Source organism: Lonchura striata, chromosome 7 (genome assembly GCF_050655825.1).
Source record: "Lonchura striata isolate lonStrDom1 chromosome 7, ASM5065582v1, whole genome shotgun sequence".
Taxonomy (NCBI): Eukaryota; Metazoa; Chordata; class Aves; order Passeriformes; family Estrildidae; genus Lonchura; species Lonchura striata.
Window position 1 is genome coordinate 30975105 of NC_140709.1, and position 248011 is coordinate 31223115.

The 248011-nt window shown below is 38.0% G+C and overlaps 2 protein-coding genes across 4 annotated transcripts; one reads left to right on the forward strand and one right to left on the reverse strand.

The window, feature by feature from the left end:
- Positions 1 to 3997: 3997 nt before the first annotated feature.
- On the forward strand, positions 3998 to 132694 carry COL5A2 (collagen type V alpha 2 chain). 3 transcript variants are annotated; one of them, XM_085585315.1, is made up of 54 exons: positions 3998 to 4065; positions 85293 to 85517; positions 86810 to 86823; positions 88115 to 88147; positions 88720 to 88752; positions 89383 to 89436; positions 92908 to 93018; positions 94669 to 94746; positions 96665 to 96709; positions 97210 to 97263; positions 97875 to 97928; positions 99355 to 99408; positions 100204 to 100257; positions 100978 to 101031; positions 102065 to 102109; positions 103099 to 103152; positions 104013 to 104057; positions 106028 to 106081; positions 107811 to 107909; positions 108363 to 108407; positions 108502 to 108600; positions 109064 to 109117; positions 109636 to 109743; positions 110245 to 110298; positions 110997 to 111095; positions 111762 to 111815; positions 112282 to 112380; positions 112478 to 112531; positions 112630 to 112683; positions 113180 to 113233; positions 113766 to 113819; positions 114153 to 114197; positions 114627 to 114725; positions 115484 to 115591; positions 115720 to 115773; positions 117280 to 117333; positions 117455 to 117508; positions 118524 to 118577; positions 119342 to 119449; positions 119557 to 119610; positions 119811 to 119864; positions 120935 to 121096; positions 121193 to 121300; positions 122198 to 122305; positions 122454 to 122507; positions 122834 to 122941; positions 123041 to 123094; positions 124357 to 124464; positions 125338 to 125391; positions 126081 to 126188; positions 127633 to 127924; positions 128080 to 128267; positions 129998 to 130222; positions 131069 to 132694. In XM_085585315.1, the coding sequence occupies exons 2-54, from the start codon at positions 85334 to 85336 to the stop codon at positions 131213 to 131215; spliced, it is 4347 nt and encodes a 1448-aa protein (XP_085441441.1). In that variant the 5' UTR covers positions 3998 to 4065; positions 85293 to 85333; the 3' UTR covers positions 131216 to 132694. The 3 variants fall into 3 exon arrangements, with proteins under 3 accessions (XP_085441441.1, XP_021387084.1, XP_085441440.1); XM_021531409.3 differs by lacking the exon at positions 3998 to 4065 and adding an exon at positions 35641 to 35907; XM_085585314.1 differs by lacking the exon at positions 3998 to 4065 and adding an exon at positions 35641 to 35904.
- A 9079-nt stretch (positions 132695 to 141773) lies between these two features.
- COL3A1 (collagen type III alpha 1 chain) lies at positions 141774 to 190931 on the reverse strand. Its single transcript, XM_077785151.2, has 51 exons — positions 190721 to 190931; positions 172791 to 172996; positions 171356 to 171394; positions 170672 to 170788; positions 169260 to 169331; positions 166019 to 166084; positions 165382 to 165435; positions 165048 to 165101; positions 164260 to 164313; positions 164049 to 164102; positions 163659 to 163712; positions 163146 to 163190; positions 162911 to 162964; positions 161931 to 161975; positions 161147 to 161200; positions 160744 to 160842; positions 160581 to 160625; positions 160364 to 160462; positions 159552 to 159605; positions 159312 to 159419; positions 158079 to 158132; positions 157858 to 157956; positions 156404 to 156457; positions 155959 to 156057; positions 155752 to 155805; positions 155586 to 155639; positions 155041 to 155094; positions 154721 to 154774; positions 154466 to 154510; positions 154279 to 154377; positions 154084 to 154191; positions 153530 to 153583; positions 152520 to 152573; positions 152383 to 152436; positions 151739 to 151792; positions 151429 to 151536; positions 151225 to 151278; positions 150677 to 150730; positions 149899 to 150060; positions 149684 to 149791; positions 148741 to 148848; positions 148335 to 148388; positions 148052 to 148159; positions 147374 to 147427; positions 147156 to 147263; positions 145979 to 146032; positions 145641 to 145748; positions 144758 to 145046; positions 144066 to 144253; positions 143651 to 143893; positions 141774 to 142959 (listed from the first exon to the last, which is right to left on the reverse strand). Exons 1-51 carry the CDS (start codon positions 190797 to 190799, stop codon positions 142813 to 142815), a joined length of 4389 nt encoding a protein of 1462 aa, XP_077641277.1. The 5' UTR covers positions 190800 to 190931; the 3' UTR covers positions 141774 to 142812.
- Between the last annotated feature and the right edge of the window lie 57080 nt (positions 190932 to 248011).

The following is a 248011-nucleotide window of genomic DNA, read 5'->3' on the forward strand; positions in this document are numbered from 1 at the left end:
AAGAAGAATGTTTAGCACAATTCTTTCTCACATTTCTTCCTTTAAAAAGTTCTGTGCTTTATTTTCCTTGTACTGGATTTGCTCCAATTTTTTTGTCATGAGCTCAAAGTTTTACTTAAATCTTACATCTGTTAAATTAATCTATTTGTGTGTGGCAGACTACAACAGTGATTAATATTTCCCATCTTGGTGTAGACAGTTGATGCAAAGCACAGGATAATATATTTAAAACTGCACATTTCTAACTACAATCCTATTAGTCATCTTTTCTAGACAAAAATGAAGGGTCATGTCTACACTCAAAGTGAGGTTAATTTAAAAAGCAGACAGAAAATACCATGTAAAAGCTCACAGCAATTTCAGACCATGCACTGATATATGTACCTTTAAAAAATTCCAGGGTGTGAATTTTTTCATTTCTGGAAGAAAATACAGATGTTCAAACTCCAGCATTACCCACAGCACTAGTCATGTTTTCCAGGCTGGCTTCCTAGATGGACTGTGGCTTCCAGTCTTGTATCTCTGGGATTCCTCTTCAACTACATCAACATCTGGCACAGTGATTTTATGCAGTTTTGTTATTACTTTCCCCATTTAAAATACATACACCATGAAAAATATTATGGGATGGTGACATGTTATCATACAAAGGAAAAAGGTTGTGGCTGCAAAACGTCACCTCTGCTTTAATGGTTAAACATGAAGATTTAAATCATGGGAGGATAGATGCCCTGATCATAACTTTGATTTAATTTTATTTTTCTTACCTCCAAATAAGAACTTTCATCAAACAATAATCAGTGATAACCTAGGCATCTGTGTCAAACAGAGAGAGCAGTCTGTGGAGCAATGGAGCCACCAAGGAAGTTCTCAACCACAGCTCAGTGACCTTTAGTATGGCTGCTGTGGTCCAGCCCTCCCTTTAGCAATGCTGGAAAAATGCTGCTGAGAACAGAAGGTTTCAAAGAAGGGAAAGTCAGTCGTGGTTCTTGTTCATTCTACTTAAAGATGATAAAGCAGGCAAATAACCCATATGTTGAACAAAATTGAGTTTTGAGAATGAAAATAATGCCCAAGGTGAATTTGGGGCAGACAGGAGTGTGACAAAATCAGCTGACAAAAGGTGACTTCATAGAATTACAGACTTGATCTCTTTGGATCACTTCTATAAGTCTTTAGTTTGTAGCACCCAAATTGCAGGGTTTTGTCTTAAATTGCTCATAAATCAAAAAATTGACATGCTATATTTCCCTTGCCTTTCCCAATTCCTCATTTAAAACTATGGCTTTTATAAATTTAATTTTATATGCGGCCGGTGCTTTATGATGTCATATAAGGTAATTTCTACTATTTCTGCCCAGTTTCTGTCAGAGTTTCCTTAATGTGTAGCTCCATGTGCTGCAGATACAATTAGAGCTGCCACAGCTGTATCTCCCTGTTAGTAACATGGCTGAGCTGCATATAAAGTCATTTTGCTGAGGCTCAAAGACCTGGGGGTTTGCAGGACTTACTCAGAGTCAGCTTGAACTTGGTGACTTCCAGAGATACTGGTAAATAAAATGTCTCTGTCGGGCAGATTAATATTTCTATTTTAGCTTATGGAAGAGTAAAGTAGTAGCTAGCCAAGGTTATTTGTTTTAGTTTAATTGCAATTTAGGTAATTAAATTAAATAATCTAGTGCCTTAGAGGTAGATTTCAGAAATTTATTTAAAATGGATAATAAGAGAATTATTAATTCTTACATACTGTTCCATAACCCAAAGCAAAAAGGATGGCTTATATGAAATTTTATATTCTCAATTTTTCATTTTATCAAGTAGTACTACGTGTCTGTCTTTTTCTCTAGTCTGAAAACGGTAATTGGAATTCACCAGTTCTGTGGAATGAAGCAGGGGCTGAATTCTGAGTACAACAGTAAATGGAACTACCTGTATTCCTTCCTAACCAGGAGTACCCACTGCCCTGTAATTCAGAGAGGGACATCCAAAGCTGTCTATAAACACTTAGTCATAAAAAAGGAGTCCCAAACACGAAACCTTGATCTTGTCTTTGATAAGAATGCATCTGAATAAGTCAATTAATAAACATATTTAGTACTCCCAAGCTTTCCTAGCAGTTATGCCATTGTAATGTCTTGCCTCCTGATCTTCCTGCTTGCATTCTCGGAACTTTCAGAGTATAGTTTGACTTTCTACTGTAACTTCTCAAGTTTGCCAGAATTTCTGAACTGTAGTCATCTTTATAGCTGCAATCATGGCAAAGTCTCTTGCCTTGTGCTCCCCTGAGAGTGCCTCTTATTGGGATTCTTGGAAAATAAATCAGTGACTGTTTCAGCCCACGTTCTAGTGAGTGGCCGACCTCTGTATCCCTTTGGATAGCTCTGAAGTGACTCACAAGTCTTGTCCAATCCTGGCTTTCATAGCATTTTTCCATTCACTTCAGCTGTAGAACAGTATTTTTTCCTGCACTTCGGCTCTGAGAACATAAGGGAATTCTATTTAGCATACATTAAATTATTTGATTAAATCTGTGCCTCTTACTGGGTTCATGTGGCAGGTCCTTTCCTTTTCCCTGCCATGAGTTTCTGAGGTTGGGCACTGAGCAGGCATCTCCTGGCTGGCCCTTGGCTCTGTGTGCCAGCAGTGTGACCTTCTCCTGGCACTCCACAGATTGCTGCCATGCTCAGCCTGATTTAATTTACCCATTTGCACAGATTATATTTTGGAAAAGGAATCTGGCCGTGTTGATATGTGGAACAATGCAACAATGCATTGACAAAACTTCTGTGTTGCACTGTGGGAAATTACGCATCTGCTTGCAAAAATGGACAACCCAAGTAAAGTATGTAGCCAAGACATAATATTTTTAAAGGCACAAAAACCTACCAGGAATTAGACTGACACTTAATTCTCATGTAGTAATTCCAGTAATAACTTCATTGAACACCTGTTACAGAAAATCATGTTCCATTACATGTACTCCCTCAGCACAGGTAATGAGACCTTGGGGGCTGTGGGTTCACCACGACCAGAAACCATGGCATCATATTGGCTCCCCACATTTTGGGGAGGTAATGCATTTCAGTAATCTGCTTCTATAAGACAGCTTGTCCAGTCCATCAAGAGTTCCATAAACTCTATTTCAGTTTGCAATACCTTGTAATTTACTCTATCAAACAGCATGATTTCTTGTAAGAAGTAAAACTGAGTGTTGTAATATTTCATAAACTATGAAAATATAATTTTCTTTGGTTTTTTTTCTAGTTTTGGGAATGTATCATAGGTGTCATACTTTGTCAGACAAGCAACCTGAGACTTGGGATTATGGGATGATTAAATCCAGGTTATTTGAAGTATTTATTAATCTTAAGATTCACATCAGATTTCTAAAGGCAGATCTATAAGACATTTAAGCAGGCAACAAAATCCTGGTTTTGAATGCTTTTTTTTCTGCTCCCTCTGAAAGACTTTAAAATGTGAGCAGTGTCAATTTTAGTTTTGTTCTGGTTTTGAACACAGCATGAGTGCAGTTGTTCAGGCTGTACCAGTCCCCTGCTCTTGCACAGAACCTGCTTGGGTCTGTGTGGGTAGTCAGGCTGTAGCTGGGGTTTCATTGATGGCAGGTTTCGGTTTTAGTCCTTAGCTGTTTCTGGCCATAGCCCATCCTCAGCTGCTGGGATGTCCTGTCCATATGGCAGACAAAATCACGTCAAATTAAGCCAGATTCAAGATGGTGCCACTTTCCATGTAAAACACAATATCCATTTGCTCTGACAAAGTTTAGCAATCACAATGATGGATTTATTGTGTGATATAAAAGAAACAGGTGTCCTGATCTGAAGTCTTGAAAATTGTCTTGTATGCATAAATATGTTTATGAAACAGTCATTACAGAGGGGAAGGCTCGATTGTTTGAAAACAAAATGTGTACTTTTTTAAATACAATGTTGTAACTGGAAATTTTTTATCAGCAGATTTGATCTACTTGATGAGAAAGATCTATTTCAATGAAAACTATTAGATCTGAGTGATGGAATCTTTATTCTGAAGGAGAGATTGTATGCAGTAAGTAGCAGAAATATTTTGTGTTTCTTATTATATTCTTAAACATTTAAGACTCCAGCATATTATGAAGTAGAGATGATTTTATTGAGGCTGAGTTAATGATGCCTAATACTACCTGCTTCTGGAATGGCTAGAGCTCAATTTCTGTAAAGGGTTACCTGCCTTACATTGTTAATATTAATTTGGCTTCCCCCCCCCCCCCCACCTTTTCCAGTTAAAATTACCTATTTTTACTTATTTAATGAAAGATTGCTTGATGGCTTCAAAGAGATGAATCCAAGGGCACTGATACCTTTCTGTATTTATAGTATTTATTTACTGCATTCTTCCAGCTTTCACTTCCACGTGGTGGGTGAAAGAGAAGAGTCACTGTTCTCAAGTTAAAACAGCTCTCAAAGATACTTAAAAATAAAGATCTCAATGTTGGATTAAAAATACAAAGCTGCATTTCTTTATAACAGACAGCATTGCATTTCATGTGTTCCACTATTAAATGGAGCTTTCTGTGCTAAACCCCACCCTTTTAAAATTTGTCCTTTTTTAAACACTAGAGGTTACTTGAGAGATTGTTTTTTTCAAATAGTGTAATGTCTTAGCAAACCTATGCCTGAAAGGTGTGTCTTTTTAAGAATAAATAACTGCTGAGAAAAGACAGCTTTGAAAAGGTATAGCAACCAATAATTGCAAAATGTTAATGATAAAGCTGGCTTTGCATCTGCAACTGATTGTGTTTCTGTGATTATTTTTCACAGCAGCCAGAAATAGGTGCTTGCTTGTTAGCAAAAGTAAATTTTAATGACAATTCTCAATCATTCATGTTGCTAAGAGGTTAATTCACAAACAGGTGGTACTAGGTGGAGTTAAAAAAGTGTGCCAGGCACTGTAAGAACTGTCCCACAGGCTGTCAGGAGAAACCATCTCCAGTAGCATGCAGCTATGTCAGCTGAAGGGTCAAGGTAGGTGAATTGTAGCCTTCACAAAGTGCTGGGGAAGTAAATGTACTGTCTTTGACCTGGACTTCTAAACATGCAAAATGTTTAAGGAAAAAACAAAGTGAATCAACTGCTAAGTTGAGGAGTTGATGTCTTCGTGTTCCTGAGAAGTGATTCAGGTAACTTCATTTTCTATGCACTTATTTGCTTTGCAAACAGCAACAACAAAAAACCCCAACAAACCAAAATTCCACACCAAACCCTGCCTCCCCAAAATACAAAAAAACCTCCACCTGAATATATATATATCTGTGAACCACATTTTTGTGATGTTTGCCTTCACAGATCTTATTTGTGGTAGACTATCTGCAGTTGCAAATCTTGCTCTCATATATTTTCCAGTAAGAAAAAATATAAATTAATAGATATTTACTAAAGCAGTAATAGAAATTGCTAAAACATATACTTTTATCTTTTTGAAGTAACCGTAAAAGCTTTTTCTACAAAATTCTACTTTTTTTTTGGTGGGATTTCTACTTATGTGATAGGACTTGACCACTTGATAAAAAAATACCAAATTCTCTAGATTCCAGAAATCTAGCGGAATGTGGGTGCTGTTGCCACCAAGTCCAGATATCTGAATTATCAGTTCTGACCTTGTCTATCTTTATTAGAACCAACGGAGTTCTTCAGAGATGCCAGTTTACTGCTGTGATAAATCTTGAGGAGTGGAATTTTTATTGTTTTCTGTTAAAGATTTTAAGAACAGGGTGTTGTCAGCCAATTGCTGAAGTTTATGAATTAGAGATGTGACACACAAAATCCCACAGGTAAATTCCCTGTGCCTCTGTGCTGGTAAATCATCCACTGTTTAGAACACTGCAGAATCAGTGGTAAAAACTATAAAATCAGTAACTAGTAGAATTTATTTTGTATGTGCCAGCATTTGTGGCACAGAAAATATGACCAGTTTTTGAAGGGTTATCTAAAATGCCTCTTTAAGTTTCTTTGTGCAGGCCTGTGTGATGTCACTGAACTATATTTGCCCAACGAAAATTATTTTGCAGGTGGGATATTTTGGATCAAAATGACAATCCTGTTTATATAGAGTTTTGTAAGTTATAAAGACATAATTGGGCATTTTATATGAGCAGTATCTAAGAAGGGTTGTGTTTTATTAATTTGGAAAACAGTAAAGCTTGCAGAAATTGTTTGCATTATGCCTTTGAAGTCTGTTGTCTTAACATCTTGAATTCTGCTTTGGCTTCCTGGCTTTGTGACAGAGATGCTCTCTGGAATGACTAAAGAATGGTAGCAACTACACTTTAGCTCAGCTGCTTCAGGGAATCCAGGTTTTGGTACATGGTTCTTATGGCTTCCAGAAAAACTATAATTTAAAATTGGCCAGAATGAAGAGGACTAATTTGTAACATCAGTCATAGTAGCACAGTACTTGCAACTTCTGCCTGCTAGAAAACTTGCAGAGTTAAAATTGTATGAATTTGTTCTGTATTCCTATAAAATAGAGAAAAAAATTCTAAACTTAGTGCTCATAAAGTTTGATATCATGTTTTTTGTTCCCTCTCTGCTCTCACAGGAATGTTATAGGCACTTAAAGCATTGCAGTAAGTCACTGCAGGTTTGATGCTCTTCCATGCTGCACAGATGTGTGGGTTTTTCTTAGCTGTGATTCTCATCAGGTAGTTTAGACTCTTTACTAAGTTATGTAGCAGAGGAGAAAAGAGAAGAGGCTTGTGAAAAGAGAAACATTGGACTTTAAGACCAAAAAATAAATGGGAAGGGAGAAGAGAAACTTTGTTATCTCCAAAGGGGAAAAAAAAAAAGGTTTTTTTTCCCCACATTTTCTACATATTCATTATATAATTTGCACATCCTCTCACATAAAGTTTTATTGAAAAATCATATAAAACATGTTTTTTTTGTTTTTTGAGAACTTTATTTTTTAAAAATTAAGGTTTTACTGTTTTAACTGGATGAATTATGTCTGAAGCACTTCTGAATTCTACTTTATGAGGAAAATTTTCACAGCTGTATAGTGAGGTATTCCCATTCAAATTCAGCTGTAGTTGAACACTGAACTCCTACTCTTTGAAAACTTTCCAGAGTACGTTTGAGTATTGGAAAGGGGCTGTATGGCTCCCTGCAGCTTGTGCAATGACTGGAACATGCAGAAAGCAGCTTAATTTGTGGCTTCTAAAATAACTGTTTGTGAAAATTATTAATAAAATGTGATGAAGGAACTATTTTAAGACTTATACTGATGACAAATTATGAGAGAACTCGTAAAGAGAGCAACAGCCAAAAAAACCTAAGCAACAACAAACTTCAAAACCAACTGAACTGCTGATATCAATGTTCTATAATTACAAAAAAATAGATGCACATACCCCACACCCCCAAAAAAACCCAACACAAAGCCAACTCAAGCCTGAGGTTTTGTAGTATTAGAAACCCATGATATGCTATTTTTAATGTGAAAACTCAAAGTGATCGAGTCATGCATCTGCCCAGTTTAATAAATGTTAGGCCAACAGAATATACTTCCTAAAATCTGAGTACACTTGCTCTTTTTAGATTAGGCTGACAAACCAAAAATTTTGCCTATTTATTCAGGGTTTTGTTTTCACAGTGAGTTAAAGTATGAGCAGACTATTTCCCTGTACATTCTTGAAAAAGTGAAATTTAATATATATTCTAGAGTATATTTTTGGGGTGAAAAATTTTATAAATACTCCATGCCTGTAGGACAAGAACACTGTAAAATTAGAAAGGTGGAGTGGAGAATGCAGCGGTGAACACAATGACAAATCCCAAAGAAGCAGTGCTTTCCCCATGCCCCTTCTTGGTAGTGGTATGGGACCTGTTGTCACCTTGCAGTGCTAATCACTTCCTAGGTGACATTTGCTGACAACTAACTTTACAGTGTCAGAAGAAAAAGTTTTAAAAGGCACTTGTAGATTACTCTAGTTGCCTTCTTATATACTAAGCATTAGTAATCTAACTCTCAGAGTTAAGATGGGGCTTAAGTGCCTTTAATGTAATGCGTTGAAAACCCGTATGGGCAGTGGTCTCAGGGATTTCTGTTGCCTGGCACTTTGCCCTGGCTCATGTTTCCACAGATACTCTAGAGATGAGTAAAAGGACACTTTTCCTTCAGTCTGTAAAAAGCTGATTGAGCATTGCTTTGGTATGAAAGACAAAGACCTGTCTATGAATTATGCAGTGGAAACTATATGGGAGAAATTAATACTGTAGGTATGGCTCTCCTTCTGCTGGGTCTTGGCAGTAGTTCCAGGTTATCCCTGTGCTGTGTGTTACTGACAGAGGGGAAACTTCAAGGCCCCATGCAGGTCTGGAAAATTGCTTTAGGAAAATTCAGTCATGTCAGACCAAGTAAAATAGTAATGCAGAAACTGTAAAAGGAACAGCAAAAACATTTGCAGTGTCTGCCTGCCTGGTCCTCTCTTGCTATGCTTCCCTTCCACTCCTGAGCGCATGATAGCTGTCAGAACTGTCAGAACTTCTTGGTTTTCTTTGTGAAACTGCTACTCATTCTGATTGACTTACTGAGGAAAAAAAAAGAAAAACAAAAACCTCCAGAAATTAAGATGAGCAGTTCCCACAAAAAGCAAGAGTGGAGTTTAAAAGTGAGAACTGAAGAGGACTGAAAATTCCTGACCTCCTTAATGTTCTATCTGAACTTTTTTCTGTGTTTTTGTTCAGCATTTTGGGCAAAGATTGATTTATGACATATGCAGTTTTCATCTACAGCTGTACTCAAGTCATGAATGGGTAGGATAGGATTTGCTTTTGTGATGACATCATAAAAATAGCACTGTCTGGAAGCAATTCGAAGTGTCCCTGCAACATGAACAGCACTCTATAAAGGCTTTCTGACTTACAAAATATTTTCTACACCATCAGACTTAACTCTTCAGTGACTGTAGATGTGTAGCAGTTGACAAAACACATAGAGTGATGTGATCTAGCAGGAGACAAGCCACAAAGGACATAAAGTTAAGATATTATAAAGTCAGAGGTATGGGTATTCCAAGGATGTGAGGATAAATTATTCATCTAAGTAGCATACTGCAGATTAAATGTCCTAACTATTTGCAGGTTTTTACTAAATATTTCATAGATATAACATTTACATATATGCATAGAATTGAAATACATGTGTGTTTCATGCTTTTAGATACATTTTCCATGAATATTAACTGGGTTTGCAGTCCAGAAAACATTTGGACTTAAACTGTTAAGAAACACTGTCCCAAGGGCACTTTCTTTAGAGAGAGCTTTTATGTAGGTTGGAAATGCCTTGCTGTTTATACATAAGTGCATACACAATATGTACATTACAAGTGGGTGTGTCAAAAAGCATCTGCAAGTGGTTTGTGGCCAGCTTGAGCTGCAAATTTCCATCAGTGCCCAGGGATGTCACTTCTTGTAACAACACTGAAAAGTGTTTAGTTTGCTCTAAAACTTTAGTTTCTCAATTGCATTTTTAGTAAAAATAGAAGATGTGTCTTGCCTGGAAGTAGCTGATAAGTTTATTATTCTTAGCTTCGTGTTGTCTGAGCTGCTCCTGAATTGAATTGAAGTTCACTGCAATTTCCCTTGTAGCTTCTAAAGAAAAGTGAACTGTTGGTTTGTGTTTCATTAAAATTCTGTGTGAACTGTGCCAGCTGAGGAGATGATTACTGAATATTCCTGTTGCCTCAGGCAGCTGAGGCCACTGCCTCAGCAGTTATCCCAAGCCAAGTCGTTTGTCTCTGTGGTCAGTGAGCTTGTTTCTCTTTTCCAGTGTATTTTGGACTTTAATGTACAGTTTTTTCTATTTCTTTTTCCTTAAAGAATAATGCATTGGAGTGTTACTGTGCTGACAAAAAGAATAGCTAGTGTCCCAATAAAGGCCTAGTGGCTGAGGCAGGCAGGGCCAGTATGAGGAGGGGGAGCTGCTGCAATGAAAGTGCTCCAAACAGCATAGCACAGAGAGGGCTTGGATGGAGAGAAGTTTACTGCATGTCTGCATAATCTACATTGAGGAGGACATCTTTCTCCGTTGAGATGTTTTCCTATGTGATTGGATAGATTCTCTTCTCTGGCTGAAAAGCAGAAGGCAGAAAAATGCAGTGTATTAGAGCAGGCCAGAGGTTTCAGATTCTGTGAGCAGGGAAACACATTTCTGGAGGAGCATATCTTATTGCATAACCTCTGCTTAGCAGCTAAAGAAGAAAGCAAGTGCTTTCTCCAGGCTAAGAGCCACTCATGACATGCCTTTTGCTCCAATCTGAGAAGCTCATGAAATAATCATTTACTTTGTACAAGTTTTCCATGTGAGCTGAAAGAATAGCTAGGCTTTATGATTGCAGCTATTACTTTCATCCAGTGTCAAAGCTGAGTTCCAAAAGGTCTCTGTTTAGTCTCCAATGAATGAAAAATGTTCCCTGCTCCTACTGAAAACTCTCTCATCTTTTCCAAGCAGTTTCTGTGTGAAACAGAGGATGTGTCTGAGCTGTAGAGGCGGCAGCAGTTATGCTATGGCTACAATAGGAATTTGCAGAGCAGTTCTCTGTCTGGAATCCAAGCTGAACATCCCTTCACTTGAGTAACATGCCTAAGGAAAGGCAGGATAACAGAAGGAAACCATGTCCTCTGTGTCTGTGCTCCCTGCTTAGGGATGCACATGAGCAAAGCCCTAAATGAACAAAGCCTAAGTGAATTTCAGAGTGCTTTCCTTTTATGAAATGTTTGCTGCTTTATGTACTAGCTGTTCCTCTTTATTTATATACCACTAAACCACTTGGTGGAGGATATGTATTTTAATTAGGAAAAAATATTGCAACTTCAATTTTGATTTTTATTTTAAATTAGTTTCTAAGATTAGAAGTGCAGGCATTTGAGAATAATGATTGTTTAAAGAAATATCGATTCGGAGGGATTTTTTTTTAAATTTTAAAGTAGTATTGAAACTTGCCATATGGTTGTGAAAAGATTTTTATTCCATTCTTAAAACCAGAATCAAAACTGCATTGTGTCCTTACTGTTCTTCATATTTGTACAGAAGCAGTTTATGGAGCCGTTGTCTTAGAGAGGTGGGAGTTTTACACAGAACTCCATCAGGTATGAATAGGTCTGCAAGGAACAAAGCAGAGGAAATCAGTCTCTGGTTGCTCAATGCTCCTTAACAGCTTTAGCATATGACATGCAAGTTCTCTGTCTGCGTTTCAGAAGAGAGGAGCTGGTTACAGCAGTGCCCTGGCCAGATTCCAGCAGGGAACTCCAGAGCTCCATCTGCCAGCTCCCTCCCGCAGTTACAGACGGGTACATCTTGCCTAAATAAAGCATCCACCCACTGCAGATCTCTCCTGTGCACAAGTACATGCAGTATGCACAGTTTGAGTGTCTTCATGCCTATGCCTAAATAATCTTCTGGTTCTAATAACGCATCTTCACTGTGTTATCAGAAGCAGCTCTTCATTGTTGTGTGTTATGTGACATGGATGTTTGACCCCCACCAAATTTTCTGAAATGCTGAATTTTTTTTCCTCATCTTTGGGCATGATTTTGGCTTTAGAGAAATATTTTTAGTCTCTATCAAATACAATGCTGAAGAGGAAATTGGCAGAAATTTCTTTTGTAACGATGTTTAGAAGTATCAAGTGCAAAATGAAGTACTATTGTATAGGAGCTGGCAATCTCTGTGAGGTGGAGAAGGCCTGGCATCTCTCACCCTGAGGGTACTGGAAGGAGGGAAATGTCTCTCTCCATCCAAAAGTAGGATTTAGGTTTTGCAGCAAGCTTTGACTTTTGAAGACATGCTTCAAAGAAGCAGTCATTATAGTTTTACCTACAGGAAATCTACATTGCTTGTCATACACAAACCAAGATGTGTGTCTTTACCAGGATGTGACTGAGCATCTTTTCCAGCCCTGCACCTTGTTTTTGCTTATTCTAAACTGGCTCCTTTGAACAAGAGACAATAAGAAAGAAACTATACAACATCCTCCCAGGAAGCAAAATGTTTGTTTTAGAGGAAAGAGAAAAAGAGAATTCAACAGAGGCTCCTGATTTGAAAGACATTTGCAAACAGTGGCACAAGGCAGTGATAGTCTGACATGATAAACATCCTGGGCCAGCAGTTGCATTCCTTTTCATTTTTTTGCAAACCAGAAATTTAAATCAATTTACCTTGAGCATTAGTGTTATGTATACAGTATATGCAGGCATTTTCTGACTCCAAAATAAGTAACAAACGTCTTTTTTTTTTGATGCTGAAAGTATACTTAATATTTGAATGTATATTTCTACTGTTACAGAAAAATAACAATTGTGGAATTATTGCCATGCTTCTGTTTCTACAGTCTTTGTAGTTGGATGTCAGGGAAAATGCAATTCCTTATCTCTAGTTTTCAATAGATTTTATTTTCCCATTTCCCCAAGGTTTAAGAAAGCAATTGCTCTTTGGCAGTCAAATTTGCAAACAGATTTCTTTGGCATATGTGCTTCTGGCATAGCTGTATATTGATAATCAATTTTACAATAGAATAAAAATGAAAAATCAATGATGGTAGTTTAATATTTCCTTGATAATAAAATGGTCATTCAGTGTGTATTTTTGTACCCTAGCCCCAGAATTATGTTAATTGTTGCTAAACTCCTGCAGAATGAAATTATTTATAAACTCTTGTCAGTGTCAGAAAAATGGACAGTAGTTAAAAATCTGGGCATATGAGATGCAAGTAGGACTTTCACAGTGATAGGATTTCACCCTTGGATTATGCTGAGAGTTCTCACTCAAGAGATGCCTGAAAACTTAAGCAATTTCTTTTTTTTTCCTACTGGGAAATAAGAAGTTGTTTCAGGCTTGTGTCAGAATTCATCTGAGTGGGTATGTAAGCAGGCAAGTTCCAAAATCACTTTAAATTAAAAATCAGGCCAATGATAGTTTATGTTCCCTGCAAGCAAAAAATTCTCAGTATCCAAATATAGCTTTAAAATACATGGCCCCAAGGAAGGATTAGTACCATCTTATGATAAATATGATTAAATAGAAGAGTCTATTTGAAGTTCCTCTGGAATTTGCCACTCCTATATTTGTACACCTTTAGCTACTCCTGGAGAAAAGTGAGTGAAAGGAATTTTCCTGGGATTTGTATTTGAAAACTTCTAAGAGCCAAGGAGTCTTAAATTACTCTAAAATTTATTTGGAATATGAAAATGGGAGTCTATTCTCTTTTTTTGTCATACTGCTGATAAAGTAAATATTGTGATGTTTCAACAACAAAACCCAGAGAAGCTGTCAGTCTTGAAATGCAGTACAAGTTTTGTGAACTATTGAGTGAATGGTTTCTATTTTGAATGTCTAGTAAAATGAGGAAGAATACACAGATTGAATTTACATTCTGAAACAGAATTTTGTGGTGAAGGGAAGGAAAAAACATACAAGAGCTTTCCTCTAAGCAACAATCACAGAGTAAAAGTATGAAAAAGAAAGAATACTAAAATGTATCAGTTTAATCTCCAGGTTTTGTGAGATGTAGCAGGCTGTGGGTCAGGGTCTTGGCAGAAAATTAATGCATTTTAAACTTAATGTGAAAATACAGGAGGGCATGATACAGGCAATGTTCAGGGAGTTGTGTACTGTGGTGGTTTGGTAGATAATGACGCTGTGTGGCTAAATGGATCTTCTCCCTCCCTCATTTGGGTGATTTCTCATATCCCCAGGACTTTTGTCTGAACAGTTATTGTCATGGAAATCACCAGGTGAGCAGTTCTGTAAATGACTGGCACCACAGTAATGGTCTTTGGTATGGAGGTGGAATTTTTGTGGCTGCTAAAACTGTTGTAGCCTTAGGCACACTTAAAGGATCAGGAGGTTGTGTTTCCCTATTAGATGCTGCCCTCATACTTCATTCTGTTTGTATGGATTCTGTAAGTGTGTATGAATATGTGTGTGTAGAGTGTGTACGTTTATGCAGAGGGAGTGACTTTTGTGCATGTGTGAATGGAAAATTCTTATTTGGCAGCATTTTAGGCGAAATGATTGGGAATTATAGAGATTCTGTCAGGACAGTAAGGCCTCGTGGTTTTTTTTTTTTTTTTTTAATTTAACTGGAAATAATACTTGTGAAATATGTCATGTTGATAATACTAAAAAATAGAATTTATCTTTTATGAGAACAGACTCAGTTTGAACAGGTATAGCTCAAGCTGTAAATTTATTTACCCTAATTCAGAGAGACAACTTTAAAGCCTGTTTCAGCCTCCAAGGCATCTTTTGATGGATAGTTATGACAGTTTATGTACTAATAACACTTGTTCACTAGAAAATAATTTTGAAACCATAGATCACCTATGTAGTCATCCCACTATTTAACTTTCAGTCATTGTTGGAGTCAACCACAAGCTTACCAGTCAAAATATTTATTTGTTTATGAACCCTCTGGATCCCCTTGTCTCCCCAGAATTACATTATTTAGGCACCTAAATAAGCTGATGTTTATTTTAACACAATTAGGGTAAATAATATTGGTAACTTAGGAAATTGTAATCTTGGGCAGGGTTATGAGAGATGAAAGGTCAAGCTGGTGTGTACAAGGTGGGTGGCTTTTACAAAATAGAGCAAATGCATTTAATAGCATATCTTTAAAAATTCATAACCTTAAAAATTCATTAATTTTACTGGTGTCTCCTTAGCAGTATAGGTAAATAGGCTGCCTTTGACAGCTGCAGACACCATGATAGCATACAGGCTTCATATTTACAAAAGATTGAATAAAACCTGCAATTCTTTGACACTTCTTCTACTCTCAATGCTATCATAAGTGCCTCTTCCCTCTTGGCTGGCTAGTGTTAATTTTTTACAGTGGAAAACCATGGCTGGTGGTGAATCATTAGACCAGCAACTACTGGCCTTGTCTGTAATGGTGTAAGTGGTAGTCAGATGCATGTGAAAGGCAGTCATTATCTGAAGCAATGCTGAAATTACAATATTCTAGACAAAAAAAAAAAAAAAAAAAATCAGATGCCACAGTAGAAAGGTTGCATTGTGAGCAGGATACTTAGGTTACTCAGGATACTCTGAAAATTATTATAGAATGATGGGTCATTTCTTGTTTGGAGCAGACAGGGTTGTTCATATGTAAATCTCCTAAGGAACTTTTGAGGAACTCTAGACATGATGTGTCATATTTGCCCTATAATTTTAATATCATGTGCTATATTACTGTGTAGCTGACTTTTAAGTTGCAGTTTTAGATGTGTTCTTGATGTGTTAAATTTAGAGTAATCTATATTTAGCAAGTGCAATGGTTTTCAGGATAGCGTTGCTCAACTGTTTTTTGGCATATTACTCTGTCAAAAGGCAGGGCTTGAAAGAGGTTTGTGCAGAATTCAGTGCTTGGTCCATGAGGACCAAAGATTCACAGCCTATACATTTTTAAACAATGGAGAACACTTTAAATGGACCACATTTAAACATTCTACTGTCAGGGAGGTACTATTAATACTTTGAGATCTCTTCTTGGTCTGCTCCTCAAATGCCTTTTAGACTCAAACTAGAAACACAAAGTGTTTCGATGCACTGTTAAATGACTTACACTTTCTGTTGAGTCACATCCTGCCCCTTTCTTAAAGGAAATTAACATTGGAGACATTGGATTTTATGCCAGCAATGTTTAATGTGAAACACTTGGCCCTAGCAGACCTCATTTTCTTGCTCATGCTGATTTTGCAGATCGGTAATTGCACTTATTTCAGTGGCGCTAGTGAGATTTCATCTTGGAGAGCAAAGCTGTGTTCACGAAGGGTAAAATGCAATCTTCAAAATGCATTAACAATGGCTTTGGGAAAAGCAAGAATTTTTAATTTTCTACTCTACATGAAGATGTCCATAATTTCTGCACTAAGCTCCTTATGCTAGCTGGGAAAGGCAATATGAATTCATTACTGCCTGGACAGAGAAAGCTGTTCTCAAAAGAGAGCTTGAAACAAATAATTGTAGTATAATTTTATTTTATTGACATCGGTAATTAGGCACAACAGTTGCTGTGAAGTTCTGTAGGTGTTTTAAAGACAGAAATAAAATTAAATTATATATTTTCTGTGTCTCTGCAAATTATTCTGCAGAGATCTGTTTTTTAAATGAGACGGAGCTAACAATTTTTCTATCATTAACCGGACCAAAATGCCACTTTGCAAGATGAATTTTAGTTAAACTCCTGAATGGTTTCATAACTGCCTTGAGATTTCAATTAACTTTTTCTTGCATGGAGTACAATATTATTAATATCCAAGAGAGCAGTGAGCTAACATTATAACACAAATATCTTGCTCAAATGGAGAATTAAAAATGGGACATGGTAATTCTGCAGTGGTCTGTGAAGTGAGTTGCTTATGGTTGATCTGTGCTGTTAAAAGAAGTCATCAAAAAAAAAAAAAAAAAAAAAAAGCTGGGAGGGAGAGGTGCAGTTTTAGGGAATTTGATGACAGCTGCCTTGAAGGTGGAGAGATGCTCTTTTATTTTGGAGAAATTGTTGTAAGCAGCCAGAAAAGTCTGCTCCAGAAGCAAGGAGAAACAGTCAGCAGAGCATGTCTGGTTTGTGGCAGCTGACAGGCATGGGGGTGACTCTGCTTTGCTTTCTTCTTGCAGCAGGACAAGGCTCTCCAGCTCCTCCTGAAAAAAGGGCTGTGCCCAGAACTTTGTTCCAAACTTTTCTTTCTGGTCATAGTGCAGTATTTCTCTTTGGGTTCATTTTTCAAACTTTTGAATGAAATTTGTAAGTGTTGAGGCTTTGGACACATAATTTAGAGTTTATACCACCTTCCTTTTTAAAGATGCATATGAGGTTTAAGCTCTTGCCCATGTTTGCTCAGCAGAGGTATTTTATTAATTAATCAATGAAATATGACTGCTACACCTAGTTTAAAATTTTGTAGGTACTTTTAAAGTCAAGAGGTGTGCAAAAAAGAACCTATTCCAATTTATTTTTTCACAGAAACATAGAATGCTTTGGCTTGGAAGGGATCTTAAATGTCATCTTGTTCCAACTCCTCTGCCATAGGCAAGAACACCTTCCACTAGATGAGGTTGCTGCAAGCTCCAGCCAGCCTGGTCTTGAACTCTTTCAGGGATGGGGCATCCACAGCTTCTCTGGGCAACCTGTGCCAGGCCCTCACCATGCTCACAGTAAAGAATTTCTTCCTAATATCTAAGCTAAACCTCTGCCCTCTTTCAGTTTGAATCCATCTCCCAGGGTTCTATAACTAAATGCCCTGGTTTTTTTTCCTATACAAATGTGTAAACTGTATTTATAAATCTTAGAAATTTACATTTCTAAACCAGCAGATTTCAAAAGGTACCCTCTGCAATGTTTCTTGAAAACATATTGAAAAGGTAAGACAAGTGAACTGTTCTTTAAAGAAAAAAGGGTATTTTAGAATGTCTGGGGCTGCACATATTTAAAATAAGGTGGTTCTTTCCTCATCTTTTTAATTTTCTTCACTTGAACATAGTTGTGGAGAAGCTTAACCACTTTGGAATACCAGACTACTTTGGTAAGAACATAAATGATGACAGATGCAGCTATTTTGGGGACTGAAAGCTGCTAATCCATGTAATTGGGAAAACACATGAAACTCCATAACAGCTTTTTTTGTACACTGAAATGAAGATGTCCATTTGCACTTGTCTTTGAGCTTAATTTTAAGAACTCAAGACAGCCAGACTTCCCAAGAATTGGGGGTACCTCAAAAATAGAGTCAAAATTTTGACAATCCATCTAGCAGTAAGTGGAATAGGCAGTTTGTGCTTTCCCTGAAGTGAAAATGCAGCTGCGATCCCTGAGGATGTCAGTAGGCAAGTTTGCATTGGCCCCAAGCTAGGGTCTTAAATAATTTAAGATCCAGTGCATCACTGCAGTCAAAGGATCACCTACTACTGTCTGCTCTGAAATGCCAATATTTGATCATTTAGGGTCTCCTGTTAGATGGCACACTGCTGTTTCCTTTTTTATATGTGTGGCTGCACATGCGGAAATACATCTCTTCTATAAGCATAGATTGGAAAAAATTCTATCACAGAATTAAACTTGTCCAACCTGTGTAACTTGGACAAAGCTTTCCTTGGAAGCACAGATTCTTGACGTAATCTGTCAGTGATGGGTACAAATGAAATTCATTTGAAGATCAGAACTGTAGAAAAGTACAATATATTAGAAATCTATTGCATAGATTTTCAAGAAAGAGAAATTATATCTGTTTTTACAGAATTATTTCATGTAGCAAACAACAGGACACAAATTCAGTGAAATATCAGTGTAGAAAACAGCACAATTGCTACATTTTGTATTTACATGACAGGCAGATAGATTTCTCTGCCTGGACATTCCTTTCATAATTGCTGTTCCTGTTTGTGCCACTCAGGTGACACATCAAGCAAAGGGACAAACATAAAAAGGAAGTGTCCATAGGGAAATTCTGCACAGAAGTTGGGTGTGCTGAGGGAAGAGCAGCCCACATTACACCCTATTATATGGTGGTGGCAGGGCTGGTTTTAAAGGGTAAGAATATAATTAAATTGCATTTCTCCTTTCACACTAGGACACCATGAGGTAAAATTAAGGGCTGCCTGTAAAATTTTTTTTTCAATCAATTAGACTTGCAATACTGAAAATCATTGAAATAGCAGGCAACTGTGTGGAAAGACTTCCAATGTAAAATGTCAGTTGCTTGTTTTATACAGTTTCTCAACCTGTGTGTTCCCTGTTCACTTGAGAGCATCCACACATGCTTGGCAATGCAGGAAATTATGCATAAATCATTACTGCAAGGTCAGTAAATTCACTACTGGAAGTTAAAAGTTACTTGTGTCCAGAGAGAAGCAGTAAAACCTTTCAAATAGAGGCTGTAGAACTGATATAAATTTTGAACAAACAGACAAATATTCTAATATGGTATGTGTTTCTACTTTGCTTTAATAATGGCAAATTAATTTTTTTTGCATTTAAGGGAAACTCTGTCTTTGGTTCTTTGGTCTTGTCTGAAAATGAGAAGTATCACCACTAATGTGGAAACCACTTTTTTATGTTTTATGGGAAGTTTTTACTCTATTTCTACAGAGTGATACTTCAGGTAAAGCTGTGACGGAACTTGACTGCTCTTCTACTTTTCTGCCAGTAGCCCACATGCTTCTGGCACTGTAGCTCTCTGATTCTTAACCCCTTTTTTTCTGGCTGGATCTGGTATGTAGGCTCTTGGAGCAGGAAAGGAGCAATAGCAGCACAGAGGTCTCAGTGTTTCTTTACCCCCTACTTACATCCCTGTCAGACAGCTATAGTTGCCCACTCCTGTGGGAGTTGCCAGCAGGGATATTCCTGTCAGGCTGGATATGTATTTCCCAGGGCTTTGGTGAAATGCACTGAGGCCCAATAAGCTTATTCAAGCAGTTTCATTTAATTCAAGTGCCCTTAATTATCCCTCTGTTACCTGCTATCATTGTGATGTTCATTTCATTTCTATATGGCAGAGCTGCCAGGACATAGGCACAGTCTTGGGTAAGAGCTAAAACATTGGCTCAGAGAAGGAATTAAGGATTTGCATTTTCTTCAGCTTTCTGGTGTAGGACACCTACAGATTGCAGTCTCAGAGCTGGCACATTACAGCATTGTTCCCCTACACACTGGTGCACTCTGAAATCAACAATCTGGTCCTTCCTTCTAGCTCTGTGGGAGTATGAATATTATATGGACGTATGGATGCTTTTAGGAACACAAACAAATTTCATCTTTTTCTTGTCTCTCTTCCCTGTAGTTATTTTGTACCTCTCTGCTTATTCTTTTACTTAATACTTGTCTCAGATGTCTTCCCTAGTGCCTATGGCCTTCATCTGATTACCAAGGAATGGGGTTTGGGTGCTGAATCTTCTGGCTCCAAGTCCTCTTCCATCCCTAACTCAAAAAAAGTGAATTGCTTCTACAAAAGTAAATGCAATAGAAGCACTAAACAGTATTGAGGACACAAGTAATTTTTTTATAAAGAATGGTATGTGGGCAGGGGTTTTTTGTCCTATTTCAAGACACATAATCAATAGTGCTAGTTATCCTAAAATACTGTTTTTACATTTTGAGCTTGCTCATTCAGGCATGATAGTGTACCAAATGTAATGAATGGCCTTAGCTCCAGTTTTTCCTACTGCTGGCCTATTCTTTTAATTTTGTCTGTTTGGGTAATTTTTTAGTGTAATGGTCTGTATTCACTTCTGGACCATCAACTTCATTTAGCAGGCTAATTCAGTATTTCAAGTTTTCCACACAGGCAAACTGATGAAACTCTCATCTCATCTGTTGACATTGGCAAGCTTCAGTCAAGGCATTGCTGATATTGCATCTAGATATGCAATATCTGTCATGGCATCCCATAATGTGGATTTTTCACTAGTTTCCGTCATAATATATGTAACTTATGTGCAGTTGTTATTGCTGTCTTTCCCTTTGCTAAATTGTTAATTTCTGATTTTTCAACTTTATGTTATGCTATGAGCTATCTCCACATGGTCTAAATAAATTTTAAAAACTTGAGGGTTGTTATGGACACTGACTCCATCTAAGTCAAACTTTATTGTGGCTATTGTAGCAAACTTTATATATGGTTATTGCTATTTTCAGCTGTGGGCAGAAAAACAAACATCCATGCCCATTTTCCTATCTACTTACTGATTTGTCTGTGTGTGTGTGTGAAGTTGAAATACTTTTAGTCTGAACCCAAGGCACAGGTACTGAAGCATGAGAATAAAGGATGAAAGCAGTTAGGGAATAAACACCATGGCATGGAAAAATACCATTGCACAGTGTTATAAAGCAAGTTATGGAATTGGCCCAAGTATGCAAATCTTTCTAATCTCATTTTGAGTAGGTAAAATATACCATGCCCCCAGTTTGTTTTTCCCATTACTGCTCAGCACTCCTGAACTTGAAGCGAAATAGGATCTCTTATAACATCTATTTTTAAAGGATAGCAACCTAGCACAAGGAGTGTCCACATAAAATACGTTGTGTTTTCTCTCATTTTAGGCATAACCCAAGTTATTTACATAATTGTACATAATCTTGTATTTAACAATGTAATCTTTATGCCAAGTCACTTTAGTTTAATGCTTGAAGTACCCATGGGAGTCTCTCACTTCAGTGACAGCCTCTGTGTCATAGTTTTTGAGGTGACATGAAGCATCTCAGAGTGAGATGTTCATCTGGGTGCCGTTGAAGAATTTTAAAGTTAGATATCATTTTCCTCTACAAAAGTAAAACGCAACAGGTTTGTGATTACATCAGTTGCTTTCAAAAATAATTATTTTTCTCTTTTCTTTGCATGTCGTCCAAAGATAAATAAGCTTTAAAATATCATTTTTAACCATTATTAACACATGGCATTTTAAACCATGTTGCATTACTGTAGAACCACCTCTTCACTGGGTGTTAATAAAAAGAAAATGCAAAAATGGAAATCAGGCTGTAGTTTTCTCTCTAACTTGTTTGCTTATTCTCAGGTTTTCATTCTGTTTCACTACTTTTCTTTTAATATAATATATGTCTACCAGGTTAATTAAATATAAGGTTACCTTTTATAAGCAAGTAGTAGACCATGTGTTAATTTTGAGAAATATTTTGGGCATCCTTTCACAAGACTTATTATTTCTGCAAATTAAAAAGGTTACCATTATTTCTTCAGAGCTTTCTTGGAGTCAGGAATACCTTAGCCATTGAGTTTCAATACTTTAGCCATACTTCTTCATTTTGCCTTTTGATAATTTTTCAGTTGCAATGGTTGTCTGTGTTGTTTTTTCTAAACCCTACATAGGTTAAAAAAAAAGTTCTAATTAAATGAAAACAGACTGAACTATGACTCATCCTGCTTGTCAGGGATTGATTTGCAGATGTAACTGCTTTCTATAGCCAAAACCTGAGAATAGTTATAACTAGTCTTACATGATATTATGTTTCTGTTCAACTAAATTAAATCTCAATACTTTTAGAAAAAGTTTCAGTAAGAATTACTTTTGTTCAGCTCTCCTATTATTAAGTACATTTAAGCACTCCCCAAATCAGTCCTGCACCTCCTGCATGTCTCACTAGAACTTAAAATCCAGCAGGGAATTTTTTAATAAAAGAGCAGCTTTTATGCTCCAGTAAGAGGGATTCCTGGTGGATGACTGCACAACTGTAGTAACCTCATTTTTCAGGGGAAAGTGAGGTATTCCTTAGCATGATGCTGAATTTCCAATCTCCCTCTGTATTTTCTGGGGAACTTTGCTCTAAGACAAAAAAAAAAAAAAAAAAAAAAAAAAAAAAAAGACAAAACACTTTTAACATTGCATTGCTACAGAAATACACAGAAAGTTAATTTGTAATACATTATAAATTCTTTAGTTCCAAAATACTTTAGCTCACAATTTCTTTACTTGCTTTATTATTTTATTATCTTGGCTGGGAAAAAAGACTTTTAAGTTCTTATGTGGGAGGAGGAGGGAGGAGCAAATAGATAAACATCTGAGACAGAATTACAAAGCTGGGAAATAAAAATAGCTTTTGAGAAAGCACTATGAAGTGAGTCAGACTTTTGGTTAGGGACTCGGATGGAGTAAAGGCTGTAAAGGAGAGAGCAGCTGCCGGGGGATGGCCTGGTGGGAGGATGCTTGGCCATCTGATAGAAAGGGGAAATCTCAGGCAAATCTGTTGCTTGAAGAAGATGGGATTTTAAAATCAGATGATTTATTTCCTGTTTCTCAGCCCTCTTAATCTAGCCAGAATTGTGTTTCTTGGAATTTGCAGACTTTTGAATGTCCTCAGTTGGGCACTTGCATGAAACTTACACAGAACTGTCTTTAAAGCAGTTTTTGGCTTTTGAGCTGGTTTGAAACAGTTTTGGTTCTCTCTTGGGCTCTGCTGTAGCCCTGACCTGCTCTTTAAGCCCTAGCAGCTTTCATAGCAACTTAAAGGGATGTATTTTGAACCCTAGTGAGAGGTAGAAATGGGTCCTGAGGGAACAGGACCCTGCCAAACAAGGGCTCAATTGTGTCCTATCCCCAGAGCTGCTGCGTGAGCCCTTCTGGAATTTCATCACTGGGTGCAGACACCAGCAGCTCTCCTCATGTCCAGGTCTCTTTCTGGGGAGTGGGAAAGCTCGGAGAACAAGAGGCTGAGTCACATGGATGAGCCCTCCTTTGAACTGGCATGTGTTGGGCTGCCAGGCTGAGTCTCTCCCAGCCCCCTGGCAGTGTGGGGACAATTGGAGGAGCTGTGCAGCTTTGAGCCACAGCTGTCAGCAGCTCCAGATACAGCACCCAGAGCTAAGACTAAGCTAACACAAAGCCAAAAAAGTTGAGTAGTCTGTTGAAACATACTATGGCTTATGCAATTTTAAATTATAATCTGGCCTACAGACATAAAAAGCCACGAAAATGAGCAGTCATTCAAAAGATCTGCAGCTGTAGGAGACTGTTTTTCCCTCAACAAATGTATAAAATGTCAGTTAAGTTTAATCAGACTTACACAGGTGCATTGATGACCTTGGGATTTCAAAGTATATAATCTTTTTTTTGAGTACTAGTGACTGAATTTTCTTGCCTGACACACAGCTGGCTTTCTTACAAAAATATTTCTCTCCAGTTATGCATTTAAAGCCCCCATTTCCACAATGGGAACAGAGGATTGCACAGATGAAGGACTGTGCCAATTTCATCTGATTTCCCCAAACATGTTCTGTAATTACTCTTAAGTTTGAGTATACACATAATTATAAAGCTGAATGTGGCATTACCCCTTAGGGGGGGTCATTCCACAGAAATTCTGCATTCATCAGTTCAAATGTGAAAAAGTAATATTTACATGAATTGTTTGCTAGCTATTTAGGAGTACATTTGCTTTTAAAAGGATACTGTGTCACTCTTAGAGGATATGGAAAAGGTATTCACGGGGAACATTTTCCTAGATTGTTAAATCACAAACTAGTCAATTGCCTTAGACATAAATTTTCTTTCAGAGATGGAGGAAATAGGTGAATTTATAGAATTCCAGGACCAACAGAGGTAACTTGGAGAAAGACCAAGTTCCACAGGCCTGGTGTATATCATGCATGCTTACTAAAGAAGCAGATCAAACTTCAGTTATGGCTGTCCTCAAAATAGTATGGATAGATTTACTTTTGAATAAAAACAGGGAAAAAATGTAGAGCATGCTTGTCAGGATAAGTATTAGACGCATATATGTTTAAAGAGGAGTATTGTAGACAAGCCAAGCTATAGGATTAAAGCCTTCCAGTAACCCCTGTGTAAATATGAGTGAATAACAGACAGAACTGTATCTCTTTCTTATTGATAGTGGAGAACAATTTCCATGAAGGCTGGTAAATATTCAGAGAGTTAAGTTTCAATAGCACTTTGAATAATTGTTTCTGCTGTTTCTTTGATGAATTTCTCATCATCATTAGAAAAGCAGCATTTGGCTTTGAGTTTTCTGACATTGGCTGACTTCTGTGGTCAGGGCATTTAGAGCTGATTTGAATCTGACTGTGTAAATGTGACACTAAATAAAGCTTGAAAATAAACAACTGCAAAGAGTCTTTAGATGAATTGAAGGATTTACTGTTATAGAAACTAATGGTTCTCTGGGTACAACACACCGAGTTTTAAAACCTCACAATAGCACTGAAGGGGTATGCTGTTGAAATGGGTCCAGCTTCATGAAAGTGAATAATTCTATGATTATTTAGCTGTTCTTTTCTTTCCTATATAACTTGGAGTAGTGACTTTTTTTGGAATTTGAATACATTAGTTCCTGCAAAAAGTGCATGATTGGACCATGTTCCTGTTTATAGAGACCTGTTCTCTGCCAAAGAAAATATTTGTCTGTGTACCACTCTAACTAAGTACTTCCTCTAGTCTATGTGTGTGTTAGTTCAGCTTGGCCTTCTGATGGTCTGTTGGAGCCTATATATTAGATTGTGGGCTTTTAAAATTCCTTGTTATAGGTCTAGCAGCAAACATTCAAATAGTCACTGCAAGACTGTCATAACAAAATTGTATTAAGGTCTGATACCCACAGAGAATGTAAAAGGCTTCATCTACCTTGTTGTTTTTTTCTACCAGAATCTGTATTTTGCTATTTTGCTGGTGGCAGGCAAGTTGCTTTCCTTTGCCATGGTGGAAATCCTATTCCAGGACCTGCTTTAGCAAGTTAGTGGGCTGAGTTTCTCCTAATACTTGATCCTGAAGATGTAGTGGAATGAGCTCTTTGTGATCTGTTGGTCCCCCCACTACTGGAAATGGCTTTATTCTACAATTTGAGTGATTTTTCAGGGGCCTAAAAATTCTCCTTCATGAATATAAATAGTATTTTTAAAGATCTGTGGCACTAAGGAGAGGTTAGGAGTAACTTTTCCACCTTCCCTTCTCTTTGTATTTTCTACACATTAGAAACCTCACAAGATTATTTAGAAGGGCTGGTGTACAAGCTTCAGTGTAAGATTTAAAAAATACAAAAAAAAAAGAAAAAGAGAAAATATACTAAATAAACTGGATCCTGAAGACTGCCTAAGGCCTAGGGATATTTGACTAAATGACTTTTTAAGAGTTTGTGCAGGGCTCCAGCAGGGCTTGTGAGACTTTTGACAATTCCTAAGGGAATCTTGCAGGTAAGACTGGGATCGCTGTCAAGTTCCTGACAGGACTTTATCTCTGACATGTGTTTGCTTTCTCTTCAGAGGGACATTGTCAGAGACTTCCTGAATGCAAATAAATTAGGTCAAAATTTTATATTAAAACTTTAGAAGAGTAGGACTAGAATTTCACCCAAGTCTCTTATTCTTAGGTGTAGTTCTAAGAAGAGTTCCAAGACACAGATAAAAAAATATGAAAATTCTTCCAGCTTCATTAAAATTGTATGCAAATTGACATTTTCTATTGCAACCTTTGTCAGTAAAAATAGAAAATATTATATGAATTGATAATAGCAGATAGTTAAAACTTGCATTCTAGCTGCAAAGGATAAGGTTTTTTAACACTAAACAAAACCACATATTTTATCCTGCTTGAAATTATCCTTCATGTAATTTAAACTTTGGTCTTCATAGGAGAATTAGTGCATTGCTGAATGTTGGAAGTAAAAAAAAAATTGAACGAGTATTTTCATCTATGCTTTCTACCCAGTGTATGAGATCTTTAAGGATAAAAATAGCCAATTACAATCAAGCATTTAATTCCTAGTATCCTAAAATCTGTGGAACATCAAGTACTTGCTATTCAGGCCTCTCTTCTTCCTAAAGATGTGATTGGGAGTGTATTTAAGAGACAATATAATGGTCACATTAAACAAACAAAGCCAAACAATCCTTCTGAAAGTAACCTGAATGATTGGTAGGAATATCATGATCAAAATGATAAGACAATATGAGATATCAATAAACCAGCCCGATTACAAGAAATACAAGTTGCAATTAAGTCATACCTACATTTGGGTTTGTGGATGTATTTGTGCTTGGATTAAGTAAAAAGAGCTTAGTCCAATAAATTTTGAATATATGTGACAATTAGAAACATAAAACAGTGGTCATGGAATGAAGTGGACAGAGAATATTAAAAATCTGTCTTCCTACTGCCCATGTGCAGAGTGTCCTGCAGTGCCAGGGCTGTGTCTCTGAGCAGTGGGAGGCTCAGTGCATGGGGGCTGCACTGCATGGGTGCTTTTCTGCATGGGTAATTTTCCACAAGACTGGGTTTGGTTAGGGGACCCACACGGAAAGCACCTTTGCTGATGGAAATAAGCCTGGTGAGAGAGATCTCTGGGGTATGCTCACATTTTGTGTGGGACTTTTTCACACACGGCTCAGTTTGTGTGGGCTTTGCTTTGTGTAGCAGTGGTCAGACTTGATTTGCCTGCTGAGGTAATGTGGGTGTAATTTAATGTCCCAGCAGATCTGAGAGAAAGTATATGTGACATGGTCTGGTACTTTTAAAGTACCTGAATATAAATAATTTTTGCAAATCCTTGCTTTCTAACAAGAACCCTCAATCTTTCCCAGATAGCACACAGCCATTAACAGAGGGGAAAACAAGCAGTCCTGTTACCTGCTGTGGCTGTTACTTATCTCTGGGTACATTTCAAACCACCCCACTGCTGGATCCAGGCTTACAAGGTGAGGTTGTTTTCATGTGCTGCAGTGCCACCAGGTTTAAGTATTTCTGCTGCTGCCACAAATGACATAATAAGAGGTATAAGAAATTTTTGCATAGAAGTTTTTGCCTGCCGTGAGGGTCTTAGGGTAGGGGGATTTTTGAGAAGCAAATAAGTTATGCTATTGTGGAAATATACAACCATCTTTAAGCTTTAATAACTATTTTCAAAAATGACTGAGGCTCATCTAAGCTATCAATCTTTAAAAATGGTAAGAGACTGATTTCCTGTACTACATCATGAAAGCAATCAGTTGAAGCAAAATAAAGCATTTCAGTGAGTATGGAGGGTAGATATTCTCTTCCACAATCTGCTTCAGCCCATTAACCAGATGAAAATTCACTTGGTGATGGGTCATAACTTTGAAAATAAGCCTACTTCATAAAGAGTTCTGCATTGAAATAAAATTTTCAAGAAGTTTTCTAAAAGGGCTCAGTTTGCACAATTTTTCCACAGCAAAAATTAAATGTAAACTTGATTAATTTTTTCTGAGTAAACTATGTTTTCAATTAGCACTTAATGTTTAAAGGCAGTCCAAAATGTGCTCCACACATGAATTCACAGAATCTTAGTGCAATAAGGCTCATAAAAGCTATAAAATATTGGAAAGAAGACAGCATGGAAAGGAAATGGAAAAGTAAAGCAGGCAGAACAAACCTCTTTTGCATTCTCTATTTTAACCTAGACACAGCCATACTGACATTTATTTAGTGTCATGGGCTTGTAGCTCTAGTAGTGATACCAACACCCCCAGTGCTAGAATTATAACAAAGAATTTTTTTTTTTGTTTTAGCTTTGTGTGAATGTGATGCATAAATACAAGTCTTATATCCCTGACTTAGACAAATTCTGATTCCTTTTTTCCTTCTTTTTCTCTATTACTTTCTTCCACTATTGTTGCTATTTCCCTTTCTTTTAATTATCCATAATTTTGTCCATATTGGTACAGTTTTTCCCTGACTCCTTAAAAGAAAGAAATAGGGAATCTCCATGTCAACATGGAAAATACTAAAAATACAAGTTTTTCTTTTTCATAATTTTTAAAATTGCTTTTAAATTGGGTTTTATGAATGCCCTAGTTTTCCATTTATCAGATCTTACCACCTAATAGAGGTAGATCCTATTTTATAGAAGAGGACTCACTTTTAATAGAGAATATAGCCCTTATATAAATTACATTTTATTGCTATAAGAAAAATAGTGCTCAAAAGAATCTAAAAGGATCATCTCCACTATTCCAATCCTTTAAAGCAGATTAAAGTTTATGTATTAACAGAGTGATGAAAAGATGAGTAAAAAAGGGGTGGAAGCTTCCATGGCAAGAGAATGCATTCATTCAGCAGCTGAAATATTTCTGCTAACTTCAACAGGGGCAATCTTTTACCCCTATGTCTACTGATTTGAGTTGGTATCAAAAATGCCTGCCCCAAAATTATTAAATCTGTTTCTTCTTACTAATTAAAGATATGAATAATGTATTTTAAGAAGGTTACCTTATAGAAAGCTGAGCAAATCCAGTAAGATGCTGAGCAAGCTAAGTTCCTTTTGTCAATGGAGCTGAGGCCTTTCCCAATTTTAAATGGTAAGTAAGTGGAATCAAAGGCACTTCAACTGTCCAGGACAAAACCCAATATGTTTAAAATTGACCTTTTTCTGGAAAATGTAACTTTAATATAGGGCATTATATCATAGAATATGTTGAGTTGGAAGGCACCCATCATAATCATCGAGTCCAACTCATGGCCAAGCACAGCACACCCCAAGAATCCCACCACGTGCCTTAGAATGTTGTCCAAATGTGTCTATAGATACTGAACATTCACTAAACATCTGCTAAGGTTTTTTTTTTAAATGGGAAACAATATCCTGTGTAAATGGATCCCTTCAGTCCTACTTTATAACGTGTGTAAAGTCACAGGCACTTTGTTTCATATGGATGTAGTAATAAATGTGGGGTTTTTTGGGGGAAAATATATTCCTTATTTTAGTGGCCCTTTCCCTGTGGGGGAAGACACTCCTTGGACCTGTCTCCACATTTGGCTTGCACAGTGCCCCATCTGCTCAGGACACTCCCTTCTGCAGGCCACCCAGCGTGGTTCCCCCATAGCTCCCTGCAGGCAGCAGGCTCAGGCCCAGAGCATCTGCTGACAAATTCTCATTTTGGCTCACACACATTCCAGTATTTGGTTACATTGGGGTTTATCTTACTTGGAAACAGTCTGTAGAGCTTGACCAGTAACTAACTTTCCTTGGAGCATTATGTATGTATTTTTTTCTAAGATTAATTTTAACATATGTGTTCTGTGACTGGCTTGGTGATTCGAAAGTCCCTCCTGGACCTGCTTTAGGCATGCAGTTACATCTGTAGGCCAGCTCTGTTAATTGGCATGCAGTGTGTACAGGCTTTTCAGCATTTTTATTTTGCTAGGAAATCAGATGTAACTTGGGAGCAATGTGGTTTGCAGGACTGCATTCTAAACTTCTTGCTCATGTTATAGTTGGTAAGAATGTTGTCACAAACTTAAATGTTTTATTCCCCAGGTTTCAAGTAGATGACTCCATCAGCTCTGGATGTTCTACAAATTCAATTCTAAGGCTAAAGATCAATACTTTAAAAATAACAGTGTAATGACAGGGAAAACAATTGGCTGAGATATTTACTATATTTTGGTCACAACCCATGGCCAATGGGATGTTAGTCCATGAGACCAAAATGGAAACCATGGGCTCTTTTCTTACCAAGCTGGAAAAATTATAAATACGGGAGAGCTGAACACAGGCCCAGGAAGCGTGATGTGCTTATATGACTATTTTGTTTCAGGTAGCTGAGGATACACACTCTTAATCCACACCTTGCACATAAATACTGGTGACTATGGGGGCTCCATCTACATGCGACTTTAGATAAGAGTATGGGCAATGAATTTAACTGAGCTCCACATCATCTTCCTGTCCTTTTAGTGGGGTCATTGATGCTTCTTACATTTCTGAGAATAAATTCTGTAATATTTCTGAATATGTGAAGCCTGCAGCAATTTAAATTTTAAATTAAAATTCACATCCGTTTAAATAAACAGAAACAGATAAAAAACTTCTACAGCCATGGATGAAATAAATATATAAGATTTTAATAATGTCCTTAGTTGCACAGTTTAAACTCTTAAAGACAGATGCAGTGTTTTTTTCCTTGAAGACATGTTATGTTATACTAGGACATGATAACAAGTCAGGAAAGGGCTCATTTTTGTGCTTGGGGCTGCACTGAGCATATTAAAACACAGTTCAGAGGTCTGAAATCTGTGTTAAGACAAAATAGTTCTACATAGTCTTGGACATAAATTTTAAAATAGAAGAATGAAAATGAAATAATACTATTTTAAGACTGTGGATGAAGTTTAGTGGTGGTGATTAAGTAATCCTGAGCCTCAACCCATCTTATAACAAGCCTATGCCCACAAGAGAATAGGGTTAAAAATAAACTTTCAGCCAAATTCTTTCTGTACAGTCCCATTGGTTTTAGTGATTCCCTAGGTCAGAAAAAGTATTTGAGTTGTGAATATGCTTGTTGGCTAGGTCTTTAACACCTTTTGCAGGGACTTTCAGTCAGTGAAGAAGAACAAAATATCTTAGGGGTCCTAAGGTAAATTAATTAAATATTAGGGGGAAAAAAACCTCAAACCAGTGAAGGCCACCAGTTGGGACCTATTTGAATTACAGATTAGCATTTGCCCTTGCCACTTAAGTGGGTAGCTTGCTGTGATCCTTTTATGTTCTCACTTAATCAGTTTAAGTTCTTAGGCAGACAAAAGACAGCTTGACAATGAATTTGTAATAAGGAATAAAATAATGATGCTGTTTTTCCTGTTCTAGGTAAAGAATAAGTATAATTTTCAGAGGACTTCATGCAAGACTTTTCCTAATTATTTCCCTAATTAATTCCTTGGCTTTTTTTGCTTAGACTAATGTTGAGTTTAATTGGAGACATTCTAAAGGAAAGGCTGCCAATGCTAATAACTTATTGAACTTATTGGGTTTGGAGTTCCTCATAGTAAAAGCCTATTTATGGTGACTGACATAATCCAAGACTCCTCACTTGCAGTTTTAAAACGAAGTATCATCCTATGTCCCTAAACTAAAAATAAACTGAAACAACATTGCAAAGGTTGAATGCAACCAAGAAAGATATCTTTCCTCTGTTAGGACTTAATTAATTTATTAAACCTTCCTACACAAAAGTTGATGGGAATATTCTCCTACAACTGGGCAACACTGTACTGGTGTAGCATTGTTTAAATCTCTATCTATACTAGTTTTTTGGTGGATTTCTCTGCAGGAAGATTATGATTTTGAGACTGTACATTTTAGAATCTAGTCCATTTAAAATATGATTGAAAAGCAGTATAATATTCCTCTGTTTTCATTCTTGCCCTTTTCTGTAGATTCCGATTACATTTTCTCATTTTAAATAGCAGAATTTTCTCTCCTTTTACTATGTGAAAGACCTGTATAAAATGGGGAAACTGATTCCTTATGCAGTAAGGGTCTTAAAAGTGCAAAGTGAACACACTTCAAAGGTAGAATTATTTTCCTCTCATATATTATTTCAGTCATGTTCTTTTTAATGGTTAATTCCAAGAAAGGGCAAGCATTTTATGTGGACTGTATTTTTGCAGTTAAATATATGGTGTGGAAATTTGCTGCTTTTTTTTTTTTTTTTTTTTTTAAAGCTAAGTGTGTGATCGAAGAAGTTATACAAGGTGGAAATTTCAAACAGCACTTAGAGTGGATTTAACTGCCTACATAAAACTTGATGGCAACTCTCACATTGGTGCGAGCTCCCTTTGGTGAAACCGCACTGCTTTTGAAAATCTGGCTTGTCTTTGAACAGATGCCCTTTAAATTCAGCTACAGTTTTATTTCCAGTTTCCATGAATCCACTGATTTCATATTGATCTAAAACAGTGGCGCAGGTTCCCATATGTAACAGATAGCTTGCTCATTTATATGAAGATACTTTTTATCAGCTTGTTACAGATTAATTTAGAACAGGAGCACTGTCACAGTGTATGTAACAGAGTGAAAGGTGTGAGAGGCCCTTAAACTCCATTGGAGAGACCCTCATGGAGACTGGATTTTAATTGCTCATATGTATGCAGGCTCGGATGCATCTGAAGCTACTAATTGGGTTTTTATGGCCTGGCTTGGAGATTTTGAAAGGTTTAAGTGTGTGAATTATATTTTAATATATTTCTGCATCCTCACAATTACCTAAGAGCTTTCCCTAGCCTCATCTATCACTCACAATGTACTTTGACTTTTGAGTAATTTTTAATTTTACATGTGACTTTTAGGTCAGGTAACTTACAGTACTGACTTACTGGCTAAAAGTAGGTAATATCAGCAGCAATCAGGACATTAAGGAGTATTTAGTTATATCTTTTTTTTAAGAGTATTGTGTCTTGACATTTCTAGGAGTGTCCTAACTCTGGGAACAGGTTTCATTTCACCAAGACTTTTTAGAGCTTATCATTGAGCACACACTGCTTTTGTGTGAAGATTTTGCTATTGTGTTATTATTTCCCTTCCTGTTGTATAAAGATTCTTAAAACATGAAGGTTGCTCTAATGTGAAGCATGAAACACCTCTCCTATTAGGACAGGCTGGAGGAGTTGGGGTTATTCAACCTGGAGAAGGCTCTGGGGAGACCTTGTAGTATTCTGCCGGTACCCAAAGGGGGTCTGTCAGAAAGATGGGGGCACACATTTTGACAAGGCCTGTTGTGATTAGGCAAGGAATAATAAATTTAAGCAAAAGGAATGTAGATTCAGACTATGTATAAAAAAGAATTTTATGATCAGAGTGATGAAACACTGGAAAAGGAGTCCTGGAGAGGTGGTGGATGACCCACATATGGAACCTTCAAGGTCAGGCTGGACAGAGTTCTGAGAAGCCCGATGTCTCTCCTTGTTGCAGAGGGCTTGGACTAGATGACCTATAAAGGTCCTTTACAAATTTAACTATTCTGTGGTTCTATTAGAAAGTGATTTTAAAATAATTTTTCAACTCCTGCAAGTAATCAGCCACAAATTGGTAACTGAGGCAATCCTGAATTCAAAGTGTCTCCTGATGGTGGAAAGAGCCTGGGTTTGTTTCCTACTTTTCCACATTTATTTTTCTACTGAGATGGACTAGACAAGGAGGATTTAGTCCTACCACTTCTGCAGTGTCTCTGTCTACTACATTTGGTGTGGTTATTCCTCAAAATGGGGTCATGAGTGTTGCACTCAGGGTCAGTGCCTTGCAGCCCCTTTGGCCCATGGCTCCTCTCAGTGTTTCTTCAAACACATTTGCTGCCCATATTGTAAGCTGAATGTGTAACAGTGAAGGTGGATTGGAAAAGAATCTTCTCCTTGAGTTGGGGCCCAGCAGTCTCCTCCCAATGATTTTTTTTTTCTTGTGTAAGTTTTCCTTGGCACGGAAGAAAAATGAGCTCCAAGAAAGGCTTTACTAGTGAATCCATGACCTTGGGCTAATTTGTGAAATTCCACATTCCTCTGTTCTTACAGAATCCTAAAATCTATGGAAAAAAAGTGATAAAACCATTGAAAGGGAGTTGCTGCATAAATATACAATATTGCAATGTTGGCTTCTCCCCTATTGAGAGTAAGAAGGGAGAAGTGACACTGAGCATACTTAGAATTATTTATCTGCCCATTCTTATTTGCTTGGTCTGACTCTATTCACAGTGGTGCCACCTGAAGATTTTCTGTCACTCATATCCAATGGAATGCTATCAAATAGCTTAGACCTGGAAGTGAATTTGTTTCAATGAAAAATGATAGACTTAATGATTCCATATGATGCTTGTAATAAAACTGAAACCATTTCAAAATGCAGAACCACGATAAAAGGAAGCATTTATAAGGGGTCATAAGGGGATGGATTAAATTAGTAACCTTTTCTATTCTATTGCTCATCTGTTTTAGTTATGTGTCATAATTTGTTGGAGAGACCAAAGCAGAATTAGATATGAAGGGCAACTTTTAGATATCACTGTAGGAATTTCTCCTGGGAGTGAAAAGTAGAAGGCATCTTTGAATACCTCAGAAAAAAAAGCTTGGTGCAAGAGAGTAGGGAACTTTGATGTTCTCTTTCAGTGTATTTTTACGTTCATCACTGGTTTTGCTATTAGGGTAGATTTAATGTAGCATTGCAGTGCTGTGCCATTTTCTGGGTTACCTTTCTTCTTCTGGGCATTCTGGACCTTTGAAGAATCAGACTAAAACTTCACAGGCTTTAGGATTCTGCATCACTGAGAAGTGCTAAATCATCCTGTGATTAGCCGGAGAGTTTCCACTCTGTATGAATCCAGGTGAAGATGGGATTGTTCTCAAGCTGAAATGAACACAGAAAACCTTCCAGCAGATGAATCTATAATTCCCTGCAGCAGGTATAGATGACCCCATTCTTAGCTAATGAGGGGATTAGTGACTGAGCTTCCTTTCAGCAGACCATAAACACTGTGGGAAGAAAGAAATTTAACATTCTACTCCCAGTTGCAAGTGATCCACAAAAGAGAGATTTGCTTAGTGCTCACGCTAGAATGCTAATTAAGGCACATTGTTAAGGGCTAAATACTAGGTTGGGGCTTAGGTAGGTTTGTCAGGGAACAAGGGCAGACAGCCCTGAAGAAAAGCGGTAATTGGATAATTTGAACGGGCATACTGGTATTAAAAGTGTAGAGCATCTTCTGGTGACTTCCAACAGTCTTTCCAACTGGTAGGATAGTAAATATCGAGCACGTAGGCATTTGAGGAAAGATTATTAGCAAAAGAATTCATTTGAGAATGATTACTTCCCTTTGGGTGAAGGAGCCTAATTTCCAAGTTCCTGAAGCAAGCTGCCTTATTTTAGCTCTGTGAGTCCCTCTCAAGGGGCTGGAGTCCCGTTTGATAACACAGCGAGCCAGGGGGCAGTTATCAGGAGTGTGGAGGAAATCCTCCTCTGGAGCACTGGAAGCAATCGAGTTCCTAATAAGGGAATCGGCTCCAAATGGGGCTATACCCTCCATCTCCAGGAAGCGTGCGCCGGGTGTGGTAAAAGCAGAGCTTTCTTTTCCTGACAGATTCTTAAAACTCTGCTTTTGCTGCTTAATAAATGGTCCTGGAAAAGCACATGCACTGCACAGCAGCAGGAAAGTATCCTGCAAGTGTGCTTGTAAAGAGAAAAGTTCAAGGAAGAGTGAAGCCAGCTCTGATTCGGTTATTTACCATCAATCAGACTGTTGCTTGGCAGGGAGTGGATGGTTAGAAGCATGAACGGGCTGAAAAGGGGCAGGAAGAAAGTGGAGGCAGCATTCTTCCTATTTAAAGCTGCATCCCCTGAAAGGAGTGTTTGCAGACTGCGCTGGAGCTGGTGCTGAAAAGAAGGCTCGCCGACTTTGTCCTGGAACTGATGCGGAAAGACAGAACGTCTCCTCAGCTGGCTTCATGGTGCTAAAATAACCTTACGATTCTGCACTTTTTGCTGCCCGGGGAGGATACATGTCTAATATCTAGGCATGATGGCAGTCTTGGTACAAACGAGAACTTTTTTCATCCTCGCTGCTTTATTAGGCCGATTTGTAACCATAAAAGCGCAAGAAGTGGAAGAATATGAAGGTGGTGAGTTTCTCTCTACCTCTAAAACAATTATCATAATCCCCCCTTTTTGCATGCAGTGTGTTTATTGTATGATTTGGCTAATAAGCGGAGTGGAAAACCTCTGGGATACGAGAGTAAGACTTTTGCTTTCACGTATTGAGAATGGGGCAGAGAGGGGTTTGCGCTTTGGGTTTTTGAGCGGAAGAGCGAGGTTTGCGGCGCTCGCTGCGGGCACAGAGCGGGGGGGCGGTCAAAGGCCAAGTGCTGCCGCGGGGCGCTCGGGCTGAGCCCCCGTCCCGGCGGGGCTGCGGCCGCTGGGAAGCTCCCAACAAAAGAAAAGGCTTGGGACGCGGCTGGAGGACAGCTGGGCAAGCGAGCTGGGAGAGTAAACACCGAAGCCTCGCAGGGTGGAGTTGTTTGCGCTGAACTACATCTGCTTTCTCACATTCTTTGTTTTAGAGAAATGCAGAAACGCGAATTCTCCCTTTTTTCACCCCTCCCCCCCTGCTCGTCTTTTCACTTTCCCTTCTTTCCTTCTCCGGCTCATTTTCCCCCAGGCTCTTGCGGAGGGGCTGCCTGACGCCGAGGATGGCACAGAGCCTCCCCTCCGCCCGAGGGCTGGAGGCAGCGGCCGTTCGGGGCGAGCTCCGTGCGGGCAGGAGCGCTGGCGAGCTGCGAGCCTCACCCGCCCGACCTGCGCTGCCTGCGGCTGCTTGGTAGCCCTTCGTGTTTTGTATCATTTCTATGCCTGCGAGAGAGACACTGATGGTCAGGAGAAGGCGTAGTGACTGTACTCTTTCCATCAGTCGGGATGGATGTGGTGATCTGTGTTGATTTCCTGAAATGTGAGCAGGCTGGTTGTGGGACAGTCTGGAGCTATTGTACTCCTGAGCGTACTTCCTAGGCTTCTTATATGTAACACTGGCTTCTTTTCCAAATTATGCCCTACAAAGTTCCTTTGTAGGACATTCCAGCACATTGTGGGATGTACACTACACTGCTGTTTGCACTTACTTTCTCGTGTATTTTTAAGAGTCTGATTTTTCATGTAACTGAACTTCTCTGGTAATACGCTGGATTGCATAAGTGAGGAGGAGTCAAAGCCTGATGAACAAACTAGTGCAATATTTCTGAAACTTTTGTTTTACAAAGCAAAATGAGACTGTCCTGCCCATGCATAGCTGTGTAAGAAGTCCCATAGAGGGGGCACTTTATATAAACTTGTGAGTGTAATTCATATACTTGCTATAAAGGGAGGCATATATTATGCATTTATCAATGACATGTAATACCAAACGAAACAATTGTGAAAATACTGACTTAATTTTTGGTATCCCTTTAATAAAAATTATAGCTTTTTGCCTGTTTAAAAAAAAATGCAAAATGTATATGAGTTTTCTTACTAGATTGTTGGAATTATGGAGATGATGGGATAGACCAGCAATGTACACGTTGTGGGGTATATTTCCCATATGCTGATGGCTGAGGCAACTGAGAGGTATGTGGCAAGACAGAGAGCAAAATATGTTGTAATAAATTAGTGACATCTGTTTATGCTTACATCACTTACTCATCTTCCTGTTTGAGATGTAATAGCTTTTGTCTTCTATACAGACACTTTTCCAATGTTCATTATATTAAAAGAAAACTGAAGTCAAATCTACTTTAATATGATGTGAGGGTTGGTGAAGTGAAAATAAAAGTAGGGTGCATTCTACATATTGGTCTGGTTTAATTGCATAAGAAAGGGATTTTACCTTTCATTTAGTTCCTGATTGAAGCCTACAAATCCTGAAGAGTGGACAGGTTTTGCCCTTAGTTTGTTTTGGGTTCTGTATTTGTGTAGAGGTCTAACATCAGTCAGCATTGTATTTTACTGCAGGTGACTTTGTCTGTAGAGCTGCTTTATTTCTCATTCACTTACTTGAATGTAAGTACTACCAGATAAACAAATATTAGAGGTATCTGGGAAAGCAAGAAGGGCACTTCAGGAAGCATAGATTACAAAAAACTATCCGACTTTCAGAAAGGATGTAAACTAGTGTTGTACCAGTCATTTTTTATGACAATCCTAGAAAAAAATAAGGATTGGATACCGCTTGTCAACTTTAGAGACAGTGGCAGAAAGAAATAGCTTTTGTGATAGTATGTTACAAAATTTTTCATGAGGGGTATTGATATTGATAGATGACTTGAATATAATAAAACAGATAATATGGTTAAAAAACCTTAATGAAAGAACTGTAATACTACTTCAAACCAAACATGCTGCTTAACTTTTTGTCACTTACCATTCCTGTACCTTTAAGTAATGCCAGTTTCTTTATTACTTTTTTTTCTCTTGAAACCCTTCAGATTGATCTGTTCTGCTCAAGAGCACTTGGCTGGTAGTGCTACATGGTGCATGTGCTTAAAATGCATGTAAAAACTAGACACTTCCAAACATATTACGGCAAAATTGGTCATTTTAAGTCTGTTTAAATGTACCTGTTTAAAAGTTATTTATCAATAAGGTCAGAGGTGCAAAATCCTAGGACTGGAAGATCCTGGTTTTAATTTCTTTGTAGAGACCTGGTCCAGTTCAGAAATGCAACAGGATCAGAACGTGCCCAGGAGGTGACTGAAATTTTGTATTGTTTAGCTGCTGAGTACCTGAAAGCTCTGAACCTTTGGTACAGGGGTTTCCACACAACTCTATAGTCCTTCCTCTTTCCCTAGGGCTTGGGATAGAAGAAACTAGTAGCAGAAGCAGGATGTGCTTATGGGATAATTTCCTGTCCTCTTGGGAGTGTAAAAGTTTTTTAAAAATTAATTAGAAACATGTCTTTCATGGAAAATCAGTACACTTGAGTCAGATTTGAAATTATGGGACTCATCTTGTTCAAGAAGAATTGTCTGTGCAAACTGCACGTGGGCATGGCAGTGGTGGTTTATTGCCACCATTTCTCTTCAATCCTATACTTGCCTTTGGCTCTCATCAGTTTTTGCAGTGTACCTTTGTCTGAATTATATTTTCCTGTCCACCTCTTGTGGTGTCAACCCTCCTTCAGCTGAAATCAGTGTGAGTGCTGGTATTGATTTAAAAATATCTAATTTGATTGACAGTGTGAACAAGGTTAAAAAAAGGTCATTGTTCTGTTTATATTAATGATGCCCTTTGCCTTTTTTGAATTCTCAAGATCTTTCATTTTGTCTGGAAACCATGCAATGTCCATTATCTTCTCACTGATACTATCTTCAGGGAGATAAGACCTTGTTACATTGCATAGTCCCCATAATGGGGCAAGTGTTGGGAATAAGATGACAAGTGAAAGACCTCTGTAGCTATGAGAAAGTTATTGAGTATTTGTGCCAAATGCTTCTTTAGATTTTATGGGTCTTTCATCTTTGTAATCTATGTAAAGGGTCCAGCTCCTAAGGAGAATGATACTGTATGATTCTATGTGAAAGAGAAAAAGCACCCGTGTTTGTACAATTGTCAAATTTTAGTGAGTATCTGATAATACTTAGAATTACAGAATTATTGTTTAGGTTGGAAAAGACCCTTAAGATCACTGAATCCAACTGTTTGTGTAGCACCGCTACAGCAGATAGATACTCCAGCTCAGCTTGGTGTTGGCTGTGTACTTGCTGTGATCCCCTCATGCAGATCATTGGCAAAGATATTGAACAGAACTGGGCCCAATACTGAGCCCTGGGGAACACCACTGGTGACCAGATACCAACTGGATTTAACTCCATTCACCACCAATCTTAGGGCTTGGCCATCTAGACACTTTTTTACCCAGTGGACAGTGCACCCATCCAAGCCACGAGCAGACAATTGCTCCAGAAGGATGCCATGGAAAACAGTGACCAAAGCTTTACTAAGTTCCAGGCAGACAACATCCCAGCCTTTTCTTCATCCCATAAGTGTGTCACCTTGTCATAAAAGAAGATCAGGTTGGTCAAGCAAGACCTGATTTTCATAAACCCATGCTGGCTGGACCTGATTATGTATGTAAATGTTTATGCTGGTTATGCTGTATTGATTATCCTTTTTCCCTAAAAGTTCCAGATCCCCAGATTATGTCTGTACCTCTGCTTTCTTAGTGAGAAAACCTGCATGTGTGTGTGCATGTAAGTATATGTGTTTGGGGACTTAAGCATAGTAAATAATTCAAAAATAGAAATTAATATAACTCTAAACAAGTAGACAGTGGGAATCTAGTATCTATTAGACAAAGTCATAAATCTGTGGGGACTAGCTGATTGAATTAGGAAATTTTCCTGACCATAAAATTCTGAGAAGAATACTCTACACAGAAATTTCTACAAGAAGATTCCTTGAGAGGATTCCTTCTGTTCAGCCTAAGCAAAACTTTGCTCAAAATTATGGAATACATAAAATTGAGGGTCATGTTGGACCATCTACATTAACTTGTAGTTTTTTTGGAAAATACATTGTGATTGAAGAATAATTGCAGGCTGTGTTTGCTAGTGCAGGCATTTCCCCCCCCCCCCCCCCCCCCCCGATATTTACAAATATGGATTATTGCCATAGAAACTGAATGGTCATTTCATGATTCATGTTTTAACATGCTCAGTCTTCATTTCTTGGTGAGGTCTTTTCATCCTTGCAATTTGTTTCTGTGTGATAACATTCTATCAGCTTGATTTGTTCATGCAGAACATGCAGGATCGGTCCTGTTTAATAATAGTTAAATGTAAGTTGGTTAAAAATATGTATTTTTAAATTTAATAATGCTTTAGAAATTTTCAGAAAAAAAGAAATATCTACCAAATCACTTGACTGATGGTAAATGCTCCTGGGAAACTCTGCTTAGGAGTAGCTCTTGGTGTTGAAGTTGTAGTTACTATTTGGGTAAACTGTAAATTACAATTTTTCTATGGTTAGAATTAAAAGTGGTCAACTGGCCACATAACTTGGTTTTTGATATTTTTTCAGAAAATTAATACAGATTCTTGCGTGTATGTGCAGCGAGGCAGGAACTGCAAAGATAGATCTTCATGCAACAATATAATCCTTTAAAAAAACTGAGCAGATGTTCGTGGCCTGTATACAACTATTTTTCTGTATATAGAGGAAGGCAACAAACTCAGTGCCAAGAAATAACAAAGTAATGAAAAATAGTCGAAATTCCAGCTGGAGGCATGTGATCTATCCTTATATGTGCACTGTTTCACTTATGTTTGTCATTGTGACCTTGCACATTTTTGTGTGTAAAGTCCTGATGATATAATTTTCTCAGAAATTATTCTTAGAAAGAATAAATCAAAGTGTTAATCCAGTGGATTCTCATTTGCATCAGGGAAGAGAGACTGGACTTGCACTTCAGTTTATTGTGTAGCCAACCCCCCCATTCTTTATATAACCAACAAGGCAAACCCAAGTATCCTTTAATGTAAAATGAATAAATTAATCAGATTAACTTGGAATTTCGGTTTTTGACAAAGCCTTCTTGGAGTTTGAACTTTCAGAGCACGAGGAAGGATTGTTGCACTGCCTGAAATCTCAAGCTGCAACAGACCTACCTTGTTCCACCATCCTTGAATGGCCTGGTGAGGCTGTCATGTGCAGAGGGTCAGGGATAATTTGAGCTGGAAAATAGGATGTATTAATTCCAAGTTTAATGAAGAAAATGTATTTATTTCCATGGCATAAAATGAGAAACCAGGTACTTTCAAGCTGGAGAAAAATGGCTCTTAACTATGACAGTCATGTAACACTTAGAGAACAGAGGTACCCCAGGGGGTGGCATAATGTATTATTTATGTCTTTTATGTAATCAGTGCATTCTGTATGTACAAATAATACAGTTTCTGGATACTTTTTCCTTTGGTCATGTATTGTTCGGTGATTTTCCTGGCTTAAATTTAGAGAAATTTGAAGAATTAGTGCTGTGCTTGAGATACAAGAAAAGGTAAACCAGTGATACTGACTATAGGAAGAAATAAAATTATTTTAATAAAAATTATTATTTTATAATTTGATTTATAATTATAAAACAATAACGTTCTGGAAGCTTTGAATGATGATAAAGCCTTGATGCTGTGGTAATTAAAATATCCAAACTGTTGCTTACAATTATCTCTTCTTAGTAAGCAACATACATTTTTCATAGCCTGCTGTGCTGCCTTTTATTCTTGCAGTGAGAAACAATTCCATTATTCCACTATCCCACCCGCATTTGCTGCAGAAAGGTCATGTGTTATATAAGCATGAAGACTAAGAATGATTGTCAGAGGGCCAGTGGTGGGATGCTCCCTGTTCAGGGAGCTTCTATTCATGCAGACCCTCAGGATTCTGTTTGTATCTGCTGCTGAAGATAGGTCTTGTCTTTGGAGAGCTGTCCTAAGGATGATCCTTGGCCATGCTGCTGCCAGCTGAAACTTGATTGGAGCTTTGGAGGATTTGCATTTTTCTGCAGCTCTGTGTGAGCAGTATAGCTGGGAAAGTGATATAATTAAGTTGTTTTCATACTGAAAAGCTTTCATGATGGTTTGTGTCTTCACTACTTTTCATTTATAGCCTTTGGACTATGCAACAGTAGCATGGGAGGACTAAAGAATTAATTTGAATCTTTGTGCCCTTGTTCTCTGGATAATGTGGCTGAATAGAAACACAAACAGCGACTCTGATACTGCTGGCAGGAATTCAGAGCTTTGGACATGAACTCATTTAGAGTGAGAACAGAAGAGTAAACTGTCTCCCTGAGGTCTGCTCCCTGCTGAGCAGTAGATGTCTGGCAGAGAAGGTCCATACAGTATCTTCTCCAAATATTCTTTGGCCATTAAGTGTTTGCCAGCATCCTGCAGCAAGCTGACCAACTGAAGTGCAGGATTATGGGCATATGGCAGTGTAGTGTAGGAAGAGATTGAGGGAGAAAAAGGAAGAGTCATCACAGAACTGTTTGGGTTGGAAGGGGCCTTGGAGCCCATCCTGTTTCCCCACCTGCCATGGGCAGGGACACTTTACACTATACCAGGATGCTCCAAGCCCTATCCAGCCTGGTCTTGGACACTTCCATGGATGGGGCAGCCACAGCTTCTCTGGGCAACCTGTTCCAGTGCTTCATCCAACACACAGGAGAGAATTTCTTTCTAGTATCTAATCTAAACCTGCCTTTTACCAATTTGTGAGTTTGTCCTGGCCCAGTTGTGCAATATTATTGCTTCACATTAAAATTACAGTGAAAATACAGCTAAAAGCCAGAAGGAAACTGTTTTCCATTTGAGGAGAGCTGTCTCGGGCCAGCTGTATTATCATAGGTAACCTCAGAGGTTACGCTAAGGGAGCATTTTATTTAAAGCAGTTGTCTCTCTTTCAGGAAATCATAGACAAGCTTGATTGAGATTAAATCACTTTCTTGTCTTAAATCTCATCTCTTCTGTCAGCAGATCAAGAAAAATATTTGAGGAAAAAATTAAAGATGGAACAGCAAACAGAAGATGTTTTACACTCAGCTTTTCACAAATACTTCCTTTACAGGTTTCTATCAGATCTTCAGATCTGATAAAAATGTGCTGAATTGCCATAGTGATTGCTATCCTATGACAGTTATTTGTGACTCATTTTCTATCTACTTTAAAGGGGGAGTTTTTTCCTTCGGCTGGAGCATCTCATTTTCCAGATACTGAGGATGATTTAGTCATCTTTAAGCCATCTCTGCTATTTCAAGTTACCCTGAATTTAGTTGATACAAATAATGAATGATAATTATAGTTAACAAATAATATAATCAGTAAACTAATAAAACTTTTTTTTTTTTTTAATGAAGTATGATCTATTTTTGGCTTTCTTGCTTATATCAGTGCTGAGCCTCTTGGTAGGAAAGATACCATTAAGTAGCTGGGTTATCTCACTCCTCAAAGGCTCCAGGAGGCTTCCTGAAGTTCTTCTGAATAATCATCCATGTGTCCAAAGCTCTGAGAATAGGAAAGGAAGGGAAGCAAGAGGCAGGAACTTCTAGAGGGGGTTGGGAGTGTGATGGACTCGATGAGCCCTCAGCTCCATACAGCCGAGGGGTCATTGTCCTGTTGTGACTTCAGGCTGCGCAAAAGGGGTGGAAATAGCCTGCATTTTCCACTCCTTCAGAGGCACAGGCAAAAAGTGGTACCTCTTTTCCTCTGTATTAATTTTCCATTGGAATGACTTCTTTTACCCTTAAAATTCCCAAACCAGCACACATAATGCATGCATTGAAAACCTGTTGTTTTCTAATACTAAAAAGATTTGAGGTGTGAGAAGGAGAACACAATCCTAAGAGTAAATATCTGTACTTTAGAACTCTCTGGAGTCAGGAGTGTTGTGATCTGTAAAGATCCCCGGTATATATGCTTGCATCTTTAAAGAAAATAACATGTTTGTAACTTGCTGCAAGGTAAAGATTAAAGTGGACTAATATATAGTGTGTTAGATTTTTGTAGAGCATTTTACATATATATTTAAGTGTGGTGTCTTTTCACTGTATGGTAACTACAGTGCGAGGCAGATGCATCTCACTGGTGAAAGTAATGGAGGATGATTTCCAGATGTTTAATGCTTGCTTTGGCAAGAGGCAGAAAGGACTGGAACATGCATTGGCGGCAACAAAGGAAGGGAAGAACCTGATGTCAGAGGCACTGAGCCTGGTGACAAGCCGAGCAGAACATGGAAAATGGAGCCATGTGGGGAAGGAAGAGCCAACATGACAGTATGACTGCTGTCACCACACTGAGTCTTGGGATTATAGCAGTGACTGGCAGTGTGCTGGGAGCCTACTTCAAAAATTGGGAATGAGGTTAGACAAGTTGTCCTTTACTCTTTTTTTTTTTTTCCTATAATGATAGAAAATTCCAGCTAAATCTGGACACTGAGCTTGAATAACTTTGGCTTGCTTTGATTTTATATTTTCACTGTAAAGTGCAGGGCCTTCCTATGAGATTGTGTGCAGTGCAGAGCACAAAGCATCCTTGATCTCAAGTGAAGCCTTAGGGTACTACTGTAATATACATACTGAGTCATTGTGCTAATAATACATTTCTGGAATGGCATGGATTTTCATGTTGAATGGCTGGCTGGTTTCAGAAGTGGAGTCTGGCTTCTCAGCAAAGAAATCTCTGGCTAGTGAATCACCTGCTTGCTGTAAGGTTTCAGTAGGCACCTCTCTGGGGCTGGCTGTCCTTTTTAGCATACATGCCAACACTCTGCAGCTTTACCACTTTTAGCAAAAGCACTCATGCTGCTTGGTTTGGTTTGTTGTTTTTTGGAGAGCAAGGTGAGATGATGGGCAGAGAAGAGCTAAATCTTGATTTCCTTAAGCTATGCATGTTTGTCCCTGTGAAGAGTGGCAGGGCCAAACAGTGTGAAAGGCACTGCTTTAACGTCAGTGATATCATTCTTGTGTTTTTTAAAATGAGGGTATGGAACACTTAGTTATTGAGGTTGGCTTTTTTTTTTTTTTTCTCCAGCTGTTTTCTGTTTATTTGAGCCTTTCTGGGTTTCCTAGGAAACCTCTGCAGTATGGAATTTATCTATTTCACAGGCAGTTTATTTTTTTGTGTTTAAATGTAATGAACATGGAAAGTATATATTTGGTGATTCAAATCTCCCATTCAGGAGAGTACTTTAGAACCTAACTTGAGGCACATGAACAGTCTTACTTATTGTATTAAGACAACTTATACCTTTATTTTATTTTCTCCTTAATGAATGAAAAATTTAATTATTTCAGTTTTTCTTTTAAAAGAAGGTAACAAGCTTCAAGATCTTTAAAACTGAAGGTTTGATTAGGTGAAATGATGCAGCAGTAAGTTATCTTAAATAGAATAGCTATCTTAAATAACTTTTAGCAGTTATACTGACATTTTTGCACAAATTCATGTGACTTGGCTTCCTGTCATCAGTAAACATCAGTACAGAAACACAGCCCAGCTTCTGGTTTCACTGGAAACCAAGGGAATCTCAGCAGTTTTGGTTTGCGCTTGCTTTATGCTCAAATCTGACATATTAAAGGTTTTTGCATCATCTCAGATACACATGTACAGAAGAACATGGAAGTTAAGGCTTTTGAGGTTCTCAAGATGATCTGTGTGCCTAGTAATGCTTAATATAATAGATGAACTCCTGCTAAAGTTTACATGAAGCTAAGAGAGATTCAGTAAATGCTTCAGTTCTGGACAAACTTCAACATGCCTTAGCCTGGAGAGTGACTTGGCATTTGGTACTTCTAACATCCTGATCTCTAGCTCTGTCTGGAAGAATGCTTTGGGACCCCTAGGCTGGAATGATGATAGCAGAAGGGAATGTGACTGCCTGGAAAGGGGATGTTCCTATGGTCCAGGTTTCTAACAGGATACAGCTGTGGCTTAGTCTGAGTTCTATAAATGTGAATTAGTGTTGACACAATGCCACAAGAAGAAACTTTCTGGCGTGACAGTACCCTGCCTTTCTTCTACTGAGGCTAGAATCCCACCTGAGAAATTCCTGACATGCATGCAATTTCAAAATGCCAGGGGAGAGAGCACAACTCTGCTGCTGCTCTTTATGACTGCATCCACATCCCTGCATTCAAAGCCCAAGTTACATCATTGGTACTACCTGCCAAGTAGAGTTCTCTTGAGAAATGGAGTAAGGCATTCTGCCTGTGTTGCCTTTTTTTTTAAGTCTACTTACCCTATTGGTTAAATGTTTAAACTTCTGAAAAGGAGTCTGCAAATATAGCTGAAATGCAGCACTGCTTTTGAGCTAAAGTTGGTCTGTGGGTTGAAATATGAGTTGGAATGAAAGTATGTACTCTTAAATAGTATTGTTACCCAGAGTTAGTATGCACCAATAATTAAATTAACTGGGGTGGTCTTAGGATGCAGGAGTATAGTTCCTGGAAATGTGTAGCTTCATCAAATAATGCCCTCCAGGCTTTGCTCTTGGACACAGCTGGGCGACACTGTGCAGCACTTACTGTGGGGTATTACAGTAGATAGGCTGTGCTGAGCCCACATTTAAAGACCTTTACCCAGCTTGCCCTTTGGTTTCCACCCTCACACACAAAAAAAAGGTCTGGCTTTAATGGATGCCTGTTATCTCCCAGTATAATCATATAAATCTGAGTCTGTCTAGGATTAATGGAATGGTCCATCTTCTGACTTTCAGCTGTTTACTTTGAAAGCACAGATCTGGGGCTGCTTTAGCAAAAGGATATGCTTCTACTAAAGTTAGTTTTTAGTTTGTCACAACTGCCACCTTATGCTTCTGGTCACCAAAATAAAAAAATCAGAATTATTTTTTACCACAAAGTGGATTTTATTTCTTCATGAGATGGCTAAGTAAGTCTTATTCTTGTGTGCACGGACTTTCTCTCTCTCTCTCTCTCTCTCTCTCTTTTTTTTTTTTTTTTTCCCCTTAAATCCTCCTCCCTTCTGCAGGCTGAGAGACTGAAATTCCTCCTTGAATTTTGCATGACTTAGAAAATTCTAAGTAACTTGTTTCTACAATGGAATGCAGCTCACAATGAGATGTAAATACCAGCACACTGATCCTCTGGCTTTTGCTTTTGTCTTGAATTATAACTATTTATTGAAATGGCAGAGTGAGCTTTAGGACATTTTGTCAGAACCAGGCAAGACAAATCGGTACTTATTATGACCCCTTTTGATATCCAACAAACTGTGAAGTTTGAAGCTGGATCTTGCTTTGTTCTGGTTCTTTGTGTATTTGTCTCAGGAGGCAAGACTTTTTCACAGGGTGATATAAGTTTGTTAGATTTCTGGGGGATATGGGCCTAGGTTTTTTTTTTTTTTTTCTCCTTCCTCCTGGAGTTATTTAGGATAAGGAAGATGAAGATTTGACAAGGAATTTCAGAGTGAATGCAGAAGAAGCTTCTTTTTCCCTTTGTGTGTCCTGCTAAAACAATGCTTCTTGTACTGCTTGCCTCGCTCTGAGAAGACATCAACAAATGGTATAGGAAAGCCTGGTTAAGGCAAGTTTAATAAAAAAATTGCAGGTGGTTCTGGCTGACAGTTGCCTCTGTCACACTGAAAAACCTATCTTCAGTTTGATTAGAAATAGAATGACAATGTTTCAGGAATACAGATATGAAAAAGACAAAACATCTGCTGTGTAACTTGTAGATTATTACAGAGGCAGTTACAGCAATTATATTTTTGTGCAATGCAGCACAGTATCTTCAGGCATCTAAAATGTTTCTTTCAAGTCTTAATGAACTAAACATAGCTCCTGACCCTGAGGGTGATGTAGGTATGTGCCATTCTCCGCTGTACATTTTTGTAGCCTGGTAGGAGATTTGAGGCTGCAAGAAATTTTAGATCTAAATATTATCCCTAATGTAGATGTACTACTAAAGAACACAAAGTATTTCCTCAGAATACCTTTTTTACTGTTTTAGCTTACATTACTTTTCTTGTTGGTTGCTTTTTTTTTTTTCCCACCCTGTGGGAAACTTGTAGGAGGCTGCAACCAGACTGATCTGGTTTTAGAAATGAGATTGTCTTCATGCAAAGTGCCTGAAGGGTAATGTTCTTCTTTTAGTCCAACTAAATGCATAATGAGTTTTCCAGTACCTGTGTTAGCACTCTCCCAGATCTACAAGGAAGAGTCTGATGTGCTTGCAAAATGCAGGTTTTTGTAGCCTGTGAAATTTCTGGCACGTCATGTGTGACTAAAGCTCATGGCATGTGTTGCACCAGGGTTTCAGAGACTGTTTACTCAGAGAAACTTCCTGCAGAAAGAAATGTAAGTAGTATGGACTCTAATGTAGACTGTTTGGTCAGGGCATGAATATTCCTTTTCTGATAAAAAAGAACAATTTGATGATGCCTTGAGCAGGCTGGTCTGTATGTTATGCAGTCTGCATAAGAGTATAAAAACAGAACAGAGAGCAGAAAAAACCTTAAACATATTGCATCTCTTTTTGATCCAGAACAGAATTTGCATTTCTGATTATGGAATATTCTGAGTCATTGGGCATTTGAATTCTCTATATAACATGTGAATAGTTCCACAGTTACCTGAAATTAATCAGTTGTTGCGTAGGAAAGTTTCCCACTCACCTTAAGGTGTTACCTACATTCATAAGAAGTTAATAGTAGGGAAGATGGTACCAGGACATCAGGTGCTTTTGAGGCCTGATTGAAAGGGAGTACATTTGTAAAGCCAGTTCTGGAACCTGTGTGAAGTGTAGCCTAACTCCGTGTAGTGCATTTCTGAGGCAGTATTATAAGCTCTCCTGGTCTCTCAGGCTTTGCACTAAAATGGCAGGAATATTCAATTGTGTAGCTTAATTGCAGGAGGATGTTTTGCAAAAGACTGTTGGACATTTTTGTGTGCTGTCCTGTTTGAAAGAAGATGCTTCTGTAATCAGGTAGGTGGTTGACATCAGTGCTATTCTGTGCTTTCAGTATTTATTTCCAGGTGTGCATCTGGGACTTAATTTATTGCCCTTGAGAGATTCTCAAGGGTAACTGTGTTTTGAATAAAGCAGTCACAGGTTTTGTACCTTACCAGTTGCCTCTTCTGTTCATGTGCCTTTATCACTGGGCTCCCCAGAGTGTATTATTTTCACAGACAGCTTGCCAGTGATCAGGGAGGCCTTTTTCCATATTGACCTCAAACTGTTCTTGACTACATAAATCCAGCCAGCCACAGCGATGAGGTGCACACAGAAAATTTACTTAATAGAGGGACTTTATAGAGCTTACAGTGCAGTTAAGTTGAAATTACATAGCAGTTATGGAACATGCATGGTTAGTTATGCCTTCCCTCATGCTGTGCCTTCCCTCAATTCTGAGCCATGAAAGAAACACATATAATTCACTCCAAATTTGGTTTTGTTGTAAATGAATTATTTTGAGGGTAAAAAGGGAGAGCCAGTTTCTTTAATATGTATTGATTCCCATTAATGAAACAAACAGAAAACCAGTGCTTGACTGCTGATACTAATTATGATTCTGAGTTGATTCCTACATTGGAAAAACAGAATAAACATGTACATTTTCATTGTTTGCCTTTATAGATCAGCATGAAAGAAAGAAAAGTGATGAATTTCAAGTTAATGTTCTGAACAGTGAAGCTTTATTTTCATAACCAAGGTGATTGTGAAGTGGATGTTTGAGTCTGATATGCTTGGCACTGAGCTACCAACATTAGATATTTTACATGTTGTGAAAATACTATTCACTGAAATAGTTTGAAGGAGAGCTGCCTCTGTAGATTTTCTGTATAACTGAGATGATAAACACTTTATTTGAATGTGATATTTACAGGTTTATTTGTACAAGAACAATTTTGGCTGAGAAAATGATGAGTGAAACTTTTTTTTTTACCATGAAGCTCCCAGGTTTTATTTATTTGTTCACATGTTTTTTATTGTTTCACATGTTTTATTTGTTTTTCCTCTGGTCTGCAGTATCTAGACCTTGGTAAACAGTGGTCTTTGGAAAATTGCTTGGAAATTTCTCCCTTTTACCAGAAGAGGTTGGGCTTGATGTCAGTGCTGAGACCCGGGAGCAGTTACTGATCCCAAGGTGGCATCCAGGCTGCCACTGTGTGTGATGGGCCTGCTCCCTTCTTTAAGGCTGGTACCTTTAAATGCCAAGCCAATCTTTGTAATTCCTGAATTTGACACAGAACCAGTGAAATAAGGGCAAGCCACCATTTATTTACTTCAGCTTTCATGAAGAGGCCTATCCCAGGCTCTAGGCAACCTGCCATCAATTATCCATACAATTCATTACAAAAAAGGCAAAAAAGCAGTAAACCATACCCACGTTTGCCAACTGCCTTAGCTTAGGGGAAATTAAATCATCCAGCCCCTCACATTCCCTTAGCCCTCTAACTCTGCTCCTATCAAATATTTGTTCCAGAGACAAGCTATGTCTCTGTTGAGTTAAAAATGTACATTTTAATATATTCCAACAGATCATGAAATTTCCTAGTTTAGAAAGCTGGCTGTGCCAAGCTTCTCTGCTATAGACTATAATTTCCTTTCTGAAGAGAGAAGGAGCATCTGGACCTACTCAGTCCCCAGCACAGAGCTTGTCCACGTCAGCAAACTGGAGCTCCAGTGTGGCTGCCCAGGGTCAGCTGTGGGCTGCCTGGAATCTCCTTATTAAACAAGCCCAGAATTTTGGATCTGGACCAAACCCCTAGAACTGAACATGCTGGGACATTTGAAATGTCCTGTTTCAATACCAGAACTCAGTTGCAAAAGGTCATTGATGCATGCTGCAGACATTTCCCTGTGTGCTTCAAGTCTCAGATTTCGAGTGCAAAATCTTATCTGAGCATAACTATGATTAAAAATCCAGTTAATGGAGGGGTCTGCTTTCATTCATTTCTCCAGTGGACAAGGGAATAGACTGTGTTTAACTTTCATGATCTTAAACTGTCAGTTTAAGATTGTCTTGGTTTCTTTAGAAAACTTTGTTTAGAACTTATATTCTTAGCCACTGACACTTGATAGAAATTTTCCAGCAATTAAACTTCTGTCAAAGGCCATACTTGAATTGTGGTAACGTAATGTTATAATTTGGCATTAATGATAGATTATTAATTCTGGGGGGAGGCTGGTGTGATATCTAATTTTGGTCCTGGTTCTGTCTCCATGTTCTTTCTAGATGATTGTTCTTCTGACTTTGCTAAGAGAAAATACACTAACGTTATTCTTGGCACTAAACCCGAGGATTGTTGGCTACTGCCATGCTTGGGTAGATGGAGATATACAAATGGGATCCTCAGTACACATTAGTCAGGGAGATTGGAACAAGATGCTTCCACGGGACAGCAGTTGTCTCTTGACTTCATTGCCTCAAAAAACCCCATCCCCAAACCCTACACTAAAAACCCAACCCCCTTAAACCCAAAGAAAATTCAGCACCAGTCTGGGTTTTCTGGGTTTCACGGTGCTGCATTGGCAGCCAAGTCCCACCCAGGATGTCTCTGAAAGGTTTGGTTGAGCAGTGCTGAACTAAGGTCACATCTGCAGTGGATTCTCTGGGGTTGGTTTTCAACACCAAATAATTTTGCAGTATGTTTTTCCTTTGATTGCAATTTCATACTTAGGTTACTAATGCATGAAAAAATGTACTGTCAAGTCAGATCATTTGACTTACTCTCCTGACATTTCTGTTTGGAAGAGGCAGATCTTGGAGTAGGTCTTCATCTGGTGTAAATTACAGTGCTACCATTATGTCAGTGGAATAATTTATGCAAACTAAGGGTCTGCAAAATAATCCAGAGACCAGGTGTGCCCCATCTTCTGTGTTGTACTGCATTGTCTGTAAAATTATAATGTAGTAAGGATTGATGAGTTCCTACTGTGGTGTTGTGGTGTGTATAGCTAATGCTGATCATAGTTAGCAGTCATGCAATTAAATTCTTATCCTTACTAAGCTTACCTTGCACGTAAAGGACATGCATAAATTTGGAAATATTTCCTAACCTCCAGGCTGTAATTTGGGGTTAGGAGAAACTACCACAAGGCACACACACTTCTAAACTGGAAAAACAACTGAAAATGTAACAAGCTGTTATTGGCTACTTTTTGGGTTCTCATCCAACACAGTCCTGAAAAGCCAGAATTAAGGTTTGGATTAGGGCCTCATTTAGTTGTTCTGATTTTGTTACTGAGATTCACACTTCTTTTTCCTAACTGGAGAACATGAAAATAGCTTTTCTTCCCTCCTGGGTGAGAAACTGGGTGCTGGTATGGCGTTGTATTGAGTGATCAGTGGGTGCCATTTCAGGTACCATGGGATGTTGACACAGGATGACAGCTCAATTAAGAGCCCTATGAGGTTTGCATCAGCAAGGAGGACTATGAGGGAGGAGACAGGTTTCAGTGTGTTAATTCCTGCTTAGAAGTAGATAACTCAGTATTTTCACTGATACCATTGTAAATGTCTTAAAAGAAGAGCAAATCTTTTTACCTGGTCCCTCAGGAGTTGGGCAAGTCCTCATTAGGACTGCAAGTGTTGCCTTAGATTCTGTGATTTTAATAAAACTACTAGTTTTACCTACCTAAACGTAACCACAGGAAGCTTGTTTGTCTCCTCCTGACTGAAATGTTTTGTTACTTAAATAAAGCATTGGGATATCATCAAGCTTGTGGTCCACTGAAATGAATAAAATTTGTCAAATTATGTCCATGTTGTTCTTTTCTGTATGTTAAGTCAGGAAGAAAAGCAACTGATAAGATTAATATCCAGATAAGTGAACATTTGGAGCTCTTGAGATCATGTAATCTCCTGGAAATATAGAAATGTCCTGATTGCTACAGAGCTCTTCTTAATAGACTGGGGCAAATGCTGAGGCATGTGTAAACAAATCTATGTATGCATATGTGGGGCAAAAGTAAGAAAAACATTGACTGTGTTGATGAATGAATTATTAGAGTGTATCACTTAAAAAGAAAAGCAAAGCTTAGTGAATGCTGGCATAATGAGATATTATTTATTTCCCCCCCAAAAAAAAAAAAATTTATGGAGATGATTAGGAATAATTTATGTATTAAAGTTTCTTTTTCTTCTGGTCAAACTGTATTTCCAAAAAAGAGGCAGAAAATAGTATAAAACAAATTTAACTTGTTCTGAAAAATTAAGCTTTTTTTAAGTCAGCAAATTGAATTACTAGACAAAAATGTACTTAGAAGTCAGACTTTTTACCATAGGAGAATTTTTTAACTGATGTCCATGTGTAAGTAGTCCTCAATAGAGTGAGATAAGCACCCCCCCCATCTCTTCTGCAACATCTGAAACTGCTGTCCCCAGAGCCAGGAAGATCTCTATCCTTGCTAGAGCACTACCATGGATGTTTCCGCTATGCTGACTTAATTCAAAAATTATGTAAACAAGAAAAATGGACATGGAGCCAAAGAATTCACAAGCTGTGAAACTCAGGTGGGTGAAGAGTTGAGCCCCATGTTGTGAGGATACATTTGTTGTTTCACTGGTTCCTTTCTTTGCAGCATCACACAGCAACACTGGATTGTTGGGGAGAACTGGGAGGAAACAAAGGGGCAAAGGAAAATATACCCTTCTTTCAGCCTAATGCTAAGAAAGCACAGATTTCAGTTAAAACTTAGGGATTTTCTGGTTTTCTAAGATCTTCAGTTTCTGTGCTACTTAGCATTCTCTGGAATTGTCCCAGAACTTACTAAGCAATATGGTTGAATGAAAATCATTGTTTAATATTGTGTATTGGTTAATAATATGCCTTGTGTTCCAGAATGAAAATAATCAAGAAAACATACATAAAAATAATTAATGGCTTGACATGCTTTTGTATTTAATGACTAATTATAATGGGATGAGACATGTTTCTTTGTTTCTCTAAATAACTCTCTTCCCTCCTTTCCCCCCCCCAGTTGATAAGCATAGTTTGGGAAAGTGGAAGTATGAAATATGACACTGACATCAGTGTCAGTCAATAAAATTCCATTCTGACAAGTATTTTCTATACTTCCATTAGATCCTGACAGAAGTGCAATCAAAATATTTTGTAGCCAGTGCAGAAAGGCAGGAAATACTGTTAATCTTTGTGGGCTGGGGTGTTTATTTTTATAGCTATGGATTAAAGCTCTCTCCTGTAGTTGGCAAGAGAACTTATTTGATAATGCTTAGTAACTTGGCATCACATTAGTTTCCATAATTGCCTTTCCATATATTACACTGCAGCTGTTTCTTTTCCAGTGATCCAAGTATTGTGCTCTGAGGTACCCGAGATGAAACCCTTGTACTGTGTTAACAAGTATCACTCCTGTGGATTTAATGGGGGCAAGGCCCTTTAAAAAAATGACTTTATGTTTATAAATGAGTTAAAAGTGTAGCTCTTCATTTGGAAACATTTCTAACTGTAAGTATGTTTGTCACTCCAATGGATGGAAAAAAACACTGCAGGTTCTGGCTTGTCTTTCTGGAGGGTCAACATAAATGCTTAATTAAAACAGCAAAAGTTGTGTTATCCCATTTTAAGGGCTCTTTGGTTATGATGAAAATACTATAAGTAACTGTGTGTAGCAGTTGATCCTCTTTTCACGTGACAAATATTTAATGTGGAGAAATCCTATTTCTCTTAGTTATGGAGGGGACTAATGATAAAGTTTATAGAGTAGGAAAAAAAAAGCAGAAGTTACTATGTAGCGTTTGAGAGCAAAATCTGTTCAAAAACGCACCTAGAAAGTTAAAAAACCCACCTGGGGAGTGTCTGTGCATGAAAATGGGTGTTTCCACCTAGAGTCAATTTCAGCACCTTTGAGGCAACCAGAAGCCATTTCTTCAATTGAAACAACCATGACAGAGGATGGAATGTCCTTGCAAAAGTATTCCTGTGAGGAAAGGTACCAAAACCATGGGAATTGGATGGCTTTATTTGTGTTTGATAATTACTCATGATATGAAATCAGACTGAAGTAGTACTTTTCTTGGCTGTTGTCTTCTGTCAGGGTCAAAATGTAGCTTGTTCAGGGTGACAAAGACATGCAGTGTATTACAGAGACTTTGACTGTGAAAGGCAGGGGTTAATCACTTTTCTAGTAACACTGAAAAAAAAACAAACCCAGATACTTGTGGAACAGCTCAGAAAAAAACAGATTTTTCTTCTTCCAGCAGATGAAAGGTCTGTGATTGCATGTGTCCTTTCAATACCAGTGTTGTTAATATTGCATGTGATGTAGCTGTATTCCTAAGTAAGAGATACCTCATTAAAAAAAAAAAACAACTCTAAAATACTTAAAAAATTAGCAAAATATATTCAGAAAATTTAACTTATTATCCTTCAAAATCAGGTGAAATAAAGTGCAGTCCTCTTGACTAGTTTAAGACATGACCAGAGAGGCAGATAAAATCCAATATTTCTCCTGTAAAATTCTGGGAACAAATTTCTTTCCGGGAAACAGAACTACATGACTTCTCACAATGTGTGATTAGGCAAGCAATGGTGAAATGATTACAGAATCATAGAATATCTTATGTTAGACAGGACCTGCCAGGACTGTGGAGACCAACTCCCATCATAACATTAACAAAAATTATTATTATTATTATTATTATTATTATTATTATTATTATTATTATTATTACTGAGAAGCAAGGAAATTGAGCAAAGCAATAGTTTTCCATCTGATATTGAAAATGCTTTCAAATTTTATAAAAGCTATTAATTTAGACAAATCAGGTGTTAAATAGACTCTAACTAAACAGAAATTGAATTTTTCTTTCCAGCTTAGTGCAGACAAAGGTCAAATTTCTGCACAGTGACCTCTAGTTGGCCTGCCAAAAAAAAAAAAAAAGAGAAGGAATGTACTTGATGAGTAGCTGTCCTCAGAGTATCTCAGGGTGAATGGGCCTACTATTTTGGAGAGGTAAAGATTTCAGTGTTCTAAATTGGGAGACATGTAGGCCTGAATTTTTGAAAGAAGCAATTTATTTGCCCTTTTTACTTCAGGTTGAGTGGTGGTTATGCATCATTTCATTAGAAAACAACAATAAAAGAAGTCTTTCCAGCTGAACAACCACAAACAAGGGACAAATACTTTCAAATACTACACATTCCTCAACTATAATATAGGAACAAAGTAATATTATATAACCTAAGGGTTTTTTTTTTTTTGATACTTCAAAGTATTTAATATCCTTTGATGGAAATAATTATGTTTCAAAATATTTTATGTAAACTAAATGTCATCTTTAAATTGCTGTTTCGTGGTACGATGGAAAAAGATGTATTATAAATTTATTAAATAATTTTCTTTAATATTAGTCATAACTAAAAAGGTAGAATGCTCAAATTACATCTGTACGTTAAATACTTTAGAATGCATACATGATAGATGCATGGGACAGAATTTTTTCAATACAAGTATAGGATCCTGATCTAAGAGGAGATTGTAGAGGACACTTCACAAAGTCTGTCTTTTCTGAATTCATTCAATGAACAGAAAAAGAAATCATCAGGAAAAAATAAATTTCAAAAGAGTTATCTGAAAATAATTAGCATTAGTAGTTTTTAGGCAGGGTGTGTGCAAATTGTACCCCTGTTTCCATTATTTGTCATGTTGCATCAAATGTTTTAAGAACTTCAGAATTAGCCAAGGTACTCTGCCTTTTCTCAGGAAGGCACTATAGACCAGCAAAATATTTCCAACTTCATTAACATTTACTGCAAATGGTTCATGTTAATTATGCAAAATAAGTATCTGGTAAATGATCTTCATGTTCAAAATACAAGTAAAAGCAAATTATGGTTTAAGGCTCTAAATAATTTTGCTACTGGAAGATTACCTAACGATTGTATTTGAATTCAAGCATCAGGTTTTTGCGAAGCCAGACATGTGCAAGCTGAAACTGGAGTTAAGTCAAACCAAAACACAGGTTATTCTACAAATAATAAAAACCTCCCAGCCCTGTGTGTAGGTTATTCAAAAGTAGCATGAAGCTTGCAAACCAGTGCCAGCTACAATCCTGACCATCCCAGCAGGACCCAACCTGCTGGTGAAGCCATGTGACAGCCTGCTGAATGCACACACACTTTTGCACACCTCAGAAAAGTAATATTTGTTATCTACTTGGCCTACTTAGAGGTTCTCCACACCTTGGTATCCAAAATATCACTAGAGGACCCATGTTTAAGCAACTGAATCAAGCCAAATATATTGATGAATGTGTGCCTGTGGAAGTTTTTCTTCTGCACTGTTTAAATAGGTATTTGTGCTTACTTTGCACTTGAAGTAATATTCAGACATTATTTTTGTCTAGTGCAAACCTGCAGTTGTTTTTTGGAGGGTAATTCATAGCCACATTTAAATTACTAATTCATGTAATGTAATATTTTTAATCTATAAAATGCCAAGAATTTTTTTGAGTGAAACATATTTTTCCTGTACTTTTGATCGGAGTGTAAAATTGGATAACTGATAACGATGATGTGATTGAAGAGTAAAATCAGCACACACGATAATAGTCACCTGTGCCATGTCTGTGTTGAGGGGGTAACAGTGAATCTATTGAAAGTTGCAAAGCAGGTCATGAGAAATGCAGCCCCACAGGAAGGTTCTCAGTGACAGACAGACATCAAGGGAAGTCAAGGCTCAGGAGAACTAAGTAAGGGAATCCAGAGCAGGAGCAGGAATGAGGGCTCAGGAATCCTGAGCTCAGCTCTGGGAAGATCTATGTCAAGCAGAAAGTAAACCAAATAACTTTCCCTTATATAAATAGCATAAATAAATATCTTATATGTCAGGATTTCAGTTTGAGGAAGATTGATTGTGAGCAGTGCAGACCTGCCGGAACCTGACACTAAACATGCGGCCGGCAGCAGGCCAGGATTCATCATTAAGCCTTTTCTGTTCTCATGACCTGGAAAGGATTTTACAGCAAAATACCTGAGCTCCATTTTATTTATAATTGAGTTGTTTTCTACAAGGTGGGAAGTAAACTAAGTTTAAACTGCTTGATAGTGCAGAAAACCAGTGTCCCTTTTGGTGTTTTTGGATCAATGCATACGATGAATGCCTGATGCTCTAATAGTGACTAAATGGGATTTATTAGCTATGGGTTGCTTTATGTTGTTGTGTCTGACTCTGCAGATGGTTTGTGGGAGGAGGACATAGGAGCAAAGGTAGGAGTTGGAAAATGATTAGATGCATCTGATATGTATATTGATGATCTAAGGCTTTTCTTGAAAATTGGGGAAATGCATGTGCAATTAATCAAAACTTGGTTACTAACAAAGTATTTTGAAATGGAAAGCTAGAACTAAACAAAAAGCAGGAACATTCTGATGCTGATAATAGTAGATGAGGTAAATTTTATGAAACTAAAATACAGATAATGCTGTGTCACTCACTAAGACTTTTAATTCTATGAAAAGTTAGCTGCTAAAAGTCTAAGCCATGACTGAACAGTACATTTGGTGCCAGAGATGACATTATTAAGCTTGTATTTTTTTTTTTGTGTAAAAGATTGCAGCCTCTCAGAAACAATAGATTAAATGCAGCCAAAATAGGAGGATGTTTTATGTGCTGGGAGATGAGCAGACATGTGCAGTTCTTGCACTGACTGCTGTGTATGAAATTTGTGTTTGAGTGTGACAGCAGCAGAGCAGGCCAATGTGTCTGGTGCTCCCTGAACAAGGGTTCACACATGCAGTCAGGTAACTGCAGTGTTCTGTGCTGGGAGTCTTTTTCCACCATGATCAGGTATAGAAGAGATTAGTTACCGTTGGCTTCATGCATTTTTTTTCTTGCACAAAACATGTCAGTGGGTTGGACTGCAGCTGTGGGAACATAGCAGAGGTTTCTTTTTTAGAAAGTTGAGACAAATAAACCAAAGAAGAGCCTTCTTGAGTGTTAGGAATTACAGAGTTAAGGGTACAGTTTTGAAAAGGGACAACTTATAATTCAGAGACATCTTAATGTCACCTTAGCAGAACCTGTTTGTAATTTTGCCTGACATTTGTAAAATTGAGATGACCTTTTTCTGGAATTCACCTTTGGGTGAGACCCCACTGGATTTAAGGTAAAAGGTACAAATGTATGCTTATCTGGGAAGAATTCCACTTCATTTTTTCCTTAATTTATTGATTTGTAGATTGATATTCTTCTCTGATTCTGTGTGTCTTAAAAAGAAAAATCAGGAATAAACCTGTGTGGTAGTGAGGCTGTCCATTTAGCTTCAGCTTTCTAAAATTGCAGTGCTTTGATGGTTACGAGGTACTTTGATAATTAAATAATTAAACATCATGTATATTGATAATCAACACCAAAGGTGCTTCTGGATTCATATCAGCCACCAAAATGAGAGTTTGTGCATTCTAAATGAATCTGTGAACTGTTTCAATACTATCAGATGGAATACATTTGAAAACTGATTTTGTGCCAAAGTGAACAAAATGATAACTTTGTCCTCAGTGCCAAGAAGATGTGTTTTCACCACTAGATAATTAATGTGCATTTACTCATGCCAATGTGGAAAACCAGCCTGGATTTTGCTGTAAAGTAACTGTTTGAGATAGAGTTACTCCAGTGGTAGTTGACCTTGTCTCCATTGGGATTTTACAGTGCACTTTCTAATGCTGGTTCTTCCACAGCAAAGAAAAAAGTCCAACAAAGGAGAAACTAAAACAGCTGTTTTACTCTCATTCTAAGAAACCAAATTTGTATTAATAAAGATTTTTTTCATAGTAATAGTTATCTTAATCTATTTATTCTTTTCCAACCAATTGCAGTCGTACCAGATAAGGAACGTATGGCAGGACTGTTTTGAAACCTGGAAGCCCAGATAGAGAGGGAGAGAGTGCCAGATGTTTCTTTCCTTTCTGGAAGAACAATTGAGAATTTTAGGGGATGGTGAAGGAATATTTTAGGGCATGAATGGAACTGAAATTCAAGGGACAGAGCATGCTGTGATTTGGTAAGAAAGGGGATGCAGTCCTGACTACACACTTCTAAAGGAATTGCTGGAACATAAATGTGTCAGTATTTCCAATGCAAAACCTTATGAAATCATGAGTCATATAAAAATAATTAAAGTAAGATTAGCTTTTAGTTGTTTTCACCGTTTTAGTTTTTTATTTGTCTCTCGATGCTTTTTTCCTTAAGTTACTTTGTGTTTTAAAGATTTCCTTTGCATGCTTGGTGCTAAAATTCTCTTCCTTTTCATGAAAGAATAAATCCTTTTAAACAGTATGACCCAGAACCTAGAGTTTTAAGAAAAGCACTGTGTATCTTTGGTCTCATTATCAAATCATGAGAGGAGATACAGTCATGTATCCACTATATCTTACTCCTTGGTCCTGACAGACGTGATTATGTTTGGATGATATGTAAGGTAGAAATGAGTGGAATTCACATTAAAATGCAATTTAATAATGTAATAGTAACTATGCTTATAATAATCTTTATTATTACCATTATGATAAGTATGTTCTATGCATGGCCAGCAGAGAAACAGATGCTTTCCTGTGTCATGGTGAAAAGTATGTATGTTAGACTAGTCAGTGTACATAATTTATTGTCTCTCTGTAAATTAAATTTTATTTAAAATGAAGATTTAAACACTTTTATAAATTATTTTTAATTTACAGGCTTTTTTTGTCATTTTGAATTATGCAGAGATATCTATTTACTCAAAAGAGGAAGGAATTAGAACATACAATGCAACTATTTGATATACCTGGAAATATCTAAACAAAGTAGAACTTGGTGTTACACCATCCAACATGGTGTAAAGTTTCTAAATGCTTTTTTGTACCATTGATCTTAGAAATTTCCAAAGCTGTTCATTATCTGTAAAAAAAAGATGATACTGACCTGACTTCAGAGAGAAATGACAGCTAAGAAATAAGGCTCAAGAGTTTAAAAACAACCAGTCTGAAACACTCTCTGAAAAAGCTGTTTTGGACTGCACTGTACCTTAATTTTTGTGTATGTGAGAAAGAAAGATGCTCTAATGGATTTTTGTCTAACTAAACTCTAGGAAATTATTTTCAGGTGTGAGGTTCTTGTAAGTAACCATTGGAACAATGATTTCTGAGAGTAATTGGTAAAACCTGTCATCCTTTATGTAACAATTAAATCCACAGATAAGTAGGGGTTTGACACTGATTTGCCTCAAAGTGCTTGGATGTTTTCAACTTGAGTTAAATGCTGTTATTGGTGTTGTTTGGCTTCTTGAATGCTCTTCTGGTTCTGGTTATGTGAAATAATATGTCATCAGAGGAGAAACTGTGTAGTGGTCTCTAAACTGATATAAAGAGGCACAGTTATTACATCCATCCCCTTTTGTTATCATTGCTACCAATATATTGATTTGTGCCTTAGTGCAAATGTGTATAAATTCTACATTTGTTTTTAATATGCATACATACAAATATTATACATAGATCTTTTTGTTGTAAGCTGAAAAAATGGGAAGGACCTGATGTGATCTTCAGTTGTACTATTTCATCATCTCTAGGGGGAAGAATTACTTGTATAGGAAAATGCTCTTTATAAAGACCTAGTGTGTTTGCAAGGGACCTTTTGTGGGAATTTTGCCACCATGGACCCATTGTTGTAATTAAGCTCTGTGGCTAGTAACATGTATCATTCTGTGTCAGTGAGTTCCACGTGTCAAAAAAGGTAGGCTTTTTTACATAAGAGGAACATTCTTAGAAAGGCAAACCTGAAGCATTGAAATTTAACAGACAGGAAATGAGGGGCTTTGCTTTTCTGAAAGGAAAATGCTCCATGAGTGCCTGCATTTCCCAGACACACTGTGTGGTGAATATGCAGTCAGCACACTGAGAAAACACTGAATGTACTTCATTAAAGGCTTGTTGGAGCTGCTGGGGTGTTCATACTCTAGCATTCCTACAGCTCTCTGGTATGCTCGTGCATTTAATATGACATTCTAGTTGCTTTGTAAAGTAGATGTTGGTTAATGCCATGCCATGAAAATGGTGCCCTCTCACCACCCAGTTGGTACTGCCTGCTGGCCATGAACTACATTGCCCATAAACTCCCTTTTGGTGATGTTTTTGAGACTAAAAACATCAGTGCCAAGCAAGCAGCTGACTTAGGGCTCAGTCCAGTGGTGCATCTCTGCTGGATTATGCTTTTCTCTTGCCATGAATGGCACAATTTCAGGTGCTGCTGGCTAGACAAAGCTTTTTCTTTATTTTGAGTAAGCCAGGGTGATAGCCTGAAATAGAGAGGAAAAAATGCACAAGCAGTGATTTGTTGAGTGTAAATGGGAAGGGAAATAAACTCTGGCCAAGGGCTGAAAATGAATCTCATCAAGCTAACCTGGGCCTTCAGACTGATTTGTATTCCACATTTTCTGCATTTAATCTGCCTTGGGATTTAGGAGATATTTTTAAAAAATTGAATAGTTTTCTGAACTCTGGAAGACTGAAGCTATTTCCGTTTGAAATGGCCTTCCTGGCTGTATCTCAGTTTCCCATATGTACTAAAATACTGGAAAATGTGCTTTAAATATTTTGTAGTTTGGTGGGATGTAATCAGTCATAAAGACAGATGAAATATCAGTATTTTTTTTCCCATGCTTGGGTTAGTAATTATCACTGTCAGGAATTTTCCCTTATCACTCTTTCATATTTATCTGGCTCTCCAAGTACAAAATGTAGGGGAACTGCAGGGGGCAGGAGTGCAGTGACTGGAGGAAAGGAAAGGAAATTTGCTAAGAACAGCTGATGCAGGGGATAATGGCTTTTCAGCAGTTTTTAATATGTGGGCCCTGAAAACTGTTGTGAGTGCAGTGTACTGCAGAGCATTTTAAATCTGCAAAGAGAACATTGCCTTTTCTTCTGGCTTTCTTTAAAGTGAGGGGCTGATGTGCATCTCCTGAATACATCTCATCTCCCTGTTGGAAAAAGGGGACACTTCCACAATCCTGGCTGGTTTGATTGCTTTTATGCCCTGGGTTTTTTTGGGAAGAAATGTCAGGGGCTGACTTAGAAGTAGGCTCTGATGTCATCAGGTCAGGGCCCAGGTTTGGAATGTCAGGACACCTGGTTTCAGCCAGGACACACAGCTGCATTTGCATTTTATGCACTTCATACACAGCTATAGTTATCTTAGGAGACCTCTGCAAATATATAATGGATACGTGAAATCCATTTGGAAATATATTTAAGGAACTATTTAAATAATTTTGGTTTAAATATATTTTTACTGTTTTCTATGTTGTTTAATGTGTATATTTAATGTGCTCTGAGTTTGATAAACAAACAATTGTATTTGATTGTATCTCACAGAGCTATATGAATGATTTTGTAAATTTAAGTTTGGTAGACACATATATAAGACAGTAAAAGTTACAATGGAAAAGTGATTGGGAAGAGATTTGCTTTATCATATTATGAAATATATTTGGCTTGAATATTGCTAGAAATTGGTGGCCATGATAGCAACACCATTTAAACACAGGGAAAAAAAAGTATTTTCTAGGAATCTCCCCTCAACCCATTTTTATTCTTTCCTGTCGGGAAGTTTTCTGTCTTTGATGCTTCTTTCTATTGCTACACTTGGATACATAAAATGGATAGGATAAAACAATTACTTATGATCATATAGTATATTCCTAATACAAATATATGGATGCCTTCTCTCAAATTAGTTTGAATTAAAAAAAAAAAATACAGCCCTACCATCCTGATTTGGTTCTGGCCTCCTATATTATTATGCTGTCCCTTTTTTTAACTGGTCAGAAGATACACTAAATGTCTGTTAAATACAGTAAGCTGAATCTGGTACATTTCCGGACTGGTCTGTTTGAAAGACAGAAGGAAATTTCATGCATATAAGTCCATAAAAAATTCAGAATGAATGAAATCCCAGAGTGATCATGTCTGTTTTCCATTTATTATATATGCTATCCTGCACAGAGCAGGATATTATAAAATAATGTAATGCATAAGTCATGAACAAAAATTTTGTGAGCAATTTTAATTCATGGAAAGAAAAAGGAAAACTCTGGCTCACATTCCTTGAAGTCACAGACTCCTGAACAGAACCTTTACCTGAGGATTGCAATGTATGTTGTAACCTTGTAAGGTGCTACTTCAAGTGAACAAGTTTGTAGAAGAGATTCTGCACATCCTGCCGTGTATGTATCTTTTTGTAAACACTTAATTAATCCACAGTCAGTAACTTAGATTTTGTCTTGCCAACAGAAATTATTAATTTTTTGGGTTGTTGAAAAATTCTGGTTTAGGCTCAAATCCATATTTTAAGAATTTCTTTGTAAATGTGAGATAATTCTTGGTTTAGCTTAAAATAGGAAGAGAACAAGAAATCTTGTGTTACTTTATGCTGTTTATCATTATTGACAGATGTGTGAATGTACTTTTCAAGAGCAGTTGAGGCCATTACCTAACAAATAAAATAGATCCTGAGCAATGTGCTTAAGTGCAGGGGTGTATATGATTCAGCTGCTTCAGGTTTCCAGACCATCCAGCAATGGAAAGAGATGCAATAGGGTCAAAGCTCCTGTTCCCTGAAGTAGGATTGACTAGGGTCCTATGGATGAAACACCAGAATCACAGCCTGGCTGTCATTAGCAGCCAGTGCCAGAAAATAAATAAATAGCAGCAGGACATATTTCTCCTCACCATATGAGACAGAACACTTAAAAGAGACAGAACACTAGAGCTGCTAGTAAGCTCTAAATAGAAGAGTCTGGAAAATAAATTCCTGCAGCATCATTTTGATTTTCACTACGTGTCTCAGAGCTTTGAAGTTGTTCTGGCAAGTGATGATTGGTTTGTTGTTGTTGGATATCTCAGCATGTACTCATTATGCTCAGAACAGACACGAAGACAAATAAATTGAGTAAACCATTTAAAATATGCTATGTGCTGTAGACAATGAAAATTTGAGTAATGTGTTTAAATTTTAAGCCCTCATCACCTGTTTGCAGTACAAAAAAAAGCTGATAGGTGCTGCCTTGTTTTTGACCCTAGGTTATGGGTAACTTCTGTGGAGGGGATTCCCATTATATAAAAGTTGCTTATGTCAATGGGTAAGTATTTTTCAAAGTGAAAAAGTATTTCGAGCTCCTACACACACACACACACACACACACACACACACACACACACACACACAGAGAGAGAGAGAGAGACACACAAAACCCCCCAAAAGTAGTTGTTGTTTGCTGTAATCAACTTCTTAAATTTTAATCTAAATAATTTGCTAATGGTAGTAGAATTTTTCTAGATGTATTTATTACACTTAATGATGGGGCAACTGAAGCAATCTAAGCTTACAGAGAGTGCAAGGAAAATGGACTAAAAATTGAAAGAGAGAATTAAAAACCGAGCATCAGTAATGGTCTGTAGAGGGCAACTTTCATGTGTTTTAAGATGAAGAGCTGATGCAGAAGATCGATGTGTACTGGAACTTCAGGTTGCAACACTTTGATCAATGCTTTTTTTTTTAGATAAAGTTCTTTGATCTGTGTTAAACCAGAATTCCTCCTCTGGGTATTTTTAAGTGTTCACCATGAGATGCTACAATATGAGTGGGTGGATCTGGCAGGAAACTACCACTTTCAGCCTAGAAAAATGATCTCCTGTGGCATAAAAATAGATATAAAATGTGGCACAGAAGCTCTTTTTTCTCTTGAGTTTGGCAAGCTTTCTGTGAGGATGGAAATTTATGTGAAAGTGCTTATTGGAAGTATTGATCAGAGGTTTACCAGTCATCCACTGAAGGAAAATGAAAGAATCACTGTACAGGAGGCTTTTGAACCAGTTGAGATTTGAGAGGCAAGAAATGCATCTGCAATAATTTAATAGAAGCCTAAAAGTGTTAATTGAGTTAATCTTACCTTAAACACACTTATGGAGTTTAAACTAATGTAAGTCTAGCTGTTTTTCAGAAATGATTCGTTAGAAGAATCAATGTGAAAGCTTTTAGAACAGATCTTCATGAAGAATGAGAATCATTGGAGGATAGTAAAGGCAGATTTTAGGGTTTGATTTAGAAAGGGACTTGTCTGTTATTGCAGCACAGGAAATGGTGCATCACTTTCAGAGGACAATATGCTTTGCTTGATATTGAAGAAGTCATTAGTTACCTCTCATTCTTGTCAAGTTGCTTTTGGACTGTTTTGTGAGAATTGACATTCCCAGTGGGTCTTCATAGCCACAGGTCAATGTTTTGGTTTCTGCATTTTATGAAAGTAGATGTCAGTATTTCAGTTTTAATGACTCATGCCGTTGAGATGAAGGCATCCTGCAGAGCATATACTGACAATCTAAAAAATGTCAGTTTTGTTGAAAGTACAAGTTTACATGTATGAAAGCTTTTGCATACCAAAGTGGTAATAAGTATCTCTAGTAGGCAAATCAGTCTGATTTAGTGTTTAGAAACTAGTTATTTCATAAAGTGTAGTATGCTGACTCTCCAAACTGTTCCATTGGCCTGGGCATCCAGGCAGCTCCCAGAGGAGCTGCTGGCTTGCTGCAGTCTGGGGCTCAGCATTCTGCTGGCTCTGTGCCATTCCAGCCTTGCTCTGCATCTGTGCTGGAACAACCCCAGGCTTGAGCTCACCTTACAGGCAGAGTGCAGGTGTGTTTGGAGATGTCCATGGAGAAACTGCATCTGCCTGGGCAGGCAGAATCTCCTCCCCAGATTTTAAATACCCCCCTGCTGCTCTCTAATTGACTCAGCGGGAGATGGAATTTATCACTTAGGGCTGCTTTGCTAAGCACTGTAAATTAGGCTCAGGTTGGGTATCTCATGCTGCCCTGTGTGCTAAGAAATTTGTAGAAATCACTGGTTATGAAAATGCTCAGGAATGACTCTTTTCAACATCCCCAAACCTTACCTGGATTTCAAATCCTGGATCATAACATTGGATCCTGTAGAGTGGTCCATGTATTCTCATAGGCCATTGTGATTATGTGAGCAAGTTTTACTTCCCTCTTTTATTATCTGAGGTGGTATCTTTGGCATTGAGCTAAAATAATTTCCTAATTGTGGAGATGGGAAAGTTCCCACCTGTTGAAAGTAGCATTATAACACAGGTTAAGGCTGAACCTCGTGCTGTTTGAATAACTGCTTAGTGACTGTACTATGTATTGGGACTTCAGGATGGAATTGGAGTTTCAGAAGGCAAACATGAAACAAACATTGCTCAGTTCTATAGATAGTAATGTAGATAAAAACATATATATATATATATAGATACTCAGTGAATATAAAAGGTTGGTCATTATGTATTTACTACTTTTAAACATAAATGGGCAGTCAGTGCTGAAGAGGGAATTTCACCACTATGAAGAAGGCAGTATGATGTTCATCTGTAAGCCACGGGTTTCATCCCAAAACCTTTCTCCAGTATTTAAAGAACTGTTCTTCCTAAGTATTTGAGTGAACTACTCATTCCATTGCACCAGTAAAGGATCCTATTAAATTATGGTTTGGAGTAAAAAGAAAAAAATAATGTTGTCCAAATGTAAATATGGGTATGTATAAATCAGAAATTTCTGTAGCATTTTGTTAAATTTCTGAAACATTATTCACTGGGTTCTTGCATTTGGAGGTGAAAGTGACTATTGGACCATGCACTATCTGACCCTTTTATCTCATACTTCATTTGCTCTCACCACTCTACCCTTGAGCTCATTATTCTTTGTTTTTATTATATTGAAAATTGTAGTCTGCTATTGGAAAATGCAGTGTGCCTCATTATCCTAGTCCTTCCAGAATTGTTAAAGGTATCTTTTAGTCTTTTGGTGGCTCCTCACCTACCTAGCTGGAGAATGTGGTCTCTCAAGGAGGTTCTTGTGGGTATTTGGTTCCCATCGGTGTTTCTGGATAGTGTCAGTGGGGTCTAGTATGTCTGGTGTGGTCTAATGCCATGCCTGTTTGCATGCTGGTAGTCTTGGGGTTTCAGAGATGCAGACCTGAAGGGTCTTGTCTGGTATCCATACTCTCATTTTCTAACAGGACAGAATCTTTATTATTCTTTAGTGCCTCAACACTAAAGCTCAGCAGTGATTTCTGTTACCTAGAGTTTGAAATTTTTACATTATATCAAAATTCAAATTGACTAGAAATCTTGTCCTGTGTTTGGGATTTTTTTGAAGGCTGACTACATTGCATTTATGCCCTAATAGGGGCCAGGGATCATGGATTCCATGGATCCCATAACTTGGGAGGTTACACTGCCTCTTATAGTGAGATTCAGTGGTTGAGTTTAGTGATATTTACCTGGATCTGTGGAAAGGCCTCAGAGATCTGCTCTAGTACAAATAACTTCCTTTCCAGTTGTAAGAATCCTGGAACTGCTGCTAAACCAAGTGCCATGAGGCACGAGTCTCAAGTAAATCACATTATGGATAATAAGAAAACACACTAAGAAATTTTACAGAATTTGAATTATTTCTGAGAGAAATAATTTAATATGTTCAGAATCCATTTGGTATGCTGAGCTCTAATTGCATATCTAATACTTCTTTAAAAATGAGCAGTGACTGGCCTACTAACATAATAGTTAAGATAAGATTCAATTAGCAGCATAAATTGAAATATTGTTTGAATCAGAACTTGAAATGTAATTACCAAGTGCTGTATAGTCATTATAGAGAATGTGGTTTCTGCAGATGAGAGCATACAGAGGTGATCTATACCAAACCAGAGCTTTCAATTAATTTGACAGGTTATGTAATAAGATCAATAAATGGCAGTGTCTAAGAATTTCTTTATGGTGTAATAATTTAATTTCATCAGTTGCAAGCATTATTATAAAATTATATCTTGTTTTATATTTAGAGGTTGTAGATTTTCTGATTATTTAATAGAAACTAACAAGTGCAGGTATTTCTGGGTTTTGTATTCAAACCTAAAGAATAAGTCTTTCAGCCTGTTTCAATGGTCAGACACTCAGCATCTAGCCAAGGTTATTTCTTAGAATGGACATATCTTATTTATGATTAGTCCTTTATTAATGCCACAACTGTATCTCACTCAGCAGTCACCTTTCTGATTCCTTGGCAAGATTCTATGAAATACAACAAGCAGTCTGTGAGCTATGTGCTTTTGTAAGTTCTTATATTTGATTTATAGACTCTGTGGAGTGTAAACTGCACTGCTCTGCTTAATATCAAGAGTATAAGGGGCCCTGAAAAAACAAGGCTGTTTATATTCTTCAAGTGTTGATATCCAAGGAATGCCTCAGTGAGGTTTGCTTTGAACACAGTGTATTTGTAACTTTGTTTGGTAAAATGCCACAGCCAAACATGTGGAATTTGAGATTATATAATTCGTATTGTTCTTCTAGTATGGTGAAAGGATATTTTGCATCCCAGAACCTTTTTGATGCAGCTCTGTCAAGTAACTATCTTCTAAAATATGATTGGATAACTTACAAAAATGAAGAAATAATTTGTACTACCAAAGGAAGTCTATGTTTTGACGTAATATATTTCAAGAACTAAGACTGACATTAATATTTGCTCCTGATAGGAAAAAAAAAATCAGAAAACCAGCAAATTACAGTGTTCTGGTTTTGAATGACTAGATTTCTAAATTGGTGAGTATTGTATTAAAACCAAATCAGAATGATTTCTATGTAGTATAGCAGTTTATCAGGTGTGCACAGTGGGATGTTTCTGATCTTGAAAGTAAGCTGTTTGTCCTACAGTACCTCCACAGGGAAGAGTCTCCATGCACCCTGAACCAAACACAAATTTATATCAATTTCTTGTGTTTGCATTTACAGACTCAGAATTGCAGAGGAGGCTACATTCCTGCTGAAATGTCACAGATCTCAGTACTCAGCTAAATTGGTCATTCACTCAAAATTTTTTCAAAAAAAACCCCAGTCAAACCCAAAAAAAACCAGTCTTCAGTTTTCTGAGAATTGCATATTAGGAGAATTTCTCTATTAAAACCCCCATGTATGCGATTTACATTATATAAACATTTATATATATATATAAAGCTATTATCTAGCTTTAGGTGAGTGCAGCCTTCATTGCACTTTATATATTTTCATGGTTTACATATGAGAATAGCTCATGGCATCTGATACAAATTTAATCTGTCATGTTGATGGTGTTTATTATTCATTTTCAGCGGCTTCTACAACAGTAAGAAAACCAAATCAGCCCACCAACCATAAATAAACCCTGTCAAAATTCCCCTGTCAAGCAGTGAACAAATTCCTTGTCAAGAAAGGGCTTGTGATCCAAATATAGGAAGAAATTCAAATACTCTAAAGTTTCTAGCAGAAGAACAGAAAGCTAATCAATGTTAATTGTAAATGTACAGAGAGGAGCCTGATCCAAATTTATTGAAACTAAGAAGCGTTTTTGTAATTGTTAAATTAAGGGGTCATAAACTATAACATTAAATTCTGGGTTGGATCTAGAATACAGTAAGAGGCATATATATATATATATATTTTTATATATGTCTTTAACATAATTGATTTTCAATAGATAAAGTTAGTGAAAATACATTAAATTATCCTAGGAAATAATCAACTCTAGATCAAAGTCAATGCTTTTGGACAAAGCTGAACTAACATTTTCCAAAACGTATCCTGAGTGAAACTTTTTAACTTCGGTTTTGTTTCAGCGATAATGAAATCTATTGTTGGTTCATCCATTAGACAGAGATTTTTATTTGGATTTTTTTTAGGACTAACCCAAATAGCTGTCTGATCTGCATTATTTCAGGTTTCTAACAGGTCTTATCCTTGTTTGAGGGCTGTTCTTAAAAATGTATATTGTATCTGCATGTCTGGGCATAGATGGCACAGTGTTTGTGCATCTTGGCCAGGGCAGGGGTGCTGTGGGCTGGGACTCTGTGTCAGTGAGGTCACTGCAGCGGTGCCTGAACAGCCACAGGAGCTGGCTGAGGTAGGACCGTGCACAGCCAGTCCTTTCTGCCAGGAGCACCATCACACCCTCTCCCAGCCTGCCCCCCAAAACACCTCCCCTCTGCTTTTGCAATGCTAGCTCAAGGATTACTCTTCCCCTGTTTTTTCCAGGTTACTCCTGTGATTTTATCTTGCTTGTTAAGGTAGAAATGTTGCTTGCCAGCTGGAAACTGCTGGAAACAGGGAAGCCTTTTATGGAAATGCTGACACAACTTTATCTATAGCATAGCAGCGCAAACCATCTGTTTCCAATAAGGTGCTTATTATCTTTTCTTGTCAAACTTATCACTACAAAAATATTTTGCTCCCTTCAATATAAAGGGGTGCAGTTATGGATGCGATAAGGAGGAACTTTATGAAGGATGGTTTTCCCTTTTGAAACTGATTTATGTGTGTTTATTTCATGGCCAGAGGCAAAAAGCCATATGCCTTTTATATTCTCCCAGTTCATCTGTTTTGGTCGTTCTTCAGGGATACACCACAGAGGACAACACTTAGACATGTGTCTTACTCTGCAGCTTTTAAAATTGCTCCAATTCATTGTTTAAAAACTGGTGCACAGGTGACTGTGCTGAAGGGCAGTGGTAAACAGTGGGAGAGTCTGTCAGTGAGAATGTTGATCCATTAACCTCAGTGCAACTCTAGCTCTTCACACAAATTCTGTGTATTTAGTCTGTGAGAATTTGTCTGGTCTTCTGTTTTGCTCACTTAAGGCAGTTCTGTCTGTTGTTCTAACATGTGTAAAAGTAAGATTCATGACAACAGGTAGAGGTTAGGAGAGCACAGGCTTTGAAGGATTTTATTTTAAACATTGAATAAGGCCCTGGTGAATAGAAGTAGAGCAGAATTAATTCATAGGATGATACCAAATCAGTACTGAAGGCCTGCTGCTTGTGGGTGGTCTATGAGTATCAATTTGTTTTACTGCATGCATTTGGTGTATGTTGCAACATTACTGGAAGCCTGAACTCTTGCATGAAGTTTTGGAAGGAGCCAGGCAGAAAGCCCTCTCCCAAGGAGATGTTCATTGGTGTGTCAGCACGTCACATTTCCATCACTGCTGTCCTTGAGGCAAAAGTTACCTTGTACCTGAGGGCTGGTGAAAAGCTGTTTTGGAGTACTGGCTGTTCATTGAGTATTTGGGAGGTCTGGGTGCAGCACACAGGTGAGGCAGCTCTGCCTGGGATGAGATACAGAGCTTAGTCTCACTGCATGTACAATACAATCTGGCTCCTTGCTCATATCTTGCCTTGGTGTTTGTGCAGATCAGTTTTGCCTCTCTCGTGTGTTATAGCTCCACTGTGGGACACTCTTCCCTCAGAATGCTCTGTCTTGAGAACTGCTGTGCATCTTTAGTGGGCTGAACTTGTCACTTCTTAAGCCCTGCAGAACATTTTATTTCAGAAAATTTGTTTTATTATAACAACCTTTTAATGAATTTGATTCCTAGCCTACCAGCCTGGTAGGATTAGTGATAATATAAAATATAATGATGACATGTTTAGCCTTATTTGCAGAAAAGATTGTTGGCAGTAGTTGCATGAGCCTGTGTTAGCCCAGAGCACCAGTGGAGAAGGAGTTAGTGAGGCAGGGCATTGGCAATATTGCATTTCTTCACTAGTGTAAGTAAATCTAGCAATAGGACACTGCATTCTGGAAATTGTCACAAACATCTAATGCACTTTGGGGATAGAGGCTAGATATTTCTAATCCTTTGGGAATTATCCAATAGGTTAGTATCTATATGACAAACAGCTCCTGATCAAGGGAGTGAAAGTCAAAATCTTTACCTGGTGTAAAGAAGCAGATTTCTTAGAGCTGGCTCTTCAAATTAGCTGTGAATGCATCATAATATTTCCAGCCTTTATTTTCAAGAAAAATGAGTAGTTCTGGTGGTGCCCTTGGTGAGTCTAAAGTTCTGAAGGAGCTAAAAGATCAAATTTGTTTCAAATGCTCTGTTAAGTCTGAAGTATAATATCCTTGACTGATTAATTGAATTGCAGTATCAGGTAGAAGAAAACACATTAATTTGCAGAGATGTTCCAGTTTTGCTTTACAATAAAATGCAAGTACTGACCCAGGCAATAAAGCCACCGCTTAAAGGACTTGAACATAAATATCTTACAGGCTTTAAAGAACCAGGATAATGGTCTCACTTCTGTCCTTTGATGATAACAAGCATTGGTCTTTACTGTTACCTAGAGTGTATTCCAACTTTGCTGAACTGGATTCATATTTCTAAATTCACAGTAAAATGCAGTCAAATGATTGTCTATTTAAGGTGGTGTGGTTTACTTCTTGCTTCAGAATTATCAATACCTAAAAAGTCTTGTCAAGCAGCTCTTGAATGGGGAATTATGTTAAAGTGTCTTCTTGGTGTAACTCAGATGTGTGAGGTGGTGAAGTAGGGCAAATATATGGTTTTTCCTCAAGGAAAAGGTTTCAAAGAAAAAATTTGGGGCTTGAATGGAACAGTTGAAGTGGTTCAGAAAATGAAAGTATGTAGGAACCTAAAAATATAGGAAATGAGGGTACTTTTTGAGGAAAAATAAGAACTCTGAAGACTCTGATAAGCTTGTGATAAGCTGGAGTTTATCTGAACCAAGCAAAACATTATTTGAACTTCCCCGGAGAGTGATTAAAAAAATATTGCAGAGATTTGGTGAAGGAACTTGCTTTATGTTTGTATGCCAAACTGATCTTTTAGTCACAGTATATTGTTTTAATGCAAAGCCAGCATTAATTCCCTGTGAAAATAGAGCCCTCAGGGCCCTAAGGTGGACCATTATGTCCTTTATGAAAGTCCTGAACTGTAAGGTTCAAACAAGTGATTGGGCTGTTGTTATTTGTTGTTTGTATTGCAGTCTTAAATGCTGTGTGAAAGATGCAATTTGAGATGCATTTCTTGTGCCACAGATAATCACTTCTAAAGATCCTCTGCATTAGAGAGAAAAAAAAAAACAAACTATGCTGAAAGGTGTTTATAAGGACTTGATGTGATGCATCATGAAATTTCAGTGCCTCTAAATGTAAGGCAATAATGCTTTACATGGGATTAAAACCCACTGAAATTAATAAGTGTCTTTTGATACCATAGGCTCTGTCCCCAAAGGTTTATCATTTAATGGCACTGAAGACTTAAGTGTAAAAACCCCCGTTTTTCAGCTTGGTTTGTGCCAATTTCTTGAAACCTTTTCTCTAAGGAAAAAGCATATATTTGTTTTACTTACTATCATGTAAGTTTGGAGATGTCAAAACTAAGACACTTTTACTATTAAACTGAGTCAAATGTGTTGTGCAGAATTCTTGGCTTGCAGCTGGTGATTTCCACTTCAGAGCCCAATGTGTGGTCATGTTAGAGCCCAGCTTTAAGTCAGGGTTCCCTGTGTTGATTACACAGGTTACTGAATGCAGTGAAGGCCAAGTTTTGATACCAGCACTGGGGCATAGTCACACTAGAGTGCCCACATACCCTGGATTGTTCCCTAGAAGTGATCTTGAGTCTAATGCTTGAGTTGCATCCCTTAAACATGGACGCTTCTCTCAACCACACACAGGTCTCCATTCTTTTATAGAAATGCTTTATTTTCTCTTTTGTATTTTATGCATTTACATGAATTCAGGTCCTAACTCTGCTTTGGGAGTTAAGTGATGCAACAAGATATCAGTATTCGGAGTGCTTTGCTTTGGAAAAAAAGTGTTGTAACTTGGATGTTGCCTTCTTGGGCTTTTAAAGTCTCATATCAAAGAAACAATAGGAGGGTAAGATTAAAAAGATCTGAAAAATGATGAAGTGGTTTTGAAAGGAGGAAGTAAGGGAAATACTAAATAGATTATGTTCAAAGCAAACAGTAGCTGGAGGTGATGATGGCTGGTTTGTTTTAAACCAGGCATCCCTACTTGAATTTTAATTAATTCCAAACTTTTTAGTATGGATTATTGCCTGACAAACTTCATAATGCTTCCTCCCTGATGTATGGAATGATATCCAATGATTAGGAGCAGGGGAGCCTGCAGAAAAGCCTTTCATTTCCTCTGTCCTAGAAACCATAATCCTGCAGCAGAGCTAAGTAATGGCTGGTATGTATCCATTTATCACTGCTATGCATCTAAATGACAGGGTGGATAGTATGTATTCTTTGCTGACCTTTTCCTTCTCTTTTCTTTTGATTATTTTAAACATTTGTAGGGACCAAGGATTGGTCCCTACACCAAAGATAAGTTAAAAATTAAATGGAAATAAAAATATGTCATTATTATCCAGTGAATCATACTGTAACACAGAGTCTCCAGGTGGCAAAGATACCTGCAGTTTTTCTTTCAAGGGATTTTTCTTACAAAGTTAACATTGCCATTTTCCACTGTTACATCAAGGAAAAATAAGAAAGTGGATTTTGCTTAAAATTCCTTCTTAAATATAAAGAAGTTATGCAGCATTCTGAAAATGGAATGAGGACCTTCTTCATCTCACCTAACTTTGTTCATCTTCCAGTGGGATTTAAAGAACATTGGTCTGCAAATATGAGTCTACTTGAAGTCATCCTTGTTGCATTGAGCAATCACCAGCCTGTGCTAGAGGGGAAGCTGCTCTTAAATAACTGAGTTTTCCCTTGCTAGCCTGCATGAGTTGGGGCAACCTTGAAAAGGTCTTATGACTCAGAAATGATGAAAAAGATGGAATTGGGTCAGGTCAATGAAAACATTTTTCCGCAGCTCAACTTGGATTTTTTTATAAGGCTTTTATTGGTGTGAGTTTCCCTCTAGCAAATCCCAGTGTGTTTTTTTGACTGAAATAGGTAATTTTCAAACATCCTGAGAATGAAAGGAAAGGTTTTCAAGTTATGTAGTTAATAAAAGGACTGTCCTTGGTATTTCAGTAATGAAATGCTTTCCAACAAAGAATACACTCAAAACCCCACAACCCACGTTGTAGAAAAATTCCCGAGCAATGCTAATTGTCTTGCTTTTACATTGTCTTAGGGAGTTTTTTAATCCCAAACTTTTATTGAAATGAGCTGAACCCTACTCACTTGTTACTTACTAACATTGTTCCTTTTACACACTGAAAGGTGGAAACTGCTTATTGCTCCTATATCTGTAAGTAATAAATAGGTTTAACTCTCTCTTGGGCATGAGACAAATCCAAATGCCTGTCTCTAGCTCATGTACCTGTGTGTGATTATCTTCAGGATTACACTTGAAAACTAGGCTGCTCCTTTAGAACATTCCTCCCGGATGCTGTGCAGAAAGCAGCCATGGTGCCCTGAGGGCTCCCAAAGTCTGTTCCATGTCAACTTGGAACCAGAAGTTGCTGACTGAGCTGTCTGAGCTGTGGTAAAGGTAATGGTAGCAGAAAAGAAACAAGAGGCTTTGTTCCTGAAATTTTTGCAGCTTTTTTGCTTACCATTCTTCTTTTTTACTTTCTTAGAGGCCCAGAATTTCAGCAAATGAATGGCTTTGCTGTACAAACAGCATATCATGAGTACAGCTTTCCAGCAATATCTTCTTACTCCACCCAAACACTGGGCAGTTTTCACTTCAGTTTGAAATGCTGAGCCTGTTGGAATGCAAGGATTTTTAATTCTGGAACTGAATTTTCTTGCTAATTACAAATCTTTATTTTTAGTTTAAAAAGAGGATGATATTAGTCAGCAAGGCTGCATTTAGGGGATTACAGGAGTCCATTTTGCAAACCACAATGTAGAATAGCTTTGTGGAAAAGGCAGCATCTAATGATAGGTTGCTACTGAACTTTGATGTGTATGGCTTCAAAGAATGAGGGTGTTTGGGCAGCAGCAAGTGTTTCTCTTGATATAATAAAAAAAGACATCCATATGCATTTTGTATGACTTCAAAAGAGCTAAATCCTGAAAAACAAGGAAGGCAAACCAGTTATTTTGCAGTGGATTGCTCTTTTACCAGTTAGACTCGTGAAACTGGAACAGTGGAACTTGTAAGATTTGGAATAGATGGGTACAGAGAAGAGCAGAGTTAGGGGCTGTTTATTTAATGCATTTTCCTGTTTCCATTGAATTGGTTAAATCTTATTGCCTTCTATGAGATGATTGGCTTGGTGCACAAGTGAAGCTGCTGTTTGCTTTTGGTTCAGCAACACTTGTGACACCATCTGCCATAGCACCCCTGGACAAATTGTGGAAGCACTCAGTATGGTACTGAATGGGTGGATAACAAGGTGAATGATGACCTGGTGGGACTGTTGAGTTTGCAGAGTAATGGCTGGCAATTCTGAGTCCAGCTGATGGCTAGATCATGGTGACATTCCTTAGGGATCAGTGCTCGGAACACCAAGAGAGGTTATTTCAGAACCTGGCTGACACAGTGCAACCTTACCCTGCAGGGCTTGTTCCTTGTGCCGTGGGATTCTGGCTGACTGGACAGCCAGGGTGGCTTCTTGTGAATTGTCCCTAGATCCCTACAGGATTCCAAATGGGCTGTGAGTGGAAATTGTGTCTCGCTGATAATGGCACAGGAAGTAGCTGAGAGAATTTTCTTCACAGGCAAAGTGCAGTATTTTTACTAAATCACAGCAGTCCAAGTCTGGCTTTTGGAAAGACCAAAATCAAACATTTATGGATTCCAGAAAGGGAGCCAAAATAGATTGTAGAATAATATTACATTTTTTACTGTAATCTTACTATTTTAGACTTAAGTTTAGAAATATTATGTGCAGTTCATTATATCCTGATCACATTTGCTTAAATTTTCAGTAGCAGCAAGTTGGGTAGGATTTCCACTGCTGGGGTGTGTTTGCTTTCAGAAGGTTTCAACCTCTTACATTTTGGGAAATGTGCTAATTGCAGGTTTAGTTTTGTTTTAGTTTAAAGACAATGCCTGCATTGCTGAACTTGTACATGTTCAGCAGTGCCAAGCCCAGGCCCTGCCTCCACTGCCTGAAATGTGTTTGCTGTGTGTTCTCTTTGTGAGCTCCCCACCAAAAGAATCTGATATTTCTCTGGGACTAGCCTGTCTTCATGCAAATGACGTGATTCCTCTTAAAAATGTCATCCCATAGTCATGAATGTGCTCCAACATTTTGCTTATAAAATGGAATGATCTCTGTTGCCTCAAGCCTCTTTTGAGATAATAAAACATAATAAGGGCCCATGATAAGCGCTTTGTTTAGGCTTTTTCCACACTGAGTCAGCAATAGCTGAACTGACTTTAACTACCTTGCATGACAAAGTCTAAGCAGAGCATTTGTGGCTGTGTGGGCTCCAGCAGAGACCAGGGACCCTGCTACTGACTTTGCCTTTTGACTGATCTGCTCCAGCTGCTGAAATCTGCAGTAGTGTTTTCTCAGGCGTGCCCTGAATGCCTCCCCATGACAGTCTCTGTGCAGCCTTGGACATTTGGAAGTAATTTTATTTCCCGGTGTATGCTGGAGGCTTCAATGTAGTCATCTGAGAGTATTTGTATAAGCACTGCTGGCATGTCAGGCTCCTCAGCTCCCTCCTTCACCCTGTTCTCCTGCAGGCACCCAGCAATGTGTCCAGCCAGCCTACTTGTGAACTGAAGTAACAACAGACAAGAAGAAAGTTAAACATTTTTACATCTAACCATGTTCATGGGATAACTCTGATGAGTTAGTTTAACTGAGTGCTTATGAAACAGACATGTCCACCACTAGGATAACCAAAAGGAAAGGACCAATCTGACTAAACTTTGAGCAAGGTTGCTTCTGCACACTTACCTGCCTTGTCTGTAGTGTAAACTCAACAAGGGTGAGTCTTGTACAGCAGCTCAGGATCAGAGAGGTTAAGATGCAGATACAACACCATGATTTGCTTTTAGGGAATTGAATAGGACAATAAATACTGGATAGTGCTGTGGGACCAGCAAGAGAAAGCCTTTTCACTGGAAGGGATCCAGTATTTTCTGCCTTTGTATTCAGCATGTGTTGGATCTTGTAATAAAAACATTGCTTTTGATTGTTCTGTGTTGGAAAATAAATTTATCCATAAAAAGGCAAGCAATACTTATCTTTGCACTGATGGAGACATAAATTCATGATCCTGTGAGAAAAAAGGGAAATCAGGGGTACCAAACCAATTGTAGGGTAGTATTGATTCCATCAGAGTAAGTGTAGAAGCAGTTGCATGGTTCAGATATTGATTTACAACTAGTTTGGAGGTTTTTAACTCTATCCTAAGCATAGCTTTTCCTATTCAGTTTCCCCCTTTCAGTCAAAATTGAAATCACAATGCTGAGTGGAAAACAGATTTATTTATTTATTTATTTATTTATTTATGCACAGCTTTCTGGAAGAAACAAACCCCAGCTGCCAGGTCACACTAAGAGAGCCGTTTACCTGAGACATTATTTCTTCTCCCAAGTCAGGGTATATTGTTCTGCTGTTGCTTTCTGCCTCTGGGCTGCTGTTTAGAGTTTGGAGACTGGGTTTTCTTGGTTGATGAATCTCAGATGGTGAACTCCCTCCCAGCTAGAAGCATCTGGCCAGATGAACTGTATGGCTTTAGGAAGGCTTCATTGATGGTCTCAGTAATTTCAACAATTAAGTCTCTTCTTGGGAGCTTGCACCTTGATGTTTCACAGTATTTATTCATACTTAATGGTATTTGTGGCCTCTGCAGGATAAGCATTTGAGCCTGTAATTTTCCAGCTGAAAATACATGGTTTAAAATTATCTACATTCTGGAACTTTTCTACTTCTGAAAGCTTGCAGCTCCTTGTCTAGAGAGCTAACCTCCTCAATCACATTGAAACTCACTTGGACTTTAAAGCATTCAACACCTTTTATTCTGTGGAATGCTTTTAAAAAGGCTTATTAATTGTCAACTTTGCAAATGATCCCCTAGGATTTTTTTTTAAGCAGGAACTTTGGAGGATGTATTAACCCTCCCCCACCTCTTTTCCTAATAAAAAGTTCTGATGAAATCTGGTTTCCTACAGATTTGTGTTTTAAACTTTCAGTCTGTGTATATTCCCATAAGTATAATGCAAGGGATTTGTTCTTAACCACTTTTTTTACAAGGGAGGTGGGGTAGTAACTTGGAACTCCTTTATCTTCCTAAATACTTATGTGCACAAAATTGGCAAAATTGTGCATCAATTCAGTCTTTTGTTAGTAAAGCCTTCCAGGTTCATCTTTGTGGTATTCACATATACCACACACCCTCATGTATGTAACTGTAAAGCTCTTTTGTGAATTCTCTCTGTTAGTCATTAACAAGAATTGTTTCTGTGCAACAAATGCAAAATATATTTTGTATTTGTCAGCACTCCTGAAAACCACCTGATTCTAAGAATAATTGGTGTTTAAATGATAATTTGCAAACCACAGTAATTATATATATATTATATATTAGTATTAGGAAAGATAATACTTTATTACTACTCAGATAAAAAACCCCACAAAAATATAAACAAAACAGGCAGTCAGATTATTATTGAACTGAATGAGAGAGTTTTCCCCATTGATTTAATGGGATCTGGATCATGCCCTACATTATTACTGCAGCAGGCTGGCAGTCAAACATTATTAAGCCCAAGCTCCTCTTGTCCCTGTCCTGGCAGTCTCTACTGCACAGCAATACATCTGCAGAATGGCTGTTAGCACGTATCATCTTTCATGTTGATTTACTTCTGCACCTCTGCTTTGTGAGTCAGCAGGATTAACTTTTGTAATTCATATCTCAAAACTCAGCTTTTCATTTTCTAGCTTTTTAAAATTTAAAACCACTGTATCTGTGTAATCTTATATTTCCCTATGCTTTTCACAAACTAGCATGAGGATGACAAAGAGAGGATGAGAAGACCCCTGTGCAAGTAGTTTTATTTCCAGCTCTTTTTCATTAAATAACTGTACCCCTTCTGTTCCAGTCTTTTGGTGTTAAACAATGCAAAAGAATCGGGCTTTGGTTACACTATGCATCAAGAAGCCCCTCCTGGCAGAAGAAAGCCTAAAACTGGCAGACTGCTTTCAGTACCAGTCATCATCTTTTTTGCTTTTGTTAGACTGTGTTCTCTACCACTGTAGGTCTGTCAGCCTCTAGACTCCTTTAATTAGCACATTTGGTAGGACCAGTAAAAATGTGATGAAATGAAGCTTGCTTTTATGCCAAATCTTTTTCTTTTCCTTTTTATTTCATGTATGACTCAATGCTGTTCACGTCTGCAGAAAACACTCACAGGTTTTGCTTGGGCCATTTATTTTCTTCAAGTAGGTCATTGAAAGATGTATTCCTGTCCTTCATATATCAGCCATCACCTCAGCTGAAGTAGTGGTGGTTCACTGCTTCTACTTTTTATGGTGCACATTTTTGTGGCATCATTTTCCCTCTTTCTTTCCGTCTTTCTGTCTTTCTTTCTTTCTATTTGGTCTGCTTGGTTCCATGTCCAGACCTTACTTTCTGTTTTCCATATGCAAGATGGGAGCCAGGAATCAGTGAAAGCAATATGGGCACAATAATATGAAGTAAGTTACTTTAAACAACAAATGAAGCAGCAGTAAATTTTCAGGTGTTGCTTTCAAAATTATTTGGTGAAAAATTGAAATTATTTCATATGCTATCCTTTAAAATCCTTATCCTGCTGTTGGATTGAGAATTAACCTTGAGAGAGATGTACTTGAAATGAAAACAAGCTTAGCACAAGCAGCCCAAAGCAGAGGAGGCCTTACACACCTGATCTGTGCATCAACTTTGACACTTGCTCATGATGACTGGTGGACATTGACAGCCATCTAGTGGCTGGGATGGCACGTTGGGTCCCCCATCCCCTTCCTCCCCTCCCAGTAATTAGCACAGCTTCAGCGGTGACACCAAACTGGGTATGTCAGTGCCTGGTGTGATTTTACTTCCAAGCTGCTGATGCTAGTCTGTGTGTCTGAGGATGTGATAAATCAGTTCTAACAGGTGGTTTGACTGCTGATAAATTAATTCTTTAAAGTAAAACCATACTCTAACACATCAACATCTAGCAGAAAAACAATTTGTGTTTTACCTACTGTGCTTTGCATTGAAATCCTCTTTCTGAAGGCTGGTTGTTGTGTAAGCACATGGATGAATGAGTCCTTAAATTGGGTATCTCTCCTACTTTGCCTTTTACAATTGCAGACTGCTTTGAGACTTGGTGGGTTTGAATCCTGTCAGTTCTTTAGTCAGGTCCAAAACCAACTAGAGTTGTACTTTTTTGTTGGTAAGAAAGGAATTGGTTAATGGCCTAACAGATCCTTTTGCCTCATTAAAAATTTCCAAAGCTGCTTCTCAAGCCACTCAGCACGTTATGTTACAGCTGTAGAGGTATAAAGAACATGTGATATATAAAGAGTTTGTAACTTGGTCTCTGTGATTAAAACAAACCTGCGAATTCCAGAGAGGAAATGGTAGAATGATTTCCTTTGCTGCCTTTGCTGCTCTGGGTGTAGCTGGATAACATGCCTGCAGTTCAGGCCTGGGAATAGAATGTCAAAATGTTCTTGTGAAATGAGCTGGCTTTGAAACAGCTGCCCTTTCCAGGTTACTCTTTCAGTGTAATGCAGTCACAGCAGAAAACAATCCCTAGGAACACTGAATGTAATCAAAAGATGTATCATTGTGTTTTCTGACAATATTATGAGGTAGTAGGTTTTTTTCTTTTGGTTTTATCTCGTTTTTGAGGTTTTTTTAATTTTTTTTTTTTAATTGTCATTGTATCTACAATCTGACAGGGATGCAGACTTCTTAGTAGCTTTCAGAAGTTGGTATGTGCTTTTCCCCTGCCTTTGTCTGCGTCTTTTCCAGCTGCTTAGCAGGACCCAGGCAGAAGCTAGTCACCATCTGGCTCAGCTCTGATTTGCCAAAGCAGTTGCTATGTGGTTTATTTGAAGTTATGATAGAATGCTGACTTTGGGCTCAATAACTTATAAATTTCATTTATGCAAACTGTTGCTCTTTTGAACAGCACAACGAGTTCTGTGGGTGATATGTTAAAGAAGACATAGACCATATGCCAGACATCTGGGGGGAAAAGGCTAAATATGTCAGACAGTGCATTATGTCATGCTCACAAGGGAGAAATGAGAAGAGTGGTTTCCAAAATCTGATCTGTAGTTTGGAAAATGATTCTCACAGTGTCATAAATGGACTGTACAGCACATTTGCTTGATGTCTTTACTTCACACTGAAAACATTTCCTCCCGAGCTTCTGCAGCACCTCTTCGAGTCATTTAGTCTGTTGGTGTGATAAAGCAATTGAAGAAGAGCTGACCTGGTGAAAATTTCAAATTGAGTTAGTGTTAAAAAGCTGTTAGTGATGGTAGGCAACAGTTAATGACACATCTGCTCCCTTTCTTCAAGCTTTGACTTTGATGGAGCAACTGGGCTTGAGATGAGGCACAAAGCTGAAATTCCAAATCTGCTCATATATATTACTTTGTAATTTTCTGCTGACATCTGGTTTAAATTAGGACAGAAATTTGTAGAACAGTGAAATTGTCTTTGTGCTTAGAGCTGTTAATTTTTACATTAGTAACAGGTTTGCTTAAACAAACAGTGGTTATGATCTTTGGTTAGGCAGATGTATCCTATGTATATAATTGACTCTACTCCCAGTCTTTTATCAGTTAGAAATTAGATCTGTTTGGGAACTTTCGGTAGTGGTTTTAACTGCATTGTCCCATTTAAAAGATATTTTGGATAGGAGGGATTTCTGTGGTCAGATGGAGCTCCCACCCATATAAGATCAGTCTTCTCTGTAGCATCTCATTGGTCAGGAGAAAAATTTTTGGACTGTGACAGCTTTGCCGTGTGTGACTCAGACATTGTCTTGGCACTGGGATTCTTGGTTTGCAAGTTGTGACACACTGTCTATGGACAGCCTGGGGATAGTTCTTTGGTTTTGCAGCTGCTTGTTCCTTTAGGGGATGAAATATTCATTAGGACAAAATGAAAAAGTCCTTTCTTGCTGCTTTCATATTCTGTGAAATCTTGGCTACACAAGCAAAACTTTCTACTTTATTTGTTTTTTGAACTCTTTCTCAGATATATTTTAATTTTAGGAGAAGATACTGAGATATACTCACCTCATGATAAAAAAAAAATCTAAACATATCCAGTGTGTTTGGCTACAAACTAGGAAGAAAATAAAGGCAAAGACTTATATATGGTAAAACAGTACAAATGTAAATGTGGTTGTGTGAATAAGTAAATAGAGAAGATGTATGCATATAATCAATGCATACTGGGCCTGTGTAAATAGTCACACAGGATGGTCTTTTATACATGGTTAAAATATCTAAGGGGTATTCTGTATGTAGTTAATAAGATATATCCATGGCAGTATTGTTTGCATGCTGGGTTAATCATGTGGGGCCACGGCCTGCTGGATTATAAAAACTGAACATAAATCATGTGAGGAGCCTCCTGTTACTCAGCTGGATTCCTTGCTGCAGGTACCACTGCAGTGGGTGCTGCTGTTGCCTCTGGACAGAGGCTGGCTGTCCTGCTTGGCAGATTTGATTCTCAGTGCTGGTATTCCCACACACCAGTAAATAAACCTCACCCAATAAATGGGATGGTCTTTTTTCTCTCCCCCAGCTGCTGCTGTGTCTGTTGAGCCCTGTCCCATCTGGCTGTGTAGGCCATCAGGGAGCAGGCAGCGTGTGCTGTTCCAGACAGAAGTCTCAGGTTCTTGTCCCCAGTCAGACCTCTCCAAAGTGCTCAGCACTTATATAGAGCAGGGAATTGGCAGGACTTCCTCAGGGCAGAGGTGACACCCCGCTGAGCAGAGTGACACGCAAAGCTCCTTTGATAGTGCGGGGAAATTGAGGACTCTATTTTACTTCTTTCTGATTAAGAAATAAGGTGGTAAAAGAAGAAAGATATAGCTCTTAAAAGTCCTTAACATCAGCTTTAGCTATGCTGGTGCATTGTTTTCTCTGTGTACGTAATGCTGCTTCTCATGTCCAGATGAGAAGCATTCTCCTTCCTTGTCCAGTCCCATTCCTTTGATTTCATGGTTGGAAAATATATTGTATATTCTCTCCTCTGTCCCAGGAGAAGATGGTGAAGAAGTAGCCTGCACTCAGAATGGACAGATGTACCTGAACAGGGATATTTGGAAACCCTCACCGTGCCAAATCTGCGTCTGTGACAATGGAGCTATTCTTTGCGATGAAATCCAGTGTCAAGATCTGCTGGAGTGTGAGAACCCCCAGGTGCCCCCGGGAGAGTGCTGTCCTGTGTGTCCCCATACACCACGGGATTTCGACCCCACCATCGGTAAGAGCCTTTTCTAGTTTGAGAGGAGAGGCAGCCCAAGGAACTAGGAGCCCTGTGATATTGAAATTCCTAAAGCTATTTTTATGGTGAAAATTTAAGTCTGAAAATAGATACTTGGCAGTTATTGTCCCTCTTGGGCTGCCCCGTAACCAACTCAAAATAGTTTGATTTAGACTATGAGTCTCATATAAGCCTAAATGGCTTTACAGCTGAAAGTTTGATCTGAAATCTGTCTTGATATTTTGAGGAGGTTGAATTCTGGCTTCTTTTTGTGGTTCATCTGAAACTGAAAGATAGCTATATATAATAAACATACTAATATATATCTATATCAATATATATATGTATGTATATGTATTGAATACATAGCTATATAAAATAAGTGCATTCTTTAAAATGTTCAATTCAGGGACCCTCAAATAAATGTAAACTGAATAAATGTAAAATGTTTTCCCAAAGTGAAAACATAGGTCCTTTTATGAGACATAAATACTGTGTATTGAATTATTAGAGCTGCATTCAATGTATAATAATTAATTTCTTCAGGAGATATAATAGCTGTTGATCAGCTTAATATTGAACAAAGCAGTGATAAAGACAAAAGCAGGGACTTAGGTAATTGATGAGTGAGCATTAATAAATAGATGGTGCATCCTGCTCTGTTTTGGGAGGCATTGGGCCAACACCAGTAGGGTACACCCAGCAAATATAAAAGCAGTATGGATACATTGCCAAATTCCTTACTGTTATTAGAAGCATTTATAAAATATTCTTCTGAAGGATTTTTATGGCGTGAGTGTGACTCTATGGCTTTGAATGTATGCCCATGGTTGTGCAGGTGCTTTCTAAAAAATAAAAGGTCAGAAATACCTCTGTGAGCTCTGTTTTCTGAAGAATACCATGTAATATGTTGTGGATCCATCAATAGTTATTGTTGGAGTCAGTAATAAAGCTTCCTCTGACTTTCTGTCAGTCATTAGGACAGCTTCTCACAATTCCCCACAAGATACTCTGCTTTCCCAAAGTGTTTTTTGTGACTCTGTGCAATGAGGAAAAAGGCTGAGAATTACAGCACATTTTTGCACAGTGTTGTGATTCCTCACACCTGAACCAGTGAGTATGTGTGTCCCTGAGAACTCTCCCAGCTCCCTGTAGGCAATACACCATCCCTTCTGCATCCAGGATCAGGGATGGCTCTAGCTGCAACACCTTCACTCAACTGTTACTGAATTCTGCCTCTCTGAGTAAAATCACTAATTTATTCTCTTTTCTTCTTTTGTCCTTTTTCATAGGTAGAGGAAGAAAGGTAAGATTTCCTTTACTTTTTTTGTAATGTGTTGCTACCGTCAAAAGAATCTCATGCATCTCATTGAAGCATATCACAAAAGATACACATAATCTCTGTTAAAAACATGTAGTTCTTTCTCTTAGCCTTCTTTGGTGGCTAGGGAGATTGCAGTCCACATGAAAAAAACATTGGGATGCAGTCAGAAATCCTGATCTTAATATAGAGGCTCCCCTGGCTGAAAATCCCTGCTGTCTACATCAAAGGAATTCTAGTTGGAGCAGTTTGGTTGTGTCACCTCTAGCAGTGCCACAGGCTGAGGGAAGAGAGTGTTCTGTCACTAGATGCTGAACTGTTAAAGCTTGCAGCTGGTTTTTGTGCTGAGCTGCCCAGTGGGCAGGATGTGGCACTGGAATCCTGTGTCCTTGCCCAGAGCCACAGTTCTGTGGGCAGCTTCTCTTATTGTGTGTAATTAAACAAAGGGAAGACCTGCTCTTACAGAAGAAATTAAAAGGCATTCCCATAAACAGGCTTCTAAGATAATAAGCAACTGCAAGAAATAATCAAAATAAATTTTAGATGATCAAGTACATGCACTCACCAAAACTGAGTACTCTTTGCAGTGGTAGTTTATGGAAATAAATGGACTGTACCCGCCTTATTAATTATTACTTGATAAGCAAGGCAGGACACTTTTTATCTTTGCAAAGTCCTCTTTTTTTCCTTAAAAAACCAGTTACAACTGGTAGGTCTAAACCCAGTTATTTGATGTAATCATTGTCAACACATTCAGCTCAAAAAAAAATTCAATTGCCAATTGCTGTTGTCCTTCAGACTGAAGCTATGCAATATCACTGTATCATAACCTTTCCTGAGGCTGCAGATGGATTTTTATATCCATGATGATATGTATTTTAATTTAGTACCTTGAAGAAATGGAATCTAAATGCTGCTCTGGGCTCTGTGCTACACATGACTCAAATCATCCAACAACAGAGCTCCAATGTATTTTCTAGCATTTTCTTGAAGTTCTAAGAGAAAAGCTTCATATTTTTTTTAGTTTAATTCTTTCAGACAGTATGTTATGCAGCTAGGAGATAATGGTAATTTATGACCTTCATTTAATCAGTGTCCATAGTCATTAAAATAATATGGATTATTTGTCACAGGTACTTTAATTTAGTCTTACTGTATTTTTAAGGAAGCATTAGTTTTATCACAGTCACGGGGATGGTATCTCTGAAACTGGTACTGGTAATTGTACTTGCACTTCTTTTCTGGCATCTGATGCTTTGGTATCTTTTTCCTACAGGGGCAAAAAGGAGAACCTGGAGTAGTGCCACCTGTAAGTCAATATTTTCTTCATCCATCAGCACATCCTAGAAATGCATATATTAGTGCTTTAAAGCAGAATTTCAGTAATGAAGTAAATAAAACCATACAGCCTAGGAAAGAAAGGAGTGGAATTAGTATGCTGTTTCACATATGTAACATTAGAAATTCCTGCTAGTTGTTAGTTCTTCTGCCATAATCTTTATTTTTATGGTTAGATTTTTGTAGAAGTGTAATTGGTAAATTACTATCTAGAGGGGGTTAAATAAGATTTCATTATCTATTTATTCCTTTCTAGTGTGAAGGCAAACAGATTTAAATAATAAGTTGAGCCTAAATCATTGTAATTCACTTATTTATTTAATCCTTTTTAGTGGAGCAGTGATACTGCTAAGATTTTGATCACATTGCTAATAAAAATATTCAAATTGGAAAAAGATAGCCAGTGCAAATTATATTTACTACTTTTTTCCCCCTTTCCCTAAAAACCCTTTTAACTTTCTCAGTACTTTAATGTCCTGCCTTGCTATTTGCTTTTCAGTAACAATGATGTGTGGTGACTTTAATTTATATTCCCTGCTCTAGGTTTCAGGAATACGAGGCCGCCCTGGACCAGCCGTGAGTACTTTTTCATCTTCTGCTTCTCTGATGAGGCATCTGCCCCTCTCTGCCATGACTGGTTTGTGTTGTGAGAGTGATGTGAAGGAGGGTTCTTCCACCCCTCAGTAGGTGCTATCTGGAGAGCCACTGGCTCTGAGGAAATGAGAAGATGATGGGATGTTTTTCCCAGTGTCAGGGAATGGATGCCCAAATGAATGGATGTGTGCTTGTAGCACATGGATATCTGAGGCCCTTAGTGCTGGGTGGATGCTGGAGAATGCCTCTCCAGCAGGGTCCAAGCAGGAGCAGGAGGAGCTGCAGGATGCTCCATGCTGTGCCTGAGCACAGAGCAGTCCTGGACTAGAAGGGAGGGTGTCTCAGACCCAACATTCAGGAAATCTTTTCTGGATTAACATGAGAGATGAAACCATTTTGTAGATCTCTGCACCATGGTTCTACTCCCTTCTGACAATGTCCAGTTGAGAAGAAATATTGAATACTTGGTTATTATAGCTGTCGTCTTCATAATGATATAGAAAAAAATCCCACACATTAATTTTCAAATAAGCATTGGATTTCATATTTGCAGAGCTTTATTAATCATTAGGTAGTTTAAAAGAGGCTTAATATTTCTGGTCTTTCTTTTAGGGACCTCCAGGCTCACAAGGTCCACGAGGAGAACGAGGACCAAAGGGAAGACCTGTAAGTTATTAAATAGCTCAGAAATAAAGTACCTGAAGCAAACCTCAAAAGATTAAATGGCTTTAAACTGTCTCTGTGTCTTCTAGAGTTACCAAAACTGTCCTCGTATTTTCCAGGAATCAGGTAACAAAGAGGAAAACATTTCTATTTCATCATTGCTGGGGTAGATTGAAACCTGAATATTTTGAGACATGGACAGCGGTTTAGCAGTAGTTCCACCAAAATCATACTTTCTCTACAAACATTTTCAGACAGAACTAGAACATCACATTCCTTTGATTAGATGGCTGTTTGCTGATGACTGCTATGTGGCTTGGAGCACTGCAGAAAAGACAAAGCTCAGAAGTTAGCAGGAGTTAATATGTGACTACATTTGTTGGTATGCTGGTGAATAATGTAACCAGGATTGCTCAGTGGAAATAAAGACTTCATAAGGGAATTCTGGTGTCTGCATGTGGAGAACCACAGAAAGACCAAAAAGAAGTGCTTGAAAATATCCCAGATGACATGTTTCTTTTCAAAAAGCTAGGTTGAAGAGCAGAAGCTGCTAAAAGCAGATTTGAGAGTTGAATCATTGTAATTTCAATGTGGATATTTTCCTACCATTCAGGAGAGAGCAAGCCAATCTTGAGGTTAGGCACAGGCCTAAACCAGACTCCCTTGCCCTGTTTCCAGTGTGTGCCTGTTGTCAGTAGATGGTAATGACGTTGTTAAAGTAGTGCAGGAAGTGTGTAGCCTCTTTGAGATGCTTGCCAAGACAATGCTGCTCTTCACATCTCCAGAAGACATTTGTCTGAAGAATGAGTATCAAAATGCTTAATAGAAATCTGGGAGTCGTTGTGCAGTCTTGGGGTGCACAGAGAAATCTTGACTTGTGTTTTCTGAATGAGGCTGTGTTCAAAGTGTTTCCTAATGTGCAGTATTGTCAATGAGATGCTGGTTCCCTGCCATGCATCCCATGCCTCTACAGAGTGGTGGCCACAAACACTAAAATCCCAAAAGGCTGTAAATGGCTTTGAGTCCTTTTGACACAGGTTATTATTCTGCTTTCAAGGAACAACACAGGACTGGGAAGCAGTCAGCTGCTTTGCAAATGTTGCATCAGAGGTTCTGATGAGCTGTGTGTTTGCTAGAGTGTGGGTCTGAGACCAAGAGCACTGCTCTCAGCGAAACAGTGACTGCTAGTGCAGGGGGTTTATTTTTACTTGTGGAAAAGAAATGCTAGCTCACACCTACAGTTTATATTATGAAAAAATCCCTCATAGAGCAGATAATCTTGTCCAGACTTCCCTTCTAAAATTAATCTGGCTAAATACATTACTGACTGTGGATATTACTAATGCCATAAGCATATTTCCAAGCTGTTTATTTATTTCTTCAGATTGGTTTTTTGTTATTCTTTAAAGTCAGGCTCATGCTAACTAGTGAGCAAGATGTAAAATAAGTTCAGGATGTAAAATGAGTTTGGATGTAAAATGAGTTCAGATGTAAAATGAGTTCAGGAATATGAGCATATTTTTTTCACCAGATTCTTTGTTAATGTAACAGTGAGAGACAGCTAGGGAATAGTATGTCTGCATTTTCAGAATGTATCTAGGGAAGAGGAGTTTTGGTGCATGATGACATTTTAGTTGTTAACAAATGGTCTTTTGAAGACAGAAAATAAACTTGCACATCCTCAGAACCATTCATATGTTTTTCTTTCCATGTGGATTTACACTCAATTTTACTTGCAGTAGCAGTTTAAGTAAATAGAAATTTGGGAGTGTTCTACCATGAGCTGCTTTTTCCTTTTATTTCATTCAGCAGCAGCGGTGGGACAGAATGAGAAAATTGTGTTTAAATGGTGCCACCTCGTGGCATTTGTGAGAATGGTTTTCCTTTTTTTTTTTTTTTAAACCTGATTGATCTTGAACTGGTGAAAGAAAATGAAAGGGCTTTTTTCTATACATATAAACGTATAAATTATGTAAAATAAATAAATTATCATCAATATTTTTTCAAAAACCCACACCAGATTGGTTGTATACCACTAGCTACCGACAAATACAAATGTGCATTTTGATGACTTCTTGGTATTGAGGTATGTAGTTGCATTTTTATTCTTCGAGCAACTTGACTTTTGGTGACTAAAAAGTACATGCTTTTCTAAAAAGAATTTTTAAAAGGCCTTTTCTCTGTTAGCCTTTGTTAAGGTGTCTTGTGTGTATACTGGAAATCTGCAAAAGCATAGCCTTGCCAAATTCTTTATAGCCAACTGTGTTTTTTTTTTTTTTTTTTTTTTTTCTCTAATGCTTAACTTTGTTTTCTTTTTGTTTTGAGAACAAACAAATAAGGTATCTCATTCTTTTCGTCCTTGGGGCAGTAAGCACTTCTAGGTTTGGCAGTGTGTACTTGTGTTTATAACAGATATATTTAAGAATTAAGTTTTGTGCTAAAACCTTCTTCTTCTGTCCAACATGCACAGACCTTCTCATTTGTTCAGAATACCATCTATTCACAGCTCCTTGTGTGAACCATACTAGTTCAAACCATACCACTTCAGACATAAATTCCACTGAAATGTGTTGCAGACACAGTCCTCACCTCATGGAAAACCTGGCAATCTGTGTAATGATTAGTTGTGTTTGAAAAGATGACTCAGTGAGCAAGGCTTCTAAAATTCTATGTTTAAGGATCCTTAAAATGGAAGAGGTCAATACATAGTCTAAAACCTTTCCTTGCCTTGGTCAAGCACTTTCTTCTAATGAAGAAAAGTAGTAAGAAGCACTTGAAAATCTGTATTTATGATTGAAGCATGTCTGTTGGTCCCATTACTACTCATCTTGTTCAACTAATGTTTTATTAGCTGCCTCCATATTTAATTTTGAGGTGAGTGCAGTTTAGGAATTAAAAGTGGGAGCCACATTAAAATGAGAGCCACAGGATGGGCTCTAACCTATTCTGTAAATATTAGCTAGAGATTATTTCAACACCAGGTAACTTTCCCTGCATTTCTGGCATCATAACTATGTTGAGAATTCAACAGTACTATGAACTGGCTAAACCATTCATGATGTCAAGTAGGCTGTGAAAATCCAGCATTACTCTGTAGTTTCTTAAGCCTCAGTGTATATTTACACTTATCTGAGCTGTACTTATTTTAGAAGTGAATTAACTTCATTCTATATGGTGTGCAAAGCCAAAGAGTTTTTCAGGCATAGTATACTCTAGTATGGAATGGTTGGAAGCCTTGGCTTCTAAAAAAGCCTATGATAGAAATTACTGCAGTTTACTTAAGTGTTGGATTCATGATTAATTTCAGTCAGTGCTTCTGATCAGAAGGTGGGAACAGAGCTTTAGGGATGTTGTTTGTTTGGAGATCTTTCTGTAGAAATACAGATTTATCCCAAAGAAGCAGGTGTTTTGCTAATTACAATGATTTCAGTGAATACCTTTACACACTGCTGGCATTCCTGATTTTCTTTGTAGGGTCCTCGTGGTCCTCAGGGGATTGATGGGGAACCTGGTATCCCTGGCCAGCCTGGTGATCCTGGTCCTCCAGGGCATCCCACTCACCCAGGACCAGATGGAATAAGCAGGGTAAGTTTTACATTTGCTCTAGCTCAAAGTGGAGTGTTGGAGCAGCTCCACGTGATATAAACGGTGACTTGCCTTTGGTTCCATGACCATGGAGACACTTCCTGTCTCCCAGTCACAAGGGGCAGCAGCTAGTGGCACTGCAAGTTCTGCCAAAAACTGGGACAAGTTGAATGTGAGAAACCTGGGAAAGGATGCACCTTTCACAACAGATTTTAGCACCTAGCAAAGCCAAACTGCCCTAATCTAGAACCACCACAAGGGTTCTTTTACTTCCACCAGCCTCTGTGAAATAGTACAGAGGAAATGAGTGCGCCAAATTAGGAATATAGAAAAGTGAAAATTAAGATAAATAAATTAAAAATAACTAATGAGACAAACTAAACTGTGGTTGATAATACTTCTTGCTGGAATTATTCAGACAAACACTAAGAAGATTAGGAAATTGTTAAAGCAGTGCTCCTAACCAGCTTTATAGATACAGACAAGGTATTCTGCAAAACTTTTTTTTTCCTCCCCCTTCTATTGGATACTAATTATGGTCAATAAATAAATACATATTTGAATTTTTCAAGTCTATTCAGTTACACATTTATTGCTTTTTGACATCTGTTTTGATTTCTCATTCCATTGTTCCTGAGATGCTCCTGAAAACAATAGTTACAGTGGCAAAAATCTGCAATATTCATGTTAGGCCAATAGTTTGCAACTTTGGGCAGCATTTCATGTCTTAACCACATTTCCCAACAGTTCTGAATCCAGCAGACTCAGCCCAAGTAAATATCTTCAGCACACAGGAGTCTCTTAGAATCACAGAAGCACCATAATGGGTGTTATCCTGCATAGAATATATGGAAGAAAGGTGTGGCTGGAAATATAAGATAATTTTTGTTTGCATTCCTGTCTCTGACCTCAGGCAATCTCCAGCCTTTAGAAAATGTGTTTGGGGACCAATCTAATGAGGAACTAACTGTAAATGTTGGGAGATTTGAATCTATGTTTGAGCTGTTACTTGTTGTCAGCCGCTGTAAGCTCTGACTTGCTGTGAATGAGGCTCTAGCTCTGAATGAAGCAAAATAAAACTCTTGATTTCAACTATTTGCTTGCATAAGAAGGAGAGCACTGAAGTTTCTCCCTTCTCTAGCTCATTGGTCTCTGTTAATTGATAGGAAGAGCAGTGGCTTTCAGCTTTGCTGGATAAGGGCAAGATGCTTAAAAATTCTAATTTGTCATCATGAAATCAGTTACATTTCCATTTATCTTAAGATATTTCTGAACTTTAAGCATGAGAAGTTAAAAAAAAGGAAGCCTTAGAAGACATGAAGGAATATGGCAGTTTTGGTCTAGATTTGTAAGTTATGAAAAAATGTAATTAATTTAGTGGGAGGCTTTCCTCTTTTTTGGTCATTTTATACTTGTTTAATATTAAAGTGGAAATAGAATAATAAACATATAATGTATTCACATGGTTTTTGAAGCTTTAAACACCTCAGATATAGAGGAGAGACAAATTTTGTTTTAGTGGCTAAACCAAGGATTGAGCTGTTATCACTGCAAAAGCAAGGTAAATGATGAAGATGTGATTGCATGGATTTTTGCCTTACAAACCATCTCAATGACTTACAGCTAAAATCACCCATCTTATTTTTCCAGCCCTTTTCAGCTCAGATGGCAGGACTGGATGAGAAGTCTGGACTTGGTAGTCAAATGGGACTGATGCCTGGTGCAGTGGTAAGACTAAATTAACCCTGTACTGTAAGAGAGGCTAGAAGTGGAGTGCATGTCCAAAAACCCAAAAGGAAATTCATCCTTTACAGCTTCCTGTACCTCTTGAACCTGGATGTGCAGTATATTCTGGTAGAGTTTGGCACAGTACCTGGGGAAAAAATGTTTTTCTGTTAAATGACAACTTATCCTCCCACATCTATCCCTCTCTCCTTCTGGAATATTACTGCTATTAACAGTAAGGTACAGGAGAAAAAAACAGCTCCTCTTGAGTCACTGCAGAGTGACTGAAAGTTGTCAGGTATAACACAAAGCAGAATAAACAAATATGTAACTTCTTTTCACATGTGACATCAAATCAGATTTTTTTTTTTTTTGGTAATAATTGAAAAAAAATACTTTCAAAAGCAGCTCTTAACTCAAATCTATGTTTTGCTGTTTCAAGACAGACTTCCTGTTTCTCCAGTGGCCCACTTCTTGCACTGCCATCCCTCACTATTTAGATATGCTCTTTACTTTGAGTGCATTGGGGACTTAATGGTAACACTGAAATTTTCTGCTGTCTCTGAGAGCTGTTTCATTACCCTAAGTTATCTCTTCTGGAACTCTTGGGGTTGTTTCCTAATAATACCTCTCTTCACATCTGATATCTTGGAAATAGTTACCCTCTTTGCTGATATTTTTAACATCCATTCTGAAAGAAACCATCCTTTAGCGATTGTATTGCCCATGAGTTTGTCTACCTGAATCTTATCCAAGATAAGAAGCCTTCAAAATTGATTCCAATACCATAGGAAAGATTCTAAAGATAATTTGATACTTTGCCTTAGAATTAACTTTTTCAGTGGTTTCTTCAAAGAACTTTTTGATGACTGTCTCTCTACAGTGTATTTGCTTTCTGAACATAAAATAATTTGTTCCACAAGTCTGTCCCGCTTTGTTGCTTTCGTTGTTTTGCTTAATCCTTTCACTCGGTTTTTCTCAAGGTGTTGCATCTCTTGTACCATCTCTTATCATTCTCTAATATGATTAAATTTAATGTTAATATATCTATGGCCTTACACAAAGTCTGCTAAAGTCAATTGGCACTGGCTTGCTCTTTCTCATGTTATGTGACATTCTTTTTTCCTCTTTTGTGAACTGGGTAACTGACAGCTGAAAAAAGGTTTTGTTTCTAATGTTCATTAACTTTTTCTTTAATGGCCCATTACTAACTCTTCTACATTTTCTTTTTAAAAATTAGTAAAAAATTGCTGAATTTTAGAAGACATAAGTCTCAAATTTCTGTCAAAATGAATGTTTGTCTGTTATAGATATTTTTGTACTCCTAGAACCAAGATAATTACCTTCAAATAAGATAATATTTAATGTTAAAAGTTACAATTAGTTTTGAGATTGTTCCTAAAAGTCCCATGGCACTTTCTAAGGGACAATCTGAGTTTTTTGTAGCTAACCACAATGATTTGGAAAGCTCTTTTGGTGGTTTGTATGATACATTTAAGCACATCCTTTCATTACTGCTTTTCAGCTTGACTGATTGTCATTGATTCCATTATGAGATTCATCTGAGTAATGACGTTCCCTTCAAGTGAAGACTATTCCCCTCAACTCTTATTTTGTTAGTACATTTTTTTCATGGAGCTAGACAGACAGTTTGATTATTGTGATTCCAGAGACTGTGAAGTTGGAGTAAACAGCCAAGTCCATATTATCAGCTGCTAATGAAATTACACTTCTGTGGCTTTTCAACTTTGAAGATTTCATTCAACATCTGTTTGTGTTTCATAACACCAGTTTTCTGAGTAGAAACCTTTCAGACTGTAGAAATGCTAGTGGTCCCTATCAGGCCATTTTGCCCTCTGTAGGGTGAATCTTACTTGGGAAAGGTTGTTTTCCAGTGTGTAACAAGTTGTGTGTTCAACAGGGTCCAGTGGGTCCAAGAGGTCCTCAGGGTCTCCAAGGAAAACAAGTGAGTGCTTCACCTGAGGGGATTAAATTGACCAGAGCTGAAGGCAGAGCTTGTGGTGAGAGGGTTTTGTGCATCTCTGGGGCAGTGTCCATCCTCAGTGACTTGTGGCTGAGTGCACCTTCCAAAGGGAATTTAAACAAGGGCTCTGCTCCAGATGGACTCTATACACAGGAATTGGCTCCAAAAGCACATTTTATTAGATCTTTAACAGGGTTTTAACCCAACACATTTTTTAATGAGTGAGCAGCAATGAAAATGGAGACTGTTCTTGTTTCGATGGTGTTAAGTTTCCAGTGGGGTTTTGTGTATGGCACAGGATTTATCTACAGCTTAAGGGGTTTTATTATCCAACTTTCACTCCTATGGAAATGTGAAGTGGTTCTGAATTAGAATCCAGACTCTCAGCCACAGGCTCTGATTTTCCTGGTCATGGATTTTAAATTATGTCCTTATAATTGCTTTTGGAATTTTTAACTGTATTAATCTTTGGTTAATTTTAGGGTGGTGCTGGTCCCACGGGCCCACCTGGTGAACCTGGAGATCCAGGACCTATGGTAAGACTAACAAATGCAAACATTTCTACAACAGAATTGCAAATATGCTCTACTTTTTAATTTTGGAACGGAATTTTTTGTCATGTTGCTTCAGATGAAACTATTAAGCAACTTCAGTGAAGAGTTGTGGTGCTCAAAGCATGTTGTCATGAATCAGTGAATATGAGTTGTTTTAAATATGAATAGCAATGATTATATTAGAAACAATCATTCTCACTTTTCCAGCACAGGCCTGAGAATGGTTAGGCACTGGTAAAACCATACCTGATAATGTAACTTACACAAAGGGTAATGAGAATAATTTTTTTTGAGGCAACAAAATGATTCAAAAGTAAAAGCAAAAGCCAGAGATTTGAAGCAAACAGCAACTGTAATTTTTAATGTTTTGGGTTTTTTTCCTAAAGAATCCATCCTGTATTTTCTTATAGTACAATGCATGTTTTCTAGGGCCAGGATGGTTAGAAAGAGTACCACAAAACTGAGCAAATGTGCTTAGACATAAAATCTTCCTTTTTCTACATCTTTTTTGTAAAACCAGACTTTGAAATTGAGTAAATAGATATTTAAGTGATAGCTAAACTGACTTCTCAACAAATATATTAATTTCTTAGGGGCCAGTTGGTTCTCGTGGACCAGAGGGACCTCCAGGCAAACCTGGTGAAGATGTAAGTTTGTTATTCTTTGTATCTTGTTTTATTTTTAATAAAACAAACATTGGCATCTGTGAGGCAGTGACTAACCAGCAGATGTGCCTGTTCTAACTACTATTGTCTGCTTTACTTTGTAATTGTACTCCTCATTAAATCCAGCATCACAACTGTGAATCTTGGCAACCATTTCTCAACCCCTCCTTTCTTTTCCTGATGTGTCATCATCATATCTAAAATCTAGCACCATCTCTATATCTTGCTTCAGTAAGTTCTTAACTGAGATAATCTTTCTCAAAATCAAACATAAAAATAAATCACCGGGAGTCACTTGGAGGCATCTCCTCACTTTTGGGCTTGCATATTGGGTTAGAGGAGCTGTAATGGCAGCATACACATGTGTCTGGATAAGATTTTAGTATTTAATTTATTTTTAAAATGATAATTGATTATGTTTCTGTCTCATTTTTTTCTTTATCCATGTATGCATACATATATATGTAAAATGTAAGTTTTATATATATTGTATGTATATGTACTGATTACCAGTAGCCCAAGACCTTACTGGTGGGTGTATATTAGTTGTTTGCAAATCACACTAAATCCATCTGAACTGTAATTTTTAACTTGGAAATTAGTTAGAAAACTGCAGATGCCATTTTAGTATAGAAATTGTGTAACAGCTACCTTTCCATTAAACTGTACAAGGAATTTTAAGAATCCTTGGCAACAGCTAACTCTCAGTGCAGGGAAGTCAAATATTGACACTGTTCTAAGAACTTCCCCCATTTCCTTTGTTTGGGTGTCTTTAATTGCATTTGTAAAGCACTTTGCTTTCTCTCTAACCTGAAACTATTTTTCTGAAGCCTTTTAGAATCCTGCATTCTGGTGTCCTGAGTGTATTTGAACTGACTGATGCATGTGATTTTGAAGGGCTTTGATTCATCTTCAAAATATACTTGTTTGGTTTCACCATATTGTTTTTCCTATTGCAATACACAGAAAATAGTCACTGTCCTAGAATGAAATCATACATGGATTAAACATTTAAACAGAAGGAGAGTCACAAGCAGGTAGTTTAAAATTGCTGTTCTAGAGGGAAATAACAGCCATTTGATGCTCTGTGTGAAGATGACAGAAGGTTAACTCATTAATTCCCAGGAAAACCAGGTGGCAGCACTATCTCCTGATGACTGGGATACATTGTGGGCTTAGCCTTCAGTTATCCCAGTTTTTGGTTAAAAACCATCTGAGTTAATGTGTCTAATGCACATTTGCTAGGTACGTATGCAGTTGATTTATGTCACTGACAGTGTTACAGCAAAAAGAGGATGCATAATACTGATGTGAATGTCCTCATTTGTTTGAGTGGAAGAATGATACAAAAAATCTATTTTCAAATCTCCTGTTTTAATGTGTTCCTTTTTTTTTCCTCTTCCCTTAGGGCGAACCTGGTAGACCAGGACAATCCGGTGAGCCTGGATTTCCAGGATCTCCAGTAAGAGCATGATTATTTAAATTTTAGCAAAATAGTTATATGTCATCATATGATACTGTTTCCTTATTGCTTCATCCTGATGTGACTCATCAATACTGCTTTTAATTATCAGTGCAAAGTTCTGCCATTCAGTATCTAAGTCCTTGTCTTAGCTGACTCCTAGACTCTAGGTCAGTGCTTTGTTGCTCAGAGGATAACTGTTGTTATCTGAGTTTTCTGTTCTAAATTCATATCACAAATATTCTGATACAAGGCACTTATCTCCCTTCTGTTATCCTTTCCAGAGAAACTTGGTAGGAAGCTAAGTGCAAGACAGCTTTGGTTTAATTGCTAAATGTGTTTTGGTAGCAGTTGTTTATCATGTTTCTGGACTGACATATTCTGAAAAAAAGAGGTACAGTTTGCAGTTCTGACTTTCTAGTTAATTTTAAGTGTTTGCTCTGAATTTTGATCTCAGCTTAATTGTTTGTCCATTAATGTTTGTTCACCCTCAAAACTTAACCTGCCACTCATCTAATTTCATAACTTTTGCTGAAATTTGAATTTTGATTACACAACAATACAAATGATAAAGCTTTTAATGTCAGTGAAAATGTGACTAATGCTGAAAATAACTTCAAGGCTGTATCATCTGTGAGCTTCCCAAATGCTGTTCCTCACTATGATGAAGGTGACGGAGTGTTAGCAATATTAGTTTTGCTGCTGCCCTTATCCCTGTTAGTTCCATGATTGCTAGGTTTATCTTCAGTCAGGATTATATTTGGGTTTTTTTTTTTTCTTCTTTTTCCTACCTAGGGGCCTCGAGGCTTTCCTGGTGCTCCTGGTCTCCCAGGTCTCAAGGGTCACCGGGTAAGAGACAAGGTTTTCCCTCTGATATAGATGGTATTTCCTGGCAGTTTCAGAATGAAGCTTTTTCTTTGTATCTGTGCAGAATTTGCCTACACTACAGATGATGCAGCTGTAGCAGAAATCTGGCATTTGAGAGAAAGAGGGCCTTGCAGAAAATCAGTGCTATTTCCCTTTAAGCTGACCTTTGTGTTACATGCTCCAGTGCTTTTTACTCTATTTCAAATGTTCTGGGAATCTGGAAGGAGCTTGCATGAGCCCTGCCAAGCTTCAGGAGGCGCAAACCTGACAGTTCTCTCACTTCGTTGGCAAGTCTTGCATTAGGGTGGGGAACTTGAGAGGTGGATATGTTTGCAACATGGAGTGATTACAAATTACCAAGTTTTCTGGCCAGAATTTTACTTCAGGGAGGAATAAATTGGTTTCCTATGGCTCAGAGCCTCCTTCTTGTTGTTTTAGGATTTTTTTTTAAAACTTTTTTGTTTTAAAAAGGAAACCAAATCCAAGGAAATGTATCTTGTACAAATGGTTTCCATTTAGGAAATGTTTGAAAACTTTATTCCATCTGTTTTTTTCCTTCTTTTTTTTTTTTTTTTTTTTGTTTTCTTACTCTTACCACCTCAGATCCATTCTTAATACTTTAATATCAAGTTGCTTTAACAATAATAGTCGAAGTGCTCTCTGTGTGCACATATATAAATACAATTTCTTTATAACTTACAGGGATTGAAAGGACTTGATGGTCCAAAAGGTGAAATTGGAGCAGCTGGAGCAAAGGTATTTTTATGGCCAAAACAAATAAATGATTAAGCATGTTTTGTGTAACACCCAAATCCTGAAAGGCGGGAGATCTTTTGAACACAGCTTTGTACCCTCTCTGACCTTTAGATAGGGGAGAGAATTCAAAAGTGCCAGTCCCAGCTGCAGCTGGGGCTTAGTTAGGCCTGTAAGGGATCACTGGGTGAGCCGAGTGCTCCATTTGTGGTGTGTATGTAATACTGAAGACAGCAGAGTCTGTTAACAAAGGGCCCATACACATCTTGCAGCTCTCCACTTGGACAGTTCATGGTTCTTGTTTGCTCTATGGGACCAAGTTGAACATTTTCTAATAGAATCAAATAAAGCAATGCATAACTAAAACCTGACTCTCCTCTTTTAAGTTGTGATAGATTGGCTTAAAAGAAACAGGCATTGGAGAGGGGATGTATTGTAATAAAACTGACTAGTTTATTCTCAGATTTTTTGATCTCCATTGGCACTGCACCACTCTTACAACTTCAGATCAAAGCAGTGGTAACACAGGACAGCCAGCTACAGTCAGTCCTTTCAAGATAGGTTAAAAGATGTTTTAAAAGAGACTAGACCACTTTTTTCAGGCTTTTTCACTTTCATCAGTGCTGATGCTGAAACATTTTTGGACTGGCATAGGTGATAATTGAATGTGGGAGAGAACTATTCCTTTAGATTAAAAACATAGCAAATGAAGCGAATCTTCCAAAATCTAAATTTGAATGTGAGATTAGTAGGTAAGGAGACTTTGTGGTAGAAAATATTTCCTTCCCAAGATTGCCTACCACTTTCTGTAGTGGCAACAACAGCAGCAGTCTTGGCAGAGAGCACATAGACACTGAGAACACATAAACATGGCATTTCCATCAGCATGGGGAGCAGTGTCCTTGCCATGTGTGATGCACACAGGTACCTCTGCAAATCTGCCCCTGAGGTCCAAAATAAGCCCAGAGGACAGGGGTGAGATGTGACTCAATTTTCCTTTCACCCATTTCTCTAATAATTTAATTTCCTTTTCCAGGGAGAGTCCGGACCGACCGGAGCCATGGGTCCAACAGGTCCCCTAGTGAGTGTCGCATGCATTGGGTGTTGCAGAAATGATTGCAAGTACTACTGCCAGTGGGAATTTCAGGGGTTTGATATCTGCACTTGAGCTCATGGAGCTGAACTTTCTCTTCATAAAGGCTTGTTTTGTGATAGTCTGACAGTGAATTTGGCCCACTGTAAGCTGTTCCTCCCCTCCATTCACAGCCATAGGTAATAATGATAAATCAGAAGGCTCAGCAGAGACTTGGCTGTAGGTGTGGTGATGGTTTCCCAACTCATATAAGTGTGTAGGGTCATAGTATTTTCTTTTTCACATGTTGGTGCCTCATATGGAGTGATTTCAACATGAGAAAAACTGGCTTGGATTGCTCTGAAGTAGAATTGGAGTAATTTAGATCAGGAATGAACTGGCTAAGAAAACCATGGACAGAGGGTTTTGGAGGTTACATTGAGGATAAGTATGCATGACCTGGAAGTGAAATGGAGAAACTTTTTTTAGAATAATTTTTGTTCATATGTGGTTTTGGACAACTGAATAGGCATGAGTAGTGTTACGTGACAAAAATTGACTCTCAGCAGTGCTCATGGAAGTAAAGCCTCTTTCTGATATCAGATAATGGCATCTCTCTGTGAAGCACTATGTTGTGTGTAGAATGTAATATCCCTGTAGTAGAATCTGAATTTGTGAATTTGTGAATGAGTGAATGAGATTTGTGAATTTGAGAATGAGATTTAGTGAAAGAGGTTGCATTATTGTCACAGGTAAGTATATAAAAAAATGATTCTAATTTGTTTAAAACTAGAAATATTGTTGGAATGGAAAACCAGAAATTATAGTTTATTAAATTTCCACTGGGCAAGCCTGTGAAGCTGTAAGGATTTTATGAGCTGCTACTTATTTTCTGCTATAAGACAAGTTACTCCTGCAGGAGTGGAAAAAAAACAACCCTTTTTTTTATTCTGGTATGATGACCTCCTGAATAATGCACTTTTTATTCTTTCTTCAAGGGACCTAGGGGAATGCCAGGAGAAAGAGGACGAATTGGACCACAGGGTGCCCCTGTAAGTAGAAACTTCCTTCTCTTTTGTAATTTTTCTCTTCTTAAATTTAAATCCCTGAGCCTGAAAGTGTTAGTTCATGTGACTTGCTAGTCACTTATGTTGTGAGTTCTGCTTTAGCTTAAGAAAGTTAGGGCTGAGCAGTTTTGTGGGGTGACGTCTGTACTATAAATTTTAAAAGTTAAAAACAGTTTTAAAATGAGAGTGATAACTATATGGTAACTTCTTATAGCAGAGCTGCCCATAAATCCAAATACCCTCACAGCATGATTTTCTGGGATATAAAAATGTCTTCTATGTTTCTGTTGGATTTCTTGTAAGAGATTCTTCTCAGCAAAAATTACTTAACAGGAAATAATGTTTCAGTTTTGTCTGGAAAAAGGTTTAAAATGAAGGTTAAGATTAATTATTTCAATTCAGATTTCAATTTATTTGAAATCTAAAAATTTAATTTCTGATAATAAGGCTACCTTAAAAATATTTTGATTTTCAGCAAAAAGAGGGATTATCCTCAACATGAAATCATATTTGAATTAGAACTTTCATCCTTTTACATCCATTGTCAAGTATTGTTTTTCTGGCATTTCTCCCCATGACTTTTATATGATTCACTTGTATCATGTGCCCTATACAATGACACTCTCAAAATACTGTCCTTTCTGAAAATATGGAAATCCATTAACTCAAATGGGAGCATAATTTCTTCCAGAAGGTTTCCATGACAGTATTTGGAGGCATGTGCAATCCAGCATTTCTTCAATCACTTTAATATATATAATTTTATCACAAATGCTGAAAATAAATAATTAAAAAAATAGGTAGAGTCCTTACAAATACTCTGTGTTTTCTATTTTTGTGTCTAGGGTGGACGTGGCCAGCATGGTATGCCTGGGAAGCCAGGCCCAATGGTGAGTGATTGGTTCTCAATCAACCACTTTTTCACTCTGTATTTCCACTCGCCTTTTGACAGTACCAAAAAAAAAAAAAAAAAAAAAGTTGGCAGTTCCTGGTTTCAGTTAAGTGTATCTGGAATTAATTATCTGGGAATGATTCTTAGCTCTACTCATTTTAGGTTTAGTGCTGCCCTCTGCAAAACTTTCCTCTGTAGTTTACTTTGTCTAAAGGTTTTAATTTGCAGAGGGGTCAGCCATAGCCTCCCCTGGGGAGGTGATGATGCTTTGCTGCTCTTATGGAGTCCATATGGTAGGGGGGAAAGTGCCTCAAGTGCATGCACTGCAATCTAAAGCAGTTCATAATTGCATGTTATCTTCCTTCACATGCAAAGCTGGCAAATGAGGCTGTTGTCAGCAAGAAGAAAGGCACTCACTGATAGCACTACTTGCTCCCTGCAATTATTCTATTAGCAAATGTGTAAAAGAGCCTTTTAATTAAGGACAGTCACTTTTTGAACTGAAGGACAGAGGCTTGTGTCTGAAAGTCTGCCAAGCTGAGAAAGCCTGGCTTGCAGGGCTATTAAGTTCTCCCACCATGGCAGCAGGGCTGCAGAGGAAGACATGACTGTTTACACCCAGAGTGTCAGTGTAGCAAAGGATGTTGGTTTTGATCCTGCAGTCCAAGCTCACACTGTATTTGAAAAATACATTTGTGTGAATTTACATGAGTCAGGGATTACTGCTTGCAGTTAGACTTTCATTTTGTGGGTACTCTTTATTTACTTATGACAAAATTCTGAGAAAAAAATTGTTTACAGGTGTCATTTTAATGAACAGACTGTTCTGTTAAACACTTCATTAAGAAACAATTAACTGTAATAGAAGTTCAAATTATGAGTGCGAGTGCCTAAAAGCTACAAAACTCAATTATTTAGTGTATTATGAAGGAAAGGTGAGTTGTTAGAAGAAACTTTCAGACCAAAAAAATATTTTTTCTTATTTAAAACATACTATAAAGATAAAAGAAGCTGGGTGGCAAGCTGTGAGGTTTTACATGAAGCTTGAAATTTTTCTTTGGCATAAAATGTGAACTCAGCTTCACTGGACATGATAAGTGGTTGGCTAATATTTTTGGAAAATCCCATGAAGTGTCACAAGGGAGATGCTCATCCTTAATGCAGTGGTTCTCACTGGAGAAAGCGTTAATGAATGTGCTGTTATTTGGGTCAGTGCAGTGGTACAGCATAATCCTGGAACTCTTCCTGCAACAAGAGAGAGATTTGGCAGACATTATTTGTGATCCAATAAAACTGGGACATAGGTTTTCAACTGTTGCATCAGTTCTGTAGAAACCCAGTGCAAGGTCACAACAGAAATGTAGTCTGTAATTAATGCTAAGTGGGACAGATTGTTCTGATTAAGTTTGTCAGGAGAGCTTTATTACACAGAGCATTTTTTCTCAGCATGAATCATATTTTGCAAAAAGAAAATCAAGAAAAGATAAAGAGGAATTATCTGGTAACAGAGTTGCAGTGAGGATTAATAACCACAGTGTGCCGCCATCCCAAGCCTTTGGAATAGAAAGTTGTCTTGAATATCTTGTACGGCACAAAAGACATTATGGAAATGGAAACATCTTTGACTCTCTAGCCCTGAAATTTTGATACAAGGTCTGTGTTTTACAGCTTGCAAATTAATTTGCCTGTGAATTGTGTACATTGCAATTCAGGCACTAATAGCTGAATCAAAAACTGTAGCTTTGCTGAATTCAGCAAACACATTATTAAAGAACTGCATCACAATTCCATAAAATGTATATGTATCACTTAAAAACCTGGTATTTATAGTTATTTTGGTTTTGTTACAAGCAAGTGTTTTATGACTAAAAAAACCAGGTAATTCTAGACCCACGTTTAGCCATTGATGAGATACTAATCTGTGTGACATAAACCACTAAATTACAGTTTTGTGTCTTTCTTTTGTAGGGCCCACTTGGTATAACTGGATCTCCAGGTTTTCCTGGTATTCCTGGCATAAAGGTAAAAAAAAAAAAAAAAAAAAAAAAGAGTGTCTTTTTAAAATGTCTAACAACTCACAACTAACAATGTGTGCTAGACTACACAGAGCCCAGGCTGACATGTGTACAGATCCTCAGGAGCTGCTGTGCAATCAGTCTTAGTCAAGACTTTCAGACAGAAGATAAAACCCAAAGCCAAATGAAGCAATTGCAATTCACCACTGTTAAGATACTTTGCTTTCCCTTTTGCTCGTGTCAGAGGGTGATTATAAGATGACTGCCATCTGTGCTTCAGGAATTTTGTCCAGAATATTCAAAGAATAGCAAGATACATTGCTAGAAGTGAGGTTGTGAGGGAAAATCAAAGACAATAGAGAGGCAGGACCTTCTAGTGCTGAAACTTCTAGTTTTGGCCAAGAAAACTTTTTGGGATGATCTAGACTGGTAAGGGGGAAATGCCTGAACCCCAAGAGAGTCGTGGGGTTCATCACGACAGAGAAAATTACAGTTAATATCTTTTGTGGCTGGGAGTGATTAGGCTGTGAAATGAAAAGCTTTCCTTTGCTGTAGTACTGTCTTTGTGGCATTTCCCTCTCTTGCTTTGCAAGAAAGTGCTCTTTTTTTTTTTTTCTTAGCCTTGAGCCAATGTCTTCAGAGATAGGAGATAGAAAAGACATCTCATCCAGCTTCCTTATAGTTCTTATACATGCTCTGCATCCAGCTGCTCCTCTTCATCCCTTTACACTCCTAAAACATGATAAGAAAATGTTATACAAGAAGAAACCCTCAACTGGTCAGGTAGCCAAGATCAGCAGATGTTTTTGTGTTGTTGTGAAGCTGGCAAGATTCATGACACTGTTTGGAAACAAGTCTTAATAACAGTATCAACTTAATCATAGAGTCATAGAATAGCAGATTACAAGGGGACTTCTAGGATCATCTGCTCCAACCTTTCTTGGAAAAAGTACAATCTAGACAAGAGGAGTGTACAGTTAAATGAGGGCCCTTGTAGTGCATGTCATAAAATGTTTTAGTATGGCTCAACATTACCTAAGGAAATGTTTAAAAAAGCTGTCACCTGATGAATCAGAGCTTTTGAAAAGGAGAAGCTACCTTCTAGTTTGATCATCAGATGATGTAAAATTGGAAAAGTTGAACTCATAAAAATCTCAGCAGATTATACAATGAAGATGTGGACTTGTTCTATGAAGATGTGATATTAACAGCCATCAGTTCCAAAAGGCATATTTCTTATATAAAATTAAAATTCAATGAAGATGCTGGGAGGAATTTCATCCAGTCTAATGTTACAGGGATTTGATATTTTGTATTGTTCTGAAACAGTGAGTTCATCTGTGCTGTGCATAAAAAACCCTAAACAAATCAAATCAACCAATCCCAGATGTGTTACCATATCTATATCTTAACAGCCTTGCTGTTAATGAAGGTAGAAAAAAAACAACTTGTAAAATTACAGACACATAGTGGGATTTTAGCGAAATGTTGCTTTTCTGCAATTTCCTTGTCTTGTATACATTGAGAAAAAATCCTGTCTGTACTTTTAATGTTTGCATTCTCCTAGAAGTAATAGAAGCAAAATTAGGTAAGCAAAATTTCATTTTAAGTATTATAAACTATTTCAAACATGAATTGTTTTTTTGTTATAAGCTCAGTATTCCTTCTGAATTACTTTATAGTGCTGCATTTTAGAGCAAAATAATTTGAAGTTGTTTTCTCATGTGGAATCCTAGGGTGAAGCAGGTCCAACAGGTCCTCGAGGTCCTGAAGGTCCTCAAGGACAAAGAGGTGAAACAGGTCCTCAGGGCCCAGCTGGGTCACAAGGTCTTCCTGTAAGTACATTGAATTGAGTTCCTCAGTGCTCAGCTTGTGCATGTTCACCTGTTTATGGGGGATTTTAGTGTGCCACCTTACAACAGAGTTTTAGTCAAATTGCCTTTTTTTCCCAAGGAAGAGAAGTCTCATTCTTTTGTTTTGTGCTAATTGTATTAATAATAACTATTTATTATTTTATTACAAGTTGGAAAACTGAAAGTTACAGTCTCATTAAAGTCTCAATCCTCAGAGTACTTTAAAATTTAAGCTTAAACATAAGATCTTCAACATTAAAAACCACATTAACTTGCATGACATTGCTCTTTTTAAGCATTTGTGTATGTTGCTATATTTATTTAATAGCCTTTATTTTCTGGTCTTGTAAATTGGATAAAATACCTGTCCTCTGCTTTTGTGATTGATACTCATCTCATTAAAATGACTTTTAATGATTGGTACCTTATCTTTAGGGTGCTGAAGGGACAGATGGTTCCCCTGGTGCAAAGGGCCCTACTGTAAGTAATCATATTTCCTGTTGAAGAAATTGTGCAAGTTAATTTCTTTGTTCTGGTTGTGTTTCCTCACTGTGCTTCCTCTTTGTATTTGTAGGGATCTCCAGGCACTGGAGGCCCCCCTGGATTATCAGGCCCCCCTGGTTCCCCAGGACCACAGGGCAGCACTGGTCCCCCTGGGATTCGAGGCCAGCCGGTATCAGGGTCTTTGTCTCTTTGGGAATTGTAGTGCCTGGCACATGTGTCACTCCATGGAACAGAACTTTGGGAATTGTAGTGCCTGGCACATGTGTCACTCCATGGAACTGAAGCAGGGATTAGCAGTGGGTTGTCTTTAAATACATCAGTAGCATGCCAGGGAGAATGCTAAGACTCAGATCCTGTGAATCTACTGTGTATCCAAAATACCACTACTTCTTTGAAAAAGAAGTGTGTCTTTAATAGATCTGGGAAAAGAGATTTATTTAAGTTTTTTTCTTGATAACATAATCATAAACAAGCATAATAAGGGAAAGACAAACCATTAGAAGCATCATATTAGACTTCCTACAATTAGTGACTAAACTAGGAAATGTTTGTTTCATGGCATAATACAAAATGATGAAGTGGTTTATGCAGACTTTTAACTTTACTGGTGCTATTAATGTGTTTGTTTTCAGGGAGACCCTGGTGTCCCAGGTTTCAAGGGAGAAGCAGGACCCAAAGGTGAACCTGTAAGTCTCCATATGCTTTTTAAGATGAAGAGGAAACATAGAGGCTTATAACCATGTAGCTTTTTGGGAGAAAACCAGCTCTGCAGAGTTTGAGTTGGTTTATCAACCAATCTCCATCTTTTCTTTGTCACCAGTTAAATAATCATGTATTAACTGACAAAAATATAGAGGTGAAGTAATAGTCTTTTTACCACTGTCTTCTTCTTTGAAAGTTTCTATTGGAGTCTCACTGAATTTTGACTCCTTTGCAGCTTGATGAAGTACAAATTATTGTGGGTGATTATAAGAAGCAGTGTCCAGTCCAACTTCAGAATTACAGTTTATTAGCTTATAAACTATGTAAAAGAGAAAAGCAGATGCTGAAAAGCTGTTATTTTTAACTGATCCAAGACCTAAGTATTTTCTTCTCCTTTATTTGGAAAAGTGTTTATAATGTCCAGAAGACAATCTGTTTCAATATGCCTGAGAAATGGTGAGCTTAACAATGTTTTTTTAAAATGACATTTTATTCTCACTAGGGCCCACAAGGTCCCCAGGGTCCCATTGGCCCCATAGGTGAAGAAGGGAAAAGAGGTCCTCGAGGTGATCCAGGATCAGTAGGTCCACCGGGCCCTGTTGGAGAGAGGGTAAGAAATCTAGAGGAATAATATATCTTAAGAGATGCACTGCTAAGCTGAAAAACCTTTTGACCTACCCATGGATATTCTTACACCTGGATTGTGGGTGTAGTCAAACCTTGTTTTCCTAGCAGTAGTTAGTTCTGTGTGTTATTTTTTACACTGGATAATTTTATGTGGAGATTCAGTACCCAGGGTAGTATGGTAGGAGAAAGGATGGAGATAGGACAAACTCATCTACAGACTTTTTCCTAGGCCTGCACAACTGCTCATCTTTGCTTTCAATGAGGCTGTTCACACAGAAGGAGCTGTCCAGCATGCATGAATGAGACACTGATGTTTTTACCATTCTTAAGTCATAACCCCACCCCCTGCTCCCCAAGTTAAAGTACTGAAGTAAGAAAATTATAAGGAAATGAACTGAATCTTCAAGCCATAAATCTGGTCCTTTATTTGTAATAAGCTATGTAAAAATTAAGATAATTGTATCATATCTACTGCTTTTCCTAGGGTGCTCCTGGTAATCGTGGTTTTCCAGGTTCTGATGGCTTGCCTGGACCAAAGGTAAATTATATTAAAGTGTCCATCTTTTATTGTGTAATTTGTTAAATCTTCATACATCCAGACATGTAAAAAGAAAGTCTTCAATTAAAAATATCTGCTTCTGGGCAGAAAGGCAGATACAATTTACAAATGCTAAAAAGTGGACTGAAAGTTTTGAGACAGAAATTTTTTGGGAAAAGTCACTTTCAGTTCCCATGATATTCAGCTTTGCTTGCTTGTCCCTGGCTCAATGCTCCACTGTTTTGACATGTGCACAGTAAAGGACTGACCTGTTCTACTCCTATATTGCTTTATATATTGCTGTGTAGAGGGGGCTCTGTGAAAAATTGCTTATTTTTTGTGTGTGGTGTGATTTTCTAGGCTTGTCCCTTTAAAAAGATAGGTTTATCTGGCTTTCCTAACTGCTCTAACACTTCCAGGGAAGTGACTCAAATAGTCATTTGTCTAGTACTTCTGTAAATTCCTACCTTCTTGGTAAAAATACAGGGATTCTAAAATGCTCATAAAAACTTGCTTTAAAGAAGAGAAACTTTTAAGTAATAAAGATAGTAATTAAGAAACTAATAATAGTAAAAGTATTAATGATTTGTAACTTTGTTTGCAAAAATAGGTTCTTAATAGAAGATACTGTTTTATTTCACCTGCTCCTGCTGTCACTGTTCTAGCTGTTAACTAGCAGCTCACTCGTGTCTTTCTAGGGAGCCCAAGGAGAGCGTGGTCCTGCAGGATCTTCTGGACCTAAAGGAGGTCAGGGAGATCCTGGACGTCCTGGTGAACCTGGCCTTCCAGGTGCAAGGGTAAGGGACTGGTAGCAGTACCCTATAAACTGTGGTACCTTTCACTTTCCAAAGGCAGCACTGGATGTTGGGGAATTCAGAAGCTGTTAGGCAAGGGCAGACTGGTTTTAGTGGGGCTAAAGGCCAAAAGACCTGTCTTTATTTCCTGCTGATGGTGGGAAGCACAGGTTTTGGCTTCGAAAAAGGAGAAATTGCCCTGATTGAGAACAGCTGATACAAATGAAGGACATGTGTTTGTAAAGCACAGTTTTTTCCACAGTTAATATGATTGAAGGCCAGCCTTCATTAAATTGGTGATTGATAACGTAGAAGATTGAATGGTACATATCACCTGGAGATTTTTTTTCAGGAAAATTATTGGAGGACAATTCAAAATATCAGAAAAAGAGGATAAAGTGAGCAGTATAATGTGATATAGATCATGGCAGAAATAAAGATGAGCATATGAGAAGCTCAAGAGGTGGAAAGCAAGAAAAGAGAAAATAGGAAGAAGGAAAATCAAAAACAGTGAGGGATGAAGCTATAAAGTGAATACAAGGATGAACATAGAGAACATAGAGAAGTTTGTGCTACAGTAGTAACTGAGCATTTCTTTGGGATTAATGTTTCTTGATTGTTATAGAATTATAGACCTAACCTTAATACCAATACTATTCCTGCTTTTAGGGTTTGACAGGAAATCCAGGTGTTCAAGGCCCTGAAGGAAAACTTGGCCCCTTGGTAAGTGACAAAAATGAGTCTTCAGTTAATATCACAGTAATTCAAGGGTCCCATCTCATAGAAATTTCTTTTATTAACATGTGTTTATTTATTAAGGCTCATCTCTTTTGATAGTTCACTTTACATTCCTTACTTCAAATTAGGTGAAACCAATAACATTTGTTTAGTTTTGTCTGTGTAGCAGTGTCTCTTGCTTACCAGCTGCTGCGTCATTGTTAAATGATTGAACTAAATATTTTTCTAGTTGTCTCTTTAAGGTCCCAATAAATTATTTGTACGTGATTCAATTCTAATAATTGCATAGCATTTATTTAAATCCAGCAGTATGGCTATTGTTATATCTGCTGTAAAAATAAGCCTGGTTAATGTTATTTTCCTTATAAAATCAAGCATTTTCTTGGGATTAATAAATTCGTATTAATAAATATATTTAGAATTGAATGTGGAAAATGCTTTATCTCTGCAGGGTGCTCCTGGGGAAGATGGACGTCCAGGTCCAGCAGGTTCCATAGGAATTAGAGGTCAGCCAGGCAGCATGGGCCTTCCTGGGCCAAAGGGTAGTAGTGTGAGTATGGCAATCCCTTTTTGACTTTAACCATTTTTGTATATTTTAATGGGTGGAAAAATATCTAAACCTGGTCATTTTTATTTCTGCAATGTAGGGTGATCCTGGAAAACCCGGAGAAGCAGGCAATGCAGGAGTCCCAGGACAGAGAGTGAGTGTGGCTGTTATTTGCAGTGATTGTGGAAAATGGTGCTTTTCTTTTATGTGTGTTCACTATATAAGATTTCTTCCCCTGTCATTTTAATGTAGGGAGCCCCTGGTAAAGATGGTGAAGTTGGCCCTTCTGGTCCTGTTGGCCCACCAGTAAGTCAGTTTTTGCTTCTCTGCCTGCCTGCCTGGCACTCTGTTTACTCACTCCTCTTTTTTGTTTTCTTATCAACCTTCATGCCAGTCGTTGATTCCAAACAAAAAATCCAAGAATATTTAAAGAAAAGTTGCCCTAGAAAAATTGACAGCTTTGTATTAAAATGTATATATATTAGTTGTCTAATTCCTTTTACTAACTATTACAAAAAATTATGCAAGGAGTAAAAAAGGATTGTAGTTAATTTTCCCCATCTTTCTTGGTTTTAATGGAATTGAGTGTTTTCTTGTTACCAGAGAACCTTTAGGGGAAGGATTTTAAAGAAATGATAAACATCTTACTGCATCTTTTAGATAGGCCATCTTATCCTGGGATAACTAAAAATGTATAGCAAATAAATACCTAATTGAAAATACTCATATTCAGAGAAAAGAAAAAAAATGTGCAGCCTGCCTATATTCCTCTTAGGTTTACTTATTATTTAATTTTATGTAGGGTCTGGCAGGAGAAAGAGGAGAACAAGGCCCTCCAGGTCCTACAGGGTTTCAGGTATGTGCATTCTTTTTTTTTTTTTTTTTTTTAATTTAAAAGTAAACATCCATGTCTTCATCAACTTAAATTGGAGAAATTCAATCAAGTCATGCATAACTTCAGAACTAAGGCAAGGATGTTCAGAATAATTAATGATCCATAACTTTCATATCAGCTGTTCACTAAACCAAACTTGGCAAAGGCTTAAATACCAGCTCTGTATCCCTTGAGAGGACCTTTGGAGTTAATCAATTTTAACTTGAGGATTTTCCAAAAAAGTTCCAAATATGTAGCAAAATAATTGTCTTGATAATGAAGTATTAATTAAATCAATATCCGTTTATAGAGAACTTTACTTTTAGGGCTACCATCTCATTTAGAGAGGGGGAAACACTGGTGCAATATTCATATAACTCTTTCCTTTGGGGATCTCTGAGAGTGTGCTCTTATACTGAGTGTACTATAACATTCATGATCTTGATGTCCTAGTTAATTCTGGATTTACATAACTTTCTTTCATGTTAGTGACCATTTCATTTACTTTTTACAGGGATTGCCTGGGCCACCAGGTCCTCCAGGTGAGGGAGGAAAGCCAGGTGATCAGGTATGTGTATGTGTAACATAACATTAAAAAGAATACTATTTATAAAGTAATTTTACATTTTCTTCTCTCTCTAATTGAATTTCCCACTCTGTTTCAAAATGCTTACTGATTGATATAGTCTGCAAGCTGTTTAAGAGCTGCTTTGGCATAAAATAATTATGAGAATGTGTTCTTGGACTGAGCTGCACTATCACCTCTTGTCATTGACAGATAGGATTTAGAATTGGCCATCTACATTCACAGTACTTTGGAGACAGAAATGTTTGTCTCTAATTTCCATAACTATAAAGTTATGAATAATGATTTCATTCTAATAGTGAATTTTGTTCTTAGGGTGTGCCTGGAGATCCTGGAGCTGTTGGCCCATTGGGCCCCAGGGTAAGCATTTTCTTTCAGAATTTAAATATTCATAACAGTTCTCTAAGGTTGGAAGTTGATGCGTAACATGGACTTTAGCAGCTAAAGTCCTCTGACCTTTTTCCCCACCAACAATATGATTGTAAATATGGATATGTTTTAAGATAGTTTCTGTAAAATCTACCACCTTTAATGATTTTTGTAGCTCATGAGGTGGTGTTGAGTACTAGCTGCTAAATGATTTGGTTTATGCTGTGAACTGGGACTTTTTAGTTTGCTAAGCAACATATTTCCTCCACCTCTAACAGTAAAAGCATAAAACTAGTTTTTATTTAATCAGCTCTCCTAGAATATGTTCACAGGCTCTGCTGCACTTATGGTGCATTTAGGATTTTGTCTACCAGAATTCTACCCTGCCTTTTAAATAAATGATGATCTTCCATTTTGTAGGGAGAACGTGGCAATCCAGGGGAAAGGGGAGAACCAGGTGCCTCAGGTATCCAGGGTGAAAAGGGTATGGCTGGAGGCCACGGTCCTGATGGCCCAAAGGTAAACTGAGTAGAGATTTGCATTGCTGCAGTGATGTGATGCATAATTCTGCTCATTTGCATGAATATAAGAGAGATATATTTTACTATAAATATGAAAGGCATCTCACTTGCATAAGGAAGGACACGCAATTCCAATGATAACAATATTAAAAATTTGCAACATACTTAAATGTTGAAAATTTGCAGTAGAACTGGGCAAAGCCATTTCTGAACTGCAGAAAACCTCCTAGAAATGTTGTAGGAGCCATGCCACTTTACACAGACACTTGGTAGGGCTAAGCAGTTAAAAGAAAATGCTGAAAGCTTCATGCCTGTATGCATGCACCTGCTCTGGATGTGATTAGGCCAGCAAAGTCAGGTCAAGCAGGGAGTGCCTGTGGTTATGTGAGACCTGTAATAGACATGAGCATCTCTGCTCTTGGAAACTTCTACCTGTACCTAGTTTTTGTACTAAACCTATGTGACATCAAGGTCAAGGAAGAAAGATTCTCCACTTTTTTTTTTGTCTATTTTCATCTCCAGTATGCACTGATTAAATATTAACGTATTTGGAAAAACTATGGTATTACAGTTGAACTTCCTGAGTAACACAATGGGAAAAGAAAAGTATTTGGATGTGAATAAAGTCCAAATTTCAGATAAAATTATTACTTTAAACTGTACCTCAGAGATTTCAACGCAGGCACAACATGTTCTGCAGCCTGGAGACAAAGATGCTTCTCAGATGAATAGGCAACCACCTGTTTTTTGTTCCAGGGAAGCCCAGGCCCTAGTGGGACACCTGGAGACCCAGGACCACCAGGCCTTCAGGGCATGCCTGGAGAGAGAGGGATTGCTGGAACACCTGGCCCTAAGGGTGATCGAGTAAGTGTATTTTTTGCTGTCCTCCTGATTAGCATGACTTGTCTGTCCCTTAACACTGCAGTTATTCCAGGGTAAGACCTGCTCAGCATTCAGTGGCATAACTGGGATTTTCTGGATGTTTTCCACAGGGCGGTGTAGGTGAGAAAGGTGCTGAAGGTACAGCTGGCAACGATGGGGCAAGAGTAAGTAAATCTGTCCCTTCTTTAGACCTGCTCTTCACACAGTTTATCTACTGTGCTAGGGAACTCAGCTTTTGGAGTTAAACACTATGCAGTATTATCATGCATGGTATGTCATGTGTTTACAATCATTACCTCATCCTCCAAATCTTCAAGTTTTTCAAGACCTCTGTGCACAACATTTTGGGGAGTCTGTGTTCCAAGTCTCTATTTGGTATCATCAATTTTGTGGGTTAAAAGCTCAATGGAGAGGATTCACAGTTAATTTGGGATTCGTCTAAGCTGACTATAGTAAAAAATATGAAAAAATGAATAGACAGAGGTGAATAGGCAAAAAGCAAACCTTCCAGCTCTCAGTTTTGGACTAAGGCAGATGCCTCCTTATTGTCTTCATTGAGTTGCCCACAGTTTGCTCTGAATTTCACAGGTGAAAATTCCTGTCAATGTACTAAGCTTCACATAAGCAGTAAGTTGTTGGCACTTCTGGAAAGTTTTGAATCTCCATTGCATTAATAAGATCTCTAGTCTGCTCAAGATGTGTTCAAGATGCATTGCACAAACTCTGCTGCACAGACCAACTGTCCAATAGTTGCAATTGCACTGGGTTTTCTTTGTATGCACTGACCAGTTTTCCTTCCCAGATGTTATTTGAGTTACTTTTTACATGAATTGAGACTATATCTGAGATTCTTGGGTTGTGCAAACCAGTTGGAGTGCTAGCTGCTAAGCATTTGGAAGTCTGAGGTACAGAAGGCACAATCAAAATACAAAGATCCTGTCTGGACTAAATTTAATTGTTAAAGAGAAAAAAATTTTTTGAGAAACCATATACAGAAGCTCTAATAAAGTTATCATCTGTGAGCTGCAATTGGTTATATAAATCAAACATTATCCAAAGATACAGAGCAGTTCTTAGTCATTGTAAGGGATGTTTAGAGCTTATGGTAGTTAATGAACAGGTGAAGTAATGGTGAGCTGAAGGATCATTATGTGGAGTTGGTGAGTTTGAAAGGAGAGTTTGCAATGTATTTGCCTGCCTTATGAAGAGATAAAGGGCATTTTTGAGAAGTTTGTAAGATCAAAATGAATCTTCAGAAAAAATGATGGCTACATTACAATTAATTTAAAAAGTTAAAAGTTAAATACTAACATAAAAGAAACAGAGCACTATGCAAATGGGGAAAAAATACTTGATTCCTTTTTGAGAGAGTAAAATAAAGCTGGGCTGCTTTTTTTTGTATCATTGGCCTTATTCGTGAACATTGCATAAAGCAGATGATGAACTTAGAGAAGAGAGAATGAAGGAAAGCAGATCTTTTGTGAGGAGTTTGGTCATTGGGAGAGGAATTATTGCAAGTCAATTTTAGATAAAGAAGACAAAAGAATCTTCCAAAGATAAAGTAGAATTCAAAGGAATGAAAAAGGGAATGGTAATATATGAGAAGTTTTAAACTGTCTTTTTTGGAGCACCACTTTTCTAACTTCCTATCTTCTTAATTTGTTCAAAAGGGTCTCCCTGGTCCAATAGGCCCAACGGGTCCAGCAGGTCCCACTGGTGAAAAGGTAAACTGATTTTTATTCCTTTCCCTACTGAAGTTTCTTAATATTATCAGACTACATTAGCATTTTAATGACCAAACAAGTTAGTTACTTGGGAAATAAAATTATTCCATTTTATTTTAAGGGTGAACCAGGTCCTCGGGGTCTAGTTGGTCCTCCTGGTTCTCGTGGAAACCCTGTGAGTAAACATGCTTTTTATTTTGTCTGGTGTAAGTTAACAATACCTAATGCTGATCCAAACTCCAGGCATTTTTCTTATTTGCTGATATATTTTCCCTTTTTTAACTTCCCTTTCTCTGTAGCCAAGTGTGAAGTTCTGACTTGTTGCTGTGCACTTGCAAAAGTATTACCAAATTTTCTTCCTTCTTTTAGGGCAAACTTTATATAGAGTCACCCTCACTTACCTCACTCCTGAAACTGTGCCACCACTTGTAATTGTGTCAATGTTTTTAAAAGCATGCCCCTAGCAGATACCACTGCACACAAACAAATATTTAACAGGCCAAGCGCAGAGGTAATCCTTGGTTCATCCAGTTATGTAACTCTCGTCATCTTCCATCCATTAGTGATTTGAAGTATTTTAAGGGTTGACTTCAATTAGGGAATTAGAGGTTCAGCCCTTCTAGATTCTTCAGACTGCTTGAAATTGATTATGTCCCTGTCATAAATCAGAACATTCTTATTTCCAGTATAACTTGGAGCAGCTTCCATCCTTTAAGGGAGTGTTGGAGTTGGCAGCTTTCAGCTGCTTCTCTTCCAAGCAAATGTTGAGTGGAAAGCTCAGTTGAAGCCTGTTGTGACCTTATAGAAGAGTACATCTTTGAACTACTGTTTTTTTTCCCCAGTGTGATTGGAGTGCTAGGTTGAATGAAGTGTATGCTCTTTGGCCATCCCTGGAAGGGGTGGGTTGTGACCATAATTTTTCCTAATGCTGTTTTAATACTCGCCTGTGTCTTCCATCTCTGAATTCTGAAAGCTCAATATAGTCTTGAACACATGGCAGCTTTTAACATCATAGCTAACATCCTTTATTTTATGATTAAAAGATCATTTGATTCTGATTAATAGAGCAAAAGTATAATGGCACTTATGATGGTAAATAGGTAACATCCTTTCTGGTATATTGAACTGTAACTGATACTATCTGCAGAATGATGGTTATTAAACACAGTTATTTCAATTTTTCTGTCCAGGGTTCCCGAGGAGAAAATGGCCCAACTGGTGCTGTTGGTTTTGCTGGTCCCCCGGTATGTGTTTTGGAACACTAATGAGTTTCCTTTCCTTATGTTTTTGACACACTTCATTTCCTTCATTATGAATAATATTGTGGTGTTCTGGATCGGGAGTCACATTTTTGCTGCAAAAAGAGCTGTTTCTTTCTCCCACCAATATATCAAGGGAAGGAAAGGGCCAACAAGCGCCCTAGATATTTGAAAAGTGGTTTTCTTGTTAAGATTATGTAATTGCTCACCAGATTTCATATTTTCATTAGTATGTTATATTTCTCCTTTGGGATTAAAATGAGGGAAGTAAAAAAGTATTTACTGAAGGTAGCAAAGATTTGGATCATGAGTAGTGAAGGCTGGAACAAAGTGATGGACCAGATGGACTGGAATACCCTCAGCTTTCCCACAACCTAAATATCCTGTTTCAGGATCCCTTTCACAGTCTTGCACCTGCTTCCCTTGATGGGAAAAAAAAGCCTAGAAAAGACAGTGTTTGTTTTGTAGCCACTGAGGAAAACAGAATATCTAAAGAGAAGAAAAATATGAGCTAGATAAGTAAAGTATTTCAAATGAAAATACTAGCTTCACAGAATGTTTAGAAAATGTCATGTGTGATCTTCTAAAGACCATGCTGAATCATTAAACAAATGCAGTGTTTTCTGGTCTGATTTTTACCCTTGATATTTTTATTTTTACCCTTTTAAAAATTATCTACAGAATTATTTTTTTAGGAATGATTTGGTGTTGCCTTCCCTGATGTTTCTTCCAAATAATTTTTCTTATAGGGCCCTGATGGTCAGCCTGGTGTGAAAGGTGAACCTGGAGAACCTGGACAGAAAGGAGATGCTGGATCTCCAGGACCACAGGGTCTTGCTGGGTCTCATGGTCCTCCAGTAAGTATGAATAAAATAATCACAGAATCAGTGACATAGGCTGATCTTGTTAATTTAAAAAGTTCTGGGTGTTCACTATCATCCCTCTCTTTCTCCTGTCCTTTTAGGGCCCCCCAGGTGTTCCTGGTCTGAAAGGTGGTAGAGGAACTCAGGGTCCACCTGTAAGTAGATATTATGTGTTGAGACCTGGTGCAGATAATTGAATACAGAAATTTTACGTAATGTGTGTATTATTCCTTATCTCAGCTTGTTTTTTCAGTATGTAAATATAATTTACTCACTAATTCAGCCAAGAACATTTGAGGTAACTAGTGCTGTGTTTCTTTTGATAAAGATGGCATTAAAAAGGAGCTTTTTTTAGGGTGCTACTGGATTCCCAGGATCTGCTGGAAGAGTGGGGCCTCCAGGACCTACTGTAAGTTAATTATGATTTTTCTAGTAGGTATGTTTTATAAAATGGCCACCAAGAATCTGAAGGTTAAATAAAGCAAGAAAGGTGAACCAGGGTTTATGGCCTGATGCTATTGAAGAGAACAGTTTGTCAGCACTGACTTCTGTGACTGATTGTTTGCATCTTTAAATAAAGCTCATTAGTCTTCAACTTGGTCCAATGCCTGATATTGGTCCAAAGCTTTCCATTGGGTTAGGTAGCTTTTCAAATTGCTGCTCAAATTGCTCCAATGACTTGATTACTTGGAGGAATAAAAAGCGCCAACTTATATTTTCCTCTATATTTTACTTTTTGTCCTTTTAGTGGTGACTGAAATTACAACAGTTTTTGGAAAAGAAAGAACTTCTACTGAGTTCTCTCATTGGTGGAGTTTTTCATAAGTTCCATTAAAATAAACTCAAACCCTCAAACACAAACCCTCCTCTGTTCAAACATTTTCAGAAACACTATAAAAAATACTAGCTGTGGATCAAGTTGGGAGTTGACTTCCACACAGAGAACTGTGTCATGCTTCATATGCCTTTTAATGTTATGATTAAAAAAACAACTTGCAATTATTGTAAGGTTATCAAAAGTGAAGTTTATGGAAAATGTAATAGACACGTGAAGTTTCTTAAAAGTATTTGAGAAATGAACAAAGGTCTGTTGAAACACTAATTTGTATCATGGAAATGAAAAGTTTGGATGTGGACTTTAGTTTGATGATATTAGAAAGAACAGGCAAAGGTGAGTTTTCTAGCAGTGGTTATATACTTGAGGTGAAAGAAAAAAACAAAAAAGAGAGAGTCAAAATAAAGTGTCTTTTAAGTAAGTGGGTTTGGAATTGAAAATTGCAGGGGGACATGGGTGGAACTTGGACATAATTTCATATTTATTTAATTTCATTTATTTGATCATAAAAAAGATGATAATAGCTTTTAGCTCATTCACATTTGTTAGCCTCAGAACATGCATTTATAGTTAATTGAAACACAGTCCTTAGGATTTTATTGTCCTGGTCAGAAAAGGGTCCAATATGTTTTCATTTTTTTTAGGGAGCCCCAGGGCCTGCTGGGCCTATTGGTGAACCAGGAAAAGAAGGTCCCCCAGGTCTTCGTGGTGATCCTGGTTCTCATGGCCGTGTAGGAGACCGAGGGCCAACGGGGCCTCCCGGTGGCCCTGGGGACAAGGGTGACCCGGGGGATGACGGGCAGCCGGTATGTCCCTTGGCTGTCCCTCCACCAGCTCCAGGCTGGCTCTCTTTGTTGCTGCTGATGTGACAGTGACACTGCTTTCTCCTCTGTGGATTTCAGGGCCCAGATGGCCCCCCTGGTCCAGCAGGAACTACTGGTCAGAGAGGAATTGTTGGAATGCCAGGACAGCGGGGCGAGAGAGGCATGCCTGGGCTGCCAGGGCCTGCAGTAAGTGACCACCAGCCTGGGAATTTCTGTGTAGGATTTGCAATGTAGTGCTCCTTAGCATGAGGAGAAAGCTGGAAAACTTCAGTTACAGGAGTGAATAGAGAGAGAATAGTACAGAACTTAATCTCATGCAGATGCATGAGGTGAAATGTTTACTTCCTTTTTGTTTCTGCCATAATGGAAAGTCTGAACCTGAACTAAAAATGAGTAATAGTGTTAAGGCTTTTGTCTAAAATGTTCCTATTTGACTTAAAACTTCATCCCTGAAAAAAACAACCTCGTACTCTCATTTAGGTACCCAAAGGTCACTTGAATGTGAGTAAATACTCTGCAAGCACTGTTTCATAAATTGTGAACTACAGACTTCCAAATTGCCACTTTCAGCTCTCTTTGCATTAATGTAGCATTTATAGATATTTGTTCGATAGCCTAATGATCCAGTAAATCAAGCAAATAAATAGACAATTAGTAAAAGGATTGATATGGAGGATCTGTCATTACCACTGAATCCATGAAGTCACTTTATAGCTAAAGTTGGCCAGAAATTTTTCCAGGTTAAAAAGTTTTATTGGTGTTGAGACAGAAAAATCATGTTAATTATTTCAAACTGCATTATATTTTTCTGAAATGTAAATCACCATAGCTATTGCAGATAATGACATCAGACTTACTGATTTATCAGCAACTTCTTAAAAATACAAATATATTAAATACATATTGAAATTCTGCAAGAACCTTTTCTTTAAACATCAGGAATTTTTTTCATTTACAAATTTAGATGGTATTTCATTCTGGATTAATGAGTAGTTTTTCAGGCAGCAGGTTGTTAGTGCTTTCCTTGTTTTGTGATTGTTTTGTGATTGAAATTTTAATATGATATTTGTCATCTGTTTTTAGGGTACTCCAGGAAAGCAAGGTCCCACGGGGCCACCAGGTGACAAAGGTCCCCCAGGACCTATTGGCCAGTCTGGTGCCACTGGGCCTGTAGGTGAAGCTGGTCCAGAAGTAAGTATTACAGCATTGTAGCATGCAAGAAAAAATGTGGTCATTCTCCTTGACTTGAAGTTAGAGAGGGAGAGCAACTTTCTAATTCTTCTAGAAATTCAGGATTACAGGGTGAATCAATAGTTCTATTTTTCTTCCATAACTCCAGGGACCTGCTGGTAATGACGGTACTCCTGGACGAGACGGAGCTGTTGGAGAACGTGTAAGAATATATTCTTTTCTTAATTTTCTTCTGCACATCCCTATTTTATTCTTGACTTATTGTAGATTTTCTTTTCATTCAGTTAACCTGATGGAGAGCTTGTTCTGAAAGTGTATCCCAGCTTTGAATATAGTACCTCTCAAAGCTGAGGATGCCTGGCTAAAAGGCTAAGAACATCTGCTTCCACAAACTCAAACTTGAGTTCTTGCAGCAGGAATATCTTTGTAGGTTGCAATTGCTCAGAAATAGACTGGCAGTGCCACAGTTTTGTTGCATTGGTCTAGACCAGTCCTCTTTAGATAAACAGTTGAAATTCTGCTTTGCAGGGTGATCGTGGTGAACCTGGCCCTGCAGGCTTACCAGGTTCTCCAGGAGGCCCAGGAACTCCAGGTCCTGTTGGCCCTCCAGGAGATGCAGGTCAAAGAGGTGAAACTGTAAGTGAGGCTTTTTTAAAAAATACTTTGTTTATCAAAAACTATTGTGTATGGTTTTCATGCATTGCCTCACATGCTTTCTGTATGCAACCTTTGTAGGGTTCTCGAGGTCCAATGGGTCCCCCAGGCCGTGCAGGAAAAAGAGGTTTGCCTGTAAGTTGCCCATGGTCACTGTGGTTTTGTCTGAGATACCACTGAGGAAAATGTGTGAGGAATTCAGCCCAAATGAGAATGCCAAGGAGGGCTTCACCTTGTGTTCTGGCTGCAAGTGGGTGCAGGTAGTTCTGAGTTGCAAAGCTGCACAGATTTGGGTATTTGTATTTGGATACTCCAGTAGTGCTTTGGAAACCTCTTTATTTGGAGCATGTTTCTGTCTGGATAATGGTAGGACCTGAGTTAGCAAATGGCTGGAGTTTGGTCTAAATAAGGGCTAAGGAGATAAAAATTTGACAAAAAGGGATGTTTTTAGATAAAAATGGCAGAAATACAACACAATCTCCTGTTCCCATTAAAAGGCCTTAATTCAACTCATGAACTTCCAATTCCAGTCTGAAAAGGAAAATAAACAAAACTCCTCTTTTTTTATGTTACATAAGTCTTTTACAGTCCAAGTCTGGAACAGAAAATTAATTGCAAACTTGGGAAATTCAAAACAATGTTGTCCTGTCCCTAGCAGATGTCATTTCAGAGACAGTAAAGTTTATTGAGTAGTTAGTGATAATGATGCCATAGATAAGCTATTTGGAATCTGGCATTGAGAGATTTAGCATGTAATTTGGGCTGAGAAATATAGAATTGAAAAGAGCAGCCACATTTTGCAATGATTCTTGAATTAGTGTAAGAAGTTTGCAATTATCAAAACTAACAATGAAATTGTGACAGTAATAGGAACAAGGTATTTGTGCTGCCTGGATGTTGTTGTCTGTAGTTAGGGAATGCAACTTCAGTTGTACTTTAATCATAATGAAGGTGAAAGAAGCTATGAGAAGTGAAGATGCAGTCTGGATGATTTCATACTGAAAATATGCTTTATCATAATGAGTCTGTGAGAGATACTTAATATTTTAATCACCTTAACAAAAATTATCTGCCATATACAGTAAGGTGAAGAAATACATTGATATTAAAAAAATTGTTTTTCTAAATTATTTATTATCATTAATATAGTTCCATGGGTTTTTTACTGTGCTATGTAGCTAAGTAGAGTAAATTTGCTACAACTATATTTAAGCACAGCACAGTTTTCTGTAATTACTTACTTATTTTTTGATAAAAAATTAAGATTCTTGGAGCTGCCTCAACATCATCATCTTTCTGGCTTTAAAAGTTAAGGAGATACAAGTGTAGTGTCTAAAATCAAATGAGGGAGTTTTGAGGTTGGAGTTTTTTTCCCATTTCATCACTGATATTTACAGGGTCCCCAAGGGCCTCGTGGTGACAAAGGTGACAATGGAGATCGAGGTGATAGGGGCCAAAAGGGACACAGGGGTTTCACTGGACTTCAAGGCCTTCCTGGCCCTCCTGTAAGTTGTTCTGTTTTTACTATAATTTTATTTGCTTGGTACTTAATTAGTCTATCAGGAACATAGTTATTTAAAGTGGAAAAAAAAAGCAAACTAGTTATTTTTTCCACACAAAGTGTTTGAATGGCCTGGTGTCTGTAGTTGATAATATTTTTAATGCAATTTTAAAATACTGTTGCATGATGAGGTAAACCTGTTGTTGTAAGATGTGTGTTCTGTTCTTGTTCCCTTTGCAAGGCCAATCCCTTAAATCACCTGTCAGCAGAAGATGGTCACAAAACTGCTAGTTTGAGATAAGCTATTTAGAGTGTGAAAAACTTCTTGGCAGTGTTTGAATTCATTAGAGTCAAGGAATCCAGTGCAAAATCCCAAAAGGACTGTGAGAGCATCTCTTGCTAATATTTTCAAGAACTTTAGGATTCATTGTCAATTGAATGGAAATATAATGGAAAGCTTGCTTTTTTTTTTTTTTTCTTTTTTTTAATTTTTATTTTTAACATTTATTCACTGGTGCTGTGAAAATGTTGGAAGTTTCAATGCACAGGAACAGCAGCAACAAAAAGCCTGACACCCAAATTACCTTTTCATTTGTGACAGAGCTGTCATTTACTCTCTTGCAAGCCACTCTGATTATAAATACCTCAAAATTAGGGCTTTTCTAGAGAAACAGCTTTACAACCAAGCACCAGTAACCCTAACCCTAACCCACTAAATTTTATTAAGTTACTGAGGAATTAAGATAAAGGTACCACCCATTGTTTATGTACCTTTTAATCCTATTCATACCGAATTGTGTGTATCACACACTAATACCTTAAAACTAAAGCAATATGCTCTAAATGGCACAATGATATGATAATTTCTTCTGTTTAGGGTCCAGTTGGTGAACAGGGCAGTCCTGGCATTCCAGGCCCATTTGGTCCACGGGTGAGTATAACTTTTAAGGTTTTTTTATGCTTGGGTTTTTTTTTTCTTGCTCAGATGTCTATTTCTGCATCACTTGTATTTCAATGACTTTTATTGACTTTGATATAATATGGTCATTACCCTAATATATTTTGCTGAGACATCACCTTGTTTAATACAGTAAAGCTTTGTCATGAGTACAGTTTTTTGTACATAAAAATATTAGCTCAGAATGACTACAGGGCTGCAGTCTCTTTTTACAGACACTTTTGCTGCAGCTGATACAAAGTCATACATGCGGCAGCTTTGCCACTCATCCCCCATTCACTCAAAAATAATGGAATGTTCCTTTGGGAACATCCAAGGGAGGCATCTACATCTACCTCTGAGCCTGTATCTGAGGGTGTACAAAAGCTACTCCAGTCTGCACAGCATCTGGAATCTGGAACTGATCCCACTTAATTGGTTAAGGAAAAAGTTATACATTTGAGCCAAGTTATATTATCTCAGGTGATTTACTTGAGAAGAGCAGCTTTTAAACTACCATCTTACTTTCACAGAAGAAGAAAAGAGGTGATTTTAAAAGGTTTGGTAATAGACACAAGTATTCAGATTGCTTCCTGACAAGATATTGCTTATAATGAGCAGTTTTGTAAAATTTTGTTATTAAATTATTAAATTATATTCCATCTGTCTCCTATATTTTCTAGGGTCCTCCAGGTCCAGTTGGTCCTTCTGGAAAAGATGGAAGTCCTGGTCTACCCGGGCCAATTGGACCTCCTGGTGTTAGAGGGACTGTGGGAGAAGCTGGACCTGAGGTAAATTGATGGGAATATGGGGGAAAAGGTTATCTTCAAATAATCAGATTCTTTTTTATAGTCCATCACATTATTTTCTTGAACATCTATGAGCTGAAGATAAATGATAAAATGTGGTAATTTCTCCAACAAACATCCAGGGTAACTGTATTGAAAGGGTTAATTTCTTACTCATTTTCATCTTCTGAACCTGGGATGATTCCAGTCTCACCTACCTACCTTCATGCTGGGCTGAGGCTTAGAGACACCAAACCATGACCTGATTCACTACTGAGGAAAACTGCTTTGACCAGTTTGGAAAGAGTCCTAAACCTTGCTGAATGCCCCAGGCATGTTCCACATGCACCAATTCAAAATACTCAGAAAAAGTTAGTTTGTAGTTAAACTATTTGAAAGAAGATAAATTTTAAAAATTCGAGGAATTTGAGAAAAGAGTGATCTGAGTGGTCAGGTGGAGAGTTAAAAAATTGATATTGGTTTTTTTGAGGAAGAGGTCAGGAAAAATAATGGTCAGGAAAACGGAGGAAGTTTTTTCCGACTTTCTGTCTGGTAAGACATGGTGTTTCCTGTGTTTATCATGTGCTAATATTCTGCCTATTTCATTTGAATTTCTGCTAATTATCAGTATCTCCACTTCTGTCCAGACACCAAGACCTGTATGAAAAGTCTACGGCAGAGCATAAGAGTGTAATAAGTCTCTATGAACTGTGTAATGAAACCACACAAGAGATACCACATTCCAATATTCTTAGTTTTGCTTTCCATCAAAATTCAGCTGGAAGTACATTACAGACTTTGTGTTGCCAGAGAAGGGCTGGCAGGGTGAGATGTTTATTAACAGATATCTTCTCACGTGTCCTGGTTCATGGTGACAGAAGGACTTCACAACCCACCATTTGGGAAAATTTACTTAGTCAGAAAAACACTTGCTCTGCCAAGTAAGGATGATGTAGATTCTGTCACACAGAAAGACCAGAGTTTTGTGGCCAGAGAACTCAGCACTGTGCTGGATTAATATAAAGATGTTTCTAGTGCCATCCAGGAAAATGATCCTGAGGCAACTTATGGAAAGCAGGAATTTTAAGAAATAATGTTGTTAGGCAGGGATCTGAACAAGGAGGGACAGGTTTAACAAAGGGAATGAGGGCATTCCTTGGAGACTTTTTCCAGCTGTTGGTTTTAAAATTAGGAGTAATAAAAAGCTGGGCAAGGCATTAAGGCAGTCAGAGAGGACATGAAGCAGAGTGAATACATATTTCACATGTAGTTCTTATCTCTTATCCCTTTTCTTTGAAAGGTGAAATCTTTATATCTGAATTATTCCCTGTGCTTTAGAATGACTGGCCCCGAAGTTTTGAGGGGGTTTTTGGTGGCAGGCTTTGCTGTCATTTGGCATAGTATTTATTCTACTGGACCTCTGTTGCCTGTTTGTTTTGAACCTTAGGGCCCACCAGGTGAGCCTGGTCCTCCTGGTCCTCCGGGGCCTCCAGGCCACCTCACTGCTGCCATCGGTGACATCATGGGACACTATGACGATGCCATGGCGGATCCACTACCAGAGTTTACTGAAGATGAAGCAGCCCCTGATGACCACAATAAAACAGACCCAGGAGTCCACGCCACGCTGAAGTCCCTGAGCAGCCAGATCGAGACCATGCGCAGCCCCGACGGCTCCAAGAAGCACCCAGCAAGGACCTGTGATGACCTGAAGCTGTGCCACCCCTCCAAGAGGAGCGGTGCGTGTTCACACCTCTGCTCTCTGCCCTCTGAGGCTGCCTCGTGTCCAGCATGGGTCACTGCTTTGCACTGCTGCAACATATTTCTGCTTATGTCTTCCCAGCTGTTTCAAAACCCTTTGTAATCTAACAGTCATGTTTTCTGTTCTTTGTAGGCGAATACTGGATTGATCCTAACCAAGGATGTGTTGAAGATGCTATAAAAGTGTACTGCAACATGGAAACTGGGGAGACCTGCATTTCTGCCAACCCATCCACTGTGCCCCGCAAAACATGGTGGGCCAGCAAGTCCTCTGACTTAAAGCCTATTTGGTATGGCCTTGATATGAACAGGGGATCACAGGTAAATATAGTTACTGTTAAGAATTGGCTTCTGAGAAACTTGTTGCTTTGTGGTTTGGAACTTCTTCTGCTGCTCTGAGCAGGTTCTGCTACAGTCACATTATACCTGTTGATTGACTGGCTTATAGCCAATTGATTGTTAGTATCCTATAATAAAGATAAAAAATAGCTAGGAAAAAATGCAAGAGCATCTAATGCAGGATTGGCTAAAGGAGAGCACTGCTGGACAAAAACATCAGCTTCTCTATCAGTCTTTTACTAAATGTCTATCCTGTCCTTAAACAACTGTACCCTGATACATAATCCAGATTCCTGTTGTTTTAGTTGAATTCTAATCTTCCTTTCAGAAAACACCATACTGCTAAAAATTACAAAAGTTTATAATTTTTTTTTTAAATGAAAGTATGATTGCTATCATATGATCAAGTTGATCCATGATTAATCCATCAGTCTCTAGGCAGATAAAATTTCACTCACCTATCTGCTGGGTTTTTTCTCTATGGTAACTTCTAAAATTATACTTAAAGATCCTGACAAATAATAGAAGTTTACTCTATGCAAAGTATATAATTTATTAACTAGTTTTTGCCATTTTTATTCCTAGTTTATCAAAAGTACAGAGAATATCTTCAAATGTTATTTCATAGAACATTACTATCTTTAAATTCAGTATTTAGTCTGTGAAAAATAATGCTGTTATCAACTGGATTACTGAAAACAGTTCAGAACTTTAACAGCTGAGAACAGATGTGATATTGATTACTCTTTTGAGATGCTTTCACTTATTACTAAATTCAGGAAGCCTTGCCACGACCCAGCACATCCCGGTTGATGTTTAGCTGCCTGCAGAGCTACACAGAGGGGTTTGTAAGGCAGCTGCTCTTTGGAGGAACAAATTATCTTCAGGAATACTAAAAAAAGAATATTTCAGTATTTTTGAAACACTGTCAGATTTGGCAGCTAATGGTATGAAGCATGTAATAGTCAAGTGCACCCCTTATGGATTCTAAATAATAAATGTATCCAAGATATACATTATGAAACTACCAGTGAATAAGATTTTCTCTTCACCGGTTCAGTGAAATTTATAAACTTTCAGTAATTCTTGACTGGTTTTTTTATGTTGTAATGATTTGTAAACCATTAGTAAAATGAAACCTATATGAACAGGGGAAAATAATGAAGGAATTTTAGAATTTGTCCTCCTGGTAGAAAAATTGCTTTTTTTTTTATAGAAACAGTGACACTCCCTGAAACATTTCTCAAACTCATGTGCAGATTGAGTAGTTGATAAGACCCATATGCAAACTTTGTTTATAAGTCCCGTATAGTCAAACTTTGTTTGTTCTGCTTCTAAATAGAATACAAGCCCTACAGAAAACAAGTTAATAAATTGGCAATATATCAGGTGCATTATAAAAGAGTTTTCTGTGCTTGATGTTTCTTACCTGCTTCAAGGTTTCTCTAATGCACTATTTTAATGTAAGAATCCCTTTCAGAAATGAGGCAGTTGTTCAGTTGCAGAGAATTAAGATCAAATTTTCCCTGTTGCAGAACATGTAAATTTCTTTGTCCTCAACTGGCAGCAAATTACTAAAGAAACTACCCTTAGGGTGTAATAGGGCTCCTACTAATCATGTCTGAAAGATGCCAATAATGGCAGATGTTTCTAAATTCACCAGCTCTTAATTTCAGTGTCCTGTAAGTTGACCCATTTCTTTATCTCCAAAGTTTGTGTATGGGGATACAGCTGTCACTCAGATGACATTCCTGCGCCTCCTATCCAAGGAAGCTTCCCAGAACATCACCTACCTATGCAAAAACAGTGTTGGGTACATGGATGACCAGACGAAGAACCTGAAAAAAGCTGTGATTCTGAAAGGGGCCAATGACCTGGAGATCAAGGCAGAGGGAAACAGCCGCTTCAGATACACTGTTCTGCATGACAGCTGCTCTGTAAGTTTGGGGGTTTTGCCCAAAAGCACTTCTGTACATCTTCACTTCTCTCTTGAATTAGAGAAAACACCTACACAAGGAACTAATTAAAATTTTGCAGGATTTTATAATGAATTGTAGACATAACTGATAAAAGTGGGATTTTGTTATAATTCTAGCTTCACATAATACAAGTCTGCACTATTTACTGGCTATTTGCAAATTCCTTCTTAGTAAGCATACTGAGATACATATCTCGGCATTTTGCATTTCCCAGTACTTGTTTAGCTGTGAGTGGAATCACACAAACTTTTGTCTGCCAGATGGGCAAGATTATTGCAGCAGTACTGAGGAGGAAACTTATTGGTACTGTGCCTGAGCTGGAAAGGAAAACTCTCCCTAAAATTTCATGGTGGGCACAGAAACCAGCAAGTAGTAGATTTTTTCATGTTCAAAAGCAGTTTCAGCCAAGACCAACATACTGGCAAATATTCCTAAATCTAATCCTGCACCTGAAAAAAGTGTTCTGTGCTTTAAAGTAAACCCACAATTCTGGGTGAAGGCACACATTATTAACTGTAGATATAAGGTAGGGTAGTTTTTTAACAAAGACAAATTAACACACAGAGAAGAATTTAATAGCATAAGAGAAAAATCAGCCCTGATATGTCAGTCTGATAAATCTGCTCATTAGAGACATTTCAAAATAACCCAGGTGCAGTGCAGACAGCATTGCTCAGGGTGTGACTCAGCAAAGGTGCAGTGACACCCTCCTGAACAATAACTGACTCACCAGCTGCACTTCAGGAGGGTTTTGACATAAGCCCTGGCCTAATTTTTAATTTTTTTCCCTTCTTTTCCCTCTAGAAACGTAATGGGAATGTGGGCAAGACTGTTTTTGAGTACAGAACGCAGAACGTGGCACGCTTACCCATCATCGATATTGCACCGGTGGACATTGGCAGTACTGACCAGGAATTTGGAATTGAAATTGGGCCAGTTTGCTTTGTGTAAGAGCAAGGGGGGAATATAACACACTACCCAGCAACAGCAGCAATTCAACATGAACTTAGACTGATTGAAGTTAATCCTGAGACTCTTGAAGTAATGGCTGATATTGGATCAGCATTGTATATACAGCTCTTTCTAAATGCCCGGCCTCCTTTTGAATATTTATTTTACTTACAAAACTTCTGTTTTCAATGATTGAAACCAACTGTTTAGTACAATTTTAAGAGGATTGATGACAACCTTCTAAAAGTAATATGAATCCTTTTCCTTTGTTTTATTTCAAATTATTTTGACATTTCCAGGTATTCAAAATAGGTAGATTTAATGTGGAACTATGTAAAAGCTCTAATGATTATTTCCTTTGCTTTGATTTGTACTGAATAACAGAAAAATAGAGCACTTTTGTGAACCGTTGGCTGTATTTCAATCATACCTGCTCCCTCTACCCCAGTTTGTGTTCCTGTGGCTGCCATTCACAGAAATCTGTATCTTTTGTAGAAGAAAATCTCTTCAGACAAGAACATCTTAATTTGGCATTGTTTTTCTTGTACTTTTCTATGTAAGTCTGCTCAGAAGAGTGATCCATAGCCATGGTTAATTTATGGAGTAAAAACATTACTGGGGTAAATATGAGTTTTCAGTAGGGGTGTCCCATATCTTAACTTTTAAGGCTAGATTTCACTTCTCACAATGTATCTGTGTAATTCTATTAAATTATCCTTCATCTTCAAAATACGTCTTAAACCCAATACTTGTTGATTTTTCAATATTTTCCCACCTAAGAAGCCATTACATATCAAATTATACAGATGTCTTATATTTGTGCCAATTTCTGTGCATTGCAGAACATTCACATGTATATCAGACCAATTGCTAATAAAGTTTAGAAATTCCTTGGTTTTAGCTGACATCCAGATATGCATCACCGGTAATTTGACTTACTGGCCTTGAGTTGTGAAGGCAGGAAAGTTCCATCATTTCTTAGCATGAGCTACCTCATCTCTGGAAGTTGGGATGCAATTAATAGTCCTGGTTTTCTTTTAGGTATTAAAAGGTGCTATGCTTCTGTTGTTATTTCAAGATAGGAGATAGGCAGGGCAAAAAAAAAAAAAAGCAACAAAGTGATGGTGCTAAATGACTCTCTAGAAGGCTGACGAAATAAAGATGCCTACTGTCAATGTCATGTTCAGAGCTTAGCTGTTAGGCTTGCAGTGTTTGAGAGAAAAATGTTACAGTGCATTTATTTGTTGGTCATTCAGTATATAGAATGTTTTGTACCTCCAACATGCTTTATTTTGTAAAGTATGTGGGTACAAACTTGGGTTTTTTGTTTCTTTGCTGCATCTGTGCTCTCCACGTTTTTTTGTTTGTTCCTTAAAAAAAATAAACAGCTGGGGCTCTCCCTAAAGAAAGTCATGCACATAGCTTTATTCATGTATCTTTGCAAAGCATTTAATTAAATACATGCTTCTCGCTCTGTAATTGGTTTCCTTTTTGTAAAACTCCTTCCAGTGTGTTCATTCCATATCAGTTCATTCCCAGGAAATTAAAAATAGAAGTACTTAATTGTTGTTTGGTTGCTGTTTGCATAAATCATTTGCAAGGCACTGTGAAATATTTTGAAGACAGGAGTATTGTAAAGTACCTTCTGTGTCAGTTTTTACCTTCTGTGTCAGTTATATGAAGGAAATCAGCAGGCTAGAAAAGCTGCCTAAATAATATTGTTTGATGCTCCAGAGAGAATTTTTTATTCAAAAGTGAAATGTGATTTGGCCAATTCCTAGTGGCAATGGGAATTAACACTGAGAGGAGACAGCTTCTGGACAAGACATAAAGTTACATTTGTAGTGAAGCAGGCAAGAACTTCCCTTTCCCCCTTCTGAAGGGGCAGGGGCTTTGCAGGTTTCTAGGTTGTCCAAATGTGTGTCCCTGCAGGGGAGGTAAGGGCTGGGAAGATGATAGGGTCATGCTGATGTTATCTGTTTGCTTTTACTGCCCATGCAGGAACTTTGTGATTTCTTTCTTACTGGCATGAAATAATTTCTATAAATATGTGACTCAGGGGTTAATTTAACTGCCTCCTAGAGACGTTTTAGATAATGTTAATTTCAAGCTGCAGTGTAAAGGTTTGATGCAGTATGTTCAAGCAATTGTATCTCTACAGCCCATTTATCTAGATGCACAAAATGAATAACATTTGGAGGATAGGTTTATGTTTGTAATTAGTTTTTATCTCTAATTATAATCAAGAATTATAATCCATGTTTGGTATAAGTAGTTTGTAAGCTTGTTGAAGGAGAAGAGTACTTGATTATGAAAAATACCTTTTCTTTTCTTTTCAAGTCTCTCTTTGCATCTCTAGCTCCATATCAAATGTGCAGTATTTCCTCAGCCAGGTGCTTTGAGAACTGAAAAAGAGCTGTAACTAGAGAGCCATCTGAGGTAATATTCTGTAAAAACCAAGGCTGGAGAATCACCAAAAGAAAGTCTGCTCTGAAGTGCAAGCTCTCAGGTAGTTAACTGAGGAGTCTGTAATGCAAGTGGTTGGACATGCTTTTCTCTTGACTGTTTAGAGCATACATAGATATTGTACCTCTTTCCCTGTTTCTGAATTCTTCAAAGTATTGTAGAATCATATTAGGAAGGAAAAAACAAAAAAGTGTGTGGGGTATTTTCTTATCCAGGCAACATGGCATAGCCTCATGCAAATACAGCTTTAATTTTGTGAACCTAGAATGAATGAGCTAATAAATTGTAGTTTATGAAGTAGCATTAGGTAAATGTCAGCTATAACATTTAGTGAAGTTCTGGCTTAGTAATAAATAGCTTCAAAATGGTAGAAAAAAGGCACTTCAGAGTGATTAAAATAATATAGAGTGATTAAAATAATATAGTCTAAGACACTGCATTTAAATTAAATTTGAGTTACAAGAGTTGGTTCTGTTTTCCTTAACTAACCTGTCCTCAGGGAGAAACAAATCCCAGGACTGCCAGCATCGACAGAAGCCTCCTCTTGGTTTCTTAAAAGCCGTAGTGCAATATTTGTTTGGCAAACATTCATTGAAAGCTCATCTAAAAATTGAATTTCCAAACAGCTTCCCTGCCTTCTGCTAGCTTCCTTGTGTCTATGATAAACAACCAGCTTGAAGTTTTTAGCACTAAAAAGGTTATGTAGAGCACTAGCAGTACTACAAGCAGTAGAAGAATGTACCAAGCAACACAGAAATCTAACAAAGAAAACGTCATGTTACAGCTAGAAATAGCACAGCCAAAGCCCATAAAAGAGCAAGAAAATGGAAGATTTTTCTTTTCTGCAAAGGCAAGTCGAGTCTAAAAACAGTTTAAGACCAAAAAGCACTGTTTTTATTATTGTTGTAGTATAAGGGCCCCTATGGTTTTCTTTTATCTACTATAACTGCCTGAGACTGAGCATAGTAATTGAGCTGGTAAACACTCACATAATCTATGGATATTCAAATTACTTTTTCAGGAAATGCAGGCTATACTGAAGGTTTAATACTCAGTGGGAAGTTTTTTCTCACTGAGAGAGGATTCCAGAAAAAGTAAAACAATTGCAAAAGAAAAAGCAAAACAAAATGGAAATGTAGAAATGTTAATGAAGAAAAAAAAAGATTCTCTGCAAATATCACAGAGAAAACAAGGTAAAAATTAGAGCATTAGATGGTTTCAAAAATCATGACAAAGATAAAACTAAATCAGCAGTTCAATAGCTGAAATAGAAATGCCTTAGAAGCTGTAGAACCACAGACAAATTTTACTGTGGATTTGCTGCTCATTCCTGTGAGGCAATTATTCGAAAATATCTTCAGGACCACTAAAAGAGGAAAAGAAGCAGTTTATGCTTTTTCTAAAAGCCAGAAGAGAAAGGTTACAATTGTCATTTGTAACAAAGATTACAATTGGCCTGTGCAGAGCTCAGGAGAACCTGAGCAGATTGGTACAAATATTAAAACTGAAAATTTTTATGGTATTGCACAACACCAGAGAGCTTGACTGCCAATCTGTCTGCTGCACTCTTGGCATTTCATGTTTTATCCTTTGCTGGGAGAAGGTCTGGAAAAGCGCAAAGATACCAGGCAACACTAGTTTGAGGAGGATGCTAAAGAGTCCATTTTTAACTCCCTCCCCTAGGTTTATTTTGTGCACATTCCCATTTCCTTGCTGGTAGAGTTAGAAGCCATCTTTCTATAAGCTCTGAATTAAGTTTTGTTATGTTCTCAATATCAGAGAGTGGTGCACTATCAAGTGTTTCTATTACAAAATTAGTAATTTGTTCCTTGATTGAGATACCACTGTCCGTCCTCCAAAAAAGGCTGCAGCCTTACTCAGGGATGTTTGTGCAAAAAAAAAATAAAAAAAACAACCAAGCAAATTCACATCTGCCAAAGCATCACACAACTGCTTTTTGGCCTCAGTCAACTGAGTGAAAAGAATCTGATACAAACCCAAACAAGTATAACAAAGGAACATAACTGCAATTCTAGAAATCAGTGAAATATTTTTGCATGTTTGGCATGGTATGATCTTCCCTGCCACAAAGGAACGTGACAGTGACAGAAGATTGTGATGCCTGCAGGAGCCATCACTGTAATTCAGGAGCCTCTGCCCTCGGAGGAACAAGCTGTGTGATTCCACACAAAAATCAGAGAAAGTCTGAGCGTTTCCTTCTGCCGTATTGCTGAGGTTTAACCCAGCCCCTAAACATCAGACAGGCACTTTCCTATTCCTCACCCCCCTCAATGGGGCAGGGAGGAGAATTGGGGGGTAATGAAAATACAAGATTAATTGGATGACAGAACATGAAAAGAAAATAATGATAATAAAGAAAGAATTCAAATATCCAAAACAATTGCATAGAATGCAATTGCTCACCCCCCAGTGACCTATAGCCAACCAGTTCCTGAGCAGAAGGCTCCTGTGGCCTTCCACCACAGATTTGTGTGTGAGGATGACTCCATATGGTCTGGAATGTCCCTGTGATCAGCTGAGATCACTGTCCTGGCTGTCACCTCCCAGCTCCCTGTGCTCCCCCAGCCTCCTCGCTGGCCGGGCAATGCAAGAAGTTGACAAGGCCTCAACTGCCCAGTAGCAGCAGCAGTCTTTTTGCACCAAGATTTTCATCCCAAATCCCAAGGCAATACTGGGAAGAAAATTAACTTTGCTGCAGCTGACACATATCAAGTCAGCCATTTCCTGCTAGGAATTTTGATCCCTGCTTTATAGATGCACTCAAACTGAGGAGTGAAGACTTTTCCAGGTACCTTGGAGATGTTATAACAAATTCAGTGAAGCTGAAATGCAAGTTACAATAGGAATATTCACAAAATCCCACAGAAAACACATCTCCAGTTCTTCCAGGAGTGACCTTTCAATGATTGCCTTCTTAGTGGATGTGGACTCAACAACAAAATTTAAACTTTAACCCAGAGATGTCCACGGCTAAGTGATACACTGAAAGGAGAGAAAATTGGATAAGTATAGCTTTGCCAGATACAACTTCAGGATTAAGAATGAAAAAATAAAAAAAAAGAGGATTAGTGGCTTTCTCAGAAGGAGTCAGCTCAAGCCAGAGGGGCTGCAGTGATGGGAAGCAGCAGTGTGGGTTACAGTCTTTCTAGACAACACTCTAGGGTGAAGCTATTGCAGGATGAAGAGCAGTTGGGAAGACAAGATCCATCAGGATTTTGTTCTGGTGGACTTCATCCACCCTGGAAAAGCAATCCCTCAGTGTAATGTGAGCTACGTTTTTCTTCCTCCCAGTAAACAGGTAGGCAAAAACATAGAAAGCATCTCTTCATCTCCCAGATCCCCAAACCTGCAAAATATCTTTCTCTTCTAGTACTTTAAACAGAAGTATCTACATATTGTTTTTTTTAAGATCATAACAAGATATAGTTGCAGACATCTGATTACAAGCACATGTTGAATTAAAATGTTAGATCATGATAAAAAAAAATTCATATGCTACTGTAGTTTAAGATTTTTGCAACATTATGTATCTAGTTACATTTCCAGAAGAGAGGCACTTGGTTTAAATATGGAGTTTGCCAAACCCAGCTTTTTTTCTGGTGCAAAGAACTGGATATTTCATTGAACCATGCTTTTGGTCTTGGTTGAAATGAGTATGAAATCTGTATTAAGAAACATATTCTACTTTAATGACTACATAATCCTGTCTTATTGCCATAAATAGTCTTCCAAAATAATACCTTTTCCAGTCTGTATGAATAACATGAACCTGACAAGGAATACTGGACCTTAGCTTTTCCTACTGAAGCTGTCAGGACTGCCATACCATGGCAAAGTGTTGGGAAGAACTTTCTCCTTTACTACAAAATTTTTGTAAACAGCTCTTCCTCCAGGTTACTGCCTGCAAATGGAGGAATGTGCAACCACAACAAAAGAAAGGTTGCAAATTGCACCCAATGCTTATTTAAAAGTTGGTTTCTTTTGTTTTAGGAGGGGAAGTTATTGACAATTTTCCAGCTTCCAGAAGAAATTCCTAGCAGCTACTCAAATCCAGAAACCATCATGAGCCCACTCTAAAAGCTGCATTACACTGGCTGGGCTTCAGGTGACAAATTACTGCTGGGAGAGGGGACTTGGGGGGGGGTTAAAGCAGCTGCCAGCCATGGTGGCCATGGAGGAGCCTAGCCTGTCTCTCAGAGGAAGCTGAGGGTGTAACCCACTCATGAGTTACAGGTGTAACCCACTGAGTTACAGGTGTTTACAATTTACTTGCAATTAGGACCTAATCAGGTAGCTGTTTTTCACTTAGACAAGGTCTGGCTGGATTGTTGTCCCGTTCTAGGGGTTTTTTACCCAGAATTTTTGTAAAAAATAAGGATGTCGGATGTTGCAGTAGTCCCTGTGCCACAGACAATAGGATATCCACATTCACTGGAAGAAATGCTCTGGTGTCCTACAAAAGAGCTCCACTCTGAGATGACAACTTACAGTTAACAGGAAAGGCAAAGTTCCAAGGCAATATTAAAGGCTAAATTAGTGATATTTTAAAGTCACTGATATGTCCAGAAAAACTCCTTGAGGAAGGGGCTTTTCCTCTTGTTTCTTTTATTCTCTCAGAGAGCTAGGGGAATATGGTGCTGTGAAGTAAATGAGATCAGCTGGTCTAACAGAATGAGAAGCTGTAGATCAGCATTAGAGATTTCTTGCATCAGTCTTATTGATGTGTGGGCAACTTCTTGTTTTTTTCCTGCCTCTCATTCAGCTTCATGCCTCTCTTTCAACTATGTAGACTACAATACTTTCTTATTTTCTGCAAGACAGCTTGAAATTTAAGTGTTTGAAAGCAGGTGTTGGTGTTTTCATCTAGACCAGTTTATACTGAGCAGTTCTGGAGGCTTAAAATGTAAGGAAGGCAAACTGGGAGTTCCTGGCTTCAGCCCTCTCTGGGTGAGAGGCTTTGTTCAACCCATAGTTTTGGATCTATGCACCTCAGTTTTAGACTAACTGTGAAGAAAAGTGTTTATTTTTATGGGTTTGTCTCTCTATGCAGTCAAGTAAAATGTATAAAGATAGATTAAGAGCAAAAAAATTATTTTTTATTCCTATTGTAGGGTGAAGGCCCCTAGGTTTTTTTGCTCCCTGAGACACTTTGCTTTGCCTGAGACTGAGCATAGAAGTTATTAGACTCATGATCTGTGGTTATTTTAATTAATTTTTCAGGAACTTGTGGCTATACTGGAGGCTTAACATTCACTCGTTGAGTGAGGGTTCCAGGAAGACAGAGGATAAAGCAGTTGCAAAAGAAAAAGTTAAACTAAATGAAAATGTAGAAATGCTAATGAAGGAAAAAAGATTACCTCCGAGTATGCAAATATCATACAAAACAACAAGGTAAAAATGATAGAGAATGCTGGTATTATAGTTTAAAAATCATGACAAATGGTAACTATCAGCAAATCAATGGCTGAAATAGAAAATGCCAGAGAAATTGGGAATCCATAGATGTTGTTGTCCAAATGGTGTGATTATGATAGAAAGAAATACATAATTTTGGATTATTTGTGTCCAGTGCATCACAGTTTGCTTGCTAGGAGTTTAAAAATTTTGTTGAAGGATGTGATTTCAGTCAGGTGCTGCAGAGTTCAGAATATCCACAAGGAGCCTGTTTGGGCACAGTTGCTATCTGAGTACCAGAACATTTAGAGTGTTTTTAGCCTGCCTATTTTACCCACTGTCATGCTATTCAGATATTTAGCCTATGTTAAAATCAGAGGTAATGCTTCTTAATGTAGGAAATAAATAGGAAAGAAATGTGAAGGCTGTGATGACTACAGCTGAGAACCACCTGTGTTAAACCCTGCCCCAAGGGAACTTTTGTGTGCACAAAGGGAAGCCCTCGAACAACAGACCAGCTTTCTTGTGAAGCTGTTGTCAGTCCTGTGAAGAATTGGACAATATCTTTAGGAACAGCAAAAGAAATCTGCTTTTTCCACAAGACAATGAAGAGGACATTGGGTGAAGAACTGAGTTACAGGTGTTTGTAATTTGTTTAAAAGTAGGGTCTAATTAGATAGCAAAGCCCTTCTTTTGGAGAAGGGTCTGTTGCACCTCTGCCGTGTTTTGGAGTATTTTAAACATATTCCCAATTTAAAAAGTTCAGATAGGAGATGTTGAAATAGTCCCCATGCCACAGACGCTAACAGATGAAGAAGCTCTGGTGTCCTGCAAATAAGCTGCACCTTCAGGTGCTGACCTGTAAGTAATTGGAAAGGTGAAGTTTCAGGGCAATATTGAAACCTAAATCAGTGATACTTTTTGCTCTTGGTATGATTCAGGTAACTTTTTGTGGCAGGGTTTAGTTTGTTTGCATGTTTGGGGGGGACTTGGTAGGTTGGATTTTTTTGTTGGGTTGTTTTGGGGACTTTTTTTTTAGCGGTGTTGTTTTTTGGTTGTTTTTTTTTTTTGGGGGGGGGGGGTTGTATATTTGTGGTTGTTACTCTTGATTTTTTCTTGTTTTGCCCAAATAATAATGTGGTGATATAAAAGTACAGATATATGACAGCCATGGTAGCCTAATTAGTGGCTCTGAAAAAAATGAAGGCTTTTATATCGAGTAAATATTTTGGAGTGGTCTTGGTTATTTCTTTGTGTTTTCTCCAAATGTTCCAGAAAATCGGCTTTCATTAGTAGACACTAATGGAAGACTTGATGAGTGTGTGTGCTTCAGAAAGTAGCCCCCAAAGCTTGAGTTTTAAGGTTTTGTTATTGTTCCCAGCCATCCACCCAGCCCCAGCAGCACTGAGGATTGCAAAGGCTATTTTCTTCTGCCATGGGGTATAAGAACAGGTGTTTCCAATGTGTTTTCCCACCAGCCAGCATTCTTACCAGCTGCTTTTATAAAACTCCAGTCAAAGGCTTCCTACTTTACTTAATTTATGTCAGATTAATATTACTTTGTAGATGTAACTTGCATTTTCCATGCACAGTCGTTTATTTTCACCATCAAATGAGGAGGTTTCCTGCAAGAGCCAGTATTATTTTTTTTGAATACTGTTATGAATGTTGTTATGTGTTGCATTAAGTACAGTCATGCCTGTGGTGATGCTGCATTTGTGCTGTTTGGGTCTCCCCAAGAGCCTCACTCTTTTCCTTCTGTGTGAGCATGTCCAAATTTGCAGTGCCAAAGCAGAGCAGTGTCTTGCCTCAGTCCCAAATCTGGTGAGAGTTCTTTAAAAACAGCATTCTTTGTTCATTTTTCCTGCTTGGGCTAATCAGAAAGTAGTCTCTGAGGATGCACAATCCATGTTGTCAATGAGAACTTTTAAGAATTTGATTTTTTTTCAATCCCTAATCTTTGTTATCTGATCTTGTTGTAGAGTATCTTTAATGCTCCTGGTCTGTGCAATAATGATGTAGGGACAGGCTCTGGATTTTGATCCATGGGAAAGGCTGAGTAGCATCTTTCAGAGTTTAACTGAGGGAGAGCTTTTCTGGCCCTGGCTCCATGGCACTCTTTTAGTTCCTTCTTCTGGCCTTGAACTGCCAAACTACTGTTGCTCCTTAAATTTTTGCTAAAACCTGGGGATGACTGAGTTGTACAGCTCCATTTGCCATAAAAAACTTTGTCAAACTGCTGGTGCTTCTGTCCTGCCCTGTGGGAACCTTAAGCCCTTTATTTAAGCTGCCCCCTGAAAGGCTGGTAGCCTGTGACTGCCTTGCTATCACACTGAGGCAGGTTTCTTGGATTAAGGAAGGTTAAGGTATATTTTCTCCAACCTGACCTGCCTTGGTACATGGGTCCTGCTTTGGGTGTTGCTGTCACAGCTGAATCCCTGCTAACAGAGAAGCTCCCTGTCCTTGCAAATGTGAGCCACTGGATGGAGAGGAGTAGAAAAAGCAAGAAAGAAAAAATTTCATACTAGTACACCATAAACTTCATCCTTTAGGATTACCAGGGCTTCCTTCACAGACAGGAACTGATCTTTGAAAAATCATAGTAGTACCACAGTTGTGTCCTGTTGCTCATTTGTTTGAATGAAGGCACAAATGGTAAAATTAAAAAATAAGTCAGTTTTATGAAACAACAAGAAATTTTATTAAGATATTTTATTATGTGTCTCTGTAAGGAATAGACCAACAACCATATAAAAGCTTACAAAGATGGTTAACCTTCAACACTATAAATGTGTTAACGTGACAGAAGGAATTCACAATTTTGCATCTTTATTGACTTTTACAGAGTGAAGGGAGAAAATTCTCAGCTGTGATATGCCAATGACAATCTTCAACAGGAGACATTTACAATTGCTTTAAATCCTTGAACTTTTTGGCTTTTTGAGCAAGTCAATAACCCTGACTTGCAGAGTTAGGAGTGAAAAATACATTAGCACCATCATATTAGTCTTTTACACTTCCCTAATTTTAGTGGTCTTGACCAGCAATGACAGGAAAGTAGAGAAGCACCTTTGACAACAGAATACAATCCAACAATAAAATTATGGTGACTACTGACATTAAGGTATTAAACTCTTAAGAGAAACTGTACCTTTCACAGCTAATCAGTACAGAAATAAACAATTTTGTACCAAATGAATCCCCGGAATTGACCTCTGGGTCCAATGCATTTTGATTGATTTGGTTGATTTTTGGTTTGACTCATTAGACACATCCCAGTTTCTGTCCATGTTGAGGTAGTTGAAACAGGGAGGTCGTTCTAGCTTTATGGACTGCATCTTGAAAGAAGGGTAAACTTTGGTACTGGGAGCAATCAGTGCTTTGTAAATTGGCTAACATTCAACTAATAGAACACAGTGTTGTTTTATTAAGTGTTGAAGTTCTATTATAGCACCACGGAGACATGTTTCGAAGATGGAATTCAGTAAAAAAAATAGAGCAAAAAAAAAGCATTTTTACTGTATTTTGTGTAATAGCCAAAAAAACCCAAAAAAACACCACCCTTGATATCAAATTGATTTTTTCCCCAGAAATTTTGTTAATAAATAACTGGGATACAGATGGGCACCTGTACTAGCTGACAAGGCTGAAACAAAGGAGCACAGTTGGAGTGTGAATCTGTTTGCTGGGGTTTCAGAAAAAGCAGGATCTTTGATTTATAAGAAGCAGACTGGGCCAATGTCCACGCCAAATTCCTGATCAGGACCACCAATGTCTAATGGTGCAATATCAACCACCGGCAACCTCATTGTCTTGCGCGTCCTGTATTCGAAAACTGTTTTACCCCACTCACCAGTGTGTTTCTGTGAAGTTGAAGAGAAAATCAAAATTGTTAGAGACACGAGTGCTGGCCTATGTGGCAGTCATCCTACAGGTTATCAGACTTCAGATTTCCTATTTCTGTAATAACAAAGCCTCTCAGCCTGTTGAAATAAAGTTTATCGTCACGCAGTCAGATTCTGCTTGCCCTCTCTGTGGAAATGACTCCAGGAGGGAGAACTTATGAACAGCATTATTGTTGTCCATTTGTTACTGAAAAGGCTGCAGGTTCTGTCAGACCAGCATGCTCAGGGATGTTCCTGCTCCCCTCCAGTACTTTCTGCTGCAGGGAAGCAATGCTGGATCTGCAAAATTACTGTGTTTGCCCCTTCCCATAACCACAGCCTATGGCTTCAACTAGCTAGCCTTGGTTTGGTATGACTAGTTTTAGAGTTGACGGGATGGATGACAACTCGGTGACTGTGACTTCCCTGACATTGACCCTAAAGCAAGGAGATAGCTGTAAAGCTCAGATTTAAATGGAAGTGCACGTCACTTCCTGCAGTTGCTTCAGGAATGGCACTTCTGGTGTACAGAATCTAAGTTCCCCCTACTAGCTGTAGCTGTGTCCTTTCCTTACCCAGGCCATTCAAATCTCTCTCTTCCTTTTTTATGGGTCTGGTCCTCTAGAGGGAAATATTTATTAACTACAGCACTAAACTCCTGTTTACTTACAGTGCAGCCATCTTCCAGAACAGCATATGTGAATTTGCTGTTTCCTTCAGCCTTGATCTCACTTTCTGTAGAGCTCATGAGTTTCAGGGCTTTTTTAACATTCCCATTGTCGTGGTCCATGTAGGCAATGCTGTTCTTGCAGTGGTAGGTGATGTTCTGGGAGGCACGGCTGGAGAGGATGCGCAGGAAGGCCAGCTGAACTTCGGAGACATCCTCGGGAAGCTCAGGATCTCCATAGCTGAACTGCAGAGCACAACATGGGCAACAGTGTTTGTTCAATCATGTCTAGGGTCAGTCCACATCAGGATTTTTTTCACATATTGTCTCATTCAGTTTAATTTCAGAATTATTTTTAAGCATGATGTGTATGTTTTAACATGCACAATCTGGGCTGTTAACTGTGCTCATTTCTCACCTGGAAGCCTCCATTCATAGACTCTCCAAACCAAACGTGTTTCTTTCCACTGTTTGCACTGGTCCACCAGTTTTTCCTTGGCACAGTCCTGGGGTTGGCATTGAGGCAGGTTTCACCAGTTTCCATATTGCAGTACACTTTAATAGCATCCATCTTGCAGCCTTGGTTAGGATCAACCCAGTACTCTCCTAGAGGTAAGGAAAAATGTTAAGGGGCTTAATATATTTGGAGAAAGAATCTGACTGCATGATGGTAAACCTTATTTCTATGATAGATTTCTGAGCCAAATAAGGTAACGTATTAATTTTGACAGAAGAGATGCCACAGAAAATAAAATTATATAAAAAGATACTGAGTTCATGTGAATTCTGTAAGGGGAATGAAATTTGGAATAAATTTAGAACTTGTAATAGGTTTTTTTTCCCCTAAAGTTGTTTAAACATATGTTCACTTCTAAGGACACAATGAGTGGAATTGAAGTCAAATATATATATTTTCTATATGTGTAAACACATACTTAATTAATGTTTAAAATTGGCTTTACATTTATCATCTTTTCATGACATTTGTTTGAAAAAAATGAAAATTTGTATGGAAGATATCCACATTTAAATTCTCAAGTCATAAAAATCAAAAAACCAAAACAATGCCCAAGACCTGCTGCCTCTGTCGAAAAGAAAATCTGTACATACCACTCTTGAGCTCGGGATGGCAGAATTTCAGGTCTCGGCAGTTACGAGCTGGATTCTTTTGGGACCCATCAGGACTAATGATGTTTTCAATCTGGTTGTTAATTGATTTCATTGAAGATATGATGTCACCCAGATTGATATCGTTTTCCTTAGGCTCATCTCGATATTCATACCCATACCCTACAATTGGACCTTTTTCAAGAGCACTCGCACCAGCTATAGCACCTGCACCACAGCATGGGCCAGGAGGTCCAGCAGGACCAGGAAGACCAGGCTGCCCTGGTGGACCCTAAAAAAATAGTGAACAGGTTAAAATTAAAAGTCTGTGTGGACCCTAGTCTTAAAAAAAAGAGAATTCTTACACAAATATTTAGTTTACTTATTCATTAATTAAACAGATGTATAAACATCTGTTAGATTTTTCCAGGGCTTTATTTTCTTAAAATTGTATTTTTTTCCCCTAATTTTGTCAAGTTCAACCATCTTTATGTCTGGGCTTTGAGAAAGAACCCTTTCCACTAAAATCCAGAGAATGACCATTTCCTGGCTTTAGCTGGTGACTGTGATAGTGACACCTTTGCAATCTAGGAACCCCATTCCATGGCTTCCCAAATCCAAAGGGAGCCTGTACTCCTCAGTGAGGAGGAGATGCAGAAAAGTAAGTGATCAGTTGAGACCAACGCAGCACCCAGTGCCTCAATAGTCACACCAAACTGCAAACGAGCTGCATGGTTTTGGATTTAGCCGTGGTAGCTAGATAACCTCATGCCACAGATCTTTCCCATGAAACAGAGTTTCTGAGGGAGATATTTAAAGCATTGAGCTTCCAATGTTTCATGAATATTCCCAAAGATTTGCTTGTGTGAGTGCACCATTTACTTACAGCAGGGCCGCTTTCGCCTCTGGAACCACGGGGGCCGGGAGGACCAATTGGACCTGGGTAGCCACTGGTACCATCTTTTCCAGGTGGCCCAGCTGGTCCTGGGGGACCCTAGAACAATGAGGAACACAAACAATATGGTCCAAATAGTTTATCAGATACATCACAAAGTTTTCCTGAATTATTTGAAATATTTCTGTATGATTTATCAGGTGTGTTTTCTTTCTTCAGCTGCTCTCTGTTAAGATGGGTAATTAAAATTTATGTCTGTATCTGTGTATATATTAACTAAACACCCTGAATTTTCCTTGCACTTAGGTTGAGTAAAGAGTTTTTCTTACCCTTGCACCTGAAGCTCCTGGACCTCCAATTGCACCTTGTGGACCCAGAGGACCCTATGAAAAAAGGAAAAGTCAGCCATACACTTCCTGGTAATACCTTGCAACTATCTGCATGTGCCTTAAATAAAGACATTGAATATTTTTTTTCTGATTAAAGAATGGCCACCATTCTTTCATGTCTTACATAGCCTTTTTATAAGGATGTGTTTTGTATAAACATGAAGACATTTTCAATGTTCTGTAATATGTTTTCATATAGAGATGTGCTATCCAAAATGCAAGAAAGACAGCAGACACCAATGAGCTTTGGATGAACTCTAATATTAATAAAAAATATGTAGCTCTAGCCAAAATGCTGCAGTTTTAATATTACCAGTAAAGTTATTTAAATAATTTGACAAGCACTGATGATTTCAAATACATCTACAAAATTGTTCTGTGTGTGTACTGCAAAGAACTAAGCCATTTGTTTAAAAGTTATCTGTCATCAAATAAGAGTTAGAGTCCAGGTTCTATTGTCTTGTTGAATAGGTTTGTACTGGTACCATCTTTGGCATGTTAATTGAGTGAGCTTTGGTTTCTTGATTCTCACTTGTATCGTGAGGGATATTTGTAGATTTTTTTAGAATAAATCCCTTCTTAAATCTTTACTGGCCATAAATATCTATGGCATGCCTGTCTATTCTTTCCCTTCAAATTCTCTTAGCTATGGTCAAATGGTAATGCATGTTCATGTACAATTCAGTTGTTTACAATTTCCTGTCCATTTTGCCCCAGTATTACTTTCTATAAAAGATACATGCCAGAAGAGACACATTTGGACTCTGAGTAGCTTTAGTTGTCTGTCTAGGATAGATTTCTAACAGACATAGGCATTCCAACCCCTACTTCTCTCTTTCCTAATTAAATCAGGAATAGCCTGATTATATTATAAATGAATATACAAGAAGTTTTTATTGAAAGGCTTGTAGTAAACCCATCTTTACTTCCTAACAGCTTCTTCCAGTTCTTTAATTATGCTTATGTCAGGTTGATTCAGGGAATCTGGATTTTGAAACATCTGACAATCAAATTTACATAGATTCCCATCAAATTAGCTAAGGTTAATTAGGTACCTGGGGCCTAAACACAGAAATTAAGACCAGCTGTAATTCCCAATCCAGTGCAAAATACTCACAGGAGGACCAGGGAGACCAGGGGTACCAGGAAACCCTCTGTGGCCCTTTATGCCATTGCTGCCTCGTTCACCAGGTTCACCTTTATCACCACGAGGACCTTGGGGACCCTGCAAGGGTAGATTTGCAATAAAAGGAAGATAGCAGGAGATAAGAGCATTGCCCATATAACAGGAAATAGTGAATGGATGATATCACAAATACTTCAGATATTACTTACGGCAGGACCACGAGCACCAGCAGGACCAGTAGAGCCAGGAGGGCCAGGTGGACCCTGTGACATGGTGAGAATGAGAAGGTATAGATCACTTGAAACCACTTAGCCCACATCTTTATTTTCAGATAAGCTGTATGTTCACAGCCAGCAGGTGTTGGGAAACAAGGGGAAGCTCCACACACAGTAGAATCAGCAATAAACCTGGCCAGGCCATTTTTGTACCAATGTCAGCCTTTCTGAGCTGCCTGTAGGCACTGATGTGTGCACAGGCACTGCAGCCCTTCTCCCCTCTCTCAGTGAGGTGCTCAGTGCTCACTGTGCTGGGGTCAGCACTCCTGAGAAATAACTTGAGGACTTCCAAAGTTACTCCCTTAGTTTAAATAAATAACACATTGCTTGTGTGCATGAGCACCAGATGGGGTGGAAACTGGGACAGGGCCTGGTGGGATTATGTGCTTTTTGGCATCCTACAGAGAACATGAATTTTAAGCTTAATTTAAAACATTGTTAGGACATAAACTCTGAGATGTCTTTCCCCTGGATATTCTTGTAGAACTGGTCCATGATGTCAAGAAACTCTGACAGTAACAAATGTATGACTCTTCAAAACTTCCTCTATTCCTGCATGAAATGGACTTTGTACAGGAAGGGTATGCAAGTAAGCAGTAACTTTGGTCTTACCTGAAATCCTCTTTCACCAGATTTTCCAGGTGCACCAGCATTACCTGCAGGTCCAGGGTGGCCAGGGGGTCCTGGAGGACCAGGAGAGCCACTTTCACCACGGTCACCCTGTAGATAGTAAGGGGTAATAAATACAATGTTTTATAGAACTCGACATAAGGAGTATATTCAGTGGAGCACAGGAGGTTCAAGGAACAAATTACATAGCATATACGTTACATATACTGCCATGTAGTTCATGTTTCATTTGTTGGACAGTCTAAGGATACTGGTGAATTCTTACTTTGCCTCCTGGGGATCCATCACGTCCAGGCAAGCCATCAGAGCCAGGGTTACCCTGCAAAACATAGGGGCACAATTTGTTCACAAACTGCATGACCAGCAGACAGCTTGTTTCCCAGTAAGCCTGAACAATGCTCATCAAAGAAAGTTTTCAAGAGGGAAGAGTTCCTAGAGGTGGAGTTGCTCCAAAAAGACCTGTAAGACCTGCATTATTTTGTAGGCAGTGCAGTTCCAAGCGAGACAGACGATGTCTGCAGGCAGAGAAGGGGATGGCAGGGACAGGAGGCTACACCTCACAGGAAGGCAGAATCTGCCCTGGGCCCTGCCTTGTGAACCTTAAAGGATATTTGCCCCCAGAAGATCCCATTTGTAACTCACAAGCTCGCAGGGAAATCCCATCCACTCACATCTCTGCCAGGCTCTCCAGGTAAGCCTCTTTGTCCAATAGGACCTTGGGGACCAGGAGCACCGCGTTCTCCTGGGATACCATTGGTGCCTGGTTTGCCATCTTCACCCTGAACAAAAAAGGAAAGGATTCCATTGCAGATAAAGTTTTTAGGAGATACCAGTGTATTTTGCATCTTATTAACTATGCAGGGATTTTGAAGGAGACCTAATGAAGTGATGGGCCAGTGTGGCTTTCCTGGTTGTGAATACACAAAACAAGAGATAAAAACTTGGTCAAACTGGTTTATTTTCATTGCTGGTAATATTCATGCAAGGTCATTGATTGTTCCTTATTAACTGACAACTAGGAAATAATAAAGAGGTGTATTTCTTCTCATGTGCCCAAAAAACAATGGCCAAAGCTGTTAACCAAAAAATGCTGGTCTGTCACTATATTAGTGATAAAATACAAATCAAGCCTCACCCCATATTTTCTGGAGGGAGGGGAGGGGTACTTTTCTGTTTGGGTCATAGTATTTAAGCAAGAAACATATTAAGAATTAAGCAAGGGTAAACAACTAGTAGTAGGTGAGACTATGACTTGGATCTTGTACCCAGGAGAGGTTACAGCTTCCTCCTCCTTGTGATCCTCCCAAAGTGTGTGAAGTGGGCAATATACTCCTAGATATATAATATATATAATATAATCTGAAAGACAACGTTGCATCCCACAGCAGCTGGATACCAGACATTTTCAAGCCTGATCTTATCAATGTAAACACAAATAACTGTAAATTCTCTCATCTCTGGACTAGAAAGCATTAAACCCCCCAACACCCCCAGTACATTGCTTTTTGTGTCTCAAAGCTATTTTTAGCACTTTGTGCATCTCCAGGCTAGTTTGAGCAGCTGGGTTAGGGCTGTGTTAGGGTTGAGGCTGTAGCTGCAGTGAAGGGCTCTCACCTTGGCCCCTGCCATCCCAGGTGGGCCGCTGGGGCCACGCAGGCCTGGCAGACCCGTGTTCCCCCGGCCGCCAACGATGCCTTGAGGACCTGGCTCACCTGGTGCCCCCTGTTTGAGAAAAGGTCACTGCAGTCAGTAGGAGCATCTTTAACATTCTTGGCTGCTTGCTCTGGACAGACATAATCCCAGTCTCCTGGTGGAACAGGGACACTTACCCTTTCTCCTCGGGCTCCTGGGGGCCCTTTTTCTCCTGGAGCGCCAGGCTCACCCCTGATGCCAGCAGGTCCTGGACCTCCAGGAGCACCAGAACTGCCGGGGGGTCCGGGAGGCCCATCCTTGCCTGCCGGGCCTGCGTTGCCAGGGGGACCTGGACTACCCTGAAAAGAGTTTTAAGAAGGAAAGTGTGAGCTGCACACATGTACTGGCATCGGTTTAATGAAAGCCAGCCAGACCCGAGTCATTGCCTGAAGGCAGATTTAGGGTCCAGCCCCATGCACCCAAATCTGATCTTGTGTTGTAAGAGAGTACTTTCGTGTATCACTTTCACAGCCAGTGTTTTTTATCCCTGCTCTCTGGACATACACCTGCACATTTTGGATGCCCAGTGCCTGTAAGGCATCCAACACAGGGTACACATTCCTTACTCATGGCTCTCCCACAGAAACTGTAAATAGGCTGCAGGCCCTTCTGCTTTCTTGAATCACTCCTGCCATATGCCTTTAATATGGTGTCTTGGACATGTGCAGATTGAAATGTCTTTCATTACAGTTTTAGCTGAGCCAATGAATGGAAAGAATTGCATTGACTCTAATGGTACCTTTATTAAAACCCTACCTTCCTATTCATTATCATAAGGAGGGTAAACTCTTTTTTGCAGATTTTTTTCCTGAAGTACAACCATCATATTCAGAATATTTTTGCATAATATATTAATATACATCTAAATGTATCCACAAAGTAAGACTAAAAGAAAAGGGGGATAAATCAACTTACATTGTTACCAGGGGGACCAGGTAGACCACGAGCACCTGGGAAACCAGCAGCACCCTAAAGGAGATCAATACTTTTAGTTGTTATTTTCTGAAGACCGGAGAAACAGGAACAAATTGATTCTTACACACCTGCTGAGTTTAAATTATAGTCATGTTTTGTTTGAAACCTGAATTAAATGTTCTGAAATGGAACAAAATGTTTTTGTTTTTTTTTTTTTTGCAAGAGGAGGTCACATATTTGCCTCAAACTTGAGTTAATGGGTTTTGAGATAGTTGGCAAAGATGGCAATTAAATTTAATAACTGTTGAGATAAGCCATTGTAGAGCTTTGGGTCATTATGTCAAAAGCTATTTTGGCACCTTACTTATATTAAAATCAATGAAATCCATATCACTAAAGACTTCTACTTTAATTACTCCTTCTAGAACACTTTAAGTATTCTTGAACTGCCAATGCTATAGTCAATGAAGTTATTAGTTTTCATTTATATCACATTTGTTGTAACAAATAGAGGGATTTAGCAGTGACTAAGTTGAACAGATACTCACAGGCCCGCCAGGAGATCCACGGTCTCCCTTTATTCCTTGAGGACCAGGTGGACCCTACATGGAAGGAAGTAGATAAAGCAAAGGATTTGATCAAGATTAAAATTATAGGAAGTGTCAGTAAGTTTCAGGCAGTTCATGCCCTTGGGCCCAGCACGCTGAGGCTGAGGGAGGCTGAAGAAACCTCTTGGAACAGCAAACACTTACTGGGGCACCAGGGCCGCCCTGTGGACCAGCTGCTCCAGGGGGTCCAGCCTCTCCTCTTAGACCAGGGGGGCCTCTTTCTCCTTTCCCACCAGGTTCCCCATTTTGGCCCTGTAGAAAAATTATATTGTTATATCACCATTCAAAAAATTAGATAACACTGTGACAAGAAATGCTGTTCTGGTACTTAATTAAATATGAAATTAAGTGTGAATGCAGTTGAACTCTACTGCCCTACCAGTGCAGGAGGGAAGGACAAAGCCATGTGGCCCTGTGTGTGCCTGAGTACAGGAAGAGTAATGCAGACACTTACAGGGGCTCCAGGGAAGCCAGCAGGCCCAGGAAGACCTTGTTCTCCTCGTTCACCCTGTGGAAAAGCACATGGAAGAGGTTAGAAAGATAAACTTCACTTTAAAAGTTAGAGAATACTGCTATAAAGGCTGCTGAAGTTTGTCTTACCAGGCTTTGGAGGAAAAACCCCAAACATCTGATCCAAAACAACTTTTGCTCCAAAGTACTAAACACAGCTGTTCAGGAATTAACTGATAATTGTCTAAAATGTGGTAAACTTAACTCAGCTACACCTGTATGAGCCCTGAGAACAATGCATGGTGTTCAACTGAGATCCCAGAGTGTTAAATATAAAAAAATAAATACAAAAAAGAGTGTTTTTCAAAGTTTACTTAACTTTAAATCAAGATGGACATGACTGTTGCGCATGCTCCTGCCTTGCCCTGTCCCTGCAGCCCTCTGACCCCTTTGCATGTTAAAAGCCCTGATTTTCTGAAGCCTTTAGTACTTATAAACCCCAAGAGTCAACAGGCACTGAATGTGCTTGGTTTATTTACAACCCAAGCCACATGTATAGCTGACAGGTTTGATAGGCAGCACTGATGTCTACACCAGGCAACAGGAGCCATGGTGAGGTGACAGAGGAAGAAAAGTTCTGTGACTTACAGGACCTCCACGGGAACCCATCGGGCCAGGGGCACCTGCTGGGCCAGTCTCTCCCTGCAGGGAACAAGGATGGTCACGGGGTGTTTGTCCCCCCTGGGACTCTTCACAGTACAAACCCCATTGTGAGGATGCTTTACCTTATCTCCAGGTGGGCCAGCAGGACCAGGAGGACCGATGGGACCTACGTTGCCCTAAACAATTGGAAAGTGAGAAAATGATAGATTTTGTATCAAAATATGACAATGTAACTCTTCTGTTTTGATCAATAGTATTTATGTTTCAGTGTAAATGAATTGCCAAAGCTACTTAAATGAAACAAGTGTACAATGCCAAAGTGCATTTGCACACCACATTTTGGAGTGATGCTATGAAATCACACCATTTTGCAGTATGAGAGATCTCCAACTGAGTGATTTCCATTTTTTTCCCCACCATCCAAACCTAACCCAAAACTACCTGAAATTAATAGGTCTCTTTCACTGCTATACAATAAATGTGACCTGTTGCCCTGATTTTCAGCTAGATAGTTGATACACATTTCTTCAGCACATATTCAGCATCTCCTGACTAGCTCTCTGATTTCTTGAAAATTTAATGTGTACCTTATGGTCAGAAATAAATTTTTTATATTTCCTCCAATTCAACCAAGATCCATTTGTATATTTGTCATCCCTCATTACTTTCATGTATATACTGCCTGCAGGTAGTAATTTGATAGATGTATGTATTTCAAGGGTCTATTTTATGTGTATTTGCTATATAGATGCATAAATATATCATATTTAGTAACCTGTAGGAGAATTCTGTATGAGAATATTTACTCTCAATGTCTTTTTGTGAGTCATTATAACATCAGTCAGATAGATTTTCTCTGTCATATGATTTCTTTCCCTCTAAAACATTGTCCCAGTCAACTACAATCTTTCTCAGAAAAATTCCATTACATTTACCCAAGGAGTGGTAATCACAAAACTCAGTATTAGGGCTAATTTACTTTACAAACCAAGTTTTGCACTGCTGGAATGAAGCACAATGAGATTACAACTTCAGCTGTCCTAAATAGTATTATTCACTATGAGGTTACTCATATTCTAAGAGCTGGATGTGTAAAGCTGATGGATAAACTGTTGGATGTTTAAATACTCACTCTCTCTCCTCTTGCACCAGGAAGGCCATCAGCACCTTTACCACCAGGTTCTCCCTAAGAAGTTTAAGACATAAAAACCATGAGCAAAAAGGAAGCATGAGATGAGCCTAAATGGGGAAAAGGATCTCATACTGAGGGTCTCTCAGTAACCAGATTTTAATTAAACTGGGGAAGATATTTTGCCCAGTATTCAGCATCAGATACTACATTCTTTGATGAGGAAAAAACCCCAAATTGGTTCAAAATGAAGTCCAGACCAAATTGTCTTCCCATGGTATGAACTATTCTAATCATTAATTAGATTAAATAGAACTGTTTTATGTTCCCATCTCCCAAGAGATCCAGTGCAGCAAAATATCTAGCAAATATTAAACTGAGGGTAAAACCTCATATTTTTCAACATCTAGGACCCACATACCCCTGCTAAATCAAGAGTACTGCTACACCATCTGCACCTCTGAAATCAGGCCAAAGTGAAGATGTGGACAAACCCAGTGCTCTGTGTGTTTCTAGCATCAAATCCACATAAAATCAAAAGTGTGTGTGTGTGTTACCCTCTCCCCTTTTGGTCCAGGGCTTCCAGAAGCTCCTCTTTCTCCTGGCATTCCCTGTAAGCCAGGCAGTCCTGTGCCTCCAGGGGGACCAGGTGGGCCAGGAGGACCCTAAGGAGTAACAAAAAATAATTAGAAAAAACAAAATTAACCCAAATGGTAGCAGAATAGCAGAAAAGGAAGACATTCTGTGGGTACCTTGGCACCTTCTGTGCCAGCAGGACCTGGTCCACCTCTTGTTCCAGGAGGTCCTGGAGGACCTTGTGCACCACGTTCTCCTGGGATACCATTTTCACCCTGTGATTAAAAATGTGGTATTCTTTGTTTTCAGGCTCATATATTGTTAATTCATTTATGTCATAACAAAATTTTCTCTATTATTTACCTTAGGGCCTGGGAATCCAGGTCCTCCAATATCACCTTTTGGCCCCTGGTTATGAGAAAATAAGTGTAAGTTAGCCATGAACTTTACTTAGTACATCTGCATTGTGTTTGGCATTCTGTTTCTCTCCCTTGTTATTTCCCCAAATCAGACATTGCTGCTCTGAGGAGAGCTGAGAGCTGTCTGAATTTAAAAATATAATTTAGGAAGAACTTCTAATTAATTTTTTTTACCTAAAAAAAAGGAATTACTACTTACTGGTTCTCCAGGCTTTCCGTTCTCTCCAGCTGGTCCTGGTCCACCAGGCAATCCCTATATGAAAGAACAGTATTACCCATATTACATGGATAAGTTATGTATTTTTCCATCTTCAAATTTTTGCTTTTGACACAAAGGAGTGTGGCCAACTGATTACTTGTAACTTTTGTCAAGTGGTTGATCTATTATATTCTATTATATTCAAAATATAATATCTGGCACTCTAATATAAATGGTCAGGTGCCGATATATATTTTGTTTTTTAATTTTGTGTGTGGTAATCTATTAAAAAGAATCAGAAAACAATAAACAAACAGCACCTGGAGGCCAGGTGGGCCTGCTGGTCCTGGTTCTCCTCTCTCCCCAGAAGCACCCTAGAATCAAACAAATGAGGAAGAAAATCCATGAACTTGCCTGAGGACACTTCAACTTATAAACACCTCCTCACCTCTAATCTGCACCTCCTTATTGTGACCTGATGACAACATTGCAGAAGCTCAAAAGCCAGTGTATGTTGGTGTTGGGGTATTTGCTCTTTTCACTTCAACTCTTAGATGTGATCCAGCAGTCACATTTTAACTTGTCAGGAGTTTGAAATGCCATAAACATTAAAGGGAGCAACAATACACTTCTGCTTGAAAAGACCAAGAGCTCTAAACTGACCAGGTATGCCTGACTCAAGTTTCTCCCACTAAAGTTTTGAATATTTTTTCATTAAAATAAAGGCAAAAAGCTCTCTTATTTGTCTTCACAAAAGGAGATTTCTTTATAGCATTAAAAATATTTTCCTTCTTCTAAATTCCCAGTGTCTACCTGTAGATGCCAGACCCCTGATCATTGCCTCAGATGGGCCCACCACACTTACAGTAGGTCCTGGAGGACCTGGAAGGCCAACATCACCATTCTTTCCAGCAAGACCCTATTCAAAGACAAAATTAGGCTATGGTTAGAGAGTAATACCAATTTTGTAAGACTCATCAAGTTACTATTAATATTGTGTCATTATTAAACAAAATATTAGCAAAACTTACAGGTGGTCCAGGTGGTCCACCAGGCCCTCTTTCTCCATTCTTGCCTGGTGCACCCTTACAAAAAAGAAACACTACATTTGAAATACTTGTTTCTGGTCATTGGACAATTGTCTAAAGCAGCAGCACAAGATAGCCCCACTGTGGAGCAATTTAGTTTAACATTTGACTCATCAAGCATCAGCGCAGAAGGGGAGAAATCCCACTCACCTCATTGCCCTTAGGACCAGGGAATCCCATCACACCTGGCTGGCCACGTGGGCCTGGAGGGCCAGGTGGGCCAGAGCGTCCAGATTCACCCTGATTGCCCTGGGATAAGCAAAAAGGAAAGGAAGATGTGGCATCTGTGAGGTGAAATGAAGCAATTCCCAGGACTCATTAAATATTGAGTGACAGGGAGACACTATTCAAAACTCATTATGTGTTTTGTACTGCAACTCGTGACCCATCTACTCTGTGTTTTACACAGTACCAAATGACAGAGTTTGCAAGCTGCTCTCACAAAGATGCAGCATAAAAAGTCTTGGTAGTTAAAGCAAAGAGAGGAGAGAATTAATCTGTCTGTGATAACAAGCTGTCATGTGGATACTGTGGGATGAGGGTAAGGTTGGGTCAGCAGGAGGACTAGGATAAAATATTTGCACAATGTACGTACGGGAGGGCCAGGTTTCCCATCGCTTCCAGGGCTTCCTGGAATTCCGGGCAAGCCCTGCAAATTGCAAAAAAAAAAAAAAAAAAAGAGTGTTATACTTCAGTTTAAATTGTACATAATGAAGTTTCAGTTCATGAATATAAATACATAAAAACTATTGTTTGCTATCATCCTCTTTAATAAAGATTAAAACTCTTCCCATTCCCCTCAGCCAATGAATGGTGAAAATTGGAGATAGAAAACAAATTCTGTCATTATGGGTTTACTGTTTTTTCTGAGAGTTGTATATAAGCAAGACACCAGACATTAATTAATTAGCACAAAAATTACCTTTCATTATGTGGGAAACAAACTATATTTAGCTGGAAATAAAAAGGAATTAAACAATTCTGACTACACACCTCTACCTGAAAGCAACACAATATGCAACACTTTTTCATGAATCTTTTTTAAATTTCTAAATAATATTTTTGTTGTATTTTATATAGTTCATTTTCCTTGCCAGAAAAATCTTCTTTATCTCCTAGAGGCCTGCAGCTGGGCTTTTGAATGTCAATATATTTGTTGTTAGGAGTTGGCAATTCTTAGTACAGCTCCCAGAATGTTGATCCATGTACACTTAGATGTTGTCTACACAATAGGCCATCTCTGAAATGTTACTGATATGTACTGTAAAAAACTGACCAACAGCTTATTTTCTCTAATTGCAAATAAAAAATATAATACTCATGTATATTGAAATTAATTTCTAATTTAATTATTTAAATCTATTTACATAATAACTGAAATAGAAACATATTTAAATAAAACCCCTGTAGAACTATGACATGAAATAACTCACGCACACAAAGATCAAAAGAGCAAAAGGAAGCTAAAGGAGGAGACTTTATTTCTGACCTCGCAATATATAGAATTCTAAAAGTGACAGTGGATTGGAGGATGAAATTCCCACCTCTCCAACTGCACTGGTCAAACCAACAGTCCATCAGCTCTCTCCTCCCACAAAGAAGAATGCAAAACAATCATTATTTTTATGACAGTGCGTGAGAAACTCCAGTAGAAATATGTAAACATCAGAAGGCATAGAAAACTTTTACAAGAACTTTAAAACCTTTAAAAGAACAGGGTGACAAACCCCTAAATACCTAATGTCAGAATTTGCTGCAATGTAAAGAGCTAATGCAGAAAATCACCCAATGCTGGCTCATATTAAAGGCATTTCCCATGGCAGAGCCTGGCATGCTCTGGGAGCCTTCCCAAAGCCTCCTGTCTCCGTTGTGGCAGTGTCCTGGGAATGCCCTGTGACTGCTCAGTTACCTGTCCCACCATGATGGATGCTACTATTGCCGAAAGGAACTCATAGAAAGGATTTCTAGTTGGACTGCTCTATCACATCAGCTCAGATGAGTCACCTCTAACAGAGTTTATCCCATTTTCCCAGACATGTCCTGTCTTACTCTCATTCCAGGAAGACCTGGGCCTCCGTCTTGTCCACGCTCTCCTGCAGGTCCGCTGGGGCCAGGGGGACCTGGGCTGCCACGCTCACCTGCAGGACCCTGGATAGAGAGGTGGAGATTCACAGCAAGGGAATCAGCATCATGTTGAGTCTGAAACTGTCCATCCAAATTCGCATGGATTCTCCAAAAGTTTGGAGACTTATTTGGAGGAAGATTTATACCTTTTCGCCGGGAAGTCCATTGCTACCGGGTAAGCCACGGAAGCCAGGGGAGCCCTGCCAGATGAAAAGCAAGCTATGGATCATAGGCAGTACTACACAGGCAACAGCAACTGGGTTTTCTTCTAAACTATTTACCATTAGACTTATCATTATGAAAGTTAATGGGGAAAAAAAAAGGATGAAAGTGGTATTTCACTGCAGTAAGAAGGACTGCAGATAATTTTGTCTTTGATCGTAGTGCTCCTGTTGAAATTGTAGCCTGTCCTCCTTTATTTTTAGCTGGCCCTGCATCATTATTTATGAGTTTTCTAAAGTACTATAAAAAACAAAATCACATTCAGTATTGATAATTATTTTCCTCTAATTCAATACTGAGAAGAGCTCTGTTGAATTGTTTTAATATTTATATTTGCTATTATCTTTATAAAAGAAATTTGAATTATAAATTTCATTTTGCAGCTCCTTTTATATGTTTAGTACGATTAATTAGTTCATTATGCATCTTTGGTTTCCTCATAGCTTCAGCAAATATTGCAATCAATTATTAAGTTAAGGCTTACAAATAGATCAACACAATTTCCTTTGCTTCTGATGGGAACAGAAATCTAAAATTTGTAATGGTGTTGATATTTATTTTGTTGAATAAAACAATTAGTGAATTTCTCTGTGAGAGTTATTAAATTTTTGGAAAATTATTTAATATAGTAGCCAATAAACCTATTTGCATTTGAAATATTATAACATAGACAACATCCTGACAATGTTGTTAATGATATTGAAGATGTATTAACAATAGAGATGTTAACATAAAGACATATCTTGAATGTAGAAAAATTTATATGAATTTCACATTTCAGAGCAGAAATTCTTTAATTGTTTATTTTTGTGAAATGAGAAGTAATTTTGAAATTTTGATTATTTGTTCCCCTTGTAGCTCCCATAGTTTATGATTGCTTCTCAGCAAAAATCTTTCGGTGAAACTTCCAGATATATAAAATCACTGCTTCTTCTATATCAAAAACTGAAAGAAAAAATTTTTTTCTAACTGAGATAGATCTAATAGCTACAATTCAGGTGAGAAACTAGATAAGAATTCTCCCCAGTTTTGTGACCCAGTTTCACATCTGGAATTTGCTGAGAAGGTATATGGAGCCAAATTTCTCCTAGAAGTGTTTTGAACTTCAGAATTTTCTGTCTCTGTCTTGGCTCAAAAGGTTGTGTACCACAGCTCACCCTCTCTCCAGGGGTACCAGGTACTCCGTTCTGCCCAGGCTCTCCATTTGCACCTCTTTTTCCTTCCTCACCAGGAGGCCCAGGAGCACCTGGGGTTCCGTTTTCACCCTGGCAACAACAGAAACCAAGCCCATCAGTGAATGAGAAGTCTCCAAAAAACCAAACCCCGTTGGTATGGGGAATGATTCAGGGTTCAGAGTTCTTGAAAGAAGTCTCTGGACACATTTTGAAATTACTTACACGCTCGCCTTTTGGTCCTGGGTCTCCTTTCGCACCATCCTTACCAGGGTCTCCCTAAAAAGTAGACAATCCCATTAAAATGATGGATTGCAGCTGGGCATCATTCTGGAGCTACTAGATGTACTGAAATACTAGGAAGAAGACATGATATTTCAAAAATATTAACTCCTTTTTTTAATTTAACATTCTGCAAAGGAAACAGCATGCACTGGCTGAACACATAAGAGGAAGCCATGGGACTCCTTAAAAATGCAGTAAAGGAAAGAAGTGATACAATCTTAAAGACCATTGAGTAAAATTTGATTTCCGTTTCTGAGCTATTTCAGGCATCATTGAGTCTTTTGTTGAACATCCCTGAATATTTTCTCTGACAAAGAGCTACATGTGGTGTAAGGCTCTAAGAAAAGGGTCTGCTAGGGTAAGTGACAGTGAAAGACAAGGTACAACTCACAGCCCTTCGGAATGAAAATCAGTGAAAATAAGACTGTAAAACAACAGATTTTGTCTGATGTAGCCAATTTACACAAGCAGTATCTCTGTTGTATCTGAATTGGTAGATAATTTAGGAAAGCAATTGGGTATTATCACCATATTTATGTATAGTCTTTATATACAGCAATAAATATATGTACGAAACAAAATATGTTATATACTTATAAAAATAATTGCCTATTTTCATTATAAAATAATTTATTAAACCATTTCAAGTTACTATGAGGAGATAAATGGAGTTTTTTTTAATGGCATCAGGCTAGCTTCCACCATATTTGTTGGTACAATAATACATGGTGTAAATACCATTAGTAACTCACCGGACTGCCTTTTGCCCCAGGGTTTCCACTTGCACCTGGAGGACCTGGAAGACCACGGCCTCCTGGCAGACCAGGAGCACCAGGAATACCTGAAGGTCCCTGTAGAGAGAGAACAGACAGAGATGAGGAGGGAGTGGCATTAATGGACTCTACCCAGACCAAAGAGTGACCCTCTCCAACAGAGTGCAGTGATGGCAGACAAGTGGAAAGTACCCACCATTTCACCCTTGTTGCCAGGGCTTCCAGCTCTTCCAGGAGGGCCCTGGGGGAAAAAAAAGGGTGAGTAACCAATGCTGCAAACTCAGGACCAGAACAAAGGGCTCTGTGAAGAGCAGGTGACACAGCACCTGTCAGGCAGGTCCCAAGTGTTACTGATGTACCTGAGGCCCAGGTGGCCCAGCATTGCCCTGAGGACCAGGTTCTCCCCTCTCTCCAGGACTACCACTAACACCAGCAGGACCAGGAGGACCAGCTTCCCCCTATGGAAAAAAAAACAAACCAACATTAAAATGAGAAAATTAAGGCATTTTAGTCATCTCCAGGGCAATCAACATTAAATGAATGTTTTCTACCACTCAGTGGTGTTTTGTTGTGGGCATTCATGAAGGTGATGAGGATTGGATTTGTCTCATGCTGCATACAGCACATCTGTTCAAGGCTTGGAAACAGTGCAATAGCAGCCAGGAAAAGGAGGGCTCATAAAATAATGATGTAGAGTGACATCAGCTGTGTAACTAGAGAAAGGACCAAATCCCATGTAGTTATGTGGCTTTAGTTGAGTACCTTAAAACCTGGAGAGCCTGGAAATCCTGCAGTTCCAGGGGGACCTGGGGGACCCTTAAAAGTGAAAGAAATACTATTAATGCAAAAGGTAAAAGCCATATGGAATAAATCTTAAGTTAAAAAAGGGAGTCTGATTCTGGGATTTTTCTCTGAATAAGGAAACACCTGGAAAATAGCAAATATAAATCATGCTGTAAAAGATAAGATTGGCTAGTCCTAAAATATCACACCTACATCTTAGTTACCCTGACTTTTACATGTTCAGTTGAACTTCTGTGTTTCAAATTTAAAAACATGAAATCCATCATCAAGGAGAGTAAGTTATAAAAAAACTTTCAAAATTTGTTCTAATTATAAAAAAAGAAGGAGAAAAGAAAGCCAACACAGCTGTTTCACACACAAGTGGACATGCTCAGGTTTCTAGGCAGATGGGAAAGCAAAATATTTGCCAGCTCCAGAGAACTAAATAATTTATTTGATAAGATCATTCAAAATTTGATCTTCATGAAGTGTATCAATTCCATCCATTTATATGTTCTCTGAGAATAATCTGGGTTTGGATTTTTGCATTTCCTGATTTACAGTGTTAAAGCTCTCCTATCACACTGTGTCCTTCAAGTATATTAACCAACAAAATAAAATATACACAATTGAAATACAATTAAATATAATGCTCATTCTTGAACAAGTGCACCCCAATTTCAGGTTTGCTGGCACTGCAGAACAACTGCTAGAAGTAATTAGACTAAAGCAACACTAATACTGAAAGTCAAAGTTGCCTTACAGGTGGGCCTGCTGCTCCTGGAGATCCGTCTTTGCCATGGGCACCCTACAGAAAGAAGAGAGGTATTAGGTACAGAGCACTGCCCTGGACACAGAACACACATCCTTTCATGACTCAGGGACCATATTTTTGTGTCAGTGCTTTCCCAACTTTGTTGACTAAGACCCAAGGATTCTTTAAGTAAGAAATTCAAAAGTAATAATTAACTGAATATTTTGTGAAGGAATATGCAATACTTGATGTGATTTGCTCTGTGACAGAAAGATGTAAAAATACATTCCTATTAAATTTCTTAAGGAAACAACAGCTACATTCACATTGTCTGAGTGAATAAGTAAGAGTGCAATAGATGTATATTTAAAAGTAACAGCAACTTCTGATTCACATAAAAGACTAAATTTGACTCAAAAAACATGATTGAACACTGATGACTTATACCCTGTTGCCTGTTTTGCAGCCATATTAGACCAGACCCTCTGCTCAGGTTATGCAGTGTCTGCAGAAACAAGGTGCTGGCTCTAAACTGCTTTGTTGATTGTGTTGAATTCTATTGAACTAAGAATTCCTTCAGAGCGAGGGACATACTCTCTAACCCATCAAAGGGGAATTTTATAGTTTCCCACAAGTTACTTCTGAGATTGCATTTTTTGCCTCTCTCTACCGTCCCCTGCCACTCTTCGCTTCCATTCCTCCTCCCTGCTCCTCTTTGCCAAACCTGAGCTTATGCTGAAACACTGAAATCTGTGTAATCTATTAATTTTAAAAAGTGAAACAGGAAATAAGATGGTGAATGTGTTGTGGATTACAAGTGTTACATCTATAATTGGGGACTGAAAAGTTTTCATGTGAGATTTTTAACCGATGCTATATAGTTTTTTCTCCTTTGCATTACAACTGCTTTAAGGAAGTGGAGAATTCTTAACATACTGAGTTCAAATATGTGCTGCCTCTGGATAAGAACAATGTCTGCAACTACTTACAGGGCCACCAGGATTCCCAGGTCTTCCTCTTTCTCCAGCTGGACCTCTTGGTCCCTAGAAAACATGTAAAAATGAATCTGTTAAATGGCTTCAAAAATCAGATGGCTGAGCAAAGAGACAATGCTCTCATTTGTGTAACTCACTATTGTCCACTGCAGGTTGGACAATAATTAAAGCTAAAAGGCCGAGGAACAATTCAGCTAACATTTAAACACTCCAGGATGCACATATTTACCGGTTGGCCTGGTGCTCCATTTACTCCAGGAAGACCAGTTTCACCCTGTTAAAGAGAGAAAAGAAAATTAACTTTGGTGAGAACATATTTTGGTTTATTCAATGGGAAGAGATGCAGAAAAAAGCCCAATTTGTTATCCCTTCCTATGGGGTGCTGGGTGTCCTCAGCATGAACTGAGTTCTGAGAAGTGTAAACAAGTGCCAAATCAAAAATTAAACAGGAAGTAAAAATCAGAAAGACTCAGCTTTCAAAATACTATGCAAGAAAGTCAGATGACCAAGACTTGTCCCTTCATTTTGGTATCTCATGCTTATTATAGCTGGAAAATTGAGACATGATTGGGTTCTGAATGCCTAACTCCTTTGGAATGATTAATATTCTTTTCACTGAGGTATCAAATGGGCTTCTTTAATGCTTATTGTATTTTTATAATTGTTTAAGATGCAAGGCACAGGTATACAACAAATAATGAGGTCATTACCTACTTAGAAAGATGACAGTCTAGATTTTTACCTTTGGACCAGGGGCACCACTGTCACCTTTGGCACCATCTTTTCCATCAAAACCCTGTAGGGAAGTAAAACCATATCTGTGAATTGTATTCCTCCTACATTTGGGAAAACTTGATTCCTCTTGGCAAAATATTAAGCCCCCAAAAGGGGCATATTTTCAATAATGAGTGCTATCAGCTGTTGGAACCCTTCTTGGCATTAGAGATGGAGCTCTACCACTGAGGTAACCAGAAAAAACTTGAATCTTTGTTGTGGAAGTTCAGATGACATTGTGCAGAAATTAATTCTATGATTCAGTCTTGGAAATGATGACTGAAAGATCACAACTGTGCAGCACCATAATTCAAGGAGAGTAACAGACTCAGCTATAATCAATATACTCAATACTTACTCGTTGGCCTTTCATCCCAGGCATCCCAGGCATCCCAGGGTGTCCTTTGTGACCCTAAACACATACATATAGAAAGATTCATAAATCAGGTACTCATTGTATGAAGGGCACAAGCCAATGTGCACTGTGTGTCATGTTCACTTGACTAGCTTGATATGGGAAAACAAAACCTATGATTACAAGGTCATTGTTATTGGGAGATTTTCCATACCGGTAACCCAGGGATTCCACGATCTCCATTCCTGCCTGGTCTTCCTGGTTCTCCCTGTTGAAAGAAAATAATTATTTTTAGTGGTTTTTTATTGCTTGACTCACTGGTAAAGCGCCAGTTGTGGTAGAACAAGGTGAGTTGGAGTAAGCAGGTGAAACTTCCACCAAACAGTGGTGGTCTTGCAAATCCTCTCAGGGTGACAGTTCACTCTGTCACTACCTTCTAGATAACAACTGCCAGAATTTATAAACTCAGCTTTTAACAAGATTCTAGTTGATTTCTAAGTTACTTCAAGACAACCTTTAGCAAGAGATGATCCCATTAAACTTATCTTTCTTAGTAAAACACTCAAAATGAACACAAGCTGTATGTTTGCACCTTGCCTGGTACTCCACCTGTTCAGGACTCCCGGCTGTGACACAGACAATGGTGTCAATGGCTGTAAGCCCCATAGTAAGATTTTAAGGGAGCAGAAAGCTACCACTACTGCTTGATTTTCTTTATAATTGCTAATTTATTTTGTACCAAATAAATAGCATGTTTCATGCTTACATGTTTTTTTTTCTAAACAATCAAATTGCCTGTTAAAATTGAACCCTTTATGGAATGGATGATTACACTTTATGTAAGCCAAATTTACTCTCTTGAAGACATGTTTTCAAATAGAGAAATAGGGAGATGTTAAAAATTCTCAAATGCAATAATATCAATGCCCTCTACTGTCTTGCAACTTAATGAACTATTTTTTTCCTATTTATTAATAACAGGATGAATAATAGTGAACTTACATCTTTTCCTGGTGGACCAACTGGGCCTATCATTCCAACAGGACCTGGAGGACCCTGTAGAAAAGCATTATATATATATATATAAATATATATAATATAATTAGTTATGTATTATACATAAATTATATTATATATTAACTACAATAATAACAAATACTAAGTATTTTTCAAGCTAAAAATGCATTAGGCATCATAAATACTTGTTCATTCCACATGCATCAAAATAAACAACTAGGATAAACTGCAACATTTCCATCCACTGCAGAGGTGACACAGATTCATGCTTTTAAGGTCATGGTTTTAACATGCACAGTGATACTGAATGGGTACATACGGGAGGGCCGGGCTGTCCTGGCTCTCCAGGGGAGCCCTGGTATCCAGCAGAGCCCTGGAATGCAGACAAAAACTCAGTCAAGATGTGAACAACTACATGCACCATTCCATGGTGCAGTTATATTTTATAATCCCATAATTGTAAGGAAAACTGTAGTCAGATCAGTCAACAAATGACCAAAGATGAAATTACCAGAAACAAGTAGAACATGCCTCCATGAAAACAGAATTAATCTGCCCCTCTAAAAGGAGACAGATGTTGAAAACTCAGACCATTGGTGTGTTCATTGAATGTGTATCCCACTTTCTTTACATCCTGTTAATATTTTGTATGGATAGACATTTGGGAATGACAACAGGATGTCAGGCAGTGGCATGTCTTCAAATAATGTTAACTGACACCCCATGGACTTGCAGAGATCTCAAGGGGTACACAAGGATTTAAGCCAGCACAGTATATTGACCTCAGCTCTTGAGTCTTGGTGATGGTACAGCCCGAGATGACATTTATGCATAAAATTCTTCAGCATACTATCTAGTTTTATCAGTTGAAAAGGTGCTTAACATTGATGACAGAGAAAAAGAGAAGCTCATATAGAAGAATACAAGATGATTACAAGAAGATTAATGTTACTTACAGGGGGACCTGCATGACCAGGTGGGCCAGGGGGACCACTGGGGCCAGGGGGTCCTGGAAAACCACTCTACAGTGTAGATTAAAAAACAGTAGTTACATTAATGTACTATAAATATAAAGCTTAATATAATTGCAGTAGTCATCAATAACTGTGAAATAAACTTTTACGTAATTAGTTCAGAGACAAATCCTTGGTGACCTGCACTTGGTGCAGTAAAAAGGAAGCAGCAGTATATTCACACAGTGCTGAAGAAATACATTGTCTAATTGTCCCTTCAGAAAAGGCTTCACTGGGTTGTTCCTTGCAGGCTTGGCTAACATACTCCCAAGGTATTTTCAGAGCTGCAGCTTTTCATTTTTGAATCACTACTGCCTTTCTCTAGACCCCAGAGGGATGCTCAGAACTCTGCTTTTCAGCTATCTGAAGGGAAAGAATAGAAAGTAGAACTGAATTTGTTAGACAGAAAAAATGAGTGTCAGCTTCTCTTCTGTGCAACTGGGATTAATTAGCCCAACACCAGAGATTCCTCATGACCTAGAGATACACTGAATTAAGGCCACACTTTTGTTGCTGTCAGTAAGGCAAACATTTTCACCAATGAAATATTTTATGAACTTTAACAGCCATAAGAAAAAAATGAGGTCTGGACTAATGGAAACCTCAATATTTCTACTTCTTGTAGCAACAACCACAAAAGTATTTTATATGGCAAAACAGAAAGCATTTTAAAGTAAGCGCAGTGGTCTACTGCAGCTATATGTTTTTTTAAAAAAAAGCTTTTGTTAAATTAAACTCTTCATATGTTTCCTACACAAAAGAATCACATATATGGATAATATGAGGATAACTGTGTGCCCCAGTACTGACAGAATATTCCATAGTTAGTATTGCATGGAATGTGTTTCACGGGATATTGTCATAGTGTGTCAGAAAAGGTCAGGACAATTTTATTAACCTAATTTTCATAATACAAGATTATCAGTATTGCTGTGCTATGCTAGCATGTGCGTGACAGTACACTACTGTACTACAAAAATAAGTAATATTAGTTCACTGTTGACTTTTGTCTAAAAAAGTGAGCCATTTTAATATTTGCTGTTTTCTAGGAGAGAAGTACAGAAAGAGGCAGAGCTGTGAGGGTTTGGGAAATGGGACTACCTCTGATATGTGAATACAATGAGCAGACCCTGTTAATTGTTAGAACTCATTTGGTATAAAGTAGCTCTAGATCCAATCAGAATTGAAGCCATCAACTCATCAACAGCAATCAATCAATTAGACATACAGCTATAAACAAATGAGATACAATTTTTATCAAGTTATACACTGAGGAGATAAACTGATAGTTAGGGGTGTGCTTGCTTCTAGAATCTCCAGACTTTGAACAGATGAACATCCTCCCCTTAGTGATTGTGCACTGGTGGGAAGAGACAAAGACAATATGTGGAGGTTACATGGGCAAGTGAAGAGAAACTGTGATGTAAAGCACAAAATCAGTCTACAAGTGGTGTAAAGCCACAGGAATGCAGCAATGGAGAGATGTGTGATTGAGGAAATACCAGACATGGTAACCACACACAGCCAAGGTTGGTACTATATTTTATTGTTTTGCTAATATTCCAAATTATTTTGGTTTTGGAAATTTACTAATTAGGAGTATTTAAATTAAATTCAATAAATTTATAAAATAATAAAGAAATTAGTCCATGTAATGAAAATTATAAACACTATTTAGCTCTAGTAATTTCAGCCACATCTGCCTGTAACTGCTGGTACTTACTTTGAGGTCACATATGCTATAATGCAATATAAAAGCCCTTACGACTTGAAAATATACAGACAACCCTGAAGATGTTCTACGGTGCTCAATAAAGTAGTTTGGTGGGGTTTTTTAACCCAAGTCCAGGAGTCAGAGCACAAGAAATAACTAATCACTTCCAGGCAAAAAGCCAAAATAGAGAGGACAACCACAGTTGTTAACTGAAGGTGTCTCTGTTATCTGCCTGGTTCAGCACGTCCCATATTAAGACACCATGTATCAGAATGTAGATGGTATGACAGCTGTGGGTGAAAACTGTGAGGAGTGAATAGGAATAAATGAATGAACAAGGACAAAAATGGATGGTGGAAGAAAAATGTACAGATGATCATATTAGCCAATGAAGGAGGTAGAAATAGATTAAAATGAAGGTGAGAAAATAATGGCTATATTTCAGGAAAAAGAGCTGTTATAATTAGTAAACCTTATTTCACAAGTTGATCGAATGGGATTCCTTCCTGCCCGCCTCCCTCCCTCTCTTTTCTTCCTCTCCTTCCTTCATTTTCTTGGAACTGCCTAACAGTGCTGCAACATGTGATATCCAAACCATGTTATGCAGATTTGGGCTGTAAATAGTGATTACATTTAATGAAGCACAACCAATTTCCAGTAGCAAGAGGCAGAGCTCGCTACTTGCAATTCACCACACCCTCTATGTAGCAGATTTCCTGAATCAAGAACACTTCATGTTGAGTATCTCTAAATCCCAGTGCCTAAAAGGAGAATAATAAATTGCAACATTCAGATTTATATTACACATGAAGCATAGCTCAGGTACAACTCTTTGAGGCAGTCCATGCTTTTTCTCACTTAAGAACCTGAAAATCTTGGACCTGGTCTGGGAGGCAGATACAGCATCCTTAGTACACAGTCTGAGTAGCTGTGGGTAAAAAAATGGTAATTGAGTTTTGGAATGAACAAAGTTTATAAGAAGGGTTTACTCACTTGTTATCAGGCAAGTTTGGATCATGGAAAAGTTAGCAAGTATGGAATATCATACTCAGTAAATACAAATTATACTGAGTGGGTGAAGGAAGATTAAAGGCAGTGGAAGAGACAAAGATTGTTGGAAGGAAGGGAAGAAATTAGTGGAAGAATATCAAGCAGATAAACGAGGAAATTACATGAGAGAGAAAGGAAAAAATTATTAGGTAGTGTAAGAAGGTCAATCACAGACAGAGATGAGGAAAAGGAAGGTAAGAAACTGAAGAAAGAAAGTTAAAATAAAAAATCCAGATCATCTATAGCTACTTCCTAGAACAGTTTTGCTGAACAAACTGGTGCCTTACATCACATTCAGCTTGCAGGCAATAATTAAATGAAAAATTATATTGTTAGATTAAAATCAAGGTACATTCACATCCAAGGTATGAGCAGAAAATGTGTTCTTTAAAAAGAAGAAAAAAAACTTTATCATCTTACAATGGGTTGTGGGTACCCAATACCAGCTCCACCAGCCTTCACATCATAGGAGTCATACTGTGGAGAAAAACTCTGTAAAAGAAATAGAGAAAAAAAAAGAAAGAGAAAAAGAAAAAGTGATTGCTACAAACCAAATAAGTATTTTTCCTGCAGTGATATAGCAAATGCATGGAAATAACTGCTTTGTATCTGCTCAGTAGTACTAGCTTGACCTATAGCTGCCATATATTTACATAAGAGAAGCCCAGCCAGTGTCTTCTTTCTGAGGCCATGGTGACATTAGGTCCCTAGGCTGGGCACATCCATTTTTCTTCTGGAAAGCTGGGACTCAGCTGAACCACAGAATGACCTTTCTCCTTTTACTCTGGTTTGACTCCTTCTGAGCTTCTTTCCCCATTTTCACTGTCTCTTTTCTGTTGGACTTAGTTGTCACTCAAGGAAGTTGATGAAATATTTTATGCTGCTCTAAAGAGAACAGCTGTTTATAATTATTATAATTTTCCTGATTTCTTTTACCTGTGCCTAATGCATGACTAATTTCACATGAGCAGACAGTCAGATGATGTGCATTAGTGCACTGATGCATTATTGGCCCACAGGTGGTTGAGCAGGAAGGGCTGAACACGTGCAGTGTTCTGCCTGTTCCTCCAAACCACTGTGGATCCAGCTCCTGCACTGAGCAGGTGCAGGCAGGACTCCTGATACCAACCCTCCTGTCAGGATCCAACAACTCATCTTTGATACGGGGTTGGAATGGGAGACTAATTCAACCTGTTTTCCTCTCCTGTGTTTGCCACCCCAAACCAGTGTCACTGGTGCCCACTGGGACTGGTAAACTGATCCACAGCTCAGTCCTGCAGAGGCAATCCCTTTCTGAATTAAATAAAAACAAGACAGCTTTCCTCAGTTTCTGGTATACCTAGGAATGGGAAGCATGTATGGAAGTTATAATCAATGGCCTGTATTCAGAAGTAGCAATTGTTTCAACACAAAATGTTTATCAGCTTTGTGCTAAAGAAGTCCCATCTTGCAAACCTGGGCTTGGTGGCCTGCATGGATGACAATGTCACCCTGTAACAAAGCACTGCTCTTGCTCAGTGTGCCTAGCCCTTATGAAATGACTTCAACATTCAATGAGCCAGAAATAAACAGATACCATGATAAATAGTACTTGCATGGCACTTCCCTGCCAGCAGAGCAGCAGTGCTTCAGTCTAGTCCTGTTGGAATGTTAAACATGCATTGACAAAATACAGGAAAGTATAAGACTTCCCTACCACCCATCTCTGTTTTCCAAAGGCACAAATGGGATGGATGTCCCTGAAAGCAAAGCACCTGGGAAGGTGCAAGGGACAGCATTGCTTTGCATGGCTATGTGCACCAAGGTAGAAGCTGAACATAACAATGACTTACACCTCCACTTATACTGGGACACGACTGGCAGATTCCAGGGGGCCCAGGAGCTCCAGGGCTCCCTGGCTGTCCTGGTGGGCCAGGTGGACCATTTCTGCCTGGAACTCCAGGAGAACCCTGCAAAGGCACAAACAGAGCAGATACAGATGTTGTCACTTGCCTCCAACTGCAAAGACACTGAGGGACAAACCTTTCCATTTGTAACAAAGTCTGTGTGTCTGTGGGAAACCTCTCCTCAACAAGGCCACAACCAAACATCCAGGGAACACAGACAAAATTCACACATGGAAACACTTGGTTAATGGAACCTTGTTAAAAGTGATATATTAGCAAACTCATCAGAAATATTTAGCAGTTCAGTCCCAGAATCTGAAATTATTACTGCTAGTAGAGCCTTAAAGATTTTTTTTTCCACCTTCTGTAAAGAAATATAACAAAACATAACAAATGTGATACAGTTTGGACTGTAAGAAACCCTGTGTTCTTTCAGTTTAAATTTTTGAGTGTTGTTGAAGCTAAAGTTCTACTTCAAAATAACTATATGACGCAGTCCTGCTGCAGACAGTTCAGACATCGATGAAAGTAGGATATCTTAGCAGCTTGAATGGGATATATAGCACTAGAGGAATGGGATCTTGATTTTGTTCCTTTCCTTGGGGGAAAAAAAAAAAAAGCTGCACTTACAGGGTCTCCTTTGGGGCCTCGGCTGACTACTCCAGGAGTCTACAAAAAAAAAAAAAAAAGGAAAGGTAATTAAATCAAAAAACAGGATCAGAATAAAACAAAAAAAATTGCACACACAAACAAGCAAAACGTTTAAACATTTGATGCAATTTTCTCACATGAATTCCATTTATGCTTATTCAGTATATTTAAAAGCTGTAGGGTTTTTGGTCAGTCAATCTACTATTGCTTGGATCATTCATAGAATTACACCTCCCCTAGAGGCAAAACCATGGCACTAATGAAGTCAGTAGAGCTTTGCCATTGAGTGCAATGGAGACAGAATTCCACTGTGGAATGCTGTGATAGTTTTCTTGTGTCCTTCTCACTCCAGCACGAGAATTGTGATGAGCTAATTTTAAATTCTCAGATCTACTGCTCCAATTTATTTATTTTTCAATTAATAATTCAGTTACATGTTACTACCTGGATTTTCAATTTTTGTGTTCAGCTGCTACCAATAACAAAGAATATTCAGATAAATGATCCTGAATCTTTCAAGATGGCATTTCCCTGTGCACCATCCAAGGTCATCAGGACAGCTTCCAATGTCCTGACCAAACTCCTACATTTGTGTGTGACATATCTGTCTGTGACATTCCATGTGTAAACAGATGTGCTGTAGAGCTACAGAAATGCATCTTCTCTCTCTTCCTCACACCTCTATCACTCTCTTGTTTTCTAGATAAGGATTCTAAATGTGTCTGTGGCAACCTAGGTCCTTTAACAGAATCTCACAGATCTTTAACACCGGTGAAATGTTCAGATAAGCTGCAAGCTCAGTATAGCTGGCTCACTCCTTGAAAGTCTTAGGCAGGGGGCATGTACTAACATTCTTGATTTTCCTAAGGCCAAGTTCCTGCAACTGGTTTATATAATGTTGGTGGTTATAAAAAGATGGTGATAAATTAGTGATAAAAACAGTATAATCACCTTTCCTTAACAGGGCATTAAATCAGCAATAAACCTGCAAAAGGAAATTCACTCTGTGATGATGTAGAATTGAGTTGGTAAGAAATGCAGATTCAGAGATGCTATGAAAGTTCTGTAATTTTCTTTGACTCTGTGTTGGCATTACTTTCATGGATATGGATTGAGTATGAAGTCAAAAATAAGGTGCTTGCATTATTCCTATGCTTTTCCATAAAATGAAACATGTAATGTCTAGTTGCTGCCCTCTGTCCGTTTCTACTATTTTGGTGCCCATTATCTACATAAAACTGAGTTGGAAGACTTAATATCATCAGCTGCATTTTCCATCCTACGTATTTGCCTAAATTCAGAAAATGGCATTGAAAAGAAAAGCATTTAAGAACATCTAAGCCAAAATGAATTGAAGTTGACGTGCATCAAGAAGGCAGCAACACCAAAGAAACAACAGTAAGAATAAACTTACTCTTGGAGGTGGTGTTGTTGTTTGTGGGCATACTGGACAGCACTCTCCAAAAGGAATCTCTGGGTTGGGGCAGTCCAGCTCCTGATCATCACAGATAATGTCATCGCAGAGAACAGATCCCGAGTCGCACACGCAGATCTGGCATGGCTCTGGTTTCCAAACATCCCTGTCAGCATAAGCCTGCCCAAGATGGGTACATCCTGTGACTGCAAAGAGAGACAAAATTGTGTTGGATATTATTTCAAATGTGTTTTCCAAATTACAAATGAGTGACATGGAAATTGTTTGATTTGTTTAGTTTCCTGGTTCACGCACGTGAAATAAAAGGCTAAATGCTGCTCTTCAGGCACTGGGGGGATCTGTTACATGAATTGCAGAGTCTGCTCTGAGTTTATAAACAGGCATCAGTGGAAACCTCCTGGAGCTTAGCCAAAGCCCAATTAAATCTCTGATAATCTTCTGTCTTGAGTAATTTTAGTGTCAGACAGAATTACTGTCTAATTAGCAATCGAATTCTCTGCTGCAGCTACAGAGTAAAGGTGCCTAAGCTCTCCAGCACGAGTGCTACTGACTCCATGTGCCCACAGGAGCACTTGCACATGGATGTGGAATAAGCCATCTGTCCAGCTCCAGCCCCTGTCTCCAGCATCTTACATTAATAGCTGCCACCAAGGGGTTTCAAAGAGATTTTTGAAAGCCAGTGTACGTGACAGATCAGAAAGAACATTTACCTTAATTACCCAAATGGTTTGCAATTACTGTATCAGCTGGCCTGATCAAATGCTACAAGTGGGTTTTTTTCAGAAAAGAAGATTGTTCATCTGCAATATTCATGGCTTTGTGAATACATTACAACAGCTGTTTTACTGATCAATCTTGTTATAGACTATGAATATGAAAAGGCTGACAAAAACTGCCTTGACACATTAAATTTTGGATTGGTATTTTCTTAGAAAAACATGATTCAGAAAGCCAGGTCATTTAAGAACCCAATAAAATAACACTAAGAGCATCTAATTTGAGTTTTACAAGCTCGTTTTAAGTTTTGTAGATGTTTTTAGAAGTCTTAGATTGCAAACATAATATCACTGAATGTCATGAATAATTTAATAAGAATTTTTTTCATGGATAATTAAAAATAATTCAATTTATAAAAAAGAACATTCTGGGGAAAGAGGTATTTTTGTGCCTACATAATTCTTAAAACTTTAATACGAGGGTAATTTACCTACTCTACACCACCATTCAAAAAGAAAAAGAAAATGACAAAAGATGTAATTCAGATCTCTGACATTAAAATTGCCACTGGCTCCAGGCAGAAATTTCTGAATATAATCAAATTGTAATGCCCACAATTTTCTAGTATGAGACTGAGCCCAAAGTTATTGCAGTTCCTTCCTATGGGTTATGCAGTCCCCTTTTTTTTTCCTCCCTGTGTCTTTAATCTCTGTTTTTAATCTTTCCACCACTTCATTAGCACCCTGGTCTCTTTTTTTTTTTTTTTTTTCTTTTTCTTCCTCTCTGTATTTATGGGTGTGTATTCCCATTCCACACCAATGTTGTTTGGCAATGTGCACACTTAGATGTGTTTCCTCTCTTCTCATACTTCCTCTGCATTTCACCTTTCCTATAACATGTAACTTCCCTTTTCATCTTCTGAGAATCCTTTTATTTTGTAACCATGTGCTCAACTGAGCTTAATTTGCCCCTGCTCCCTTCCCACTTTCTCATTCAGCTGCTTTTCCTTGGTCATTTCGACCTGACATTTTCCATGCAATTCGTTCCCTCCTACGAGCTCTGGAAGGGCAATGGGGGAAACAATCATGTCTCCCTGCGGGGAGAGCCAGAGTGCAGATCATGGGGCAGAGCACTCCATGGGACAGGAGGGTTTCTTTTCCCAGTTTCAATCCTACTACAGGCTGTCCGTGTCCATGCATACCAGCTTGTGTTATTTTTACACATTAAATATAAAAGAAGCAAATGGGAAAATGTTGACTTGTTAAAGCTGCCACTCTTTATGGTTAAGAGTTGATTTTGACCACTATCTTGATTAGAATAACAGAGCTTCAAAAACCTCTTCCAGACATTTTCAAGCTAATATTTTTTCTTTGCCTGATATCAAGCTGGGATTTAATATTTTACCTTCCTTTGATAAAAAAATCTTATAATGGAAAGCCTTCCAATGGCATGTGAAAACTCACTCCCCTCAGACATTCTTTACCATTTAGAAATTCAAATTTTCCTTTTCCACCCCTTTTGGGCCTCTCTAGAAACTTCATATTCTGCACAAGAGAGGTGGAGAAGAGTTGCTTATTTCCAGGACAGTCTCTTCCCCACGCCCACATGTCACAGGGTTACGGCATCAGAGGATGCTGCTTCAAAGGACACTAACAACAATCTGCCTAATGCAGCTTTTGGACATGAAATGAGTACACAGAAATTTGGTAAGTTCAAATGAGAAAAAGAGCCAATTTTATTTCTGACCTCACAATATATAGAATTCTAAAAGTGACAGTGGACTGGAGGATGAAATTGCCACCTCTCCAACTACACTGGTCACACTAACAGTCCATCAATTCTCTCTTCCCACAAAGAAGAATGTAAAACAAGCATTATTTACATGACAGTGCATGAGAACTCTAGTAGAAATATGTAAACATCAGAAGGCATAGAAAACTTTTAAAAGAACTTTAAAACTTTCAAAAGAACTATAAAAGAAAACTTAACACTTTAAAAAATCAGGGAAACAGCCTAACATGTGCCTAGCAATATGTCCTTAATCTGCCAAGTTAGAGCTACCTTCTAAAACATTACTTGGCTTCCCCATCCTCACCCCACAGAACCATATCCGTGGATCCCAGGTAAATAAGCTGATTCTCTGCTTAGTTAGGTGCTGACTGTTTCTGCATGAAATATTTTCTTCCTTTTCACAAACCAGGATCATGCTGTGGACACTCAGGGAAAAACCAGGCTGCCCAGTCATGACAAGGCTAATGACAAATGTTTCCTGACAAACAGGAAAGCTGAAATGTAGAAGGGAAGGATTATGAATGAAACCTTTATGGCCTCTGAAGTGACTCAAGAGAAAAACCAAATCATAGGGTGGCTCATTGCACATGTGAAACCCTGGAAAGCTGTGTGCTGTGGGAGGCAGAACCTCAGCAGAGCTGCTGGGGAGGTTGGAGCTTGTAAGCCATGCTGAAGGAGTGGTTGGATGCACCCTGGAGAGCATGGATGGGCACAGATCCACATCACCCAGAGCAATGGACTACTCAGCTGCCACTCTACTTGAGCACCTGCCAGCTCCACATGTCAAAATGCTCTTTTCATTTGTAAACGTAATAAGGAAGGGGAGAAATTTCTCTTTTCTAGGGCAAGTCATAATTAAATAAAACCACCATTGTATGGAGTTAAAAAAACCTAATACTGTTGCTATCTGCACTTGTAATATACAGTTCTATGAACTGCAACACATATAAAGGGATGCATAGCATACAAAATTTTCTGTACCCAAAAGATGTGTTTGATTAATTGCAATAATCTGATTTTCCGCTCCCAAGATTACTTTCTTAGACTTTCAAAACCACGTATTTTAACTATGTGTTTAAAAAAAACAATGTCCTTATTTACTAGGAAATTCATATCCAAGGATATGAACATTCCTATGTCATTTTTTTCATAATTCTTACTTCCTTTTAATTGATTTATTTTGCTGTTGTTATTTTCAGATACGTGTTCTTGCTGCCTTACAGCAAAGAGGACAGCCCCAATGAGGAGCAAAAAAGACCATCTTTCCCCTGTGTTTGCACTTCTAGTTAATAAAGATTCTGTTTCCAAGACAGAAGCAGTCTTTCCTCAGTGCCCAAATTTTCACACTGTGAATACTCACCTGCCATATATTATTAAACAATATCAATAAAAAAGTGGAAATTTAAAATATGTCCCAATGACTGATAATTTTACATTAATAAGGAAATAAATGAGATTTCTCTGCACTTTTACAAGCTTGTCATTCAGTTAGGCTACAGTAGGTGGCATCATTTAACAGGAAGATGACAAAAATTTGAAGACATATGGATATAATGATATTCATATTTGCTTCTAACTTTCTGGACATTGTTAAATGAATTAAGAAATAAGCTAGGAGAGCTGCAATGAAAATGCTGTAGCCTTTGGCAGAATGAAAGTATTAAATAGATTTCCAAATGAAACTTACATCTGGGAAGACTTAGGGTGTTAAAGACACCCCCTCTGTGCTCAGATGTAGATCTGTGTGTCAGCATGTTATGACATAATGCATTTTGCATTGCACATAAAGATTAACTGTTAGCTCCAAAATCCTTTGGAAAGCTGATTTGTGCTAAAGCACTGGCGAGTAACATATAGGGATAATGAGGTTATAAAAAAGCTGACTTGTCTCCTTCTAGACTTGTGGTATAGCAGCCACATACTTGCCTTAGCCAGCTTTTCTTATTGATTCCTAAACAAACCCATTAGCCTGAGGTTTAAGAAACATTAGAACTCAACAGTATTTGTCTATGGCAATGCACAATCTTATTCTTCTTCCCAAAGCCCTAAATATGATGGCTATACAGCACTTCACTTTTGTGGCACTTACTGCAGTGCTTTGTTGGAAGTCCTGTGTCAATCTCTAGTGCACTGTTACAAAAGTTTAATACTCAAAAGCCTGAATTAATTGGAAATTAGGCTTTTTACTGAGCACTCATGTTGTTATAGGTTTTGCTGTGTGTAGCCTAAATAGTGAGCAAAATAAAAAAAAGGCAACACAATAATTTTATGCTGGTTTTGAATTATTTCCCATTCTAGGAAGACTGGCAGCTGTCCATAAGCAGACCAATAGTGAAAGCTGAAAGGAAAATCACAATTTAGTTCCAAAGGACCTATAAGTGGGGTACATGGAAGAGCCCAAATGTGTGCAAGGGAAAACACAGATGGCCATTGTCATATGACCTGAAAGATGACAGATGTCATATGGGACATAATCCCAGTCCCAGTGAGGTGAAGGGGAGTTTGTTATCACATGAGAATCTGTCCTACTCTGTAGTTGGTTTTGGCTTTGCATTTATGCATGCACCACGATCATGACTTAACCGCAATTTTATGGCAAAAGGAAAAAATTTCCTAATAGTATCCTCTAAAACCACAGGCTTTTCCACTTTGGACAAAGGCAATGTCCAGCTATTGCATTAGTAGCAGACTCACATACCCCATTTACAGAGATGTGACTAAAGGGTTAGAAATGAAAAAAACATCTTGAACTTGTCTGGTTCTGCCTCAGAGAGGGCAATAGTCCACACAGGGGTGACTCATGATCCTCCAGCAGCTGCCTGATGATGGCTTGGGAAGCAAAACTGGGGAGCTTTGGTCTGTGAGAACATGATCACAAACACAATGAGTCAAACAAACAACTTATGCTGTATTTAAAGTGAATCTAATAAAGGCTAAAGCACCAAGATGAAGAAGGCCTTGCCTCTGACTTTGACAGAATTCAATGCCTGATGAAGTTAAGAAAGCATTTGTGTTACACTTTTAACTGTACTAAACCTGTGCTTCCTCATCCTGACCTAGTTTTGGTCATTTCCTTTACAGGATGAGTACTTAAAAATTGTTTTACATTTCTTCTGTAGTAAATACATTTGTTAACTGCATACCCCAGCACTGTCTGATACATTGTTTAAACAAAGCACAAAGTAGAATATGTTGTCTATTTTCAATAGAACCACTATCATTCTCCTACTGGAGTAGGTGGAGGAATCCACTTCACCATGCGCAGCAATGCTGCTTTCCATTTCCTGAGCAGAAAAGAATGCCACAGCATCTACCTCGAGGCAAATGGTTTGGGCTCTCTGTCTGGTATTAGGATGATGTTTATAAGAAAGCCAAACACAGTCGTTCCATCCCATCATTAGTAATGGAAACAAGCAGACTTTCATAATGAATGAATTGGCTGGAGGAGCTGGGGTGGCCTGGTTTGCTGGCATGTCCGATCAGTGCCGAGTACTCCAAAGGGCTCAAACCCTGTCTAGGTCTCAGGAGTCAGAAGAGAGGTGGAAAAAAGTGAAAATAAATGGTTTAACCAGTTGGTTTTTTTTTCAACTGCAAGGCCTTCAAACATTCTCTCAGCTGGAATTGTCTTAAGCAGCTAATTAATTGAATCCATTTCACACAGTGCACAATGGCTAATTTAGGTATCCATACCTATTAGGATATTTTCAGGTTTAATAGTACTGATGAAATATATTGTAAGGCTTGTCCACATGTGATTGGAGGTAATGAAACCTCCATTTATTAAACACCTAAATGTTGATCCAGAGTGGGTCAACCATAATAATCCATTGGTGCTCTGTGAGCTGTAGAAGGAAGAGCTGCTATCAGGTGGAATGGAAAAGGAGAATGAATGAATAGTTCACAGTCTTCCCAAGTTTCACACCAAAAAGGACAGCTACATCCTGTGCTTTCAGAATGTAACTGAAGTTTCTTACTTCTAGGGATGCTTGTCTGCCAAGACAGCAGGCATTGGAAGAGTTCTGCTGCTGTGCTAGTCCGAGTTTTGCCCTTTTCTCAGATTCAGAGTATGAATGAGAAAGGTGCTTAAAAGAATGCTGGTTAAGCATAATGCTGTGTCTGTCAGAGGTGTTGCAGGATGGAGTCATGTGCTGTTTCACTGGCAATGTACAGAAGAGTCTGGATCCTCAGGTAAAGGATCCTTGTGTCACACAGCCAAACTGCCCTTGCTTCGAGACCCACCCAGTCTGTATGTCAGATTACAAAATAAATAAGAAAAAAGCAGGCAGGTACTAGTACAAACAAGTGCTTGCATTTTAAACAGCTTGTTCCTTGTTCCCTTCATTTGTGTTTGTATGCTACAAATGCCAAAACCTGTCTGCAGCCTTTAAAAAACTTTAGAAATATCAGCATTAGAATATATCCTAAGTATATTTGTTACCAGGTAAAACAAAAAGTGCCTCTATTTCCCCTGCAGATCGTTGGCTTTTTTGTAATCCTTCAAAGTGTGATTTAAAATCTCTAATTTTTCTGCTTTATCTTCAGAGGGCTGTTCTTCCCAGAAGGTAATGTGGTCTAAAGCAGCTGATTCTGTCACTCTGCTCCATCTCAACATTTATGTTTCACTAATTGCTCTATTTGGGCACACATGCTGACACCACCATACAACTTCCAAAGCTCACCCTGCCACGGCAGCGCTGCAAGGAAATAGTGACCAGAGATATCCCACCAGAGATGTTGTTACATAGCAGCTTCACTTCTTCAGCTGGTGTCTGGCATGAGAAAGCATGGCAAAAGAACTGGCTTGCTTCAAAACTGGCAATAAGCAAACAAAGTGCAGGGTGGTTTAGTTGGGGAGGCTTGTTTTTTGGCAGAACTGTCATTTCAAGCTGAGTCATACAAGGGGCAGGGTACAGCAGACTGCTCTATATCTATCACCTTGCTTCTTTCTTGGGGCTGCCCAGAGAAATGTCGACTGTCTGTTCCTGAACTCATAAAAGTCATTTTGAGGAAAAACTTCTGCTGGATTCAAGAGACAGTTATACCCTTTTTGTTCTTAGCTATTCCTTGAAAACATCATGGGTCAAACTGCTTTTTGCATGGGAGGAAGATATTCCTGAATAAACATCTGTACTGAGCTGTTACTCTGGGATTTCCTCTCCAGTGTCCCCTTCTCAACAGGCTGACTCTGCGACTAAATTATATTTATGCTTCTGTCTTTTTAGTAGAGATCAACCTCTTTTTGCCATAAGCTGCAGACTTCAGATAATTCCTCCCTGATTAAGGATAACCACTGCCTGATCAGAACCTCCCTTGATTTTACTGGGCTCTGAATCAGACCTAAAAGATGTTAGCTTCTAATAATTCTAGTGGTAACTGAAGCTCTTGCCTGACAAATCAAATCTTTTACTAAGGGTAACACTAACATTAGAGCAGGACAAAAAGTAAGAAGACATTTCATCATAATTCAGTGCACTCAGAGCCTTTTAGAAGGACCATTGCATCATACTTCAGCTACTCTTCAATTACTGGTAAAATGCCTATGAGATTTTTCCATCCCCTCTGTTCTTACATTACAATATTTTTTGGCACATCACCATTTGTGCCATGCAATGTCATGCTAAAAATAAGCAATGGACTGCAAGAACTTCATCTGTGGCTATTTAGCTGTAGTGCTGGCATAAATTCTAATACTACTCTACAGTAATATGATTTTAATGTCCTTCTTATCGTTAGAGTGAATGATACCAAATTCTTGCATAAGGACTTGTGTCTTAAAGTAAGCAAAGATGGACATAAAGTCAAGGTCCAATATGATTTCTGTTGATTTAATGAATTTATTAGTTTCTTTGAACATGCATCCTGCTCATTCCTTGGGCAGTCAATGAAGACTTCTAGAGTCAGAATCCAAGTGTCAAGGTAATGTTAGTTTTGAGCACTTGACCACTTCCAAGCATATTCCATAAGAAGCTGGCTTAATATATTTCTAAAGAAAAGTAACAGTTCAAGCTCAACACTACCAGGATCAATTATGGGGGAAAAAATTACTAAAATAGAGCACAAGATTTTGCCAAACTTAAAAAAATAAAAATCACCCCCAAGGTGTAGCTCAAAGACACACTTCTGCATTCCTGATTTTAGCTAGGACCAGGAAGAGGTTATAACATTGGAGGGTTCATTGAGATGTTTTTTGCAATAGGTCTGTCCTGGGAAGACTAAAAAAAAAACTAGAAAAGTCATTGTGCACTGCTTTCCCAGACTCTACAACCACTCTGACAGATCTAAAACATCGCAAAAGAGAGGTTCATCTTTTGAACTGATAAGAGAAAGGGAAGGAATGGAAATTGATAATTGTTAAATCTTGGTCCACATAGAACCTCATTTAAAATATTGAACTGTAACTACTTAATTAATGATGCTTTAAGCTTCTGGCTTGATAAAACCTAAGCACTGTGTGGGGAAAAATGCATGACTTTCATTTTGCATTGTCTAAATTTGTAATTAAAAATAATTTTTGGTAGGTAATTAAAATTTCAAGTCGGACATGATCCTCTCTTTCCCCTCAGCTCTGTGAGAGAGCTAACAGATTTGTGCAATGCTGTTTCTGTGGTTTGCCTTGGAAGAGATGAGCCTGATTCAATGCTTCTCTCCTGAGGCTGAAGCAGAAGGGAAATGTTACAATGGCAGTATAATACATGTGGTAATATCATTTATATTTTCAGATACCTTGGACAAAGTCACCCCAATATAACTCCACAGCCATAATGGATTTACATCTGAGATGAGTAAAGCAGCAGGGGGGCAAATTCTACGCTGGCCTAAGTCCCTGCACAATTTTATTGGTTTCCCTGTAATTTCAGAAGTTGGAAGTAAATGAAGGATTTGGTTATTGGATTTCATATTCCAGAGAAGGATTAAAGTGCTCTGGCATACTGTCTAAAGAAAAGAATCATATCTTTGGCTGCCAATAAATTAAGGGCATTTGTAATTCAGAAGGTTGTGGTGGGGTTCTAAATGCATAGAGCATCATTAACCTAGTTTCATCTGCAAAACAGTTTGTATTCATTCACTCCTTATTCCAGTTTCTACTAATTCACCCCACATCCATTTTGGACAGTTTGTTGGATATGGATGGCAGTATTTGAAATTCTTCTTAATCTGCCTCATAGAGTATATTAAATGGCTATTTGTACACTGGATACAACGCTCTTATTGTCAGCCTCCTAGGGCTACTAAAGTAAGTATTGTAAGGGTTTTCTCAGGGTACCAAAGACAACTTAATTTTGGAGACACTTTAAAATATCAAGTTCTATGCCTGGACATTTTTCAAGCACAAAGACCTATGGATCTTCCTAACTAATTCTCTTGTGAGGTGAAAATTCCCACTTTTGGTGCAGTGAAGAGCCTGCAAGCAGAAAGCTGGCTTTTTATTAATATCAGAGGTCAGCTACCTTGCTACTGAAGTGGCTGCCTGAGGCCTGGCACACATTTAGCTCTCCCTGCTCTGTGCAGCAACAACCCCAGCTGGCACAGGGTGAGAATAAACAGCACCACATAGCCCAGGAGGGCTGGAACATCTGCAGCAGACACAACCCGATCCAGCACAGTTTATCTGCTGCAGCCCTTAAAAGGTATGGGTGGAAGACCTGGAGCCAGAGAACACCTGACAAATGCATTAAGTTCTGTACAATTCACTTTTTTTGATTCTTCACTGAAATACATTTGCAGCAATCTTACTCTCTTCAGCTGCTCAGAAATAATCAGTTGAAGTAGAAAGCTCTCTTCTTTCTTCCCCCCACTCCTCCATATTAATCTTATTCTGTTCATACAAAAAAGGAGGGAGCTACAAAGAGGACCACCCGGCCAACAGCTAAGCCACCAACAGTCTTAGAATATTGTGCAAAGAATCTTCAAAATGTCTGAGTAGATTTCAATTACTGTTTTCAAAGATTTGCAATTCCCACTACATAGCCCATTGTTTGCTTTCACTAGGACATTCTTCTCTTAAACAGTTGGCACGGAATGACGACTGCTCTGTAGGGAAACTAGCAAACACCATACAGTAGATTAAAAGGCAAAACCAGAGAAGCTGTAAGTTTTTTTTTTTTTTTAAAGAGACTCTCATGAACATAAAAGTGTTTTCCAAGAAAATATGAATCCTATTTTTGCTGCTTATAGCTGAAGGAAAGCATGGGGGATGTAGTTTATTCTCCTTTGATGCTCAGCATGACTATTACAGTGAACATCAAAGGAACAATGAGCAATGCTTCCAGTATTTCCCATTAATTCTGTTTGGATGAGCAATTGTTTCTGTCTCATCTGTTTGAAAAAAAAAGATGCAATTTTGTTCTTGCTTATTTTCCTAAAAGAAAATGGAAGAAAAAGAGAAGCACCAGCACAAAGGGAAAGAAGAGAAGAAAAGATGTTTGCTGCAAACATCCTTCTAATGCACCAACTGGTCACTGGGCGTGAGCTACAGGGAGTTTCAGTGGGAACTGATTATGTCCAGGAGTTTTCCAAGAACTGCCAGAGCTGAATTGCTGTGGGAAGCATTTTCCAGACACAGATCATCCTTTCATATCTGCTGCTGAAAAACGTGCCTGGGTTGTTCCTATGATTCTGCAGCCCTTTGCAGTGCTGGATTTGGGAATAAAGGGGTGCCTGAAGCTGCCTAAGCAGCCCAAGAAATGCTTTGCACCTGATGGAGAGCAGAGGTGCTTGTGCCACTCTCCAGGGTGGGATGCACAGTGACTTGAAAGAGAAATCCAGCAGCAGAAAGGGATGTGTCTCCAGTGGCTGTGGATAACTTTGCATTCTGCTGAAGGCCAAACTCTGCTAAAGTCTTAAATGTACAAGTCACATCCCTCCTTTCTTGGCAGTCATTTGGGTGTCCCTTTAGCTGTAGGAGAAGGCCTAGGCTTTCAAAACAAAAAAACACATTCAGCCTTGAAATACATATATTTTCATTACCCTGTTGAAAGTCCTGTGCATGCTTTCTCCTTCCTGGCAGGCATCTCTTCATGGAGTACTTGTGTGAATCAAAGCAAGACAAAAATGTGCAGACATTGTCAAAGGAGGTACCATTTTCATTCTCATTCTGATAGTTCATGTTTAAATGAAGGGCTTGACATAAGTGGGGGAAAATGGAAGTACTCTCTGAGCTAATCTGAAAGGAATCTCCTCTGCTAAACTAAACAAAGCCAGAAGTCCCAGAGCTGAAGTTTATCCAAACTAAAGCCAACAATCGGTTGTTGTTGGAGGGGGTTATATCATGTTTTCCATTGTCATGTTGACATGAAACAGGCAGAGGCTTCCACTTTGCAAACTCAGAGACAAGATTGGCTCTGAAGTGAAAATAAATAAAGAGAAGCAGTGGTTGGAAGTAGGTTAGGTTTCCTCAAATTAAAATTCAAAGAACATTTCATGTAAAAGAGGAGATGAGAAAAAATAATGACTGCTTGAAAATATAAATGAAAAATTCAATGTACTATACCTCTGTGTGAAAGATGAGATACTCTACAGCCAATGGTGGATCTCATTCCTCCTTGCACACCTCCAGCATTTAAGACAGGGTTAGCAGACCTCTCCCTGTCTCTCTTGTGCTAACAGTAGCAAAGCCATGTGAGAAATATTAATAGCATGGGCACCACATATAAGTATGTAAATCTTATTTCCCTGAAACAAAGCCTGACTGTCTTGAAAGGAGAACAATCAGGGAATTCTGTGGGAATTCCTTACAGATTTTTCCAGTGACAAGACGTCTCTTGTCAGGGAAGCCACAGAGGACAGAAAGGAAAGCTTGGTGACCCCTGTGCATCAAAAGATTCAGTAGAAGAAAATCCCTAGAGCTATAACTGTCCTGCAGCAGTCACCAAGGCTGTGGGAAGCTGCCAGCAGTGAACCACCACACAGCACCTCTTCCACAGGGACACCACTGCTGTGACAAGCAAGGCCGCAGAGAGCCAGCCCTCCAGGAGGAATCCACAGCATCCCCTGGGATGCACATGGGCAGCACACTGAGGGCCAGGGCTGCAGCACTCTGTGCACCCAGCCATGCTGCCCTCAACAGCCTGACCTGAAGTTACAGAGGTAAAATAACCCTTCCTGTACCCCTCCTGGAGCAGGAATCACATCTGTGCCCAGCTCTCCTTTTGTATAAAGTGTATTACCATGGATAAGTAGAAACAGAGATAGGCTGGTAAAGTATTGCAGCAGGTAAATGATGACACTGAAATTTTTGCTCTATTTGGGGTTGAACATTTTTTATCATCTGCCAAAAACCAAAACCAGAATGTCTCAAAATTATAGACAAATGGCAGTAGATATTGAACTCCAAACCATGTTAAAGTCATGTAATCTACAATTTACCAGGCTACAACATGGAGAATGAGCTAACAGAAGCAATAAACAGATTTTATTATACCTTTCTCAAATCTGTTTTATTTTTTGGGTGCTGCCAATAATAAATTGAACTGTGCTCTATCATATCAAACTGTAATGGTGTGGGACTCTAATCCAGTTACTTTAAGACCATAGAACCCTCTATTTGTTAACAACATATCTTTGCTATTGCCAACAATTTCCATTTCCTTAACTGAGATCTTTTGCCCAGTTTCTTAAACAAGCATGACTAAAGGACAGCATAATCTGGAATATGAATTGTATGACCATTCCACTAATATCTAATTCTGTGAGCTTTGACAAATTACTCCAAACCAGAAATTAAATCTTGCAACTCTTACAGCAGCTGTGGCTTGTGCTCTTCAGCAGACTAGGAGCCTACCTCAGAAACATCAAGAGCGATACAGTGTGCCAGGTGCCTGATAGCCTGGGAAAGTGCACTTTGTTATTGTTTGCCCTTCCTGGTAGGCTGAACCTTTCAACCCTGAAGAGGTTGCTTTTAATCCCAAATGCTAAATGCTGCTCTGCATCATTTCCTTTACTGCCCCTCAGTACACTGTCCCAATTACAAGGGCAGGTATGTCCCATTTTCTGCAGATTTCTGATTAAAGCAAGGTGTGAACAACACTAGCACATAACAACGACTAATGAACAGTGTCAGTCCGGTTTCTCAGCCAGCCTATGGAACAAAAAAGTGATGGTAATTTCTTTTCTTTTTTGAGTAGCGTTAATTACAACTCTCTCCCAGCTGTTGTGTAAGGCTGGCATCAGCGGAGTTTGCAAGTGACACCTGGCTGCTTATTTCAAACCTCAACACTTTGGCAGAAGCTGGAAGAGGAAATAGGATCTGCTTGTAATCTGCAGCACTAAGAGGAGAGCAAACATAATGACTCTGACCGAGGCATCAACAGAGGTTTGTGCCAGCAACAACACCCTTCTACCTCTGCCTCTTCCCCCTGTAATAAAGCAGTGGATGTTTCCAACTCCACCTCCTCTTTCAGAAAAATCAGTCTATGTAGATTTGGGGATTTGGTCTCAAGTCAAAAACAGATCTGGAAAATAATGAAAGGGTTATATAATAGTCTAATTTTCCAAAGGCTAATGTGTTCCAGGGGTGTGTGATATAAAATGTGTTTATGAAATTTGTCATATTTCCAAGAACATATATATAATGTTTGGAGGGGGTGGATTCCCTAGGCTTTCATTTAGCATTAGTTTTCCAGACCAGAAAGGAATGTTTCAATTTTCCTAAGCATAACCTTGTCTGCTGTGTGCTTGGTAAAAAATAGCTAGGAAAAATGGAAGAAGAGGAGTAGACCCCAGATATTTCATTACTTTGCATAGTCCAGGTTACTTATGATGGTTAATTATCTCTTGGCACACAGATGAGCATCATCTGGTTTTACTGTCAAAATTCTGGAGGGAAACCTTTCTGAGTTACCAAAAGCTATGAAGAGAGATAGTTCTGTTGTTAGCATTACCCTTAAACTGGAAATTTATCAACAAAGAGCACATGTGTACAGTATTCCATACAGCTAACTGCTAAACATGACAGTCTGGCAGTCTCACAAATAAACTACATCTGTACAGTACCCATCCACTTCACATACTATCCAATCCTTCCCAGTTAACAAAAACAGAAATCAAAATGCCCAAATCAGCTCTTTACAAGTTTTCTTAAAATATCATTCTTTTCTCTGGGATCAGAAATGGGTTCTCAGCAGGAAAAGTCATTTGCATGCTGCCTCCTGAAACCTACATGTAATGGTTATATATCATTTTAAAACTGCAATTTTCAACTGAAAGTAATACGAAAGGTCAATAAGTCTTTTCAGAGAGATTTTAGCATTCAGCCATTACCTCAGAAACTAGTTTCCTGACCAAACATCCAAGATAATACTTGCATTACAAGGAAAACACTAAATTACTTTAGAGCAAAAAAATTACTTGGAATAATACTGAAGGGGTTCTGGCATTGCTGCCACACTGCTTTCAGAGCAGTAGAGTTTTTCTAATGACCTTAGTGAAGTTCCTCAAGGACTGGGGTGTACCTATGAGAAGTGTCCTGCTCTGGCTGACTGGAGTGCCCTTTAAGCATCACAGATGCAGCTGAGAGACCCAAATCCATCTGACTTCCTTTTGGCACTGATGTGAGGGCACTGTGTATGTGCTTCCTTTGTAGGCAGTGGAAAGTGCCAAATACCTCCAGTCTGGCTAGCTAAAACTTATTCAAACTTATTCTGTCTTCTGGAAGTAGCTGTCATAATTGCATGTACAAACTCAAGATAAATGGGATGAATGCAGGCTGCAAGGCTTAGCAAATGCTTTCACAACTTGGGTGGAGAATGCATTTCTTTCCTAAAGAAGCATTCTAACATCTTACACTTTTGAGTAGTTTAATATGCCGGATGTGAAGGTGCCTTCAAAGGGTGGAACCCAATATACATTGCTGGACTCTGAATCATCTGTCCTGTCCAAAGTGCTGGCTTAGTGTCCTATCAGCCATCAGGGGCATCTTATCTTGAACATGGGCAGAGCTGGAAAGCCCTGACACGTCAGAAAACCTGGATTGTGTCAAGGTGGTTTCATCTCCAGGCTAAAAACATACCCATATCCATGGGTAACAAGGACACAGCTTTTGAGTTCACAGAAAATTCCTTGTTGCACAGTATCTGAATCCCAAGCTCTAGAAGAGGTTTAGCCTGAGGCTGTACTCAAATCTCCATTCCAAGCTATTACAGCAAGACAAAGAAACACATAGCCCAGGGGTACATCTGACTCCCCTAAACTCAGAGTATACTGAGCAGTTTCCTTAATATCTTGCCAAGTCTTGTCTCCTGGCAGGCTTTCCTAAGGAAATTTTTATATTGACTTACATTTGATATTAACCATATAAACATTTTTCTTGACAAGAGAGAGCATTTTAACATGTCTGGAAATTCTCTTTTCAGTTGTGGAAAATTTGGTTTCCCAGTCCATTCCCTGCCCTGCACATGAATTAGTGATATGAATAATCAACTCCTTCAATTACTATTTTCTGTGAGAAAAGCATATTCAAATGTGTGGAAAGAAATGTTCTAAAGTGAGGAGAGAATCCAATTTTTTAAGGGATAACTAGTGATTTTTCATTCTCTCTGTGTAACCTCATCCCTGTAAATAGTATGGAAATTAGTCCAGTAAGGAAATGTTACAACACCATGAAACAGGAATGTGGCAGAGAAATGAGAATACTCATTCACACTTAATTTGTGTATTATTCTTCTATCCAAAATTTACCATTTATTGAATCAAATATATGTTGCACCTCAGAAATGTCCAGGGATGTGACTAGAGAAGGAGACCTGGCACTCAGAAGAGGTTTGTGTATGTAGAGAAATAAAACTGATGTTCCTTCTCTTTTTATTGGATTGTCTCTTAGACTTTATCTCTCTGATGATAGACAAAGGTATATAATAGAACACTTACTGCATGTTAAATATAAACAATATACGTATTGTCTGCTGCTGTAAGCAGAGAAAACTCACAGCACACATTTGCTCACATTTTATAATCACTGCATTTTATAATCCTTACTGAAAATAATTGGAGAAAAAATTTGTATTCCCCAAAGCAGAAACAGAAAAGGATCAGTTCACAGTAAATTCTCTGTACTCTCTACAGAATATATGCATTGGTTGGGTTTATTTTTTATAGACACTTAGGCTTAGCCTGTGCCTATGCTAGGTGAGGGAGGCTGGTGCTGCAGAGACTGTTGTCTGATTTGCTCATGCACAGATCCTCCTGAGCTCCAAGTGCTCCAGTGCCAACAGGCTGCCCCTGGTGGACTCACTCACCCCTCGACAGAGGTCCCTGTCCAGGTATGGTGAGACAGATGGGTTTGCCTTGAACTGGCTCAAGTAATAGTTTTCATGATGTGTGTCATACAGAGTAGCATAGGGTGTGATTTTAAAGGCATTTGGCTTTCCTTCACAGCACTACAATTTCTTTGGCTGCTGCTTATTGAATTAATTGTAAGGTTATTCATGCCTCTCTGTAGGAATAAATAAATTGCCGATCTTTCATATTTACAGGACAGAAAAGTGTTTTTTCTTAAGGAAAGTCTGGTTTATACTATCTGGCAAACAGGAACTGAAGACATCCAAAAAAGGTCAGCTGTACTTGTGGAATGCCATCTGTTTAACTTAAATACTCATACCACACTTATCTTCACTCTAGGTTGAATTTTTGTATACAAAGTACTTCTCTTCCCTCTGAATTCCATGTTCAGTTGGTTTTTGGTGTTCTTGCTCTCTGTAAACATGCACGCACACACTCGCATGGATTTCCACATACCATCAACTGCTAATCAGTCTCCTGAAGAGCTGAAACAGCCTGCAGATGCCTGATTCAAACTATTGCAGCTGAGGGAATGAATTTCCCCTCCTGTTCTATGCCAAAGTAAAAATTCTGTAAGCTGACATATTTTCATATATCACTCTTAAAAACTCCTTCAACAAAACCATTCAGAATTGTAAGCCTTTTTTTTCTGCATGCAAATTGTTGAAAGAAACCCCCACGGTGCCTGTGTAAGACAAACAAGCACAAAGGAGAACTCCAAATAAAATAGCTGGAAGCAAAGACTTATTCCTTGTGAAAAAGAGCTTCCAGGCAGCATGGAGCTAACAGTTAAAATGTTATTCCAAGAGTTAAAAGAAATAGCATAGGATCTCCTTGGTGTCTGTAGCAGGAAAACAAGTAAGAACAAGAACAAATGCAGCCAAGGCAGACAGCACTGTACAGTCCTTCTAACTTTAAAGAAAGCAAAGCAAAGAGAAACCTTTGGGATGATACTGCAAATCCCTGCAGCTTTCAGCTTCTCCATTAAATATCTGACTGCTGAATTAGTGAAGGAAAAGTGTTCTGGTGAGATTCGTGCATACACACTTCTGACAAGATATTAAAATTACTGGTAAAAATAAAAATAAAATAAAAACATGAAATCATAAGAAGCTTGAATTACTCACCGACTTGTTGTGCCAAAATAACTGAGGGTTGAAACACGGCAAGAATGAGCAAAGTTACTTTTTGCACAGAGCTCATCATGTCTAAATATTAGACATGAGACTCTCTGTGCAAAAATAAAAATGGGGGGGGAAGAAAAAAAAAATCTGTTCAAAATAGCAACATCGGTTGTTCCCTGCCCTTCCAGCACCGGGCCATGTACAGAACTCAGCCACAAGCATTCCCCAGCTTTGGCCTTAAATAGGAAAAAAATTGGCTTACTTTTCTTTTCCACCCCCTTTGCTGAAACATGAGAAGAAGACCCATCCCCTAACAGTAAATGAATGATTAATATTTCTCTTGGCTTTACAGAAGACTAAAGTCAACTAAACAAGACACACAGCACATCTGGAACTTTTGTGTGCATACAAAATGCATGCTGACACTGTATATGAACAGTTAGTGTGCACACTATGTGACATATATGCATGTGAAAATAAAACCCCATGCCAAAGCACCTGGGGTAAAGCATTTCTTCATGTTAATTAGGAGTCAATCGGTAAAGCTCAAAGAGTATTTTTAATTCTTAGTGCTCCCTAACATAGATAAAAGGTAAGTAGAGATGCATCTGCACAGACTGAAAGAATCTCGGAAGTGGAGGAGCAAACCTGGGTATTTCAACTAATGAGCAATCAGAATCAATGAAAGGAAGGACTGAAAATCACACTTCTGTTCCAGGGCTTTTCTCACTATTTCCACCTCACAACATGATTTTGTTTTACCTGGGGAGAAAGCAGACATTAAGAAAAATTATGAAGAGAATAAGATTGCAAATCACAGGCATCAATCTGTCAAACTCTTTTCAAGTAATTCAGTTTGATGTTGTCATTACAACATTTGAAAGGAATGCAGAACATTTTTTTTGTCTGTTGCTCCTCAAACAAGAAGGTAGAGAGGGCAAAAAAAAAAAAAAAAAAAAAAAGAAATCTTGAAACTACTAATGCCTTAAAACCTAGTTATTTCTTTGTTCCACACAATTAACTGAGAATAAGCAGACAACACAAACTTGTTTTCCAAATCAAATGGTTTGAGCAGGTTTTGTTATGAATCCAGTTTTGCTGGGATTGTAGCCTTAAAAAACCCCAGAGTGAATGCAGAAATCTGTCACAGTGGACATCTCTGCTAAAACAATCAACCAATTGCTGCTGTCAGTCAATCAATCTGATCCAGGTCATGTCTTGCAGAAGTGCTCATTCATTTGTTCTCAAGTGTTGCTGAAATTACAGTGACCCAGGGAACCATCCCTCCTTTCAATAATTTGTGAGTGCCATGAACTGTCATCCAAAAAAGGGATGAAACCTCTGTATGCATCACAAAATAAGAACAGTGTGAGGTTTAATCTAGTAGGTATTGGATCTCATTTCAAAGCCTATTTTTCTGAAATAAATTTGCCCTTAAACTGAAATACCCTCTTCTGCTGGAGTGGAGAAGGTTGAAGCAAGTATGAAGAGGTTTTAAATAATTTGATGTCACTTTTAACATATCCTGAGCATTTCTTCTGCGCCCTAAATGCTTATAAGGTATGAATGCCTTTGTACATTCCAAAGGAATTACACACCACTTTTTTATCCCTGAATCTGCCAATACTTCATGATACCTCTGTTGCATTGGCAGAGCTATATCCTGCAGGTTTGAGTTTTCATATCCAGGATCATATCACTTAAAAGGTTAGGTTATTTGGTTTATAGCATTCAAGTAGTTCCAATCAACAAACAGATAACCAGCTCTTGTTGAGTCACCCTAGAACATAAGACAACAGGCTTCAAATTTTTATGCAAGGGCCTACATGGTGTTCTTCTCTTCTGGATTTATGCTCAGAACATAAGATAGAATAAGAAATAAATCCAAGGACCTGGATTTGTTTGTTTCTCTTAAATAGAAATGTACAAACAGATCAAACCCTGGATAAAAACCATTCGCAACTACATAAAGAGAATGAAACTGAATTAACTTGTACCAAGATCACATGTAGGTCAATCTTCTGCAATAATGTTTATGTGTTTGTCACAGTAATTGTTTCATTTTCATGAAGCCTAATGACTGTTACTTGGTAAGTGTCCCTATTGAGGAAAAAAATAAGAATCCATTCAAGGTATTTCAGTTAAAAACACTTTCACATTGAGTTCTGCAAATTTTTTAGCCTGTTTGACCACAATAAACATTTCTCTAAATTTCTTAAATCTAATCTTTCAAAAAAAGAATGTCCTTGGCGACTCCCTTATTTTCACTAATGCTTGCCTTCAGTTTTTACACTACAACACTTGTCTGAGTAAAATTTAAATTCTAACTTTTCTGGATTGTCCACCTTAGATACTATGCTATTCTATAGCTAGATTATGAATCCAAATTTATCCATAACACCTACTATTTCCCATAGGCATGGGAGTATCAGCACATGTGCTTGAATTTGTACAGAAATGAATCCTGGGTTTTCTGTATAGAAGCATAAGCCATATCTCTTGATGATTACATCCCATAAAAACAATAACCCTTCCTTGGGTTCTGCTGTGGTTCAAGGAACAATGCACAGCAATGCTCAGCTACATAAAAATTCCTCATCAATGTTACCTTCACATAATAGTGATTGTAGACTTGATTTCATAACTCTAGTGTAAAACTCTCTGGCAATTACCACTTACTGTCACAAGTCAATTCCTTTTGAGTGCCATTCATCATTTTACTTACATGGCCTGAGAAGCCTGAGGCACAGCAACATTCCTTGAACATCCTCTGCACACTTTGTGTTCAAAGTCTTCCTTTTCACATCCTCTGCACAGAAACAGCCCCCCTAAAAAACAGGTTCTTGAGTCTTGCAGGCAATTTTGGATTATTTAGTAGGTAGCTCTTGTTTAGAACTCATATTCCTTGGGATACAATGTCTAGGCCTCAGGACTAAACTGGAAAAGATACTCATCAAAATTGGTATACCTTTGATAGAGGAACCTGAAACAATTTCTTGTAAAAGTTATCAAATGCATTTATGCTCTATGGTAGATACCATAAAAGATGTGTAGATCGAAACTGTTGACTACCTCTCCAGCAGATGCTGGAATATTCATGCAGTGTGGGATTCCTTGTGCCTGTTTGAGCATTGTGGTTAGTGGCATTCTGCCTAAGAAAGACAAACGAGATTTGCTTTTACATATTTATCAGGTGACCTCTTGTCCACCCTGCCAAAAGGTCAATCTTAAGTAAGTACATTATATAAGTGTTGCTTTATAAGTTCCTAAAGTTCTGGCCTGTGGGATCAGTTGATAAATATTCCTTGTTTCTGAGAGCTTAATCTGAATTAAGAATCTTCAAATTTTGCCATTGCAGTTATTCCAGCAACAAGATAGTTGTTTTTTGTTTTTTGTTCTGTGTAGATTTTAATGATAGTAAAGAATCTCCAAATTTTAAAAGGAGTGTACAGTTTCAAATAAATAAAGCACTGTGAATAGTGCAAATTGTGACAGAAAGCACAGTGGGGGAAAGAACCCACAAGAAAAACTGAGTCTAGAGCCAATAAACAAAGAAAACCCCAAAACACAGCCACATACTTCTCAAACACTCCTGTTTATGAGCTAGAAGCAATGCAAACTATGACTGATGCCCTAATGGACAATTACAGGAATGAAGGAAGCCAAAGCAATTAAATGGTTAAATTCTTCTCCCATCTTTCCATTTTCACTGAAATTTTATCATAAAACAATGGGAAATCAAGTTTTGGGACCCAGCCTCTTGTTCTCATGTCCTCTTTTTTCAGCTTTGCACATTCTCAAGGTTTCCACAAACTAAAATTCTATTTTTTTTTCCAAAGTCCTGTGCAGATTAAATAAAATCCTTCATCTGAGTCATGTTGGGAACTAACTGTGTTACAGCACAGCTGTGAAGGCTCTTAAGGCAGAGCCAACATTATGACTGCATACGGGTGAAGCAGAGACAGCACCCACAGCATTTTCTCTTCCCAGCAGGAGGGACAGAAGCCAAACCAGTTTAATGACCTCTGGGTGTACAGAGTGCTGGGGAATTTGAAATCCATGGCCAGGGCGAGGTTTCTCCGTACTGAACACGCACCTTCTCCTGTCGCCAGGGACGGAACCCGTTAATACAGAACTTTGGCTCCATGCCTTCGTGAGGATGCTCCTTCTTTTCACCGAGGTGTCAAAATCATTTTGAAAGGAATCCTTTCTTCTTGTCTCTAATCCAGATTTCTACTTGGCAATCAAATAAACCCTCAGCTCCGCACTTCTTAAAGAAATAGCACAGTCCTGTGAACCTAAGGATGTATTTAATGAAACAGCTACAAGAATCGCTGTCAGGAGAGTGTCTCGTAAAGGTTTTCATGCTCTGCAACTTGTGGTTGTTGGGTATCAAAATAATATAAGATGGCAGAAAATACTTATAAATTTAAGAATAAACATGGTTCTGAATTTGTGTGTATGCTTAATTTTATACAATCACAAAAGAAATAGTATTTTGATATATCTTTAAGTAGCAAAAAATGTGTTAAATTCATCAGAAGAACAGTCCAAGAATGAATTATCATAAAAAGAAGGATATCCTTTTGACTTTGGGGCTAGTGTAGAAAGTGGTGGTACATCATGCAAATCACTCTCTCTTGTTGGCTCTGCTCAAGTCACCATTGCTCCAGACAGCACACGTGGGTCCCAGAAGTGCTCGGGTTTATTATACTTCAGCTATTGGTTCCTATGGGACCTCACCAACAAAAGGCTTCAGGCTTCAGCAATAGCAATCAACTGACTTTAGGAGCACTTTTTTTTGGCCATCTCTTTTAAATTAAAAAAAAAAAAAACAACCCAAAAAACCAATAACTGTAAGATATGACAAATATCTTTTTAAAATCTTTGTTTCACATTTTTCTGTTTGCTGATTTATTATTTTTCTAATGAGGGAATAAATAATCTTGTTTGAATTTACTAAAGAATAACAAAAGGCCATTCATACTATGACTCATACATTAGAAAAAACAGAAAAGAGAAGAACACAGGATTAAATGTTTTAACTCTTGATCTGTTTGATTTTAAAGGTTTGGGAAGCCAAAGAAATTACCAAGGCAAAAAAAAGGAAATTTTGAAAAAAACACAAAAAAACTTTTCTAAATGAAGGCCACTGGAGATGTACAAGAAGGTCACAGACCATTGCAATACAAGAGTCTCCCACTAGAAATGAAATCCCAGTTTGAAAAAAGAAAAGAGATAGCAGTCTTCAGGAACAGAGTCAGCCCAGTTTTGATGGTATGAGGCAGGTATGGCATTCTCTGCTGGACTGGTAGTGTTCCAGATGTCTCAAAGTGCACACTGATTTCCTAGAAAGGAAAAACAACATCCAGCTGCTTTTCTGGAAAGAGGGGAAGAGTACCACACTGGGGCCAGCCCTGCTGCTGCTTACACTGGTGGGTGGACAGCCCAAAGGGCTGACTGTGAGGATTCTCTTGGTGTGAGTTTTATGGAATTCTTTCTGATCTGTGACCTTCTCACATTTTTTTCTCTGCTATTAACTCCAGTATCCTGTCACAGAGCCCCCTGTACCTCTGGTGTTGGAAACTGGTATCACTTATGAATTCGTGTCATGCATGGAGCAACAACTTGGGACCCTAATTTAGATATATGGGTTGTTCTGTTCTGCCCTTCAAAGACAGCTTTTAAAACACCTTTCCTTTTAAGATGAATCCTGTCCTAAGCACATTACATCATCACCTGGTATTTGAGAGTCTCAAAGTCTATACCAACAACATCAATTTTAATGGCATATAAAGAAGATATTAAAGAAATATAAGTAGGTATGTAGCTGTGCTATTGATTTGAACAGATTTTATGGTTAAGATCTATATGTGCTTGCAGGTTTTATCTTAATATTACAGAATATAAAACCCTACTTCAAAACTGTATATCAGTAGAACTGTCTGGGCTATGATAGGAAAGGGTAGGAAAGTTTTCTTAGATATTCTGAGTAAAAAAACATACCACAACCCCACACCCACTCCTGCCCCCAAAGTAGTAACAACCAAGTTGTTGTAGGCTCTGGTGACCAAGTTCACCAAGTTCTGGTGATCAAGTTAGGAAAAATCATCTGGAGAATCAAATGAAAATACCACACATTCATTCATTTTAATTCCTGCACACTTTGTGCCATGAAGAGTGGTAATAACATAATTGTTTTTAAATTTTTACTTGAGACCCTTATGTAAATTGGATTCAAACTTTTCTGTGAATCAGAAAATTGTTATGCCTCATTCAAGATCCACTTGGTCTTTGTTTCTTAAAGACAAAGGATGCTTTCTATCTCCTTTCCTAAAAATTGTGTCTCATGCAAATAGAAATAAATATAATAGAAGAAACATGCTTTTTGGTTGGAACAATTTAACTTTTTTCCCATAAACAGCTTTGAGATGTGAAATCTTCTTACTCCTTAATAGATGATGGAAAATTCAGAAAAGTGCTTCCTCCAATTAATTAAATCCTTATTTGAATGGTATTAAATGTCCCTTTTTTTCAAATGGCAGGACAGTGAATAAGCTGCTATGATTACAGTGAAAAATAACACTATTAGGCTAGCATTGTGATTTCAGAGAAATACCACAGCCGTGATTTTGAGAACAAAGAATTGAGAGTATGCCTTAAATGAAAACACATCCCATCCCACCTTCCCAGCCCAGCTGACCCCCTGCTCTCAAAGAGATACTCCACCAAACTCTGGCTAGAGATCAGTCAAGCTCCAGGACCAACACCAGTGCAGAAATCTTGCATGTAGAACATAAAACGAAGGAACAGTAGAAAGAATCTCCTGGCGACTGCCACTCTGCCCGATTGGTATTTATTCCTAGGTTAGAGATCTGGTGTGGGTGACTCTCTCCTGATGCTTACAGCAGTGGCAGCATTCAGCCAGTTCAGCTGGCATTACAGGAGAGAAGCAGAGTCTTGACCACAAAGAGATCCCCTGGTGGGAAGAGAGGACAGCACAAATTCCCCTTCTATAGGTCAACTGCATCCCACCAGCATGGAAAGAGTGCCAGTCCCCTGCCACCCACCCTGCATTTCCTCCACTGGCTTCTGCTCGTTCCCAAGGCCAGCACAACACACAGCTCTTGGGAATACATGAAACAAATGGACACGTACACAGGACTGAAAGCCTGACTTGTTTTTACAGAGATCTTAGGTTCTTTGCACTGTAGAGAATTAAGTCTATTTCCATTCCCAGAACTTCTGGCTCTGGTTTTGATTTAGGAATTGCACTTCCTAATTTCTAGAGGCCAGGAGGTCAGGGTTGTTATTGTACTATGTTTCCCATAAGCTGCCTTCCTGTGTGTCTCCATGTTTTGCCACTTTGGATCAAACCATTGCATACCATGAATTTTCCAGCTCCCAAGGTATCACCCATGACCATTTCAACTTCTCAGAAAGGAAAGATTTTCCTTTGGAAGAGCAATGAAATTTCAAATAACTACTTCACATATTTACCATCTACAGAGGTCTGAGAACTTTATCAAGTGCCATCCTTATGTTAATCAAGCAGGAAACTATAACATAAGGATGAGATAATATTTTCTAAAAATATAAAATAAATCCATGAGCAGAATAAGCATGATCACTGGTCCTGATCCAGTACCACATTTTGTGAATTACAATTTATGGAGATGGTCAGGTACTTCAAACTTGATCATCACCAGCCAGATGACACTCACCATTATTCCTCAGATATATAACTGGCATTCCGATCAAACTCTTGGTGCATTTGGAAACAGAATTGTGCCACCAGGGAATGAAACAGTACAACATACTGCAGTATCACACTGCAAATTATTTAGTCCTCTGCCACTGTTGAGGTAGTGCAGATCCCCAGATTCAGCTCTTCTATACTTTTAACTGAACTTCTGAAGAAAAAAAAAAAGGTGTTTATTAAATACAGGTGCAGCATAGAACAAATTTTTGAGGATGTTTTTAATCAATCCTCTTATAATCGTTAACATTTCTACAATCCTGCATGTGCACAAGCTCCAGAGAGCTGCACTGCTGTTGAGGTTCATGTTCCAGATTAAATTGGGCATTGCAGTACAAAATATATCAATGAACTTACCAATTTTACTAACTGATACAAAAAATATCAATACAAATTATAAATAACTTTCTGCCCCATGCTTCTTGTTTCCAGTAAATGCAATTCCTTCCATTTTTGTGATTTGCAAGGACTGATCTAGGGAAACAACAAAAAAAGACAGAACATGCATGATGCTTTCCATCAGTGTCTGTTCTAATGCTTTTTAGCCTGGGGCGATAAAACAGGATAAAGTTTTACAGTAGCCTTCTGCAGGTGTGTGTGTGCATGTTAGCCTGGGTGTGATCCAAACCAAGAGCCCTGTAGGTTATTAAGCATGAAAAACATGCTGACAAGAATATTTACTTGGTTCCCTATTGCAAAAGAGAATAAAAGATCCTTTCCTTTTGAATAGTCCTGAAGCTCCTTCTCACGTAACCCTTGCAGGCAGAGCTGTGCTGTGCCTGGCTCTGGGGGCTCAGGGCTGCTGTGTCAGTGCAGGAATCACAGCAGCACCTTGAAACTTTAGTGGGAAAAGAAGCAGCAAATTTGCCACATGCTGCAACAGGTTGTCACATGATATAGTTTGTAATATTTAATAGTCACCTCCTGTTGTAAAATGGTGAAAAGCCTGTGTGTGGTATGCCACTGTTAAAATTATGGACAAGGGAAGATCATGGAAAGGTTTATAAACTTCTAGTGGGATAGATCCTCACTATCCTCAGTCAGAGCTGCTTTCTGTGTAAGCAGCTGCTGCTGAAGCAGATACCCCTCCTGCCACACCTGGCTGCCACAGGTGTCATGCTCTTTAACACAACCAGGGGCAAGGGCATATATGCTCAAAAAACATCAAGAGAATGAAAGCTGCACAATATATTTGGTGAGAATTTGTAACACTTATGGCGTATGAAATAAAAACTGGTGCTGTGTGATGTTATCACCAAAAGGTTTTGAGTGTCAGGACCTCCCTTAAAAAAAAAAAAAAAAACCGTCAGCAGCAATACTTAAATATTCATAAGATGCTTTTAATGTGGTACTCATGAAAGTAGACAAGATGGGTGGACTGCAATTTCTGCTAAGCAAAGAGTAAAAAATAATTCAAACCATAAGAATTCAGAGAATTTGACCTTGAATAACTTACAGTTATCAATCTAACAATGTGCACTACTTTTTCTTTGGATCCTGTGCTTTGCTATTTTGGAATACAATGAGCAAGGAATCTTTAATCTGTTCATGCAGAGCTAATGACCCCTCCAAAGAGAAAAAAAACTATTAATCCTTCCCAGAAATTTCTGCATCTGGCTCTTTCTGAAACTGATATTGAAGTATGGCATTCTGATAGGTTTCAGGCAGAAAGGAAACTTAAATAGATCAGAATTCCGAAACACATACATGCTCATTATGCAAGTGTTAAAATAGATAGGAAACATATTTAGAGACAAACCAAGGTCTTTTTAATGAATTGAGTAGTGGAAAGAAAGCATAAACAAACAAGATTTTTCCTCTATTTTCTGTTTCTGTGAAAGTATCAGGCAAAAATGGCACATGAAAGAAATTCTTTCACTGTAGAGTTATTTCTACCACTTCAGCAATGGGTGTGGGAAAAAATGTTAGTTATTAACACGTAAGTCAGACACTTGAATATGTTAAACACCATACGAACATCACAATTTATCATGCCAATACAAAGACACTTCCCACATTCCTTATCATTGAAGTACTTTTGATTTCCCAAGAGTTGCACTAACCATATCTAGGCTGGCTTGATCTCCTTGGGAATCCAGGCTCAAATGCATCTGAACTGTGCCTTGATGAGCACAAAAGATTTTTTAAAAATTACTATCAATTTGCCTGGAGAGAGCAGCTACTATGAGGTAGAAATAGGACCTCAATATATATTGTCTTGTTTACAAGAGGAATCTGTGAGCACCTGCAGATTTCAAGGCTCCTGGATTGTGTATCTACCTGCCATTTTTACCTGCTGCATTCTCATTTTTTTAGAGCTTCTGATCTAGTTCTCATTTCACTTACTCATCATTTGGTTAACTAAGAACGCTGGGACCATCTGGAGTGCAGTTGGACAAAAGGAAAAACCCCAACAACGAGGCTGAAGAGGAGCTATTCAGACCTGTGGCAGCTGAAGAGCCTGCTCTCCAAAGTCCTCACCCCTGTCCCCAGAGAGCCACAAAGCAGCCCCACAGCCAACCAGCAAGGCACAAGCAGGACACTCTGCTTCCACTACTTGGCTGACCCTGCAGGCTCTCAGCTATCTTCAGGGAATCAAGAGCTAGAAGCTGCTTGCTCTTTTAACATTTCTGAGTTTCACAGTCATCACGCTAATGATTTTGTTGTAAACTACTTAACACAATAAAAATTTAAGGACAGCTAAATCGGTGCTTCTTTCTGTGCTGCTATTTCACTGCAAGTATGTTTGTGACATGAACAGAAATCTTTGCCCCAGAGAATTTACAGTATTTCTTTGTGTTTTGTTTTGACAATTACATCAAATTTAAATTAACTACTCATGTTTCATGCCTTTAACATTAATTTCAGATGTAAGAAATGCTTGTGTTTTCACAGACCTCTCAATTTTTAAGCCAGATGTACTGTAAAATAGTCTGCACACATGTGATATTGTAAAATAAGTGTTGTAAATTGTTCCTTTGCACATTATTACAAATATTTCGGATATTTTCACCAGTGATCTTTATCTTTAGCCAGCTCTATTGCTATGAAAGCATGTTTGTCTGCCATGGGTTACCATTTAACCCCTGCTAACTGGGCAGTTCTGCGTTTTTGGTCTCACTTCAAACAAAACTAATGTTAAACCACCACAACAATCACCTGTCTAGACAGGTAACTAAAAACTTAGTGTATCATCTGCTGAAGGAGGGAGCTCTCAAGGTGTGTAGGATGGGTTCTGTTGGAGTGACCAGGAAAAGGGATGCCAGGATTCTGAGAGACAGGTTTTGGGAGGAACCAGACCAAGCCTTTTTGCAGGCAAGAGGCACATTTGAGCCACAGACACTGTGAATGGAGAAAATTGGAACATCAGATCACATGAGGACAGAGCAGAAACGCAGAAAGGCTGACACCTCAGCCCTGCCAGCCCTCCTGGAGCTTTCTGCTCCATCAGTGCCTCTGTGGGAGCATGCTGGAGGAGCTCTGCTCCTGTCTGCTGCCTCCAAACTCACGAGGCAAAGCCAGCAACAACAGAACAGAATATTTTCTTTACACATGACAACCTCCACCCATTGACCTGAACTGGAGTCAAGACATTTTGGCAAATGTATTCTGTCTGAAATAAGTTAATATAAGGACTGGTCCATCTGTGCTCCAAAATGGACTCTGGAATGAGATAACCCTAGAACAAAAGCACTTCATGCACTTCACCTTTACCCTTTGCTACTTAGTGCAAACAGAAGCTTTGGTATTTGTGAATTTTGAGTTTTAAAAAATTATCTCAAAAAGAGGACCTTGCAAATCATGAATAGTTTTTAATTACACTGATTTTTAGAGTGATTAAATGACATATTTGAATTTCAGACAAATCTTATTTTCTTAATTCTCAGGGCAATAATAGTTATACTTTCCTGCCAATCATGTGAAACTTTTAATATAATTTTATGGTTTTAGCATATTCTCTTGGATCAGATTTTTTTTTTTAAATTTTAATCTGCATCTACCTGAACCTGTAATTCCATATCTGAAAACAAAATCTCACTTTTTTTAATGACACAAACCATCCTTTTTTAAAAAGTGCATCTTTAAGGTGTAACATGCCTTTCTGCCTTTAAGAGTATTTTTATACTTAATACACTTGAAATAAATATAGTTTTATTAATTTATTTTATTATAAACTGCCCTTGCTTTCTCAAGATTTGGCCTGTTTCATGAGATGAATGCCTTGGAAAGCATATTTGGATGGCCAAGTTATTTTCACAGTTGCTAGCTATCCTTTCCCCAGTCTCTGTGTACTTTGGGAAGGACAGGGCCTGAACAGAGTCACAGCTCCCCGGCTGAGAATTTGAAAAGCAAAAGAACCACCCACAAAATGAGCAGCCACTTTAGATGTTGCTGCAGAAGGAGAAAGGTATTGATCTGTCTGCCAGCCTTTTACCAATCCAGCCTTGTAAGCAAATTTCTGGCATGTCTGCCATGTGATCTCCTTGAAGGACACAAGTTTATTTAAAAGCTGCTTTGATTTTTTTTAATTTATGGCAAATAAATTGACTACATACTGCCCAGAGATTCCTGTTCTAGGGTGTGCAGTTTGTTCAGCATTTGTTAATAAATTTATCAGGAGCAGAAGTAATGTGTGTAAACTCAGGGATTATTTTAACTCACCTGGATAAAGTGGTATTTTTGGTGCTGCAGACATAGCATATGCAGTAACACAAAGAAATCTTTATATTCTACAATAAATGGACACCAGCTTCTTTGAAAACTTAAAATTAATATTAATTATCAATAAGCATTAAAATCAGATTGAAAGCAGGTTAGGAACTTGCATTGGGTGGAAATATTTTTTTCTCCTCAGCTTTAAAAATCCTTCTGATTATCGGAGTACACAAAACTAAAGACTAATTGTGTTGAGGAGTGTTTGTAAAAGATGTTACTCATTTGTCTGGAATGTTTGGATTGCAGATCCTTGGTCCTGGCCACATCCGTCTTTTCCATTTTGGACTGAGTTTTACACCTCTGCCCTTTTTATTATCCTGCACTTTCATTTCCATCTTTAACAGTCTTATTTTGTATTTCTTATTCAGATAACTCAAGAAGAAATGCAACAGATTGAAAAAAAATATTACCAATCCACCATTTCTGGCAGGCTTTTCAATAAAAATATCCCTGGTATTTTCCAATTAGAAAATTTCGGACTAATGCTGGCTGAACATTCCAAGTGAATTAAACAATGCAGGTGATGACCCCTAGATTGCATCTGCAAAATTAGTTTCTGTGTCTGCTGGCAAATAGGAAATGATTATTTTGTTTACTATGCTTAAAATTTTATTTCCCCCCCTGAAATACCCGTAGTAGTATCTGGACATAAAGTCCAGTCCTTAACTCCTCAGTTTTTGGTTTCACACTTCATCACTTTGGTCTTCACTAATACTATAATCCTCAGCTGGCCAAACATCTCTTTTCATATAAAACATTCCACTGTCTTCCTCATCAGATTATTTATCAAATGCCCTTTTAGTGCCTTCACCTAGCTCATTAAAAACCACTTTACAGGCTTTTTTGGTCCCCTAGCTTCTGTAAAATGAAGCAAAGGAGCAATGTTGAAACAACTTTTTCTGCATGTCTACAGAAATTCCCACTAATGCTGCTTCTCTTTTGTGGAAGTCTAAAGGCAGAGAAGCACAAAAATTTTACAATTATCATATGAAAGCTCTCACAGTAAACACATTGGTCTTAAAGCATTTTTATTCTTTTTCTGGGAAAAGTGAAAAATATTTTCTTCCTGACCTCTGTACTGAATAATAAATATTTTGTAATTGTACACAGCACCTCCTTTACTTTCGAAATTCCCATCTACAGCCTCGGTATAGTCAGGAAAACTCTAGACTTCATCAAAGAAAACTATGTAAAGTTTATAAAGTCCCATGAAAATTGATACATATGGAAAGTTTGCTGTAAATTAAGTTGGGAATACTTATGTAGAGAAAAATTTGAATCTTCAGTGGTCTGTTTGTCTGATACTGAGGCTTCAGTGTTTACTTTCCATCAGTCTGTGTTTACAGTGGGTTTGTGGACATTAGATTAGATAGCAATGAGATGTGTAAAAGCCTGGGAAAAAATGAGCAGTTGACTTCTGAGTTCCAGAAAACATATGAACTGTCACTAACTTTTGATATCATAATGACCAATAAGTATATGTTATTAAGTAAGCTTCATATCTTTCAGCTTCAGAGTGAATCACTTTGGGGTTCTTTTTGTGGTTGGGTTTTGGGTTTTTTCTCAGTTATAGGGTATTCTTTTTAAGGCAATCATATCCAGAAGAGCTCTTGGCCTTTTCCCCACAGACAATAAAAAAAAGGACTTGAATTTTCAATTTGGTGTTCTAAGTTTATATCTGTTCTCAAATATAAAAATAAGACATTTTTATCAATATAACCAATATATTAGCAGAGCAAAGTTCAAAATTACTTGTTTCAGTGGAATGATTTGAACTAGGTCTCCTGATTTCAGGGTACATCTTTCAAGGTAAGCACACTATTTTGAAATGAATACCTCTTGATTCCTGTTGCCAAATCCATTTCCCTTGCTCTCATGAAGACCTAACAATCAAGACAAGCTGGAACTTAATGTTAAGAGAGGTTGTAAGCAACTAAACTGAAAATGTAACAGTTTGTGGAAATTCTGTGTTTATGTATGTTATAAACAATTACTTCCTTGTACAAGGTATACTTCAGCATAAATATCTTAAGACATTTAATGTGTTTTCTAACCATCTGTAGAAAATATGTTCACTTCAGTAGCTTTATACAATATTTCATTTATGCTGGTTTGTGGTATTTTTTTGTTTTTCAAGACTTTTTCGATAGTTAAAGAGACCTAAAATAAAAGATAAAATGTTATTAGGATGCAATATGTGGCCCTGTGTTAGGAAATAGATTTGGTGGATAAAGAGCAAAACTTAGAGAAATGCAGTTTCTAAGGTCTTATATCCTCAAGCTCGAAACAAGAAGACTCTCCAAAGAGAGCCCGAACAGTTATTTGAAGAAATAACAGAATTTTCTACATTTTGAAAAAGAACAGTGGCAGTTTCTTTGCAAGTGCCTTAAAAGAAGGAAAGAAGAAAGAACAGGCCCTGGAAGTCTATGCAGGTGTTAATATACCAAAGCATTTGTGTTTCCTCTACAATTTTGTGAGCACAGCAGCAGAAATTTTGGACCTACTATGTACATCCAACTACGAAGAGACATTTATCTTTGGTTATCCAAAAACTTTGTGCCCAAAAGGACTTTAAGTAGCAAACGGTCACTTTTATGGTAGCTCTGATCTTCTGAGGATGCTTAACTACCTTGAACCTTGCTACATTGATGAAAGGTGTTTTGGAACCTAGTGTTGAGGACTGAATCTCATGAAGATTCCACTGACAGGAACAAAGTAATTGTAAATCAGTTAAAGTCTGTGAAACATCAGGCCTTGTGCAGGGAAAGAGCTGAATCAGGAGTGAGGTATCCTGGGAGATGGCCTACAGAGCCTCATCATAACAATGTTTGACTTCTGGAAGACAAGAAAAGATTTAGTATGGGGATGTTGTCAATAAAAGCAGAGTTCTGCTTAAAAAAAAAAAGAGAAAAAAACTAAAAACAGAAGAGAGACAAAATTTTATGTGTCTGAAAATTCAAATTGTCAATTTTGCCCTGTACTCTGTTTGCATACCTAGAACTGTGCAAGTTCTGATGTAAATGAATCTGATAAACAATTGAAGAATGAGCTTCAAAAGTTCAATGTAATTTTTAGCCAAAATTGTTGGTTATGGTCTTAGTCTGAAAGGAGAATATGCAAAATCTCCAAGTCTTTATGGTAACTGAGATGAACAAGACATGCCGAATCTGCAAATGACAGTTTTTCTCCACTGAATTTTTTGACTGAACTGATAAATCCTGCTTCCCTTTGTACATGGCACAAAAAGGCAGTAGGCAGAAAATTATATTTAATTAAAATTAACTGTATAAAATTAAAAAGATAAATTAAAGCTGCAGTGCACAATTGTGCACTGGCAGATGTGTAAACTATGTGACCTAAAAAAGCCCTTTCCACTTCTAGAGTCCAAGACTTTGTGAGCTTTTGAAAGGCTTTTTTTATTGAAAAAGCCAACTGAAGATGAATTTGTTTGGAAAATGAACGATTTTTGTAAAAGAGAGGAATAATTCTCCATGCAGGCTTGTGAGCTGTTGACACGACATTTGACAGCATCCAGGGCAGTAGGCAGCTTCTCTACAGGCAGGCCAGAGCAGAGGACTGCTTTGACAACAGCTTTTAGCAAACCCAGTATTTCCCCCCATATGCTAAAATGGGATTCTTAAAGTCTGCTTCCACTTTCTACTGCTTATGTAGCACTTGAAATATGAACTAAAGGTACAGCACTCATAAGTCTGATCAGCCCTTAAAGAAAAGAACTACAACTACTAGGTCATGCTAGAGTTCATTTTGTACATAATTTCACTGAAAAGGAAGGGAATGCATTACTAGGCATTACCATTTACAGGTTCTAGGTGATACTTTTTTCCTTCAGTACTGTAAAGCTAAAGTCTACGTGCTGCTGGCAAGGACAGCAATCTTCACCAGAGACAATGAATGGTTTCCTTTATTTTTTTTTTAGTTGCCTGTGTGAAGCCAGCATTGTCAGATGGGGCTGTTGTGCAGCTGTGAGCAGCTACAGAGGATGTCAGTGCACAGTGTGCAGGTGCTCCCTATACAGACTGAGAGTGGGGCTCCCACACCCCTACACCATGAAGGAAGCTGCTGCTGCTGTTTGGCAAGAAACAAAACAACTTGAAAGACTTCTAAAAATATTAATTGAGAAATCACGATTCAGAGTTTCAAAGTGATAGGATTACATTATAAACTCATGTATCCAATAAATAGAAACAGTTAAATTAAGGCTGCTCTTGATGAATTTAGGGCAACATGATGTGGTCTTAAAGGATTGTAGGTCCTAGACCACATGTTTTCTTAGGGGATATGGGATGCTACCTAAGGGAAAACTTATTTCCTGACAGCGTGGGTAGCATTAGATTTTATACTGTACCTTTTGTGAAGTTTTGTGTTGGAGAAGCCAGGAAAAAAATACAACTCAGCTTTGCTAGATAACTCCTTGAAATGTGTTAATTTTTTTGAATAGCTCTTCACAGGGATTGTTAAGGAATTCTAGTAGGACTTTAGAAATTTAGATTTTAGCAAATGTATGTTTAGACCAGAAACAATCTCAGTGTGTATTTATCACTTAGGGTGTAAGAGTTATTTATAAAATCACACAGATACTCACACTTTGTAATCCAGAAATCGGGAATAAAAAGTAAATACACATTGCTACAAATTATTACATGTGCTCTCATTTTTCCAAGTCTCCATGATGAGATAACATGACATGAACTAATCCAATGGGTGATATTGTAAAGCATTAAACTGAGTATCAGAAGTAACAGAAATGAAAGAAGATACCTTGTCTCACTTCTGATGCTTGACTGCATGCAGGATTACAGTACATGTGGGTATTAAGCAACACTAAACCAGAGCTGAAGTTGAAAAGACAACTAGATAATGAGAGAAAAGAATATATAACCCAAAGGGAACATCAGACTTTGCCAACCCCATTGCCTTAAAAAACAGCTGTTGTCCTGACATGGTACTAAATAGCCATAAGATTAACCTAAATATCCAAATAAATTAAAATGCAGACATGATTTAAACAACAAAAAATAGCCAGTATGGGGTCTTCTCCTCAGGCAGATTAGAAATGGTTTTAAAACAAAACGTAGTTAATTACAAAATCAGTTAATTAATTAAAAAGTAGAACAGGATTCTTAGCTAACTCAGAAAACAAAGGGTACAAGACCTATGAGCAGCTTACTACCAGCTCAGCTACTTTTTGGAGCATGGTCACACTACTGTGAAAATTGCAGTTCTCCATATTCTCAACTGCACACGATTTAACCAAAGAGTTTGTTGGAAACAAAGACAGAAAATAAGGTAAACCATCATTAGCTCTTTTGTCTTTTCTAGAAATAAAAAGGGTATGAAATGAGTCTATTTGGTAAATTGAAAGAACAGGATGAAAATCTTTTCTGAATTACAGACTTTGAAATTAATAAAACTAACATAATGTGCATATTTATGCAGTCTGTGTCACTCTCTCTCTCAATTTCCATTGCAGATTTCATCTGCTGTTGGCTTCTCTGCAGGCAATCTACTTCATGATCTGCACTGAAGACAAATTCATCATTAAAAAATTGCTCTCCTCTTTTCCCTAAGAGAAAGCACTTCAATTTTATTCTGTTTTTTACATATTTTGATTTCTGCAAATTTCTATAATTGTAACAGACCATACTATATGCTATTCCTATCTAAGTGCACAGGTAACAGCAGTATTTTAAATACTCTGGCCTTGCCCTTGTCACCTTTAATATGATGGACATAAAGCCCTACAATACCTATGAACTCAGTGCATGCTTTATTCCTGCAATTATAGATACAGGCTGACTACATTATATAGTTACATATGCTATGCAGCATATAAATAATTTCCTTTATTCACTCCATATTTCCCTCCCAGTATTCCCTGAAATGATCTGCTACCATGAGGCTGTGATTTGAATTGTAAGAACTCAGTAATAGAAGGAAATGTTTTACTGTGCTTCAGACAGACATCCAGAATATTGACTGCTTTATGTTATAATTACTATGCACTATTTATTTGTATTTTCATGTAGTCCTAGAGCTGCCCAGTGAGATTATTAACACTTGTAAGTTTAAATAAGCCATCAATACTAGCTGCCTGGATATTTATAAGGGCAAACACCTGATTCATAAATATTTATAGCTATTTAGGACTAACACATGGACCACCATTCTAAGTGTGGCCGTATTTGATGAAGAAGCAAAGGAATCCAAATCACAGATAAGAAAACTGTCCCTTTCCTATGCAAAACATCTTTGTATATTTGGAGTATGCCAAGTCCAACTCACAGGAACATAACTGCATTATGTTAAGAGATGTATCAGGCAGTTGCTATTTAGCACTGCATTTATTAATCTGGCAGCTAGGCCACTACTCCTTACCCCACCTTTACTTCATTGAAGGTGTTACATGGTCAGCAGCATAATTTACTGCACTTAACACTGTCCTTTTACTGATGAACCACTGTGCATCAGGGAGTTTGCTGCATAATGTGGTATACATCACTTAGAACAAGATTTTTTTTTCCCCCTATACTGGATTAGACTAAAGGCCCTTCTAGACTCAAATTCTAGTTTTACCAGTGACCAACAGCAGATTCCTCAGGAGGAGTCTTAGAGTAGGACAATTAGAAACTGATACTCTCCCACTGTAAAACTGCTTCTAGCAATTTACAGCTAAGGGATTTCCTAAGAAACAAGCAGTATTTCTGTTTTAATGTCTTCCAAATGTGATTTTGCTTTTTTTTTGTTTATTTTCCTTGCAAGTTCTCTGGGAAAATTCTGAACATATACAAACAGAGTTCAGAGCATCCCATGGCAAGGCCCATGGCCTTGGCAGTTTGAATTTCATTGTATTGTGTGAAGAAATAATCCTTTTGTGTAGTTTGTTATTGACATTTGCTAGTTTCATTCAATGCCCTGTAGCTCAAGGCAGGACAGAACCATTCCTTATTTATCTCTTTCATTCTTCTCATTATTTCGTAAACAAATCAAAATCTTTCTCCAGGATTTGCTTTTGAGGCTGGGGAGCATTGGTCAAATTGTTGTTCTCTAACCAAATTGTGATCTCAAATCCTCCTCTGCCAGCTGAGAGACATAGGAATGGAATTGCTCTGAGCTCAGACACATGGACCTGGAGATAAACAGAATGTGTCCCTTCCCATCTTTCCCACAAGAGAGTTCAGCTTGTCACATGTATGGTCACTGTTTTGTTGACAGAAGACCGATCATTGTGCTAGGAACATGAATTACTCTTTGACTTTTAAGATAAACTTCAAACTTACTGAAAGTAACAGGGGTGGCTGGTCAAGAAATAAGCAGAGAATTACCAGAATATTTCATGCAGAATATACCTGAACTTGTTCTTTTCAGAATCATATAATTTTTTTCAGTTGTTCTTTGTGACTTGTTTTTTGAGTGTTGATTTTTTATTAATTTTTAACAATTATAATACAAGTCTGTATGGCTTTAAAGATCACATGACTGCTTGAATATGTTGCATAAACCGAATGAGTTTGGAAAGCATCACTAGAATGTCCAGAATGTTATATTTTGCAAAATTTAGTCTTTGGTTTGGGTTTTTGGAAATAACTGGGCTGAAAAGGAATCAGCTGCCACATTCAACAGAATATACCAAAACACAAACAATAAATTTCTGAGAAGAAAACCTAACAAGAAACAAGGCTCTTGCAGGCTGTGTATTTCAGCATCATATTCTTTCACTCTGTTCTTTCAAAATATTTCCTCACTTTTCATTTCTTGCTCAAAATTTAAATTGCAGTGTAGTCATAAGCTAAGACTTCAGCAAACTTCATTCATACTGGACAAACCTGGCATAACATCCCTTCTGTCTGTGCACTGCCTCAGCTCAGTAATACATCCTTTAAAAAAACGTTTTCATAAATGGACATTTCACATCCAAACCTTATTTGTTTTAACTCAGTTCTCCCTTTCAGGCTCAGCAGCATACAGTGGCTGTTTTCTGAGAAGTTTCAACATCCAAATGATACTTAATGCCAAAAATATTAGACAATTTTAAGCAAGTAGAGAATCATCCCAGGCTCTAAAAGATGATTTATCACAATCAAGTCAGCCATCACCATCTTACCTGCATTTTTCTACATTTGGCCAATTAGAAATTAGTATATGCAGAAAGAACAAGAATTTCAAAATGCTGAATGAATAATGAGGCTCAGATATCTGTCAGCACATGGATTTACTTAATTGCAACTCAAACACTAAGAGGTGTGTAACTGTAGAATTGCTTGTTCTTCCAAGGTTGTCAAAAGGGCTAATTTGTTTATATAAGCCAATGCTCTTCTATTTTTCATTGAGATCACCTACAGTACACATGCTTATTTAGACAGGAATTTTTTATGACTGAAATTAGGCAAAAGTGTTATGGGAATCTAATGGATTACAGAAGATGTGATCCTTGCCTTCTGAAATTGTAAATAAAAGATAATGTTACTACAAAAATGTTGCAGGAAAGAAAATATACAGGAGTCCCATGCAGGAAAGGTGTCATAACAGCAACCTTATAGTTTCAAGTGTCTTAAACAGGAAGTAAACAAACTTTGCAAACAAACAAAAGGAAAACTTCAAAATTATCATCTATTATATGAAAATTAAGAGCCCATTTCCACAGGATATTGTGGCAGCCTTATCTGTAATGTCAAAGTCATTAAAAAAATAAACTGTATCTTTAGTCTATATGAGATACAAGAGTATAAGGCTGACAGTAAAGAAAAAATGCTTTTGTCTTAATTATATTCAAAAATCTCCTGTGCAATCTTTCAAGAGAATAATTTCTACTCACATTGACCTTGAATTCAGTTCCTCAGATCTTGCATCTGATTTTTTTTTTCCTCTGTCTTCAGATTAACATACCAGGGAAGCTGCACATACCTTGTTTGAGTTTGTCTTGTTTAGCTTTCCTATATTTCCCCCAAATGCTGTAAAAGCAAGAATGATATTATGTTTACACAAGGTCCTACCTCAGAAAAGCTTTTGCACTTAAATACCTGAATAATCCCAGTTAAGTCAGGACAGTATTTCATAGAAGTGCTACATATGGTCTAAAGCTGTGCCTTCTGGATTTTCATGCAGTGTGTTTCAGCTAAATTTAACATAACATATTAGGTTAAAAGTAATGTTCTAAATTAAATACTCTAAACTGAATGTTTATTAGTATATGAATATCTCCATGCAAAGAAAAAAAAAATGTGTACTGAAAGAATGGAACTCAGTCATATCATGATATGGTTTCACTAAATATTTTGTTAGACCTATCAGTTACAAAACCTGCAGGAAGAATCAGTGTACAGGAATACTCTGCTTTTTGTGTGCAGAGAGCAGCAATGCTGGACTACAACACAGGTTATCAAGACAATTATCCCTTTGCGCTCCTGCAGATATTTGTTCTCTGGTTATGACACAATCAGCAGCAAAATTCCAGCACACAATCTAACCAGTAAAAGGTGTCCTTTCCTATTATTATTCTTCAGTGTGTATCCCAACGACATTAAAAAAGGAGGATAAGGAAAGGACTACAAGAACTATCACAGAATCATGGAATATCTCAAGTTGCAAGAGATCCACAAGGATCATCAAAGTCCAACTCCTGTCCCTGCACAGGACACTCCCAAGAATCTATCCATATTGTAACTGATAAATTCATAACTGTCTATATTGTTATGTATAAATAGGCACAACAAATAACATGGTCTATGAGTCTTGAGGATTTTTCCTGGTGTTCCAGTCTGAAAGAGATGGCGTTCCAGTCTGAAGGAGGAAAAAAGTTGTTGCAAAAATGAAGCAAAACCCTATGGATTTCTGAATGGCAAATTCAGAAGGGAATTTATCTGGAGCGAAAAGTTTGTAGACAGTAGATACAATGTTTTTCCTCTCTATTTAGTCCAAGGTTTTTGGGAAATATGTTTTGTGAAGGCCAAAATGCAGAGAGCAGAAAAACTGAACAGAAAGGTCAGTCATGAGAAGCAGCAAGAGTTCCTTCTGAGAGCCTCCTGTTTTGGAGGACTCATTACTTTGCTCTCTCCCACTACTACACTCTTTTAAATCAAACTGTGTCAGCTGCATGGCTGCCATCCATACATTCTGGCTTTGTAGGAACATGGACTGCTGACTTGCCAGAGACGTGAGCTGAAGTGTGGGAAGGTTTGTGTCTTATAAAATAGTTCAGCTGTGCCAGAGAAAAGTAATAGCCAAAAATCAGAGGAGTCAGTATTTCTTAAAATGAATAAAGCAGGGAAATACCTACTGGAGAGGCCAAGAGCCCCTGATAGGCTCATTCATGCAGAACTGCAAGGCTGGGATGTGAACAGCTCTAGCCACAGCACTGATGCCCCAAGAAAGCTACTATCCTCATTTTCTGTCAGGTGCTTCTGACTATTATGCAATCCAGATAACAGCTTAAATTAATGAACTCAAAGATATAATTTAATAATGATTTGGAAACTTGGCAGTATCACTAGCCTTCTATGTTTTCTTAGAGGCCAAAGTAGAAAGGCTGGAACTGCCATCATGATCTTACACCAATTTTCAGTGTGTCTTCACCGTAGTATCTCAAAGCAGACAGATTGATAAATCTTACTGTAATATCTCAAAGCACATAAATTGATGATTCTTCTAAACATCTGTGTTAGAACTAGAAGAATGGAAGAACCAGGTTTTAAATGGGATACCTGTGCTAACCAAAATATCAGGCAAAACAATAGACATGGATGCTATGGCTTCCTCTCAGTTTTTCCTAGCAAATTGAAAATCATAAAACTAATTAGGATGTTGTCTATGGAACTCATAAAATACTAATGAAACAAGCCAAATTTAAGGCAATCTTTTGTTTCATTTGGTCAATCAAAAGTTAATCTAAACTATCTTAGATTTCTGAGAGAAAAAGCTCTCAAAACAGTATGCTGAACATAGGGAGTAAAAGATGACTTTAAGGAAAAAAGGGGTCTAAAGAAAGAAAAGAGTAGCAAAGATAGAATGAAAGAAAAGATACCATTTGAACCATTCAGAAGATTTCTTTTTTTTTCCACTAAAGACTTCAGCAAGTCAGTCTTTTCAATTTGTAATGGATGGGACATCTGTTACTTTTTGGCCAAGTATATATGACATCAGGACAGGAGAGAGACAATTGGAGGAAACAGAACTAAAAATACTTACAAAATATGTATCTAAGTTTGGAATAGACACACTGTGGAATAAATAAATAAAACATATTTTTCTGTATTTTGTTAAGTGATCACTGGGTCATAGAGAACTCTGTGTAGAGGATGCCTTTAACATTTATAAACTGGCATCAAGAATTTAGTGAATCGAATTTTGTTATGAAAGTACAAAAATTACAGCATCATTGTTTTGATTCAGTTACAAAAGAGCCAACTGCCTCATGAAACTCTGTTAGAAGTCCAGTTTAACCTTTTTTATCTGAAAAATTCCACCTTTTTTTTTTATACATGACCAAACCCTGGGCAAAACTCAATAAGCTTTGTTGTGTGGCAAGAAAAAAGAGATAACAATAGGATGAAAAAATTTCCACTCACACCCTTATCAAAGATATGGAGCTAACTTCCAGTGCTGAAGGATGAACGCAGCATCCAGCTCAGCCTGACAGCCAGTAATTCTTAGTGGCTTGAACCAAATCATGGTCTACTGTAAAAGTATGGAATGGCTGCAAGAATCTGTCTCACTTTACAGAGAAATGGAATACCTGAACAGCTTGCCTAACCTGAGCAGAGCCAAACGTCTGCCCACAAATCCTTACCCCTGCATGGATTTCCACTGACATCACTGGGCTGTGGAGGTAATTGTCTGTGCAACCAGATTTATCTGCAGGTTATGGGCCAGAGTTCGTGTCTACTGGGCTGTCTGGTTTGCTGTATTCATCTGGGAGACCTTTCAGTGTTGGAATTAAACTCCACTGCTCAGACCCTAGAAATTTTCCATTCTCATTCTTCTCCAATGGAATTTTTGGATGGAAAATTTCAAAGAGACCAAGATTTTCTCAAAGTCATACTTTGTGAGGCAAGACTTTGGTCTTATCTGATGCCTGATGAAATGTTGCTATGTATATAAAAAGACAATTACACGAACAAAAATAACTAAAATCAGATTTAACTTTAAAGAAAATATTGAAGAGAGATGATAAATTCTACAAATACTCATTCAATACCTAGGCCTCATCACTTTTGTTAAAAGGTCTCCCTGAAAAAAATTCTAGTCCTATTGTTCCTTCCTGTGTTTCCAGCAAAGCAGTAAATCAGGATGTGTTACTTGAAAAGTTAGTTAGAGAAGTCCAAGATATTTGATAGCATTTGCAGAGATTTGGCTCATGCTTAAATTATATACTGTATTTAAGTATTTAAGAAAGAGAGATCCATGCCATGATACACAATAATTTTAAGTAGTATATGGAGAGAGAAGGTATTTTAAGAAAATCGTTAATTATGATTGTCATAAATTTGGAAAACAGTTCTCTAAATGACAAAATAATGCTTCAAGAAACCTTGTCTTTAATTTCTGCTTAAAAACCCCACAACCAAAAAAACCTATTAAAAGCCACTCTTTTAGGTGGCTTAGCTATATTACTTACAGATAGAGTGTCTAATGAGAGAAAAGAGAATAGAAACGTTTGCCTTTGAAGATCTGAGCAGTTTTACATTCCTGAGCATCTTGCCTATGACTTTAGAGGGTAGAAGACTTCCAAAGGATTTTCTTAGAGCACTTAATTTCTCCTGTAGTGGAATATCACCAAGGAGTGTTTCTGTTTTCTCATTATGAGTCTGATAATTTTTAGTAAGTAAGAAGTGATCAGCAAAAATTATGGCTGCATTTTTTGGGAGACAAGATAAAAATGCCAAGAGATAGAATCCTATACTGTCCATGACAGTAGCACAGATCCCTTTAAAAAAATACCTTGGTCAATCCAAATACTTGTCTGAATGCTACAAAAATCCTAGCATTCATGGATACCCTGACTGACTCGTCACTGTCTCTCGGGAATTGTGCTGTGCAGACCACTTGGAAGCAGGAAGGGCTACTGTGCAGGACATGAAGCTTGCTTCTTGTTGATTTAGCAAGCAGTGCTTGCATTTCTTCTGGCTCTGGACCATATCCAGAGCACTCTGGGTGTGTAACTTTGAAGGTTCATGCCCTAGGAGCTCTCTCCTTCTGGCACTGGCCTGGGTGACTGCTATTCTGCAAGTGCTGATCTTCCTGTCTCACTCCCATCTGGCCAACAAGTTACAGAGACTCAGATTGCCAGATTACAGTTGTGTGCTGTAAAAGTGTGGTTTTTACATTTAGGTTGCTTGGCCCAATGTTTCTGTCATCCTCCAGTCACAATAATCGTGAAAGGTTGAAAAAAAAACAGAGGCTGGAAGTGATGGTTATCCTTGGCTGATGTAAGAGCTTTCCTGTACTTCTGCAATGGTCACTTTTAATGGCAATAAGGGCAATAAAAGTTGCAGTGACTAGTAACTATTCTGTTACCTATAGAGGTAAACAGAAGCCATAGGATTACACTTATGTTAAATTTCAGTTCCTTACCATACAATTTTGAGAATGTTTAACTCTGTGACTCAGTTCATGGTGAAGCAGAGGAGAACCAAGATTTTCAGTTCACAACACAAGTCCATGTGAAAGTGAAAACACGGGGCCAATCTCTTTTTCTTTGCAGTAAAGGGACTTAATGAAAATTACAGTGGTGCTGAGTAGGGAGGCATTGTGAAGGCTGAAATATGTCTCTTCCACTCTTCCCACTCATATGGAAGAACCAAACTGTCTCACAGCATCAGATCTGACATGACTATGTTGTCATGAGGAAGCACATCAAAGCAGCAGCAGGAGCTGAAGCCTGGTTTCCCCTCATGCTTGCTTCTGATGTACAAGGGGGGGTGGGGGGTGTGTTTGTGTGACTGAATGCAGAAAAATATGAAGTGCTAAGAGAAATGTGCGATATTTATTTAGGATATTCTAAGTGTTGGAAGCCCAGACTATTCTTTTTTTTTGCCACAGATACCTATTTTCACTCAAATATTTTAAAATTAGTTGCTTTGTCATCTTCCATCTTGCTTCAGAGGAATTTCATAGGGCCTGCCTAGACCCAACATAAATCAAGAAGCCTCAATTCAAAGTGTCACTGTAATACCAAGCAAGGCTGACTACTGAAAGAAAGTACACTTGTTAGTGTATATTATAAAAAAAAAAAACTCAACCAAATATGATAGATTCTCTGAGAAAATTTTAAATTGGGTTTGGATGCATATAAGTTCAGAGTATTTAAGATGTTATTCAATCTAATTTGGCCACCCAAGGAAGAATGAAATACTGAAACAAAGTCCTTTTATTCCTTTGCAACTAATTATCAAGAAAAGATAGGCTAATACAGAACAGATGCATGCATCTGTTCAAGTGGTAGAAACAATGGTTTGCACGGCATTGAGAAGCTAAATAAGAGAGAAACTTGAGCTCAGTGTCCAAATACATGAACTATACATGCTAAAAATCCAAAATGTTGAACAAAATGACCAAGACAAAATTTAATTCTAAACATCATATTGTGTAAATAGACAAGAGAAAGAGAAGATATGAAGGAAAGTGCAGAGGAGGGAAGAAAACCAAGATACTTAGAAACTCAGAAACACCAAGAAATGGCCTAAATTAAATGGTAGTTTTTCTTGGTTTACATCTGACATTATAAACTCTTACTCATGCTTTAAATCTAGTAAAATTAACTTTTGTTCCAAGTAGAAAGTTATGGGATACTTAAATGTAAACAAATTTCTGATTTATTAGCAGAATGACTCTTGGTGTCCCACATGGCCGCTTTGAAACATGTACTTTCCACAGAGAGACCTCATTTCAAGGGGAATAAATAGTGGACCAACCTAAACAGAATTAAATCAGTATTAGTTACAGAAACAGCAACATGAAATTTTTTTTTGTGCCCCTGAAGAGCTCTTTTTCATGCTAATGCATAAAAATAAGTGTTTAGGTTTTCTTTTTTCTCACAACTTGACTTACCTAACAGGTGTTAGAATGAAAAAATATTAATGCTAAAACCAAAAACAACTCAACAACAAAACAACCACAGACCCACAAAACCCCTTTAGAAATTTGAAATGCACTGCTTGAGGGAAATGAATTGATGTTAGAACTCAGGTGAAGTAACATAAGCTACAAAAGAGCCAAGAAGTCACTTCTCTCACTCTGAGTAAAACTCCCTGTGAAATTGTTTGTATCTTGAAGTAGAAAATAATGTCCTAGAAATTTCAAATTTTGTTTTAACATAAATTCTGCTTCAAACACTCATTAATTTCACTGGATTTCATTAGTGTCCATTGAAAGTATGAGGCCAATAGTGGACTACCAGCACAGTGTAAAACCAAAATTTGGCTAAGAACTTGACAGCTGCAGCAAATAAAGCATAATTGAGTTTGGATGGCAGTATCACTTCAAAAAGAATTGTTTTCCAATATATACATCAATATTACATCAATATTTATTTTAAAGCAAACAAATTTTCAGAAACCCAAATATTATTGCAAAGCTCTATCCTTTATTAAGACTGATTTGGGCTATTGCCATTTTAAATGCCAGACAAGTGGATCTTAATTTTAGTGTTTTTATCTTAAATAATGATTTATATAACTTAAGGTAACATTGCAATGACTTAATGTTTTCTATAAATGTTTGATATACACATTACTTTTTCATATCCACTGTGCAAAGAGCACTACAAATAAAAAAAAAAATTATTCAAATGAAAGCTATTCTCTCAGCAAAAGTGTCTTCCTATTTGCACAAAAGGCAAAACTCCAGCAGGACTAAACCAAGAGCCTTTGGTATATGGAGAAAAGCACTGAAGAGGCCCAAAGCAGCTAATGGTGAGTCTCCCTGGGGAAACTAAGGCATGAGCTCATCTACAACACTCTACCTAATACAGCAGAGCCTTCCCTAGTGCTTTTAAAAATAAATATGCATAAACAAAAGTCAAAAGAGCTCCCCAACACTATGTACGTGTAGTCCTGCACACGTATTCCATAGAGTGGCAGGCAATTCTTCTGGTCTTGTTTAAACTACCACAACTATTTCAGCTTTAAAGTTCTCAGCTTCCCAAGAACGTGGTATATGTGCTCCTAGAGCACGCACTGCACTGGGGCTGCCTTGTGTTTAGTTGTTCAGCTGTCTAGTTCTTGGAGCAAAATCAAGTTTGGGTAGAAAACAGGCTCTGAGCTATCCAGATAAAGGCAATTCTGGACATGCAAGGAAGCAATGCATAAGGTACATAAGGAACTGTAATATCAAACAAGAGGATTCCTAGGTGAAAACTGGCAGCACCTTCCACTGTCTTTTTTTCTTTTTTTTTTTTCAATAGAGTTTTTGCCTCAGAAGGTTGCCTTTACCCAGATCTTTCTTCTCACTAGCTAGTTAAGATGAAACTTAAACTCTGAGGCTTATGACCCTGAGCCATCCACACAGTCGTTAGAGCAACACTTGAGGAAAGTCTAGCACCAAGATAAGGAGTAGTAGTTTGAATCCCTGGCACTATTTCTGTTTTGCTTATATGGTAAATGTTTGGTTTCCTGTGGTCCCGCTTTCCAGCAGAATTCTGTTCCCCAAAGTCTTCCAGCATCCTCCTGACAGCGGCAGGCCGAGCTGCTCTTCCTAATGAATAAGTATTTCCTTTCCTATTTTAAAAAAAAACACCTATCTTTTAATCTGAGTACTGGAAAATTAATTGGATCCCCATCTGTCACAGGGTCATGCAGGTGTACAACATTTTTGAATGCATCTAAAAAACGTCTTCTAAACTGTGCCTGCAGTTTTAAAACTAGTTTTGATATATGGGCATATGTAATACACAGCCGAAAGGTATAGAGCAGCTGACATTTATGAGATGACATTTTAGAAATTTTGATGTGCTATTATCATATTACTCTGAAAGAAATCTTGTGCATACTCAAATAGCTTTATGAAACTGGACCACATGAACAGCCTAAAGTCTATTGTCATGTTTGAAGTGTGTTGATACTCAGAGCTGATCTTGCAGTGAAATTCAGAATCAGAAAGATTTAGAGATCTTTGAACAGCCCTCATATAAATCACACAAGCTTTCAAAGTCTGTAACAAGCATTTCTTGTTCAGGAAGCTAAAGTGTTTCTTTAAAGCTGCATGTATATACATGAAAAATTCAGACCATATTAAATACCCTATTTCCTATCCTGCTTTGCTAATCAGTTATCTTGGATAAAAATAACTGTTGATTTACTTGTTGAACTTTGCTTAAGACATTCCAGACTGAAGCTAATACCACAAGTAATACAAAATATGAAAGACAAAATAAGCAGACTTGAAAAAAAATCTGCTCAAGACTTTGCATTTGCTTCTCAAAATTAGTCACGCAGAAAGTGGCCTGATTCTTGAACCATGTTTTTCCTACTCCTAGCCAAATCAACAATTTGCATTATTCCTAGTGTTCAGCATGTGAAGCAGAGCACACAGATGTATGCCTGTCAGCTTTTCCAGTACAACACACAAATATTTTCCTTCCACAGAACGAGGTCCTTGACTCAGTGTCTTAGCAAGCAGACGTTATTCATTATAACACAACACAGATGTAATTCAGATTTCATTTACATTACTTTCATTCAATGAGTCAAGCTGCACGTTTAGATGAACAGAATTCCATGCCCATAATATTTATGGAAAAGAATGGAAAATTACTGAGGGGTTTTAAGGGTTACAGAGATGGATTTTGCAGCATGCCTAACCTAACTGCACCTCATTCAAAGACCTTAATAATGCTGCTTATATGTATTTCTAAGAGTACTGTGACATATAAGTCATAATTTTGGAGACAAAAGTGTATTACCCCACACAACCTTTGCTATCATTATGCAAACAATGTTATTTCCTTTCCCTTGCCTCAAGACCATTGAATAGTCTGTGTGGGAAACTATTTTCGTTTTGCTTCTTTTGCCAAAGGCTTATAATAATGATGGATAAAATAAAAAAAAGAGCAGAATTAGTAGTGAAATTATAAAGGATAAAATCTAAATAACTTTTTGTTTTGTTAGGTAAAATTCCTTACATCCTGCAGAAGACTGGGTTTAGCAATGTTTGTATTACCTCTTGTAACTTCTACAGCATAACCATCATATAGTGGCTTTAAGGTATTTCCAGCCATGGCTTTGAATAAAACTGGAACTTCATCTCTATTAAAGTCAAAGTAAACACCACCCCTACTCTCTGTTATTATCTGGGTTTGATTCAATCTGCCTTTAATCAAGGTCTCTTTGAGCTAAAAGACCATAAGCAATGTTGGAAAATCTGAATTAATTCATGAGGATTTGTGCCTAACATGACATCAGTAACATAAAATAATTCACTTTCCGTGAATTTTATAACAGTTCCACTTGCAAGTGTGAGAATCAACATTCCTATAATGAAAGATACAAGAGGAATAGGGTTTGAAAACTGTACTCCAAAACAGTTCTGAGAAGATAGAATACAGAACCCAACATCAACATTAAGATGTGCACAACTGGGAGCAGTGTGAGGCCCAGCTGTTCCAGAAGGCACAGAAGGACTCATCACTTTGGACATCAGCTAAAACTCTCTGAGCCTCAAGGCTCAAAGTACTGCATACCATCTGTAAAACAGCAACCACCACAGATGGGTAAGAGCATCTGAGAGTCTCTGTGGTATGAAGGACTCTTTTTACTTCCAGCAAGGAATTTGAAGGCATCTTCAGCTGTATTGCATCTCCCAAAAGCAGCTGCTTGCTCTTCACCTCCTGCTTCTACTGAAGGTGACGGGTCTGACTCTGAGCTGCCCCCAAAGTATATTCCCACCTGCAGCACATCAGGGCTCCCACAGAGCTCCCTGTGACATAGGTACAGTTCCATGGCAAACTTCCCTGTGATTTAAGACAAATTGCCATTTTCATTCTATTTCATGCAATACAGATTCTTGGAATTTCAGGAGAGGATGCAGGCCCAGAATAGTTCCATAAACACCACAGCACAAAATTTTACTGGTCTGAAGCACAAAATAGGAATTTTTTTTATGGGTAAGGACCAGGCAGTGTCAAGGGCTCTCCAGTACACCAGGCATCTCTCAGAATCAGTACCCATTGTGTAGCTGCTAACTATCTGTGACCCTGAGGTCAAGTGTGTCCACCTAAGTATCAAAGTTACTTAATTTAAACCAAGGGGAATGATTTTTAATCTCCTTATGCCTAGGACAATAGCTGAAAGCTAAAAAAAATTGAGTGGTTATTCAAAGTTGTTCTTCATGAACAAATGCGAGCAATGTGTACAATGTGCCAGGTGTTCCCCTTTAGGTGTTCCAGGTGAGGGAAAGACAGGATTTAACTAAGTGTTTTCACACCTGGAGGCTGTAGATGCTGTGAATTATCTCAAGCATAGCATGTGCCACAAAGGGAAGGATGAGTATTATTCCCAGAAAAGATTTGGGCAGTTCCATCTATCAGCAAGGATGGGGGAAGTCTGTAAGAAAATGGTAAAACCACACTATTTAGAGAGGTAGTAACTCAGATGTGGGGAAGCACATGAGTTACAAATCCATATTTCATCATAACTACAGGGCAGTGAACAATATATGAAACTTCTTACTGAAACCCAGCTAATAAATGTAAGTGGATGGATAAAATAACCAAACCCACAACTAAAAACCCCCAAGGCTCACAATAAAATAAGCCAATTAGTGAATTTATTACTACTATTAAAAAAACATCTTTAAAGAGATCTTATACCACTTTTCATTTAGAGGCACTCTATTCTACCTTCTCTATTTTAACAGTGTTAATATTAAAAGTTCTGATTATCTAAGTAGAAATAGTCATCCATAAGATGCTAAAATGACTTAATGAAGTCCTTACATTTTGTCTTAATTAAGCAAAAGCAAATTAACTTTTTGATACAAAGGATTTTTGCATTAAATTTCCATACTTGAATAATTCTCAATATCACTGTCAATATCCAAGCTGCAGACAGTGTAATGTGTGTAATTTGCTCACATACAGCTAGTTCAGTGTATGAAAAACAAATCCTGAACAGCAAAACCCTGTGCTAATGCCCCTCAGGAGCGCAAATAGACTATCAATCCCATCTTTACTGGTATCTTAAAATTCATTTAAATACTCAGAAACTGAGATGTTAAAAGAAGTTCCATAACTGGTAAGATCTGCCTACATCAGCCCTGAGTCTCTGCATAAAATTTGTTATCTTTGAAATAATTAGAAAAGAAAACTTTAATATCTATATTTTCACAGACTAATGTTATTTTCAAAGGAAAGATTTGATGTAACACTATTCTTCAGTCTTCCCTGGCAGATATTTTATAATGTAAGCCTATAATCCAGCCTTAAGGATTGGCAAGCAAATGTTAAGGATGCTGTTACCTTTTGAGGTTTAACTTATAAAGCCCAGTAGAAAGAATTTTTTCTTCCTTCAGGACTGTTTATCTTTCATCAGACAGCTTCTGCAAACATGAAAAAGTGATAGCAGAAGTTCCAAACCTAGACTGTGTTTACTTCTCCGTCTGCACCTAACCAGTCTATGGATTAGTCATCAACTGTAGGGGATCCTTTGTTGCTCCAGAAATCTGCATGTCCTGGAATGTCTTTGGAGATTTTTAATTATAAAAATTAACCAAGTTTAACATTTCTGAATTTGTACTTACTGAACTATTGTGGGTTAAGTGGTAGCTATCTGCCTTTTTATGGGAGGTTCCCTTTTCATTTCATTCATGAAGATAGATCACCCTCCTATTGTACTCTTGGAGAAACTCTGTATTTGTCCAGTGGGTCACAAAAGAACCCCAGGGAAAAATAGGCTTCCATCATACAATAAAATTTCTGTATCAGATCATAACTCCAACTGTTCTGATTTCCATCTCCTATACTTGCTAGTGTCACTTGCTTCCAAGAAAAGCATAAAGAATTCTTGCAGAGCAGCTACAGAATAACAGACCATCAAATTAATCTCTCATCTTAATTGGACATTGCCAAAGATTTGTTTATATACAACTTTATATAATTCCTTCCAAACCTTGCTTATTGTTGTGCTGTACTGTAAATGTTTTGATAGCTGTAATTTACTTCCAAGACTATCAATTAAAGTCTGTGAAAAGTTTATCATCCTTCAGTATGTTTTTTTCCTGAAATTTTTAAGAAGAATATTTTTGGAAGCAAATAAAAAAAGTATAAATTCGGCATAGTGAAAACTGTCCATAACAAAATGTCATTAGTAGCCCTTGCTGCATGCCATGAATATATAGCTGAACAGAATGGAAGCGGGTATTCAACTTCCATCTCAAACACTGCCTGTTACTACATTTAACAGAGTAATTAATTCACTAAGAGCCTACTTTCATTAATTTATATATAATCAATCTTTACATATGTTTCTAGAAAGCTTAGAGCATTAAGAGTTTAACAATATAAAGGGGGAAATACAAATATTTTTATTTTTGTGAATATATCAGATGATTCTCTGTAATAACATAATATTAAACTACCCACTAAAAGTCACAGGTATCCTTTCAACTGCTTCTCTTCTATTGCAACAAGCAGAGCAAACATGTTGGTTTAACTCCACTGTAGTTATCCACCTCAGTTATATTTCCACTGCCTTCAGTGGGCACTCTAAAGAGGGCTCCGTCCTCCCACTTACACTAAAGATGCTGGGCTCCATGATGTCATTTTTAACCTACTTATATATAAAAATTCTTATTTTCTCAGTTGCAATACTCTTTTACATTGACTTTGTGAGGAAGGGTAAGTGAATTTGGTATAGCGGCATGCCAAACACCATGAAATATGATGAAAGAAAATTAAATTATTTCAAATTCCCCTGCATTAAATACAGAATGAAATTTATGTACCAAATGAAGGGATAAATAAAATAGTTGTAGAATACAGTAGTGTATATCTACATTTCCATGTAAAATTGAAGCATACACTGACTCAGCTCATGTGCTTTTTGGAGCATCATCCAAAGAAATTGATTAAAGCTATCAGAATTACACATCTGCACCTTTCAAAGAGGCCCCTTACCTAAAAGTTGAACCATTAATTTTGTCAGAGAAATGTTTGGGCCAAGGACTCACACAGCAGACAGATTATTTGATACTTGAGAGAAAGGAAGGGGTGTAATATTCACAGCAGAATAGCCTCTCACAGAACTGCAAACCTCAGAGGGAAAGCATCTTGAGCTCCTGAAACTCATCTTGAGTCTAATCTGAATGAGCCTCACTGCTTAGAATTGTTAGAAGCTGCAAGACACTGTACACTGAGAACCTGACATTTTTGCAGGTGGAATTGCAAACCTTTACTATTTTAGGATAAAATTTAATTAAATTTCTGATGGCCTTTCCTTCATCCAGAAAGAAATCTGAAGAATCTGAAGTAGTTAGAGATAGGTATGAAGTGAAGAGGGTGACTCATTTTGATGGCATAACAGTTAGCAAATATAATTTTGGAGCTCTGAAGATCCTATTGATAGGAAACTGAGTGCTACTTGGCTTTTTTTTTTTTTTTTAACATAAACAGAGGGATACAATGCAACATGTTTGGATTTACTCTTGCTAAATCACAGTTCCTGTCTTTAGAAACTTTTTTCCATTGGATGACAGTCTTCTTTCTGTTCACATGCTTTGGCCTTTCTTTTCTTAGGTTGGTTCATTGAATTTTTTAAATTAGTTTATTTTCCATCGAATTACACTTTTTCCCCCTTATTAATGCTAAAATGCTTTAAACAATCTCTGTCTTCTAACATGCTCTCTACTTATTCCAACTCTTTTTTTTTTTTTTTTTTTTTCCATGCTCTTTAGGTTAAAATGAAGTTTTAAGGAAAGAGTTTAGGAAAGCAAGGAATATACAAAGGAGCCCATCAGAGAGTCCCACCTTAATCATGGTACCCACAAAAACCAAGAGTACGCAGCAGTAGAGACTGGAGAGGAGCAAGTTCCATTCCTTTTTCTCCCCTAGTGATTCTTAGAGATTCTACATTTGAGATGTCCTTTCTCTTATTTTCTAAAGTTTAACATTCAAACCCTCTTCTCAATCTCTCAATACACTCTTATTTCATATAAAACTATTTTACACTCCTCATTTAAAACTTATGCCAAAGCTTTAATCTATAATTGTGGTTTTGTCCTTGATTCCCTGTACTTCAGATTAAAACATCTCCTTTCCACAAGTGTGAACAGAACTTATGTGGCCTGCCAGAAAAATTCTAAGCAAAATAGGATTGGATCCACTAGCAAAAAGAAAAAAACACTCATAATACCTTGGTGATTGCTTTCTATTTTCTTTAGTGAACTTGTTCTCCTTCAAATCCAAAGAATACTTATATATCTATATAGTTTTCTGTAAGCGATGATTGCTGCTACAGTAGATCATGAGAACTTTCATCTCTATAAGGAAAGCAGATGAATTCTGAACAGTTTCTGTTTTGCCATGTGACAGAAATTGTTTTTCCCAAGAATTCCAAGATATTGTTTTAATGATTAAACAAAAACCTATGCCTTAAAAAAAAAATATTCATTTTATTAAGCATTCTTGATAGGCTCCAAATTTACCTAAGAAACCCCCTAGGGTCCCTGATAGAATTTTTTACACAAATTTTATCCATAAAATGACTGAAAGTTAAACTCAAAGATTAGGATGGAATCCATTGCCCACACTGGCTAATGGGTCAGTTCCATTGACCTCAGAGGGATATGATATGGTCTAAAAATTGTCTTTTTAGGAAAAAATATTTTAGCTTATAAGATTAATTAGATTTTACAGTAAAATAAATGGATAGAAGCAATAACTTCCTCTTCTAAAAACACAGATATTCTCCTTTACATGTAAATGCTTCTTGGTGGAAACATTTAAATACATTTCTATTAACAAATTATAGCCTCAGTGAAGCAGTAGACTAGATGTAAAAGAAAGAAAAACTGAGTTCTTATGGACAGATAAATGTTTATATTGCAGAAGAGCTATGTCTACATGACTGTATTAAAGAAGTATTTCGATTTAGCCTTGTTTTGCTCCACCTATTTTAGGACTTACATATTTTTATAGCTGTTTAAAAATAAGCACTGCTTGTTTACTATAACAGAGAAAAATAGAGCAACCAATAGAATGAAACAAAGAAAGGCTGGACAGTTTGTATTTAAAAGTGTAACTGTGGCACGCCAACATCTGTAGAGTTTGGTTTTCTTTTTCAAATTCCAACTGGCTGCACTGGAGAAGTATATCAATGTAGCATGTTGTAGAGGATTACTCAGAGTCATGGAAATCACATCAGGTAGGACAGAACCAACCAACCATCCATTAGATCTTTGCACTCAGGATATCTACTCATGTATATAAGGTTATTTACTTATGTATCAACATATGGTTGCTTCTTATACTTGCAGAGATTTTTGTGTTTCAGGCTGCCCAGTAGACAGCTGAGATTTAATTTTTCTTTTCTTTCATTAATTTCTAAGCATCACTGGCTGCATTCTCATAAGCTTTTGTGATTAGAGGGACCAAGATTGGTCTCTGGTTGTGCCAAAGTACTCAGATTTCTTTCTTTACACATATATTGCTTTTTTGGCCCCCTCTTTCCATCTACAGCTGTTATAGACCACTTAGACTCTAAAATGTTATACTGTAGTGCCCTTATGAAAAATTTCATGCTCTGTGATTATTAATGTAATTTTATTTTACTAATTATGCAAATTTTTGGTAATAATTTGCAACTGTGAGTATGAGAAGATTTCTGCATATCCAAATATCTTCAGAAAACAAGAGGATAATCTGAAAGGAGAAATTCCAAAGACAAGTACCACAACAAATAAAATGAGTACAGTGGTTGCAAACATCTCATTTTCCCCTGGTTCATACCTGCACAGCGCTTACATATATTGCTAATACAAACCATGTTAATGCATATGTGTTTGTTAGATCAGCCCTTTGGAAAAATGCAACATTCCTAATGGTCTATTATCTGAAATGAGCTCACCACAAAAATACTTCAGCTGCTTTTAGATTAGGGAGGAATGGCCAGAGCATCGCTTTGATAAGATAGTTCTGAAAAGATGACTGGTCATCACTAGCACCAATCTTTATTCTTAGTTAGATTAATTGAGTTGCTACCTGATTCTATCCCTTCCTCAGTTCAAGAACTCTTTTTTCACTTAAGGTCTTACCATACTTACCACAGATCCATTATATTTGCATTATTTTTCCTCTCTTGCACACCAAATAAATGGAAATTTGGGCTCATTCTTATACAATACATCCCCCAGATGTCATTTACTAATCTTTTTAAGAAGATCTGTGTATGTTTGGCTTTGAAATCATTATTTTCTCCTAAACTCCCATTAGACTTTCTCTCAGGTCAACGTATCATAATTTTCATTTTTGTCAAAGCTATGTCAGTTAAAAAATCCTTTAAAAAAATCATGTTGCTGTAAATTCTTTGACCCCTTTTACAAACATAAATAGTGGTAAATTTTGAAAACCTAACCCATTCTACCACTTTTGTACTCTGTCATTTGATGAGCTTTCATGAGACATTAATACAGATTGTATTTATCAATGTTCTTATTTAGTCTAAAAAGTGTCATTCTAGTATTACTTACTTATTTTTTTACATCTTCTTTCCCTGCACTTTGTGTATCCCCTCAGCACTGTCTGTATTCTACACTTGCAGAAAGGTTGTGAGGCCTGCCAAAGCCTGAACAAGAAGGCAATGGCATTCATAAGCCTTCTATATTTACGGTTCTTTGGGAAAGTTGAAAACTTCTATTTATTTTAATCACAGCTGATTCATTCTGTGAAAAAGAGCTAAACTGAGTGACACAGACACATAAAGAAGACATGAATCTGCTGGCACCTGTATCCATCTGACTGGCTGTCCTGATCATGGCTGCATGGTCATGCTGCCTCTCAGCCCTGGATCCTTGCTGACGAGGCGTCAGTCTTTCTTGACTTAGTTCAACATGCAACCAGCTTGTGAGAAATCTCAGAGGAGGGATTTCTTGGAAATTGGGATGAGAGTAGAAACACAGCAGCCAAGAGTCAGACTGACCTAGCTTTAGAAATCTTGCATGTGAAGAGGCTGTGTGAGGTCAGCCCTGTGCTTTCTGTCAGCTGGAAGTAAAGCATCATCACAAAGTGAACAGATCTGGTGGGTGCTCCATGTCTAGCTCTATATAAAAGCAAAATGACTCCGTTTAAGTCACTCATAGTTTTAAATTTCTTATTTCATAACCCAATATGTTCTGCATCCCATAAATAGTGTTCCTACAATTTATAATATGTTGCAACAGAACTCTGCAGAAAGAATTTTAAGCAAGAGAAGATTTTGCTGCTAGTGGTATTTTGCAATTTCCACTAACTTTAATGACATTGTGTTGTTTCTTAGCAGCATATGTGTTATGTAAAGAATGCACTTCTGCATCATACCCTTCCTTTTTGGAAGCTATTACAAGCAGCCCATGGATGCAAAAGGCACTTTCTTGACCAGGGAAATAATTGTTATTGATGGACTACTGGAGGAAGCCAAATTCAGGGCTGGATTATTCTCAGTAGTACTTGAACCAACTTTTTTTTTCTTTCATTCTTTAAATATCTAAAATTACACACCTTCCATCACTTTCTGTTGATAATTCCACCATCACTAAAAGAACCCAAACCAGTGCTCTAAAAGGCTACAAAAATCAGAAGTTTTTTATTTCATCCTGAGATCAGATAATTGATTATGGATGATAACAACACTTCCATAGCACCCATTTTATCCTTTGAGTCACCATGAAAGAATTTTCAAATTCTGGGGTTTGGCTGACCTTGTGAAGTTTAAAAGTTGAGCCCATTTCTCCTATTGTCATCCTTTTGACAAAGGAAGCATAGTAATGGCGTGATAACTGCAAGGAAGCAATCAAGAAAGCACAAACCAAACTAATCTGAAATTGAAGTTAATTTAAATTAAAGAAATTTTTATCCCATGCAGTTGTGCTGTGGTAGAGAGTCACCTTTTTTGTAAAAATCCTCCTTGTGCATAAACACTAACTTTGTCAAGCATTTCCAATCTACAAACATCAACACCATAAAAATGCAAAATGAACAGACATGTATATTTCATTTTCTTGACAGTTTTTCAAATTCTTTCTCCCTCCAGATCTTCTCACAGAATAAGCAAGTTTTTTTAAAAACAAATGACTCTGAAATTTTGTCTTTTCTCAAGTTAAAACAACAAGAAACTCCCCATGTCCTCAGCTAAAGTCAGGTGTAAAGGCCAGTTCAAAACACATTTCCCTCTGTGGTGCTCCTCACACTGATGATTTAGTTTCTAAGGGCTGTATGGAGCTATTTTCTCCTCTTTCAGACTATGTGTGGCATTTGCTTTGCATTTTGACAGGAGGCCTGACTGAAGCCAAGGAAAAATCTATGAGAACTGTTTCAGCAATGCACAGCAGTACTGTGCTGCTCTTTGCCAAACTGAAGCCAGCTGTGCTGACCACTGGAGAACATTTGTAGGCTGATCTCTGTTCTGGGGAAGTAACCACACTCCTCCCACCTGTGCCATGACAAAATGCAGGACTGAGCAAGGGGCTCACTGCAAACCCTCATCCAGTGTCACCCAGGTCACCCAGTGTCACCCAGCTCTGCCTGCTTCCCCTTGCAGAGCTGAAGAGGGGGCAGCTCCCACAGGGAGTGGTGAGGAAAACCTCTCCACAACACGATGTGAATGCAAAGATTTATGGAGCTTCCTTGGCAAAGGTCAGGCAGCTGTGCTCACATCCACTCCTTCCCTTACTTAGGGCTTATTTTTATTTTTCCTGATGAGTTATATGAGTGACTTACAATATCAGTTTTCAGCTTACAGTCAAAGTGGGATAATTCAAAGAGCAGCTGCCAGCAGCTTTAGTTCATACTGGCCCACCCCTAATCACTTTGCCGTACCAATCTGCAAGAAATGTTTCAGCCAAGAACTTCAGGCCCAAACCTGTTGGCTTAAGCTACTTCAAAGGTGATTTACACTTGTTTTTACAAAATTACTTGTGCAAAAAATTCTGCTTCCTAACATGATTGTTCTTTGAAAATATATTCCAGCCTGCATCACCTTTGCACTGAGTTTCAATGGATTGATGAATAGGTGGCAAGTGATGCCTGGCCACAGCAGCCAATGGCTGTGCAGACTACAAGTTAAACTTGAAGGGTCTTGTTTAACTGTGTTTTAATCATCAGCCAACACTTTCAGAAGCTCTAATTTACATAAATTAGAATTATCCATATAGGACTGCAGTTTCTTGAACACTCTTAACTCCTTTCATCAAGGACATTTTCCTGATGAGGTAGCAGTGGAAAACACAATGCATTTAAGATACTGATGCAGAAGTACAGGTACTGCCCTGCTTGATCACATCTGCACCAGGTGTATCTCCACTTTTGGAAGTTTGTACAGTTCTAGCTATTTAAGTAGAAAACATTCAAAACCAAACTCTCTTTCTCACTCTACTATGGAAGCATAATAAGGAACAATCTTGGACAAAACACTTCTTTCACTTCTGAAAATGAAGCAAAGGAGAGGAATAATGCTTATTTTTTGAAAGCCTTTCATGTGACCAAACTAAGGAACAAAGGGTGGGAATTTGACATGACATGACCTAACATACTTCACTTGTGAAAACCCACCAAAGCTCACTAAACAGAAATATTTCAAACACTAAAGCTGCACATGCTTGTTAGAGTTTGCTTCATTGTCATTACTCCAGAAACTCCATCTATCCTGGAATCTGGCCAAGGATCCAATAGAGATCCTCTGCAACCAGAGCTGTTGTGGTCTCTGAAAGTCATGTCACTGCAATGAAGTTCTTTCAATCCCATATTTTCAGTTAGTCAAACTAGTCACTGAACTGCTATTCCAAATAATTGTTCTAATCTTTATTAAACTGTTATCAACACCTCTGCAAGCAACATGGAGCCCAGCATGGCCTGATTGATCTTAATCTACGCAAAGCCTGATGAAGAGGGTTCCCATGTGCTTGGAAGTCCCTGTTGCACCAAGAAAATATGAACTACTGAAAATGTAATCATGGCCCTTGATGGTTCTGTGCTCTCTTCTTCAGGAAAGTATCGGAAGATTCACAGGGACCACCTGGACCTAGTTTTGTTCTTATCAAGCATCAGGGGCTTGTGTTTTTTTTTTTTTCCTCCCTTTCCAGTTCTCTCTGAGTGACTCACCCACTAATGCTGTTTAGCCACAGCTTTTTTTCTTTGCCAGAATGTGCTTCTATTGAGCATTGCATGAATGGGGGAAGTGGGAAGGAAGAAAAGCTTAATTGCATCTCCAGCTTTTTATGTTTTCTGCAACAAACCTCACTGTTTTAATACTAGTTATATCAAAATACATTATTTAGAAAAGCTAAACAAAGATCTGCCCAGGTTTCAAAAGCCATGGAAGTCATTCAGGAAATACAGAAATGGGTCAGGACAGAATTGGGTCAAGCAAAGTTACTTAAATAAAAGGGATTCCACCTTACTGAGAAATTTTTTGGGAGAGAATTCATTAGCAAAAGGAGTGGATAAATTTTGAAATTCCAATGTCTTGATGAGGTCACACTTGATGAGAGTCACAGGAAGAAAGTTTTGGATGAAAATACACATGAAGGGAAGAGGAATTAAAAATTAAATAAAACGTGAACAAGGTAAAGTTAGAAGACATTTACTCAGTAGAAAATACTAAATATTGTATAAATGGAAAAAGTTTCCCATCCTCACACACAGGAAATCAAAATGGCTCATCATCTATGTCTCATCAGATTTCATTCACTTCTCAAAGATGAAGTTAATAAAAAATATCTTTTGCAAAATAACAGTAAAGACCTAGAAGATGGAAAAAAAAACCATATACTATATCTCAACCTACAACAACCTACATAAAAGTCTACAAACATACTCTAACATATTCTAAATGGTTACTAAATTATAAATAACAGTTACTGATATCAACTACCACTATGGAGAACATTGCAAAGGAAAGAAAGTTTGAAACACTTAAAAATTCTCTTAGTGAAAGATAAAGAAATCATTAATTCCTACAACATATCAGTTTGGTTTGTCCTGAAAATGGGGCCATTCATGTGCAGAGACAGGGCTTAGCATCCTCAGCAGAGGTTTACACAAGGTAAATCCCTTAGCTACCCCTCCCAGTATGCAGTGAGAGTCACAGATGGGTGCAATGTTTACTATATAGAGCAGCAAACTACTCAGTGAGCACTGTAATTCCCCACAGCTGAACAGTTGATCCAAAATCTGTATTATTTGCATTTTAAAAATAATTTTTTAAAAGCCTATAGAACATAGTACACTATTTTTCTAGTCAAGCTTGACAGCAAACACAAGTCAATGCTATCTTACCAAGATATTCCAAACTATCTGATCATTTCAGTTGCCATAGCTGACATGAATGAAAGACATAATTTATGGGAGCTGCTACTTACCAACCTCCTTAAGATCAAATTGCATAAGACATGAACTTAATATTCCCTTTTTTTCTGTATTTTCACACATGCACAACACACCACAAAATATCCAAACCAACCTATCAACCAACCGAAAAAATAACAAAAAACCAACCAACAACCAAAAAACCCAACAAAAAACATGCCTGGATGCTTTTCAGCAGTCATGGAACTTTTTTAGAGAAAACTGGAATTAAGTCAACCATTTGATTAAGAAGTTTGAAAATTAACACCTTTCTGAACAGTTTCCACTGCTGTTACTATACCATTTATGTTGTGATAAAAGACTGGTATGTTACCACACTCTGCATGGTAAAGTAGAATTCTTTAAGCCAGATATCCCTGCAGCTGGCTCTTTTGTGCTCCTAAATGGAGCTCCCAACTAACAGATGACAATAATTTAATAACAGGCATGTGACTGGGCAGATAAAAGGAACTGGCTGTATCTGCAGTTGAGAAAGGATCCTGTGAAACTACAACTTCTGTGTCTGGGAAGGGCTTTGCCCTGCATCTGCCATGCTTGCCTGACTGTCTCTGCTGCCAGTCACTTTGTGCCATCACCAGGACCTCATTTAGCTTGGCATGTAATGGGGACATGAGTTGGAAATTCTTGGAGAGCTGACTGCTCCTCTTGGCAAAATTCATGCTACCACTAGCACCAAAATGTGAAACACAGTGGTGGGATTGGTGGGACTAAACTGATCACTCTGCTGGGAGTAGGTCTGAGAGCACAGTTTTGGAGACAGGAGCTTTACTGGTGACCAAACCTCTGGGAACTGCAAAGCAGTCTGCACAGTAAAGTGCTATTCAGGAGAAGGATTGCATTTTTCGAGATAATAAGGTCTCTTTATATTAATTAGGACCTAACAGGGCTCACTGACGCTGGAAGGGTTAGAGCCCTCACTTGGTGTAGCAGCTGCTGCTAGGAATGATTTGTTAATCTGTATCAGCTGCATGATGACTCTGCCCAGGTCACAGCACACATTTTTTTAATCCAAAGACTCTGGCCTAGTACACTGCAGCTGGCTTGAGAACACTTCATCTTCTACTGCAATCACAGGGAAGGAAAATTGTCCTCACTTTGGCTGATGCCTGTAAAACATTGGTTCCAGATAACTTCTCTTGCTTGGATAAAAAAATTGTGCTTCGCTTTTACAAAATTTGTTTAGAAATGTACAAAATTTGTCAGGCAAAACCACAGTGTCTGCAGCACTGTTTGTACATGGCATCAAATTGAGGCCTCCCTCATTTTGGGACATAGATATCATGCAGGCATGGACAGGCTGCATGAGGATCCATAGGTACACAGAATTCACCTTAGGCATTGTCAGGAGATAAAACTTCAGCTACTGCCATGGTGAAAAAGCACAAATAGATAGTATTGCTCAGCCACTGTGGTGGCCAAATGTATGGAGATAGGTGAATTGTTTTAGTTTCTCCCTGCTTCCATAATTCACCTTTTCTACTTGTGACATCTCTCTCCATATTTTTCTGGACTTTTTGTCTTTTAGTTATCATATATATTATTATTCTGTAGAAAGATTATGATTAGATTTGTTATTGTTACAAACTCCTATATTTAAGTATAATTTTAAATGACCCATACTTACATAGCCTTTTTAAAATTGCATGAGTAATATGTAAACTTTTTTAAAACTCTTTCCCCGCCTTTGGCTGCTTTGTAAGGAATATTTGTCAGTATTTTTGACATGAAGTGTTACACTGAGGCCACTTTTTCCTTTTAGAAAATGTTATTTTCAGACAGGTTTTGATCATATTCTACAGATGAAGTGTATATAAATACATTTTTCATTTTAGAAGTAGGTAAACAAGAAAACTGAAGCTCACTTTGTCTACCCATGCCAGATATAGTAGTAAAATGTTTTTATATGTACATTCAAAGGACATGTTTTTGACAGAATGGTTCCTCAAGGAAGGAGAATTTGCTTTGGCCTTTGAGCAAGAGCTACATTAAGGGGTTTCAGAGATTTTCTTTTCACTGGTTAACTCATTAGAAAACCACCGCTCCATTTGACTGAACAGCTAATATAAAGGAAGCTGTATTTTTTTAACTCTAACATAACCTTTTCCATAAAACCGTACTAAATAATCTAAGTCTCAATAAATAACGATACTTTAGGTGCCTCTCTCTATATGTTCCTGACGAGAACCACTGCAGTCTGTTGCATCTGAAACACATTTCATTGCTGCTGCTGTGAAATGGCTCCCAAGAGGAACAGCTGTAATACAGGGAATCAGGAATGGGCAGGGCAATCAGGAAAGATCACTGTCTTTGGGATGGGACTGCTGTACTCCGTGTACTCTCACATTAAAAGGAAGACAATGTTTTACTAGCTGCAAGCACCTTGCCAACAGATCCTTTGTAACATTTTGTGGCATTGCTTAGGAACTGCTCGACTAAAAGCTTAATCCCACAGGCATAAATCCTATGGCCTCAGGCAAGTATTTGCTAGTTTTGGCAAATTTTGTAGTGGTTTGAAACAAGAGGTTCACAACAGCCTTCTGAGATTCAGAACACGTTTAAAAATGCAACCAGCTGATTAATTGGCAAGTGTCCTCTCTGCACAGGCTGTTCTTATGGATGAAAGTCAGCCACTGTGCCAAATCCCATCCAAAACATGTCCTGCAAAGGTGTTCCATCCTCCCACTGTGTTCTCAGGCATCACTTGACCATCATCACTTCATGTCTGCACAAAAGAGAAAGGCTGCAGTTGCATCAGTCTTCAATGACCTCTGCATTATACAAGAATATTGGAGAAAAAAGGTTAAATTCTCTTGTTTTTAAATGTATTTGTAATGGTTATCAGCACATTCTTTAATCTGCTCATTGTAGCCGAACGTAAGAAATCACATATAAGAAATCTCTTTGTCAATTATTGATGCTTATCATTCCCACAGTGATGAAATGCTGCAGACCTTCAATGACTGGGCTAGACCCAATTTAGGCAAATCATAACCAGCAGACAGTTATCACCAGAGATGGACACAATGACCTCTTCATGTTGTTACTCCCTGTGGAGGGTGGAGCATCAGGCTCATTCTGGTGGATATAAATACCTTCTCAATGCCCAGCCCAGTGAGGAAACAAACATAAAATCTATTTGTGCATTTTATGCAGGGATGCAGATTTTGTGGCTTAGGAGGAACAAGGGTTTTTTAGAGGTAAAGTGGCTTAAAATTAATATTTAACCCCTCAAGATTTTCAAAATTCAGAAAAACCTACCACTTAGTTCCCAAACTAGCTGTTTAAAAGTAGGAATAAAAATTAATTACATCCTTGTTTAAAAGGGAAATTCACATTTTCCTCTCTTTGTCCATATTTAGGACTCCAGGTCATTAGATTAGTTAGGACCACATTGTTGTGGCTTGAAAATGTACAAGTCCAGGTCTTAGAAGAAAAAGAGGGTGATGACATCGGGGACTGGATAATACTATACCATATTCTGAGACCTCTAAAGAAATAAAAATTTAAGTGCAGAACCCTACATGAGTAAAAGTTGCTGCTGGCACAGACAGAACACAAGAAATGTAATAACAATACCACCCTGAAGATCTCACAGCATGGATTCATACAACTGAGGATTCCAGTGTAAGTGAATAATATCACTTTGGAAAAAATACTGTACAAATCTGAGACAAAAAACCAACTCAAATCTCCCCAAATATTTAAATTATATTTTTTCCCTCTATGATCCTTGTGTTTTGTTTCTTGGAGAATGCATCCCCTACAGTAACTGCACAATTAAAAGGTGTTTTCAAGAACTTTTGGAAAACTGTGTTCATTTAAAAAAAAAAAAATACAAAATACAATTCAGTTACCACATTGCAGACAACCCATTACATCAAAAGGAAAAATCTGAAGCAAGAAGCTGAATTCCCTAAAGAGTTACTGGAAAACACACAAGTCAGCCATATGCCCATTTGGGATGTGAAAGGGTTTGTAGTCCTTTCCACTGCCAGAAAGGGAGTATCTGACAGAACGAATGAGGTGTTCCCTAGCAAAGACAACCACAGTTAATCACTAAAATATTTTCCTGACTATGAAATAATAATGTGGTTTTAAAATATCCAACTGATAATGGTAATATCAGCTTTCTATTTGGAATATGCATGTTTTTCATGGGTACAAGCAGAATAATTCTTCTTAGATCTTTAATTTTATAGCATAGATAGGTATACCTATATCTACCTATATATATCAGATGCACAAAAATGCATCAACATTACTTGGAAAATTTTTGGAAAAATGATCCATATCTAAGATCCTGTAAGCTCACAAGATGTTAAAGAATATTTTGACTGGGCAAAAATCTTTCTATAGCATGGTTTGAGCAAATAGAATGTGCTGCCTTCAGGCACAAAAGGCATAAGATGCTAATAGCAATTTATCCTTTTACACACTCGATACCATCCAGTATCTTGGTATTCCTCTCATTGTCATCCTTGCCATTTGTCTGCCATTTGTTCCATTCCTTTTCTGTCCCCAAAGTCTGACCTGGCCCTAATGGCTTTAGTGAGAGCTTTGCCATGAATTTAGCAACCACCTGTTTTTTCTCTTTTGAATCTTTAGTAATTTTTACAACGCCTTTTATTTACTACTGTTTCTAATAACTTTTACTGCCCATCTTATTTTTCCCATTCCCAGGATCATAATTCTGGTGAAATCAAGGAATCTTCTCCCTTTCTCTTTCCCTGTATACTGTGCATATTCTTCAATCTCCACACATTTCTCACTCTGATTATAGATAATTTTAATCTGTCTCATTGAAAGGCTTTTCAGAATGTCCAAGATGCAACATTAACTTTCTTTTCTGTCTCAACATTGCAGACATTTGGCTTTGCCTAAGTCCATCTCCCTGTTGTTTTAGATTCAGTTAAGCTCCTTCTGCTTTTTTACAGAGCAGGTGGGGCATGCCACTTTTTCACCACAGCATTTACAAAATCCTGATGTTAATCTAGCAGTTTACAATTCCAGGTTGTTTACATTTCACATTAACCACCTTATTTTACTTTTTTTTTTTTTTCCCCAGAAGTGTTTATTGGTTTTGCTTAATCTGGTCTTTATTTTGGCAGCTCTTCTATAAAAATTCATTGCAACTCATTGTGAGATTTTGGTTGGTTTTGACTGTGTCTCTACAGTTCAGCATCCCATTGTGTGCATTCATAGGAATTATTACAGCATTGCTGATAAGCTTTATTCTCTTAAAAATAGCCTCCTATACTGAGGTAACATGCTGTTCTTTTACCAAGTCTTAATTATGTACCCCTTAGTCTTCTGACTGCTGAAAATTACCTGTCTGTTAAACACTGGAAGTATACAAGTATATTTTTATTCACACATTCAATCCCTTGGAAAATACTGGGGTTTCTTTCTGTTTATGTTATCATCTTCTGGGAACAAGGGGCAGTTATATTTGCTATTTTTAAAAGTCAATAAATTTAAGAAAGTGCAGTATTAAATCTTCTATCCATTTAGCCCATTATGGTTTCAGCTCTCCAGGAAGCCCATAGGAATAGCTGGTCTATTTTCCCAGTAAAACCCTGGGCTTTGATGTCTTGAACTTGGTTTTTATTTTAGGGCTGCAGAATATAATTTCACGTTTATACAAACAAATTCAAAATGTTTACCATCTTGGCAGCTCTTCCTTCTGAATGGCTATTGCCAGAATGGGTGACTTAAATTTAGATGCATTAAAAATAAAAATTAAATAAAAATAAAGGTGAAGTTGTTCTTTCCCCAATGCTCAATTAATTTGTAGCTGCTTTATTTCTTGACCAAAACCATAGTTTGCTTGATGTCAAAAACAACACTTCTGTAGAAGATTAAATTGGATATTTTCAACAAAATTGGAGCTAGGCAAATTATTCTTGACTCTTCCTAAGAAACACAGCAAGAGAAGGAGCCACATACTCAGTACTTCCAGCATGGACTGACTAACAAGACAAATTACAACTTATTAAACCATTTCAAGCAAAAATTTGGTGCAAATCATCAGTGATGGAGTTGATAAAAGTCCCTGCATCCTACACTCATAAAGGAAAGACTGTGCCACTAAGTCATTGACAAAAGAGATACAGAGAACCTGCTTCCCCCTTAATTAACAAATATTAGGAAAATGCCTAAGTCTTGTAACAGCCTGATTTACATCACAGCCTTGATATTTACATAACAGCCTTGGTGTTATCTGGCCTCATGCTGGAAAAATTACTTATCAAAAAATTCCTTAAATTGTGATCATGTTATCTTCATTTCCCAGCATGCTGTGGGTGTTTGCAGAGACAGTATGGTAAAAGAATATCAAAGAAAAATTATATTAACTTCAATAAGCACTGTCAGTAACAAGCTCCAATACAAAAGCCTTATAACTGCATCAACAGAACCCTGTATCTGACTGAAGACCACCTGGCAGCAGCATCACTTGGCAGCAGACATCTTCTGGCCAAGGCTGCTGGCCAAAGCCAGGCTGTGAAAGCCACTTCAAGCAAAGGCAAAAGGGTTCATGTCTGTATTTGCTTATGTTGCCGTCCCTGTGCCTGCCATAGCAAGTCTTATAGATGTGTTTTAGATCTGTGTACTACTCCGGTCTCATTTCTCTGTGCAGAGCTTTCAGAAAAAGCTGAGAATTTGCAAAATACTATTTGACTGGGTATCTAAGTCCATGCTGGGTTGCATCTCAATAAGGAGACCTGAAGTATTTTGCAAACAACAGTGTCAGTGTTGATTTCAGGTCTTTTTCTATTTGATTTATTTTGTCTCTTTGTCTGACCTCTGATGTATGACTGACATTTAGAATAAGTAGGCAGAAAGTTTAGGACCAATTGTCCTTTCAATAATACTACCAAAATCATCTTTTCTCCCCCAAAAACATATGCCAAAGCTTATATACAATTCATAATACTCAGATATGCATTAACTTGATCAGTATTGCAAAGCAACAGGGGAAAAAAGGATAAAGTGAGATATTAAGAACAAAGGTTTCACAAATGTAGAGAGAGTGACACAAGCTGTTTGTTATTGGCCGAATAGTTATTTGAAATAACCTCATTTTGCCCTGGTCATTAAGACTGGTTAATGTGGGCATTGTATGACTGCAGCATAATAGTGTCAAACACGTCAAAGACTATAAAAATTTCTCAGGGTCTTCTAAAAGAAATTTTCTCATGATCTTTTGAAAGAACATCTGGACTTGCTTATGCAGACATGTTCAGGAAACACTCAATTAGCTATGTGAAGCTAATGAGCACAAATTAAAGCATATTCAAAATCCAAATAGGATCATCTGCAAGGGGATTTAAGATGCTACAGCTCATGACCACTAATCCTCCATCATTCCCTGAGTCATCTGTATCTGTCCTAAATATTTCCACACAAAGCAGCTACACTAAGAACTCTGTATTCCTCCTCTGGATTCTACTGATTTCTACAAAACAAGAGCTAAATTTTCATGAATTGCACTATTCAAACCACAGAATTTCACTTTTTACACTGGAAAGAATTACTCTTCCCCCCATTGTGCATGAAAGATGACTCACCAAAAGTCTGCATAACACTACCCGAAAGTGGCAAGACCATGTTTATTGTTGCACTAATACAGCTGGTCCTGATCCACATCAGAGCCATTTCACATATTCTCCAGTAAAGCTAAACTTCCAAAACAGGGGATAGAGCAACATTTACTTGTATGAAATAACTGTTAAACAAAAGAATAATACTCATCCAAACCTGCCCAAATGCCATGCTTTTTGGCCTGCATTTTATGGCTTTAAGAACATTTTTTTTCCCATGCTTTTCTCCATACAACAATCCCAACAAGCAGGGATCAACAGGCTCCACTGAAATATAATTTTCAATGATTTATTTTTGAAAAAAATTGTTTTGTGTTACAGATATAAGCATGTTCCACAAAATGTAGACTAAATGCCAGTCCTAATGAGTAAAATGCTTCTCACAGGTGATAGAATCCAGTGTTCAGGAAAAAAAAAACCAACAAACAAACATGATGGCTTCAAGAACTCACTAACTCACTACCCACAAAAAGTAAATGAAGAGAATTCTGAGTTTTCAGTTTGCTTATGTATTTTCTATTGTATTCTGAGCCAATGTACCTTTTATTCCTGCATTTAATATATGCTTTGTTTGTATTATTTTTATCAAAACTTTTGTCAAAACCAATGCTTTATATAACAATGCTAAAGTTTGAGAAAAGAAGGACAAATAAGCCACTGAGGTCTACCTTTCTAAATTACATGAGATTTTGGAAATGGCCACTTATGCTTCCTCACAGGAGAAATGCACATTCTGTGAGCAACATTTTGACTAACCAGATATAGAAAAATTTAATGCATCAACAGGCAGCATTGTATCTCCATGTGGAATGATATGGGGAGTACCAACAGACTGAATATTTGACACAAAAAGTGACAAAAGTAATAAAAACCGTCACTTTTTTTTTTTTCCAGAGCTGCTGTATGGTTTTCCCCAGCATGCTGGCAATGCCAGAAAAGATGGCTTTTTTTTTTAAAAAAAAACAGCTTCAGAGTTTCATACTAGACACAAACCAAAAATAAATTTCCGAACCTAGACTATTACTCTTGAATATTGAAATGGAAAAGCAATTGCTCCAACAGACACCTACAGACTGACCTCACCAGTATATGAGATTCAGGACTCATTTGAGAGAATATTTTAAAACACTTACTGGAAAATGTGGTAGAATGAAACAAAGGCCTCACAACGATATATGGCACCTGATGAAGTGGGTATCTTTGATAAGACAGATGGAACTCAAAATCAAAGTAAATTAAATATACTCTTTCTGGATTCTGCTTAAGTATTCAATATTGTGTCACCCAGTATATTACTTCTTGTCCTGGATTACAGATATAAACGAGTTCTGAGAAGGGAAGTTTGTCTAAATAGGATGTAACTGCTGTTGCTGTTGAAGGGAAAAATAGGACTCCCTAAATGGTTAGTTATGAGGCACATTTTTATGTTTACACCAAGCCAACTATGGAGCTCAACAAGTTAAAGTGGGGAGTATTTTCAGCAAATATAAGTGACCTATCAAATTTGATATCTCAACAACAGGTACAATAGAAATGGGACCAAACTAAGTATAAGAAAATGTAGACTCATGCACCTCATGAATAATCAGTATAATCTAATCAGTTAAAAATCACAAAAGGATTAAAACCTGGATGCAATAGGAATCACAGGAGGAAGATGAACTATCAATACCAGTCGATAGTGTTGGAAACTGCCCCTAATACTGAGCAGGTAGAGTGTGGATTGTTTTTATTTAAGAAAGGTAAGAACTGATTGAAAGATTTTTAGAATTACAGAAAAAACTATCTTACACAGTGAAACAAAATGTTACCTGTTCAACCAGATAAAATAAAGACTAGAACAGGTGTGATTACCATCTATAAGTTTATCAAATGCATTAAACGGCATTAAAAAAGAGTAAAACAACAGCTGTTTAAAGAAGAGTTTATAGCTATAACAAGAGAAAAAAGGTGTAAATTATAATGAAAAACTTAAGAGTAGGAATTAATGAAGATTTATAATCACTGAATGGGTAGGGTGGTGGAGGTTTGATCCATTTAGGAATTATTTAATCCACTTTATTCATAGTAGCTGAATGAAAACATCAGGCTGCAATTGCTGATGGAGACCTTCTCCAGTCCTGTTCTACATGTAAACAGCTACTTGTAGGAGTGCACCATTTTAAGACAAAGACATGAATTTTCAAACTGGGAAGATGTCCCAGGTATGGGAAAAAGGAAGAAACAAACATGAAAATTTATCTGCCCGATCAGGACAAATCCTTCCATTCTTATTCCAGTGTTGGCAGACGCTCAAGGCTTGTGATGCTCATGTTCTGGATTACTTTGCTAAAACATTTTGGCTACCTCTACAAGCTGAATTTCCAAATAAAAAAGCTGAACACATACTAGAGCTCATGATGATGGTCAGGATTAAGCTCTAAAAAATATCTTAATGTTTACAAATTTTCACACAATGTCTTATAAGTTTGGATTGGCGAAATGCCAAAATTGTATTGATTTTATTTGTAGTTACAAGAAGGTGAGCTTCTTAGTTTCTATTAATGTTCATTCTTACTGGTTTCAGCCAAAAATATCATGCTTCTATGACTAGTTGAATAACAAAAAGATATTATTGCTGGTTCACAAAATGACAAATAATTAACTTAGGACAAGGTATATTGAAAAGCAAGTGTTTGAGTTTATCTTTGGGAGTCTGAAGAAATTTTAGGTCACTATGATGATTATTGTTTGCCAGATTCTATGTTATTACATATTACCCTTGTAATGATGAAGTCAATAAATTCTTCTTTGCTTTCACTAACCAAAGATCTAATCATCAAACTATAATAAAAGAAAGATTAATAAATAAAATGATACATCAAGCTTCTTTTTCAGAGTAAACAATTCATATTTACTCTGCTCCTGACTGAAAAAATCTCTCCCCACTTCCTTTCTCATGGTGTTAATTGCCTATCCTCTTTATTTTTAGCCTTGTATTATTTTCATCTATGTCTACATGGAAAATCTTAAGATTTGGTATCTTGGATGATGAGTGAAAACCAAACACAAATTTCATTATGAGGCAGAGTCCCACAGTGCCATAAATGGAAATCAAAATGTCTAAACATATCCATTAACAAAACAGCAATTCCCCAAACATTTAGCATTGACTTAATTCTCTCCCTTCTGAAATATCTGGAGAGCAATGGCATCTCCAAAACCATGACCAGCCCATAGGAGGTGCTTTTATTATAAAACTTTACACTGAAAGACAGCACACAGGTTTAACTTGTGGCATTGGCACATTGTTTTCTATTTGCTTCTGTACTCTTTTACTCTTTAAGGCTAAGTTTTTAACAGCAACTACAATTCTAAACTTCAAAATGAATTTTCATTATTTAGAACTCAGTGGCTGACATTATATTAGCCTTGTTACTGTTTCTTAAATATTTCAGAGAAACTCAGATTCTGTCTTAAGGGAAAAAAAATCTACTTTCTGTTCTAGTTCCACAACTTTTTCCAGTTACACTGGAATCAACTGCAGAGTTTTGGGCCAGCTTTCAGTAGGTATTGCAGGTATCTCTCATCACCGTCTGTCCTACAAACATGCAGAGTACATTTCTAACAAATACTGTGATGCCACACTACTTTATAGAAGGAATAAATTAATGACAATTTCTGCATCAGATTGAATCACTAAATACTCAGACTTTTTAGGAAATATTTACATTAACAATCATTACAGTCTAAGAAAAGAGTAATGATGATGTAGGTATCTCCTAGAGTGGTACGTGTTCTGTGGCACTGCTCAGTCAGAGCAATGACTCATTTCATGGTTTCACAAGAGCTTAATTTAAAAGTATTCCCTCTCAACATCTGATCTTTTGACAATCCTAAAAAAATTTACTAACCTAACCAAAAGAAACTTGATAAGGATCAGTGCTGCCAGAAAGTGAAATTCCTGAAGCAGGTAAAGAAGCATACTAACATTTAGCACTCATGGAAGTGGTGTCTCTGCCTTGTTTGAACTAAATCTGAGTTCAAACAGCCAGAGGAGTTTTGTGTAACAATTAAAGAAGTGATGTCCAAGAAGCGGCAGTGATAGCCCAATATAACAAAGATTTACAGCATTCTTTTCTTAAGATTAATTCACTCAGTTCATGCCTTAAAAACTCTCCTGATTTGGGGACTTCATGTAAATTTTGTGCAAATCTCACAACTGCATTGGTGAGTGAAAACACTAACTAGGAGTGGAAGAAGAGCATTTGTTGGGACAAAACTGACAGTCAGAAATTGATGCCTTGATTTATGGTGTCAGTCTTGCAGAGAATACAAGACAGAACTTTAGGCAGACCAGCCTTTGCTGGTCTCTGCTTCCATCAACACCAATAGTTTAGGTTCCTTAGAATCATGGTATCCCAGAGTCCAAGTTTTTGTGCACACAAGCTAACTCTGCTAAAGTGTAAGAGGAAGTGGCTATAGAGGTTTTATGACAGCTGGAGTCTAGACTATGGTTTATTCCAAAATTAGGCTTACAAGACTTGAAACAAACCAAATGTTTGATGTGGTGGAATGAAGTAAACTCAAAGTGATTGCACCATTCCTTATTTATTGGCTCTCTCTAAACTAATAATATGCAATTAGTTAATTCTATAAGCAATCATTCAGAAAGTACTTCATGTGAAGACAGCATTCATATATAATTTATGTATTATTAAGCCATTAATGGAAAAGACAGCATTACTACTCTCGTGCAGCTGTTGGTGGATGCCACATCAACAAATATACGACTGAAGGTTCAGAGCATTAGAATACGTTTGCCTCGGAACAGGGAGGGGGTAAGGCTGGAGAACTCATCACCATTAGGTAAAAGACAGCTGTACACTGCTGGGTTCCCGGAGCAGCTGTGTATGAGCTTAAGCATCATTTTCTGAGAGAAAAACTTGGGCTACTGATCCACAGCCTTATTTTCATAGAACACCTTATCTACAAGAGTAAGTTCCTTTATTATTTAGGCTATTGTACATATTCCAGAATCTTTTGGGGCTTCCTGCGGGTCTACCAATAAGCATTTCTTGAACCTTGCCAATAGGGTAGAGAAGGATACTATTATGCAATTCAGAACAAAATGGTAGACTGTATTATTAAGATGGATAAACTAAAGCATAAACAGGATTCACAGAGTTTATATACATTGTATTTTTGGTAGTACTACTCATGTGATTATGGATAGCCATTAATCAGGGTGCTGGGTCCTCACTGACACAAGATTTATGTTACTTCTTCAGGAGCAAGTTGCCTGTGTCATTAACATCTGAAATTGAAAATCTGGCACTAAAATGAAACCATGAAATGCTAATACTTCTTAAACCAAGACTTCTTCTCAAGGTCTATTTACCATTTTCACCATAGAAGACATTCTCCATTGACTGCAAGGGACAAAGAATACCTTGCCAATAACAATGTCAAAGACAAAGCAAATCTGTCCTGCAATATGATCCAAAGTAGCCCAGTGTACCAGGGTGGAATCCTTACACCACAGAGAATTACTTTTGGACATTATTAGAAAAATTTTTGATCAACTTTAGCACTGCAGCCCATTGAAAATTAAATGTAATTTATAATAAGTCTTAAAAAAAATAAATCTATGTGTAAGTGTTCTATTGACTTCCAGAGCATTAGTAATAACAGAAAATTTCTTCTAATCTCTATTTTTAAGCAGGCCAAGTTAAAAAAATCCAGTATTTTCCAAGAACATCACCTCCTAAAATTATATTCTCTTTAGATCTCTGTATCCTTCTGTATTTTTACAGCATCACTTCTCTTTATACAAAACACACTGAGAAGTTACCTCCTGGATACAATATCTTGTCTTATATCCACTGCCATCAGCTTCTGTGCTTGCACAAATCCGTGATTCCCATTCTTTGTGTTAGAATTTTCTCAGCAGTTAAAACATAAAAGTTCTATGCTGTGAGCTACTGTAGTGGAAGAATTCATATTTTCACAGGTAGCTCACCTAAGAAATTTCAGAGAAGTGCACACATAAGGGAAGCTTACATCACATTACATGTTATAGCATTGTAATACCTGGTCATGTATTCCTTATCACTCACATGTTGACATTGATAGATGCTGAATAAGATGGATTAATGCTGCTTATGCTTCTATAGCATGTGCCTAGAATGAAGCCATCAAAATAAATTAGTTCCTTTTGTGACTTTTTAGGTTAACTTGATGTAGTAATATCTTAAAATTCCTAGTATTTAATATTTTTAAAGTCTACGGTCTACCTGTTCCACATAAATGGTATCAGCAGAGAAGTGATAAAATACATTTCACATATCTGAACTACCAGAAAATTCCAAAGTGCAAGGTTATTCACAGCTTAAATTTAGTCTTGATCAAGAAAGAAAAAGTTAACTGGGATGGTTCTTTCTCCCAGTGCGTATACACTTGGAAACTAGGTACTGTAAAAAGCAGAGGGTTTCCTCCATGACTTTTGAGGCCATTTTTGCTATTGAGATTATTTTGTCAGCTGTGAAGTTATAGAGCCAGACAGCAAAACTCACAAGAACTGTGCTGAAGAAAGCTTGAGTCAGTTTTGTAAACAAATTCTTTGAACTAAGGAATTATTTTCAACATGCTAATACCAATTAACTCACCAATATTAA

Coding starts and splice junctions, on each gene's coding strand:
- COL5A2 (XM_021531409.3), top strand. CDS start 35,805: ATGATGGCAGTCTTGGTACAAACGAGAACTTTTTTCATCCTCGCTGCT. Junction 115,774..117,279: donor CTGGCAACGATGGGGCAAGA/GTAAGTAAATCT, acceptor TTTGTTCAAAAG/GGTCTCCCTGGTCCAATAGG. Junction 126,189..127,632: donor TGGGAGAAGCTGGACCTGAG/GTAAATTGATGG, acceptor TTTGAACCTTAG/GGCCCACCAGGTGAGCCTGG.
- COL3A1 (XM_077785151.2), bottom strand. CDS start 190,799: ATGATGAGCTCTGTGCAAAAAGTAACTTTGCTCATTCTTGCCGTGTTT. Junction 147,264..147,373: donor CTGGTGCTCGTGGTCCTGCC/GTAAGTAATATC, acceptor CTACCCTTGCAG/GGTCCCCAAGGTCCTCGTGG. Junction 143,894..144,065: donor CTATGAATGGAGGCTTCCAG/GTGAGAAATGAG, acceptor TGTGCTCTGCAG/TTCAGCTATGGAGATCCTGA.